The sequence below is a fragment of the Eretmochelys imbricata genome, chromosome 9 (assembly GCF_965152235.1).
Source record: "Eretmochelys imbricata isolate rEreImb1 chromosome 9, rEreImb1.hap1, whole genome shotgun sequence".
Lineage (NCBI taxonomy): Eukaryota > Metazoa > Chordata > Testudines > Cheloniidae > Eretmochelys > Eretmochelys imbricata.
Window position 1 is genome coordinate 78,667,766 of NC_135580.1, and position 288,358 is coordinate 78,956,123.

The 288,358-nt window shown below is 46.2% G+C and overlaps 4 protein-coding genes across 9 annotated transcripts in view; 2 read left to right on the forward strand and 2 right to left on the reverse strand.

Annotated features, from left to right (window-relative positions):
* The first annotated feature begins 7,044 nt into the window (after positions 1-7,044).
* On the forward strand, positions 7,045-30,933 carry LOC144269765 (relaxin receptor 1-like). The gene is made up of 17 exons (XM_077825563.1): positions 7,045-7,060; positions 7,393-7,539; positions 8,598-8,687; positions 9,403-9,508; positions 10,967-11,038; positions 11,669-11,740; positions 13,187-13,258; positions 15,135-15,209; positions 15,884-15,955; positions 20,704-20,775; positions 22,184-22,255; positions 24,647-24,718; positions 24,844-24,915; positions 26,691-26,920; positions 27,130-27,540; positions 29,014-29,229; positions 30,728-30,933. The coding sequence occupies exons 1-17, from the start codon at positions 7,045-7,047 to the stop codon at positions 30,931-30,933; spliced, it is 2,073 nt and encodes a 690-aa protein (XP_077681689.1).
* Positions 30,934-33,596: 2,663 nt separating this feature from the next.
* Positions 33,597-172,934, reverse strand: STARD8 (StAR related lipid transfer domain containing 8). 3 transcript variants are annotated; one of them, XM_077826681.1, is made up of 14 exons: positions 172,818-172,934; positions 64,644-64,715; positions 59,926-60,007; positions 53,214-53,277; positions 48,176-49,521; positions 45,645-45,818; positions 44,735-44,894; positions 43,516-43,714; positions 42,441-42,651; positions 41,542-41,656; positions 39,126-39,350; positions 38,338-38,555; positions 37,354-37,530; positions 33,597-35,820 (listed from the first exon to the last, which is right to left on the reverse strand). In XM_077826681.1, the coding sequence occupies exons 1-14, from the start codon at positions 172,870-172,872 to the stop codon at positions 35,703-35,705; spliced, it is 3,216 nt and encodes a 1,071-aa protein (XP_077682807.1). In that variant the 5' UTR covers positions 172,873-172,934; the 3' UTR covers positions 33,597-35,702. The 3 variants fall into 3 exon arrangements, with proteins under 3 accessions (XP_077682807.1, XP_077682809.1, XP_077682808.1); XM_077826683.1 differs by lacking the exon at positions 172,818-172,934 and adding an exon at positions 136,115-136,137; XM_077826682.1 differs by lacking the exon at positions 172,818-172,934 and adding an exon at positions 82,808-82,901.
* Positions 172,935-184,293: 11,359 nt separating this feature from the next.
* Positions 184,294-195,379, reverse strand: YIPF6 (Yip1 domain family member 6). Of its 2 annotated transcripts, none has more exons than XM_077826433.1 (7): positions 195,224-195,379; positions 193,958-194,086; positions 193,188-193,266; positions 192,730-192,772; positions 189,723-189,848; positions 189,448-189,605; positions 184,294-188,758 (listed from the first exon to the last, which is right to left on the reverse strand). In XM_077826433.1, exons 1-7 carry the CDS (start codon positions 195,377-195,379, stop codon positions 188,640-188,642), a joined length of 810 nt encoding a protein of 269 aa, XP_077682559.1. In that variant the 3' UTR covers positions 184,294-188,639. The 2 variants fall into 2 exon arrangements, with proteins under 2 accessions (XP_077682559.1, XP_077682561.1); XM_077826435.1 differs by having other exon boundaries at positions 193,958-194,079; positions 195,224-195,268.
* A 2,771-nt stretch (positions 195,380-198,150) lies between these two features.
* OPHN1 (oligophrenin 1) overlaps positions 198,151-288,358 on the forward strand; it is a 124,559-nt gene continuing 34,351 nt past the window's right edge. The window contains exons 1-13 of one of the 3 annotated variants that reach the window (XM_077826633.1): positions 198,151-198,537; positions 199,044-199,141; positions 199,243-199,400; positions 248,762-248,857; positions 255,697-255,758; positions 261,121-261,192; positions 271,858-271,959; positions 272,727-272,837; positions 273,932-274,036; positions 275,147-275,276; positions 281,091-281,191; positions 283,811-283,902; positions 286,214-286,292. In XM_077826633.1, the coding sequence (XP_077682759.1) occupies positions 199,247-199,400; positions 248,762-248,857; positions 255,697-255,758; positions 261,121-261,192; positions 271,858-271,959; positions 272,727-272,837; positions 273,932-274,036; positions 275,147-275,276; positions 281,091-281,191; positions 283,811-283,902; positions 286,214-286,292 (1,104 nt within the window). In that variant the 5' untranslated portion in view covers positions 198,151-198,537; positions 199,044-199,141; positions 199,243-199,246. Of the gene's footprint in view, positions 198,538-198,573; positions 199,142-199,242; positions 199,401-218,838; positions 218,907-248,761; positions 248,858-255,696; positions 255,759-261,120; positions 261,193-271,857; positions 271,960-272,726; positions 272,838-273,931; positions 274,037-275,146; positions 275,277-281,090; positions 281,192-283,810; positions 283,903-286,213; positions 286,293-288,358 lie in introns of those variants that run through there. The other 2 variants (XM_077826632.1, XM_077826634.1) reach the window with 2 other exon arrangements.

Sequence of the window (288,358 nt, forward strand, 5' to 3'; positions counted from 1 at the left end):
TCTAAGCTAAACTGCAAGCTGCTTGGGGCAGGGACTGCTTTAGACTAAGTGCCAGCTTCACACTGACGTATACCATGTGTCATCACTTACTCCTGAACTTGCAGCCAGTCCTGTCTCTATGTTCCTCTTCCTTTTATTACAGTTTGCCTCTGGGGGTCATAATAGTCTCAGTAAAATGCACCAGCTTGAATCCTTGGGACTCGGGGAGCGGCGGGGGAGGGTGGGAGGGGGGAGAGTGGAGGAATGACCCAACCACCCAAAACACATCCATTGCCAGGTGAAACGGTGAGTGGTAGAAATGACACTCACTGCCCCACATTATGAAAAAAGAAAAGGAGTACTTGTGGCACCTTAGGGTATGTCTACACTACGAAATTAGGTAGAATTTATAGAAGTCGGTTTTTTAGAAATTGGTTTTATATATTCGAGTGTGTGTGTCCCCACAGAAAATGCTCTAAGTGCATTAACTCGGCGGAGCGCTTCCACAGTACTGAGGCTAGAGTCGACTTCCAGAGAGTTGCACTGTGGGTAGCTATCCCACAGTTCCCGCAGTCTCCGCTGCCCATTGGAATTCTGGGTTGAGATCCCAATGCCTGTTGGGGCTAAAACATTGTCACGGGTGGTTCTGGGTACATATCGTCAGGCCCCCGTTCCCTCCCTCCCTCCGTGAAAGCAAGGGCAGACAATCGTTTCGCGTCTTTTTTCCTGAGTTACCTGTGCAGACGCCATACCACAGCAAGCATGGAGCCCGCTCAGGTAACCGTCACCGTATGTCTCCTGGGTGCTGGCAGACGTGGTACTGCATTGCTACACAGCAGCATCAACCCATTGCCTTGTGGTAGCAGACGGTACAGTACGACTGGTAGCCGTCATCGTCATATCCGAGGTGCTCCTGGCCACATCAGCCAGGAGCGCCTGGGCAGACATGGGCGCAGGGACTAAATTTGGAGTGACTTGACCAGGTCATTCTCTTTAGTCCTGCAGTCAGTCCTATTGAACCATCTTATGGTGAGCAGGCAGGCGATACGGATTGCTAGCAGTCCTACTGTACCATCTTCTGCCAGGCAGGCAAGAGATGAGGATGGCTAACAGTCCTACTGCACCGTCTTCTGCCGAGCAGCCATGAGATGTGGATGCCTTGCAGCCCTTCTGCACCATCTGCTGCCAGCCAAAGATGTAAAAGATAGATGGAGTGGATCAAAACAAGAAATAGACCAGATTTGTTTTGTACTCATTTGCTTTCCCCCCTCCCCCGTCTAGGGGACTCATTCCTCTAGGTCACACTGCAGTCACTCACAGAGAAGATGCAGCGAGATAAATCTAGCCATGTATCAATCAGAGGCCAGACCAACCTCCTTGTTCCAATAAGAACAATTACTTAGGTGCACCATTTCTTATTGGAACCCTCCGTGAAATCCTGCCTGAAATACTCATTGATATAAAACCACCCCCTTTGTTGATTTTAATTCCCTGTAAGCCAACCCTGTAAGCCATGTCGTCAGTTGCCCCTCCCTCCATCAGAGCAACAGCAGACAATCATTCCGCGCCTTTTTTCTGTGCGGACGCCATACCAAGGCAAGCATGGAGGCCGCTCAGCTCACTTTGGCAATTAGGAGCACATTAAACACCACACGCATTATCCAGCAGTATATGCAGCACCAGAACCTGGCAAAGCGATACTGGGCGAGGAGGCGACGTCAGCGCGGTCATGTGAGTGATCAGGACATGGACACAGATTTCTCTGAAAGCGTGGGCCCTGCCAATGCATGCATCATGGTGCTAATGGGGCAGGTTCATGCGGTGGAATGCCGATTCTGGGCTCGGGAAACAAGCACAGACTGGTGGGACCGCATAGTGTTGCAGGTCTGGCACGATTCCCATTGGCTGCGAAACTTTCACATGCATAAGGGCACTTTCATGGAACTTTGTGACTTGCTTTCCCCTGCTCTGAAGTGCATGAATACCAAGATGAGAGCAGCCCGCACAGTTGAGAAGCGAGTGGCGATAGCCCTGTGGAAGCTTGCAATGCCAGACAGCTACCGGTCAGTTGGGAATCAATTTGGAGTGGGCAAATCTACTGTGGGGGCTGCTGTGATGCAAGTAGCCCGTGCAATCAAAGATCTGCTGATATCAAGGGTAGTGACCCTGTGAAATGTGCAGGTCATAGTGGATGGCTTTGCTGCAATGGGATTCCCTAACTGTGGTGGGGCCATAGACGGAACCCATATCCCTATCTTGGCACCGGAGCACCAAGCCGGCGAGTACATAAACCGCAAGGGGTACTTTTCAATAGTGCTGCAAGCTCTGGTGGATCACAAGGGATGTTTCACCAACATCAACGTGGGATGGCCAGGAAAGGTACATGACGCTCGCATCTTCAGGAACTCTGGTCTGTTTCAAAAGCTGCAGGAAGGGACTTTATTCCCAGACCAGAAAATAACTGTTGGGGATGTTGAAATGCCTATAGTTATCCTTGGGGACCCAGCCTACCCCTTAATGCCATGGCTCATGAAGCCGTACAGGCAGCCTGGACAGTAGTCAGGAGCAGTTCAACTACAGGCTGAGCAAGTGCAGAATAGTGGTAGAATGTGCATTTGGACGTTTAAAGGTGCGCTGGCGCAGTGTTCTGACTCGGTTAGACCTCAGCGAAACCAATATTCCCACTGTTATTACTGCTTGCTGTGCACTCCACAATATCTGTGAGAGTAAGGGGGAGATGTTTACGGCGGGGTGGGAGGTTGAGGCAAATCGCCTGGCTGCTGGTTACGCACAGCCAGACACCAGGGCGGTTAGAAGAGCACAGGAGGGCGCGGTACACATCAGAGAAGCTTTGAAAACCAGTTTCATGACTGGCCAGGCTACCGCGTGAAAGTTCTGTTTGTTTCTCCTTGATGAACCCCCCCGCCCCTTGGTTCACTCTACTTCCCTATAAGCTAACCACCCTCCCCTCCTCCCTTCGATCACCGCTTGTAGAGGCAATAAAGTCATTGTTGCTTCACATTCATGCATTCTTTATTCATTCATCACACAAATAGGGGGATGACGACCAAGGTAGCCCAGGAGGGGTGGTGGAGGAGGGAAGGAAAATGCCACACAGCACTTTAAAAGTTTACAACTTTAAAATTTATTGAATGCCAGCCTTCTGTTTTTTGGGCAATCCTCTGTGGTGGAGTGGCTGGTTGGCCAGAGGCCCCCCCACCGCATTCTTGGGCGTCTGGGTGTGGAGGCTATGGAACCTGGGGAGGAGGGCGGTTGGTTACAAAGGGGCTGTAGTGGCAGTCTGTGCTCCAGCTGCCTTTGCTGCAGCTCAACCATACACTAGAGCATACTGGTTTGATCCTCCAGCAGCCTCAGCATTGAATCCTGCCTCCTCTCATCACGCTGCCGCCACATTTGAGCTTCAGCCCTGTCTTCAGCCCGCCACTTACTCTCTTCAGCCCGCCACTTACTCTCTTCAGCCCGCCACCTCTCCTCCCGGTCATTTTGTGCTTTCCTGCACTCTGACGTTATTTGCCTCCACGCATTCGTCTGTGCTTTGTCAGTGTGGGAGGACAGCATGAGCTCAGAGAACATTTCATCACGAGTGTGTTTTTTTTTCTTTCTAATCTTCACTAGCCTCTGGGAAGGAGAAGATCCTGTGATCATTGAAACACATGCAGCTGGTGGAGAAAAAAAAAGGGACAGCGGTATTTAAAAAGACACATTTTATAAAACAGTGGGTACACTCTTTCAGGGTAAACCTTGCTGTTAACATTACATACATAGCACATGTGGTTTCGTTACAAGGTCGCATTTTGCCTCCCACCACCGCGTGGCTACCCCCTCAACCCTCCCCCCTCCCCGTGGCTAACAGTGGGGAAAATTTCTGTTCAGCCACAGGCAAACAGCCCAGCAGGAAGGGGCTCCTCTGAGTGTCCCCTGAAGAAAAGCACCCTATTTCAACCAGGTGACCATGAATGATATCTCACTCTCCTGAGGATAACACAGAGAGATAAAGAACGGATGTTGTTTGAACGCCAGCAAACATACACTGCAATGCTTTGTTGTACAATGATTCCCGAGTACGTGCTACTGGCCTGGAGTGGTAAAGTGTCTTACCATGGAGGATGTAATAAGGCTGCCCTCCCCAGAAACCTTTTGCAAAGGCTTTGGGAGTACATCCAGGAGAACCGCGAATGCCAGGGCAAATTAATCCTTTCACATGCTTGCTTTTAAACCATGTATAGTACTTTAAAAGGTACACTCACCGGAGGTCCCTTCTCTGCCTGCCGGGTCCAGGAGGCAGCCTTGGGTGGGTTCGGAGGGTACTGGCTCCAGGTCCAGGATGAGAAACACTTCCTGGCTGTCGGGAAAACCGGTTTCTCCGCTTGCTTGCTGTGAGCTATCTACAACCTCATCATCATCATCATCTTCTTTGTCCCCAAAACCTGCTTCCGTGTTGCCTCCATCTCCATTGAAGGAGTCAAACACGGCTAGGGTAGTGGTGGCTGAACCCCCTAAAATTGCATGCAGCTCATCATAGAAGCGGCATGTTTGGGGCTCTGACCCAGAGCGGCCGTTCGCCTCTCTGGTTTTCTGGTAGGCTTGCCTCAGCTCCTTAAGTTTCACATGGCACTGCTTCGGGTCCCTGTTATGGCCTCTGTCCTTCATGCCCTGGGAGATTTTGACAAAGGTTTTGGCATTTCAAAAACTGGAATGGAGTTCTGATAGCACGGATTCCTCTCCCCATACAGCGATCAGATCCCGTACCTCCCGTTCAGTCCATGCTGGAGCTCTTTTGCGATTCTGAGACTCCATCATGGTCACCTCTGCTGATGAGCTCTGCATGGTCACCTCTTCTGATGAGCTCTGCATGATCACCTGCAGCTTGCCATGCTGGCCAAACAGGAAATGAGATTCAAAAGTTTGCGGTTCTTTTCCTGTCTACCTGGCCAGTGCATCTGAGTTGAGAGTGCTGTCCAGAGCGGTCACAATGGAGCACTCTGGGATAGCTTCCGGAGGCCAATACCGTCTAATTGTGTCCACAGTACCCCAAATTCGACCCGGCAAGGCCGATTTAAGCACTAATCCACTTGTCAGGGGTGGAGTAAGGAAATCTATTTTAAGAGCCATTTAAGTTGAAATAAAGGGCTTTCTCGTGTGGACGGGTGCAGGTTTACATTGATTTAACGCTGCTAAATTCGACCTAAAGTCCTAGTGTAGACCAGGGCTTAGAGACTAACCAATTTATTTGAGTGTAAGCTTTCGTGAGCTACAGCTCACTTCATCGGATGCGTTCAGTGGGAAATCATCTAATAGATTTGTCTTCAGTGATAAACACAGACCGTCAGCCACTAATCTGTGGGAATGTTAGCAGCAGCAGAAAACCTTGAATGACAAGCCTGGGCTGTTCACGCTGTTCTGTCACAGACATAGACTGCGATAGCTTCCCCGGGCCCTGATCAAAGGCGAGTGCATGGAAACATTTTGCTTGATCTGGAGAGTGCTTTTGACACAGCTAATTGTAGGATATTAATGAACAAAGCTGAGTGGCTGGGGTGCTTTGAAGCTCTGACTGACATTTCAGAGCTGCCTGATGGAAAGGGCTCAGCAAAGTGGAGGTTTAAGTTACTGAGGCTAATGATCACAGGTAGTGAACTGCACCTCAGGGGAGGGTGGCTTTTCCAGAGGGCTATGGAGTTGGTTTGTTATACTGTAGTTAATAATGTGTCTGAGTCTCTTCTGCTTTCCTTGGTGTATATAACTCCATGGAAAGACCTCCTGTTCCCAGTTCTGCTTGTACACCAAGCTGCCTCTCTGCTCTGCTGCCTGGGACCACTCAGAGAAGTGGCTGCCACTCCCCACACCAGGGGGTCCCTCTCCGCCTCTTCCTTAGGTTGCTGCCATATTGGAGGAGCAGTCAGTGTGAGTCAAGCCACCTCCTGCTCCTCTGCCGAGGTCCCATCTAGTCCAGCCCCCTGGCCAGTGCAGGTTTGGCCCCTACAGTCTATTCTCCAGTCTGATTTTCAATGACATAAAGAATGCAGCAGCCACCATTTCACAGTCTAATAGATCTCCAGCTCCTTTGTGTCTCATTAGGGAGTGACCCAACATTGGCTGGAAGTAACCTGGCCAGCCCTGAAGATCTGATGTCTAACCCAGCAGGACTTATTTTACTCCCCTTGGAACATAAGAGGGTTTCAGCTCCAAACAGAATAGAAATGACAGCGACCTCCTGCCTGAAGGCCCTTCTCTTGATTGTCACTGGCACCCCGTCACCTCATACATACCCCACCCAGCATGGCCCACGTGCAGTGAGAATGCGGAGCAGTCCTGCCACCCGAAACCCAGAGGGAGGACACTTTGGACAGTTGGGACATGCAGGCGAGAAGTCAGTGACGTGTCTCTTGTCCTTTGTAGTTTTCTTGTGGTGGGGAAAGATGCTGGATTGACAGCCCTGGAGACCGATGGCCTCAATTTCTCCTCAGAGCAGGCACAGCACGGCGCCCCCTCTTCATCCCCCTCAATGTGCCTTATCCACCCCCATGAGACCCAACTCCCTAGGGGACTTCAGTCTCAAAGACCAAGCAAATCCCTCCTGAACCTCACCCCTCTCCTGTCAGGCATTTCAAGGGACATTCACGCAGCAGATAATGAGGATTTAAAAACTAAATTAACCAAGTTACAAGAGGAGACCATGTGTCTGTGGGCCACTTAGTGCCACTGTGGGCTTTGTACCACAAGAACCAACTCTCCCTTATATAACGTACAGCAGCAAGCTGTATGGTGCTCAGTAAATAGCAATAAGCCGGTGGCAGAACCTATTAGCATTAACGTCCTGGTGATTTTGTGGCATGTCTTTCACGTCGGCCACAGAACAGCTGTTTGATGGGCACGTCTTGCTGTCACTGCTGACCTATGCTGGATTCTTTTTCATAATGATGATTTTTCTGCATGCGTTTTTCTGAGATGCCTCCACTGTCCCAGATGGAATTGTCGGATGGCGGCGTAGAATTTGCTACTGCTTCTGTTTCGTGTTCTCTCATTTGAGAGGGAGGAGGGGAAATGTCTCTTGGCTATGGTGAGACATTGCCTCATGCTGTTACAATGTCAGGGCATGTCTCCTCTTTGCAGCTCTCAGACCCTGCCAGAGCACTGGGAGACAGCTGAACAATCAAGGAGCATGGTCCAGATGGACTGGTGTTGATACAATCCCACTGATTAGTCATGCCAGATGGGACTGGGTTAATGTGCAGTAACAGGGTACCATACAGTAATGGGTTACCGTGTCCTGGCAAGATCAGCACTAGTAAGCCAAGGGTGAGAGGTAGTTCTTAAACCAGCCATAGGCAGGGACAGGGGACTGGCCTGTTCAATGAAGCTTTTTGACTGTGTCTTGCTTTCCTTTGGCAGAGTCTCTTCTGGTTCATTCCAGGCTGGACAGCTATGCCTGCCCTTTGGGACAGTTCCCCTGTGGCAACCTGTCTGTCTGTTTACCCCAGCTCCTGCACTGCAACGGAGAGAAGGACTGCGACAACGGAGCCGATGAAGAGAACTGCGGTAATTAGCTAACCTCACAGCCTGCCCCCTCTTTCCATTTCTTCTTGCTGCCAAACAAAAGGCAGATGCCCTGTAGTTAATAAACCATGTGGACCTGGAAACCCCAGATCCAGAACCAGCAATATTGTCAAAGGGATTCTGGGAACATGAACACGGGGCGGACTTTAAGGGTCACTTATGGTTACCTGGCTGCCTTGCAGCTATCACTGAAGGTATAAACCTCTTACTGGGAGAGTACAATTTTGAATCTTGCCCATATGCTCAGGATTTAGCTGATCGCCATATTTGGGGTCGGGAAGGAATTTTCCTCCAGGGCAGATTGGAAGAGGCCCTGGAGGTTTTTCGCCTTCCTTTGTAGCATGGGGCACGGGTCACTTGCTGGAGGATTCTTTGCTCCTTGAAGTCTTTAAGCTACGGCTTGAGGACTTCAATAGCACAGATATAGGTGTGAGGTTTTTTTTGTAGGAGTGGTGGGTGAAATTCTGTGGCCTGCATTGTGCAGGAGGTCAGACTAGATGATCATAATGGTCCCTTCTGACCTAAATATCTATGAAATCTATGAAATTTCCTCTGACCTTCTAATAATGATACAGATGTCTAGGTAAGGGGTTGCTAGACAGAGATCACCCCAGCCTTACATGTAGGAGTGTAGGACCCAGCAGAAGAGGAATATTCTGTCAGGACACAGTAGAGAGTCAAAGGGGCAGGGGGCAGGAGCTAACGTAAACTAGAGATAGGCTGAAGTCACCAAATATGGGGCTGGAGGCAGGTTTCAGGGGAGTCAGATCTAAGGCTTATAAAAATGGGCTCCAACGGCAAGAACCAGCTTCAGCTCCGATTCTGAATTCCCACGCTCTGAATGCAGGGGTATTCTGATCCAGGTGCTTGGTTCAGGCCCAGGCCCAGGCCCAGCATCTCTCGTGCTAGCGGTATGATCAGGAATCAGAGTGGGGGTGAGCGAGTCTGGGGGAGGCTGGGCATGGGGAGGAGCAGTGAGTGAGTCTGCTGTGAGCAGGGGGGCGGACAAACCTTCATGACTTCCGCCTTCTCTTTTCTAGTGGATAATAGCGGGTGGCTGCAGATTTTGGATAACATGCAGCAGACCAAGGGCAGCAGAGCCACTGAGGAAGAGAAGACCCCAGTCTGTGGTGAGTACTTCCATTCCTGGGGCTGGCTTTGTATTCCCTCCTCTTCTACTGTGTCTTCCCCAGCCTCCCCATGCTACTGACCAAGCCCTCCTGTCTCCCCCTCTTCCTCCCCTTTTGTGCTCTTTCTGCCCCCTTTCCCCTCTCATCATCCCTCTGGTTCACTCCTTTCTCTTACGCCCCTCCCTCTGGAGTGGGATAGGGTTGCCCAAAGGTTTGAACCCAGCCCTAAAGGTGGGATCCTGGGAAGTTGGTAAAATTTCACCCTGGAGCCCCACCCAAATTCAGACTGAGCTTTGCTCAGGTTTGGGGGAGTTCGACTCACCCTCCCTCACTCCCACCAGGGTGAATCCGATTTTTGGTTTTCTTGGTTTTGTCCAGGCCTGGATGTGCTGAAATACCCTGACCAAGGCTGGCCCTACGAGATTCCCAGCCCAGGCCTGAGAAGTTCAAGAAAGCATCTCTCCCCTTCTGCTCTTCTCTCCCTTCACACACCCTCCCTCTCCTCTCATCACCTCCTCCATTCTTCCACTGCTACCGCATTGCTCTTTAGGAGTGTGTCTGCCGTCCCCTGCCTGCCCCTTTGACCCCGACATATCCAGCCAGCCCTGACCCTTCTCTGTGCACCAGTGTGTCCTTTTATCTGCTCACCTGCCCAGCCATACACTGAGATCCTGTCTGTCTCCAGTCTCACTGTTTCCTTTGTGCTTGTCCCCAGAGCTTGACCGGTTCCCAAAGGAATGCCAGTGTTGGGGAAGGACGATAGACTGCACCGGCCAGAACTTGCGCACCGTCCCCTGGGTTTCCTCCAACGTGACGAAGCTGTGAGTAACAGGGGCCACCATGGGGTAAATGTGCCCCTTTCTCTGCAAAATTGGAGCCAGTAGGAAATTCGCCCTGGTGATTCCCATTTTTAGCCTGACTGTGCTGCCTCGCATCTGTCATCAAGGGGGTAGTGCCACCTAGTGGTAAGGCTGCAGAGGACGCTAGTTCCAAAGGTGACAATGCAGAGAAATGTTTGTGCCCGTTATCGTAGCAAACTGAGCCAGTGCATCATACGCAGAAGTCTGGAGAAGCTGTTAGTACCACCCCCTCAGAGCGGCCGGCTCATCGACAAGGGCACGGGGGGTGTGTGGGGGGGGAAGAGTAGCAGCACCACATTTAAAAGACTACACCCATATTCTGCAGGGCCAGCTTTGGCTGGGCAAGAGATGATGACCTTGACTTCTTCAGCCTGGCAGGGCCCTGTGTCCTCAGAGGCTGCGGCTTTTCTCATTTTAATAATCCACCATCACATCTCTTGAGCGTTCGGCTTCAGAGTCAAAGGAGCAGAGAAAACGGGAGGGTTGGGTAACCCCTTGTTTTCAATTGTTCCTTAGTTAGTTATCACTGGGCCATGGTTGGCTGACTGTCAGTGCTTGTGTTACTTCATATGTGGCCCATGGAAGTCAGTGGGTATCTGTCATAGATATCACGGACCCATACTGCACTGCTTCCATTATAATGTGCTAAGTGGGCGGTGAGGAATCAAAGTGACCTTTTGCTCGCATAACGTGGGGTCTGGAAGGTTCAGAGTCCAGCATGACTATTAAATGACAGAGGGGAGAACAGCAAACAGCTTTCTGTTCTGGAAGACTCCAGCACCTTTTCTACAAGTCATTTCACTTGGGTAAACAAGATCTTTCCAGCCTGACACATAGGCGTGTTTATGATCTGAGATCACTCGGAACACAAGAGAACAGATTTTGTTCTTTCAGGTTGGAGCCTGGCCTAGCGCCCTTGCTTGTAATAATAATAATAGTAGCGTGCTTGTCTCTAGTGCACCAGGATCTCAGAGCTGCCATTAATGATTTCCAAGCATTTGTTCTTTCATCTTCATGCCCCTTGGATGGGGAAACTGAGGCAGAGAATGCGGAAGTGACTTTCCCAAAGTTACACAGAAAGTCTGTTAGCAGGGCCAGGACTCAAACCCCCAACTCCTGACTCCCAGTCCTGTTCTTTTGTCCATAGAAACATCTTCCCCTTCACTGTGGTTCATTCCCGGTGCTGGTTTCTCACTCCCTGGGCTACTGGGGATGGGAGTGCTGTACATTGCTGTGCAATAGACGGTTTCATTTCTTAGTCCTGATCAATCTGGGGGGAGGGAGGGGAAGAGCTGCTAGCACTCTGTACTTCTGTGCAGAAGTGATACAGGTTTGATTCATTCCTGGGGACCAGGAGGGGCTGGGAGCACTGTGGAAACCCTATTAACCCTGAGATATTTCTGTTCTGTTTGTAAACAGCCTCTTACAACACAACGAAATCCAGGCAATACTGCCCCATGCTTTTGCTGGACTTTCCAAGCTTAAAATGCTGTGAGTAAAAGGTTTTCATGTTGTGGGTCACAGGGGCGAGGGGGTTATTGACAGTCTCTGTGCTTCAGCCCTCTTAGCACAGAAGGAATGGAAGGGAGGGATAGCTCAGTGGTTTGAGCACTGGCCTGCTAAACCCCGGGTTGTGAGTTCAATCCTTGAGGGGGCTGTTTGGGATCTGGGGTAAATATCGGGGATTGGTCCTGCTTTGAGCAGGGGGGGTGGACTAGATGACCCCCTGAGGTCCCTTCCAACCCTGATAGTCTATGATTCTATGATTAATGCAGTCTGAACGCACATGGTCTAGCAGCACCTCTGGAGACATGTGGCTGAACAAAATATACCTGCCATCCCCAGCAAGAACTATGTTTGAAATTACAGCACCATGTTATAGGGGAGGGAGGACTTCTGGCTCTTACAAATGTTTCTCCCTCACATTCCCCTCCCCCCATCATTCATTCCAAATCAGGCTTGCCCCTGCAAAATGCAGATGACTTGAGGATATCCCCATTCACATCCCTAAAATAAGGCTTAGGGGAGCTGCTGCGGGGAAATGGATGATGAATAAAAACCAGTTTAACCAACAGCATCAACCCAAGGTCACTTTTCTTCTCTTCTCTTTAACAATTCCAGGTTCCTGAGTCACAATAACATCACTGAGCTGAAGCCAAGAGTCTTCCAGGATCTGCGTCATCTTGAATGGCTGTAAGTGCCTCTTTCCACTGGGTGGCCCACCGGGGTCCAATGAGGAGTAAGAGGATGGAATTGAGTTTAAGGCCAGGTTTGCCTGAATATCAGGGATAATACTCGCACAGTGGGATTCATTAGGCTGGGCAATTGTCTCTCCCCACACCACAAGATTTTGTTGAGGCCAAGAGTTTAGAAAGATTCCCACATGGATTAGACCTCTATATGGATAAGGAGAACATCACGGTGATAGTAGACAGGATTAAGCATATCAGAGATATAAACCCTCCTGCAATAGGGCATAAGACAACTGGTAACCTATGAGGTTAGGAAGAAACATTCTCTCTGGGCAGGTTAATTCGTAATTGCCCACAATGGGGTTTCTTGCATCTTCTGAAGCATCCATTGCTGGCTGCTACTGGAGACAGGATACTGACCTAGGTGGACCAAATACTGGTCTGATCAGACAGGGCAGGGTGTGTGCATGTGCATATATCAATGTGGCTCCCCACAAAGATTTGGTGGCAGATTGGCACCCTGGACCATCGTGAGTGAGCTGCTCCTCAGGTTTTGTCTAGGCTATTTAAGGGAGAGGTTGGTTGATCATGTGACAGATTGTGAGGATGGGACTCTGAAGGGCTGGGAAGTTCTCTTTCCAGGCTGAGCTAAGCTCAGTAAGGCAGCCATCTTGCAAAGCAGATATTATTGTTCCTCTTCACTCATGACCCCTGTATGGGCACCCAGGCAGTTCTTCCTCAGGTCTGTGGTGCTGCATAGGGACCCCATACAGGGGGTCACTAGCGAAGTGGAACAATGATGTCTGCTTTGCAGGATGGCTGCCTTACTGAGCTTAGCTCAGTCTGGAGAGAAAACTTCCCAGGCTCCCAGCCCTTCAGAGTCCCATCCTCATAATTTGCCACATGATCAACCAACCTCTCCCTTAAATAGCCTAGACAAAACCTGAGGAACAGCTCACTCAGGGTGGTCCAATCAGCCACCAAATCTTTGGGGGAGCTGGATTTGCCCTTAACTCTCAAATTCCCCAAGTGGACTTTTAATTTATCATTTATTTTTCTAGCAAAAGAAAAAAATCCAGCAGCCCCCTGATTGTGAAAGAAACCAGATTCTGATCTCGGAGCAAGCACATCAGCCAGAACGCTCTGGGTAGAAATTCAAAGGGGTGGTCTATGTACTCATCTCCTCTGGCTTGGGCAGGGGGTGAAAATGGACAGGGGAGGGACCAGGCAGTGAAGGAGAGGAGGAAACTGATGTTACTTGGATTTCTGCTGTCAGGGAGAAAGGGAAGAAACCACCTCCTTCAGGGACAATTTAGAGCTAAATGTAAGCCTGTGAGATGGTCTCTCCTTCCTAACCTAGTAGAGCCCCAACTTTGTTCCTATGGAGTTGCCTCTCCATCCAAAGTCTGTTCTTCCGGGGCACCACCTTTCCCTCTTCTCCTTTCAGAATGCTGGATAACAACAGAATTGCCAACATCTTCCCAGCGACTTTTGTGGGGTTGAAATCTCTGTACTTCCTGTAAGTCTGGAGCCAGTCCTCTGGGGTCTCTGGGGGTCCCACTGCCATAATGTCCTTGATGCTGCATATCTCATTCCCATCCCCTAGGCCAGTGTTTCTGAACCATTTCAGGCTGGTGATCCCTTACTTAAAGTGAACATTTTTCATGACCTCATTACATTTACTATAAAAATAAGAATGAAAAAAATGTATAACCATAACGCCAAGGCTATACAATTGATGTGTATGTTTCAAGAGGTTGACAGAATGTGTTACTCTGAAGGAAAAGGGAGTGTGGGGATCGGGAAAGCAGGATTTTCTTTGCTTGAGATAGTAATAAAAGTTTTAATGCTTTGGACTTCCCTTCCTCCCCCGAATTGTCATTTGTGAATGACTCCCTCCGCACAATGCTTGTGACTCACCGGTTGAGAAACACTGATCTACACCTGGGGTGGCCAACCTGTGGCTCCGGAGCCACATGCGGCTCTTCAGAAATTAATATGTGCCTCCTTGTATAGGCACCGGCTCTGGGGCTGGAGATACAGGTGCCAACTTTCCAATGTGCCGGGGGAGGGGGGGGGTGGCTCACTGCTCAACCCCTGACACTGACACAGACCCTGCCCCCACTCCACCCCTTCCCACCCGGGAGGTACAGGGAGGGATAGGGAAGCATTGATCAGCTGGGATGCTGGTGGGTGGGAGGCACTGGGAGCGGGGGGTAGGGAGCTGATGGGGGCACTGCTGACGTATAACTGTGGCTCTTTGGCAATGTACATGGGTAAACTCTGGCCCCTTCTCAGGCTGACCACCCCTGATCTATACCATTCCTTTCCCTTGCTGCACTGTATTTAAGGCCAAATCTTACAGCTATTATTCTGTCCTCATGCAGGCAAATCTCCAGTGGGAGTTTTGCCTGAATAAAGATCTCAGTGTCTGGCACTTAATTATAGGCAGAGCTGCTACGGCCCCCTATACATGATGTTGCCCAACGCTTCACAGTCTATGGCCCTGTTTTCATTTTCTTACAATTTTGCCAAACTTTAATTGTTTGTCTGACATTTTCCGTGCCAGGCATGTGCCTCAGGCTGAATGGTTTTGGGATATTTCAGCAAAAATGGTTCAATCGGAACAAGATTAGGGGGGAATGCTTTGTTTTGCTCCTGTTAAAAAAAATTCTACAGCCATTTTGTTGAGATGCTTGAGCACCTCCATGCCCTGGAGCAGGGACTTGGCAGGGATGTGTCTTTCATTGTTCTTGGGGAAAACTACCTACGTTTGGCCACGTTGTAAACCTTTGGAAAAATCTAAGTTCCCACCAGCTTGGCAGAGCCTTGCTAGGGTTAGGGAGCTACATTCTCTGAAACTGCTGTCTGCAGCAAGCATGCTCCAGCCAGGGCTACCCAGACTGAGCAGGCCTTTCCCTGCGATTGCTGTGGGTTGCCTGTGCAACCTGATTTTGGCCCTCCTGTATGCCTGCATTAGGATACGGTCTGCCACTACACGATCATATGCCATCATTTCCACAGGAACCCCGCACCCTACTTTGCCAGGTTTGCAGTTCAGCTTTGGCTGAAGATAGTCTTATCTATAAATTGTGGTTATCTGTGTCAGTACCCTAAAGAAAATGAGTGAAACTAAGAGCAACCACTAATATCTGTGCCATGGATGGGCTCAATGATCTGTCATCTCTGGACACAGTGGATGTGACTCCCTCCTACCGCGGGAGCCACTGTCTATGACAGACAGACTGCGAGGACAGGCCTAGTGACATGTTGCACGTACTGTATTCTGCATAGATGAGTAACTGCATTTCAGGCTCAGAGGCATTAGTGACTGTCTGTGTACTAGGCACATGTACTAGGCATTAATATAGGTTTCCTTATTGCTTCCCAACCAGGTACATGCTGAACAACTCCTTGAGTAGCATGCCCAACACTTCCATTTGTGCAGAGATGCCAAAGCTCAGCTGGCTGTGAGTACCTGCCCTGGTGTGGAGGTCTGGCAAAGGCTGTGGCATTGGGTTAGCCAGAGTAATGCACAAGCACCTCAGCCCACCCCCGCCAATGGCATTCTTGTGAGCAGGTTGGGTGGGGGTTTTTCCAGTGCAGGCTAGGGGAGAGGAGAAGCAGCTGTGTCTCTCTTGGTATTCTGCAGGGCAGCGGGGCAGACCAGATCAGAGCAGGGGTTAGCTTGCGGTGATTTGGCTGGACTTGAAAGGGGGCGGGGGCAAGGAGGCCAGAGAGGAGAAAGCTGCAGGAGACAAGCAAAGGTGTTTTAACAGAAGGGAGGGAGGGGAAAGGGTGGATATTAGATAGGAAGCAAGGAAAGGCCAGAGTGAGAGCCTGGATCAGAGAAAGGAAACAATAAGGCTAGGGAGGTCATGAGCCTGGGAGACGAGGGGATAGTGGAATTTTTGACAGTGACGCAGAAAGCAGGACCGGAGGCTACGATCTTTGGGGTCAGTTTTCACACCCCTGCCAGGCAACTGGAGTCAGGAGCTCTGCTCTCATGGGTGGCATCGGGATAGGCTCCCTTCTGTCCAGGGGGAAACGACAATTTGTCTGGCTGAGGACATCTAGGTCGGAGGGGAATCAATAAGGTGAAGGATTGCTATCCAAGAAAACTCAACTACTGCTCTTTCTCTAGGGAGCTGGAAGGAAACCAGATCCATACTCTGAGAAGCTCAGTGTTCCAGGAATGCAGCACCTTCACTGTGCTGTGAGTACCAACCCTCCACCGGCTGAACACTAAGGTGGGGGAGGGCAGGGGGGAGTGGGATCTAGTGTGGCTATGGAGTCACACCTTCAACCCTCACCTGCATGGGCGAAATCGCCAGGGACCCCATCTCTCAACTGGGTCATGCACGTACAGTTACTGGAAGGGACGCTATGAATTGGGTGTAACACCAGCAATTCTGGGCCAGGTTCTCAGCTGGTATAAATCAGTGCAATTCCAATGACTTCAACAGAGGTAGGCTGCTTTGTCCCTACTGCAGCGCTTGCATCTTGAATCCATTTTATGGCACACAAGCTATGTTTATAAACAGCAACAATAGAGACAATTTCATGGTATTTTAAATATCGGTTGTACATCTGCATTTATACTTGATAATGGGGTCCAGAGATTTCACCTCTAGTTCGCTGCTTTGACATCTGCTCAGGTTAGTAATGAGCAAAAACCATTGATGGACATTTGGTGACCAACAAGACATGAGCTGGTGAGTGTCAGTCCAGTGCCTGGCTAACACTTGTCCACATCACAAACCATGGAGAGTGAGCTAGTACCCCTGGATGCAGGGCTAAGGCAGAGGGTGGTATGTGGAGACAGCTCACCTTTCTGCTGCCCACGCTGTAGGTGCCGTGTGGGTAAAGTGATTTGCTCTCCACCCAAAACCTTTCACTAGCACTAACATCCCTTTTACATTCGTCTGTTAGCCTGCCTAGCAGGTTCTCAGCCTGTTAAACACCTGCGAGTTCTTTTTTTTTTTTGCCCTTCATTCCTAAAGCCTATTTTTGGTCAATTTAATATCTGGCCTGCAGTGTTCGTTTACAGTATCACGTTATAGCACCAGTGCTTTCCAGGAGCTCACACAGCCAAAGAATTCTCCCAGAGACGATGCAGCCCTGTCCTAGAGTCTAGTTTTCCTAAACATGATGTTGATATATTTCCCAGAAGGCTCAGCCTCTGGAGCCTGCAAGATAAGGATAATAAACTTGCATGCCATGTATATGTTATTCATATACACAAGCTACAAATTGTCCATGGGACAGTGGCATGAAAGGAAGGAATGGAATGTGCAGTCAAGCCTGTCCTCCCAAAGTGAGGGGTGATTATTATCCAGGGCACTGGATCCTTTCCCAAAGCTGTCAGATTGGAGTAGGTGAGTAAATCCAAGGCTTATCCGAACAGTAGCTGATAGTGGCTTTGGCAGGATCCCATCCTGTATCCATAGGAAGATTTCCCCATTCCCCAAGCATAGTTATGATGCTGTGTTAACAATGGTATAATCCTCAAGAAAGCTTGACGCACCCAGTTACTCACTCACCCGGAAGGGATTTGGAAGGCTTAAATAATTAATCATAGAGCCTCTGATAGTGTGGCTGATGTGATTAGGCCCTATGATGGTGTCCCCTGAATAGATATGTGGACACAGTTGGCAACGGGCTTTGTTGCAAGGATAGGTTCCTGGGTTAGTGTTTTTGTTGTATGGTGTGTGGTTGCTGGTGAGTATTTCATAGGGCCTAATCACATCAGCCACACTATCGGAGGCTCATTCACCTGCGCATCTACCAATGTGATATATACCATCATGTGCCAGCGATGCCCCTCTGCCATGTACATTGGCCAGACTGGACAGTCTCTACGTAAAAGAATAAATGGACACAAATCAGACGTCAAGAATTATAACATTCAAAAACCAGTCGGAGAACACTTCAATCTCTTTGGTCACTCGATTACAGACCTAAAAGTGGCAATTCTTCAACAAAAAAACTTCAAAAACAGACTCCAACGAGAGACTGCTGAATTGGAATTAATTTGCAAACTAGATACAATTAATTTAGGCTTGAATAAAGACTGGAAGTGGATGGGTCAGTACACAAAGTAAAACTATTTCCCCTTGTTTATTTCCCCTCCTACTGTCCGTGTAAACTGCTGGAAATGGCCCACCTTGATTATCACTACTAAAGGTTAACCCCCCCCACCCCCCCGCTCTCCTGATGGAAATAGCTCACCTTTCCTGATCACTCTCGTTACAGTGTGTATGGTAACACCCATTGTTTCATGTTCTCTGTATATATAAAATCTCCCCACTATATTTTCCACTGAATGCATCTGATGAAGTGAGCTGTAGCTCACGAAAGCTTATGCTCAAATAAATTGGTTAGTCGCTAAGGTGCCACAAGTACTCCTGTTCTTTTTACGGATCCAGACTAACACGGCTGCTACGCTGATTCCAATTGATGCATTTCATCCTCGAGTGATCCCAGGTGTTTCCAAATGCCTCAGCCCAGGGGACTGGACTAGATGAGCTCTCGAGGTCCCGCCAGCCCTACATTTCTATGAGTCTATGAAACCTTGTAATTCTGAGCTTCCCCAGACCCCCTGGGAACAAGCCTGCCGCTGATGGAGTATCGGTGGCACAGTCCAGAACTCAATACCCAGGAGTTCCTGCTCTCTCTGGGTATGGTGCCGGACTCTGCCCCTGTATGCTCCTACCCCCTCTAGAGCTGGGGTTCAGCTCCCTGCAACTGAGGAAATGTCTACACGGCAACTAGACACCCATGGCTGGCCCATGCCAGCTGACTTGGGCTCACGTGGCTCGGGCTAAGGGACTGTTTAATTTCAGTATAGCCATTTGGTTGGTGCATGGTCTCTAGGACCCTGTGAAGTGGGAGGGTCCAAGAAGAGCCTAAACATCTACACTGAAATTAAACAGTCCCTTAGCCCAGCCTTGCCAGCCCCTGAAACAGGCCAGCGGGGGTGTTTGCTTGCAGTGTAGACATACCCGAAGTGAGCCTGATGGCTTTGTAGCGTGTGGGCATTGTGGGAACCGCAAAGCAGGGAGCAGTACAGTCTTCACTGAAGTAGCAGCCTTACAGCATTTCACTTTCCTTGCTGGGCCCCGGCCCGTCTTTGGCATGCAGCTTTGGAGCAGGGCGCTTCAGACTTCCCTGCCCTCTATAACCCATTTGTGGGGACTGCCAACACTTATTACTCCCAGGGAAAGTAAGAAGTGAGCAGCCATTAACAAAGGGACTGAGACAGAGACTCGTGCGTGTGTCGCACGGGGGCTGGATTGCAGACTGAAGACGCGTTTGTATTTTGCAGTGATTTCCAGGGGACGCTGTCAATGATCCACCCTCAGCTCCCCCTTGGTACCTTCTCAAAGGAATGAATGCTTTGGAAGGACCTATTTTCAGCCACAGAAAGCTGGGTACAGCTCCTTGAACCAGCCTGTATGGGTCACAGAGGAGGCTATGAGACATTTTATCCCAAGAGGCTGAGCCCTGTGTTCCCTTAGCAAGAACTCTCCCTGTCCCATGCTGCCAAAGATGGGAGGAGAGTGAGTGGCTCCCTCCCCACAATGCAATGCTTCCTTCAAGCCAAGCAGCCAAGCACTTTTGGCTTTGATCAGGAATGTGTTTCTAAGAACAGTTATGTCAGCGTCATGGAAACATAAGCCGGGGCAAGACGGGAGCATAAACACGCCCTGCCATTGACACCAGCACAAGTGACAGCTTTATGAGGAGATGAAACAGACAAGAAGAGGCTAATATGTGGGGTAGTGTGAGACAGCGGGAAGAACCTCCCCAGCCCAGCGCTCCTTCCCTCACTCCGTCTTCTCTCTGCGACTATCCCAGCCTAGCTGAGGTCTGGTGATAGTGAGGATCTGACAACTAAGCATTTGGGGTGGATATTCCTATATTAAATATTTGGCAAGGACTTGAGCCTCTCTCAGTGCAGCATTCCCATTCACTCCCCCACAATTAGGGCAGCCACAGCCTGGCTGGAGAATATCACACACACACACACACACACACACACACTCTCTCTCTCTCTCACTCTCACTCACTCACTCCATCCAGGGCAGGACCTCCTGTACCACAACTCCCAACCTGGGGAGCTGAGCGCCATAGTTCAGCTAGTAAAAGGAGTAGCTGATATATAGGTTTGAGGGGTCTAGAAATATCCTCCATGTGGCAGGGGCAGCAGTTCCACTTCCTCGCCAGAGCCATGAACGAATGTTCAGGGCTTCAGGAAGTTGTCTGAGCATGTCGTGCAGTTATATCCCTCCCTTGATTTTTCACTGAGGGCCTAGGGGTCAAATCCAGAGATTGCACTGAAACTCCCTCCAAACTGCCACCTCATTAAGTGACACAATGTGTGGCTGCACTGGAAAAACCATGGTTCATTCAATACTGGATACAGATGGTCATACCAAAGGTGCCCAAATCGCAGACAACGAACCCTCCTGAGTTCTGAATTTGTCTTGGAGCCAGCTGAACTTTGTGTAGTGTTGGGTTGCACTGTCAGCTCTGTTTGGTTTACATTCATTGCATCTCTCTCTCTCTCTGGCTACCCAAACGGTCTCTGACAGAGTCTCGCCAGCTCAGGCTGGAGGTTCTGACAGATTCTTATGGACTCATCTGATTCTGTGTTTAGTTGTGAGCTGTCCCTGAACCCCACAGTTCAACCCTGGAGCTGCTCTTCCCCAAATATAAGTGTTTGGATGTGGAGTTTGGGGCCATGTGAGTGTATCAGTGGGACTGTCACAAGTTTAGCAGTAAACACGTGCTATGTAAGAAATAGAGCAGGCCTGGGTGCGTGGCCTCAAACAAGCCTCTCAGAATTCCAATGTTAAGATCTCCTTCATGCCATGCTCAGTTCTAAGGTCATCAGAGTCCCCGGAAGTAACTGGGAAATGAAAGGCTGCTTTTCACTAGAGCTTCTCTCTCCTCCGTCAGGATTCTGCGCAGAAACAAGATCAAATGGATCCAGGAAGGGGCGTTTTCCAAACTGAACAGACTGGTGGAGCTGTAAGTCTCACTGTTGATTTGCCCAGCTGCAGTGCCCCTCCCCCACCCCTCGTGATCAACGGCATGTCAGTGATTGTTGTGATTGTGTCACTGTCTTGACTGTGATCATTTGCTCATGATCCTGTGCGGGGATCTATTCTTCTTCCCTTAGTGAATAGTTTCCTGACACTTGATGTGCTTGGCTGCTCCACCTACAGGTAGCTTTTAATAACCTCTACATCTATTTGATGCTTATGAAAGTGGAACGCTGATGTTGCTGGATATAGTGCTGGTAGGTGGGTCCAAGCTTCCCCTTCTCCCAGCTCTGCACCCTTTCCTGTTCCTGTCCTGCATTCCCACACAGGCTGGGCAATATCAGCATGTTCATAAGTGATCTGGAAAATGAGGTGCAAAATTTGCAGATGATACAAAATTACTCAAGATAGTTAAATCTAGGAAGAATTCCAAAGGGATCTCTCACCCCATCTCAAAAAATATATTGGAAAGACTTTGGAAAAAATACAGTGAAGGGCAACAGAAATGATGAGGGGTATGGAACGGCTTCCGTATGAGGAGAGATTTAAAAGACTGGGACTTTTCAACTTAGAAAAGAGACAGCTAAGGGAGGGAGACAACAGAGGGCTATAAAATCATGACTGGTGTGGAGAAAGTGACTAAGGAAGTGTTATTTACCCCTTCACATAACACAAGCACCAGGATCACCCAATTAAATTAATAGGCAACAGGTTTCTAACAAAAATAAGGAAGTATTTCTTCACACAACACACAGTCAGCCTGTGGAACTTGTTGCCAGGGAATGTTGTGAAGGCCCAAAGTATAACTGGGTGGAAAAAAAGAATTCGATAAATTCATGGAGGATAGGTCCATCACTGGCTATTAGGCAAAATTATCAGTGATGCAGTCCAATGCTCTGGGTGTCATTAAGTCTCTGCCAAAAGAGGGGACTGTATGACAGAGGATGGATCACTTGCTAATTTCCTTCTTCTGTTCATTCCGTCTGAAGAATCTGGCACTGGGCCCTGTTGGAAGACAGGATACTGGGCTAGATGGACCATTGGTCTGACCCAGGATGGCCGTTCTTATGTTATGTTCTAATGCACCACAAGCATAACCAGCAGCACTGCCTGCTATTCCAGTCCTGGGGTCCCCCCTTAGCTCTGCCAAGCACCTCTGCCCTAATCTGCATGCCTTCTGCTATGCTTCATCTGCCCCCAATCCTGCCCATTTACACAGAACTCTGCAAGCACCTTAACATGCACAGACCTGCAACATTCTAGTTACTCCAGCTCTGAGCCATTCTTGGGACTATCATTTGCTACCCAGTTGTAACAGTTTTATGATGTGTGCATATAGTGCCCCCCCGAACCCCAACAACCAGCTGTCTGAAATCTTGCTTCTGTTTACACAGTGACCTGTCTAACAATAGACTGGAGGAACTTCCGCCATCTTTATTCAGTAACCTGCAAGACCTCCAGCAGCTGTGAGTACTGTATTGGAGCTTCCCAAGCCTTAAACTGAGCCGACCCTCTGGCATTTGTTACTATAAAGGGTCTTCAAGGGGTACCATAGGGAGCAGCATAGGCGGCCAGCTGTCCATGAGGGGTGCTCAGAGTGCAGCTGTAGGGGGAGCACCTGGCTCAGGGAATTGTTAATGGGCTGTGACCAGAGTCCCAGTGGGGGCCAGCTGTGGTCACTCAATTAGGGTGAACTACAAAGAATGGGGCAGCCAAACCCCGAAAAGCTGGTGGATAGTCCAATACTTAGATTTACCAAGCCAGCCTAAAACAGCTTCTTTATTACCTCACTGGTTACTCAGAAGTCCAAACAACACAGTTCCCTTAAAGTGATCCAGCCTTAGGCCTCCATCCAGGCACACACGTCAAATATGATGAAAATTTCTGTAAATCTTATTTCATCATATAAAAGAAAAGGTTCTACCAATCCCAAAGGATCGGACACATTACCTCCCAGGTTAATGAATATTCCAGATCTTACCCAAATACACACTACAGCCGATTCTTATTAACTAGACTAAAATTTATTAAAAAACAAACCAGAGAGCGAGAATGGTAAAAAGATCAGTATACATACAGACATGAGTTCAATTCATTGAGGTTCAGATTCATAGCAGGATGGTGAGCTTTGTAGCTGCAAAGAGTTCTTTCAGAAATAGTTCATAGGTTATAGTCCAAAGTCACTGCAGGATGTTCCAGTTTAAGACTGGGATCTCAATCCTTTTGCCTAAGCTCCCCCTGTATGAAGCCTCAAGCAGATCTGAGATGAAAGAATCAGGACCCAAGAGTCTTTTATACAATTTCATGTCCTCTTTGACAAGTTGGGAGTTCCTTGGGGAACAAAAGATAATTAGGATGACTCTGAAGGAAGTTCATCACTGGTACTTAGCTAGGGAATTAACATAAGGCAATTTGCTTGTTTCTCCACCATTCACAGTACATTTCAAAGAGTGATGAATACTGAGATATCCCGTGTTTACAATTCATTTAAATGCTAGGATGTTCTTTTGATTCAGAATACAGCATAGACAGGGACTGTTGATTACATTCTGGACCCTATTCATACATATGTAAATACACAAAACCACAAACATTATCTCCCCACATGTCTTTTGAGGGTTATTTGTTTTGCAGGATGTTTAACCCTTTCTGGCCATGCCTCACAGGTGCTAACCAATCTTTTGCTTCTGAGTCAGTGCGTCAAATCCAACCCAGATAAGTGACACCCGCAATAGCGGCCAGTTGTTGGTTGGCCTAATTGAAAGGAACCAGTGGTCTGGGCCCACAGCACTGCTTGGCCCTGTTCTGGCAGCTTCAGCAGAGGAACAATAACAGTATGCAGCTCTTATCTTGTGCTGTTCATCAGTCCATTAGACTGCTCTGCCTTCCAAGGCACAGTGCATTCCCTCATACTTGCAGGTGGTCTCCCTAGGTTGACCGTGACAGTGGCAGCCAGTATGTAACAGCTGGTATGTTACTGTTTCAAGGGAGGCCAGGGGACGGTCTGCCATGGGTTTGCTCCTCGTGTGGCCTTGGTTTATGTGTTCCCAGTTAATAGTTTGCAGCTAAGGCATAGAACCAGACTGAACATGTTCGGGTTCGAGCCTCCAGGGCAGTTACAGATTTAGTGAAGAACTGTGACTGACCCAGTGGGGGATAGAATCAAAATAAAATAATCAGTTCAAACCAACAGCCATTACACTATAACCTCACACTGCAGTGGTCCCCGCAGTCCAAGATGAACTGGTGCGTCGCATGGGGTGGGGAGGTCTCACTCCCTGCATGAGAAGAATGGGTGTATAATCCTTTCTCTAATGGTACCTTGATGGTGGATGAGCATGCTAACCTAAAAGCAGAGCACTACCCTTTTATAATCAATTATACGAACACCCCTAATCAATTAGCATTAAGCCTCCCTTTTACCATATCTATATTTCTGCTGCCGTAATTAAATATTTTTATTTTCTTATTGGTGATTTAACACTAAACATCATTTTAATTAACATCTGCGTAAATACCACTCTGATAACTATCAATACAGATAACATGCTGCCAACACATTCACATTTTGTCTAAACCACTTGTTAAAACCAAAATATGTTTACAACATGACCTGGGGTTATATCCTAGCTTATCTCTAACTTGCCTCTGAATTGTCTCACTTCCCTCATATATTACTAGGCCTTATTATTAACAAGCCAAAATTTAGGCCCACAAACTGCTCTCTACTCACATTTCAGCATATTTCTATTTAACATAAGCAAGCATCATCTCTATGGGCTGCACTGGGGAGATCTCTGCTTTCAGATAGTGTGGGGCGTTTCTAGGAAGAAAGACTCTGTTTTTTCCATTTGCAGGAATATTTCCTACAACCCCCTGAGGCAGATCTTTGCCAACCAATTTGACAGCCTGCCCCACCTGCGCTCTCTGTAAGTGTGAACAGCAGCACAGACACTGAATAGCTCTGCCTCCCCTCAGGCCCCTTGAGCCTGTCGCCTCAGGCCAGGTGGAGAGCCAACCTAGCTCACGTCTTCTGTTGCATTGATTTTTACAGGAGTATTGAAGGTCTGGAGATCCCCAATGTCCAGACCCGCATGTTCCAGAAACTCACCAATCTGTCTCACATGTGAGTACTTGGGAGTGGGGAAAAGGATTGGGAGGGGGAGCTTCTGTTGCAGTGGTAGAAGTTAGTGCCAGGAAAAATTAAACAACCCCTGCTCAATCCTCAGTCGATATGTCCTTCTGCCATGACCAGAAAACAGCTGGATCTCCCCAGATAGATATTCCTATGGCACCCCACACAGAGGGCGTGCCAGGATCAAGACACTGCTTTCTGGGAATCCCTAGCTGGCAGAAAGGCCTCTGGAGGGTCATAGCCAACAAGGTTTAGTTTAGAGCAGCCACAGTCTGTGTGCCAAGAGAGATGGGGGAACAAGTTCCAGGTCTGGGGACACACAAATGCCACAATATTTAAAGGTGTTTTATCCAGCATTAATCCGTGTGTGTGTTTGTGTAATGATGTGTAGCTGTGAAGGTTATAGAGTTAGATTATAGTTGACAGTGAAACTGAAAAAGGGACGTTTTCAGGCCAGATAGTATAAAGCTGTTGTTTAGTTCTCTGCAAACAACTGCTAAATAACCCAAATGAGTGGTCCTTTTGGCACACTGCTTGGGCATAAGGAGTTAAGAACAAGACTGATGTATTGATACACAAACTGGACAGGCATCTTGGAAAATGGGGGCAAATTTCACTAACCAGCCAGCTGTGAGCTGCTTTGTCTTTTCTTGCAGAGAACAAAGCAGTTAGTTTTCTCCCATTATAAATGTTTAAGCATACACAGTGCAAGGTAACTGTACATTTCACTTTCTGTCATTGCTCTGTTTCGATTAAAAACCTGGGTAATGTTAATGAGCAATAGCAAAGGACATCATTTTCTCCCCCCTTTAAGTGTAAAATTAGAACTGAAATGAGCCTTGCTTTGAAGTTTGCCGTCCTTTTAAAATGCAGAGTTTTGCTAAGCTGATATAGGATTACTTTTATGAGGTTTTAAAAGACAGGATTTATATGAAATAACCCTTGGATAAAATGTGAATCCCTGTTACTGGAATTTTAAAGGTTTTAATGATGGATTGATTTTGAAATGTTGTATGTTGATAGAGGTCCTGAGTTGGAGGGAATCTCTGTACACATTAGTTTAAAGTACTGAATAGTTATTGATTAAAATGCATCATTACATAGTACATGATTCAACAAAGCACTTAAGTACATGCTTAAAGTTCTGCAGATGCCTAAGTGCATTGCTGAACTGGGGTCAGGATGCACGGTGAGGGCGATTGCTTACACGTTGACCTTGCATTTTGGGATAAAAAGCAGTTGTGATCTTGTACAAACGTGGGCATCCCAAACAAGGAAATTGGCCCATGGGTGGTGCAGAGCCATCACTCCCCCTTAAGGGATGGCCTGCGATTTTCAACCCCATCCTTGATCCTGAGGGGATTCAGTGCTCGTGAGCCTAAAGGGCTGTATATGCTGGCTAGAGCCTTGCAAAGTCCTTGGTGCTCATCCATCGCGAGCTCTGCTGACACGTTCCCAGCTCCTGCCCTGTTCCCCTCGCCCATGCTGGCACATCTCACTCGGTGTTTAGACATTTATGATCCGTTTAGATTGAATCTGCTCCAAGGAGATGAAAAGAGTGGCTCAGGAAATGGAAGGAGAAGGGCATGGAGACTGTTTGGGAGAGGTGAGGTGGGGAGAGGAAGGAGGAGCACAAGGGGATGAGATTGGGGAGGTGCATGAGGCTCTGTGCCAGGCGGGCAAGCCTCTTCCCAAGTTAGCCTCTAGGGACGGAGCCCCTGGCCTGGGCGTGGACCTAAGGCAGGCCATATCCCTTTGTCTGGCAGCTACTTTAAGAAGTTCCAGTACTGCAGCTACTCTCCGCACGTGCGCAGCTGCAAGCCCAACACCGATGGCATCTCCTCCTTCGAGAACCTCCTGGCCAACATCATCCTCAGGGTCTTCGTCTGGGTCATCGCATGTGTCACCTGCTTTGGGAACCTCTTTGTCATCTTCATGAGGTCCTTCGTTGTCATGGAGAACAGCCAGCACACCATGGCCATCAAATCACTCTGCTGTGAGTCAGGAGTGGGGATGGAGGGGCTGGCTAGGATGATGTCAGGCAAGAGCGTGTGTCCGTGCGTGCGTCCGTGTGTCCGTCCATCCGTCCAAGGGCAACATTTGGCCTTCTGTTAACAGCAGCTGTATAAGGGCTTATTGCGCCTATGGGCCTGTTGCCAAGGGTTACCCTCGTGGGTTGATGCTCCACCATTGTCTCCGTCCCAGGTGCAGATTGTCTGATGGGAATCTATCTCTTCTTCATTGGAGCCTTTGATCTCAAGTTCTCCGGCGAGTACAACAAGCACGCCCAGGTGTGGATGGCAAGCATCCAGTGCCAGCTGGTAGGCAGCCTGGCTATGCTGTCCTCGGAGGTGTCTGTCCTGCTGCTGACGTACATGACCCTGGAGAAGTACCTCTGCATCGTCTTCCCATTCAGCCATTATGGGGCGGGCAAGAAGCAGACCCTCTCCATGCTGGTCGTCATCTGGTTGTTGGGCTTTTCTCTCACCCTCATCCCCTTCTGGTGCAAGGAGTCCTTCGGGGACTACTACGGGAGGAACGGGATGTGTTTCCCACTCCAGTCCGACGAGACGGAGAGACCAGGAGCCAGGGGCTACTCCACCGGGATATTTCTGGGTAAGGAATCATCAGGACATGGGGCATGACTGCTCCGCTACAGCAGCACCACCAAGCCTTGGGGATGGTAGGCACCATGCAGCTGTAGACAGGGGGCTGGAACTTGCTTTCCCTGATGTGTGCTCTGCCCCAGAGTCAAACAGGAAAGTCAGCGTAATGGAAAGGTGCAGTGAGAGGCAGGATGGTCCAGTGGGCCCGGTGCTAGCTTGGGACACACAAGGTCAATTCTTTTGCTGCACCACAGGGGCCTGTGTGACCTTGGGCAAATTGCTTAGTCTCTCTGTGCCTCTGTTCCCCATCTCCAACGGGGATACCACACCTCACAGGGCTGCTGTGAGGATAAATGCATTACAGCAGGAGATGCTCAGGCCCTGCAGTGATAGGGGCCGCAGCAGGACAGCTGATGGTGATTGGTCACATGATTCCATCAACAGGCTGCTGCTTGTTGTTATCATCTGGCTCAGTTCAATCTGCAACCAGGGTGCCAGGGGCTGAAATAGGGTTGATCCCGCACAGCTAAGGAAAGCAGCAGCCCTAGGTGTGTGGGGAAGGGAGGGCAGATAGGATGCTGTTGCTGTTGCTAGAGATGAAGGGATAGTAGGGGAGAGCAATCAGCAAACTAGCCCCTTAAGGAACATTGCTGCCAGGGGACCAGGGAAGTTTGCCCCTTAGGGCTGGTAGCATGTTGGCCCCGGTACACACCCGAAGGCTGACGAGAAACATTATGCAAAACGTTGGATTTTTTTTGGCCTGCCCTCTTGACCCCTTCGTGGTCCCACAAGGCCCCCAAGCCTGGTGCATTTCCGTGCTCTCCATGGGAGGGGTGGTGTAAGGAAAGGCACGGCACACATCCATGCCTGTGGCAGCAGAGCTGAGGGTGTGCAGCCATGCAGTGCCAGCGTCAGGGAGATGCTGAGTATCGGTGTGTAGATCCAGGAGCTTTAAGGCAGACCCAGGCTGCTGTTATAAATCACTGCTCACCTGCTTGTTACTGCAGTAGAGGGAAAGTGGCTTAACAAACCTCCTGCCACTCCACAGGCCCGAGGCCACCTCCAGCCAAAGCACTCCTGGGAGAGCAGGGCCAGACTCAGACCCTAGGAGACCAGGGCCTCATGCACGCAAGGGCTAGAAGATTAGCATGGTGCAGACACATCTGAGGAGCAGGTGGGGCAATGAGTCCTAGCCAGGCAGCAGGACGCCCACAGCGCTGCTGCCCTTGAGTGCTTCACCAAAGCTCGCCTGTTATGTTAGCGGGGCAGAAGCTTACTGTTTAATCACGTTACGGCTCAGGTTGGCTGTGTCCACGTGGCTCTCACTGCTCCCTTGGGGAAGAAAGGGGTCATTGGCCCTAAGAGGCTGCTTTATTAGAAGGCATCTGCTAGCTGATGTTTCACCCATCATGTGTGGCACAGGTACACCTGGGCTGGCTCTCTGACACACTCATAGCTGGTTGTTGTCCCGTCCCCCCGCCAGGTCTGAACCTCATTGCCTTCGTCACCATCGTGTTCGCCTACACCAGCATGTTCTACTCCATCCACACCACAGCCACCAAGACGGCTGAGCGCAGTGTCTTCTCCAGGGAAGTGGCCATCGCCAAGAGATTCTTCTTCATCGTCTTCACTGACGCCCTCTGCTGGATCCCCATCTTCCTCCTGAAGCTTCTCTCCCTGCTGCAAGTGGAAATACCAGGTGACTGACCTGGCTAAGCTGGGGCCCACGCCAGCATCAGCCTTTCTGTACAGAGAGGCTTTGATATGCAGAGCAGTGCCATGCGGTGGCTCCCTGCATGTGTCCCTCATGCACTGAGTAGGCACCCCAGAGCACCTGCCTTATAATGAAGCTGTACAACAAATGCCATGCTAATCCTGGCCTCTTACCGGTTTCATACGACCTCATCTTGCCAATGCAATCCCTCCTGCTTACAGCAGGGGGCACCTCATTAGGCCCGAAATCTGTGCAGAGCTGGCCTGCAGCTTCTGACACCCATGCTCAAAATGCTCCAACCCTGAGAGGTAAAAGCTGAGAGACGAAAGCCAGACAAACTCACATCACTTCTGTCTCTTGGCCCCCTGCTGAGCCCAGGCAGCACCTTCCATCTCCTGTTGGTTGACAGCCTCTTGCCACCAGCCTCATCTTCCCATACAGAGATGCCCTGGAGTCTAGGCAGGTTCCTCTCCAGTTCTGGCCTGCCAGCGCATTGGAGCTGGCTCCCAGCCTGCAGCTCAGAGAGGCTGGGGCTGGGGAAGCAGAGGTTCAGTCTCTAGGCCCAGGTCTGTGGTGGGTAGGGGCAGCCTCCTGTGATGTGGGGAGTTGAGTCTGCTTTCTCATGGCTGAATTTGATTGCAGATATGCTGGGGATGGGGCAAGCTAGGTAAAGGTGAGAGAGAGAGAGTATGCGATGGCAGCGGGGGGGGGGGGTGAGGGAACGGAGTGGGAGCAGTTGATCTCACTGACCTCCTTTAGTGGCTTTTCCTGCCATGCACACTCCCAGCTCAGTGTGCAAGGCACACCTGGTTTGCACCCCTGCTGAACACCAGATAGGTGGAAGTTACATCAGCACTTGCTTTGTGATCAAAGTACACCCAGTGTGTTACTTTCTCTGCCATGTGTCACCGCTGAATTCAGCCCAGAGATGGGAGTTGCACTCGCCCTAGATCCTTAGCTCTCCCCCATTATGCCTGAGTAATTCAGCCCCTTGCTGTAAATGTCCTTTAGCTGAGAGCCTCTTATTGCACAATGGGGTGACGTGTCTATAAATGATCCTCCTCAGTGTGTAATGTGTTCAGTGCTAGAGGTGTCCGAGCAGCTTAATGCATTTTTCTTTGAGCTTTGGTGCCCTGGGTTTGAATCCCAGCTCAGCTCACAGGTGGTAATGAGTTTGGTGCCTCTCCCATCCTGGTCCCTGTTTGCTCACATCACAAAACCAATCGCAGCCTGCAGACCGGCTAGAGAGGCTGTGCATTGTCAGCTACCACTCATGCCTGGGGAGAGCCAGCCTCTGCACTCACGTAGGTGTGAGATCTGGAGTAGCTCTGACTTAAATGGGGTTCTTCTGGCTTTATGCCTGTGTGTCTGAGAGCAGACTGTGGCCCTGAGGCTCCAGGCTAAAAGCCTCTGGCTGAATTATTTCCTAGGAAGTGGGCAACCAACCCCCATGATTACTAACATACTCTCCTTATTGGAACAGACACCGTGACGTCTTGGGTGGTCATTTTCATCCTGCCCATCAACAGTGCCTTGAACCCCATTCTGTACACCATGACCACCACCCCCTTCCAGGAGAAGCTCAAGCTGTATTTGCAGAAGAAGCAGCTGCAGCAGTTGTCACTTCAGGACCCAGAAGAGTCCAGAAAGAGCTTTACCCTGGTATCCATACACACCAGCAGCTCCTGACAGTCCCCAGCAGCTTAGCCTGGGATTGGTGAAAGGCCTCTCTGCTTCATGCATGTAGCTATGAAGGACCATGTCTCTGTCTTCCCCAGGAGCCTCCCCTGGCTGGTTCATTGCCCGCCCCAATGATAGCCATCGTGGGGGCAGAAGATGCCAAAGGGGAGCTGCTACCACTTTCCAACTGGTGTTATATAGAGAGCTACAGACGAAATGGTCACAGACAGCAGATGGGGCCTGAACTCCGCTCGTGTGCCCCATGGTTGAAAGCACTGGAATGCTGCCTGCCCCATGCAGGCTCATTGCTGTGCGTCAGCACTTTGGGGCTGTGGGTTTAGCTGATGCTGGTTCAGCACAAGGATTAACCAGCTGCTGTGAAAGGGATGTTGTATTTCATCCTAACCCTCTGCCTCTGTTGTATGGTCCTTGTAGCTCCCTGCCCCTTCGCCCTGGAGAGAAGCCACAGGGGCAGCTGCTGCAGCAGCCTTTGGAACCGCTGCCCCCACTGCAGAGCTCCAGGGAGGTGTTTTCTGCATTGCCGGAAGCAAGTCTGGGTCCAGGGGAAGGAAGGTGGGATGAGAAGCCTTCAGCGCTTTGATTTGGGTCCAGAGGCAGCTCGAGCAGATGCCAGCGTGATCCTGGCGAAAGTTGTGGGCCACTGGTTCTGCCAGGTGGAGTGATGAACTATTGAGGCTGCCCTCAGCCCTTGGGGAAGCCTTGGCTGTGGGACCCAGGCAGCAGCTGCTATTGTGGGTGAAATGCTGCACAAGGAAAGGAAGGTGGTGCTGTCCCCTGATACTTCCTACACCACCCTGACCGCTAGGCCCGTGTTCAGGGCAGGTGTCCCCATTCAGGGCCTGCTACCCCAGCCACTACGTTCAGCAGGGACTCACGGCCACGCCCTGTTCTCCAGTCATACCTGGGCTCGCACCTTTAGAACACGAATCCTTGCAACTGAGGCACCAACTCCCCAGGGCTAATGCAGCCTGTGCCCCAAACCATTCCTAGGGAACTGCTGCCAGCAGTAAGATAGCAACCCGGGGGGCCGGTTGGTGATCCTTCCCTAGCCTCTGCTGCTCTCTGATTTACTCCTGGGAAGGAGGCAAGAATTGCCCTTCTCCAGGGGGTGGCTGGGCTCTGCCTTGGCAATAGCAGTTCTGTCTCCCTGCCATACGCTGCGTGGGCTGGCTAGCCCCACCCCCAATCCCAGGGGAGAATAACCTGGCAGGGCGTACCACCCCGAGCTCCACTGGTGGCCAAGAGCCAGTGGAGTTTGTTTCAGCCACCCCCAGGGCCGGAGTTACTGACGTCCCCTGTTTGGTTTTGGAATGATCCCAGCGCTGGAGCAGCAGGCTCTTGGGGCACGGCTCGCTCTGCGGTGGGGCGGGGAGAAGGAACAGAGCATGGGATTGAAAGTTAACAGCTCTCAGCTCGCTGGGGTTCTCTTTGGGCACAGCCTTAGGACCACAGCATGCTGCACATTGTGACTATGGCCTGGAGTCCCAAGGGAGCCACCTCCATGTGCGTTACCCCCTGCACTGGGGTGTGTGAGGTGCACAGAACGGCGAGCAGGAGAGACGGGCTGTGCTTCTACTCTCAGGGAGCCCAGAAACCGTCTGCCCTAGTTTTGCGTGTTGGATGCCACAGCTCCTTTGGGAGGAGCTAGCATCTGGTTGAAGCCAAGGCACTTGCAGCTGCAGGGTAGGAGCCCTGGGCAGGTGACCAGGTAGATACCAAGTGCTGGTAGCAGGGAGGAGGAAAGAAAAGGGGGTCGGGGAGAGTGCATCAGAAATGCTGCTTAATGACACTGTGATTCTTCTGGAGGGCTATGTTCGTACACGTCTTGTGCTAAGCGATGGGGGCAGCTGGTAGCTGTGGACAACACTGCAGGGCTTCAGGTAGGCTACAAACCCAGAGGGTACCACTATGTGAGCTCGATGAGAGAATGAGATTAACACATGGAGGCCTTAAATTGACAGGCCGACCCACCCCTTGAGGCATGGATATGACCATTTAATGCACTGCTTGCCGGTCTGTCCTCCGCCCCTAACTCCTTTCAGCCCTCCCGTGAGGCCAGCAGTTCAGATAACACCAGCCTCGTTCCTGGTAGCATACTGGCAGCCTGGGCCCAGAAGGAATTTCCATTGCTTAGCAAACACACTGCCTACTCCGTCAGTCCACCCTAGGGTCCTTGCTGTCTCAGTTGGTGCTGATCAGAGCCTGATGCTGAGCCAGGCAGGGAATCTGGAGGAAGGACAGCCCAGCCCCTGCCAGCAGCTCAGAGGAATAGAAAGGAGGGCTGGCCATTTGTACTCTGGGGCCAGAGGGAAAGTCAACGGGCAAAATCAGATTGTTTGGGAGCAACGGGAAGGGTCCTCTGATAGGTGTGAAGCTAACTTGTGTGAGACCCATAGCAACTGCCCCCCAACTGCAGCAATAATAATAATAGCCCTTGTCCATTTCTTTTTGCCTGCCACATGCTTTACAAAACACTAATGAATTACACACTGCGCCTCATTCTGTCATGACACGGGGCTGTGGTCAGGTGGCTTCAAACCCCCGCTCTACAGCCCTGGAACCTGTGTCAGACTGGTGCTGGGTAAGAAGGAAGCACAGACCTCAGCAGTAAAGGTCCATCAAGGTTTCATCATCAGCCAGCGGATGCCATTAGTACTTTATTATTACACGGCGGGGAAACTGCTGCCCCCTTTGAAGTCAGACAATCTGCAGCGGCTGCATCTGATACAAAAAAGAAGTCCCTTAAATAGAAAACACACATCGCTCTGGTGTTCAACATCTAGCACCAAGCTCTTACCGCCTGAGTTATATATTAATATTCCAACTGTACAGTATTTATAGATAGAAAAAGAAACATAAAAAAATGAGGCAAGAATCAGTCCCAAACGTTAGTTATACAAAACCAAACACAAACAGAATATAGCTGGTGTGCACTAGGAAGAGGGAAAGTTTGTTACTGGGGAAACTGACAATTTCTACTGCCAGTGGGTTTTGTTGCCTTCCAATTGGAACAATGTCCAGTTGTTTGGGTCTCTGGTTAAAAAAGAAACCCCGTCAAGTGCATGTCATGGTCAGATTGTTTTTGAGCTTGGAGGGAAAGTGGGGGAGTGACACAATCACAGAAGTGGGATCCTTGGATCAAGAGTTATGGCGTTGCCTTTCCCTCCCCTCTGCAGTGCAGCGAGCACTGCTTCTCTGGGGGGAGAGAATTAAGGGGAGATCAAGTGTCCATAACAATATGAGCAAACTAGACTGTACTAACCCAATCCCTGCCCATCTGGTTGACTAAAATGGCACTAATGTAGAATAGTTTGGGGCAACTCACATTACTCTCTTAGTGGAAGCAGACTCTGCACAGTGGAGTTATGAGACCAGGCCCCCTGCACTCCCTCTGGTCACACCTCATTGGCCAACGCTATTAGACCTCCCCTGCATGCAGGCTATAGTTTGCCAGCAGGATGATACATTTTTAGGGTGTCTTCATGTAATGGAGGGGGTGTTCTTCACCTCCCCCACACCCCAAGGCAAATGGAACTCTGACCCTCGGAGTACCTTGATGCTTACTAAACCCAGCCAAAGGGGGATCAGGGAGCTGCACTGTGCCATTTTGGTCTCACCCCCAGCCTTGTAATGGCAACCCTCCATGTACAGCTGACACACAGATACAAGGACAAGGGTGTATGCTTTGGAATTTGGACTCATCAAACTCGGATCTGATCCAGTTAATTAAAATGAATGGCTAAGCTCCCACTGGATTCAATGGGGATTAGGACTGGGCCCCTGGTTAGCAAAGCATTTGCACCCTCATTCATCGGTCCACATGGCCTTGTGCTAAAAACAGGGGTGCTAGAGATTCCCTGTGTCTGATCAAGTAGAAAGCACTGACCTGGAGTTCCTTCCCCAGTGAAATTCAGCACCCAGAGTAAAATAGCTTCCTTTTTGCCATTCAACACATGGCAGTCATTAATTATAAACCAAAATAACAACAGCATCCATCTGACATTAACCAGCTCCTCAGACTATGATTGCCTGTGTGCCACGCTGCTAGGTACAGCTCACACACACTGTAACATCCCCAGCAGATGCTCCTCCTAACACCACACACGGCCATACAGACACTGCACCAGCTCCGCCGTCTCTCACTTCTCCTACACATCAGCATCATCCTTGGTCACTTCAAGCACCATCACTCTTGTGGCTGAGTCCAGCACCTGGGCTGAGAGGGTGAGCCCATGGTCAGTTTGGCAAAGGGGGTTAATGGGTCTGACTCTGGTCCAGTTGCTTCACAGCTCAGCCTGCTGTATGGACTCCCCAGCCCCACTCTCCCCAGGGTGGGCGGGCAATTGCTGGAGAGAGCTGTCCCACAAGCAGCACACTGGTTTGTTTCTGCAAAGCTGCTCTTCAGAGCTTTAGGGCGGAGACTCGCTGCCTTCCAACCAGCAACAGGCATTCTGGAAGCAGGAAATGATGGCTTCCGTTTGGCCCCTGGTGCCCAGGAGGGCATGTCGCTGGGCACAGCTCTGAAGGTCCCTGGTGTGTAAGAGAAAAGGGATCACACAAAGATGGAAAAAACAATTGGCTCGTTCAGGGTTGGTGGTTGGTTCAAAGGAAGGCTCATGCTCAGGTGCCTGGAAAGGCACTGCCCCCACCCAACCAGATGCCAACAGCCTGCTGATGGCCATGTTCCCTCTCCATGCTCCACCCCACGTTGTCTGGGAGGTTCATGATCAAACAGGAGCGAGCATCTTCCAGTCTCCTCAGATCTTTGTCTCAGGGCCACATGGGTTAAGCACTGAGAAAGACTCTCGTATCCTTGCCAGCTCCATGGCACAAAGTTGTCCAAAGACCTTGCTGTACCACTCGGGAGACCGGCCCCTGGAGAGACAACAGCACAGAGAAGAAGCCATTGTCAAATGCTGGAGAATAACATGGTTTTTCATGAACAGCAGGGCCCATTTCAGGATAAAAGGGACTATCAACATACATGCTCTGGGGCAGTGTGAGCAAGCACCAGCAGACATCATAGGGAATATTCCCTTCCCCATTCTCCCACACTGCATATGCCATGCAAGGCATGGGCATGATTATAAAGCAAGACTGAACGCTGCACTGGCTCCCTTTCCTAGCTAAGGCTGCTCCACCCTAGTCTAGTTTGCTGCAGAAAATTAAGGGATAATGCAGAGGGTCTTGTTTTTCCCAGATATATGGTACAATTAGCACTCCCAACAGAGACACATGAGCCCCTAACACTGCAGCCTGCCAGTGTATCTCATCCCAACCTGGAGGGACTCCTACCAGTGATACTATGGGATGCCAGCAGCCTCCAAGGAATTGGACTGGGATCACCAGCATGTTACACACAGGCACCTGGACAGCCATCTGACGGGAATGACTGTGGATCAATAGTGATCTTGGACAGACTGGAAGCTGTGACCCAGCAGTAACTTGTCTGGCCAGCTCCCTGGGGACCTGCTGGGGTAAACCAAATTGCTAGAGAATACCCCTGTAACCTTTGAGGTCCTACATAACTCTGACCCCTCCTACTTTCCATCCTTCAGATCACTTTGGCAGTGCAGGTGTGGCCTCGAGGCCCCATTCCTCCCACCACCATCTCTGTGCAATCTACTAAACTTCCCCTTCTGAGCTGGGTCACAAGGCCTCTCTCTCACCAGGCATATTCCTCTAGAAGAGGCTGAGAAGCCACACAATCTTCCTATTTTCTACATAGACTATGGTAGTAGCCGAGTGAGTGTCTCTCAGCCATGACATGGATTTTATCCATGTGAGCTAGGGAAGCAACACCCCCAATTTACAGATGAGGGACAGGGTAATTAAGGTCACACATGAAGGCCGTGTCTGAGCTGGAAATGGATGTAGATCTCCTGGGTCCTAGGCCAGTGCCCTATCCCTAGACCATCCTTCTTACCCTAGGTTGCAACCCTTCTCCAGCCTCCACCACTCCCACACTTGTGTTTTGCTGCACCATGTTGAACTTAGATTGTAAGCTCTTTGGGGCAAGGATCATCTTTGTGTTCTCGGTTTGGATAGTGCCTAGCACAATGGGTCCTGGCCCATGATTCCTTGGTGTTACTGCAGCGCAACTAATAATTTACCTGCCTGTGAGCCATCTAGTGTGCTTGTGTGGGGGAGGTGTTAAATAATAAACGATAATTGATGGAGGGGTAGGGAGTGCTAGCAATGACTGTATGTATACGGCACCGTGCGGAAACTAATTACACCTCCCAGCCCCCCTGCAAGTAAGTGTGTATGCTTCCCATTGTGCAGACCAGAGAGGTCACAGTGAGTCACTGTCGGAGCTAGCATTGGTACCCACAGCTTCCTCACTCCCAGTCTGTGCTCAGATCACATGTCACACTGGATTACAGAAACAGAGTAAAAGGCCTTTACCTGAGATCAGCTCTGCAGACGTGGGTCACTTTGGACTGACCCAACCCACACGGTTCAATCAGATACTGAGATGTTAACACCACGGCCCTGACCCCTCCTTCCACCTGCAGCTTTTCATGTTCCAGTGACATGGAGACCAACAGGCAAGCCCCTCGCAGTAGGTCCGTGTGCCACTTCCTGTAGGAGGGAACAAGCAAAGCGAGGGTCCATATTTCCCCAAGGGAAAACAGGACAGTGCGTGGGCCCAAACCGCTCACCCGAGCCCCCTCCCCTCCCCATGCAGGGCTGACGTCGCTGCTCACAAGCCCTGCCTGCTCCCCCCACAAGGCTGGTGTCACTGCTTGCTCAAGCCCTGCCTGCGCCCCTCCCCAACCCTGCTTTCCCCCTGCAGGGGGCTGGCATCACTCACTATTTTGACAAAAGTGGGCATTTGTTGGCAAGAGCAAACAGGACAAATGCCCACTTTGGCCAAACAAGTCAGGATGGCCGGGACAGGGCTTAAAAAAGGGACTGTCCTGGCCAAAATGGGACATAAGGCCACCCCATCGTCACTTGAGAGAAAACAGAGCAGGATGCTGCAGCCACCCTCACCTTTAACACAAAGGTGCAGCCCACAGAGAATACGCTTCCCAGAAGGAAACACGCCTCCTTGATCTGTGTCTGTCTAAGGCATTTTCAGGCTGCCCAACCCCTGAGAGCAGTATGTTGTCGCTGATGCAGAGGGAGCATTCCCAGCCAGGACCTGGAATCTCCACACGCCTCAGGGCAGCCACACCGCAGACCTCCGGGGACCTCCTTTGGTCTGTAGTCTGCCTGGGTAAATTGCGGGTGGGTATGTTGACCACCCTCTGATATAAAGGCACGGGACATTCCACACCAGGACCAATAGCTCCCTGCCTAGATAGGGGAGTTGGAGAGATTGCACCTTGCCTCCATGCTGGTCCAGATTCCCTCCCCCTGAAGTGCTTCTTCCTCCCACCTCACCTGAGAACGATGAAGTCCCTGCGGGGATGGGGCGCCATGCTGTCCGTGACGTAGTGATAAACCTCCATGTTCTTGTCCAGGGCCTCTATCACTTCGCCTTGCAGCAGGTCCTCATCCCAAAAGTGACGCTCCCGAAGTACCCTTTGCAGCACCATGTAGGGAGGGGCCTTCATCTCTGTGGAGACCTTCCACAAACGCAGCGGATGTCCGTCACCAACCTGTGGAAGCCCGTAGTGGAGGAACTCAGTCAGGCTTTCAAGCCAAGAAACCTAAGGGCAACAAGTGGCCCCTTGAGGCCTCCCTGCCATAGGAGCAGGGGAACTGCCTTACATGGGCTGGTGACTATGTGCAGCCTGCCCCCTACTGGATGGAACAGGGGAGACCTGCTCAGGTGTTAGCAGCTCACTGGGCTTACTCCATTGGCTCACAGGTGAGAGGCCTCTATGTCTGAACCAGCTCATCTGCAGTGAATATAAAGGGGATTCTTTATTGGGCCTCCTGGCACAGAGTACTCTGTGCTTGTCTCTGGTTATCCAGTTCCTTGGCTTCTGCTAGTTAGCGTCATCACACTGCCATGGAAGGAACTGCTGTATACACTACCTAGCCAAAGGGTATGAGGTCTAGTTGACAGAGCAGTTTAGCTGGCAGCCATGCTGTGTGTCTGTGTGTATCTGTGGCTCATGAAGAAATCTACCAGGATGCATGTCCACTGATTAGTCTGATGCTGAATATCTCCATATACTCTAAATACACCTGCATGTGCAAAGCCTTCCCAGCATGGACGTTACCTTTTTGCAAGAGAGCTCTGTGTTCTGGGGCCCTGCGGTGCTGAGCCACCCTTTGAACCTCTCGGAGGACTCTTTGAGCAGGTTCTGCACATTGTCTTCCAAGTAAGCCTGGACATCCTTGCCTTCCCCTTGCAAGCTGTGGCTCAGAAGCTCAGCCAGGGAGAGCGGGTGGGCGTCTGCTGCCACGTAGGAGTTGCCCAGCTGAAGCATCATGTCGGGGGGTATCTAGAAACCAGATACATGGGACTGAGAAGTTTAAAAACCCAAGAGTGGTCGCTAGTAATTGCTCACCCACTCTGTCTCCTGAAATCACTCCACAACAAACCCTGAGCTCACCTCTCTGACCCAGACTGACTCTGGGATGCCAATACCAATAGCCCAAACAATGCTGCACACCAACCAGCAGGACAGATTAGGTCCAGTGACATCGGGGCTCATTGGGTGTCATCACACCTCCCCCACCTATCACCTGATGTCCCAAATGTTAAGATGGGAGCAGTCAATTTAGGGAGGGTAAAAAAGTATTTCTACAAGGGAGATAAGCCTCCCTGCTTCAGGGACATAAGCTACTAACTTTGGAAGTTAGACAGAAACATCCCCTGCGGGAAGCAGGTTATTCCATAACTGCTCACTGGGGGCGTCTTGCACATTCCTCTAGAGCATCTGGTCCTGGGCACTGTTGGCAAAAGGAAACTGGACCAGATGGATTCTTGGGCCAATCCAGTGCAATTACTAGGTCCCTGGAACACTGAGGAAATTCCACCTGGACAGTGGATGAATGAGCATGATACAGCACAGCCGTCCTGTCTGGGTCTGTGCCCTGTGATAAGTGCTCTGCAATGCCACTCGAGACACACCTGGGATTGGTTAGCAGGCCTGGCCTATTGCTCCCCAAGCTGGGATTGCTGCGTAGTAGCACAGTGTGTGCTCAGGAGCATGTGGGGAAGGGGAGCCCCGCTGGACAAACGGGAGAAATGGCCTGAAGTAAATAGGATGAAATTCAATAAGGGACAAATGCAAAGTACTCCACTTAGGAAGGAACAATCAGTTGCATACATAAAATGGGAAATGACTGCCTAGGAAGGAGTACTGCAGAAAGAAATCTGGGGGTCATAGTGGACCACAAGCTAAATATGAGTCAACAGTGTAACACTTGCGAAAAAAGCAAACATCCTTCTGGGATGTATTAGTGGAAGTGCTGTAAGCAAGACAGGAGAAGTAATTCTTCTGCTCTACTCCACGCTGATAAGGCCTCAGCTGGAGCATTGTGTCCAGTTCTGGGTGCCACATTTCAGGAAGGATGTGGACAAACTGGATGAAGTCCAGAGGAGAGCAACAAAAATGATGAAAGGTCTAGAAAACATGAGCTCTGAGGGAAGATCAAAAAAATTGGGTTTGTTTAGTCTGGAGAAGAGAAGACTGAGAGGGGACATGATAACACTTTTCAAGTACATAAAAGGTAGTTACAAGGAGGAGGGTGAAATATTGTTCTTATTAACCCCTTAGGATAGGACAAAAAGCAATGGGCTTAAATTGCAGCAAGGGCGGTTTAGGTTGGATATTAGGAAAAACTTTCTGTCAGGGTGGGTAAGCACTGGAATAAATTGGCTAGAGAGGTTGTGGAATCTCCGTCATTGGAGGTTTTTAAGAACAGATTAGACAATCCTCTGTCAGGAATGGTCTATTTATACTTAGTCCTGCCATGAGTGCAGGGGACTGAACTAGATGACCTACTGAGGTCCCTTCCGGTCCTACACTTCTCTGATTCTATCGCACTTCATAGAGTTTTCCTAGGGCAGGCAATGAGTAACAGTGAGTGGTTTCAAAAGAGAATCTTGGCCTTTCCCAGGTACCATGACAAGGCGCTGATGGGTGTCGGGGAGGAGTACATTGGGATGAAGGCAGACTCTGCTGTGAGAGTTGAATTCCCTCAGAGCAGCATTCTACACAGACTGGCACCGTTTCTGTCAGATTCCTCTCCAGTTGTACGCCAGTCCCCAGAGCACACAGGGAAAGTGCCCGGGCACCTGCTACTTCTACACATCTCCTCCCAGACCCTTTCCACAGTCATTTGACTTGCCGAGAGGAGAAGGGTTTCATCGTTACACGATCACAGGCGAGACAGGGCCTGCTGCTGGCTAGCTTCTGTACGGCAATGGCAGAAGGATGGTTTAATGCCCAGATCTTGGAAGAACTGAGCTCACTTATCAACCCAGCCAAGGACCTGCCATGTGACTTGGGCAAGTCACTTCATCTATCGTGTACCTCAGCTGTACCGGGTGGAAGGCAGCACTGCCCTACTGAGCAGGGGTTCTGTGAGGACAAAATCCAGGGGTGCTCAGATTGTACAGCAAGGAGGGGCCAGGTAAGTACCTAGACAACAAAGAATCGCTCACCTGGAGCTGCAGCTACCTACCTGGAACAGCTTCTTACAGTCTGTGATCATATGGGAGAGCCCCTGGGTGGCAGCCATGTTTTCATTCAGGTCCTTCTGGTCAGGCTTTCCTATGGTGCCTCTCTTCTGAATCATCCTGCCCAAGAGAATGCAGACTAGTGAGACCCAGCAGAGGGAGTGACGGCCACGAGAGACCTGGGAGTAAGGGTTCAGCCGGAGGCACCCTATGCATCCTTGCAACAGGGAGGGATACTGGCAGGGGAGGAATCACTGTATTGTACTAATTGAAAAGATGGAGCCCTAAGGAGAGTCCTGCTGACACCCTGTGGTGAAACATCAGTACTGCAGCTTCCTAATCCTATCAGTTTTCAGCAGAGCTGGGCTGGCCGTAGACTCCTTCCCCTCCTGCCCTCACATTGGGAACCTCACTATGTCTCTCACTGGGGACTGTATGCTGCTGTACTACCATCAGGGTGATTACTCTGTTACTGCTGTGCTCAGCCCAGGAGGAAGATTAGGCTGTAGGCTCCTTGTGGCCCAGGCCTTATGCCACTCGTCCGCTGTGCCCATGTGGCATAAGGCCTGGCATAAGGCATAACTCTGTGCCTGTGCCATGGCTCTCAGAGGGACTCCCACAGCACTGGGCTTGAGAGTTAGGACCTTAGCTGGAAGCTCCTTCCCCTAGCATGTCCTCTAGGAGTCCCTCGCAGCCCCTCATAGAGAGCATGAGCAGAGGGAACCCGTTGGAATGGAAGCCCTTCCCCCCTTTGTCTGACCCAGCCTCAGTGTAGATGACACAGCGAGTGCACCCAAATGTAACTGGGCCAGCCAGGGTACCACCAGGCTGTGTCTCCAGTTCGGAAGACAGGGAGAGGGATTGTGGAGGGGAGCGCTGGGAGTCTGAATTGACTGTGCATTACCTGGGTGAGGTGCTCTCCTTTTTGGACACGTTGAGGTGGAAAATGGATGGGGCCAGACACACCGCCAGGTTCCCGGATGTCATCTGGTTCTCCTCAGCTGAGGCAATGTCACTCAGGAAGTACAACAATGTCTGGAGCACCTCCCGGTTCTCATCTGGCATCAGGATGATGGCTGCCTGGACAGCTTGCAGCCTTTGCTCTTTTGGGACAACTGAAGGCAAAGTGAAGGAGCCTGTGGTCAGCCAGGCTCTGGGACCCTACACATTAGGAGCTCCTCTAGACTTGGCTGATTGGACCAAGTGGCAGCTAGGTGTGGCCCCAGAAAATAAGGGTACTTGCTCTCCTCATACCGAAACTGCTGTCCAGTCAAAGAGCCCCAGGACACCTTACTGCCGGCCTCTCATTGTGTGGAGCTGGTCACAGCAAGATTTGTTCGTAGGCCATTTCACAGCGAAAATCTCCCCTGGTGACACTTCTCTCCTAGCAGCATGTTCACAGGGCCTGGGACGGACCACAGCCCATGTATTCCTCTGAGGGCAGCACTCGGTCACAACTAAGAGCCGTGCAACTGCATGCCGACAACCACCTCAATGGTGCCAAGCAGTGGGGACTGAGGAAAGGGCCCAGCCATGCTCTGAAGCACCCCTCACTGCTCCGGCTCTGCTCCCTGGTTAGAAGCCTATGCCGACCAGTCAGTTTTACTCCACTGCTGCTGGCAGAGCATTTGCAATGGGGTGAGGCTATAGCAGTGGGAAGTCCCCTCAGGACGCAGAGCTAGAATAAGGCTAAATAGAGCCTAGGTCCAACAAATCAGCCCCCTTACTCCACAGATCGTCTCTCTCCTCTCCGTTTCCCCATCTCTCAAGCAGACGCCTCTTCCCAACTCCCATGGGTGAGCTCCTAAGTCCTTGATTTTCCTCCCAAGCTAGGCAGCCCAGCCCAGCGGCCACCACAGCACCTCCTGCAGCTTTGACCCAACTCCCTACTGAGCCTAGACCCACTCCCAGCCCTGAGGGCCCTGTCTAGCTCTGCCCCGATGGGGGCCTCTCCCAGGGAGACTTTTAGTGGCACTTACACTGATAGATCTGCAGGAAGGTGTCGGTGAGCTTGCTGGTGAAGATGGGCTCTGGCAGGTCGCGGAAATACTGCTTCAGCAGGTCAGCCACGTCGTAGGCCGACTGCCCTTCATAGTTTACATTGTCGGGGGAAGCTTCATTCATGTGTCTGAGCACCTGGATCCGAGACTTCACCCCCGACTTCCGGAAAATGCCAATCTGCCCAGGAGAAGCACAGAGTCCAGCAGTCAGCCAAGGCAGCCCTGAGCTCCAGAGAGAGTAACTAGCTCGGTCTCAGGCAGGTGCTGACCGCCCTCAGCTCAGCCTCTGCTACCCAGTGAGAAGCCAGGACACCCAGCTGGCCAGGGAGTCTCTGTGGTGCCCATCAGGAGACACCGTCCCAGCATGTCTGGGTTCCCCCATCCTGGGAAGGGGGCCCTGGGCAAAGGAAGGTCGAGGAGGCAACAATGCCTGAGAGGAAGGGTGTCAAGTCACTGACTAGGTGAAAGGTCGTGGGCTCCACTCCCCACACGATGGCAAGAACATTGTTGCCCTTCCTGATATGCTCGCTGCTGTGTGTGGGCTGGGCCAGGGCACCCAGGTGAGGCGCCTGGTTTGGCAGGCAGAGACTGGGGTGACAAGAATAAGCCCCAGTTTACTGCAGTTCCCCAAAGCTCATTACCACCTTGCTGGCCTTCCAACCAGCCCACACACTTTCAAGCTTCCCCTCAGCGACAGGTCCATACCCCAGTCGGCTGTGCTGGTGGACGAGGCAGGGGTACCAGCAGGGGCTGACACTGGTTCCTTAAATAAAGTGCAATCTTCCTGCCCCATTGAGAGGGCTGCAGGGCTGTGGAGCTACACTGAAGCCCAGGGCAGGGGCTGTGGGCAAAGGCAATGAAGCTGTACACAGTTCTAATGCTGCAGTACGCTCCTATGGCAAGCAACTCTGTATCTCCCCCTCACGGCAATCTGAATGCATTGGGGTTAAGGAGCAGCACCCTACGGAGTTAAGCCAGTGGGGCCAAAGCGAGAGGTTGCCTCCATCACTCATGCACCCTGACAGAGACACAGAGATCCCTGGAAAGTGAGCACCCTGATTACCATGGCTGCATCTACTGCAGGGCTCTGGCGATGGTGAGAGGACCCAGCCAGCAGACACAAGGTAAAATGAGGGGGGGTGAGCTGTGGGCAAGTGAATGGGAGGTCAGGGTTGTACTGCAGATGCCTGGTCCTCACCTGGTCCAGGCACTGGCTGCGGATGTGGCGCATGGCCTGCTGGATGCTCTGTGGCAGAGGCTGCCCTGTCCTCTGCATGTTGATGATTGGCGGGACCCCAAAGACCATTTTGTCCCTGTAGTCGGGGGCTTTGCTCCTCTTCATGAACTTGGGGACAGTCCTGTGAGATGGGGACAGGGGGCAGACAGGCCAGTCAGAACAACCACCATTTGCCTGGGGCAGAAGCTCACAGCAGCAAGCAGGAGGTGAGGTGGGGACACAAATGCGCACACCATGTGCACATACACGTGCACGCATGTAGACCTCATGTGCATGCATGCACGCCCACGTGCACACATGCCATATGCACCCCCCATGTGCATGCGCTCACATATTTACATACCATATGCAGGGATGCACATATGCAGCATATGCATACATGTACACATGGTGTGTGCACACACATGCATGCACACATGAGCACATAACCACATGCTCACACGCAAACAACTCTACCTTGTACAGATACTCTCGGGTACAAAAGAACCCCCCGACCCCCCCCCCCCAATAGTCTGTTGTGTTTCTACAGCACCTTCCATCCCAAAGTGCTTCACAAACAATCCGTTCAGCACTGCTGAAATGCAGTCATTTCTGGGGTGGAAGGCAGGGGCCAGGGGAACTGCCTACAGCAAACTCCTACTGGGAGCCCACGGCAATGTTCCATGTGCATGCAGGGCAAAGAGGGCTTCCCCCTTCATCCCCCAACACACACACACACACACACACACCCCTCACTCTCTGCCACAGGAGGATGAAAGGCTGAGTCAACTCTGCTGGGATCTGAAGCTCTGGTTTCAGGGAGCTCATGCTTGGCCCTACTCAATCATGCCCTGCAGCTTCCCTTCCCCACCCCCATTTCGCCCACACTCACCAAGCCCAGGCCTGCTTGTGGGGCACAGAGTGCTTCTCCATGATGGCAGTGAGGCGAAGCAGCGAGCACTTCTGCAGCAGGTTGAGCTGAGCGGAGGACTGGCGGTTGATCTCCAGGGAGGCAGAGTTCAAGCTGGGACGATGGGAGTTCTGGAAACTGTGCCAGCGTAGCTTCCTGCAGGGGACAGCAGGGTGAGGGAGCAAAAGGTCACACTGGCAGCCATGTCACTTCCCCAGAGGAGGAGGATGCCTGCTTCCCACACTGCCCAGTGCTCCTGAGAGCTGAGCAGGGGTCCAGCAGAGGCAGTGAGACAGCAGGAGTAGCACCCTTATGCCACCTCCTCCAGCAGGGACTGGAATATGAACTACCCTAGGCCGTGGGAGGGATGGGCCCATGACAGTGTCCAAAGCTGCCCTCCTGTGCAATACGAACACAGCAGGGGGCATTTCCTTTGAGAGCCCCAATGCTGTGGTTACTGGTCTGCTGAGCCTGGGGATTTAGAGACCTGCTGTCCTCGGGAACAATGCCGGCACTGGGTGGAGGGCAGTGGCATTTTCTTTTGCTTCCCGGAGCGACACCTTCCCCCAGTGAAGTACACAACACTGGCAGTAACAAAGAACCCCGCTATCTACCCAACCCTACCGCAGCAAAATCACAATGCTCTAGGGCCACCATCCAGCTCATCAGTAACAAGGGATCCTGATTTCCACAAGTCTGTACTGGGTCTCTCTCTCTCGCTCTCTCTTATTTTTATTTTTATTTGCATAGGACAGGGGCAGAGGGGCCTGGCCCAGCAGCAGCAGGAGCAGCCGCCTCCCACCTCCCTCCAGGCCAGAGGGCTACAGAAAAGCAGTCCTGTTGGGATCTAGGAAGTGGGTGGGCACTGCTAAAGGACCGCCCCCCAGCCTAAGGGGAGGATCCACAGGTCCGGGATTCCAAATGATTGCAGGGGACAACTAAAAAGATAACAGGAACGGGAGTGAGGTCACAGGGCTAAACGAAGGGAACCTGACAGGAACACCAAGCAGAGAACCCCGGACAGTGCCCACTGCTCCACGAAGGCGGCCTCATGGAAGGGCCTAGACTCGTATCTAGCCATCCCGCCAGGTCTTTACATCACAGCCAGACCCAGGGTATCAGTGTCTGGGAGAGAGACGCAAGCCTGCAGGTCTTTCACAAAACCCCACATTTGCTTTGCGTGGGAGGCTGTTGTGTTCAGATAGTGGGAAGCAACACCACAATTTGACCCTGTGTCATCACTGTGAAATCAGGGTGACACAAACACCCCGAGTCAATGCTTACTTTCAGCAGAACGAAGGAAATCAAACACCCTGACTGACTTGCTATAGGGAGCTTGCTGGTGAGCTCTGACCCTGCTGAACTTTCCCAAGTCCATGTTGTTCTGAAAGGCCCTGGACATCCACCAATGCACTGGGGTAAATCTCCAAGCACAGGGGGTGGGAGTGACTTTCCCTGCTGACTTGAATGGGTCTAAATCCCCACCCATCAATCACCTACCAGCAGAGGAGTTACCGTCCACTATCTAAACGTGCAGGCGCCAGTTAACTTAGGGCAAGTGGGAAGCTGAGCAGATGCCAGAGCTTTTCAGAGGGATTTTCATACCAGGCAAACTACCCCACTTGAGCCTGTTTAACAGCAAATCCATAGACAGTAACTTCCTGATTTCATAACTGATAATTTTAAGTCAATGTGGCAAAGCACATCCAGGGGGCAAGGGGGTGGAACCGGGTCTGTGTGTGACACAACAAATATGCCCATATTAATGTTGCCTTCAAACTGGCAGTAGTGAAGGGTAGATGAGCATACTGGTCCTTCTGAATGCTCTTGGTGCTTGCTTCAGGCCACTAGAGGGCACCAGAGACTCAAGCGGCGTTCACCCGCTGCCCTTAGAGACCCAAACTAAGTCTCACACAGTGCAGCGGCTCCTGGAGCAACTGCTTCTGAACAGGGTCTTCGTTTGTTCCACGCTGGCTCAGTCCCGGCAAAAGCAATGGCATACACAGATGGCACACTCACAATGTCTGTCACCTACACCAATGCCAGCCTGCCTCGGAGGCCAACATCACCGTGACATCCCCTCCTCTCCCAAGTGCTGGTGGCCCAGCGGAGCTGTGCAATAAGCAAACGCCAGGGTTTATCCAGGAGATGATTTTAGGTCTAGGGCCAAAGGGTCTCCCAGAAGAAGTAGAGCCCCTCCCACTGTTCTCTAGTGGCCTCTCAGGACTGATCTACATACGAGCAACACTGAGGCATCGGACAGGGCTGGCTCCCAGCTCTGGGGGAGACTGGAATGCAGACAGCCAGCAGAGGCCTGTGAGCACCCTCCCAAAGGAAAAGCCTGGTGGCGCACTAGGGGCCAGCTGGTTGCGCCTGTAGAAAGTCAGCCCCAAGACTAAACTCTCCACCTGTCACACACCTGCTGTTAAAGGGACACTGAGCTGCCAGGGACAGCGGTGTCTGAGGGGAGTTGTGCCTAGACCTGAGCTCAGTGACGCTTCCAACCCACTTACCTGCAAGGTCTGGTGAGGGACGCTCCCACACCTGAATCCCTGCGCTCTCTCATCTCGATCTCCTCCACCTCATTCAAGGAGTTTCCTGTGCTGTCGAAGTCGCTGGCAGAGGTGCCCACGTCAGATATGGACTGCTCTTCCAAGTTCAGGTTGGAGGGGAAGGTGGGCTCCCCTCCTGAGTCCGTCTCCTCCTCATCCAGGTTGGGGCTGAGCGCCTTAGACCAGAGCTCCACCTTCCGCTGCAGCCCCCAGACGTCCTGCAAGATGTCATCGAGATTTTTGTAGCTCACCTCCCCATCCATGCTGAAGAAGTCTTCGCTGCTGCCAAACTCGGGCACGTTGTCATACACGCTCGTCCGGCTGCCCACGGAGCTGCATGAGCCCCGCCTCTGCCGGCACGCAAAGCCCCGTGGCGAGGGGTCGTCCATGCTGCTGCTGCCGCCCTCTCCACACCCCGAAAGCCCCACTGCTTTGCTCCCAACTTTCCAGTTGGCCAAAGGGCTGCCATCGAGAGGACATAAGCTTTCGATGGAGAGAGATTTGGGGAAAGTCCCCGGCTTGTGGTCCCCAGGGAGGTGGATCAGGCAGTCACCCCGGTACACGTGCCAGTGGCACAGTTCTCCAGCAGCCCAGCTGGTGCTATTTTTCAGAGCCGTTTCAAAGTCCTCCAGATAGACCGCACCGCGTCTCAGTTCAGAGCCCGGCTTCCTCTCACCTGAGTTTGACATGCCATTAGTCCTATAGCCCACCGAGAGAAAGTGTTTGTTGCCATGGAAAGAGGAGGACATGGCTCTTTTGGGGGAGGTGGTCATGGCAGCAGTAAGCTCCCCATTGCCATTCACAGAGTCCCACCCTGATTTGGTCACTGTCCTGCCGCTAGTGCCATCCTTCGCTTTGGAGTCAGACTTCTCTTTGTCCTTCCTTCGGAAAGACTCTATCCTTTTTAGGAAGCTGAGGGACCTCCGCGTCTTGGACTTTTCCTTAGAACTCCCACTCTGGTTTGGGGATTGGTCTGTCACGAAGTGGTCACTCAAGCTCTGGCTGGATTTGGTGATGTTTGGAGAGTCCTGGCTGGGTGACCCGTCAGGCAGGGTGGCCACAATGCCAACTGTGCCAGCAGTGCTGCCTGTGCTGATATTGCTGTGGAGCGAAGTGGCTTCCAGACTGGCACTGGGGTCCGTAAGGATGCTCTCACGGCTGGATGTCTGCCGCATGGTGGAATTCAGCACCTCTGGACTGTGGGAGAGAAAGTCGACAGAGCCAATTCTGGACCACCTTTTGCTTTCCCTCTGGAAGGCCCATCGGTCGCTGATGGCACAAAGATCTTCTTCCTCTGAGTCTTCATTCTAAACCAAGAATAAGGATCACAGAGTAAGACACAATCAGCTGGGTCAGCCAGTCTGACCACCCTCCCCCGGAGTTTTGCATGTCTACTCACACCCACCAACCACAGCTAGGGTAGGGGAATTTACAGTTGCATAACCATATCTTCTCTTGATGTGGACATGTGCTATATACAACACACTTTACGAGACCCAGCAAGCACACTCCACCTTCTATGCAATTGCTTTTCATAGGAGAGAGATAAAAGATCCATTAAGACTCATTCTGTCCAGTCTCTGGGGGCTAGCGCAGGGTAGTTCTCTACAGTACGTTCCTGAGGGCTCTGTCCACGCTAGTTCTAAATGTTTCATATGGTGGATTCAGCCAGTTCACAGGGTTACGAAGCAGGGGGAAAACACCATCCCATGCAAACAGACTCCAGAATTGGTAATAGTGTCCTGATGCTCTGCCTGTCTCTCTCCTGCCAGGACAGGTGGCACACTGGAGAAGCAGCTCAGCAGACCCACACCGTACTGTTGTCCATTAGAAAGCACTGTCCCTGCCATGCAGCCAATCCCAGAGCCTTTAGACTTAGAACAGAGGGTTCCTTGCCACACAATGGACTGAGTCCTACAAAGAACAGACTGCTCCACTGTAACTGAACCAAAGGGGGAGGGGACAGACGGAAGCTGTTGCTTTGTAGATACACTTGCTGGTATGAAAAGGGTTTCTGGGGCCACCGGTCAGGTGCTGGGACAGAATGGCTCATGGCCTTGCCAAGCCGACATACAAATCAGAGATCAGGTGAAGCTTGTCTTCTGGTGTCCCCAGGAGTTGCTACAGAATATAAGCTTTCACTTCAAACATTTAAGCCTCTGTTAGACCTGCAAGAATGATGCAGCTCGGCTGACTTACTGTAGCTGAATTAAAGGGCCCTTTGCTATAGACTGGGGTGGAGGGGAGAAGGACAGCAAAATTGTGAACTTCCACCACACTCATCTAAATAGGGTGTTCACTCTGAAACCCAATGATGGCAGCTTAAATATTAATCATGGTCAACTATTTCACTACTGATCCTTTTATCAGAAACATACCACTACCATGGGGCTAAAGGTAGCTATCGGGATGGAGGGCTGGTTTTCAATACAGCAGCACCTGCCTAAACACAAACAAAGGGGAATTTGGAGCAAGATGTGCATATAAATAGCAGCTTCCATTCCTTTAATACCAACTGCAGTACATCACACACACATGAGCCATTATTTATCATTTATTGAGGGAAATATGGAGGCCACAAAGTTTCCTGCTAACAGGACCAGAGGACTTTATTGTTCCCTATCTAAAACCAGGATATTCAACTTCCTGTTAAGGATTCTAGATAGTGTTGTCCAACACAGAGGTTCTCAAACTGGGATGCACACCCCCTGAAGGGGGCAGAATGTATTCTGGGGGGGCATGAGAAGACACTCTGCCTTCAGAGCTGGGTGGCTGGAGAGCGATGGCTGCTGGCTGGGCAGCCAGTTCTGAAGACAGCTCCATCGCCAGTAGCAGTGGAGAAGTAACGATGGCAATGCCGTGCCATACCACCTGCTGCTGGCGGCTGCTCTGCCTTCAGAGCTGGGCAGCCATATATGTACTTGTGTGGCAGGAGCAGGAGGGAGAGAGAGCATAAACTACTACAGACACAAAGAAGGGAGGAGCGATCAAATACGTTTGAGATCCACTGGTCCAAGAAGCATTTCCTGTAGTAAGGAGCAATATCATTAGAATCACCACCAGAAAGCACTCAAAACACCATGTGTATGTATCCCCACACTGTAGCGACCAAGCACATAATGTACGCTACAGTAGGAAAATTAAAGCAATTTATTGTAAGACCTGGTCCAAAAATAGGGGGGAAATGGGCCGATATATTTTAACTGTTTCCTATCAAAAGTCAATATTTACAAAAATATTCAGCAAAACTGTGAACAGTTCCAGTTAAGTGGTAAGAATAGCTCCCCAGCAATCACGCTGCTTTGGTGGTGAGGTAGGGTATGTTCGGAGTTAACAGTAGCAATGCCTTCTGAAGAGGGAATGCAAGGGCAAATAGCCACCACCAAAACCTGTATTGGGATTACAGTTTTGGGGACAGCTGTGACATTTCTCCCAGCCCACATACTGATTTCTTGATCTGGTCAGTCACGCAACATTTTTACTAATTCCTATTAGATTTATCCCCAAACGCCATTGGTCCTAGTGACAATCTCCTCTAACTGTGGCATTTCTATTTTTAATATAGCTACCTCACTGTTTCTGTACTCGGTGAAACTAGCGCAAATAGCTTGAAGCTATCCACTCGGCCCTGGCCCCCTTTCCACCTTCATTTTCTTTCTCTTGTTTGTGTTCTGCAGAACCAGAGATCCGGACACCGGAACAATGTTCCAAAACCATGACCCCTTCCTGCAATTCTGCAGGACAGGTGAGAACCTTTGGCACTAAGGTGCGGAGCCTGCAGCCGCCACAGAGTGCAGGTGGGAATGGAAAATATGAAACCACAATAAACAATGTTTTAAGAGAAGCATTTTATTGTCTGAGACTCATGGGTAAATTTTATTCCCCCCTGAGGGAAACTCCCCTCTGGGGTTATGTTTCCTCACTAATCCATTCTGCCAGACATTTGCTCAAGGAAATCCCCTTCTAGTTCACGTTTAATGGCATGGCACTGCATTAGGGCTGGCCTGGAAGCAGCTGCAACCAGACCCTACTAATGGTTACCATATAAGATATCTGCAGTAAGTCTCCTGGTGATGGGAGCTCACCTCAAGTCAGGGGCCTAAGTTCAAATCTGGATGAGCTCATGAAACGGGCTTGCTGAAGCAGCTTCTCCAATGGTCGGAATGGTTACAATTTGGATCTCATAATGGTTACACTGAAACATGACAAAAGGGAACACAGAACTGGCCATGGACAAATACAGGCATTCAGCAGAACAAACCAACACACAAAGGAGCGGGGGAGGGAAAAGAAAAAAAATCAGGGTTCTTCCCCTGTGAAATCCTCCCTCTGACATCAGGAGCAGGATGACAAAAATAGATATTAATATATGGGAAGCAAAAGCAATGCTGGCAGGACCCCAGATAGCACAGTTTAAAAAGCCAGCCTAAGCCACTTGTCCCTGGCAATCTGCTAGAGCAGGGTTCTCAAACACCCTCCAAGAGTGCACCTGAACTTTCTGGAGAGATTGTCTTGTCGACTCACACACACCCCCTTCCACCTGCAGGGAAGGAAACCATTCCCTGGACTTCACCTCACCCACCCACCCCACACCCTTTCACAGAACATCCTCATGGAAAAGACAGCAATTGCTTATGTAGAAATGTACCATTCAGAAAGAAATTTCGGTGTAATTTAGCAGCTGAAATGAGGAGGCTCAGCACAGTATGACAAACCATGGAGCACACACTGACACAAGCCTTCCACCTTAACCCTGCAGCATGCAAGCAGGGATTCTAGATAGCTGTGCTCCTTCTTTACTCAGCACTAAGCAGAAAGACCCATGACCCAGGACAGAGCAGGGGAAGGCATCTGATCCAGGAACGATGCTTTTCTACATGAATGAGCAGTGTTGGAATTGTTCGTTTTTAAACACAGGCTCATTGCCCCATCCGTGTGCATGTGTTTTCCCCGCAATGCACCATGGCTTTGTTTATACCCTTGAAACCTCACCACTTACCTGTTTACGCTGAAAGTGGACTTCCAGCTTCATAGAGGCACATGTGTTCAGTGTCATCAGCCTCCTGCAAACAAACAAGAGACACTTTTGTCTGGTTTGGCTTTCGCTGCGGCAGTTTGTTTTTTTCTCAAGGGCTCGTGTTGCGGCATTGTCACCTGTCACCAAACAGCTGGGGAGCAAGCGGATGTGTGGAGCTTGGGACAGGCCCAAGATCATTTCCCGCCGAGTGCACATTTCCCAGCTGCAGTGCTTAATTTGTGCCAAGACTTAGCCCCAGCACCCCTAGGCTTGGCAGTTCACAGCCCCAGCACCTTTGCGCTTGGCAGTTCACCGCCCCAGCCCCTCTGGCCTTGCTGCATCAGGTATGAATGTTAAAAAATTGCTTGAGCCCCAGCACCTAATTGCTTGAGCCCGGGCACCTCTTTCATTACAAATCAAGCGCTGCCCAGCTGGCACAGGAAGGAGAATGGGAAGAAGCTTCTCTGGACTCCTCGTGTTTCCCTTTTCCCAAGGGTGAAAGCAGAACCACATGTGCCTCGGCATCTCCCCTGAAGAGTTCAGACCGCTCCAACATGCCTGTGGCCTGAGTGCTTTAATGGCTCGGGCCAGAGCCATTTCACAAGTATCCAAGTCAGAGAGATGCCCCACTGTTTTTCAATACAAGTCCCTGGATGCTCTGGCCAAATTGCAAGTACCTGCAACTCCTCTGGTTACACTTCAGCTTACTATCCCTATGGCCAGCATCAGATTCAGCACCCACTGCTGCACACGTCCACCACTGCCACCCACTGTACATTGCACCCCTTCCTGCGATTGACTCTCGCGTGGATTCCAATTACTTTGTATGTCCCATATTTGACTTGGGACCAGAAGCCACTTCCTACCTTTTGAAGTTTGTTTCTTACCCTTCCCATGGCTACAAGTTAACCCTGTTCACTGCTGCTGCAATGTGACTGGCCTCCATAGAATGTCAGGCTGGTCCAGGCACCTCCGGTCACGTTGGGGATGGGGGGAATGCATTTAAAGGAAATACCCAATACTTTACTCTGGCCCTGAAGGAGTTACACATCTTAAATACAAAAACAGCCCTTTCCCCACAAGATAAAACAAATCCATCCTTTAACAGTCAGAAGAGCCCCTCTTCAACAGCACCACTAAGCCCTGATCTCACACTGATTTTCAGATGACAAGGAGAGGATTTAGAAATAGGAACCCTAAAACTACCTCTAGGTAATTGGGGTCGGGGGGGGTGAGTCAGTGGCTCACTGGGTTTAGTGCCCAGGCCATTTTCATCTCCAGAGGCATCAGATCTTCAGTCCACACCTGAACATGTGTTTAGCTGGTAGGCAATCTTTTCTCTTCCGCTCCAGAGGAATCCAGGACTGGAGTAATAGGGGGTACTGCCGAGCAGGATTAGGGTGCACTGGTTGTGCTTTTGGGAGCGGGTCAGGTATGGCACAGTGTGCTGCAGACTAACAGGGAAGTGCGTTGGCATAGCTGTGCAGAAGTGAAGGACAGGGAAGGTTGGAATTGAAATGCAAGGGAATAACTGGAATAGGAGCAAATGCACCTTCATCCAAATCTGCAGCATCAGCAGAGGTGGGCAGGGCCCAGCTTGGAAGCTACAGGTCAGGAATGAGGTGAATTGAGAGGACTCCAGAACACAAGATTAAACAATAGTGTGATGCTGCAGGCCAGGACTCAAGTGAATTGGCAGAGTTTCCCCACTCCAGCCTTGGACTACAAAGGAGGGCCTGCAGAATGTCAGCATGGTGGTGTTTTGGCAGAATTGCAGAGAGGAAGCTGAACTGCTCTTGGCCACATCACACTGGGCTCTGTCCAGCAATGTGACTTCACCATCCGTTCAGCACTGCATTCGGAGCGGGTACAGAACGATTCATTCCAGTTACTGCTCAATCTGTTTGCTCCTCCCCTGTGGTGACCTCATGATGAGATTCCCTCTAGGGCACCCAGGTAGTTTCCATTATTTCCAAGGTTGCTGGGCACATGCCTATAAACTTTAGAAGAGCTACAAATCTGCCACCATCATTTAGTGGCTAGGAGCCTATCTGCTCACACTGGAGTGGGAAGGCTAAATTTGGCGGTTGGTCTGCAAGAACCGTTAATCTCCAGGTCCAGAAGTGATTTATGTCTGTGTGCGTGGGAGCTAATCGGAGTGAGAGACTGGAGTATACACTGCGGTTTGTCAGCTCACGCTCAAGACTGCAGGAAACAGACTTAAATACAACAAAGGGTAGCTCATTGAAAAGCGAGATAGAAATCCAGACAGCTTCTCTCCATGCATGGAAACAAGTTGCTAGTGTGAACGAGAATGAGAGAGTAAACAGAAGAGCTTGTCACGGCTGGCCTCTTGTAGATGTCTTAGCAGTGAGGCCATGGAGGCTGGGTCTCTCTGCTGGAGCTGGTTCCTTCACAGCAGTGGCGGGAGCTGACTCACCACCGCCCCTGGCGTACCTGCTCAGATGATAAACAGAGGACTCCAGCCTCCAGGGCTGCAGCACCAGCCTTTCACCAGCAAAGAACTCTCCAAAAAATAATCTTTCTTTTAAAAAGCCAGGGGAAGGAAGTGGCAGCAGGAGGTGAAAGGAAACAGGAATGAACTGCATCCCCTCACAAGGCGTTTAATGAAATGCTCTGAGGCGGGGGAGGGAAGAAGCTGGCTGGTTTGGACTCAGTCTCTGCTCTGAGCATGAGACACATGACCTGCTCGCCTGTTATTAACTTGTTCAGAGCAGTCGACTAAACGGCTTTGACACTTAGCTGACAGCGGATTAAGCCTCACTCCCTTTTCCCATTGTTTAGATTCCGGGCAATTTAATAACAGTTTCCCCAAGGAAGCTAATAATATAACGGGCAGTGTACAAGCAGGGAGGTAGAGAGAAAAGCCACCAGGTGGGATGGCAAATCCTCGGCATTAATTTAATTAAATCTCTGCCAGCCTCTATTGAGGACATCCATTCCCTCTGCATTTTCAAGGACCCTGAGAAGAAGGCAGGTGTCGTCTATAAAGCACAATGCGGAGGAGATTCCCAGAGTTCGCTGGGGGTGGTGGTTAGCCACCCAGTACTGACAGGCATTAAAGGGCTATAGTTTCAAAGGGGCTTCCTGAACTGGTCCCACAAAAGTTATGAACCAGCCAATTTACATGCATGAGTGCAGGTTTTGCACATGGAAATGGGGGGGCATATGTAACATAATCGAAGGGGGTTACACATGCAAGTTCTGCAGGCACAATAGAGGGGCACCTTCAAACATCTGACACGGAAAGAAACGCAGGCTATTCAGCGAAGAAACATGAAGTGACTCTGCCAAATTCACAGAGGGAATCAGAGCTGGGATTAGAACTCAGGAGTCCCTGGCTCCCACTGCTGAGCTGAGACCACTGGACATTGCACCTCCAGGGGTGTGTGGACTAGAGTTTGTGGTCCTGCTTTAACTTGACTTAATAGATTGCCAATTAACACAAGTTAATTAGCACCTTTGTCAACGTTAATATACACACTACACAAAGGTTCCAGGACACAAGGGCTATGTCTTCAGGGCCAAGAAAGGTATGTTTTAACAGCAAGGTAACTCACACACATGAGCTATTAGCGATCTCATTGTAAAATCCTGGTGGAAATAAGGCTCAGTTGTTTTTAACACCAGATGGCAAGGAGAGGTCAATCACGGGCGGGTGGTATAGCACTGATCTCTTCTAATCACAGTGAACAGTCATTAGTTATCCTGCTGTAAAAAAAACCCACCATTTCTGCAGGGAAGATAAAGCCAGTCAAAAGTTTGTGGTTTCCCGTAGGGCTCAAACTAGTATTCAGCTGACAGTTCGAAGAGCTGGTTAAGACTGGAGTGAATATTCGCAGACGTTTTCATAAACTGGGCAGAAAATCTGAGATGCAGGCTGCTGAGGGACTGAGACAGAGCCTGTGTTCATAAGAACATAATGATTCCAGGGGTGAGGAGGAAGATTTTCTAGAACTGCCTCCTTCCGGGGCAGGGGCAAAGGGATCAAGTGGGCACTTGGAAGCACAAGAAGTGGTTTGATCCAATACAGGCAGCTGCAATGCCAGACGCACGCCTGGCCTGCCACCCATCTGGAAATAAGTCAAACAGCCTCTCACTTTGTCTGTTGCTGGCTGGAGAAGAAAGTTCAAAAGCAAAGGGATTAAATTCATGAACTTTTGGCAGAAGGAAGATGAAAGAGAGGGAGAGCAGGAGGGGTGAACACGTGTGTATGGGATTTCATTTTCTTGGAAGAGCCATTTAATTTCCTTTTCTGACCTGCTAATCAGCTAAATGCTGCATGTGGCCACCTTGCATGCCCCAGAGATTGCTGGATGGCTTTGGAAAGCTGGCTCCAGGCATGCCTGTCCAAAAGCCACAGGTCTACCCATGCCACCCACCGTGTGCTCTCTTCCCAAAGGGGTTGGCAAGGATGCAGGCTCCTCTATGTAAAGTGATCACCTGAGCAGGCAGAAATGACCTGTTCCAGGTTACCGGAGCGAAACAACTCCAGAAACTCCTCGAGCCTCCTGAATGCTAAGCCACAAGTGGAAACAAAGAAACATAAAAGCCTTGACAGGGATGGACTATCACCCAGGAACTTCAAAACCTTCATACAACCTCCACTGCACTGCCCCAGCAAAGAGAAGCAGCTCTGATCCACCCACAGGAATCACAACATTACAGCAGCCTCATTATGGTAAAAGCCTAGCAGAGATGTTTCCATTGCTCCTGTGAGCGAGAAGGGCACTGATCATAGTTAATATCCACCCGACCTCTCAGCTATAGGCTCACTGCAGGGATGTAGCTATGGAGAGGAGTATGGGAACCCAAAACATGGGAGCTAAAAATCCTGGATCATTCACAGTCCTGGACTGGACTAGGTATTTATAGTCACAAACCACAGAGGATCTGACAGCCCCTCTCCATTAAGTATCCCCCCTTGGTCATGACAGTGGTATTAATAGTGTCCACCATAGGGACCAGGCCACCTCCTCTCCCCAAAAATATATGTACAGAATCTAGTGGTGCTATTTTCAACCCTGCTGGTATAAAGAGAGAATGTGTTTTGGTGCAAGGACTCCGTAGTTTCTCCTCCCACGCATTTGGGATGACTATGTTAATCATATGAACTGTACCGACACTTCCAGACAATCACTTCTTCAAAAGGAAATCCTTACTTGGCGCAACCAGACAACTGTTTATTCCGCGAAAGAAAATTAATCTACAAGTAAAGAACCCAAGAGAGATAAGGTGGGTCCAATCTTTTATTGGACCAATTTCTGTTGGTGAGAGAGACAAGCTTCAAGCCACACAGAGCTCTCAGCCCACAGTAAAATGCAAGGTAGAACAGATTACAGGCTAAACAAAGAATCAGCTGAAGAGAATCCACTACCACAGAACAAACACACAACTACAGGATCCACTGCAGAGTATCCAATTCCTCCCAAACCACTGTAAGGGATAGTTGACAGCGTCTGATATGCATATAGCATCTTTTATTTTTCAAAAGCTCAGTAAATCACTCACGGAGCATTTTCTTATATTTACACATGACATACACAAGTTACCCAAGTGAAATTCTGCTCACAGATGGCGTTTCTGGCATAAGGAGCCCCGTTGTGAATCCAGTCTCAGCAGAACAACAAGAAACAAAACTCCCGCACTGAAGCCTGGAGAGAGGATTTTCAAATACTCTTCAATTGTTAGAGAAGTGATGAAGCACCATCACTATAACATAGATCGGAACAGTGGGAAAGTGCTTCACTTCTTTCTGGATCCCATATGCACAGGGAGAACTATGTAGAAGCTAATGGTAAAAGAGTGGAGAATGGGCAGATGGTTCAGACACAGAACAAGTCCCTCCTTGAATGTTTGCCCATTTTCACATCCCAACCCAAGTGGAATCTTCTAGAAAAGTCTGAGATCTTTGGTTAACTTCTGTGCCCACTCTTATCTTTCACCTCAACTGACTTGGTGTAATTTCTGCTCCTCTCTGCACATCTGGGCAGAATGGGAAAGGGAGGGGGCTACAAGTCTTTACGAGTGAGTGCTCCTCGTACTCCCTGGCCAATTCTGAAGTCCCATAAAGTCCAGCTAAGACTGAGAGACATGGCCCAACTCGGAGATGCTCACCCCAACCACATCCTTTTGGGATGGATAATCGATGGCCAGACTTTCTGCACGTAGCACCTGTTTCACTTCGAAATACAGCCACAAGAGACTGGGACTGCACAAGCAAAAAGTCAAAACACAGGCAAACACACCAGGTAAATCTAGAAAGGGCATTTTTTGGAAGATGTGTCTACTGTTCAAGAGCTCGGTGTGTGTATAAATAATACAATACTTGGGTCTTGCACCTTCTATCTAGGGAGCTCAAAGCATGTTACGCCTGAATGAGTAAAGCATCCCAACACCCTGTCGTACAAATGGAGAAAGTGAGGCTGTAGTCACTCAGTCTCTTTCAGCAAATCAGTGTCGGAGACAGGGTTAGAACCTATGTCCCCTGAGCCCCACTAGCCTGTGCTGTCTCCCATCCATGTTACCCCTTTCCTGGAGAGTCTCAGAAGGCTCTCTGAGGATTAGCCCTGGGGCTGGCACAACGCAGCACAAGGCAGCAGAGACAGAGACAGCCCAAGGCACGGTTCCTCCATTCTTTGCAGAGGTTAGTTTGATTTGTGGGAAGCTTTACCTGCACAGGGATTTGAGGGAATCCTGGTCCAGAAAGCTGTGGTCTTTCTTCACGGACGTGATGTCAATAGGGAACAGCGAGTCTGAGGGGGAGAAGAGGAAGAGGAGAATTACAGTCACAAGTTGAGTCAGCAGCTCTACCAGGAGACAAAGTGGGCATATGGGGGAGGGGAGGGAGAGGAGGTGTGACCTGGAGACGGGAAGAGCAGGGAGGAAAATGGGAGAGCCACAGAAGGGGGGAGGGTGGGAGGCTTCTGAACCCCAGCCATGAAGACTGTGAGCAACAGGTGAAAGATAAGATTAATGCTTGGGCAGTGCATCTGCGTTCCGCATGGAGCAGCTTCGCCATGGGACAACATCCGGACACTTCCTGGGATGGTAGAACGGGAGGGAGAAGCAACATTGTCCTTCCCAGAAGGTAGCGAGCATTATATCACCGCTTTGCAGACAGCCCCGAACTGCCAAAGGGAGCTCCCAAGGGGCAGGGCTCAAGTGTCAGACTCTAACAGCGCAGGAAGGAGGCTGGCCAGACATTCCCCACTGAAGGGACAACTTGTGGCTTCACGTTTGGCAGCTTCTGTAGGGCAGCCGGAAAAGGAGAAGGGGGAGAGACCCGGAGGTGGAAGAGGGGAGACTCAGTGGTGCCTAGCTGTCATGGTGATGGGCACAGGAGAAATGCAGAGATGAAAAGGATGAGTTAGACTGTGGAGATGGGCGGAGGGGGAGAAACAAAGCCCACAGAAAACGAGAGGGTAGCACCAGGGATATAAACCAAAGCACGATGTAAAAAGAGCACTAAGAAATGTAAACCCCGTTACTCAGCAGCTGCCTATCTCACCTGCTTATTCTCAGACACAGTTTCCTCCCTGCAGGGTAAATACTCCATGGTTAAATGACCCTGGCATGTGCTGCTTGGAGCCGAGCGCGCCTCCTGGGGAAACACTTTCCATTTTTTTAAACTATCCCATCCAGCTGTATTGACAGATCAGCCAATTCACAAATAAACACCCATCTGCACTCAATGCCCCCACACAGCCCTCACGCATCCACGCCCCCACAGGTAAGCACATCTCTCCCCCACCTTGCCACATCTGGAACACAGGCTGAGTCACACCCACGGGAGGGTAGAGTGCGAGCACTGCAGAGGGTAAACCTCTCCCTGCACAGGGTCTGACTTCCCCTTTGGCACTTGGCCAGCTTTCTGAAAGTACCTGAAGGATGAAAGCAGGGGGAGAAGAGGTCACCAGGAAAGGGGGAGGGGAATAGGTTACTGTATTATTTCCCTCTTCAAACAGCCCCTTCGTGCTTAATTTGTTCGGCCACACGTTCCTGAATACTTAGGGTTTCATTGGGAGCTTTAAATTAACAGGTACATGTATGTGTCAGAGCACAGGTAACTGACCCCATCCCCAGTGGCTACCCAAGAGAGGAGGCTGCAAGACAGCAAGTTATTCCACCTCAGGGCAGGAATCACTGATGCTCCTGAATTTGTTTCAGATAGTGATGATAACCACAACACTATGCGCTTCTTTCTCCTCTTCCACGCGAGGATCTCTCCCTGCTTGACTAGTGGGGGTATGATGATCCCTGCTAAGTGACTTGCCCAGGGTCCCACAGTATGTCTGGTGGAGCTGGGGACAGAAGTCCGAACACCTGACTCCCTCTAACTTGTTAGATCACACTCTCTCTCGAGTATGCAGAATAAGAATAATCTTACTAAAGGCACCTGCCTCTGGAGCACCACTGTCACGAGTGGGGGAGACACATGGATCTGGACCCATGCCGTTTTTTTGGAATGTGGCAGCATCCCCAAAATCATCTGTTAAGCCTCTCAGGCCACTACCAAACAACCCACTTTTGGAGCCAAGCATGAGTGGCTCAGACAGCAGAGTTGCACTCTCTGAAAATGCACTGCTCACAGTGTTTCCAATGCTCCAAATCTAGACCCAACCCAAACAATAAGGCCCCTGTTTTCTGGAGAAAAGCCAGTTGTTATACATCCGGTAGCCACAGCAGTGATGTGATGTATCAGGGCTTCCTCCTCAGCCAGCGAGCATGGACGGGCCCCCAGCTGAGAATGGCTGGTTTGAATGTCTTTCATTGGCATTCAAAGAGCCCACAGCTTTGGCTCACAGGAAAAATCCACACCTGCACCCACAGGAAGGAAAAGAGGAGAGCAGTGAGAAGGGCCAGGGTAGGGAGACTTCATTAGCTGTGCTGCAAACTCTCTCAGACAGACACTCTCCCTCTGCTAACCCACCAGGCCTGTGTCAAGCAAGTGGTATGGAATGTGCACAGCAGCATGGCTGCTCCGGGACCTCACTCAGCCTCCCCCAGACCTGACTCAAAAGTCATGAGTCAAGTTTCGGAGGACAGACACGTTGGCTGGCATCTGGGCAGGGGCTGGGGGGAGGAGGGAAGCTAGCATATGTTTAGAAGAGTCATGTCTTTAAACACAGCTATCACTAGCAAACAGCTATCATAGGGTTTTCCATAATGCACATCATCACTGTAGTATCTACAAGCCTTCCAGGTAGATTAGATCTGCATAGCAAGGTCCTTAGAAAACCACATGGAACTTTCTGCTTCTTTCCCTCTTCTAGGAAGCTCTGCTGGGGACATACATATATACTTTTTATTCTATTCATGAGGGCAGAAGCCTGATTGTAACTGAAGCCATCCAGTGCAGGTTGCAACACAGGGATGAAGGGAATGCTGAGCCCACAGAGAACAGGAAGAAGTAGAAAGAGAAGCTGCAGAAGGATGTAGAAGGCTTTGTTAGACCAGTACTGAGTTTAGACTGTTTCTTGACAGACTCCAGTGTCTAGAACCCAATTCTTGTCTCGCTGAGAGTGAGCTGTAACCAGCCCACAGGCAATCAGATCTGGGCCTAGATTCCAGAAATCTGGTCAGTCTTTACACTTGGATGCACACAGAGGTCACCCCTAAAATAGAAACTAGAAACAAAGAGGCAGGCTGTAAAGCTATCAGCAAGGAGGGACTATCTTGCTTTGTGTGCTTATGTTGCTGGGAGGGGGCAAGTGGAAGTGTCCCAGCTGAACAATAGCTGGCTTTGCACATTGCCTGGAGGCCAGGCTTCCAGCTATTGTTCTAGCCTCCTCCTTCCTCAGGCTAAGCTGAGCCAAAGCTGTGATTTTTCAACCTCCATGGGGACCACTGGCCTTCACCATGTGTTAGTAAACAAAGTTGGGTCCAGCAACACACTCTGCAAGGGTTAATTTGCAGATGGGGTTTGTGAACGCTGGTCTACACTACAAACTTACGTCAGTATAGCTACATCACTCAGGGATGTGGAAAACTCGGTGTAGACAGTGCTATGTCGACAGGAGAGCTTCTCCCATCTACGTAGCTACTGCCTCTCAGGGAGGTGGATTAACTACGCTGACAGGAGCAGCTCTCCTTTTGGCATAGGTAGCGTCTTCACTACATCATCACAGCCACACTGTACACGTAGACAAGCCCTGAGAAAAACACAACGCATGAGCAAGTCAGCTGGATTCATCCAGCCGCCTCTCCTAAAATATCCTTCCTTCTGGGACCTCCCAATAGAGAAATGCAGCTCCCAGCACAGAGGTGCTATACTCGGGGAGCGCACAAACCTGGCTCCTGCATACTGAGTTGGGGAATGGCATTTGCCAGCAAAGAAATCTTCATTCCCACTCCTGTGCCATGGCCAGCTCAGCTGCACATGCATCACCAACTCCAGCAAGAGCTTATTAAAATACCTGCCAACACTGTCATCTATGCAAATCTGTCTTCCCCCTGGCCTGGTCAGGCATCCTGGGAACTTTCTAGTGGTGCTGCCTGAAGGGCAGAGGTTTAGGAATGCAGAAAGGCCGATAACAAGACTCGTTCTCCAGGCCTCTATCAAGTCGGAAGGCTTCAAGTTGTAACATATAAGCATACAATTAGCAAACTGCCCCCTCCATCTCTTCCTCTTCCCCAGTATTTCAGTCTGGCTCCAGTGATCTGAGAACTTCCCCTGCCATCTACATCTAGTTAAGACACACACACACACACACACGTCAGGTATTTCTGGGTCATCAAAACTGGAAAGAATAGGGAAGGCCTGGAATGAATAGCCCCATGGTCTGAGCATACCATACCATCAGGTCTACTCCCCAACCCAGGTTCCAGCTAGCCAAGACCCTAAGCACAGCTGCCAGGGACAATGTTGTCATGGATCAGAGCACAAAATCAGACAGACAGTCACTACCACAGTGACAACAAAAGTATAGCAGCCACTCTCGGGTAGCAGCCATCCCTGATCACATAGGAAGAAGGCTGCTGTTCAGACACATCTCCAGACTTGAGCAACCAACTACACCCAGTCTCACTCTGCAGAACCCATCCTGATGAGGAACAGGATGATCCTCTGGATTTGTTCTCATTTTCCCATCCATCCAAGGCTGACGATACCTGGAGCTCATCAACACTGCATCGAGCACTGGCCCAAGAGCGCTGGGGGTCATCTTTCCTCTTGGGAGTTAAGTGCTGTCTCACGGGTTCTCTCAGCTCCTCCTGGCTAAGGGAGCACGTGTAACAGCTCAGGACTAGAACCCCAGACTGGTGGGACTGGCATCCCTTCTACACATGGTGCAGTCCTGTTTTCAAAGGCATGCTCTTAGAGAAATGAGAGTTCTACTTCTCCCCCCAGCGCTCCCCCAAACCAGAGAATGCAGGAGAGGTGACACTTACCTTCATAAAGTTGTGCATACTGAGGAAATCCTGCTGCACGCAGCCAGTCACAAGCTTTCTTGGCCTCGACTTCTGAAACAAAGCAAATGAACTACTTTGAGAATCTCAACTTCATTATCTCCAAAGTATGGCAACGTGCACTAGGGTCTGGGCCAGTCCAAACACTCCCGAGCTTCTGAACTACATCTGGATCCAACCTTCGTGGCCTGAACCCATTTTTAAATGCACTCCAGCCAAAGTAAATATATTTACATGAAATGGGATGTGTAAAACCCACAAATCCCCCGTTGGCAGCATTCATTCAACAAGCCTGGGCTAGCACCTATGCATGGGAGGGGAGTGGTTAGAAGGAGACGACATCAGGACCCTGAGAGCACAACCCAAATGGAGCATTTACGGATTCTATTCTAGGATCTATTCTCCTTTAGCATTAGAATAATGCACCTTATGAGAGGGGCATTGGACCCCCACCCTTTGTTCCCATTTCTGTGCTGCAGAAATGTAGTCTCCTTCTCCCATCCTCTAACAGGACTTATTGTCCCTTAGCATCAGCACAGAGAGGGTATGGAACGGACTATGGAGTTGCAACATAGGGATTTGACCACAAGAAATGCTTTTAATCTCCTGCTGAAATATTTGGTTTCTAAACTCCCTGAACTGAGTGACAATTTGCCAGGAGAGAGGAAGAATCTTTAAAAAATAAGTTAGGGCTCATAAAAGTTTGGGGGCTGATCACTTGACAGGCCCTCTGCAGGCTTCCACCACAAAAGAAGTCTAGGACCAGAGACTATGTTAGCAACCCCACTGGAATCAATGGGACTAGTCATGGAATTAGGGGCTACTTAATATGAGCAAGGGGGATATAATCAGGCTTCCTCATTCATGACATATGAGGGATATGAACTCTGACCTCTGCACCCCTGCTCTAGGCTATTGCCCTGTGGTCTGATTTTCACAGCCCCCATTGACTTTAATGGGAATTCAGAGCACTCAGCAAACATGAAAATGAGGCCACAGGGCAATATCTCAGACCACTGCCAGCAACCAGCCAGAGAGTGTTTGTGAAACAGAAATCAGGACAGCGACCAGGTTCTTTGTGGAGCGCAGCTGAGCGAAGGAGTTCGTGGGGCGGCTGGCGGAGCGGAGTGCAGCTGAGCGAAGGGGTTCGTGGGGCGGCTGGCGGAGCGGAGCGCAGCTGAGCGAAGGAGTTCGTGGGGCGGCTGGCGGAGCGGAGTGCCGCTATGGGGCGGTCAGCTTCAGATCATGTAAGGTGCCTCTTACCCCCGTCCCATTTCCACCCCGGTTGGGAGGTAAAGCTCCGCAGATAAACTTCCGAACTCTGGGGCTGCCCTGACCAGGGACAGAGACTTTTGGGGCATTGGACTTTTGGGACTTTGGGTGATTTGGGGTTGCTGGACTCAAGAACCAAAGGGAAAGGGGCATGCCCCAATTTGCCTGGGGTGGGTTTTTTATGCTCATGGGTTGTGTTATGAATCCTGTTGGTGGTGTTTCCCCAACATAATGCCACATTGTTTCTCTCTGTTATTAAAAGGCTTTTGCTACACTCAGACTATGTGCTTGCGAGAGGGGAAGTATTGCCTCTTGGAGGCGCCCAGCGGGGGTGGTATATATTTGTCCCAGGTCACTGGGTGGGGGCTCGAGCCGGTTTGCATTGTGTTATTGGAATGGATCCCCTAGATATTGAACCCGGCCCTTGTTGCTGCCAACTCTGACGGGCAGAAGGGTTACATTAGTAAGGGGCCCAGCTCTGAATTACTGACAGTGCTATGGGTATTTGCTTATACGTGGCTTGAAAATCCTCTGGGGGAGCCAATAGAACAGCTGACACTTTGTTTTCTAGGAAATTTCTAGAACTTTCAGAACCCGAGGTTGTCAGCCACAATCCCATGCAGCTGAGGGAAGCTGTTGTCTGATGTCAGCAGTCATCAGACTGCTGGGCAAGATTAAAGTTTATGATCAGGACCAACGTATTTTACAAGAGAGAAAATCCTATTGTAAATTCACATAGATTCTTCCTCGCCCACTTTCCCCTTAACAGCAGCTCTGCTGTCCTATAGATGGACAAATGGCTGGTTCAGGCAAGAGCATCTTGGAAGGAAGCACCCCCAATGACATCAACAACCCCTGTCAGGAGCACTCAATATATTTATTATAGAGCAATGGAAAGAAAGCACAAAATAAACATTTCACTTAGAGATAGGACTGAGCTAAAATCTTGGGTTCAAATGCCTCTGGGCTTTGGAATATCATTCTAGATCAGGATCCAGATTTTTCAGCTGCCCTTAACTCTGTATTGGGCCGAACCAAAACCCTGGATCTGGATGATCCACCTGAATTCTGAGAGTCAAAATCCAAAATGTAAATCCGGATCCAAATTTTGGCACTCCAGTCCAGCTGTCATTTGAATTAAGGTTAAGTTACTTTGGAAAGTAGTTGTCATTTTAATTCAGCGAAAGTTACTTTGGAAAATGTGCACATAAGTGTGTGTTTGTCTCCTCCAACCCACATCACGCAGCTATAAACTGTATAACACAGGAGACTTGGAACAGCAGCACACAGCGAAGTGCACCATATGCAAAATATAAAGAGCTCAGAGAAGCCTGATAGAAGGGATCACTTTTTTCTGATAAGGTGACCAGATGTCCCGATTTTATAGGGACAGTCCCAATTTTGGGGGCTTTTTCTTATATAGGCAACTATTACCCCCACACTCCCTGTCCCGATTTTTTACACTCACTATCTGGTCACCCTATTTTCTGATAACTCGTAAGGACCATGCGGTGTGACTTCTGCTCCCCCTTCTTGCACTGGAGGTATTTCCAGATCTTAGGGAGGAGAGTAAATCCGTATTTTATGTCCTATTTTAAAAGGAGAAAACATTTACTGGCAACCTAAGGGCACCGTGCTTAGCTGAGCACAAGCATTGGGAGGAAAGCCATCAGGTCATTCCCAGTTAAACACAGATCACGCTGCAAAGACCGTGCGAACACGAACCCTTGCCTGCCCGACTGCACATCCCATCCAGAATCGCAGAATAAAAGACATTTCACCTCCTTCCATTGCAGGGGGAATGCTTTTTAAAAATGTGAATGTTGTAACTCAGCTGCAGGAAAATACCCATGCTCCATTATCTTCTGTCAAATCAAAGTCGCCAGGTTGACAGCCCGGGAGAATGAATCTCTCTTCTATTCGCAGAACAGCTGCGGCCCACACACCTCCTCACCCAACATGCCTTACTCTGACCTGGAAGGGACCCCTACTAGAAATGAAAGAGGAGATCAGTTTCTGCGGTCCATTAAGGAGGCCAATAAAAGTGGCAGTTTTTGTGATGGCGATACCTATTTATCAAAAACTAGACGGAGACCCTCCAAACTCCACTCTGGTCACCAAACAAGACCCTGGATCTTTTTCTTTTTTAAAAACAGAACTGACCGGGGTGAGAATACTTCCAAAGAGAAAAGCCAAGAAACAAACAGGAGCCACAAAGGGAGTTTTGTGATCCCTTTTTTAGCACACACTGCTGTGCTGAGCTTACCTCTTACAGTAGGCAGATTGAACTGATAAAACAGCATTGCAGAACTGACGCCGAGCAGGCTGATCAACCATCCATGCAACCTCTGGGACTCACAGGAGCAAAACCAGCCACACTATGGTGTCCAAAGACTATCCTAGCTGCAGACAGAGAGATGGCGGGAGAGGGAAAGGACGTGGAATCAAAGGATTCTCGGCAGAGGCGGGCTCCCACCTACCCCTCCAGAAAGGCAGGGAATGGCATGCGCTCACTTGGCAGATCTGGGATCTAAATGAACTGTACTTCACATCACCAATGGAAACGTGAAGTCAGAGAGCGACATTTCCTTCCCTTGTACTGGAGTCAGTCCAAAATGCACTGGATGGAGGAGGGGGAAATCTGCCTTTTCTCTAGCTTGTCGGAATGGAGCTCTCTGCCTTTTAAACGGTTCAGCCTTCAATGGTGATTCCTTTGTTTTCCCCCAAACAGTTCCTCTAAGAATGGGTTCCCAAGAGCCGCTGCACTGGGAACATGGGGATCATAGCTCCAACAGCCTAACCACCCATGGTAAACTCACCGCCATCACCAGCCCAGCACCGAAAAGGTTTCAAAGTGTTTCTGTTCAGGCCAAGAGACTGCAGTCAATTTCCTCTTTCCCTCCCACCCTTTCCATGAAAAGTACTTTCCCACGGAAATCCTGAAAAGAATCTTTCTGAGCCGCAAGAAGAATGGGTAGAACAATAGTTACGACAATAACTCAAATGGATTCCAAAGTCCTGACCAAAGGAAAACAACAACACAGCAGCACCCAGAGAGATGTCACAGGTGCACATGCTGCAGCATTAACAAAGATTGCAAGACAGCCTGCGAGATTTCCAGCCAGATTCCTCTTTCTCACCCACGCATCACAAGCTCTGCAAAGGCCTTGAAACCATGATCAGCTTAGCAGCTCACTGTCACCAGCGGAGGTCCAAAACGGGGCAAATTCTTCTCTATATTATACCAGCGTAAAACCAGAATAACCCCACTCGACTTCAAAAAAGCCACTGGGAGCCATTACTGCCTGAGTAAATACCCTTCCCAACCCAGCTCACCAGCCCAACACCCCCTCTTCCAGTCTCTCTAAAGTATCCACTTCTTCCACAAGGCCCAGAAGAAATGAGGTTATGATTTAAAAGAGAAAAAGTCATGCAAAGTACCCCATTTCTATGATTTTCAATGTGTCCCACTTGCTATGAGTCCATATCCCAGACTTCGCGATGCAGGATCTCTCTATTTTTGCATACGGTTCAGGTTGAACTGTGGCACAGTGCCTTCTAGTGGTTCCCAACAGGAAGCAGGCTAGAGAGAGACATGGAGACCAGAGTTCTCTGAGTCAGACACTGGATACGGTTTCATTCATCATGTTGTTGATGGAATTGTCAAATAAAAGCATTGCCCCGAAACCTCCTGCTTTCCTGAGAATCCACCATGAACAATAAACCACAAATAACATGCTAAGCTGGGGTAAGAAGATGCCAGGATTTAGCCCCATTTGTGTTTTCTTGGTACCTTTTTCATTTCAATTAAAATAGAAGTTTTATTTTTAATTTTCTCCGCTGTCATGTTGGGAACCCAAACACAACAGCACCAAGCTACTGAATGAGAGTCATAAAGGGAAACTGAAACAAGGTGAAATTTATTCTAGTTTCACTACTGAAAGTGCAGAAATTACTGCTGCTCAAATGCAATACAAATGACCTTAGAAACTCTATCATAATATCTGTGGTTATCAGTAATGCAGATTGTTTTTTTTGGTTTTTTTTGTAAATAGGAATTTTATGTTGATGTAACCCACTGACGAATGTGTGAGATATGTCTCTGAGCCTGATCCACAGAGGATATGAGTCTGTTGCATCCGCAGCCGCAGAACTTAGGTATTTAGCTCGAGCTGTAGTAGCTCACCCATTTAGCTCTGGGGGTCCTCGGTTCAATCCTAGGCGGGTTGGCCATGACAGCAGATATCATCCTAACACATGCACTTGAATTGCAAAGAGAAAATACATTGAGTGTGCAGAGCAATCAGATCACCCCCGCCCTTCAGCCTTCTCTTGGAGAGGCAGTGTGAAATGTAAGGTCCAGTTCTCCGCCTTTTGGAGTTGCAGCACATAAGGTGCAAACCCAAGGGGAGAACGGGGCAAAAATGGCTTTAAATCACCTTTGCACCCTCTGGATTCTGGGCAGCTGTAGGCCGACGTGTCCCACACAGAAATTAGAACAGCCACAGAGGTTGCTCAAAATTATAGCAGCCTACCAGAGCTGTCTCTCGACTGTAACACTCTGTAGTGCCAGGGGTGATAGAGACACCCCCACCTCACTCCCAGCATGCACTTACAGTTGGCGTTTGCATTGGCGCTTACAGGAAGAGAAGTGCAGGATAATTATGCAGGCCTGGCCTAAGCTGTGCTTGTGCTGAGGCAATTCTTCTCTAGTCACTTTGGGCACCTTTAGGGCCCCTAAACACCAGCTAAAGTGGCAAATAGGGGCCAGAGCAGGGGGCAGAATCTCTCCCTCGGTGTTTTAAGGGACTGTGGAAAACCCCAAGCCACTAATGACTGCTCAGTTAAGCCTTGTGACAGAAAGAGAGAGAGAGCTAGAAAAACCAGTGGGGTACAACAAAACGTGGATCAGTCTAAAACCAGCAAGGCACAAACAGTGGAGGCAGATTTAATTGCAGCTAGAAAACTATTTCCCAGAGCTCCAGCTCCGCACCTCCCCTTACAAACAAAACAAAACAACACAACACAACCAGGGTTCCAGAATTTCAGAGCAAGTTTCCAAATTCCTCATAAAAAAAAAGTCTCACACAGGCAATTAGTGTGTGAAAAGCAAACCACATCACAAAGATGCCCATCATGGAAAGCTATGAAATAAGATGCTGAGCAGATGTGAGGGGGAATGCAGGCTCTTTCTATTAGACTCCATCTCAGCTCTGGCGTTAGTGCGTGCAGCACTTTGGTGTGGGTTTTGTTTCCATCCTGGTTTAAAATAAACGATTGCATAATAAGTTAAATATGCAGAAGTGGAACTTAATTTCTCTCCCTAGTCTGTAAACGTAAACGCCTTCCTATTTATTATGGAACCTACAGAAAAGTCTGGTATGTCCGCTGGGCCATGGAGAACACATCTGTTTCTTAAGAGGACTGGGCTCTGAAATAGCAAATTTACATGTAGGACTTGGATCCTTACTTATGGTAAACATATTGGGCCAGATTCATCCCTGTTTTAACTATACTGGAGTTATAGCAGGAATGAATTTTGCCTGTGGTGCCTAGCTCTGCTCTCACTGATGCTGCTGCAACCTCATTGAATTTGACGCTGGAATCAGATTGCACAAGTGTAAGGGAGAGCAGAATTTGACCTGTTAAGTGCAGAATGCACTCATCTCTCTCCTTGATATCGATGATAAATATATATCTATAAAACTAAGCTGGAGAAAAGCAGTGCAGAACATACCATTAGGAACTATCCCATGCTAGCAGTTGGGTATGGAGCATATACTGTTTAAATAGGTGTTTTTCAGCAGCAGTGCCATCAGGGGTAAAACTCGGGTCACCTGAGTTCACCTGCTTCTCATCGGGGGAATGTGGAGCTTGGCTTAGGTTAGTTAACTCAGCTCACTTCTTTTTTTAACCACATCCCCGTGTTTTCCAGTTTCATTTTCTATAATTCGGTGATATTCTGCAGGCCTGATTCTCCTCTCTCTCACACCAGTGTTACTCTACTGAGGTCTATGGAGTTAGTCTTGATTTACACCAATGTAAGGGAGAGGGGAATCAGCTCCTATGACTCCTGCTCACACCAAGACGTGCAGAGGAAGCAACACAAATGGAATTATTCCATCCCTGACCCTCAGAGACATGTAACATTAAGCAAGTGAATAGTGATACCCCAACACTAGAGGCTTCCAGCCATGCACTAAACAGCTCCCTTCCTATGCTCTCACCCCTAGCCACCCAAGGGTTGGGAAACCCAGCTCTGAATTGTGCTCTGGACCCATCTCACATATAAACCTGCAGTGTGAGGAGCAGTTTTTTAGAATGGGAGAAGTGTGTCAAGTTTTTACATCCTGTATCCCAGTAGCATTCATCAGCCACACCTGAATCAGAGCAGCCACAGTTTGGTACACCTCACTGATAAATAGTAATTGATTTTGTCTATTCATGTAACTCCCAATACAATCAGCCAACCTCATAAACTTTAACAGCCACAAGCACAGATAGAGTATGAAGACAAGAGTAAGAAACTCCACTGGACACTGTCCCAGATGCAGTGGGTTTCCATAATTAACCTTCACACAGTTACAAGGGCTTGCAAGCTTTGGAAATTGCGCCCTGCTGCACTGCCAACAAGGGATTGTTCAAATGCCTCCACCACATTCAAATCCTGAAATAGTCTGTCTGCTTTTAACAGCACTGATTCTGTCACAATTGAGGAACCCTTGGGAATCTAAAACACTGGCAGGCAGAAAGTCAACAGAGAGCAGCCACAGTTTGGGGCCTGGCTGGGAACTGGAGCTGCAGCGGAGGAGGAGAATTCACGAGTCAATGACAGAACCAATGTAGACAATTGCACAGCTTAAGAAATGGATCACTTTCCCATTTACAACCCAGACATCTACTGTACTGTGCAGGATAAACAAGAAGAGCGATCTGGAGGAAGGAATGCTCTGAGTCAGCTGAGGACAAGAGCTACTTAACAAATACAGGCAAGTGTGTTGTGCGTACATGTGTCTGTTTGTGCATGTGTGTGTTCATGGGATAGGCACAATCATCTTTTGGGAAGGTGAGGGAGGTCCCTCCCTCTAGGAGACCCTTATTTCTTCCCAAACATCCTTCAATAAGGTCCCAGATCACATCTACATTTGTTCCAGGTGCAGAGGGATGGATACTGCTCTCTCTGAAGTGCAGTCTCACTGGTCTGCAGTCAGACCAGACTAATGGTCCAGTCCAGTCCACTCCCTCTGATCCTGCAAACCCAGTCAAGGCACTAGTCTCTTTCTCCTCTGCAAATCCACTGGGGGAAGAAGGAGGGGTTGCTTAATCACCAGCTCTTTGTTTTTCAGTAAGCCAAAGACTCACCAATTACAGAATACAAGCACCAAATGAATGTGTAGGGACAAGAAGAGCAGAGGTCTAAGATACCCCACCCCCAACTCAAATTGTGCCCTGATCCTGGGCTCTGGCAGGTATAGGCTCAGAGAGGTTGCAGGACTCTCCATATAGTTAGCAAGCTCTCCTCAGTACAGAGAGAGTTGTGGAATGAAGGGCCCTGACAAGCTAACAAGCTGCTGTTCTATTATCAAAACAAAGTTTTCAGACAGGACAAGATGCTTGCTTACTCCCAGCCACCTGCAGTCGACAAGGGCCCCCTAGACTTTGCAGGCGCTCAGTTCTTTTCTTGAAGTGTCTGTTGAACAGCTATGTGTAAGGCTCCTGACATTTTCTTCCTTTGTCCCCCGATGTCTCCTCTCAGTTCCAAGGGCATCTCCCCTCTGTCCCACACAAACCTTTGTAGGTTCCTTGCCCTGTTCATTCCCATAAGCACTGACATTAGAAGTAAAAAAATCTCACTGCACCCTCTCTGCGTTAATCCCCCTACCTCCCAGCAGGGTTGTGAAGATTCAGTAATGTACCTAACAGGCTCTGAGACTGGAGAGTGTTCAGTGCTACAGTCTGAAGAAATCTGGTTTGGAAATTCTGCCTATGCACAGGGTACTATTTCCCCCACATGCCCAGGCACGCATCTGCAGCTCCATTCACTGAAGCTTTTATTTCAACACTGGGCTATTCAGTGAGCTGCTGTCAGTTACTGTTCTCTTTCTTCCTCTTTTAAAAGCAAAGGAAATTCAATACTAAAAGCAGAAGTTACTATGAAGTTACACCTTGTATTTTACAAGCACTGAAGTCACAGTGAGGTACAGAGCGGTATACGAGTGAGCACTATGCAATATGTAGAAATATATAACTGTGGGCCGAAAGGCCAAATTCTGCCCTGTTGTGCAGCCCACTGCCATATGGCCCACTGCTATAACTTAAGACTTCCCACCTTGTATATTTAAAATCTCAACCCTAATGATGCCTTAGACTTTAAATATAGTCCTTTGAACATCTGGAGTGCCTTACACTGATGGGTCTCAGCAGCCTTTTAAAACGTAAGCGCCCGATTTACATTCATGTGTGCAGCTCCCAGCGACTTCAATGCGAATTGCAAGTATCTTTTTCCAAGGGCAGAACTGGCCCCCAAATAAATTAGGTCACACTCTAGACCTTTGAGAGGTGGACACATGCTATTCTTCCCATTTTATAGTGTGGGAAACTGATGTCCAGCTCCTCCTCATTCAATTTTTTGCCTCACTGGGCCAACATATCTTGATATTCACCTTGAGAGAAGCCACTGCTCACTTTATGCTGCACTGAAGATCATGGGATTACTTCAATCAACCAAACTGTTGCAGCTTTGAGTACAGGGCAGCACCGCAGGCTCAGATTAGAGGGGCTGCAGAAGGCCTGCTTTGAGGGAAAAGACAGAGACTGACAGCTGTGGGCTGCCTTCCACTAGGCTTTTGTTGAGCTGTTATCTTAGCCTTCTTGTTTACTAGCTAAATGAAGGAGGAAGTGGCCAGTAAGGCAGATGGAGTTTACAGCACCAGGGGGGTTGTGTCTGCTTCTCTCTGTGCTTTGGCTTTACAATCGGGAACATACAGTGGACAAGGATAGACCTAGCCAGATATGCATTTAGCAGGAGTAGGTCACATGTGTTTGTTTGTAGGATGAAATTCTATGCGGTCCCTCCATCACAGGTAATTATATACACATGTCCCCACACACATTTCCACCCTTCTCTGCATTTTAACTCTTTTACTCCTCCTTGGCCACAGCAGGATGCTTTCTTCTCATGACCCTCAGCTAGTACCTGAGAGCAAGAGCGTGGTGGTCGCTCAGGGGTTAAATGTGACATATTTAAACTTTGCAGGGGCATAACACATGTCTGGCGGAAACAAAGGAGCGTGAAGGGTGCTAATAGGAAAAAGAAAGACGGGGCATACAGCAGGCAAGACCCCAATCAACCCTTCTTTCCTCCTCCCCCACCTGCATTTGACCAGCTTTTCTGGTCAAGATATATGAAGAGCTGTGCCAGGGAGACAACACAGACACCTCTCCGTTGACCCAAGGATGACACAGTCAACTCAAACCTCAGTTCTTTTTTGAGGATGGGAGGCCCAAAAGACCAGGGCAACTTAACCACTGTGGTGCTTGGGAGTTGGGACAAGGAGATAGCAAGGCAAACTAACAGTATCGGAGGCCCTCTGAGCTTTGGTTTGGCAGGATCATCCACCTCCTACATCATAGGATGGTTACATTTGTCTGGATCTAGATTTTGGGCTGAAAAGTTACCGTTTTTCTTCTGCACACTTTAAGCTATTCTCTTCCTGACTCTTATACTAATGCTATATTTGCTCCATGTAGCCAGTTAGGATCTTTTTTAAGAAGTTATATTGAATCTTTCAATAAAAATAAAATGAGTTTCAAAATGTGTTTGGCCAGACCAAACATCCAGCTGGGACTAACCTAGAACTCACACAACTCCCTGCATTTGTGTCTCAGAAGAGAAGAGTAACCCACCTACCTTGACCCCCTCCAGCCTGCAGGCTCTCGAAAGTGAAAGTGGAGTGAAGCACAGACACACAACCCAACCAGAGGGAAACGCACACAGATGTGCACAAACAGTTCAAGTTCTGCTCTGAGTGGTAATCACACAGATTCCAGGAATCCCCAGAAACGTTACCCTCACTCCGCTGCACACTGAAACAGGTTTTGGTAGAAATGCTGGAAGCTAATTTGTGAGGGGGCAAAGGGGTAAGTGCTGAGAAAATAAGGATAACAAACAACCTTCAAATGTGAAGGGAAGTTACTATTTCCAGTTCACAAACCCGTAACAAGCTAAAACACCAAGACACTCCAGTGCAATATACAGAAACAAGAACTTTAACAAAACTTCTGCCACACAGTTGGCTAGACAAAAAGAACAACTGCTTTTCAAAATGGCCTCTAATTTCTACCTTTCCCCACCCCTACCCCCACATAATGTTGCACCCATAATCAGTGTCAGCATGGTCAACCACAAGCACAAATGGCAGCATTTCGACTTCTTAGCACCCAATCTGGAGCCACTGTTAGGTAGTTAGACATCTATGTTCTGTCATTTGAACCTACAACCCAAAGGTGGACACATTACTGCAGGTGCAAAATTATAGGCAATGTTTACAGAGCTGACCCAAAGAGCAGATTCTTTCAAAGTGGAAGTGATGTTGGGTAACTCAGGGTACCTTCTTCTCAATGGTTAAGGAATAGAAGTGCCTCTGTCAGCCTGCCTCCCTTAAAGATCACACACAAAGGAAGGCATGAACATACACCTTTGATTGCAGCAGCTCCTTTACTACACAAGGAGTGAGCAGATATGTATCTCTCCCTACTCAATGCTCCTACGTGACCACCCAGCCATTAATGTATTGATATATTTAACTAATTTCTATAGCTCTTAATACAGTGGAAGGTGGGTGCTTTAATTACAGAAGATTAAAGGCACAAAAGAACAAAACAAAATCAGCTACTCTGATGCTACACAAAACAAATGTACACACCCCACCCTCTCTGGAATTGCTCCATCACTTTCCTGTTAATCGTCCTACTGATGTCAAAAACATGTTGTCTGGACTAAGGGACGCCACCTTAATCTGAACTCAGTCAGCCATGGGCCAGTCTGCTCATCTCAGTGCTGAGATGCTTGCACTGTAGACACTTTGATGGTGAGAGGATGCAGCATTGCATCATGGCCACTGTAGTTCAACACAGCATCACCACACGATCGCCTTCTCTATGTTGACCAAAAAATGGGACCCATAATTCACCACTACTTCTAGCAACAGCGGAAGCCATAGCGTAGACAAGGGGCAGGAAATTTTAATGCTCAGAGAACTAATGGACCACGCAGTGGAAATAACACCTGATCCCACCTGAGTCTTGCTCACAGTAATACTCCCAACATGGCTACAACCAGTGGGGCTGCACCAGTGGTGAAGTATGGGTGCCATTTTTGCCAGAGAGCATTATTGTACCCTATGTGAAGTCAGGACAGTGAACAAAGCCAGCCAGATCCAGGACAATTATTTTGCTAAAAAGTTTGAATGGGTGGCAGCTCTAATTCTGGCCAGTCGTCACGGCACAGAACTGCTTTCCCTCGCCGGAACATGGTATTTTCGGCTGCTCTGGGTTCAGCAGAGCCAGACTTCTTACCAACCCTATATACTGTTTGAAGTTTCCTTGCTGCACTAAAAACCTACTGACTTTTCTCAAGGCCACTGACAAGCAGGCACACTCTCAAAATGCTTAAATCCAGGCATTAAAAAATAATAACTTGCTATTTCCCTCAATTTTTAAGTATTTGTTAATTATTTAGAAAGGTCAGTTTTTGTTGCTAGGAGAGAATTAATGTACTGCAGCCTTTTTGCAGAACTGTGAAACACTCCATTTTCTAGGCCAGCAATGTAAAGACGCCAACTAACTTCAATGGGAGTTGGACCTTGGTTCAGAAGAGCTGAAAACCCAGATCATTATTTGCCATAACCAGCTGCTAACTTAAATGCCGGCATGCTTAACCGGATTCCATCCAGTCACTATGCTTTCTACAGTATTGCCAGCACAAGCTCACGTCCCCATATATGAAAACTGCTGCCCAGACACACCATCCAGGAGCAGTGAAAGCTGATTTCCCAGCAGAGGAACAAGGTGCTACTTTAGGCTCAGGCCTGAAGAACAGATTTCCCCGCCTTTTATTTTTAAATGTGCTGCCACTAAAGAATGACAATTCCAAATAGTTCTCCAGCTCTCTGGAACAATCTGCCTCCTCTCCATCTCACCGATCCCTGCACTTCAGACACTGCAGGTTTGTCTCTATGACATTTAGTTCACACAGGGTTGCCAGGGGTCCGGTTACTGACCGGAACACCTGGTCGAAAAGGGACCCTGGCAGCTCACCGCTGACCGGGCAGTTAAAAGTCCAGTCGGGGGTGCAACGGAGCTAAGGCAGGCTCCCTGGCTGCTGTTGCTCTGCGCGGCTCCCGGAAGCAGCAGCATGTCCTCTCTCCGGCTCCTACACATAGGGGCAGCCGGGAGGCTACGCACGCTGCTCCACCCCAAGTGCCAGCTCTGCAGCTCCCATTGGCCAGGAATTGCGACCAGTGGGAGCTGCGGGGGCGGCGCCTGCAGACAGGGCAGCGCACAGAGCCACCTGGCCGTGCCTCTGCATAGGAGCCAGAGTGGGGACATGTCACTGCTTCCAGAGATGCTTGAGATAAGAGATGCCCCGAGCCTGCACCCCCAACAGCCTCCCACCCCTCAACCCCCTGCCCCAGCCCTGATGTCCCTCCCACTCTCCAAACCCCTCAATCCCAACCCAGAGCCCCCTCCTATACCCCAAACCCCTCATCTCCAGCCCCACCCCAGAACCCGCACCCCCAGCCAGAGCCCTCACACACACCCCTGCACCCCAACCCACTGCCCCAACTCTGATCCCCCTCCTGTCCTCTGAACACCTCGGTCCCAGCCTGAAGCACCCTCCTACACCCCAGATCCCTCAGCCCCAGCCCAAAGTCTGCACCCCCAGCCAGAGCTCTCACACACCCTGCACCCCAACCTCCTGCCCCAGCCCAGAGCCCCCTCTCGCACTCCAACCCCCCCCAGCTTGGAGCACCCTCCTTCACCCCAAATCCCTCATTCCCAGCCCTACACCAGAGCCCGTACTCCCAGCCAGAGCCCTCACCCCCTCCCCCGCACCCTAACCCCCTGCCCAAGCCCAGAGCCCCCTCCCGCACTCCAGACCCCCCAGCCTGGAGCACCCTCCTGCACCCCAAACACCTCAGCCCCAGCCCCACCCCAGAGCCTGCACCCCCAGCCGGAGCCCTCACCCCCTCCTGCACTCCAACCCCCTGAGCCAGCCTGGTGAAAATGAGCAAGTAAGTGAGAGAGAGTGGGGAGAACGAGCGACAGAGGGAGTGGGGAGTGAACAGGGGTGGGTCCTCGGAGGAGGGACTGGGCAAGGGTGTTCGGTTTTGTGCGGGTAGAAAATTGGCAATCCTAATTTCACAGCAAGTAGGAGTGGGAATCTACCTTGCACTAGTCTGCTGCAGACCAACTGTCTGTGTGGACCCTGATGACACAGTTAATGCACTTTGATCTACAGTAGAACCTCAGAGTTATGAACACCAGAGTTACAAACTGACTGGTCAAACATACACCTCATTTGGAACCGGAAATACACAATCAGGCAGCAGCAGAGACCAAACTAAAAAAAAGCAAATACAGTACAGTACTTGTTAACCAAACTACTAAAAAAACAGTTCTTAAAAAAAGATTTGACAAGGTGCGGAAACTGTTTCTGTGCTTGTTTCACTGAAATTAAGACGGTTAAAAGCAGCACTTTTCTTCTGCACAGTAAAGTTTCCAAGCTGTATTAAGTCAATGTTCAGTTGTAAACTTTTGAAAGAAGAACCATAACGTTCAGAGTTGCGAACATTTCAGAGCTACAAACAGCCTCCATTCCCAAGGTGCTCATAACTGTGAGGTTTTAATGGAGTCCTGTTTCAAAGAGGACTAGAACATAGCACATTATTGAACTGTTAATGAGCATCAGCAGGGTCCACATAGAGAGTTCGTTTGCTGCAAGCTAGCACAAGGTAGAATCACACCCGAGATTGCTGTGAGCTAATTATTCACACAGACAAGCCCTGAAACGTAATTCCAAATCCACCTCCACTACTTCCAGGGAGCTGTCAGCCAGTAGCCCAGACAGGCACTTACTTTGCCCAAACCTTGCCTCATCCATTAGTCCCATCTGACTATCACACGTGGTACATTGGGAGCTAGGTATATGAACAAATTTAGGCTCCAATTCTGCAGAGATTTAGGCTAGGTCTACACTACAAACATACACTGGTTGACTACATCGCTCATGGGTGTGAAAAACCACCCCATGAGCAACTCTTGGTGTAGACAGCCTATGTCAATGGGAGAGCTTCTCCCGTCAACCCAGCTACCGCTCCTCCTGGAGCTGGATTAACTACACCAACAGCAGAAGCTCTCCCATTGGCATAGTAGTGTCTTCACTAAAGTGCTACAGCAGCATAGCTGCATCGCTGTACATGTAGACAAGTTCTAGGACACGTGTTTAAGCTTTAAACATGTGAGTAATCCCAAGCTCAAGTGAACTCTTTGTGGTGTGTGTGTTACTGTGTGTTAGTCTGCCAGCTGCAAATTTTGAGAGTAGAAGTGATTTTATTCCCCAGAGGGGAGCAACACAGTAGACTGTGCCTTTCACTAGCAGTGATTCTTAATTTTGTATCCATTCTAATATAAAGAGCTCTAGGAGGCTTTGGCCTGATGGAAGGTTGTGTTGTATTGTCTGGGAAAGCTGCCAATTCCACTGCATTAGCGGTTGATATTTTAAAGTTGCTCCAGAACAGATCCTTAGCTGTAACGTTGCACATTACCGCCTTCGGCTACAGCAAACCAAGCATTACAGCAAACACTCTGTCACTCTATCCGTTATTTCCGTTAGCATCCCATTGCTAGTCTCAGCTCGTGGGACCCCACTACCCTTCCACAGATGATTGGGAGAGGGCTAGAAAGCAATGCGTCAAAAATGAATAGAAACTAAATTAAGCAATGAGCAACAGAGGCCATGTCTACACTATGGAGACTGTAGTAGCATAGCCGTCCTGTAGCTATGCCGGCACTAACCTGTAGTGAGGATGCAGATGACAGCTATGGTAGGGTTTTTGCTGTTGCTGTACATATTCCACCTCCCTGAGCAATGGCAGCTAGGATGACAGACGTATTCTTCCGTTGACCTAGCTTTGTTTGCCCCAGAGGTTGGGTCAGTAAATACCCCTGAGCGCTGTAGCTATGGTGACCTAAATTTTAAGTGTAGACCAGGCCTAAGAAGTAAATGTAATAGGACAATTCAGATAATGGGACAATTGAGATGATTAAAACCCGAATATGTGGATGGAGGGAGACCCACAAAAGAGATTTCATCTCCCTTTTTATTTTGGCACCTCATTATGCTCTGCCCCTTTTGATGTGTTGTTTTCACTTGGTGAGTTTTGTGTATACATCAGGAAGTGATCCTGAAAACACTTACACATGAAAGTAACTTTGCTTATATAATGACAGGTTTCAGAGTAACAACCGTGTTAGTCTGTATTCGCAATAAGAAAAGGAGTACTTGTGGCACCTTAGAGACTAACCAATTTATTTGAGCATGAGCTTTTGTGAGCTACAGCATATGCATCCGATGAAGTGAGCTGTAGCTCACGAAAGCTCATGCTCAAATAAATTGGTTAGTCTCTAAGGTGCCACAAGTCCTCCTTTTCTTTTTGCTTATATAAGTAGCCAAATGTAGTCAATGGTACTACTCAAGTGATTAAAGTTACTCATGTGTACAGTATAAGCGTTTGTAGGAGAAGCTCCCGTGAAAGGATTGTTCAATCCCTGTGGCAGGGACCTTGGCTTCCTTCAATTTGAAAGGCCATTGTCTACCTGCAGCACTATGGAATTAATAAATAATCATCGGTCTTCTCTTGCAATCCTCTCAACGCACTCACTTCGTTTGAATACCATCAACTTTATTACTGCATTTGTCATTAATACAACTGCATAATTCTCACTGGCACAGCAATTCTCATTTGCACTGAGTACAAATGAATCCTTTTCCCTCCTAGCATCCCGCCCCCATAACTCCATCTCTCGCTCTCTCTCCAAAAGAGAAGTTTTTAAAAAATAAATCCTCCCAGGCTACAGAATTCATCTATGGCATGGATGGCACGTCAGTTATTTCTAAGGCTTCCTGCCAACCCCAGCTCCTGTCCCTACCCGCTCTCTCTGCAGGAGGGAAGGTGGAGGGTCGGAAAGCACAAAAAGGCATATTGGCATGTGCACAGGAAGCAATAAAAGTTTAGTAGAGCTGGCATGCGAAGGAGTCAAGAGAACTTTTATCGGTTGGGTTGACAGTGTGAGAAATAAGCCCAAATATTAAAAGGGCTAGAGAGTCTTACTATGCCTGGAGTGCAGATGAAAACTACACACAATGTAACGGTCATTGGACTATGTTCCGTTGCTCCCACACCCTGAATTCTAGTGCCTCAGCTTATCAACGCTTTTCAGGACTCACATCTGGTACAGCAGCAAACGGACTGACTGCGGTCCCTCCCTCAAAAGACAATATGAGGTGGAGGAAATCACCTTTCAAGGCGGCAGCTGCAATTTGTTTCAAGAAAAGTAAAAACATTTTTTCTAAAGGAAAATCTCAACATAAAACAGAATTAAATCTCCAAATCCTTCCCCTACGCCACAACATAACCCCCCGCCCCCAACAAACTAACAAGCTGCAAGAGGAAATACGGTTTTCTAAAATCCCTTTTGCAGCAAAAAGGTTCATTTTACAAACTACTTCCACCTTCCCCTGTAAAGCCGACTTGCACACGGAAATCTTTTACAGGGGTGGAAATGCAAAGCTCAGACACAAACAGACTCACCATGGCTGAAATTGTTAATCTGGGCTTTGTTCATTGGAAATTGCAGATTAAATGAAGAAAATAAAAAAGAATGACCACCATCCCCTTCATCCGCTCCTGCAGCGAGCCTGAGCACCATGAGCACCGGAGATGGGAGGATTCCCAACCCAAATTCCTTCCTGCAGGCAGTAAGCTGGAGATCTGTGTTCCCTTCCACTCAGGCCTACGGTACTCCACTAATAAAATCTGCCCTCGCTGACCTCATTTGCACGGAGAGGCTACTCGTTCGTTCCTAGGAACTAATGGGATATCTACAGCTTATGCAGTCAGGGGGCTGAACCGTTTAAATAGCAGGGGTGGGAGTAAGAGAGAAAGTGAGAGCAATAACGTATGTACGTACATGCAGCATAACCATTTCAAGCTCTTAAACTCTGCCTCTGACGGAGGAAGCGTTCTCTCCTGGAGCAACTCGCTTAAAAGAACACACGGCCTCCTGGCGTAAGGGAGTCACTGTAGTAGAAAGCGAGCATGAAGTACAGCAAATAAATAAGGTGCCTAGGAGATACATTATAGAAGTTCTCTTCCATTGGCAAATGGGGCGTCCACTAGACTAGATGAGACCTCCAACCTCTATGGCCAAAATTTCAAACCTGGGTGCTTAACCATGGTGCCTATACCCATATCAGACACCAAAATAAAAGTTTACAGAAGTACTGAGCACGCCTGGCTCTTATTTTTCAGCATACCTCCCCCCTCCCCACCCCCCCCATCCTCACTGTCACCGTCATGCAACTGCCTATAGTGGAACTGGACTGGGAACGTGCGATATTACACAATGCCATAACCAGGTGCAGGAAAATTGAGTGAAGGCATGAAAATATGTCCTATTCAACCAGAGACTGATCACTCAAGTCTCTCACATCCGCTTTCAGCTGGGTGGTTTTTATTAGCAGAATATGGGCTTTAAAAAAAGGGGGCACTATAAGCTAGATTCAGACCTCGAGAGTTGGGCTGTACCCACTTAGAGCAGGTCTGAATCTGGCTCTCTGAGGGCTTGTCTTCACTACTGCGCTAAATCGGCACCGCTGTGATCGATGTAGCAGCATCAACTTAGCAGTTCTGGTGAAGACGTGATAAGTCAATGGGAGAGCGTCTCCCGCCGACATAGCGTGGTGTAGACACCGTGTTAAGTCGATGTAAGTTGCGTCACTCGCACAGAACAGTGGTAAACACTGGTCAATCCCTCGAGAACCCAGAGAGGGGCACAGGCTATGGAGGAAGGATGGTCCAGCAGTCCGAGCACTAGCACCCGGCATTCAGGAGACCCAGGTTCAATTCCCTCCTCTGCTGCAGAATTAAGGTGTGACCTTGGGCAAGTCACTTACTCTCTGTGCGCCTCAGTTCCCCACCTGTTTAATGGGAATGATAGCACATCCCTGCCTCACAAGGGTAGTGTGAGGATAAATACATTAAAGATGGTGAGGAACTCCGATCGTATGGGGATGCAGGCCAGATAAGCGTGTTACAAAGACTAAAGCAAGAGACGTGGGAAATGGGAACCTTCAACAGAGATGGGATTCATCTGTACAGCAAAAAGCACATTCTCTGCTATTCCTGAGTCAGTGTTTGTGGCATAAATAATATACAGTATGAGCTGAGAGATAAATGAGTTTGTGAGAGGCACCACAGGGGAGGATTTGGGGCTGAAATGAAGGGGACAGATTGGGGAGAGGTGCAATGGTAGCTGCACCTTCAAAGGGACTAAAATGAACCCAACCAGTACACATGATAGCAGAGTAGGTCCAGGTGACAATGAACGAAGGCAGACGCAAAGGCGGCTGAGCGGCAATCCATGCTATCAGGCACTGTGTGTAAAATTCCCACCAACACAGGAGGAGTCAAAAGTCACTTCCAAATGAGATCTCATTTGCTTGCAATGTAAAGAAAGTGCAGGGCTTTAGGCCATGTCTACACGAGCAAAATTACAGCAACAGCTGTACCGATGCAGCTGCACCACTGTAAGATCACTTGTGTAGCTGCTCTATGCCAACGGGAGTAAAACCACCTAAACAAGAAGCAGAAGCTATGTCGGTGGGAGAAGCTCTCCCGCCGACATAGCGCTGTGCACGTGAGAGCTTATTCCAGCAAAATTTATGTTGCTCAGGAGAGTGTTTTTTCACACTTCTGAGCGACATAAGTTTTGCTGAGATAAGTGGCAGTGTAGACATGGCCTTAACTCTATGGCTGTGTCTACATGACACAGCTTTTAGCAACATGGCTAAGTCGCTACAGCCGAGCCACTAAAAGTCGCGCTGTGTAGCTGCTTGTTTAATTTCCACCCCCAACGAGCGGCGTTTGTGTTGTCAGCAGAAGAGTTCACACTGGCGCTTGTCGCTGCAAAACTTTTGTCTTTCAGGGTTTGTTTTTTTTAAACACCGCTGAAAGGCAAAAGTTTTGTCGTTCAATTGCCAGTATAGACATAGCCTAAGTGGGCACACACTTATTTGGGAATAAGACTGTCCACACATGGAGTTGGTCAGGAATAGCTATTGTGCTTTAAATCCACAGCCTACCTTAATCCTAATTAACTTTCAAATGTAGACAATCTCTGAACACTGTAACAGGCAGGCTGAATCTCTGAACTATGTGCCCTTGATCCTTTTAAGTCTGCTAATACAGTCAGTCTAGCAGGGAAAGAAGATCAAGTATTTCTACTGTTCCACTTGAAGATGAGCCGGGACCAAAGACAGATATCCCACCAATAATAAATAATAATTATATTTAGATTTTATAGGGCCAAGGAAAAAATTTCCCCATCACTGACATGCAGCCACCTCTGGAGTGGAATGTGACCTCTGTTAAACAGCGCACTGCACAGCTGCACAACAGTTTAGGGCAGGACGTGAAAAAAAAAAATCCCATATCCTGCCAACACCACAGGATGATTTGATTAGGAAGAATGACATTAATCAAACTGGAATTTGGATAAGACACTCATACTAAGAGCATCCACACCAGTGTGCAGATTAATTCTCCTCCTTCAGCATACATGGAGAAATGCGGGTGTGCGTGTGGGTGTCCAGGATATTTGTGATCCTTTCCCCCACTCAAAAGGCTCTCAGCACAAGTCTTCGCAGGAAAAGCCTCTTCCACGATTATCCCAGGCCGGACCTTCCTGTTGTTACTGCTCCAGTGGCGCCACAGAAGGAAACCAGACCATAAATTTCCTACAGCAACGAATGACGATCAGCTGCCTCATGGGTGTGGAGTCAGCCAGTATTTCTGGGTGGGGGGAAAGGGAGGAGAGAACTTTTCTGGTTCCAAAGAAGATGGAAGAGACAGTTTGTCCACTTGCCTGGAGTGAGCTGAAATATTGCCCAGAAGAGAGGGCTGAGAAGGTCCAGGAAGCCAACGGCTCCTTCTCTGAAGGGAGGAAAATACAGAGTAGCCCATGTGCTACTGCTCTTCTGCAGGGCTGGAGAGGAGCAGGCTGGCTGGGGCACAGGGAAGGGAGAGCAAGGGACAGAAGAAAGAAGAGCTAGGAGGCCTAAGGCCCCACAAGTGTCCTGGGGGGTGGCAGTCCCAGAGGAACCTTTCCAAGAGTCAGGGGCCCCCAACATTCATTAATGTGGGCAAAAAGAAGAAGGCAGAAACAAATATTGCAGGATCTGAGGCTGGCCTTTTCAGCTGGCAGCCAGTCATTCTCAAGGAGCTCTTCTCATCTTACTTTCAAAGTCAAATCTGGAGGAGTCATGAAGTGGGCCTATATGTGCCAAAAGTCACACAGTGAGTCCTCATTCGCTCCTCCTGACTCACGGCCACTAGACCAGTCTCCTCCAAAGACCATCATCATCTGCTGCCACAATCATCGCGGAACCTGGAGCTGCTGGATATGCTGGTGAGCAGCACCCACTGCCTGTACGTGAAACAATGCCAGATCCTCAACGGAGAATAAGACTTGGGCATTTCGTACTGCTGGCCAAGAACTTTCCTTCAGATTTTAACTCCATGTCTCCACCAACAGCATCAGCCCCCTCACTTCCTAGAGATACAGGGCCTCCCTGGCAGAGAGTATTCATATTCTGATTCAAGAGACAATAATCCCCCCCAAACATTACTGTCATCTACCTATTGGCAATTACACCCAACTACAATTCTCCAGCAGGTCTCCATTCCCCTAGACTGTAGTGGTGACACTAATGCAGCGAAGGAGGCCAAATCCATGCTTTTGGGGTATTAGCTGATGACCGGTGGGAAACAGAAAGGGATTCCCCCCATCCCCAGAAGATACACTATAGCACAAATGGCCAGATGCACTGGGTTTGCTTTCTTAGAGATATGATACTGGACCACCTGGACCATTGTGACAATTTCTGCATACTTAACCATCACCATAATCCAGACAAAATCCTATTCCAAAAGCCAAACTCATGAAGACATACTGCAGTAGCAAAGCAAACATGGAGCTAAGAATCTGCTGGGCATCAAGCAGGTAACCCTTGTGGAAATGTGGAGGCAGGAGTAAAACCTTGGAATGCAGTTGGAGCCCAGAGAATATGGACCTGAATTTTATATAGGTGACCAGAGCCAACTTTGAGACTTACAACCCCTTGTCTCTTTGTTCCGTTTGAAGATGGTGTGGTGGAAGGAATTGAAGACCAATGCTTCCTTTCCATTATAGAGCAAACGGCAGCCACTGGAGAGACTAGGCCAAATGGCTTTTGAGAACTGGTTTTAAAGGACATCACAGGATTTCAGAAAGACAAAAGAGCAACACTTTTTTAAAAAAAAACAAAAAACATAGAAACCTCCTTGCCAGGAATGTGAAGAATGTCAGGGAATATTACAAAACAGGATGCAAAGAGAAGCTGGCCTCAAGCTCTATCACAATCTCATATGTTGGCCTGATTATCAGATGCTGAATCCTGATGGAAACCTATCAGTGCATCTGCCTTGGAACCAAGGGCTGAGCTCAGCTGGATTGATTCTGCCTTTTCTTCTGATACCAAAGAAGTCAGCCGAGCAGCCTCTGCTATGGTCAGTCTGTGGAGGGATAAAGCTCTGCCCATCTGCCTATCCACTATCATAGCCTTGTCATACAACACATAACATTCTTTGTGTCTATAGTGCCTTCCATTTAAGGAGCTAAAATGAAATGAACCCCTTAGGAGGCAGGTCAGTGTTCCTATCCCCATTTCACATATAGATAAACTGAGGCACTGGGAGGGGCTAGGACTTGCCTGTGGTCACACAGCGAGTCAGTGGCAGAGTCAAGCACAGACCCCAGGAGTGCTGATCCCAGTTCCCCTGCTCTAACCATTAGGCAATACTTCTCAGCTCTTTAGACAGCTTCCTTTGACACTTTTGCTAATTTACCAAATACATTTGTGCTTTCTATGGCTTGTACATCTCCCCCCGCCACCTGTTCAGACCTGCAGGGACATTCCAACGCCGAACCTGTGGCATTACAGCCCCTCCCACGGCTGCAGACAGTAAGGCCAGAAGTTCGGGAAGGCTACGAACCGGCAAGGTCAGGCCAAAGGAGAAGCTGGGTTAGGAAGGTGCAGAAAGTTCTTATTCAAGACACCAACATCCTCAAGAGCAGCACAGGCAACTGACACCAATTACTAGCACAGAAATGAGTATGTTTTTTCGAGCTTCGCCTCTGTGTGACAGTCCCTCTTTAAGTAAAAGAAGCTCCATTTCCAGGATCAGATTTGTCATACCAGGACTTATTTGGGGGCTTTTTGCCCAGCCGAGCATAAACATGAAAGAACACGACAGATCTGCCTATTCACACAGCCCAAAGGGAGGCAGCCTGCATATGAAAATAAGGTGGATGCTCTGTGGTGGGGTAGATGGATACCTAACCACAGTCACAGCTTATCAGGGGTTACCTTTGTAAGGCCTTGGGCTTAAAAATCATAAGGGAATTTTTACTCAGTGATACAAAAGGCAGCTACCTCCTACGACCGGGGTAATTACAGGCCTGTCAGTCTGACATTGAGTCCCAGGCAAGATAATGGAGTGGCTGATATAGGACTCAAATAAAGAATTAGAAGAGGGTAATACAATCAGTGCCATACAACAGGGTTTATGGAAAATAGAGCCTATCAGACTAATATTGTATCTTCTTTTGATGAGATTACAAGTGTCGTTGATAAAGGTAACAGTGTTGATGAAATACACTTAGATGTCTGTAAGCCATTTGACTTGGTATTGCATAACATTTTGATGAAAAAAACTAGAAAGATACAAAATTAGCATGACACACATTAAATGGATTAAACGCTGGCTAACTAATAAACCTCAAAATTGAACTGTAAAGAAGGAATCATGAAGTAGGTGTGTTTCTAATAGTGTCCCGCAGCAGTTCTTGGCCCTAACACTATCATCATCATCATCATCATGTTCCCATTACACCTTTGGCTTTTAGGGCAGTAACGAAGCTCCTCCACTCCTGTCTGTTTCCGGCAAGTCTTTCAGTGGTTCCCAGCTGTGCCCCAGGTTTTTCAGCTCGGCTTCCATAGCTCTTCGCCATGTTGTTTTCAGGTGTCCATCTTATTGCTACTCTGGTGATGGAATCAGTTTTCATCCGAAGCACATGACCAATCCATCTCCAATGCCACCTGGCAATGATGGTGCTCAGATCCTCTTGGCTGCACTGTGTCAATAGATCTTGGTTTGAGATTGTTCCAGGCCAAAAGATACGGAGGATTTTTCTGAGGCAGGTTGTATGGACATGTCATACTTTCTCATTACCCAGCATTCTGTAGTGTTGAAAGTATGCAGCTCTGATAAATCCTGAGTTTGGTTTTGGTGTTGTATTTTGATGATTTCCAGACTGTATTGAAGCTCCTGAAGGTGTTCCTGGCTTTACTGATTTTGTTCCGGATGTCCTGGCTTGTTCCACCACCCTGACTGATGGTGCTGCCCAAGTATGTGAATGTTTCTACACTGGTGAGAACATAATCCTCTATCCATACTGGTGATGGTGAGGCAATATTAAAGGTCATGATATCTGTCCTATTGCGGTTGATTTTCAGTCCAATTTTCTGGCTGAATGCATTGAGTCAAGTTGTTTTCTTCTTGTATATTGTGTTGGGTATGTGGTAGGAGAGCGACATCATCTGCAAAGTCCAGGTCTTCAAGGGATGAGAAGAGTGTCCATTTAATGCGTCTTGGCATGTCTTCTGTTGTATGCTACATTACCCAGTCGATGGCAATGTTGAAGAGGATTGCAGACATGACACACCCCGACATACTCCTGTTTTGATTTTAAAACTGAGCTAACTGTGATCAACACTGCATGTAAAGATGAAACAGAAGCTTTTGATTATGTTGATTTTGCAGGCACATGGAATTCCTTTCCGTATAATGCGCCATAGGCTGGTCTTGTGAATGCTATCAAAAGCCTCCTCAAAGTCTATAAAATTTATGTAGAATTGCCATTGCCATTCTAAGCACTGTTCTATTATGTTTCGCAGAATGAACATCTGGTCTGTGCATGCACGCCCTTTCTGAAAACCAGCTTGCTCTTTTCTGAGAATGCTATCAACGGTCTCTGATATATGCTGGACTATGATCTTACACAATACTTTGCTTGGCACAGATAAAAGTGTGATACCATGCCAGTTATTACAATCACTGAGGGGGCCATACTTACAGGATGGGGGACTCTATCCTGAGAAGCAGTGACTCTGAAAAAGATTTGGGGGTCATGGTAGATAATCAGCTGAACATGAGCTTCCAGTGCAATGCTGTGGCCGAAAGGACTAATGCGATCCTGGGATGCATAAATGGGAATCTCAAGTAGGCGCAGAAAGGTTTTTTTACCTCTATATTTGGCATTGGTGCAACAACTGTTCGACTAATGTGTTCAGTTCTGGAGTCCACACTTCAAGAAGGATATTAACAAATTGGAGCATGTTCATAGAAGAGCCATGGGAATGGTTAAAGGATAAGAAAACATGCTTTATAGTTATAGACTCAAGGAACTCAATCTATTTATCTTAACAAAGAGAAGGTTAAGGAGTGACTTGACTACAATCTGTAAGTACCTACACGAGAACAAATATTTAATAACGGGCTCTCTAATCTAGCAGAGGAAGTTATAACATGATCCAATGGCTCGAAGTTGAAAATAGACAAATTCAGACAGGAAAATAAGGCATAAGTTTTTAAACAATGACGGTAGTTAACTGGTGGATCATGGATCACTGGCAATTTTTAAATCAGGAGTGCATGTTTTTCTAAAAGAATGAATCTGGGAATTTGGGGGAAGTTCTCTGGTCTGTACTATACAGTAGGTCAGACTAGATGATCACAATGATCTCTTCCTGCCTTGGAATCTATGAATCTACAAAACATCTTTAGGCAGTGGCCATAAACAAAGCACACAGAAGCAAAATGACACATGCTACAGGAGGCCTGGGCCATCTCATTGTAAAGAGAGACACTGACAAGGCTGATTAGACCTACAGTTAGACAAACTGAGTTTTGCCGTGGTTCATTGTAAGCCCGGCTAGAGCTAGAAGACTGCTTGTGAGGACACCAAGCCTCCCTCTGACCCATCCCTTGGACTTTTAGTAGCATTTCTGTAAGTGACAGATTCTGTCTGCCCTGCATCAGAATGGCAGCTCTCCATGAAAATGCTCTCCATGAGAATGGCACATGAAAGTAGGACAGAAAAGGATTCATCTGGACAGCTGCTCCCTTTTATTTCCAGGGCAAAACCTTTTATTCAGTCCCTTGTATCATCCATCAACATCTCTAGCCAGTGATGAGCTGCCAAAATCGTAACATCCGGTTCCCTCCTCACCCCGTGCCCGCGCCCGCCCCCCAGGACTCCTGTCCCATCCAACCCCCTGCGTTCCTTGATGCCCCCCCAGGACCTCTGCCCCATCCACCCCCCTCCTCTGTCCCCTGACTGCCCCCGGAACCGGGCAGAGTGTCTCGTGGGCCACTGTACTGGGTGCCCACCCCGCCCCGCCCATAAGAGCCAGAGGGACCTGCCCAGGGGCGAGGTGGGGAGTCCCAGTGGTGCTTACCTGGGGCGGCTCCCTGGAAGCATCCGGCAGGTCCCTCTGGCTACTAGGGGCGGGGTAGCAAAGCTGGGGGAAGGGAGCAGCCGCTCCCCACACTGATCACATCAAAAATGGCGCCTTAGGTGCAGATGCCATGGGTGCTCTGGGGCTGGAGCACCCACGGGGAAAATTTGGTGGTTGCAGAGCACCCACCGGCAGCTCCCCGCCCCACGCCTGGCCCCAGCTCACCTCCGCTCCACCTCTGCCTCCTCCCCTGAATGCGCCGCGCTGCTCTGCTTCTCCGCCCCAGCCCCTGGCTTCCCGCGGATCAGCTGTTTGCATGGGAAGCCTGGGAGGGCTGAGAAGCAAGCAGCGCTTTGAGCTCAGGCCCAAGGAGGCAGAGGCGAGCTGGGGCGGGGAGCAATTCTACTGCGCCCCCCCCCGCCGGGTCACCTGCTGCGGTGCGGGCGGCCCTCCTCGCGCCTCCCTCCCCAGCTCACCTCCGCTCCGCCTCCCTGGGCCTGAGCGCGAAGCCGCCGCCTGCTTCTCAGCCCGCCCCGGCTTCCCACACAAACAGCTGATCCACTGAAGGGGGGGAGGGGGTAGGAGAAGCAGAGCAGGGCGGAGCGTAACTCAGGGGCGGAAGAAGCAGGGAGGTGAGCTGGGGCCGGGCGTTGTGTGGGGAGCTGCCGGTGGGTGCTCTGCACCCACCAAATTTTCCCCAAGGGTGCTCCAGCCCCGGAGCACCCATGGAGTCGGCACCTAAGGCACCACTTTTGGTGGGTTGTTAAATTTAGAAGCCCTTTTAGAACCAGTTGTCCCTCGTGGGCTTCTAAAAGGGTTTCTAAATTTAACAACCGGTTCCAGCAAACCGGCTCCAGCTCACCACTGTCTCTAGCCCACCCTGCTCTGAGGTAACAATGAGGCACAGAGCCCAATAAATACCGTTGGATCCAGAGCGCTTGGTAGACAAGTTGCCAAACAGGCTGTGATGATTAGCGAGCGGGTCTCTTCTACACTGCAACTTGGCAGTACTTGCAGATCGGGACAGTTAGTGCCCAGCACTGTATGCGGTTTTGAGTTCCTACCTGCTGGAGCACTGGCAGGAGCACCAACACATTACTTGAAGAAGAGGAAACCAGAGGAAGAGATTGTAATTTTGGGTTTGATCCAGTTCCCATTGACTTCAGGGTGGACTGGGAAAGGCATTCACATTGTAACTCCTGGAGGCAGGGATCATACCCTCCTGCCTACATTGTGCTCTGTGCTGTATGATAACGGAGCTAAATAATAATACCCAACGTGTTTTGCAACATTGCAGAGAGCAGCACTCCCAGCCTGGAGCCTTACAGGGCTGCTTCCTCCTTGCTTTTAAAGAGTTTGAACTGAAGCACCTCACACAACCATATCTGATCTTACAGCATGGTCATTTTTGCACTTGTTAGGACAGTATTTTGAAGGCACCTTCCCTTCTATGGCAAGGTTTATTTTTCAGAGCAGTCAGTGCTGTCCACTAGCCAGCTCCCATAACAAATTAGGGCAATACCTCTGGACCTTGAGGGAACTGGGATTATTTAAATTCAAGAGAAAATGATTATGAGGCACCTGGCTGAAATATTTAATCTAAATAACGATTATTATAAAAGTACATGTGTAGATCTGTTTGAGGCTATTGGAGAGACCAGAATGAGGAGATTTACGGTAGGTTTAACCACACCCACCCACGCGCATACACAGAGTATCTGAAGAGATGATAATTTACAGAGATAATAGTGAATAGAACTTAAAGCCAGGTCCCTCATGGATATCCATAGTTGAATTTAAGGAGCAAGACATGCATGAAGAATTTGCGGAGGTTATATGCAGAGAGTAATGACAAAGTGAGATGACCTTTCATCTGGAGATGGGAGAAAAGGAAGGAAAAATCTGCATGGAATTTGGAGAAGAAATATTCGCAATTTCGTTCCCAGACATTTCCTAGGAATTTCACTTTTTGCAAACTTATCAACAAAAATTCAAATAAGCAACACCCAAATTTCCACGTTTCATCACACACACTGATCTTTGTCCAGTTTAAATTGCAGACTTCTAATTCTGAATTTTGAAATTGAAATAAGGAGGCTGCTTAGTTGGTAGTGACAAGGGTCCATTTCCATTCAAAATGAGGGGCTGTTGTGGAGGAATATTTATGAAATTTCACAGATGTTCAATGAATTCAACACACCAGGAAAAATCATTCCATTTTTAAGTATTCAAAAAGCGCTGACCTCTGTCCCAGCCCTACCTTCAGCCAAGCTGGTGGAGTTGAGCAGAATTAGTATTTCTATGCAAATCTTGGAATAAACTAGAATTTAACAAGTAACTTATTAAACTCAGTCAGGTTTGTGCCGGGGGAGTGCCTGAAGGGCATTTGGGGGATCAGGAGGGAATTTGCCACTGATTCTGCCCTTTCCTCCAGACTAGTTATTGCTTTTCTTTGCATGGACGTTGTTTTGCTCTACTTTAGCACAGGAAGTGCTAAGGTGCATTGCATGCAGGTGTAAATTATTCATCCAACATTCCAGAATGATGAACCTGTAACTGTTTCAGGTCCCTATACAGCCATGTGTCCGCCTCTAGTCAGAATACCATTACTAGACTAGCGAGACAGAATTAGCATTGTCTTTTACTGCCAATAAACTAAACCCCCAGTGGTTTATTTACTCCTCAGGCAGACCTAATGGAAATTTACCTCTGTTTGCCTTACCTCTGTATATCTCATTTGCTGTATCAGACAGACACTTGAAGCTGTTTCTAATGTTAATCTTTCCCCCCTTATGGATGAGGAGAAGTTACTGCATTATGGCAAGACATTCAGTATATTCAAACAAATGCCAACTGGTGCGCAGATAAGAAAATGGAGACCTGGCATTACCAGAGATATTGGCCTCTCTGCTCCCCAGCAACACACTGAAAAGATCCTCCAAGCTACCAAACCAATCTAAACCTCAGCGACAGCCTTCCAGAGTTACCCTCCACCCTCCCAGTGTAAAAGGAAGCTGGTCACAAATAGCTGTGTGGGCAGGACCTACCCACCACTTCCGAATTGCTCTCACCCAACCCTCAAGGTAGGATTCAACCTCTCTAAATGCTTTTCATCTGGCTAGTGGAAGGGAGCTTCAGAACATTTATATCTGGGCTCTCAAAAAATTCTGTGTGATTACCTGCTGCTTCAGCTGACCATGTGTTTCCTAACGACCCAGAGAAAAGTGAAGAACAGACAAAACTGGAACAACTTACATTAGAAAACAAAACAAAACAAAAAGTGACAAAGCTGCTATTGTAACAGTCAGAGTCCCAATGAGCTTAAGAGCCTGGAAAAGAAACAAAAGTTCTTCAATATTCTTCAGCACATATAATTACACAACATCCCCTTATATCTATCTGCCTATCTATGTATGCCACGCTGCCAAGAGCCATTTACAAATATGGTCTCTGTTCAAGAAGTGACAGGTAAGAAGAATAGCAAGTACATGCTTTCACTGAATGCACTGGTTGGATGTGTAATCAAAGGCACAGGGGTAGCCAAAGTGCAGCCCTAAAGAGTTCTGCATTGCTGCCTTCAACTTCAGTAAGCAGATGATGCCCACGGAGACTACAGGTCCCAAGATGCAGTATTCCATCTCGAGCTGAGTGGCCCAGACCCTAGCAGTCAGGAAAGCTGGTAGCGCCAGGATACAAGTTCATGATCTGTATTGCTCAAGAGGGGGCCAGGAAGGAAGACCACCAAACTACAGCACTCAGCCACCCTTATGCCTGCACTATCCCTCAGGAGTTCTGTGGGACTTAATTAGTTGAGTGTGAAAAGCTTGGAGTCCCCTAGCAGAGTAGGAGTACCATTACACAAGCATTTATTCTGTCATTTAAACCTGAAGAAAAAGTTGGAGAGAATGAAAGAAGCAAAGTGTGCAGCTTCACTGCCACTGGCTGCAGCTGGCAGGAGGCATAAGATGCACCCAGATCTCAGGGGCCAGCACCATCACCTATCAGCTCTTCCCGCATAGAGCTGTTCATCATGTCAAGAAGCCTTCGAAGCCACGCCCAGTTACTTTTAAACACAGCTGCCACAAGCTTAACAAAAGAGAAATGCAACCTACTAAAATTCGCCTAATGAGACAGCTGCTGACCAGCAGGCTTGTTCTTTAGACCATGTTTGAATAAACCCTCTTCCACTAGGATTCCATTGTGGTTGCAGTAAGATCGCCCCAGCAGCCATCCAAATGGTAACAGCCTAAGTGTCAGCTTACTGTCTCCATGCAGTATCACTCCTGGAGTTACTCTCAAGCCCATCTCCAGAATCTCGCCATACTCATGGAGGGGACACATCCAGGACAAGATGAAGTCCTCCGAGTGAAGAACCGTGGCAACGTAACCCACCCCAAGCTCTCAAAAATCATGAGACGTGATTCTGAAGCCAAAGAGATGCATTTTGGGTGCTTTTTATTTCCCTTCTAATATTTTGGCCTTTAGAACTTCCCAGCTTTTCTCTGCAACAGCAAGGACCAAAACCTCTTTTTTTAAATAAAAGCAGAGATTCTCATTTATTCACATCTCCAGAAGCTGGGGCTATCAGAAGAACACCAAACATCATGAAACTCACGATAAAATCAGGAGTGCTGGCAACACTGCATGGACAATAGTAACTTCCCCTCTTTGTGTTTTGTTTGTTTTACAAGACCCTTGTCACCCCTTTGATGGCTGTGGGTATTTCTGCCCTAGCAAATTCACATCTCCAGAGGCATACCTGCTCATTTCCACTCCAAGAACTGGACATTCCCAACCAGCAGCAAAGCAAGCACTCACTGGCTTTATTTGCTTCTTATAAAGCCCAAAGCTCACAGAGCAAGCCCCGAGCAGAGAAGGCAGCAGACATCCAGCAGCCCTTTGGTAGAAGGTGATAGCATTTGCAGACGACATCAGCCAGACCACCACCCTTTATGTTTGCATCTTTCCTGTCCTGACTTTAGTGACATGCAAGCCAGCAGTTGGCTTTAGAAAAAGTTTTTAATCCCCTTTTTCTTTTTTCCATGAGCCTGGGCTCAAAGTCATTACTTCAGAGGTGACCTTCAAAGGTCAAGTACCAAATTCCTGCAGCTTTACCAATATGCGAGGATTGACTCCAACGCCAAGCTAAGCGGAACTTTTAGCATCTTACTACCCAGACAGTGACTTTACTTGCCTCATTTCTTATTAGGAAATAATGTGAGGGGCCCAGGCCAATGTTTTGGAGGCCTCCACCATATCCTCGTACCGTTACTGGGATTTTGTATTTAGCAGCTGCAGGTTGCATTTAAAAATGGGACTGGGCTTTGATGTTTCTGGAAATAACTCCTTAATATGGTAGAATAGGACCACGCAACTTCATAATTATAATGCCAACAGACCCCAGTCATCGGTGGGATCGAACTGGGGACCTCTGGAGCTTAGTGCATGAGCTTCTACCGCATGAGCTAAAAGCCAACTGGCTGTTACCTAAGGCTGTAGAGCAGACTCATTTTATCTCTCTCTCTAAGTGGTCTCATTGCCACTAGATGGGACACAGCACCACACACAGGAGGTGTGTGGGTTACATAATGACAATAGCTTTATTAACCACTAAGCAGATGGTCTTTTAAATGCAAGCATTTGCACCTGAGAAATCCACTGGGAGGAGGTCATCAGCACAGAAAAAGAACTATAGATAAGCAAATAATAATTCACAATGAATTAACTTGACAACGGAATTCAGCCTTTCCTTTGGCTAGCAGCTATGCCAGGAGCAGATCACAATTTTCTCAGACATATCCTGTGACAAAGATCCTTCTCTACCTTGGTGGGTCTTGTGCTTATTGGTGGATTTGCTCACCTCGGAGCTTCATGGCAGCCCTCAGTTTGGCCGTTTTCATGAACCCACAGTCCAAGCCAACACCTCCTGTGTCTGACCAGGAGTTGGGAGATTTCGGGGGAACCCAGGCCCACCCTCTACTCCGGGTTCCAGCCCAGGGCCCTGTGGAATGCAACTGTTTAGAGTGCCTCCTGGAACAGCTGTGCGACAGCTACAACTCCTGGGCTACTTCCCCATGGCCTCCTCCCAACACCTTCTTTATCCTCATCATAGGACCTTCCTCCTGGTGTCTGATAATGCTTGTACACCTCAGTCCTCCAACAGTATGCGTTCTCACTCTCAGCTCCTAGTGCCTCTGGCTCCCAGCTCCTCACACACGCACCACAACTGAAGTGAGCTCCTTTTTAAACCCAGGTGCCCTGATTAGCCTGCCTTAATTGATTCTAGCAGCTTCCTGATTGGCTGCAGGTGTTCTAATCAGCCTGTCTGTCTTAATTATTTACAGAAGGTTCCTGATTGTTCTGGAACCTTCCCTGTTAGCTCACCCAGGGAAAAGGGACCTACTTAACCTGGGGCTAATATATCTGCCTTCTATCACTCTCCTGTAGCCATCTGGCCCGACCCTGTCACAATCTGTTATTCAAATGTATTGCAGGAAAATCTTTTCATATTTTTTTGCTCTACAGATTGATTGTAAATATTCCAAACTTGAACTGTGCTGCTTAGCTGTGATTGCTCAGATTAAGTCACATGGTATTTTCCTGCTTCCTGACTGGATAAGTGCACAATACTTCTGCTATAAATCCCTGTATATGCAAACTTAAAATTTGGTGTTCAAGAACAGTAGCATAAATTCCACAAACATTTTAGTCAGTGAAACCTGATTGATGCAGAAAGCGAAGGGAGAAAGGGGGGGGCATGAACATGGCCAACACAAAGTCACTTTGAAATTGAAACATGGAAAGTTTATTGGTTCATTATTTGCCATGCTCTAAAGGAAATCTGTTTGATGAGGAATATGCATTTAATTAGCATTGTGCAACAATGCACCTGCCAACTCATTTCTTCTTCCCCTCCATTTTTACGATAAGTAATTTCATTCCCTTGCTCCACACCCTTCCAGGCAATCTGGCCTCCCTGTTTAAGGACACAGAAGGATGTTCAGCTACTTGGATACTGACTTCCCCATGCAGGTTTTCCATATGCAGGAGAATATTCCAGCTGAACCAAGAAGGCCTTCCACTGAGTGTCAAGAAAAATACTAATCCTCACTAGACCGAGCAGAACTTCTCCAGGAAAACTCAGGAAAAGTCCCTCTAATTGGAGTGACCTCTCTTCTAGGAACAATCACCCTTTGATAAGCAATAGCTCTCGCTCTCTCTCTCTCTCTCACACACACACACACACACCTTGGATATCCTCTCCTCTTTCCTAGAAGTTCTACTCCCTGTACAGCATGAAGAAATGGACCTTGTTCTAACATCTCTTCTGAAGCACAATGAGAAGTAGCTATGATGAGCAAGAGGTGTGCATGTGTGTTTGACATGGAGAAGGGTGCAGAACTAGGGATGTGCAAAACTCCCCGTTTTAATTTGTGAACTTTCAGTAAAAGACTAGTTTATTTCACATATGCACTGGTGCTGTAGCTGTGTTGGCCTGAAAAAGAGCTCTGTATAGCTGGAAAACTTGTCTCTCTCACCAACAGAAGTTGTCCAATAAAAAACATTAGCTCACCCACCCTGTCTCTCTAGTTTATTTCAGGCCACTTGATGGGCCCCAAAATTTGCTTTCTTTTAAATTTTTATGAAATGGCAGTTTTCAGATAGTAATGGGTCAAACTTCAAAATATCAATGCAAACAAATTTTTAATTTAATGAAATTCCACATTTAAAGATCTTTTATCAAAAAGAGGAGCATTTCTGAGGGAAAATGGCCCTAACTTTAACACAAAACTGAGATGGGAAAAACTGCAAAATTCCACCAAATGAAATTCTGAAGTTTTGCGTGTCATTGTGAATAGTTTGCAGAAGTATCCCAACCCATTAAGAGAAACATCTGTGGTTGCAACTAACTGAAATGCCCCTGCTTGAAGTCTAATAACAAAACAATTGCTCAGTGACAGAATCTAGGAAAGTGGTTCCCAGACACTATGCAGCCCTGATACCTTCAAAACTCTTCTTTCCCATGATGTGCTGAGACTACTGCCTACGATGCTGACCAATATTGTCTCATTGTTTCTTTATACTCCTCCATCTGTCAGTATCCATCTGACATCTTTTTACTTTGTGTCTGTTCATCACCTAGCACAATGGGGTGATGGTCCATGAATGAGGCTCCAAGGTGCTATCATAATACAAATAATACAGGCTTCTGTGATTGGTGTCCTTGTTCCTTCTGTCCCTATGATACACTTACCTTAATAGCAAGTCTCTGTGCTGGGCCCTAGTGCCTGTCTTCCACTCAAATGCATGGGGTCTCAACTACAATGCAATATGTGCAAGACTAGTATTTGGAGCACTGTGGGTTCGAGTGCACACAATTTGGGGGGAGGCAGCTGACACCAGCTGTTACAGACAATGTCTTATCTGATGAACTGGTAGAAATGCTGGAAAAGGTTGACAGCCACTGATCTAAGAAACAGTCAAACAGTAGTTAGCAGCCTACTGGTCCACAATAAACCACACCAGCCTTTTAAATCCACACAATGGGAGCATCTCCACTGAGTCTCTAAAATGTTTTCAAAAGACACCTAGAAAATATCACATTCCCATTTCACCGCTCATTTCTGGTGGTATTTTCATGGCGCTGGACCCCAGAGTTCAGCTGTGCTACCACCAGCCCTACAAGACACAGGGCTGGGAGCCAAAACAAAACAATGAAAGCTATTGACAGGGCAGGAAACAGCATCTGCTGGATGAAACGCTATCTTCAGACAAGACGTGTTTGGATAACTCCAGTTTCATAACTCGCCTCTTCCGAGGTTAGGAAATCACAGTAATACAAAGAAAACAAAATGGGGAGAACAGCACTGGCAAGCGGGAGAAGCACCTGAGAGAGAGAAAGACTCAGAGACTGCCCTTCCCTGTTGACCCGCATGAGCTACTCTCACAGTCACCCATGGACTTCAGTGGGGCTGTGTGAGAGTAAGGGCGTCACTGAGCATTAAGAGTGAATTAGTTAGGTCTCCACCATACTTGTGAAGCAGATTTGTTGGTCTCTCTGCGGCCTCACTCATTACACTGTATGCGGCCCTTAAAAAATGGGTAGTTTCGCAGCAACAGCTATTGACTTGGGATCAAAGTGGAGCTCAGTGATGATGATTATTGCTCAGACATACAGGATGGAACTGCCTCTCTCATTTCCGGCCAGAATGCCCTTCATCACCTCAGATGTGCTGGGTAGGAACTTTGGGGGAAAGGAGGGCAGGTCAGCTTCTGCCGGCATGGATCACCGGTTAGGGTGAAGGAAGCTTACACAGCTACTCTTTGCTATTTCAAGAGTCCTTGGACCTTCTGTTCTCTGAATTTATACATAAAATGGGATGATCCTCACCTAAAAGCCCTTATAGATACTAAGGAAAACCTGTAGGAAAATCGAAGTAGGTTACTAGATAGATAGATAGATGCTAATGGGGGTGAGGGGAGAGAGAGACAACTGCTTGCACAGTGTACAACCAAGCCAGAGAGACAGCTGCTTTCTATCATCTTAGGCCTAGTGGGAGCATGACATGAACTCCCATCACTGCATCAGCATGAAGTACAAGAGTTTATTTTAACCTTATATTATTCCAAATCAATTAGTATTGATCAAACTGTGACCGAGAGAGAGAGTGTGTGTGTGCGTGTGTGTGTGTAAAAGAGTGTGAGTGTGTGACACACACACAAACACACACCTTGACAGGATTATAAAAAAACCAGACCATTGTGATCATCTAGCCTAACCTAAAATGTACTTTGCTTTTTAAGCTGGATTACTTATGTTTTTCTACAAAAAATAAAATGCACCTATACTCTTTTACTGGGGAGCGGTGGGAGTAATCAATGCTCTCTATCTGTCTATAATTCTCTAGCACTCCAACAATAAACAAGTGTGCACTGCCAGTTGCTTGTGAGCAATCTACAAGAAATCAATGCGTGCATGGAACTATTGACCCTACAACAAACCAGTGCCCACAGCACAGAACTCATGAGCAACTCTACAGTAACAAATCCATGTGCCATACAATAACAGCAATGACATATAGGAAAAATGTGTGCGTGCATAACAGAGAAGACACATTCCATTTAAAATGTCAAAGGAGACAGAGAGAAAAATATTAAGATGTCATAAATTGCTGATGGATTTTTGTTCCTATTTTTAAACACTGAGGGTTTACATGTAATCAGTGTTGTAGTTGTTTTCACAGTCTCTTTCACTGTGTGTTTGGTCTGCTCCATCTGTGCAAATGTGTATTTTGGATCTGTAACACTCTGGCGTGAACTATTGTTCATGCAAATCCACAACAGACTTCAGAATGGCTGGAATAAAGGACTGGGAGATCCTGCACCCGGCTGCCTCCCTTCCAAGGGGTCCCACTCAGACCAGGGAATTAGTTTCCAAATTATTGCTGCTTCTGCCACTGATTTTGACAATTTAGGAAAAGGGGCCAAAGATTAGATTCTTCCACTCCTGCCTCTTGACCCCTTTGCATCAGCCCCTCCTCTCACCCCACTCACCAATCCAAATATAAACTCGCTTTCAGGAAATGCCTTTAAAGAAAGCGGCACCTCCCTGGATCCTGAAGAATGCCCAGAAAATAAACTGTCTCAGGACATGAAGGAAACGGCTTTTTTCAATCACACTGCACAATGGACTTAACCCCTTCTGTCCCAGCTGCCAGCACTCAGCGCCTCCTGCACGCAGGGGGGGCCTAAAAACATCCCAGTTAAGTGAGGAAGGAAAATCCAAGGTGACCACCTTTCCCGCCCCCAACAGCTCAAGGTAAAATTCCAAATTATCTCTACTGGAGGCAGGTTGTGAGGGGCAGGGAGACAGTCCCAAACCCAAATCCCCGATCTGAACCCTCCTGACTGTCAGGAACACTCAGATCCTCACACCAGCATCATGGTCCAGGCACAGCTCTAATTTTAGATGTATCTAGCCTCCAGTGCCAGAGCACCTGGGCACTGTCCGACCACACAGAGACACATTCACAGCCTTGGACAGAACATCTCCAGAGGGCACAGATGGGAACTCAGGGTTGCATCTGTGTTTCCCTTTTTTCCTCCCGGGAAGCAGTTGTGTTTAAATGGCCTGCCCTGAAACACATATCTCCCCCATTCAGGAACTGTTCCTGTTTGCAGAGACAGCTGCATGAAAACGGAATCTGGGTCCAGCTGCTGGTGCCCATTCCCCTGTTGAAGGCAGACCTTTCCTGCGAGCGGCAATCCACAGCAAACCATTGTGATGTCCCAGAGGATTCAGACTTGGTATCTGGCACCTAACGAGAACTTTACATTTCCAAAGTGCTTTATGGACCTTAACTAATCCTTACAGCCCCAGACCCCCGTGTGAGCTGAATCAGTTTCATCCCCATTTTACAAACAGAGATGTTATTTCAGACATGTTCAGATACTAAGGTGATGGGCTGCAGCATAAAACCCTAAGATAGAAACAGAGGACCAGAGAGGTGAAGCGACTTGGCCAAGCTCCGCAGCAAATTGGTGGTAATGCCAGGATCAGAACTCAGCAGCTCCCAGCACCTGTTTGCTCCAAGCTGTTTCATTTACTCCAGCTGGGTTGGGGAATAAGCAGCAGATGGAGTCCTAGGAAACACAGATCCTCTTTTCATGCCAGCATCCTTACTTTAAAAAAATGGAAGAAGAAAGAAAAGGTAAAAGAAATCCTGGAAATCCAGGCTACAGAGAGGAAACTGTCTCTAAATAGAGCTCATCCAAGGTTTTGCAGGAGGTTCTAAAGAAAGCAGCTCAGCATGAGGAAAGGTCAATTCCCCTTCCTGGCTACCACTCACTGAGGGGAAGGGGAGGTAACCCTCTCTAAGCCAGGAGGCCCCTTACATGAAGCCTTTTGAATGTCAGCTTTTAACCCTTGGGGACATATAGAAAGGAGGCAAGTTCACTCTGACGGCAGCTCACTAATATCGGTGGTTTGGTTAGAACTATGGCTATTGTGCACTCCCACCCCCGAAGCAACAGCAGTAAGTTATCAGGCACAAAAGGGCAGGTAATGTAATAGTTACTCAGTAACGATATTTAGCATTTCCATGGTGCTTGTCATTCATCAGTGTCAAAGTGCTTTACAAAGGTGGGAAAGTATTCGTTATCTCCATTTTACAGATGGGGAAACTGAGTCAAGACTTGCCTAAGGCCACAGAGCAGGCCAGTGGCAGAGACAGGGTCTCCGTACTCCCAAATCTACAGTTCTGTTCACTAGACTGCACTGCCTTCCTAAATGTGCCCCATTAAAATGTACACTAGGCTCTCTGGTTAAATTTCAAATGCACAAGGCGGTCGCATACGATTCAGCTTGTGCTGCAAAGTGCCCAGTACGGTTTTTGTGTCCATTACCAGCAGGGACTGGGAAGGTTGCACAGCAGAGGAGCATAGAGCCACAAGGGGGGCGGGGGAAGAATTGTATTGCCTCACCATCTGCTCTTAAAGCAATCGTATGGGCTCCAAAAGAAACAATATCTGGCCGTTCTGAGCCAGGAGGAGGATGTAGGGGCTTAGAGAGAGATAATCCCCTTCTCCAAACAAGAAAGGACAAAACTTTTGTTCCATTTTACACCATTCACATTTTCCATCCAGGTACTTAGGTTATATGGCCCTCAACACTGTAGTAAAAGAGCCTGCATAGTATCTGCATATTATTTCGGATGGTAACAACAAAGGTCTTGGAGAATATTGTAGGAGCAGGATGGTCTAGTAATTCAAGCATCCACCTGAGACTCAGAAGACCTGGATTCTATTCACCGGCTTTGACACAAACAAACTGTGCGACCCACAGCATGTTACACAAGTTGTGTGCCTCAGTTCCCCTATCTATAAAATAGCAATATTACTTCTCTACCTCACAAGGGTGTTATGAATTTAACCCATTAATTAATATTTCTCAATGCTAATGTATTCCAGTGGAAGGTGTTAGAGAAGAGCGATGTGCTGTAATTAAACAGCAGATCCAGGAATTTAGGGTATATCTTTTTTCTAGCTAAACGTGCATAGTTTAATAGCTGGGCTTCCCTGGCAGTTGAGATCCCTGAGCTGGGACACTAATGGTGACAATTCTGTGGCGGAAGAGAAAACAAAAAGATGCACATTCTCCAATAAAGTTACTGCCTGATGACAGCAGCAGAAGACTGTCAGGACTCACTTGAGCTAGAGTTTGCAGTGTTTACAATGTAGTTGTGCAAATACCACAACAGAGGCCTGGTCAGCTGGAAATAATTATTCACAACTGAATTGCAAGAAAAGCCTCAAAAAGAGAAGAGTAGCAAGGTGTGTGCAGTCCACAACAACCGATTCTGACAAGTAAGATCTGTTAACATGTAATTGCACTTCAATCTGACCAAGGGCTTGTAGAAATGCCTCAGTTAACAACATCTCAAGGGAGAGAAAACCCCAGAGATCTGAGGCTGCTTTAGTTGCGTCAGAAACCGCAGACCAAAGTTCTCCAAATTCTCCTAATGCCCAACTCAGCCCTCGGACCTTCTGCATACACAGAACACAGCAATCTGATAAATACTTACTTCTCACAGACCCTGAGAGACCAAGTTCAGACATACCTGAAAATCCTATCCATCAGGGTGATGGAGGGCACGGGAACGTCAGGGAAATGGGATATCTTCCATTGTTGTTTGTAGTGTTGCTGTAGCCATGTTGGTCCAGGGGTTAATCAGAGGGACAGGGTGGGTGAGGTAATATCTTTTATTGGACCAACTTCTGTTGGTGAACAAGACGACAAACTTTCGAGATTACACAGAACTCTTCTTCAGGCCTGGGAAAAGTGGGTTCTATTCTTGACTCAGTGTGACCTTAGGAGAGTTAGTTAAAACATTTGGGCCTCAGTTTAATCTTCTGCATATTGGGTGTAATAATATCAGCTACCTCACAGCTGTGGCGTGACAGAATTCATGAGTGTTTGTAAAGGACTGAGATTCTGGGATGGAAAGCATGACAGATGTACAGTTCTTTCTCTCTAGGCACTGATATGGCAGTCATTACCATGATACACCAGTATACAAGATGGGCATCCACTCCAATATATATAGAAACTGGTAACTGGGTTCAACTATCCAAAGACAGTGTCTGCTCCAAACTGGCAATGAAAGTTCAGTGACATGTGCAACTGACGAAAGACACAATCATGTAAAAACTTATAAGCAAAGCTCACTTCATTAGGAAGTTGTAAGCCAATATTTTGTTGCACACAGCTTCCAAGAGATGAACACAAACAATGCAGAATGAAACAAAAGGAGAGCACAATAAAAACGCTGTGAGAGGACCCACTGGACTGACTGCGGCCCATATCTCTGAATTGGAAGTGCATTCCTATAAACAGACAGAGGAATGCTTTTTGGGATAGGGAGGTCAGGAGGAGGAGCAGATTAATTAAAGCAATTCCAGCACCCAAAGAGTTAAGGACAATCGACCCACATTCCCATATGGACCGACGCAGCCCCCCCCCCTTTTTTTTAAGCCCCCCCTTTTTTTTTTAATTGGGTAGGAAATCTGCTCCTTCCCAAGCATTCCTCAGATCCTGACGCTGCTAAAATTCAATTCCTCCCTTTCATTTCTGCAGACTTTGCATTTGCTTAGCCCTGGTCTACACTACAAACTTACGTTGGTATAACTACGTCGCTGAGCGTAGTTACTCTGACCGAATCGCCTCTGTGGACAGGAGGGCTTCGGCAATGGACATAGCTACCGCCTCTTGGAGAGGTGGATTACCTTCGCTGACAGGACAAGCTCTTCTGCGGGTGCAGGTAGCACCTTCACTAAGACCTGGTCTACACTGTGGGGGGGTGGCAGAGGGGTGTCGATCTAAGTTACGCAACTTCAGCTACGTGAATAGCGTAGCTGAAGTCGATGTACTTAGATCTACTTACCACGGTGTCTTCACTGCAGTAGGTCAACTGCTGACGCTCCCCCGTCAACTCCGCCTCCGCCTCTCGCTCCAGTGGAGTACTGGAGTCGACAGGAGAGCGCTCGGCGGTCAATTTATCGCGTCTTCCCTAGACACAATAACAATCGACCCCTGCTGGATCGATCGCTCCGGAGGGAGCTAAGCGCCCCAGTGGCGCAGCTGCCCCGGTGCAGCGCTGGAAGTGTATATAAGCCCTTAGCCACTGTAGGATCTCACTGTAGTGTTTTGCTAGACATTATGACTAGGCATCTTGCAGGGTTTCCTGTATGTTTTAAATATCACTTTGCAGAGGTGGCTGTTTTCAGCTCCCCCCTTCTCCTCTCTCCTCTAGTTGAGAGAGGCAGTAAAATAAAAACTTCAGGACTTCATTCCATGTGAAGTACCCCAGACCCACCCACGTAGCTCAAGGCACTGGGATTAGGCTACAGAGAGCCTTTAATCTCTAGGCCACAGAGTTCACATCCAGTTTGGGTCAGTAGGAATGATGCTTATATGATGTCTGCTCTATGTGCTGAGAGATGAGAACTGGTGGTTCTCAATCCAGTTGCTAACAGACAATTGCTCATGTGAGAAAAAGACACCACTGACACCGTGCTCAGGCCTGGAAAGCCAGGCAGGAATGGCTCTGACAGGCAGATCTGAGGGAGGCTGCTCCAAAATGAGGGGGCAGTCTGATGAACAGCATGGAGTTGAAAGCAGGAGATGGGGACAAAGGGAACATTAAGGAGACTCTTAAAGACACACTTTGAGGGGAGGGTTATTATTTACCTAGGAAAATTAAACGCAGATGCAGGATCTCATTACCCAGAGGTTCTGCTTTAACCCAATTACACAGATGAAGTAAGACAGGCACCAAGAGGGTCAAGTGAACTTTGAGTCACCAACCACAATGCATCAGTGTCTAGGTCTGGCCTTGTGACCCTCCCACTCCTCTCCAGTGTTTTGCCTTCCAAGGGAAGGTTAAATGAGTCATTCCGCCCCACGCCATCATTGAGGTCACTGAGGGTGCAACACAGGGAAAGAATGAACCCCAGCTGCTTTCTTCACACCTGGCTTCCAAACAATCCAAGAACTGCCACCTCTCAGCACACACAGTTCCATTACATAGAGGTACCACCAGTGATGAGCTGCCAAAATCTTAACAACGGGTTCCCTCCTCACCCCATAAGCGGGTTGTTACCCACCCCCTCCCCCCAGGGACTCCTGCCCCATTCAACCCCCCACATTCTTTGATGCCCCCCCAGGACCCCTGCCTCATCCACCCCCCTCCCCTGTCCCCTGACTGCCCCCAGAACCGGGCAGAAGGGTCTCGTGGGCCACTGTAGTGGGTGCCCACCCCACCCCTAAGAGCCAGAGGCACCTGCCGGGGAGCAAGGTGGGGAGTCCCAGAGGTCCTTACCTGGGTCAGCTCCCAGGAAGCATCCGGCAGGTCCCTCTGGCTCCTAGGGGCAGGGGAGCATAGCTGCGGGGGAGCAGCCGCTCCCCCACTGATCACATCAAAAGTGGCACCTTAGGCACCGACTCCCTGGGTGCTCCGGGGCTGGAGCACCCACAGGGAAAATTTGGTGGGTGCAGAGCACCCACCGGCAGCTCCCGGCCCCAGCAAACCTCACCTCCACTCCGCCTCATCCCCTGAACGCACCACCCCTCTCTGCTTCTCCGCGCCCCCACCCCTGGCTTCCCGCGAATCAGCTGTTCGGTGGGAAGCCTGGGAGGGCTGAGAAGCAGGCCGCGGCCTCCCGCTCAGGCTGAGGGTGGCGGAGGTGAGCTGGGATGGGGAGCGGTTCCCCTGCTTGCCCCCCCACCCCCCTGGGTTACCTGCTGTGGCATGGGCGGCCCTCCTCGCGCCCCACTGCCCCAGCTCACCTCCGCTCCACCTACCTGGGCCTGAGCGGGAAGCCGCGGCCTGCTTCTCAGCCTGCCCCAGCTTCCTGCACGAACAGCTGATTCGCGGGACGTGGGGTGGGAGGGGGGGGCGTAGAAGCAGAGTGGGGAGGTGCATTCAGGGGAGGAGGCGGAACGGAGGTGAGCTGGGGCCGGGGGTGGGGCAGGGAGCTGCCGGTTGGTGCTCTGCCTAAGGCGCCACTTTTGGCCAGTTAAATTTAGAAGCCCTTTTAGAACCAGTTGTCCCGCATGGAACAACCGGTTCTAAAAAGGCTTCTAAATTTAACAACCGGTTCTAGCGAACCAGTGCAAACCCGGCTCCAGTTCATCACTGGGTACCACACAGCACAGAGGCACCTCCGCCTAAGTGGGCCAGTATCTCCACACATTAGCCCAACAGAGCATTTTATCTTCTTGCTCCACCTAGACTGACTGAGTCCCCCTCCCAAAACTCTTTCTAAACAAAAACACTGAAACAAAGCCTCATTTTCTTCAGTACGTTTTTTCCTTCAACATTCTCTCTCTCTGCACGCCCCACACACTCCGTCCCTCCTGCCTGATCAAACTGGTGTCTCAGGAATGATTCTCCAGGTGAGACACTAAGACGTTATGAGGAGTTATTTCCTGCAATGGCCTCTTCCTGAGGGAAGCTCAATGCTTCCTGTGCCCTCAAACGTCAATGACACAATCTTGTCATTATCTGAGATGAGACCCTGATCCTTACAGGAAAGCTGCTCTCCTGTGGGTGAAAGAGAATTACTTCTACTCCTTCTGCTCCATCCTTTCACAATCCCCAGGCTGCAACAGACACATGCAGCTCTGGGACATCACCCCCCAGCTTTGCAAATCTATTGCTTTGAAGTTGGTGTTGCTTTCCATAAAAATGAGCAATGACATTCACCCCAAAGCAAAAAGGAGAGAAGGAGCAATACTTTGTTGCTGTTCTGAGAAGAAGCGAGGAGGGAATCTGACCACTTTGAACTGCACATGAGAAAAAGAAACACATTCAAAAGCTGTAGTGTGATCATTTCACCCTCAATCAGAATCAATGAATTCCTGCAAATTTTATGTGAAAAATTCTATATTTGCATGCAAAATATATGCAATTTCATGGATCTGCAGATCTGTAGAATCTCCCCCCCACACCCACTGCAGAGGTGTATGTGCATACACTATTCCCATTAGCATATCAGGAAGTAATTCACAGACACTGGGGGCTGAACATACTATTGAGAGAATATGCATTTTCCTTTAAACACTGCTTAAAGCTTCCATCCTAGAAGCCATGAATGCATTTATCAGTGACTGCTCCAGAGGGATGCAGTAAGAAAGACAGAGAAAGCTGTTTCCTAATCCTGCACACATTTTGCAGTCAAATGCTTTTCACTCGTTGAGATAAATGGCAGGAAATCCACAGACCCACCCTTCACTCAGCAGATCTATTGGTACAGCATCCTGGAAGAAGCTGCTCAGTTTCTGGTCCCAATTAAGCAGAGTATGGCTCGCATCCTTGTATAGGGTCCTTGGAAAAGATGTCCAGATGTTCAAAATCCTTCAGACAGCTCCAGCAGCGGCAGCTGTAGGCGCCCACTGAAACGTAACATTCATGTGCACTGTTTAGGAATTGAGTGCCTGGCCGTTGTGACTTCCTCCCCTTTATTCACCACCTCAGGACATCCCATTTAACTAGATCACCCCACTTTGAAGCTGAGGACACAAAATGGGAAGGAATGGAGGGAAATGCCCAGAAAACTGCCCCTCCTTTCAATATTTTGCAAGAACAAGCCTGGAAGAGCAAACTTTATGCTTCTGGCTTCCTAGGTGTGTGTTCTCAAAGAATCATCCCCAGTTCCACAGGGGTTCAACATCCTAGGAGAAATGGCATTTGTTTTGTCAGAGTTCATGGAAACCAGATAGCACTCTAGACCAAGCAAAGCACAGGCAGAGGTTGAGCAAGTGCTCCCCATGCAACTCTGCCAATGCACCTCAGTCCTGACCTGCAGCTGGCCCCCTCCCCCCACCACACACACATGTGCTTCAATACTTCCCTGCACCCTTCCCCTGCAGTGCCAGAATTGGACGACCTTGCACAGCCCTGCCAAAGATCCCTTTCAGCCCTGCTATTACAGACACCGGCCCTAGACTGGTCTAGCACCGCACCTCCAGCCTGACCTGCAGCATTCCCTAAGGTTCAGTTCCCACGTCCTACACACAGCTCAGCCAATGTGCCTTAACCACCTGATCTTTCATTCCTGAACTGCCCTTGAATTGGCACTGGCAAACGTATGCTGGTTTTGTGACATGGACAAAGAGTTCTCAGATCCATGAGACAACCCAGGGGAAGCAAGGGAACAGGGTCCCTAAACATGGGTGATTTTATTAATAGGTAAGAACCTTAAACTGGCATCAAGCCTAGGAGCGGCGCGGTGTGAAGCCACCTGGCCCTTTGGAACCTTATCTGCCAGATTATGAAAGGTCACACAAACTGTTTTGTTCAACAAGGCTCTTTCCAGATCTATCCATTAATATTTCCCTCCACTTATTCAGCTTGTTACCGGCACCGGATGGCAAGCACCCTTTTCTGATAAGGAATCTTTAAAATGGCTAGTTAAACAGGGCCGTTGCTGTACGTTCGATAAATGTTCATGGCACACGCTGCAAGGATAATGTGTCACTTATTAACTGGCAGCTGGGCAGCATTCACCTTGCGATGGGAAGAGGGGCAGAATCAGAGGCGAAGAGACACATGCCTGAGATATGTGCAGAAACCAGTAAAGAACACAATGTTTAGAACCCCTGGGGACTGAGCCAGAGTCTGGTTACTCTGGTGCAAGTTCAGAGGCCCTCCACTGACTCGCATGGATTGGCTGTGGGGTTACATCAGAGCAGACATGATTAGAAAAATCATCACCCTCAGAAAAACAAATGAGTGGATCCAAACTGTATGTCAATGAAGTTACTGTCTTTGCCGTTTTGCTGGCAAGCCAAGAGTAGACAGAGCAGGAATATGGGGGGGAACGGGGAAAATGAGAATGAAGAGGAGGAGGGTGGAAGCCCAAGTAAGAGCTCTGGCTTTCTACCTGCAGACCAGCACATAGCAGCACCTGTGTCACCGTGACATTGACATTGCAACTCAAGGATTCTACATCACTAATGTGTCCTGCTGGAAACCCAGGACACTTTAAACTATCCACAAGCTACTCTTACAGGATGCAACAGACTGTGGAAATGGAGACCTGCACAGGAAAGCAGGCAACTAGCTTGGTAAGGCCTAAGTTTTAAAAAGGTGCATGAAAAAGTGTAAACACAAGTAAATGCCTGATTTACCTGCAGTAACTTCAGTCTTCCATGCAAGTCTGGGAGTTGTAGATTGTAAAATGCAAATGCAGTCCACCAATTTTCACATCCACAATTGTGGTAAATGAATACAAAATTAAGAACAAATGAGGCCCTGGCTCTGTATTTACTACCTCATACATATGACAGAGTTTCATGTTGAAAGTGCATAGAAAGAAAAAGACCCTGTCTCTTTAAATCTCTGCACCCAGCTCCTACAGCCTAGAAAAGTTAATATAATTATCTGGAGGTGACTTTCAGAGAGACTCAGCACAAGGAGGGTTATTGTGACTCAATCATTAACTGAGTCTGGGGACCCTGGCTTTATCGGAATGTGGCCTCACTCTGCTGCCAACATTTGTCACCAGAGACTGTGCTGGAGCTGGACACAAAGGTTAATTAATGCCTTCGCAGCTCTAGCATTAACCCCCGGCCATTAGACCTCTGGAAAGGCTCCTTCGACACTCCAGCATGCCTCTTGCATCGCTGCTAAATCCAAATCGATTTGCCGTTTCTGGTCACTTGGAGCTGCGGGGGGGCCGTGCCTCCGAACAGTCAACATAAACAAAATGTCTCGTGGCCCGCCTTTGGACTATCCTGATGGGCTGAGGGCTGAAGGTTGCCGACCCCTGTGCTAGCGAGTTAGCCAAGCTCAAGTGAGTGCAGCCACACTGTGAAATAATTCTCAAACGGCTGTGTCCTCACGGCCACTGCACTCACTTGTGTGTGGCACCAAGACTTCTGAGGGCATGTGCCATGGTTCTTGGCGCTGCACTAATCTGAGCTCTGCTTTCACACCTGGAGGGTGGCATGTTTCACCCATGATCCTGCAGGCAAGAGAGGTAGACCCCTGGGCCTTTATTTATCAACTCAGGGGGGCTGAAGACAGAACCCCTCTGCTGCCAAATGAATTAATGAAGACAGTGAGACACAATCCCTGGAGTAAAAAAAAACAAAACATGCTCCCATACACAGAAGGCACCTATAAACTCCTGGAAACATCAGTGGAGCACCATCCAGACACAGTAACAGACCTCGGTATTGATGAAGTGCGGGAGGTAATATATTTTGTTGGTCCATTAAAAGACATTACCTCACCCACCTTGTCTAATATCTTGGGAGTACCACAGCTACAACTACACTGCATACTTGGTATTGATGGCATTTACTGCCTTAGCAATGCCACGGTCAACAGCCACTGCCTACCTTCAGATAGATAAGTTATCCCAACATCCATCCATCCATAGAAACTGCACGTGCAATTATTCCACTCTCTGTCTACTAGCAAGCTCCACCAGGCTCTTTTGGAAATAAATGGTTTATGTGGAGAGGGGGGAATCAGTCTCCTCCCTGTCTGGGCAAGGGGTAGTTTATTGCTCCCCACAGGATAGATAACAAATGGCTTTCAGCAAAGTTTCTGCTTTTTACCTACTTTCCCATCTGAATTCACTAAGGCCTTGTCTACACTACACAGTTTTGTTGACAAAACAGTCGAGGTGTACCCACTGAAATGCTCTTCCTGCTGATGTAATTCTCATGCTATGCCAACATAATAAACCCACCTCAACGAGAGGAGCAGGGCTTACGTCTGTGTAGTTAGCGTGATGCAGTGTCTACACTGCGTTCCTTACATCGGTTGTTGGCAGTCATTCTTGTCGATTTCCAGGCTCTGCTGTAGCTGTGACATTAACAAGAGAGCCAGCTCCCTGGCTGCTGCCCGTTCTCCACTCCAAGCCAGGCTGCCATCAAGGCTCCCGGCTTAGGCTGCCGCCCTGGCTACATGCTCCGCACTGGGAGCCCTGCTGCCCCCCATGGTCCCAGCTCCCTGCTCGTCAGGAGCACGGCGGCCAACTGGACCCCCGATGTGGATCTCCCCACCATAGGTAAGGAGCTCCAGGCAGCTCCCCGTCCTGCTCGTGGCTGAAAGCGTGGAGGCAAGAAGCCCAAAGGGACATCTGGGCTCCCAGTGGGGAGCTGCATGAAGCTGAGAGCCTTGGCTCTCAGTTTCCCACACTGCCCCTCTTCAGTTGGTGGAATGCTCCTGGTGAGGACACACACCACTGACAGAAAGGATTGTGTCCTATTTGAGCAGGGGTTGGACTAGATGACCTCCTGAGGTCCCTTCCAACCCTGATATTCTATGATTCTATGAGGGAGGGTGGTGTGGACATCAGCCACCGCAGTAATTAATGCAGTGTCTGTAAGTTGACCTATAGACATAGCCTTAGGTACAAAGAGGTCAAGTGACCTGCCCCCTAATATCTCCAGGCAATAGCTCAGTCCAGATTAGCCTCTTAGCCCTGTCCTTTCACCAGCAGGGCACACAGCAGACTCCGGGAGTGCTGCCATAATTCTTGGGCAAAAGGCACCCTGCCTTCACCCTTCCTTCAGCATTTTCTCTTCTTAAAATCCATTTTCAGAATCTCAGCGTTGACTTTAAATGGTGCAACAATCAAAGGGAAACAGTGAAAGGATCTTAGCACCCTTTTCATTTAACCACAGTCACTTCTGTTCGTTTATAAAACTAAACCACATACAGATTCTGCCCTGTGCTCAGGTTTGGTTATTCAGGACAAAGTGGAGGGAGAATAGTTAATAAAATCATATGCAGTAGGCATTTTTAATTTATATTAAAAGAGTTTATTCAAGGAAGTGAAGGCACATTAAATATATATGTAGTTTATCTGTGTTTTTTATCTGCTTTGTATTTGTATCTGACCTCTATCTCATTACAAAAAACAACAAGTTCACTTAGGTATAAGGGTCTAATCCAACTCCTGCTGAAGTCAGTGGAAAGACTTCCATGGATTTCAACAAGAATTCAGTTGGGCCCATATTCTTTATATACCCCACCTTAAACCGGGGCAGTCACTGCTGACATATGTGGGCACAGAGGAATGAAGACATTTTCTGTGTTTTTCAGCAATATTTCAATATAAATTAATCACACTTGAATTAAAATGTAACAATTTACACCTGAGTATAAGAACAGTATTTTAAAAGCCACTGTAGAAAAATAAATTACAAAACCAAACATGGTGAGGAACATTAGCATGGGATGGAATAGGGACATTCCAAGAAGCGTATGCATTAATCAGCCCTGGAAACCCCACCACAGAAACCTCCTTTGTAAAGTGCTTTGAGAGCTAAGTTTATCATCATTACATTATAGACTACAACAGAATGGTGACACAGAGATCACACAGAGATCAGCCTCTACCCAGCACACAGTGGTCTCCAACACAGGGCAAAGGATTTAAAAGTATGCAGATTTGGAAGTCAGGATGTGGAGCTTAGGTTTTTTGCTCCTTCGCTTCAGTCTAAGGGCCTGATCCAAAGCCCAGTGAAGGCAATGGAATCTTTCCATTAACTTCACTGGACTTTAGATCAGAGCCTAAATCTGTCCGTTTTCAGTCACCAATCGAACCCCAACCAAAATAGCTGTGCCGGTCCCAGCCAAAGGATGGGTGAGGCAGTACCCAGAGAAAAATCCATGTAGCCCCAATTAGACAACCACTTCACGCTGGGATTTCTCATTTTAGGGATTGGTTTGCTGTGACTGAAAAGATCAACTGCATGACAAATCAAAAAGCCTTGCACACACGGAACCTGCAAACTCCAAGTTAAACACACACCGTAGCGGTGAGAATGAAAATGTGCCCTCTAGTCCAACACACTTTGCCGTGACTCAGCCTGGGAAATCCAAAATTCAGTAACAGGTCGAGTATGGCAGGAAACCTCTGAGGCAGCTCAGAGATTCTCTTTCCTTCCCCTGTGCAACAACAACAGCCCAATACTAACACCGTCAATCAAGTTATTTGGACATGAATGTCCCTTAAATATCAGTTATGGAACAACAAATACTCAAGCTGACAGCCCCTCGCTATTCCTGGAGACAAATTCACTTGGCATTGTTCCGTGAAGAGCATTATCTGCTATTACATGTAACAGATGATTGACACATGCTGCCTTACAAAATAATTCACATCTCACACACAACACACAGAGGCATAGAGAGAGCAGCATCAAGACAAGGCACCAAGCAATTGCTGAAATCCATGTATTTGATTTACCTTGAGGTTGTGTCGTGTCTCCTTCAGCTCAAACACACTCCGTGGGGAACAGCTGCCTAATATCAGCTAACAGAAAAACTGACGAGCAAGCAGCTCAATGGTGAGAATCCTTTAACTGTTCAATCACTTTCTTTATTGCAGCAGGAAGATGACAAAATGAAGTTGAATAAGTTATAGATTTAAACACACACACACACACACACACACACACGCACGGATTTTTTTTGCTAGCTTAGGCGCTGCTGCTCCTTAGCTATTGTCAGTGTAAGTAAGTTTCACGCTCAGGTGGCCAGACCCTAGGTCCTTGAGCAGTGGCTGTGTCCGCCCTCCACTGCCGTGGCCAATCACTGAAAAGTAAAACCAGCTGGGCCCTCTGGAAAGATTTTTTCAAGAGGCTTTTTTTTCCCCCCATTTAGCCAATCATAAAGCAGCCCCTTTCTTTCACAGCATTTGCTTTCAGATGATCCCACACGCACAGAAGAGAGAATGAACTTCAAAAAGTCATCTCCCAAGTACTTCCAGCACCAGAGGAGTGCCCAGCATATTTACTCTAAACTAAAGATTAATTACAGCAGATGAGGAAGGAAACATACTGCCAGATATTCACACTCCACTGGTGGTAAAACAGATCATCCAAATAGCTCGCACACTGAATGCAGACATTGGCTGTAGGCAGGCATAACAAAGGCAAGTACTGCAGAAGCTTCCCTCCCACAGCTCTGCCAATGCCTCTCACTTCTGGCCTATAGAACCCCCTATTATTCCAGCACTGGGCTCCCTTCGCACAGCTCTGCCAATGCCCCTCACTTCTACCCCACAGCCCGCCACTCCATTATTCTAGCACTGGGGCTCACACAATAGGCTGAAACTCTGCTGATGCACCTCAGTCCTGAGCACCAGCACACCCACGTACTCAAGTCCAAGGTTTTGTCCTCAGCAGAGGCTGCTAATGGTCTCGAACACTACCAGACTCCATGACCGGGCTGTCACGTGAACACATCAGCTGTGCTGTGAGATTGTCAGTCTTTTTACACCTGAGGTCTAAGACAAATACAAATGCAGGTCTCCAGAGGTAGAAAGCAAGAGCATGAGCTCAGTGAGATACCTAGATGTCATTACAACTGGGCCAAATCAATGTACCGGATCCAAAACTTGGGACAGTTCCAATCCAAACCCCAACTTTGCAGCATGACCCATCTCGAACCCTAAGTTTTAATTAGCCACATGGAGTGGGAAGGAGGTTCAAAGAGGGGAGAGCCTCCAATCTCACTCGCCAAGCACAAGTAAAACAAGCTCAGTGCAAATGCAAAAGCAGCTCCGCAAACTGTCCGGTGTGTCCCAGAGACCAGATCCTAGTGCTGCTGTAACCGTGAGTTCTGGGTATCTGATATGTCAACAAGCAACACCAAACATCCCGACAAGGCTCTTAATCCCTCTAGCCAGCAAGGCCACGAGTAGCTTTGTAATGTAGAATGGGAGCCGCCCAAGGCAGGTGTCAAATCACCAATTTGTGTTATTATTATATCCCAGAGAGACTGGCACCTACCCGCACTGCTACTTAACACTGTGCAGGTTCTGGCTTTGTATTCTCAAACAAGCATTCATTCTATGACCCTCCTTCCCCCATCCATCTGAAAAATGGCAGCAACAACTGTAGACCCCCTCCAGCCCCGTGCCAAGGTTTGCTTCTGGATCCTGTCCCTACTTGGTGGAAATGGACACTTGGAAACATGAGAGAGGCTAGGAGAACTCCATAGCTTTAGGAAAATTAGCAGCAGGAATGGGACAGCTGCAACCTCCCAATGGCTCCGGCCTGGTTGATACATAAATGTGGCTCACTCCCTTTTCCCTTCCAAAACTGAGCCCCTGGATATTCCTTGGACTGAAGATAGACTGGTACCTAACTCCCACTTATCAACCATAACAGGTACCCTGGAAAGGGATTCCAGAGAGGCAAGACAGAGCCAAGGAAGCTGCATTCAAGTTGTGTGTGGTTTTTTTATTCTCTGCAACACTCTGGTCACAGATGAATTTTCTTGGCTTGGTATTTGTTCTTGTGCTGTGTGCCCTCCAGGAGGGAGAGGCTTGACAGCAGTAATACAGAGGAGCCCTTGCACCTCCCAGGGCACAAAGATGCCTGGGGTTACCCTGTGCTGGGAACTCTATCCAAGCTGCTGGATAGACAGACAGACCCTGGTTCTCTCCGGCTCTCTAGATTACAGACTAGATGTACAGCCTGTGCAGCCTAGTGTAAGAGCACAAGGACTCCCTAAATCCCAGCCTGGGTCTTGCAAGAAGAGAGGCTCCCAACTCCAATTCAAATACAATGCAAAATGTAAAGTGTCAGCAGTTGGTGCTGGGGAGCCATGCGGGAGGCTATGAAGAAGAAATGCCATTTAAGGAGGGATGTGGGTGGGGGAGGGGGCTTGTCCCATGGCAAGTGGGAAGCTGTGCCAGATGCCAGGGGCAGGGTGGTGGAAGGTGCAGAGCTGAGAGCAGGAGTGTAGAGTGTGACTGCGGGAGATGACAGCACAAATGGAATAAGGGCAGCATCATGGCGAGCCTTGACAGTGATGATGAGGAGCACAGACTCAAAGCAGGGAGAGACAGACAGACAATGAAGGGATTCTGCAGAGAGGAGTACCCTGGTCAGAACAACAAGGAAAGGTCCAGGTCAAGAAACCACCCTGGAATTATTGACAGCGACACTGAGGGCTTACCTAAGTGCCCCAAAGTGCCCAGAGTTTTAACCACCCAGTTTCAGCTGGCTTTGCTGAACTCTTGACACATAGCCCTCTCCAGCCTCCCCCAACCACAGCCTCGTCCCCAACCCCAAGCTTTCCGTCAGCCACCCCAGCCTCTTCCCGAGACCCCAGCCTGCTCTGCGCCTTTCCAGGTCGGAGGAAGTGGGAAGTAACCATGCTCTCTAAAACCGCTTTCATAACCTGCATCCCCTCACCCTCCCCCCCACCCCTCACATCCACCCAGTCCAGGGGAAGCCTGTATTCATGCAGATCTTGTCTCACAGTGACAAGGGGGCTTGCTGAGCAACAAGTCCCCTACATGCAGCTGTTGTTGACACTAAAGTGTTTGTATAGCTTTGGGCGATGGATCCCCTTACTGGCCACAGACCATGGGTATGGAGGTGGGAAGGAGGGGCTGGTGGTTCCTGTTGGTGGACACTGTGGACTCCTGGAGGATATTCAGTCACTGCTGCTTCCTCTCAGCACAAAGGGGCTGTCTCTGCAGAGAAGGGGATATTTATCTATGGGGGTGGGAGGCAATTATTGGAATATAAAGAAAATATGGGTTATCTGAAGGAGACTCTGAGCACCAAAGCATCCTGCAGGGGCATCAGCAGAAAGAGATGTGGCCTGAATACAAGAACCCCTGAGTTCTGATCCCGGTGTGACATCGGCCCCCTTGGCGATGACTCTCACTCTGCCTCATTTTCTCCATCTCTAATATGCTGCTGCCCCACCTCCTCAGGGTGCTGTGAGCAGTGACAGGCCTGCAAAGATCTGCATTGTTCCACAGCTTGGGAGGTTGGGAACGAGCCCGCCTCCTGTTCTCAAAATGCGCTTCTTCAGGAAAGCCTCCCGGTGCTGACACCGGAGCAAGCAGAGCAGCAGGACCCATTAAAACTAAACACCATGCTATAGCCCCACCACACACCCACCTGCTCCTCTATACATGTGAATGCTCCAAGCCTTTCACAGAGCATCTGCTCTACGTTCTGTAGGCCCTAATACAACAACAGGCATGGCTGTAAGGGCTGACAGTATGTGCAGAATGTGTGAAGACTGAAACATGCTATGTATTACTGGAGTTATTATTCCCTCAAGCAGAGTGACCTGGGAGTGACAAAAATATACATCTGCAAAGGGCTTCCCAGTCCTCCATTTTGTGAGCCCCCTGGCTAGCCAGGTGTCAACAAATCTGCCTCTGAACTGAAAACAGAAAGACTGAATGAATACAAGGCACTGAATTACAGGGCTGCAATCTCGCTGAGGGTCACACCCTGTTACAGTCATTCAACTCATCTCAGACCTTGCTGACATGTCCCTTTATCTGGAGGATTGAAGTGACACACCCAGTGCTTGCAATGACTTCGGTGTGGTCATCACTAAAGACCTGAGCTAATCAGACATGCCAGCGGGCAATACACGGCACTGGCTCTGTCCCCATATCCAAGGTCAGCAGTGAGCCCTTTATAAGGTTCTTCCACAAAGGCCTTTTCCTGCTCAGAAAACAAGACTCTTATTCACCCAAACTCTACAGCATGCTCCTATTAACAAATCTCCAAGAGGCCCTAACAAGATGCCCAGCCACCCAGTTCAGCACAGCAAGTTGGTGCAAGGTGTGTGAGCAGAGCCTGCACAAATAGCGGAGACCAGCTGTTACATTTCCAGGGTCACTGACAGCCACAGCAATTCCACACCATGACATGCTGCAGAAACAGGTGCCCAGACAGTGGCAAAACCACAGGGAATCCATCCCCCAGCTCAGATGACTAGGTAAAGACAGAGACTCCCAGGTGAAGGCCACACAACTAATTAGCAGCAGAGCTTGGATTAGAGCACAGATCTCCTGGCTCCCAGCCCTGTGCTTTAACCACAAGATCATCCTCCCTCTCTGAATACCAAGGGATTTGCTTTTCCCATGTAACATGAGTTGGAGGACCAGAGCCAGGTCTAGAACTCAGGAGTTCCTGGCTGCCACTCAGAGTTCAGAGCCCCACCGCACACAGCATCCCAAGTCGCAGGACAGTGGAATGTCAGAGATGGACTAGGGGATGGCTGACCAACATTTGACTCCTGTACTCACAACATGCACCAGGGGCAGGGTTTACACACACCATCCCCCATGACAGGCTGCCCTTTTGGGTTCGCTTACCAAGCCCTGATGAGCTCCAGCTACAAGAGCGCTGAAATGGGCACCTGCTCCCATCAGCTCCAGGGCCTGCCAACCCCAAAGGCCAAGTGACTTTAGCTGCCCAACAGACATTGCTCTGGAAACAGCCATCACACACCCCTCCCTCTGGGGCCGCGGGGGAAGCTGGGACTCTCCTATCCAAATAGCACCAGGAGCCCAGCGGCTCCGAACTCCAATAGAAAAAGTGCTCAGCACGGAGGAGGATTTCAAACATTTTCCGCTCATGTCCTCATTCAAAAAGGGACCAAAGGGGGCGGAGGGGCAGGAAATATCTCTGAGACACTGAACTATAAAAAGGAAGCAAGGGGGGGAGGCGCCAAACCAGGCAGTTCAACACACACCCACTCCTGTTTGTACTGAAAAAGGCCGACCTCCGGGATGCTACTGAGGCAAGATGCTGGGAGGAGAAAGAGGGGGAAACAGTGCGCACCACATGCTCCTCCCAGCCTGACTGATGAATGGGCGGCATTGAGAAGCCTCACGCATAGGGAGATATTAATAGTTCATAGCGCATTACTGAGGAGCGGCGGCAAGCCCCAGGGCCCTGCCTTGGCCAGCACTGCTGCTCAGACAAGGAGGCCAGTGTGCTTGTAAGCACACACGGGGACGGGGGCTCAACAATGCACATGGCTGGAATTCCTTCAGCTCCCCAGAAGAGGGAAGTGCTGTGTTGGGCACAGACATGGTGGACAGACCGGCAGGGAGGAAGGGAAGGGGTGGAGTGGTGGGGACAAGAGAAAAAGAAAAGAAAGAGCAAACGTGGGTCAGCAGCAGCAGCAAAGGAGTGGGGCTGAGTACCATAAAGATCAATGTGAATTTGGAGGGTGTAAATAGCAAGGAGGGAGAGCAATTGTTTAGAGTGGTCCATGGGCCCTCACTAGAAGCGATAGGTGCCATTGAACAAAGGACATTTTAGGCTGAATACCAGGCAAAATGTCCCGGAGGGGCCATAAGACTGTGGAATCGTCTCCCGGGGGAGGGGTGGGAACCTCGTAGCTTGGGATAGTCAAAGCTAGACAGGACAAAGCTCTAGCAAAAGGCTACGCCTCCATTACAGCACCTACAGCTCTTGAGGTGGAGCTGCACTAAGAAGACGGGAGAGAGCTCTCCTATCGGCTTCATAACTCCTGCCTCCGCAAGAGGCAGTAGCTATGTTGGCGGGAGAAGCTCTCCCGCCCACATGGCACGGTCCACACCAGCACATAGGTCGGTTTAACCTACGTCACTCGGGGTGTGGATTATTCACACCCCCGAGCGATGTAAGTTATACCAAAGTCACCTGTAGTGTAGACAAGGTCTAAGGAATAATCTAGCTCCGGCTTCAGAGAAGATGGACTAGACGGGACCTAACAGAGCCTGCCAGTCTCTGATTCTCCGAAAGGCTTGTGGGGCTGAGAGACACGCCACAGACTGAACGCATTCGGATGCAGGCAGCTGTACAGGTACAGCCGGACATGGTGAAATTCTGAGTCCATTTGCAAAGATTAGTGTGCACACAGCATACCGCATGGCAAAGGCCTGAGGGTAAAACCGTTTTCGGGGAACTAGCTCCTGCTGCTCACACTGCAGCACAGCAGGCTGGATTCTAGTTTGCCTTCTGCCTCATCACCAACCAACCCCAGCTAACCTCCATACCCTGCACCCAGAGCACAGCTGGGGTTTACAGACCTCACACTGAGAAGGCAGCACCAGTGGTTAGCAATATCTCATTACCATGGGCAGGTTGTGCAGGGACAAGGTGCAAATGGTGGGGTTTAAAGAGGGTTGCCTTCCCCTCAACTGTCACAGTTTTGATGTAGTGGTAAGAGCAGGGGACTGCGAATCAGACACTAATGATTGATCCCCAAATCTGCCACTGACTCTTTGTGTAGCCTTGGATAAGTCATCTCAGTTTTCTATGCCTCAGCTTCCCATCTGTAAAACGGGGACAGACACACTGACCTACTTCCCAGGGAGCTGTGAGGCTTAGCTAATATTTTAAAAGCATTTTGAGATCCTTTGGAGAATGGCATTAGTGAAATGCAGAGCACCAGTAATTATTAAAGACAGGCTTGGATCAGAACCCTGGGTCCAGGCTCCCCTAAACTTTGGGCTGGCTCACAATCCACACCCAGATCGGGATTGGAATTATACAGCTGGCCAGACTAAAGTCCCAGACTCGAACACCCCTGAGCTCTGAGGTGAGAGGGGGGGCTTCCAAATCTGAATCTAGGAATTAATCCTGTGACTTGAGCCCCTCTCTGTTACTAATAAAATGGAGTGGTCAGGTGAGGGTGGGCACCAGGCTCTGAGAAATCTCCAGATTCCTAATGAAAAGTTACAGAACAGCTGATGTTCTCATAGGAAAGCCAAGATCCCCTCAGGGACCCTATCATTGCGCAACAACAGCCTGCTCAGGTCAGAAATGGATCTGCAGCCACTGCCAAAGTGCTACTCCACTGAGGGAGGCCAAAGGCATTTACACGACCAGTTAGCAGCAACCTGTCAGCTATGTAAACTATAATGAGCAGGAAGGCCCCATCCTCCTGATCCCTCTTGCAGTGTGGGGCGATCTCTCTATGTGTAGAAATGATCCTGAATGATGAACATTAGCAGGGTATTTCCTCTGTCCTGGCTAGGTGTTTAGAACTCTTACATGCAGGACTAGAGAGATAATCAGATGCCTGGAGAAATCAAGAAAATGTTTTCGAAACAAACGCTTTCCAACTAAGGATCTCACAGCACTTTACAAATATTATTATTTGAGGCTGCCAGCTTCTCTAGGAGGTAGATCAGTGTTGTTATCTCCACTTTACAGATGGGGAAACTGAGGGGGCAAGTGATTTACCCAAAGCCACACAGTAAGTCAGTAGCAGCAGAGGCAGGAGTAGAATGAAGGCATCCTGACTCCCATTCCTGTGTTCTAACCACTGTCAAAATCATCTGAACATTGCAGAAAGGTCTGCTGCTGGGTTTCTGTACAGTTTCTACTGATGATTGCCCTTCAGCTTCCATATAATTAAAGACAAGCTGTATTCAAAGGAGGATAGACATATCCTGCACCTTGAACCCCACTATGCAGTCTCCCTTCCAGTTGACAACACACTTAGAAACGGATCATGAAAAGGTGCCCTCTTCTGGCCAAGACACACATTCCTCCACACGAAATAAAACGGTTGCCAAACACAAATGTCAAAACAAACAAATCAACAAAACAAACAACTGAAGATTCATGGGAAACATATCTTCACTCCATCTGGCCACTCACCCTTTTAAACAAAAACAAAACGAACGCGTCTGGGACAAACAAACCACCCACCAATCCTGGGACTGTCATTATCTGGCTCCTTTCCTCCTGCAATTATGGGGACAAAACCAAAACACACTACAAAATGTTCAGTCAGGTGTATATATACAACTTGGCGAGGGGGAATGAGAAAACCAGAAGTGGGTGTTCTGGGCTAAGCTGTTCCATGTACCTATGTATGTTTGGTCTTAGCTTACTAGGTAAGTAATGCAACTGTTCCTGTTTATCATTCACATTTTGCTACCAACACAGAACAAAGAGGTTTTCAAGACAATCTCTGTTGTCAACACAAGCACTAGGGAAGCACAGCTGCATCAGGGCTCAACTGCTTGTTGAGGCTGCACCCCCCTCACCCCTCAAATAAGTGCCCTATTTGTTTCTTTCCCCTCAGGCATCTGACTGCTGAGAAGTTGTTAGGAACTTGCTTAATTTGCAGCCACAAACATACATCTCACCCTTCTCCCTCCCCACTGCACACCATAGTCCCAGTCACAAGCCTTGCTGAAGCTGGCTTTTATTTACAAAAATCCCTGACGCCAATTTTGATTGTGGTGATTCTTTGGACTTTTGCGCATCTCCAATAAAGCCAAAGACACCCAAACAAAGCTGCAAGTACCCCTGGACCTGGACTATAGGTGACCACCATGTACATGCGTCACGCCACACCTGCCAATGGCAGTACGGCTGGGACATTTGTTACAGCAAGAGGGATGTGTCTGTATTGCAAGGGACACACAGATAAATATAAGTAGCCAAATAGTCAGGTAACGGGGGTACTGTTCATAAGCGAAGAGAGCAATGAGCCTGGTTTGGTATCACACACAAAGTTACTGGGGCTCTTAAAAGTACAGTCTACTACAGAGGGGATATTTGGACCAAGGGACTTGGTAATGGGATCCTGATATTTTCATGTGAAATTAACTGATAGCCACAGTCCTAATCTTGTCCATATCTAGCAGGCATATGAATACACATGGAAGTTCTTCCCCTATATACATTCCCCTGCTTCTCTCTCTCATCAGACTCTCAGGTCTGTGCTGCACTGGTAGACATTGCCGGGGGTGGGGAAGGACAAGCTTCATCCAGGCTAGTTTTACAACAGTAACATTCTGCACTTCTACCTCACCTTCCTTTTGAGGAGTTCAAAGCTCTGGGCAAACATTAATTCATTCTCCTGGAAAGTTGGTCAGTATCAACAGCCCCATCACACAGAAGAGAAAACAGAGGCAAAGAGGTTAAGTGACATGCCACAGGTTACACAGAAAGTCAGTGAAAGAGCCAGCTTTTCTCAGCCTCAGCCAGTCCCCTAACACAGCGGTTCTCAAATGTTTGGGGCTCAGGGCCCGTTTGCAAACCTTGGAGGCCCGTCACCACCCAGTAAATGATGTTAGTACAAAACCCAACATCTGGCGTATGAAATATATCTTACCCATGCTGTCTAATATGCACATTAACATAATCATAGTGGCAGTTTCTGTCCCCACTCCACTCCACTCACTCAAATTTGGCCCGGCCAGCCCACAGCATTATGACAAAGGGGCAGCTGGGACAAACCTGAGTGGTGATGTGACCCCATGCACAGGTTCCAATACCTGGAGCAGGATGCTAAGCCCAACCAGCCCCATGGGACCGGAGCCACAGGAGCCACTGCTGTGAGCAGAGTCCAGGGCAGGCTCTGAACCCACCACCGAAGTCCTCGCACATCCTGGGGGCAGGGCCCAACCTCCTTTCCCACCCTCTCCCCCCAGGCCTCCCACACAATACTCTGACACATTCTGGCAACCCAGTTTTGGTTGTGACCCACAGGTTGAGAAACCTGCCCTATTACACCATATCATGCTTCCTCTCTAGCTTTTATATGGCTCACATGTTGGAGCTTCCTTGCTTCCCTTGAGAAACTACTCCACAATTTAGGGCAAGTCTACACTTCAAAATTAAGCCCACCTAAGTTATGTCAACCTACAGCCACCACAGCAATTTAATTGGTTTTACACATCCACACTACACTCCTTGTGTTGGCAGTGCACGTCCTCACCAAGAGAGCTTGCACCAGTTTAACTGCCAGTGTGGGGCACTGTGGGACAGTTTCTGAAAAGCAGCAACACCCGATGTAAGCCACGCACTGCCTACACTGATACACGTTGCCTTAACTACATAGACTTAAGCCCTACGCTTCTCGTGGAGATGGAGTTATTAGATTGGTTTAGTGGGCGAGTTAAATGGGTGGAAGCTATGTTTTAGTGTAGACGCTTACAGTTAGGTTGACGTAACTCTATAGCAGAGACCAGTCCTAAGAAATCTCAATGTCAGGAAAAGCCTACATTTCCTTTTCCTTAGGGCTGGTCTACACTACTAAATTAGGTCACCTTAATTTAAGGGCAGTGAAAACATTTACACCCTGTGTGACGTAATGAAGCCAACCTAAGCACCAGTATAGACACCCCTAGATACTGCCTCTCGGAAGGGTGGATTTACTACAGCAATGGAAGAACCCCTTCCATTGGTGTTGTACGTGTCTACACTACAGAGCTACAGTGGCACAGTTGCAACTGTAGCATTTCTAATGTAGCCATACCTCTTGGGCACCCCTTACGATTGCTCTTTCTCCTTGAGGTTTACACCCTTCAGATACAGGTGGCTTTCAGAGCACACAACAGTGATTTGTTTTTGCAATACACATTGGCTTTGTAGAATAATGATGTAACATTTCCTTCCCCAAAAGCAAAGGAAAGAAGGGCAAGAATTAGACTTTGCGACCACAAGGATCTCACATGCTGGGCATGGATGTATTGCCACTAGGATCCTCACAAGCTGTCCAGACAGCAAAGACACAAACACAGACCCTAAAGCAAACAACAGAAGAAGAAAGGAATATTTACTGCTGTTTCTTTGAAAGTGTTGGCCCAAATCTATCCCAGAGGATTCCAGGAACCAGGCATAAATTTGGTCCATTCTATCTCAATTCAATAGGCACCAGTTTCATTCTTCAGCAGTATTGACAACTGCAGAAATACACCAGGCAGGCCTAGTTACGCTCTTACCAAGCCAAGGGTATTTTGATGGCATCAGGTGATGGGTATTTCATTGAGCTCTCACTGCCATGTCTTAATATGTTGGAAATCCCAGCACTTGCATTTTGATCCCATCCATTTGCTTCCATCAGGAATTAGTCAAGACAAGAATTAATTCCCCAGTTTCCAAAGGAGTGGGCGGGGGGAAGAGACAGACATACAACAGTATCATTCATAGGATTTGATTTCATGTAACAAGGGTCCTGTGTCTTTCCCAGTGCACAGGGCAATTGAAACAGCAGCCACAGATCTCAGCGAAACAGCAGGAATTCAGCCAAGGAATCTGGATTATTCAGCCACTGCTGAACCAGAGTCAAATGTCTCCAGCCACTGCAAGGGGGACAAGTTACTGAACAGAGACAGGAAGCAACCAGCTCAGCCACCCCAAACTCATCTGTTTCAAAAGCCAGAGTGCTTGATCCTGCTCCTGTTCAAATCAAGGGGAAGGGAGGTTGCTACTGAATTCAGTGTGAGCTGGCCCTGAAATTGCATGCCAAAAGTAGCCCAAAGGGACCACCAGAGGCAAGGGGATGATGAAGAAGCAAGTATCTCAGACCTCTCTGGGCCCTGCAGTATCAACCGGACTGCAGCTGACCAGCCAAAATAGCCTGGTGTGGGAAGTGGTTATTGTGCTTTACAATCAGGTGACCACAAAAGAAGCCCACCTGGGGCATGATAAAGAGGGGGAACGTTGGGAGGGAGGTAGGCTGAGACTGGTTTATTGTTCCCAAGATAGTGGGGGGTCGTTTGCAAGTCTAAGGCAGTGTTTTTCAAACCTGGGCTATGGTCAGGGAGCAGAGTCCATGTTTACCAAGATAAACAAAAAGGCATAGCCACAAAGCAGACAAGACATTGGCTAATCCCACAAAAATCTTTGAACGGGGTCTGTCTGGCTTGGGAGCAGCGACGGCTTCTGAATACCATATCCTCAATAAGGATGGACATACTGAACCCTGGAGCACCAGTGCCAGGTCATTCCAGAACATACTCCTACCCCTCTGAGCTCTCTCTCTTCACCAGCAAAGGTGGCCCTCACACCGCAGTGTCATCATCCAGCACACTGAGATGAAGTCCTAGCACTAAAAAATTATTGAGATCCGAAATGCCAAGTCTGGAAGTTGCAGGAAACTTCAAGGCCTGTCAAAGAAACCTAGCCCACAGCACGTCATGCTGCATCCTCTGCTGACCATAGCCGCGTCCTTCATTCTGGGCATTTGACACACCTCTGAGGGTTGGGCCTGTGACACACAAGAGATTAATGGAAACATCCTTTCAGGGTCCCACACACAATTTTACAGAGTTGGTTATTTCAATGGCAAGTTTCTTTAGGATCCCTTTATTCTCCTTCCTTTGTTTCTCCTTTCCCCTGGCAACCTAACATTTCCTTCCAGGTAAGGAAAGTTGTATTCAATCTCCTCCAAATCATGTCTATGCCATTCCTGAGGGGTCATTTGATAGCACCACAAGTCACTCACTCTCCCTCAGGGCTGTGGGGCAGGTACTAGTCACAGACTCTTCACTAAGTTGAGCAACCGAGGGGGAAAAAAAGATGTTGAGAAAAAATTCAAAGTTTTCCCATTGCACAGAAGTCAACATGGATCAATATTCCTGTCTGGCTTTTGAAAAAATTTCCCTTATTTTTTTTCCATCTATATATTTTTATTAACACTTTTATTCAAATAATGTTCAAAATCATTATCAAAATTTGTTTTCCAAAACTGCGGGTTGGTATGTCTGACTAAAAAATGGACTTCTAACACAAAGTTAAAAATTATTTTAAAAGGTTGAAAAAAGCTAGATAAAAAATGTCACAAAACGTTTCAGAAAATATTGATAATGTTGACAATTGTTCACGAAAAGTTTTGCTTTTTAAAAAAAATAATTAAAATTTAAAAATACTTTACATGTAAAAATTTGTGAACTAAATTCATTGATTACACTCCCTGTCAGAAGTGAAAATCCTGGTAGCTAAATGATGTATCTCACAATGCATCCGGTCTAGAAAAGAGAGACTAAGGGGAGACGTAGTCATCTACAAATACACTAACAGGATATATGCGGGGGAAAGGAATCAAGTATTCTACAAGAATGTTTTTCACTGGGTGAAAAGCTATACCCAAAATACAATGCTTATAGGAGGGGTACCAAGATAGCAAACTCAGTAGGGGTACAGTGGATAGTTATAACTAGAGCAGGGCCAAACATTTCCAGCGGAACAGTTTTCTATCAGAAAACTCTGATTTGACAAAATCAAAATGTTTTGCAAGAACTTCCCCCCGATGATCCATGAGTGGTACGTTGTATAGAGAAGGGAGGATAACATGTAACAAAAAACACTGGCCCTGCCCCAAAAACCTGAAAAGCTAAGCAGGGCTAGTATTTTTATTTTATTTGGGTTTCAAATAATAAAGACATCTAGGTGCCCTGATGTAATTAATCACATAATAAATACAATTAAATTAAACCTCAGCAGCATTAAAATCATTTCCACAGGAACTCAGACTGCCAACCACCCACGCCCTTAATCATTCTGGAAACACAACCTCAGCCTTCTTCAGAGACCCTGTCTTTTGCAGTGTGCCCAGAAAGTCACCAAATTTGAGCTATTTCAGACCAAAGTCTCAGAGACACCCTGCTATACACTGCCCTCTCTCTTTTACAGATCAGCCTGTTTTTTCAACCCAGCACCATTAAAACGGCTTCTAAGCCCTAAACCTCTTGCAGCCTCTCCATACCTCTGAGCTACAAACCCACCTGCCATGTCTGCATGCCCTCTTCCCCCATATACCACCCTCCAGAGGTCTGCACATTTGAGTCTCCCCCACGCCTTCTCCCCAGATCATCAGATCTTCATTGGGAGGATGTTGTGTAATGTGCACAATGCCTCCCACTCTAACTCCACCCCTGAATTTGCCCACAATGTCCAGGCTATTCTAATGAGTGTTGATTCCAACCACCCGTCTGTGAGCCCACTGGAGCCTAAGTTCCCAAGCGACAATCCTAACGGGAATGTTAGCAAGTTTGATCATTTTCCATTAATCAATTAAATGTTGGTCCTGGACTTGTGATCTCTTCTTTCCTCTGATTTGATGCACGGCAGTAACAGAGACGTCAGAAGACTTTCGAACCGAAACCTCGATTTTTATGGAGCCATAATTCAGAAACCATTCACCTGAGTCACTTCAGGTTTGCGAGAAAGCCCCTGCATTCGGCCCAAATGTAACATATGAACTTTGAGGCTCATATGATTTCTTTTGCAGGGGGAGGGAGGGAAGGGATTTTAGAATGGGGGTCCAGGTGCCAAAAGCCCAACTTATTATAAACACACCATTCCGCCTTCATTCCAGAGCAGCTGCCATCATTCCATAATACTTTATAGCTTAGACTCATACTACATCGCAATGGATTTGTCAGCCTGACGGCTAGTTGCTAGAGGTTTCTTCTGGATCTAAATATATTTAAAACCGAACAATGGTCTGAAATCCCTCCACCCCAAGCACAAGGTTAAATCTGTTACTTCCCAAACGTGAACAGCTCCCAGGTTACAGGCTGTTTTAGGACAGGGAGTGCTTTAGCAACATCAGCTCCCAAGAGGGATTTAAAACCAAACCATAGCTCAGTGTCCACATGCATCCCCCCACCCCCCAATCCCTGGAAAGTCTGGGACTTTTCTTTTGATTTTCCTCCCCCTGCTGCCTCCCACTCTCTTCAGATCTAAAACATATGGAAACGTGGAGAATGCCCAGATCAGACACGTGGCCCTGAGAGAAGGGAACAGCTCACATAACCTCCAGTCCCTGTCACACTGCAGGGCTGCTTGCAGACACAGGGACAGAGAAAAGGGCAGACACCAATAAGGCAAAAAGAGTGAAAGGGGGACAGAGATCCTAGGAAAGAAGAAGGAAGGGCAGATGCTGAGTGAGAGACAGAGGGATGAACAGATGCTGAAAGGACACACAGGTACAGGAAAGTGATAGACGGGCAAAGGTCCTCTTACTCTTAGGACAGAAGGAAGGACAGACATTGACTGAGCCATATAGGGACAGGCACTGGGGCGGGGGAAGGACAGACAGATGGGGAAGACAGATCATGGGGCAGGGAGAGGAACAGACAGGGTAAGGCACTGAGGCAGAGTCAGGAAGATCCTGGGGCAGAGGAAGGACAGACAGGATCAGGCAGATCAAGGGGCAGAGGGAAGGACAGACAGAAAAGGGAAGACAGATCCTGGGGAAGGGGGGAGAACAGACAGAGTTAGGCAGATCATGGGGCAGGGGGAAGGACAGACAGACAGGCAGGGGAAGGCAGACAGACAAGGGAAGGCAGATCCTGGGGCAGGGGGAAGGACAGACAGAAAAGGGAAGAGAGATCCTGGGGCAGGGAGAGGACAGACAAACAGGCAGGGGAAGGCAGACAGACAAGGGAAGGCAGATCCTGGGGCGGGGGGAAGGACAGACAGAAAAGGGAAGAGAGATCCTGGGGCAGGGAGAGGACAGACAAACAGGCAGGGGAAGGCAGTGAGGCAGGGGAAGGCAGATCCTGGGGCGGGGGGGAGGACAGTCAGACAAGGGAAGACCCTGGGGCGGGGGGAGGATGGAGAGACAGAGAGACAGACAGGGGAAGGCAGTGAGGCAGCGGCAGGCCAGGCACTGCCGAGGGACAGACAGAGGGACGGAGGGACGGACGGGCGAGCGGAGCTCCTCTGCTCACCTGGCCCCAGCTCTCGGCCGCCCCCTTTCAGGCCCCACCGCCTCCAGGTGCAGGGCGCCGCGGCGCGCTGGAAGCGGAGCTTGAAGGACCGTTTGCTCCAGGGCGGGGGGCGCCCGGGCTCGGCCCGCAGCCGGTCCGGACTCCCCATGGGCGCCGCGGGCAGAGCGCGGCGCGGGCAGGGCGAGCCGGCCTTTCCCCTGCTCCTGCCCACGCTCTGCCCCGGCTCCGCCGCCGGCAGCCCCCGCCCCGCGGCCGGGGCTCACCCCCAGGGCCCGCCCGGAGGCTGCGGATGGGGCATGGCCGGGCGCCGGATCTCCCCGGGCCCAGGGCCGCCGCCTTCTTCTGCCAGCCCATCCCCGTGGCGCCTCGCCCTTCCCGCAGCCCAGGGGCTCCAGCATCCCTCGGCTCCCGCCTCCAGCAAAGCCCCTTCCGGGGTATCCTCCATCCCCTGCACCGCCCCCAGCGCCCCGCGGGGCCTCGCCTGCTTGTGCCGGCTTCAGAGCGCCGGTCCGCACCCGCGGGAAACTAAGCCCAGGGCATAGCCCTGGAGAGCAACCGCAGGTACCCCCCGGGCTCTGCAGCGCCCGGGGATCTGGGGACCGAGCCCGGGCTCCCAGCTGGGGTTCTCGGGGGACCGTGCGCTGCGCCGCCAGGCGAGTGCCAGCCAGCCCCCAGACCTTGCATTGTCATCAGTAAATAGGGGGAAATGGCATTTCACCAACCACACCCACAGACACACGTCCATCAATCACACTCAAAACTCACGCATCGGCAAAGCCAGAAACAGGCTGCTTGAAAACTTATCCCAGTGGGATGTTAAGGGCACTTTGCAGATTTTGACGTGATGTCAACAACTGGTGTTTTAACAGTTCTAAAAGCTTTCACTTCTTGAATCTCAACCTGGACTGTTAGTAAATAATTACTGTCTAGCCCTCCCATCATTTCCCACACTGGTGAACTTTACATGGGAAAAAAATGCTTACAAATATTGATATTATGAGTCAAAATTATATATATATATATATATATATATATATATATATATATATATAAAAAAACAACTCTGTCCAGTCTCTATAACACACACTCAGAGCTGCACTTCAAGGCCCATGTCCTTTTAATTTTCCTTCCCATCACTTGGTCCCTCTCCAACTCCTTCATCACTTCTAACATGCAACCAGTTGCTTTTTTCCTGTCGGCTTAAGCTCATTGTTGATGGTGCTGCTTCTTCATTACAGGATCTTACCAGTGACAGGGGTTTTTGATGGGGAGGAGCCTTCCCCTGTCTAGTCACAGCCCTCAGTGTTCTCTGCTGTGCTTCCCCAACTCCTCATGCTCCCACATTGCAGTCATGTGCCTGCTGAAGCCAAGAAAAACTTTCACATCCTTTCAAGATAGGTCCTTACATGGGTGAGGGGCTCACAGAACAATGAAATGGGGTCAGGGCCCATAGGCAAAGTATGCTGCTTCTGCATCATCTCAGCTCCTGCCAGGTCAGTGTGCTAAGAAAGATCAGGAGTCAAATCCAAGTTTCCCAAATGACAGCCTAGAGCATATATCATGGGGCCACCAGAACTCTGTGACTTACAGGTTATTTCTCTTATTATCCCATCTGTCTCAAAGTGTATTCAACAGCATTTTAGCTTCTCTGAGTACATCTCCACTGAAAGGGAAAAAAGTGTGTTTTTAACTTGGGTTACCTTGCCTCAGTTAGGTAACTCAGATTAACACAACCATTAAGACACAGTAACTCGTCTTTTAACTCAGGTTAGCAACTCTAGCCCAACCCGTCTCCACCGTCGGTTTGAACTCAAGCTGCTAAACCATATTAAAAGAAGAGTTGCCGTGTTTTCACTGCTATTTTAATCTGAGTTAGCTAACCCAAGTTAAAATCCAACCTATTTTTGCAGCGAAGACATACACTAATATCGCTCTGAATACCAGGAAACACGTAGCTCTCTTAGGCCACTGAACCATCTCCCAAGGGAAGTAGTGGGAGCCTTAGCACTCAGGACATTTAAGATTGGACTGCAGAATACCTTTGTTGACAAGCAGGTGGAGCAGACCTGGTTGGACTAGACTTTAACAATGTCTGCTTTTCTTTGATCTTATTAGAATGTTCTGAATAACTCTAGATCAGTGGTTTTCAACCTTTTTTCATTTGCAGACCCCTAAAACATTTCAAATGGAGGTGCAGACCCCTTTGGAAATCTTAGACATAGTCTGTAGACCCCCAGAGTCCACAGACCACAGATTGAAAAGCACTGCTCTAGGCACATGCACTACCGTATTACAAAGCACCCACCGGCCTCTTGCATACCGGCAGGCCAAGACTGTAGAGATCTCCCCAGGCAGAAGTAGGAATGGATCCAGTAACAGTGTCCAAAGAGGAGGCATAATGTTTCTTTTGCATGTTTAATGCAGATTATTTGTAGACGCTCTTACCATAGAAAAACATAGGCACAGCTCAATTTCTTTGCCTTTCAGTGCATTCCTTTAATTCTCATTTCATGCAAGTAAAGAAATGCACTCACATTTGTCTTATGGTCCTTTTGGTCTCACACAAGCTGTCCAGAGGATGTACATACTAGTGTACTTTCTAGCCTGCAATTTCTTTCCTGTTTCCTTGAATCACGGCTTTGCAGCCTTGGGAAAAAAAAAAAAATCAATCCATGTATTGAACATAAAGAAGCAATTCCTTTGGTATCAGACAATTGGGGCCTTGTTGCCTAATTATTCCCCACACTCTCTTCTTGTGAACAATTTGTATTCTGGCCAATGCAAGGAAAAATCCCATTCCCTGGTGATGATTCTTCTAATTCTGTCCCACAAAGAATATCCCAGGGTGTTTGATAGGATCAGGTGTTAAAAGTGGGATCAGCACATTGTCAGCTGCAGGACACAGAAGAACTTTCAAGTCTGAGGTTAAAACCCCAGAAGGATGTGGGAACCAAAACAAAGGATTGGAACTGCAGTTCAACTCCACAATCCAGTAACTCTACTCCAGAGAAGGTTTATGGTAGGAAGAGAAAGAGGAAAGAAATGACTGCACAAGAAACAGTTGGGCATTTCATAACAAGCTGGAGATGCTTCTTGCTTCTGAGAGTTAGTTTCTAAGGGACCATCTATGGGGAAAGTTGATGTCTGTGGCCAAATTGCTCTAAGCAACAGCTTTTATGATATAGTTTTGGTTTGTTTCACTGGAGTTAATCACTGTGGCATCAGGACCATATGAATGCAGAAAGCTGCCTTTTGGACTAGCCTGGAAAGGGTGGATGGATATGAGGATTGTTTTATTCAGTTATGTTTGCTTGTGCTGTGGCTTTCTCCTAAGGGCCTAAAAGGGGCCAGGTGACAAACAGGAGATGTTCAAAATTGTAGTAAAGTAACACTTTTATTTAACCCCTCCCCGTATAACTGCCTTGGAAAATCCTCCACGCCCGATGACTTCATATGGGAGCTACATTCCCTCAGTCCCACTCAGGACCATGAGATGGCAACTCCTGCTGAGAGTGGCAGTATAATGATATCTGCCTCTGGGTGACCATTCAGAGTTATGGAAACTGCAGCATGGAAATGCGTGTTTCCAAGATCAGCTTTGAAATTGTATTTTAGTTGAGCAACATATAAAACCCACATGGATAAAAACATCCCTGGAAGACAGGCATAAACTATCAGAGTTTATAAATCATGAACTGGACCGAATGGTTCAACTGCAGAGTCTCCAGCACCAAACTACCTTGCACAAGGGAGGGGGGGGGGAATTAAATGGTCATGGATAAACTGAACCAAACAGAAAGTGCTTAGAATTTCAGAAACAATCGCAGAGTCTCCTTTTGGGGCAGAAAGAGGGATTTCCAAAGATCCTACCATTGAGGGGAGACTGTCTCCAGATCCAGAATGAATCTAAGGCCTGGGCTACACTGTGGGGTGGTTCGAACTAAGATATGCAACTTCCGCTAAGCTATTCGCGCAGCTGAAGTCGAAGTATCTTAGTTCGAGTTACCTGGCCGTCCTCATGGTGGCGAGTCGACCACGGCGGCTCCCCCGTCAAGTCCGCTTACTCCTCCTGCCGAGGTGGAGTACAGGCGTCGATTTGGGGATCGATTTATTGCGTCTAGACGAGACACGATAAATCAATCCCCAATAGATCAATCACTGCCCGCGGAGCCGGTGGGTAGTGAAGACGTACCCTAAGGAAAGAAAGCAAAGGCCACCTGTTTGCTTTCAAATTGCCTTGGCATAGGGTGACCAGACAGCAAGTGTGAAAAATTGGGACGGGGGGAGTGGGGAGTAATAGGAGCTTATATAAGACAAAGCCCCTAATATCAGGACTGTCCCTATAAAAACAGGACATCTGGTCACCCTACCTTGGCACGGCAATTTTTAATGCATATATTCTTACTTAGAAAGTAAGGATTTACCTCCTTAAGGCATTTGAACTAATCACTCCCGTTTTCCAGCTGTTTGATCATAGCCTCCGCTGATGCAGTTCGATGCTGGGCATTGTAGTGGGACAGGAAAGGGGCCACTTAAAAAGCGGTGACTTCCCCCCACAAAACAAAAGCAGAAAATCCTCAGAGGCCCCACTCCAGTCACACAGCCAGAAAGACTCAAAGATCTTCAGCTAGAAAGTGCCCAAAACAGGTGGGGGAGCAAACAGCCTTACCAGGAGGGTCTTGTTTCAAATCTGCCTGAGACACAACAGAGGGGTCTGGAAGTTTCTTTTTTAACAAAAGGTACCAGAGCTTCAGAATGACTCATCAGCCGAGCACAAGGCTGACCACACAGATTGAAAGAGAAAGAGAGAGAAAGAGAGAAGAGGAAGGAGAATTGAGATTCCCTTTCATCACATGTCAAGTCAAACAGCAGCATCAAAACCACTAATAATCACATTCAGCTCATTTTTTCCCTACCTCTGCAATTGGAACCCAGACTGATGACTGTATTTTCCACTATGTAACTAGCACCTTTTTTAAAAAAAATTGTTCAAAAGTCCAAATGGAAACTGGTCATCATTTCAAATGTTTCCCATCCCCACGTGTAATGAGTTTGTTGGCTCTTTCCAGTTGACTTCGCCTTTTGCGACATTTCCATTCAGTTGTTGCCTTGGCTTAGTGGTCAAAGGCACTCAGACAGTCAGAATGAGATTTAACCCTTTTTTTGTGGAATTACTTACCATCCCATTACAGCTACATGCAAACCTTGCTGCCACCATGAGCTTTTGCTGTGGCCCTTTCAGCATGTCTCAATATGCTTCATTATCAATTCATTCAATATCCATTCTTTTCACCAGCTAAACTAATGCCCAGTCACAACCCATGCTGGCCCACTTCAACCATCACCCAGTTGCATTCAGTCTGTGTGTAGGTCAATAGCAATGGGAGCACTAAAAATACAACTTTTGAGAGAGAGAGAAACTGCTCTCTTTTCTCAGTTACTTGAGACCAGTGCCCAAACACAATCTATTTGGCGCTTCCTGTTCAACCAGTGACTCAGACCAAATCCCAACCATTCTCTTCAGACAACTCAACCCAGTAACACAATTAAACAAATGCCCAATGCCACAGCCTGGGGAGTGAATGCAGACTTGGTCTGGGACAAAAATAGAAGGTCCAGATCCCTGAGCCAGAAGGCTGGAACCTACAGAAAATGACTCCAGAAAGCTCATGTATAAATATAAAGCGAGCGTAACCCAGCTGTGATGATAGATAGCTAACATTTTCATTGAGTTATTTTGAAACTCCAAACACTGCATACTGACCTATTCCCCATGTGTGTTATCTCAGAGAGCTCTGCTGAGGTAGCCTACTTTGGAGAATCACTGTTGCTTGATATCATTTTTTTGTTTAAAAGACATTATTGTTAGACCTCACCTTGTCATCAGCCACTCAGCAAGCTACACTGGGGTTCCTATTTCTTGCCATTCATCTGGTTCCCTTCGTTTGACCCTTTGACTGCACTCCTGTCCCTGTTATTCATTAGTTGTCCCCCATAATTATTTGTTTTTCCAGGTCCTGTGAACCCCCGCCTTAGGCTGGAGGGGGATTCTGTAGCAGTGGGCGGGCTTTGCCCGCCCACTTCCTGAATCCCAATATGGCAGAGGGCAGGTAGGAATTACCCTCCCTGTAGTGAATGCTCTCAAGCCTCATTTCTTGGACGAACATTATATAGATGTATTTGTATTTAGAGTGTGGCCTGTGTGTAATTCTTTCCTTCTTGTTTTGCTCAGAACAATAGATGGAAAGTTTGGTTAATGTCATTAAGGAAGTGAAGGGGTAGGACACCTATGAAAATGTAGCCTCAGTCCTTGAACAGAATCTGTCTGAAAGGATAGGCTTGGTGCCAGGGAGTACTCACGTTTTGTGTGCGAGAAACAGGGCAGAGCTGACGTGTAAGGTGGGACCACAGCAAAAGGGAAGGGAGAGAGGGAGAACTCTCTACTGGGAAAGACGGGAGCCAATGGGATGGAGCAAAGAGGCAGTAGACTTAATTAATAGTGTCTGGGGATGGGAGGGTCCATAGCAGAATGACTGAGGTTTCCCCTCTGTTTAGCTAATATCCTGGCAGTTAGTGAATGGTTCTAGCTATTTCAGTCTCAGGATAAAATTATGCCAGTTTTCTGGGGAGCTCAGGGGATTAGCACAGATATCTGGAATGTTTCATCTCTCTGGATCCTATATAGGCAGGTTAGTAGCAATGGCTGTTTGGTGGCCTGTGTGAAATTTAGTGGGAGTTTCAATTCAGTTCTGAATGGACAAAAACCACCATCACAATAAGCATGATTGCCATCAGGGGCAGGGACAGTCTTAGCAGAGTGGCCCCAGATTGTATGAGCCACAGACACTTGAACCCCTCCCCTCCTCAAAGAGATGGGAAAAAATACAGATTTTCATTACTGACAGAGGGCTTTGATCATGTCATATCCAGCTATTCTGTGAAACAACAACAATGGGAATTCCACAGAACAGGAGGTCAGTTAGAGGGGTCACTGCAGCATGACCAGCTGATCTCAGATCCTGCACGTTAATAGGTAGGGTTTTAAAAGGAATTTGAGGACTGTTTTTGTTGTGGAACAGGAAATGGCCCAGAAAGTCAATCCAGGTAGTTTCCCAGGGGACAATGGACAGGATTATGGAGAAGGAAGTATTGTGACCATGCTCTGCAGAGGATGGAAGGACTAGGACAGGCACTTTCCTATTCAGCTACAAGGCATAAACATGGAACAACCTCCCCGCTCCAGCAAGCGGCCTCTCACCTCTTGAAATCCTACCTCTTTCATGAGGTCTCTAACACTGTACTCACCCACAAAACCTTCATAACCTCTTGCTCTGAACTGCTGTCCTATCTACCATACACACCTACTAAGATTTACAGATGGGCCTGAGCTACGAAGTTTGGATACAGATCCCATCTCTCCCAATCTTCAGGCAGGATCCCTAATTAAATTAAAAGCTCTTCAGAGGAGGGAACTTCTCTTGTAACTGTGGCTGCCACATTGACGGAACTACTATTGCCAGGGTCTTCTTAAACCCGTGGGGTTTCTGCCTGGGCTTCACCACTCTGACTCTTCTTTCTGGAAATATCAGCAGTGGTACCTGTATCGTTCTGGTAAATATATGGGACATAAATCCACAAGCCTACATTTTAACGGGCCAGATTTCAATGTTTCTTTCATTAACCTTGCCCTTTGATATTTGATACCTGTCTGCAGACAAGATGTGGAGTGAATGATACAGAAATAACCAACCATGGCTTCAATCAGTCCATATAATTGCAAACAACACACATGCAAATTCTCGAATACAAAAATAAAGAGCCACTTATCTAAGAAAGAGATTTTATTAATCCTGTGTTCTGAGCCAAAGACTTTGTGCAGCTCCTCATTAGTGTCCCTCTAGTGGCCAGCTCCAGGTGACCAAATAGCTCCAATGTCCCCGCATGTGTAGAGATGGCAGGGAAGGTGTAGAGCTGAAGGACTGTGAAATTAAAAGTAGTGCTTTTCTAGTTTAACTACATATTTGCCAGGAAGCCCTGATACTATAGATGTCTTTAACCAAGAAATACCAGTATCCTCTTTCCCCTCCCCCAAAAGTCTTAATTGTGGATGTGATTTGTTTGCGGGGCAAAATATCTCGCTGGCCCTTTCACTTGCACACATGGCTCTTTAACCTTCATTAACAAGCTCTCAAGATTCATGTTGTTAATCTCCACAGTGAAAGGGTGAATAGAGACCACCCAGGATTACTCTCCAGTCCCCTTCACAAAGCACCCTTGTTACCAGGAGCTTTCCACCGGCTAGGGCTCAGAGCTAAATCTAATCTTTTAGTGGCTGAAAAACAAGCAAGGTCATTGCCCTCCAGTTATGAAAACTACCTTGGAGATCCCCACCCATATACCATGAGCTAGCAACAGTAATGTGTTTCCTGTTTCACTCTGGAACAGACTCCAGTCATCAGTGAGCTCCTTCCTCCCCCTCCCCTTTTCTGTTGCTGCCCATGGATAATTATATAAAGGCATTTCTCTTGACCTTTTCTGTGTAAAGAAAAGAGGGGAGAATGTGGCTTTAGGATGCTTCAGGGCCCCTGTAACTATTTACAGGGCTGCTAAAACTGACCTCGTCTCAGGAAACCACAAGGCAAGGAGCGGGTGCACGCCAGCCTTGTTCTCGGAATTCCCATGCTGCAGGGGGCTTACAACACACCATACAGCCAGAGCCAACAGCTACATCTATTCCCAGAAAAATCCCTGAACTGTCATTTTCCCTCAGCACAGTTCCATAGGTGGGAGCAAAGGTGGAAGCTGCAGATAAGGGGCAGGTGTTTTCACCCTAGCAGGTTTGGAGGACTTGACGGTAAAACTCCCATACTTTGTCTGCACTCAACCTTGCTCCCAGCTGCACCAGTGGAGAATTACAGATCCAACTATCATGAGGGCAGATACAGCCAAACACCCTCATGTCACAAACGAGAGATTTTTTTAATCACAAACCTGGCAAGGTAAAAGAAGCAGGTATGATAACAAAACGAATCAATGTACATCTCAGCCACAGAGCTACTGACAGCTGGGCTGTTCCTCTGCATCAGTGGACTTTAAAATCAGTGCGGAGTGTGATCACAGTGCATTTCTTCACGCCTGCTATCCATCAGCACGGCACATTACAGGCCTTTAGCCTGAGCTGCTAACTCCTTGCACACCCAAAGATGCCAGTGACTCCAGAAGGAATTTTGGGCGTGCAAGGAATGCAGGATTAGGCCTTGAATGATGGTTCTCAATATTTTTGGGCTGCAGTATTAGTTTACCAGGGTGAGGCCCTCAGCCTTTAAGGTGCTGAGGACTTCCCATGAGGTGCTGGGCATTGCCAACTCCCATTTAAGTCGAAGGAGGTGAGGGTGCTCAGTATCTGGCAGGATCAAGCCCTAACTCCTCAGGAGTCTCAGCTAGCATGCTCTAGCCACCTTTCAGCTCTGCAGGCTGCTTGTGCTCCTGCACAGTCCAAGCCCAAAGGCAGGTTAAGGTGCACACAGCAGAATGGGGAGTGGACAGCGGCAATGCAATAGGGCCCCTCACTAAGCCTAGTCTATCAATCACTGAACAAACATTCATTAGTATCTGCGCAGCACTTGGGCAAGGCAAAGCTCTTGTAAACAAACTCAATATCTTAAAGCCCTAACTATGAGAAGAGGCAAAAAGCCCTAACTATGAGAAGAGGCACGCGTCTCCCATTACCTGGGAAGCAACGCATTATTCATACTAGAGATAGCCGGGATGCCCACTGGTGCAAATGGAAGCAAACATCGACTGTAAGCTCACACTGATAACGGCTGCTTCCTGGCCATTGCTTCGGCAAAGGCAACAGAAGCAGCAGAGAGGAGCTAATGCCTCTTAAGATGCCTTTGTAAGTCCCCCCAAAGCAGACAGAGCCTAGAATCTGTGACTCTCCCCCTTCCTCTAGGATAGCCCAATCAAGGCCTCATTATGAGAACTTGGGTTTGCACTAAGCCAGGGTTTTAAACTGGCCACTCCAAAGGTTCCCAGTGACACTGGTTCAATCACCCCCTCTTCACCCAGCCCAAACAGGAAAATCCCAAAATGAACACGTCTCCTTTTCCTTATACAGTAGGTTGCTAACTCCAATTCCTTAATCATCATTTGTTATCCATTTCAGAATCCCCTCTGGTCTGTCAGTGTCTTCCTCACATCAGGACCCCGGGAATGACAATACAAACTAACACTGAATATTTGGTCCCTCTCTAGTGCCGTCCATCCAAGGGCCTCAAAACACATTATAACGAATTCATCCTTGCCAAACGCATTATTCAGATGGGGAACTTGAAGCTCAAAGCAAAGTGACTTGTCCTAGGTCATACAGGGAATCAGTGGCAGAGCCACAAACAGAATTTAGGGGTCCTGGCTTCAGGTTCACAGCTTCTGACCTCTGATCACCACCCCATGCAGTTTGCCACACGCAGTCACTCCAATGCCAGAGTGAGGAAGTTTCCACTGATGCTGCACACTGTGAGCTGAGGGAGTATGTTCACCCAGCATCTCTCCAACAAAAACAGAACCGGAGAACAGCGAGAAGGGAAAGAAAGAGGAGCACACATTTGCTGACCAAGGCAGAGTTAACACTTCAAAATAGTTCTGTGTGTGTCGGCAGATACAGCAGTACAAATAAGAGAGGGTGGCCACTTCTCCATTCCTGCTTCTAAAATCAGGATTTCCCCTTGCACAAAATGGAAGGGATTACACCCACTTTGCTGACAATTAAAGCAAATTTATAGGCAAACCAATCTTTTATCTTAGGGAGGGCATGGGGTGCAGGGCCTAGGCGGGTGGGAGGGGACAGGCACAGTTTGGGATAACAAGAAGGGACGCTGATGCACACAGGTTCTCTAGCACCCCCATAGTGCTTTGTGCTTGAGATGACACGTCACCTTTATAACAGAACCTTCAAATCTGGTTCACTATCCTAAGGCACAGAAGCAAGTGGGGAAACAGACAAAGGGAGGGGAGGAAAGAGCTTGGAAGGGAAACTGGAGACTTGCAAGGAGACTGAAAACCCAGCAATACCCCAAGTCACTCCCTTGGAAAGGGAAGGACACCCATGATTATATGCCTCTGCATATATCCTGGTAGCTCCGTCACCAAAACACAGATCTAAAGGTGACAATGAATATATTCTTGCTGATAAAAACAGAACATGCCATCTCCACTTACCTGGGTCCCTTTTATCCTCTAGTAATGTGAAACACTGTAAAAACAAAACAAAAGAAAAATAAATCACTTTACAATCTCTTATATTCCTGGTCATGAACCCCTAAAATTTCTGTGTCTTCATCACAAACCCAACTAAAGCTCTCCCAGAAGATGGCAGCTTGGATCAGATTATCAACTTAGTCTACATGATGGAATTAAGTGGTGTTTGGGGGAAGTAAGCTAAGGAAAAGAACCCCAAGGAGGTGCTGTAATAGAAGCAGGATTTCATTAACTGGCTTTTGCTATGGCAGGTAACAAACGCCCACAAGATCTGAGCGCAGACTGGAGATGCCAGCACATGAAGGAGAACAAATTGCAGAAGGCAACATTCCATATAGAGCAGAATCATTTCAGCAGGCAAACGCAAAAGGAACTGAATTTCAGAAGGGGAGGAGGAGATATCGGTCCCCGAGGCCAATGACTACCTCCCCTCCATGCGCTGTGGAGTCAAGCGCATAGGGGATGCTCAACACATTCATCATTAAAGGGGAGAAACACTGGGGATGGAAGCACCATTTTCCTTCTCAAGCCAATGAGAACAATATGAGGGACAGGACAGATATTTCACAGTGATGGGTAATTCCACTGACTGTAGTGCATTAGTCAAAAATAAACAGGGCACAATACATTGGGAGAACTATAGAGAATAGAACACACCTGATTTGGGACTTCAGAAACATTGTGTTCAAATTCATGTCTGAAAATTACAATGGGATTTGCCTGCAAAACTTCCACTAAGAGTGTTTCCATCACCACATGGACCCCTCTCCTCCCCCCCACCCCCCATGGAAAAGCAGCAGCAAGGGGCCTGGAGCTGGACTTAGAGATGAATGAGCCACACAGAGAAAGCAAATGAAGAGACTTGCAAAACAGAGGGGAGCAGCAGGGGGGAAACGATTTGGGAAGTGGACCCTTGTATTAGAGATTCTTTTCAACCCCGATTCTACGGCCAGGTGTACGCTACCAAGTTTTTCCAGCATAGCTGTGTCAGTTAGAAGTGTCCGTCAACCCCCTGACACAGCTATGCCAGCTTAACTGTATCAGCAAAATAACTCCTTTGGCCAATACAAGCAGAGTCTCCACTAGGGGGCTACAGCTACCAGCAAAAGCCTTTCTGAGGTAAACTAGCCCTAGGATGGAAAGACAAATAGACAGAGACCTTTAGATTGGGAGCCAGGGAGTGAAAGAAAAGAGGAAGGATGTGGTTTATTGCTCTGAACTAAGAGACAAGCCTCATCTGCTCTGAGTCTCTCCGGCCTCTGGGTGCCGCTTGTGAGCCACGCTGTATGCAGCTGTGCTCATGCTGCAGCTTGCAGGGCTCTGCAAATCTCCCATCCTCCCCAGTGCTGCTGCAGGCAGATTCTCTCCTGCATGCTGCCTTTGCAACCTCCACCTGCTCCCTGAAAATGTGACTATCCAATCAGAGACACTGCCTGTTTTTTCCTGCTCCTCCTGCCAGGGCTTTTGGTGCCCAGCACCCGAGTGGACATTGCACTCACACAGGCTCTGCGAAAGGCCCGTTCTCTGTACTCCAGACCCCAAGATGGGGTTAGCCACTTGAGCCAGATCTCAATATATTAATATATATTAATATACATGGATCCTCAAGTGACTCCCCGACCCTGGTCCCTCATTCCACAGCATCTTAGTCACCTCCTGACAGGAGGAGCTCTTATTCCAGGGCACGCTCACAGATTGGCTCTGATGTGCTGGTAGGCAGGGATTAATAATCCATGGCCACAGGCTGAGATACCAGTCACCAGATGAACCACATGGAGGCAGCACTTCAAATATGATTCATATCTCTCCCCTCTGTCAACTCTGACCCTAGCTTTGGATCAGAATGTCACCACACTGCGTGATGCACAAATTAGTCCCATAGGACAAACTTGGGAAGAATGGTAGCCTGCTAGGGTAGCAGTCCCAAAGCCTGAAATACTGGTGCTGGGCAGAAAGCAGTGCCTGGGAGCCATTGCATTACATCTCTTCCCTGGGAGCTGAACCAGGGTCACCCCACATGGGAAAAGGCTGCAATGTCCATGCCAAACCCCTCTGTGCTAAATGAGTAAGAAACACCTGGAATGGAATGAAGAACAATCCTGTGTATTTGCCTACTGAGCCACCAAGCTTTGCACACTTGGACTGAGCTATTTAAGGAGCCCTTTTCCCTTCCAGTTTTCACTGTAAGGAAATTTCAACACAGCTAGAGCCCTGGGACTCAATTAATCCCTGACTCCAAATGCTCAGCTTTGGACTAACTCCACTGGCATCAAACCAGGGGCCCTCAAACAGAACTAACCAAGTCCCCACTCTCACTCTCCCCCAGCCCATCTTCCCTCTCATGGATCCCACAGGGAAGAACTAAATGTTGTAATATTTATTGCTATCTGATGGCGGTTTGAGGGACGATCTAGAAAGAGTTTGTTGGGCCTCAGCCCAGATCGTTGTGGACACTTGTCCACTGCACCAAGAAACAGCAGCACAATTGACACTGACTCCCTCACTGGCAGATTCAGCAGGGAGGCCAAAGAATGAATGAGCCACAGAGGCTGAGCTCCCTTCCAGCTCTCAGAGTCCGGCTGAGGAGTGTCATGGCAAGAGGTGCTTGCCCAGCCACTGCTCGTACTCTTCCTGTCCTGGGGCTGAACGCAGAACATCAGCCTCCAAGACCATCACTTGGCAGCTTTTGTGAGCACTTCAAAAGTTCTCACACACCCAAACCAAAGCCGAAGCTGATGTCCTGATTGTTTCCAGGCCAAGGTCACCAGCACAGGATGAGGATTGTGCTGCAGAGGCCAGCGGATGGGGAAGCCAAGCCGGGAGAGTGAGAAAATCCTTAGCAGACCACGGTCTTCCCATGTTCTGATTTATTTGGGCTGCCAGCTCTTTGGGGAAGGGGCCTTGTCTTCATGAGTGTCTGTGTTGGACAAAATCTGCCCTGGGGATTTTGGGTCTCTCTTCCCCCACATACTCACACATCTGATTCTGACTGGACCTTTTAGGTGGTCTTGAACCATTTCATCAAAAAGTGGTCAGGCCACCTTCAACCAGGTGGTCTACACTAGGGCTCCCACTGGCTTTCAGAGTGGTTATAAAATGTGCCCAGTGTAGACTGGCCCCTACTGCCACAGAGGAAAAGTTAGGCCTCTCACAGGGCCCGTCTCCCGAGGCCCAGGCAACTGCGCAAGCAGGAATCGGTGAGCAGGGGATGGCCACATTTTAATCACATTAGCAGGCTCTGGAAGTGGCAGGCAGAATGGACTTTCCAAGCACAAAAAGCCAGGGATAAAAAATATAATAGCAAAGAAAGGAAAACACAGCCCAGCCTCCTTTGCTGGGCTCAGTTCTTGGAGAGGCTTTGCCTGCATTCCGTTCTCTCTGCTTTGTTAGAAATGCAGCAGCCTCTTTGATGATGAAGGGGCCCGCCGTGAGTGAGTGCAGCATGCTGCTTTCTCACATCCCCCCCAGCGCTGCTGGGCGGATGTCCCTGGCACTGGCACAAAGAGCCCAGGACTTGCTCCCCTTTCATTGCTAGAGGCTTCCTGCAGGCAAAAATAAATGTAACTAAATCTCATCAGAACAAAAAAGAGATGACCCAAAATGGCATGGCTCTGCCTGAGATACCCCAGGCACAGGGCATGGCCGGGGGACCGATGGGTGGGAGTGCTGCAGGTACAGGGGAGAGGGGAGGGGAACCTATGGCACTGCCCACGGTACTGCATGTAGGGGGTAGGGGAACCCATGACACTGCCCTAAGGTATGAGAGAGAAATAGAGATCCCCAATGACCATTCCTTCGACTGGGTTGGAAGGCTCGAGCCAGGAGGCACCAAAGCCCACCCCTACCCAGTCCCTTTAGGGTCCCCACATATTCTCACATGCCCCCTCCCCGTCCCCCTCACCCCGCTACTTCATCACAGTAGGAGGCCCAGGCCAAATCACACCAGATGTGCTTGCAGGGCCTTGGGGATAATGTTAGGAATGTTACATTCTGGTGAGTCTGACTTTCCCACAAACCAGCAGGGACCCTTCTTCCTGTCTGGGGCACCAGGGGCTTGGGGATAGCACACAGGAAGAGGTGCTTAACCCCTTCATTTCTGCTGTGTTGCTCGCAGCAAGAGCTGGGCTCAGCAAATTCAAGAAAGTACAGTGATGTGGAGGCAGGGAGCTTGGGGTTATCACTGGGTCTCCAGAAAAGGGCTGTGCCCACTGGCATTCAGAGCTGGGTCCTTGGATTTATGCGGGATTTCTGAATCCTTCCCTCACAGGTGAGAAATGAGACAAGCTTTGCTGTCGCTAGCCTGTGTACCTCTGTCCAATCCTGCACTGCCAGGAAAAGCCCACGCAGAAGCAGCATCATTGCTGTAGCAGTACAGAGGAATTAACGATAGTCAAAGCTGAAAAGGTTTGGATGCTTTGTTAAAGCACTGGGGCATCTATAGCTTCTTTCATCTCAAAGGATCCTGCAAGCTTCAGCCAGCCAGCCAGCCAAACACACACACACACACACACACACACCACTTAGCACCCCCCACTGAAATGCAGCCAGCTCTAGGCATGGCATAGTAGTTGGCTGAACAGCGTACAGCAATGAAAAGGGAAGAGCAGTCCCTTAGGATCTAATAAGCATTAAGCTATTCCAACCTTGGGAGGATCCCTCTTCCAAATGTTCCCTGGCTTCTCCTGCAATCTTCCAACCAGCTCCTGCTCCATCTCTCAACACAATGGGGATTACAATTCTATCCTTCGAACCCAGTGCGTTTTTTCCATGTCAGTGGATTTCTAGGGATTCTTCTGTTGCTTGGTTACTTGTTAGGAAAAACACAGCACAAATGACTCCTGGGACCAGGGAGAATGAGATGAAACCAAGAGAGCCTCAGCCCTACTGCCTGTCCCAGACCCTCAGCGATTCCTGTTGGAAATATTGAGCAAGAGGTGGTGTCCTCTGTCTCTTCTGCTTTCTGAAAGCACAGCTGTTCCCAGAACTGGCCTCCCCTTCTCCTGCCCTGTAAGGAGCCCGCAGCAATGGCCCGGCCCAGGAACAGCACTTACCCTGCTACCATCTCCTGGGAACGGCCAGGCTTCTAAATTTTAAGGGGTTTGCTCAGTATTTTTAGATTGAAGCTTGTAGCAAATCAAGTCTTATTTATTGTTGTGGGGTAGGGAAGTGATTAAAATGGGGACAGGCGAGAGAAGAGGACTCGGGTGGCTGTGAACCCAAGGAGGGCAAAGATGGAGGCGGGGGAAAGAAAAAAGAACCCCCCTGCCCCAGGGTTATCCCCTGCAAGGGGTGAAAGGAAGTTGAGATAGCACCCGAGGACAGGAAAACACAGCCAAAGTGGATGTACAGGCCCTGAGTTTGGGAGTAGGCACTAGCAGTGTCTGATACTGATCCCTTCACAAATCCTAACCTCTTTGTTGACAGGCTTTGTGCCACTCCAGTTCAACACAAACCTCAAGGGCTGAACTAGCAAGGAAGCATCCAAAAGCATCACCCTCAGGCAGAGGGGCTCATTTATCATCACAACATCAAATTGAAGGGCGGAGCTAAGAAGTGGTGTGTTGACCCCAGGGTCCTGGATAAATTCCCTATTTGGGAAATTCTGGTCCACCTCCCAATATACACCCTGCAGAGGCAGTGGAAGGAGTTCTACTTACAGAGCCACAGGCAGCTCTTCAGAAGTTAATATGCTGCTCCTTGTACAGGCACGGATTCCGGGGCTGGAGCTACAGGTACCAACTTTCCAATGTGCCGGGGGGTGCTCACTGCTCAACACCTGACCCTGCCACAGGCCTTGCCCCACTCCACTCCTTCCTGTCCCTTCCCCTCAGCCTGCTATGCCCTTGCTCCTCCCCTCTCCCCCCCCAGAGCCTCCTGCACACCACAGAACAGCTGATCCGGAGGGAGGGGGAGGTGCTGATCGGCAGCTGCCAGTGGGCGCTGGGGCAGGGGAGCTGATGGGGGGCTGCTGACGTATAACTGTGGCTCTTTGGCAATGTACACTGGTAAATTCTGGCTCATTCTCAGGCTCAGATTGGCCACCCCTGACCTAATGGTTTTATCTAAAGAAATTGCTAGGTCACAGGTTCCCCAGAGTCCTGCTCTACCTCCTGTGAAGCCAGGGCATGTGCCTACACTCAGGTTCCTGACAGGTAATGAAGTTTCAGAGGCCAGCAAGAGATCAGCACAGTAATGAAACAGACCCATATAAATTAGTGGTTAGACCACATTGGGTGGTCCCCAAAAGCCTAGGTTGGTTTATATTTAAAATATCAACCACTCCCTACAGCTGTGAAAAGGCAGAAAGAGAGAATCTGAGAACACTCTCCAGATAAAGTGAATTCATTTGATGGTAATCGTGGTCCCTCTAACTCAACTGTTGCCAACACTCAGGCAAGTGAAGTGTGGTTTTCACAAATGTCTGCAGAAAGAGACTGTGATGCAAATACTTGTGCGAATATTTGCACAAACAGGCACACCAGAAGGGTTCAGCGGTCATGAAAGTGCGATGTGAGATCAGGATTCCTCCAATCAAAGCAAAAACAATACCTGCAACTCAGGTGACCAAACAGTACAAGTAGCTTACTCATAAGTAGCTCAGCATTGTACAGGATTGGGCCTTTGATGTGCTATTACAGCTGAACTCTGCAATAAAAGGATGAAGCGATATGGCATCTTGTTCCTCTAAGGAAGACAGAAGAACATTCTCATAGGTTGTTGGCATGGGAAGGCTTCTACTAATGCTGTTTATATTATTTCTGGTTTGATATTTAGGAGAAACATGTTTCTACTGAACTGAATGCAAGCTGAGAGCCCAAGAACAACCAGCTCCAGCACAAGCCCAATGTGTGGTCATAGGAGAAACCACTTTGCTTCATTGAGCCTCAGTTTTTCTATCTGTGAAATGGGATACTACTACTTAGCACTACAGGATTAATGAGTGCCTGTAGAGCCCTTTGGAGGACTAAGAAATTTTCAAAACAACGAGGAGTCCTTGTGGCACCTTAGAGACTAACACATTTATTTGGGCATAAGCTTTCGTGGGCTAAAACACACTTCATCAGATGCATGGAGTGGAAAATACAGAGGCACGTATAAATACACAGCACATGAAAAGATGGGAGTTGCCTTACCAAGTTGGGGGGTCAGTGCTAACGACCCAATTCAATTAAGGTGGAAGTGGGCTATTCTCAACAGTTGACAAGAAGGGGTGAATACCAAGGGAGGGGGGAAAATCACTTTTGTAGTGCTAATGAGGACAATGTAATCAAGATGGCCCATTTCAAACAGTTGACAAGAAGGTGTAAGTATCAGCGGGGGAAATTAGTTTTTGTAGTGACCCATCCACTCCCAGTCTTTATTCCGGCCTAATTTGATGGTGTCCAGTTTGCAAATTAATTCCAGTTCTGCAGTTTCTCGTCGGAGTCTGTTTTTGAAGGGGTTTTTTTGTCGGGGGAAGAATTGCCACTTTTAAGTCTGTTATTGAGTGTCCAGGGAGATTGAAGTGTTCTCCTACTGGTTTTTGAATGTTATAATTCTTGATGTCTGATTTGCGTCCGTTTATCCTTTTGTGTAGAGACTGTCCGGTTTGGCCAATGTATATGGCAGAGGGGCATTGTAAAATATCATTAATGAATTCTACAAAGATCATTGTTACCTTCAACTCCGCTAACTGCCCCATAGGCAGTATGTGTAGCGGGTGTATTTTATCTTGACATAGGCTCTACCTGCTATAAGGTACTGGCTGGAAAGGATTTTAGTATATCCCACAATCAGTTGGAAGCCTCTGTAACCTGCGCCTACAGTATCCCCATCACCTCTCAGACAGACCTGTCATTCTATTGCACAGGCAACAATACAGCGTGTCTAGCACCACAATGGCACACTTGGGAAGAGAAAGCTGTGTTAAAGAGACAGATGAAGAACTAAACCCAACCAAAACTGCTACCCGTCATAAGAAATGTTGCCACAGGAAATTAAAAACTAAGGGCCAGATTGTGGCATCAGCTACTCCAGCGTAATTCGAATTGTAGTCACTGAATTATACCAGATTTATACCTTCGTGTCCCAAATCTGATTCTGGCCCTAACAGTTGTGGCACACATGGCCTGGGGCCGTGCCCCTAAACTTCCTTCTGTGCCATCCACCCAGCTGTTCACTGAAAACATGAGGTGCTCCTCAGACAGGACTTAGAGGAAGAAAACAAAACTATAGAATATTGGCACCGTATAAAGAAGACATAGGGGAATTCAAAGTCACAGGTTCTCAGAAGAGGGAGCTGAGCACACAAACACTGAGTGTGTCTTCACCTGTTCCAAGGGGGCAACTTAGGGTTTGCATCAGGAAATGATTCACAAATGTCTGCACTGTAAAGAGTGTATGTGTGACTCTGACTCTGTCCATAAAGAGTGTGTTTATTTGGGATCTCCCTAGGGGTGGAGGGAGTGTGAGTGACTGCAACCAATGTGACACAGGAAAGAGAGAGACTGAGTAATTTTCTACAGCAATATCCAAAATCAGAGGATGGGCAAGAAAAAGATCTCGTCCAACTATCAGAAATTATCCAAGGTTTTTCCATTAAAAAAAACTGAGGAAAAAGTTTGCCTACTCCAGAGAGAAAGGAGACCGCAGAAGTGGGATCACGCTTCATAGCATCTGCTACCAAATCAGGAGTGGACATGGGCGGGATAAAGCCAAGTCGTAGGCAGATCGGACCTGTCTATGACAGAGATCTCCATGTATGACTTGTCATGCAAATCAATTCCTGAATTTTAATTCCTGAATGTGAGTGTGTCTGTACATATGCCTGAGTACCTGGATCTATCCATACAGTGGATGCATGCCTGCATAGAGTACCCACACATGCATGTAATCCATAAATTGCATATGGCTGTGTGTGGAATATCTGCATCTACCCACATACAGTCAGCATCCAGCACCTCTCATTCTTCTCTGCAGAAGCTGTTGAGTGCTAAGCACTTTTGAAAATTTGGCTCTAGTGCATGTCTCTCTCCACATAGCACACATATATGCATCTGTGTGTACTGTATCCGCATTGACTCATATAGTGTATGTGTGTGTACACACGTACAGATGTCCTGGGAGCACACCAATACCCAAACTCAGGCACTGCCAGACACCCCCCACCCATCCCTTCAGACCTCTTTCCTGGCAGCTGACAGGGAGTCTGAAAGCCTGGACAAGATTTAAATGGACAGTTTCTTACCTTTGCTTTTTTGAAGCAAGCCCAGAAAAAATCCAATAATGGCATGATGGGCAGGGGAAGTCTGTGGGCCAGCCCCCTTGCACACTCAGCTATAACATGGAGTACCCCCAGCCCTGGGGAGAACCCTTCCCGTCAGATCCATAAGTGGCTCCTCACAGCACAGAGCTGCTGGGCAGAGAGATTCAGCCAGGAGAGAAGCTGCTGTACAGGGAGAGAGGGAGGGACAGAAGGAGGAAGCAGTGCCCAGGGAGGCGGGACGGAAGATTCAAACCCTGCACCGTTATTCTGTTGGCTAGAAATAGGCTTGGATGCCGATTGAAATTCCCCGGACATTATGAGTTTTAAAAAGACATGGGCTTTCCTTCCTGTCTCTTTAATGCACCATTCAGCATTCCACATTCCCAGCCCCAGGCAGCCAGAGAGCGCAAGGGTAGAGAAAGAAGGAACTACAAAGCATAAGAAATGAGACCTTCAGTGTCAAAGACAAACACAGGGCATTGGAAATCCAAACCCCACAAGGTTGAGATTTTCGATCCAACTCCCACCCTCCTTTCTTAGCTCATCAGCCCCACACAAGGGCTTTCAATATTTCCTTCAGAAAGGGGTAAACAGCACCCTAGGTTAACCTTTTCATTATTGATCTCCTTTACCCTCATCCCACACCGTCTCTAAACTCAAATTTGCCAATTGCAGCAAAGGCTCCATAGCACACAGAGGAATTCAGTTGCTCAGCAGTACCTTTGGCAGCAGCAAAGCAAGCTTGTGATTGTTACCAGAGCTGGGTGAATATCGTAGGAAAAAACAAATGCAATCCAAGAACTTGCTTGGACATTATTCACAGCTTCTTATTCACTTTCTGCAGATGTTTGTGTGAGCAGGCATTTGTTCACAAGGAAGTTCACTGAAAGACTGCCATGAACACTCATGCACGTATTTGTCTCTCTCACATGTATGGCATCCGCAGAGCAACAGTCTATAGATGCAGCTGTAGGTCCGTAAGCCATTTCAAAGCCTCCCTGGTGATACTGTGGCTATCATCCAATTAACCTTTGAATCCATATGTGGGGCACCACGTTATGATGTGTTCGATGGCTTGGATGTTCTCACCACAGTCACACAAAGGGAAGTCTTGGACTTTCTACATGTGCATCAAGTAGCCGCATCTTCCATGGGTTGTTCAGATGCAGTTCAGTGTGGTCCCAAGTCTGCACAGCAGGTCAAAACTGGGAGGATAGCTTGTTGGATCAGTGATAATGCGATTGTTTGAAATGGTAGATGAGGTCCAGATGCTTTGCCCTTCCTTGGTTGGATCCAGAGACATGAAGTGGTCTTGTGTGGTCCATAGTGGTTTGTGAGATTTCAGGCACTGTTGGGGTTTGCAATCCATAACCTGCCAGATGGGAAGGTCTGGGCAGCTTTTGGCACCTTTAAGTTCTCATGCTGTGGCTGTATCTCATCAGACAGCTGGAGGTTCGGTGTTTGCTAACACAGAAAGCCATGGCAGAGGTGTTTATTTTAAAGTTCCTGCGATGATTCGCATGATCTGATTCAGCTGCCTAGCCAAAGCTTCTTGTCCACACTGGTGCACAGTACTCTGTAGCTGAGTGAACCAGGGTCATAGCGCCAGGCCAGTTGATCCCCAGCTTCTTCCTGCTAACTTTTGAATAATGTTGATGCAAGTCTTCGCTTTAGAGGCTACTTTCTTGAGGTGATCACGAAAAGTCTGGGTGCGCTCAAGAACAACGAGATATATTGGCTTTGGGTCATAACACACTGTTTCCACCACAAAACTTGGACAGTTAGAGTGTTTTGTGCGATTCTGTTGTCCAGATGGGAAGTACAGACTACAAATTTGCTCAGATTAGGACTCTCAGCTGCCGCTTTTGAAAGTACCCCTCCATGATCTTCAGGTCAGATGTAAGGGTTACTGCAAGTTTTCTAAAGCTATAGGCCTGAGTTGCAAGTGCCAAATCATCAGCATATGCAAACTTCTGCACTATCATTTCAGGCATATCGCTCGTGTATACATTGAAGGGTGTTGGAGCAAGTACAAAACCCGTGGTAGCCCATGACTCAAAGTCATGGCTTGCTGGTTAGACCCCCGAGATATACACACATCCTTCGGCCACTAAGCATGGTGTTCAGCAGCCTGAGAAGCCGCACACAGGGGATCACTTTGGCCAGTTTCAGTAGCAGACCGTCCTTCCAGACTGTGTCATATGCTGCTGCCAAATCGATTAAAGCACTACCAGTACCATGCACTCCAGTGCACCATTCACAAGTAAGGAGGTTGAGGCAGAACTGGGAAAAGCAGTGGGAAAAGATCGTATCTTTCCTGAGTTCCCATATCACCTGGGTCCACTGGCATGGAAACTGATGACGAAGCTTTTCACCAACATCCTGGAGACTGGTGAAATCCCTCATGTGTGGAGAAAAGCCAAGTTCATAGCACTCCTAAAGCCTGGAAAACATGCAGAGCACCCTTCTAGTTATAGGCCAACATCCCTCTTGAGCACCCCTTACAAGGTGATGGAGCGCGTGATCCTGAACCAAATCAGTCCCACTGTGGACTCCAGCCTGCCCCATAGCAAGCGGGGTTTTGATCGCACAGAAGTTGATGCAACCAGGTCCTGGCCCTCACTACAAAGAGCGAGGCAGCATTCCAGTGACAGCTCCAGACCGGGACTGCTTTCACATAACTGTGCAAACAGGCATTTGCACTACAAGCCTCCCTGTGAACATGGGAGAAGAAACACCATCTTGTGACGTACATGCCCAATCACATCAGAAACTCTGAACAGCAAACCCATGAAGCAATGGTCTTGGTGAATAGGTTGGGAGCCACCCATTGTCCGAGACATAGTTCAACAAACAACGGACCAATCATTAAAAAATATAAAAAGTCTATTGACAAATGATTCCCAAGCAGAAACGCGGACGAATTTGCCAACAGAGGCCCCAGTTCCACAATGAGCTCCACATGCACAGACCCCTGTGCCCACATGGAACTCACAGCAGGATCAGGACCCAGGCTGTTTGGTGCAAGCAGTTTACCCAACTCTCTGTGTGAACAAGATTCTGTCTACATTTTAAAACCCCAGTGGAAGCTGCATGCAGCATCTGAAACCTCTGCCAAATGCCCAAGAGTGCTGTTGATCACTAGGGGACCAGATAGCTAGGGGGGTGGGAAAGTAATATAAGGCAGACTACTCCTGTCCTAGCCCTGGAGCTGGTAGGGATTTGTTGGGAAATTGGCTCTAAAGCGCTTCAGCCAGCTGCTTTCTCCTCACTGACTCCCTTCAGACTCCTTTCGCTTTGTCTGGATGAGTGCTACGGAGACTGCTGCTGCCCTGGGCACCATGACAACCCTGAAATCATCGCTCATGCTGAGGAACAAGAACAAGAGCAGCGCCAAGAAAAGTAGCAAAGAAACTAACAAAACCCACCCTCCCGGCTCTGCACTAATTGGCCTTTGTCGGCAGAAGCAGCAGAGACCACAGTCTGAATGGGCCACAGAGACTGAAACACAAGGACACGCCGAGATGCATGAGAGCTCATCTCTGCATCCGCGCACCAGTCGTAACGCTACGTGTGAGAGTCAGAAAAGCCCTGTTAACTCTCAGAGTCCATCCTGAGGTAGGGGGAGTGTAGTACCATCTTGCTCCCTGCAGTCTATTTTCCAGGCTTCCTCATCCCTTACTCTTCTGAATAAAGTACGTGTTTACATTTATTTTTTTATTGGGGGTGGAGAGGGGAGACTCTTCCAGGATCCTCTTATTACAGCCCCTCAATGGCCCCACATGGTATCAATCACCGGAGGGGGGCTGGAGCCCGGCAGTCCCTGAGTATCAGCCACATGGTCGTTCAAATGCACTGTGAAGCCCCAGTCCATCAGTGTCTCAGCCTGCTGCCCCCACTACTCTCCCGCACATTTTGTCCCTTTATTTTATTCCACATCTCCACAGATGAGAAGATGCTTTGTTTTCATGGGCAGGGGCCTGCTCTTTGCCCAACACAGCAGCCCCAGGCTGTTCTGCACAGGCACCATTCACATGCATGGGTCACAAATGGGAGCTAAATTCACAGGCCAACAGTGGGAATCTCTGGGTACATGTACAGAGCCAGCAGCACCCCAGGGCAGTGAGCCTTCCCGCCAGGTCAACAGGTTGGGGCTGGTATGCCATGCTAAAAATAACTGCGGAGACAGTACTTTTAATTTGCAGCTCAGGCTCTGAAGCCCACTCCCCGACATAAGGTCAGAGCCCAAGCCACAACGTCTGCTGACCCAGGCTTGGGGGCTCATTGCCGCAGACTGTGCAGACATACCCTGAAAGGTTCTAGGCTTCATGGTCCATATAGCCCTGCCTCAAGGGCTGGAGTTTTTATACTGGGGACTCTCAAGCATTTTTCTTTGGTGAGGGAGGAGGCAGGAAGCATGCCTATTTCCAAATCACTCAAAGCCCATTCAGGGCTGCGGCATCAGGCTTTTAAAATTCACAGGTGAATCTCTTGCCCCTCCTGGCTCATTCGAACAATCATCATTATTCAAGCCAGACTGCTTTGCTGTCAGAATAGGAGCAATTTTGAGGGGTTAGTCACCCATTCACCGCAGAGCACTTAGTAGCAGGGGATGCTCTAGAACAGCAGTGAAGTTCATGGGCAGAGCTGGGTGGGGAGCCTAGGACTGGACTCGTAGGGTATGCTGCAGGTCAGGTGCATTAGAAGAGTTGGGGGGGAGATGGGCAAAGGAGCTTGTGCACCTGTGCTTGAGGAACACACACTCTACAGTATGGTCGCTGCCACAAGCAGCATATTCACCATAATTTATTTTTCTCAGATTGACAGGGCTGAGCTAGTTTTCCATGGGGACAACACTTCCCTGAGAGCAGGGACAATTCTGTGCTGGCTCCTACCCTGTTTCTCTCTTGGCCTTGTCCCTCTTTTAATTGGAGTTAATGGCTGCACTACATTTAGATGACAAAGTGCCACCAAGATGTTTATTAATGGTGGCTTTCTAGTTAACACATGCAAAATGTCAGCTGGAAAGCAAAACGGCAGCTGCAAATTAACAGTGACCAAGTGACACTGCCTCTCTCCCCCCCAGGGAGGGCAAAAAACTCCTTCATAGAAGAGGGAGAGACATGCAGCTTTAAGAGGAAGGGGACAGGTCCCGCCCGCAGCATACACTTCAAAAGAGGAGGCAAGATCCAACCTTTTAGTTTTTGCTAGATTCATAGGCGGGTTTAAGTCATTTTCCTGCTCCAATCCCCAAGCCCACTCATTCTCAGTGAGCAGCAGCAGGAATACAGAAGTCAGAGGCAAATACCCACCTGTACATCTAGGCAATTTTGTATCTGGAAAACTTACATCACCCCCAAAGCATTCAGACAGGAGACCCCTGCAAGTCCCATGCTGAATTTGGGACAGTCAAATCCTGTCCAGTTGGGGGAATCCCCCAATCTTTCAAATTGGGGGATTCTCAGCAAATAATAATGGCACTCTCAGATACTGTGGGGCCCAAATGTTAGGTCTGTTGAAAGCATGGCAACAGAAGCAGATGATTGGCTGAAGTTTGTAAGTACCACCTCTACTGGTGGGTACTTCCCAATAAATGATGCCAGCACATGAAGACCTTTTTACCTCACTCATCTAACCATCTATGGTATTTCTATTGCACTCCCTGTTACCATGGTATCTACTGGTGATGGTGAAGAATACTATTATTTGTATTTCAGTAGCACCTTAAGGCTCAGATGGAATCAGAGACCATCTTACATGGGAAGCCTTAAAGACAACTACAGACTGTGGACTCAAATCCACATGTTCCCACACAGCTCTACTTCCAGCTTTGTCCCCACATTTACCAGGGACCACACCCTATCTAGAACTCTATACAGCACAAAGAGACACCTAGTGGCTGTATCATATACTGCAAGTAAACATATCACCCCTTTCTGCCCTGCTCATGCTGTTGAGTGCTATTTTTTGTTGACGGGTACAGCATATTCTTGCAACAGCTCACCAACTGTAAGATCTGATGTTGCCTCCAAGCAGGCCTGCCTCCAGCAAGCTATTCCTGTCCCATTGAGGGGCTATTATTATCACTGCCATTGCTCCGCAGTGTTCGGGCAGGGTATTAATAACAAATCACAGGCTGGCAGCCTTCCAGCCGCAGTCCAGGGCTGTCAAGGCTGACAGCTGCAGCTGCTGCTGCCGAGGCTTCTCCTGAGGACCATCTCCAGTGCTGTTGGGGAACATGGAGTGGCTGAAGGAGTGTGAACATTGGGCTCAGTGTTCCTCCGTAGCAGCTCCAGCAAGTCATTAACATGCAGTGATTTTCCACTTTCTGCTGCACACAGACATTTCCCAGAGGTCAGGCAGAGAGTGGCTACTTGTGGAGTACGCACTCAGCCCATTAGCATAGAGGGAACAGTAACCCTTTTATTTTAATAGGGCTGAATTGATATGCTGGTGCCGCAGCACTGGAAGCAGAGCAATGGAGGGCACAAGGCAGTGGGGGGGGAAAGAAGGAGCATGAAACCTGCTGCCCACAAGAAATGCTACCCATTTCTAGAGAAAATGCCTCTCGAGTGACAGCATTTAACTCCTTCTGCACTGGATCACTGTGTCTTCCCTCTGTGCCAGATCCTCTCTGGGAAACAGCAGGGGGTGCTCTTTGAACATGCCTGATAAACTGGAAAGAGTGGACCAAAGGGATGACTTTGCCATGTGCCGCTAGGACAGGCAGCAGCAAATGAAATGGGGTGGGGCTGGTTTTTAGCGGCGGTGGACAATCTCAGTGTGCATTTCAGTGTGGACTGGAAGGTGCTGGATTGCCAGCCGTGGAGGCCAGTGACCTCTGTTTAACCAGGTCTAGCATAGGCAGCAGCAACGCCAGTTTCCCCTACACCCTTGCCCTGTAGGAAGCAACTTTAAGGGCAAAAGGGCAGTTCAGCTTCCATGGGCTACTCCCTCTTCCCCTCTCCAAGGGGGCACCTGTGCACTGGGACATAGACTGAGCCACCAAACTCATTTTGCACAAGGTCACCTGTATAATGACAAAAAGCCACTCAGAGCTGAGAGGGCTGGATAGCAAAGAGAGCCAGAGTCCCTGCCAACTCGGAGTTTCCACCTTCTCTCCCTGACGCTGTATCTGTGCCCCCAATATCTAACAGGGAGTCAGGAGCACGAGCTGACAGCGTGAATGGCATTCCCTGTAGCTCACGAAAGCTTATGCTCAAATAAATTGGTTAGTCTATAAGGTGCCACAAGTACTTCTTTTCTTATTCCCTGAAACTAGCATTTCCAGGAGGGATTTCAGCATCCCAGAAATGCTGCTCTCAGCAATAGCAAGTCACAGAATAATGAGCAGATCGGGGGTAGTCAGTTTCCATGACCTTCCGGACTGGAGATCCATAATGCTGTCCAAACCAATGAAGGCTCCCCTCCACCTTGATGGAAGCAAACGGCGTTGGGGTGGATGATCCATGTAAAACCCATTGGGACATGAGAAAACTTAAATTCTTCCTGTTTCAGCATCTGCTTCCAGCCATCTTGGGCACAGCCTGCACGGTGCAGTTATGTGATTGCGAGTGACTCAGTGTGCTCAGACTGTGCTGGCCACAAATGTTCTTGGATCATCTGGTCCACCACAATCTGATGATCCAGCCAACAGCCTACTTCCTCGCTGCCACTGCCTACACAAGAGCATGATGGGCGCATGTGCTGTGCTGCCCCATCAAATTCAGAACACCGAGTCACAGCCACTAACGAAAGATTTTCTAATTGGCTTCTTGGAATCAACTTCCCTCGCCCAGTAGCAGAGCGTCCAAGAGCCTTGGATGGAGAGTGGAACAGAGTATACTCTCCATTCCCATAGACTTGGATAGCCAGGACGTTCTGTGGCGTGCAATATAATTTGGGAGCATTTCTGCAGAAAGGATAGTGGCTGTCCAAAGAGTTAAATCTGGCAACACAGGAACCTCAGCTCCCTTGAGAGCCAGTGAGAGTAAGGAGCTGAACCACAGAACGCATCCTTGGCATCTTTAAGCATTTATCTCAATTCCTCCCTCCCCTGCAGATCCACAACATGGGTGAGGTTTCATACCCACGCATCATTAGCGCCTCAGTGAGAAGTGCGGAGCCGTACTGCATACTAACAAGCCCTCCAGCAGGAACACAACTGGGTGCGCTGTGCCTTCAAGGGGTCACAACTCAACCTGGCATCTCCATTAAGCATACACTCAAGCCAGATCTGCTCAGGGTTATATGAAATGCTTGGGCTTTGCCTTGCTGAGGGAAAGAAACAGAGGATAAAATTGTCTTGAATTCGGGCTCAGAATTCTTCAGTCTCCCCCCAGTATTCCCTCCGTATCATGGTCACTCTGATTACTTTTTATTCTCATTTTCCCCATTTTTTTTTTCAGTGCCAAGCAGATTTAGCCAATGAGTCTAACACACCCAATTGTTCCTGGCAGAGATTTGTGAAACTGCCGACAGAATGGAGCCAAAACATGCCAGGTTTCCTCCCAGCCCAGCTCTGCTTGTTCAGACCTTTGGAGGAGATGCCTACCCATCTTCTAAGGGTGAGGGGTCAAATAGCCAGAGGCATGAGGTTTCTTCCCACCCCAGACACATGGAAAGAGCAGACAGTCCACACACTCCATGGCTGACTTTGACCCATTTTCCTTCCATTTTCCTTTTCATCAGTAAATCAGCACAAACCCCTCTCACTTTGGAAAGGTCCCGTCATCCCCTAGGCTTCGTATCAGGCCATTTCCATAAAGCACAGAGGTTTAAGAAGGTGAATTTTAGATTTCACAAGGAGAGGCAATGTTTACCAAACCTGTGTCCAACACGCTTTATAGTTCCCTGGTTCCTCCACTTTGCTCTCTAATGCTTCTCTCCTATAGAGTCCTTCCTTAAAATAAACCTCAGACGCACTACCACCATTTCCTGGCAGCCTCCAGTATTACACTGCAGCAGTGGTTTTCAGCCTGGGGTCTGCAAATCCCTGAGGGCATGGGGGGGGCAGACTATGTCTGTCTATGGGGTCCGCAAAAGATGACTATGAAAATTAAGTTTCAGATCCCAGAAAGGGCATTCTGGTTTTCTGATCAATCAAAAAGTATGTGAATATCCCCACCTACAGGTCAAAACCGGAAGTGTTGTCGTTACCACAGAAGCCCACAGTGTAGCACCCTCTCTCACACTGCATCAAATACTGTGCCAAGCACCTGCAACATTTGTAGCTGAACTCTGTTCAGTCAGTTTTCAGCCTTAGACACCTGTGGAAGGGGTCCGCATACCACAGGCTGAATTTACAAAGGGTACCGCTCCTCCATTCAAAATGTTCTAGGGATCCGCAAATGAAAAAAGGTTGAAAATCACTGCATTACAGCAATTGACACAAATATCTTACAAATGGCTACTGAGCGTAACTGGCAGCTTTTGCTTATAACAACAACAATTTCTCGCTAATAAAAGTGTAATTTCTTGGGATTTGTCCCTCATACTCTAGAAAAGGGCTCTAGGCTTCTGCTGCAGAGCTAGCACAAGCTGCTACCACCACCATTTGTCCATAGCCTAAATGACACTTCTAGTACTTTCCTTTCAGCAGGGTTGGTAGCCCAGTACCTCAGGAAGTGACTGGGTACACTAGGTCATCACTACCTGGTAATTCCTTGAGGAAAAGAGGAGACACTGAAAGAGACGCAGTAAGATGATAATTGATAAAGAAACAGCCCTGACATGCTCAATACGACAACAATTGCTTATACGAGGGCCTAAACCAAAACAGTTTAATATGACAGGAGGACAATGAGAAAGGCCATTAAGTGGCAAAGGAAGTTATTTCCAATAGGGGTAGTTTCCATTCCTGTTTTGAAGGATGATGGGCAGCCTATTAATATGCCAAATGAACTCATACTATGACCAAAACAAGGGAAAATATTCTGGCTCTGTCAATAGGTCACATTTAATTCATCCAGCAAATAACCCAGTTCTTTATTCTGCCACCGTTCCACAAAACAGCCCTTTGTGCTGGACTGCTGGAAATGGCAGCAGGGTGAAAGAAATACAATGTTCAAAAAGGGACTTGCTTCAAAAACTACCACCGCGTAAGCTCACGTTCTGGAAGAGCAGAGGGCGCTGGAGGTCAGGACTAAGGCACGTTAGCAGAGCTGCAAGATGTGCTTGCAGGGAAAGGGGGCAGAGCCCATGACTGGAACAGCAGCCGGTGCTGAAGATCAGACTGAGGTGCACTAGCAGAGGCGCTCTGGAACAGCAGAGAGATTAGCATGCATTAGAACAGCTCCGGAGCACCGTCTCTCCACACATCTGGTACTAAATCCAATCCCTTCTGAGCACTGGTCACCCAGGGTTTGTTTTATATTTCAAATAAGAAAACTAAGTATTACTGCCATCAGGTTGTTCTGTAGCATCAGGAGCCAAGAGCATTATGTAATTGCTCTCAATAACCCAAAACTTTCTGTTTCTCCCATACAGATTCTGACTTGCTTGAGTCAGGTGCTGTTTACGAACCCAGGCAGCTCTCTGCAGCATGCTTTTTCATGTGCTGTTCAGCACAAGGGGGTTGTTGGAGACACGTATGTGCCTCAGGGCACCAGTATTCCTGCAAGTGGAAACCAAATTCTACAAAGAAAAGCATCTCTTGCTGGGAACGTTACATGTAAATAGACAATTACTTAACCTCCACATGTCAGCTCCTGTGGTAAAGAGAATCACTTTTCTGGCTCAGGCTAGTTCACGTTAGATGCAAGCCTCTGGGACAGAGGATTTAATCTTTATAATCCTTCACAATCAGAAGGCTGAATAGGAAAAGTCCAGGGGACTTTGCCCCCAATTACAACCAAGTAACCCCATTTTTTTAAGGCTCACACAGATGGAGCTAAACAAAGAGCAAAGCACTATGCTCTCACTCACTATTTGTTTATAGCATTGGCAATTCCCATATCATCTCCAGTTTCAAATGCCAACAACATTCTCCCTTTACACTGAAATTTTCCACCCTAGAGCTCAACCAAAAAGAGAACTCATTTGGAAAGGTTAAGCAAAGTCTATTCCCCCTGTCTGAAGCATTCAAAGCTGTGAAAAAAATACCCAAGCCCAAAACAAACCTTTTTACAGCAGAAAAAATTAAGAGTCTTTTCTCATGAAAGACACAGATTTTCTTTAATTAGCACAAATAACTAAAAGGGGGAAAAAAGCCTGAACTTTCTCAAGCCAAAACTTGCCAAATGACTAGTCCTCATTGAGGTGTGGCGTGCTGGTCAGCTGGCTAAAACCCATCAAGAAACTGACTATTGGAGTTATAAAGAAATCTGTCAAGTTTAGAGTAAAGACACTATTTATGAGGCTACGAAATAAATAATACTCATACTAAACTATATAAGTCCTTCTTGCTTTATTTCATGGAGTTCTGTAAGACACAATCCCGTAGCCATTAGTCAGGAAACCCATAGAGTTCAACAATGGGAGTTTTGCATCAGTTAGGACTACAGATTCAGGCTTAAATGACCAGAGTTTTCACTGTGCGGCATGTAGAAAGACAATGTGATATCAATAGAGTTGTTATACATTTAAATGAGTGATCGATATGTCCAGCAATTAAAAATTTAGATTGCTCTCTTTTTAGGAGTATTTTGCAACTCTAAAAAAAAAAAAAGTCACCAAAAAAAAATCAGGGTTTTTGATTCGGAAAAATATAGTCCCCTTAGTTTGAAACACCTTCTTCCCCGGCCCTTGCAGAAAAAAATATGGCAAGTAAATACAGAAAACTTCCACTAAGGTCATGATATGTATTGTGCTGCATTAATTCTACTGTCCTGCATTTTCTGAGGGGTGGCATAGACGCCACATGGCTCTCACTACAAGACTTCTGCAGAGATGTGGCTCACTAATTTCTGCTTCCACTGTACGGCATACAGGGAGAGTGACGTGAGGGGTGAAAACAGCTTCACTGAACCATCTGTGTGAACCATCAGCTTCTCTGAACCACTGTAGAAAATAGACTGAATACAGTACATATCAATGGCCTGGCTTTTGTCCAGCGGGCACCCCCAAGGGTCAAAGGAAGGTCCAGTCTTTATTTATATCATATATGCTAACATCTTCCATGCAGCCACAAGACAGTCATATGAAGGGGTGGAAAGTGTTACAGCTCTTGCCAGGTGAGACATTAAACTAAGCTCCCGGCTGCCCACTGATCTGGACAGTCATTAGGGAAGCTATAGATCTGAGGGAATTTACTGGAAGAGTTAGCAATAACTTTTGCACTCTCCTCTCAGCATCTGAGCTAGCGCCAGGCACAGAACAATTGCTTTGTCCCCCCACCCCGCAAAAGTCACCACCCCCCAGAATCTCATTTGCTGATGCCCCAGACTTCCCCAACAAATAACCCCAATATTTCAATCAACTGCAATAACCACTTTGTACACACATGCCAGGGAGGGGGTGGGGGCGATTACTTTTGATTTTAATTAACATTTTCCCCAACACAGCATGTCCAGCCAGAACTTGGTGCATGTCCAACCAGCAGACAACCCACAAGAATGGCATCTGAGCCAACGAGAACCTCGGATAGACCTTTCACTTGCCCATCACGCCACAAACACAGCTCCCTATCAGTGGAGCACAGTAGCAAAAATATTCATCTAATTTATGGGTAATCGGACCCCAGCCTCCCCCAGCATGGAGAGACAAGGTCCCCGAACCTTCCTGCACTAACCTTTACACAAGCCGCCTTTAAGTTACAGTGACTCAATCCTTACAGGACAACAGCAGGTGTAGCAGGGGCTCAGGGTTCACGCTCACTCACAAGCAATCTCTGCTTTCAATCAGATCAGCACAGGGCTGAAAGGCAGGAGAAAGGGATGGAGATGGAAGACAGACACCAGCAGCCAGCAGGGATAGGCACATCAGCATGTATTCAGTGGCATATTGCTCTCTGACAGAGGGGCAAGAACATATCTTTTTTACAGGTCTCTATTTAGTCTTCCTTTATTTTGATAAGTCCCTAGCTCACATGGCTTAAATAGCCCCAACAGTACATGCCATACATACCAAAGGATCCATAGACTTACAAAATAGCCACCAGTATTAACAACTTGTTTTCCTATTGCAACTTGCCCTTTTCAGCTAGGATCTATGATTCAAAATCTCAAAGTGCTCTGCAAACATCTGTGAACTGAAGCTTCAGACTCCTCACCCCTGTGTGGTAGGGGAAGGTTTTATTCAATTTAAAGATGGGGAAACTGAGGAAGAGAAATTAAAAAAATCTCAGTCTTCACCAACATCCACTAATTACGGTGCCCTGTTTTTGAGTGCCCAATTCAAGACATCCAAGGCCTGATTTACAGAGAGATGCGAAATGAAGAGAAATTTTGAAGATTTAGCAGTGGCCAAAGTTGCACATAAGTACAGTGATCATATCTCCCATTTCTAGGAGAAGCCCGGGTTTTCAAATGATGTCCCAGGAACGTCTTTCAGGATTTTCATTTCATCAATCAAAACTTTTTGTTTAAAGTAACTACCAAATGTTTGTTCCAGACACATTGCTATACTATGTAGAATTAGCTCTGTGTTTAGCAAGAACAAACAGTCTATTGATATAAGCATGAAGGGTGATGGACAGTGTCGAGTGAGCAAAGACACTCCCACAGCTGTTCTTTTGCTCAGCATGAACGTTAATGCCAACTTGTTCAGCATTTTATGATAAGCTCACTGAAAATACTAAGTTACTGGGAAAAAAATCCTCCACTCAGAAATATGCATGTGTCACTATGGAGTCAGAAGCTGGCAGGAGTGACACCCACACACATTATAGAAAAAAAGTGTACTTTGTGTTTTGAATGACTATTTTCTGACCCCAAAAATTTTTGCCACAAGAATGTCCCCGCTTTTGATCTTGGAAATATGGTCATTTAACACCTAAGTCAATGGCAGAGTTGAGACTCAAGCTGAGGTCTCCTGACTCCCAGCCCCTACTCTAATACCTGGACAATGCCCGTAAGAATATTCAGAATCCAACCAGCTGATTCCATAACTCTGACAGTCACACACCTTGTGATAATGGGCTTTCCTATAGGACAGGAGAGAACATCATTTTTTTTAAAGTTTCTAACTAAAAATAAATAAATAAAGGCTTTTGTGGGTGCTTAATAACTGTTAACCCAGCAACCTGCCCTGGTTTCTTTTCATGTCAGAGCAACTTTGTATTCTCAGCCCAACTGAGTCCCAGCTTTTTATGTGTCCCTCACAGCTCTTTTAGTCTGCTCCAAACGACCTGTATGAAGACCCAGGTAATAGGTTTACCAAGCATTAATAGCAATACCAAGTAATTAAAGGAGGACACCTGAATTCAGGACTCAGGAGTTCTACTCCCAGCTCTACCACTGATTCACTATGTGACCTTGATCAAGTCACTTGATCTCTGCATGTGCCTGTTTGTCCACATTTGAAAGGGACTTGACAAATATGCTCCTTCATGATGGAGGACAGATCTCAAAGTAGCTTGGGTTTTGGTTTCGACTTTTTTTTAAGCATTATAAAATTCAGTTTTTGCTGACCAATCTTTTTCTGAAGGACTCTATGGATGACTGGAAAACTAGGTAGGTTTGTAATACCAGATAACAAGGATGTGAATCCTAATGGATGGAAAAGGCATGTAGATTTTACTTTTGTTGTATTACGCAGTCTCACTTTGGCATGAGTTTGTTTTCTTGAAACCCCTTTAACTAGAACACCTGACAAACAGTTGGAAGAAAAGCTCTCTTTGTTAAAGATTCAGTCCCCACAGCTATCAGTAGAGACCTGTGGCAACTCCCTATCTGCATCCAAATGAGACCTTCAGCAAAATCAGGAAGACAAAACTGATCATGCTAAAAATTAATAAGCCAGCACTTTAAAAAAAATGGAAAAACAAATATAGAACACACACAGTTTATGCAGCAGAAAGCAGCAAAACAGGGCAATATGGCATAGACAGGTGATTTTTTTTCACCTGCTTGCCTTAAAAACAGGGATAATATAACTTGCACAGGAGTGTGTTGAGAGGCTTAGTTAATGTTTATCAGGTGCTAGGAAATCCTTAGCAAAGCAGCACCATAGAAGGGCAAAGAATTATTAGAATCTTTTATTATTAGCAATAGCAGCATATCTCACATGGCAAACATATAGAGAAAGTCCTGCGCTATTTACAGCCCAATGACAGACCCAATCCTAGGGCATGACTTAACTCTGTCCTGCAATCCGCACCTCTAGAATGACCATCCCAAACACCAAGGCTTTAAATAAAAGCTCTGTCCCAGGGAGTACACTTAATAAAGGTACAAACTCCCTTTGTGCCCATTCCAATTTTCTATTGGATCTTCTCCTGCACAGCTCTGCAGCTACAGCTGCTTCTTCAGAGCTTTCACAAAACAGAAAAAACAGGAGAACGCTGGGAAACTCAAATCACGCCAGCAAAACGTGGACATCTGGCAGGGCTGCTGAGAATGATCCAGGAAAGGTTAGTGTGTCACAAAGGGCCATAAACACAGGAAACACCCGCATAGTGCACAGAATACAGTTAGTCAACTACATGATGGCTCGTCCCTGCTAGTGCTTGGCCACATATGCCTCTGATGGCCAAAGCATTCTCATCCGCTACAAAATACACAGGGAACAGAGAGACTTTTGTCTTTCCAGCTTTCATGAGCAAAAGACATGAAATAAACATTATCAATCTACCTGTACATTTTAACACATAGTTCTAATGTCCTGGGAAGATCCCAGCCATGTCCCTGAGCAGGATTTTGAATTAACTAATAGTGAGCAATCTGCATCCAGAGAATCCATGTCAGAACTACTGAGCTCACTATAGGCTAGGCCAGGATTTTGGGAGTTTAATCTGTGCATCATGAATTACCCACACATAATCGCTATCCTATCTCAATGCTTGAAAACATGAGGAGCTTTTGGTCATGTGGGATGGAATATTAATTAATAAATAATTTAGCAAGAGCAACACAGGACTGGGGTAACAGAGGACTGCAGGTCACAAGTGAGGCACACCAGCAAAGTTGCATGAAATGCCAGATCCAGGACATAGCAGGGGCCTGCAGGTCAGGACTGAGGTGTAGCATCCTAGGAGTAGAGACATGAAACTTTTATGACACCTGCTCACCACTCTGCTTTTCTTGCCATCATTGCTAGCAGCCTCTTGCTTTCAGGGGCATCACAAAAGGTATCTGAAATGACCCCACATAATTCATAGCTTCCTTCAACAGCCTGGCATATTCATGAGAAATCCAGTCATTGCCAGAGATGTTTATAAGAATGATGCAAGCTTCTAGGTGACGGGAAGCCTGCAGGAACACGTCAGGCAGAATCCAGCTCTTGTGTAAGTGGACCCAATTCCACTGATGTCAATAGTTACACCAGAGCTGAATTTGGGCCATTTGCATTGCTGCTCACACCCTTTGGAAATAGAAGAAAAGTCTGCGGGAGCTGCAGAAATCAGATTCTTTTTATACAAGCATTATTTACAGAAAATTCTTTAGCCATGCCCCCTCCCCCGCACAACTCAGATGGTTTCTATAGGACACAAGAGGAGTACAGTATTTCCTTACTAGAGGGTATGCTGGCAGGAAGGCCACTGGGCACTATCTGATGGGAACATGCTGCCACTCGGTGGCTGTATTTAGAAATGCAATGACTCCCAGATACCCTGGAAAAGGGCTGGGCTGGCTTTGTCCATGCAACCTCCCTAGTCTAAAGTAAAACAAGAACTAAAGTTAGAGGAAGAAAATGGACCACAGAATTTTTTATTTTATTTTTTGAGAGAGGAACCTTTACTCTGATTGTTTTGAGACTGAAACAGCAATGTTGCTCCAAACCCAGAACAATGCTGGGTTATATGGGGTCTTTATTTGCTTTGCCTTGCCTTCCTCCAAGCACTCAAAAGGATTCTAATGTAAATTAGATTAAAAAACCCCTTGTTTCTGGGTTTCAAATTCACCAGCAAAGTTTCATCCAAAACCAAATTTTCAAAGTCAAGTTATAAAGCTCTTGACAAAAAAAGAAAAGAAAAGCAATCCTTTCCACTTTTAAATCATAAAAGCAATAAATAAATGCAAGCCCAGCTGCCATGAATGAGAAAATTTCTGCACCCCATAACACACTCGCCTGGTCCCTATTCCTCACAGGGTGCCTCTTCCCCAGGAATCTCCCACAGAGAGAGCGGGCGGGATGCCAGGCCACAAGGGTTACTTTGCTGATTGCAAGCCTGCATTGTTTAGGGCTTCTGTCTCCCTCACTGCAAACAATTCAGAAGCCCTGAGAAAGAAAATATGCAGCAACCACATCCCAGCTTTCTTGGCTGCCTTTGTTTGTCTCCTTAAAGAGGGACTGAATTGTGGGGAGAGGGAGGTTTTAAATGAGCGTGCTGTATAAATGATTACGCCATCGGTTTATAATCCCCAGACAGTAACACAATATGAAGGTTCCAGGCTTGAAAGGAACCAGTAATTACAACATAAGAGAAATTCAGCAGTTCCTGCTGAGATCTGAACTTCAGTTTCTGCATGCCTCTTGCAGAAGTTGATGGCATCAACACAGTCCCCTGCTCAGCCTTAGGTGGGAGTGGTAGCATCAGTTACCACAGGAGAAACAGAACTTCAGTCTCAGGACTGGGCAAGTAAAGTGCTTTCCAGTTCACATGAAGGAAGGAGACAAAAAGCAGCAAGACAGTAAGGGTCTGAATGCCCTCCTCTTTCCTACCTGCTGCTGCCCTCCCCTGCTGTCATCCCTGGTGGCAGCAGGTAGTAGAGTCATAAGCTCTCTAGGCCTGGGACTGACACTTATGTGTTTGTACAGCACTTAGCACAATGGAGCACACCTACAATATAAATCATAAAAGGTAGCAACTTCGGGCTGTTTAAGGGAGCTGAAAATACTAGTTGAAGCCATTTGCTCTAGGTAAATGCAGAGAGGGAAATGTTTAACTAGAGATCAGCTGGAAGCAATAACCACAGTGATGCGGGATATGTAATACATTATTAACGTGACTTTTGCTTTTGCTCCACCCATGCTGCATGGGTAACAGCCTCTTTCACATTCTCTTCCCACTCATCTTTACCACACTCTCTGCTGTTTCCTCCCTGCATATTTACACACTTTCAAACTGTAAGCCCTTTGAGGCAGAGCCCTTATCGTCAGAGTGTCTGCAAAGGGCCTCACATGCCATTAAGACCACAAACAATGGTGACCCGCATGTGAAAAAATGGTGAACCACTACAGGTTGGAGGCTCACATGCGAGTCTAATGCTGTTCCTTGGAGATGGTGTTTAATCCATAGCCGACACATTTCTTCAGCCTAGGGATACCTTGGGCCATCAGCTGATACCAACCCTTTGCACCACATAGATGAAAGCTCAGCCCTTGTGCGGTGCACAGAGCAGCAGAGCATTCAAGAGCACTGAGAAATCCCACATGTGGAGAAGTTGGCTCCTGTTCCTGAGACTGTGAAACATGTACATTACAACAAGAAAATGCTTGTCCCAGGAGACACAGCCTTCTCATTCCAGACTCTCTGCTCAGAGGCATAACAGGGCTTCAAAGAGCCCACAAACACCTGCCACAGGACATGCTTCATGGGGGAAGAGCATAGGAGCTGGCTATCCTGCAGGTGAATCAGATCAGGGAGCTCCTGGCTTCTTATCAGCCTTTCCCAGCCATATCAGATGCAGTAAATTACTCCCTCCAGTTAGCTCATGTAAACAAACTACCACAGTACAAAGTACCACAGTAATAAGCAACAAGAGCCAGGGAGCTCTACATGTCCAGCAGATCTGGGGCTATAACCTATATCTGCCAGCTTCTAGCCTCTTGCTCTATCCTGCAGATGTAGGGTGACCAGATGTCCTGATTTTATAGGGACAGTCACACTATTCTGCGCTTTGTTTTATATAGTCTCCTATTACCCCTCACCCTCTGTCCCCATTTTTCACACTTGCTATCTGGTCACCCGAAGTAGGCCTCACTTTGCAGCCCCTGGGTAACCACTTGTTCTGCCTGAGTGTATAATAGAGCTCGATCCAAATTACTGCATGGCATAAGCAGTGGCAGGTGTCAAATAGAACCCAGTTTAGTTTGGGGTATCCATTTTCTTCACGTTGCCCAACCAATCCAACTCTGGCTTACACAGAGTCTACCGCATCTTTTGTAAATAGAAAAAAATAGGGCCACTCTGTTCACTAGGTGCTCAGATTCCACAGAGATGGGCCCAGGAAAGGCAGAAACTAGTAAAGACAGATAGTTCTCTAGAGCAAAGGAATACAGCTGATCATTCAACTAAAATGATCATTAACTTAGAGTAATAAACAGGGAAAAGGTTAGGCAAAGGGAACAATGGTCATTTTGAGACCCTAACCATTGACCGACTCAGCACCGAGTTTTATTGTGATATTACATACCCATGCTGCAGCAGAACAAGCCTCTTCCTCACAGCCCCCAAAGTGGAACAACTGTAAGCACAGGGTTAGAATAAGGGGGAGAATTGCAGTGGAGCAGCTGGCTCAGCAGCGAAAGAACAGGCCCAAAGTCAGCATCAAGTTCTGTTCCACGGGCTTTTAGTTATGACAAAACAAAAAAGTGGTTTTGCATTCACAGAAAACACCAGGCGGGGTAGAGCCCGACCCTGTAACAGCTGGGCACAGGGCTCCCTTCCCATTATTTAGGGGTTGGTTTGTTTGTTTTTAATAGTGTTTCCTGCAAACCCTCCAAGAGCCTGACTGGGCCTTCAGTCCCCAGATGTGCCTCATTATTCCACCCTGTACACCTCTGTGAGGTCTAAGCAGGGAGTTAATTCCCTGCATGCTGTAGGACCTCTGTATACAAGAATAGTCCAGGCTATAAAGTCTCAACTCCATACACAGAGGTTGAGCTGTGCAGCTTCACAGACCTGAAACTAAGAAACCCAGAATAGACAGAGAGATTCAAAAGTGGCTAATGATTTTGGGTGCCCCTCCTGAGACACGTTGGAGGGGCCTGAGTTTCAGAAAGTGCTCAACACTTGCTCTCTGAAAACCAGGCCCCATTTCAGGCATCTTAAGGTAGGCACCAATGATGGAAGCGGCCTCCCAAATCACCAGTCACTTTTGAATGTCTTGGCCCTGTTTGAGCATATGCCCCAAAGACGGCAAACAAGTCAAGATGAACTCACCACACAGCAGGGCCATGTCTCCACTTCCTCGGGGTCTGGGCGGGTATGAGAACATATGTATTTTCCGGCTCCATTGCTCTCACAGGGCAGAATGCATCGGTCTCTCTTCAGTTCTGGTCTGTGGTGTTCAACCTGCCAGGCTGGATCATCTCTTCTCTCCCATTCACCTCCGGGTCTGCGTTTCAGATGAGCAGGGCCATTAAAGATGAATATGTTAGCACTGCTGGGAAGTCCATTCCCAATAACAATGCTCCCTCTGCACCAGACACAATCCTCAGTGAAGATGATAGCACTCAGATGATGCTTCAAGACTCTCATGGATTTGATTTTTATTGTCCGTTCAGGGAAAAGTTCTTCTGCGGCGGGTGGACACTCATCTGCTATTAATGCACAGTCGAGCTCTTCTTCGGGATTAGATGCATTGCACCTCATGCAGAAAAAGCCACAGAGACCTTCTTCACCTCGAACTACAGGGTCAAAACATAGGACCTTATCATTCTGACCTGGGGTAAAAGACAGCTTCCTCCTGTGCTTAGCATTCTTCGGATCCATGGCCCACGAATGGAGATTACCACTTGATTAAAGGGGCACTAGCAAGATGAAAAACAGATATTTAGCAATCGTTCTTCTCTGTGTTAGTGAAAAACACCTGGCAATGCTTCTTTAGATCTGTTTGTTTTACTGTGCTGCTTGCTCCTTATTTCCATTTCTCTCAGTTTGGACAGGGACACTACGTTATCTGTGGTACTGTGGAGTGCAGTCCACTCAACTGAGACTCAGAGTTCTATTCCTGGCTCCACCACCGGTCTGCTGGGTGACCTTGAGCAAGTCATTTCACTGCTCTGTGCCTCAGTTTCCCCCATCTGTAAAATAGGGACAAGGGTACTGATGTCCTTTGCAAAGGACCTTGAGCCCTACCAATGGAAAGTGCTATAGAGATAGGTATTATATGCTCCCCTTATTGTTCTAGCAGAGCACCTCACAACATACAATATATTTATTAAACACCCTGTGAGGTAGGGCAGTCCCATTATCCCCATTTTACAACTGGGAAACTAAGGCACAGACAGGTTAAGGCCACTCGGGAATTCTGGAAAGGAACAGGAACTTGAGCCCAAGTCCAAGACTAGCACCTAATCACTGGACTTTCCTTCCTATCCACTGGCTGTTCAGTTAGCTTTACCTTCTGGTTTTCTCAGTGCTCCTGGTGCTTGTACTGTAAACACTGCAGGGGACCAAGTCTCTTTTCACTTACTTTTTTTTTTAATCATGAAAAATACATCACTATCAAAACAGCCAAACCCACAAAACCTAAAGTAATTGGTTAGAGTCACTTTTATGGATGTTCTCACATCCTTGTTACTTTCAAACCTTGCAGAGACCCTTGTTGGGGCAATTAGGCCCCAGTCCTATAAGACAGACCTAATGGGCTGTCCCTGGGGTCTTTGCACAGCCCCACTGACTTCAGTAGAACTTCACACAGTCATAAGCATTCACCTGCACAGATCCAGCTGCAAGTCTGCAGACATAAGCCCCAATTCCAGAAACACTTTTGCACATAAGTAACTTTACTCACAGGAGTAACCCTTGCTCTCTTTCTAGAATGGAAAATTAGTTACAAAGTAAGGACATGTACAAACCATAAGCCTGCCTCTTGAAAATCAGGCAGTAGGTGCTTCACAGAGTATTTAAAATATGAAAACAAAAACAGAGCTCATAAGAATTCTTAAATAGAGAAACAAAGCAGCAACAACCTATATCACCATTCCCTCCATTGCAAAGTACACAAACCACCAACCAATCAAATTCAAGTTTATTGCTTCTTTTTTTAATTAAAGAATCCTGTGAATAGTGGGTTTTGGTTCGGTTTTAGATTTACCATGTAAAGCACAGGTGGCCTGGCTTTCAGAGGTGGGGAGCTCTAGTGTTTTAAGATAGGTGCTCTTGTATGTGTTGAAACATAAAATGAGTAGTCATAAATATGATTGTATAGCGTTCTCACAACATTATTTCCCATCTATTTGAGATTATCTCATCTTTGGGAGACAGGCCGTTTCTTTATGGTCACAATTCCCATGTTCCCTTCTACTTGGGTTTAATGCTGTACATGTCTTATTTACAATACAAAATTCCTCCTACCTCTTAGAGAAAGCCAGAATTTCAGAGCATGTTCTGTGCACTAGCAAGGTGAGGAAGCTTGGGGAGTAAAAGGGTGTTGGGAGTGGTCCTGTTGAGGCATGTTCCACCTGGATGCTGTTGAAAGTTCTCTTTCATTCCATCAGACACACAGACAAAAACACACACAACCCAGAATATGGTATCTCAGGTCTATAACATACACATGCAAGAGGAAAGTTAACCTAAAATAGATAATAATTGCCTCTCTAGCTTGCAGTGTTAGCAGAGATAACTAGGGGTTTGAATGAGCCACAGAGACCAAACTCCATCTCCAGCGGGTCCTGTGTCAAGTATGAAGCATGTTGGTGTGGAAGAAACTTGCACAACTGTTGCCCATCTTGCATCTCTCTTGCAGACAGAGGATTTCAGTCTCCAGGGCTTTTATTCACATAGAGCTCCCTTCCACAGCTCCAAAATACAAGCCCACACAAACATCAGATTGAGCCAAAACAGAAGGCCTGGGAATTCCATGGGTGTGTAGCAGTGCCAGAAGTACCAACAATTTAACAACCTCCTACTATTTATTTTGCTGCATGACTCAAGAACTATCTAGTTCTATCTATCTATCTACTACTATACACACATGCTCACTCACAGCTCAGGGAAATTAGCTGAGTCTGGAATAATGAAACTATACTGTCCATATGGGTAAATGCATTTTTTTTTTAAAGATTTGTATTCTCTCCGGGTTTTTGTCAGTTTTCCCTTTATTTCTAACCCTCAGATGCCCTAAGTCATGTTCACACACACTCCAGCGACGTAAGGTTGGACACAGCCCTGTCACTGCTGCTGCTGGACTAGCCAGAGAGAATTGCTAGGGGGCATTGTCTGTTCTACCTCTGTGGAGTGAAATCATCCACTTACTAGCTCCCCACCACATCATTCCTCCTCCTGTGCTTCAACTCTTAGACTGCTCCATGCTTTGATCAGACATATTCTACCTGATGACAGGACTGCATGTAACCTGTATTCTCCTGAATCCAGCTTGCCAGTTCCTACTCACCTCATCGGTCCGTGGAACAACTCCATCCATAGCCATCCTCCAGCAGGATAATGTTTCCTAAAGTGAGCACCCCAGCTGAGAGAGGCCAGGGACACAGCATCACACCCAGTAGGAGGGGGCAGAGCCTTTGTTCCAAGGAGAATACAGACAGCATAAGGATTTAGCAGTCCCAGGCTTGACTTCAACCTCCTGCTGTTGCTGCCATTTCCTCAGTCACCTATGAAAAAAGGCAAAGGTCGATGAGATTCTGCAGTTTTAATTCAGCTTTATCTGCAGACTTATCACAGCCTCCTTCCTCCCAGAATTCCCCCAGATGGGGATTTTGAGTCTTCTGGGCAGGTTTCTTTTCCATTATTAACTTTTGGCTCCCCTGCCAGGGACATCCCAGTCACTTGGCGAGAGATGCAGCCTGAAGAGAAGGGCTTAGGAGAAAAAGGGGAATCTGAAATCAGGCGTTAACTGGAAAGAGGTTAGTGATTAACACCAGAGTTGCATCCAGGAATTTAATCCTTTGGAGAAGAAAAGTTTCCTTTCAAACAACGTTCCTACTGCACTTCCCAAAAAGAGCCCAGGGGAGAACCTCAATATCCAGGCTGTAGCATACCCTCTGACATTCATGGCTGCAAGCAGCCGGCTGAGGGCAAAACGGTTCTCACCTTTGCCTGCCTGGTTACTGGGCTGCCACCCTTCTAACTCAGAGGTCGGCAACCTATGGCGAGCTGATTTTTAGTGGCACTCTGTTGCCAGCCTGTGGTTCTGGCCCCTGGCCCCGCTCAGCCCGCTGCTAGCTGGGGTCTCGGCCGCGGCCCCTTGCCAGACCGCAGCCTGCCTGGATGAAAGGAACCTCTCTCTCCCAAAAGAAGATAATGTATTTACAGACATTGGAAAACTCAGCAAGGGAAAGCAAGGGCAAGGCTCACACTAAACTGATAAGATCTGCATTTTAATTTAATTTTAAATGAAGCTTCTTAAACGTTTTAAAAACCTTATTTACTTTACAGACAACAATAGTTCAGTTATATAATACAGACTTATAGAGGGAGGCCTTCTAAAAACGTTAAAATGTATTACTGGCACGCGACACCATAAATCAAGGTAAATAAATGAAGACTTGGCACACCACTTCTGAAAGGCTGCCGACCCCTGCTCTAACTCTTGGCTGGAAACTGCTCTGGGGCACCTGGAACACAGGAACGGAGGTAAGAGAGGCGCTGCTGAACTAGACCCCCGGGTCTGCCCGCCAGGTCTGGAGAGTTCAGAATTTCAGGCCCTGGCCCTGGCCCCATCCCCTATCAGGGGCTCAGACAAGAAGCCTGCATTCCCCCAGGTCTGAGCTGGCTCTGTGCTTGGCGCGGAGAGCCCCGCCGTACCCTCCAGGAAAACGTGAACCCTTCAACCCCCTTCCTCGGCAGCCAAGAGGGGGCATTATCTCAAGGGGTGAGCGACAGACTTCCAGCCTTTTTTTTTTTTTTCCATCTACCCCACCATAACGTTCTCCAAGCAGATGCTAATAACCAAAGCGCCCCTGGCGCTCCCCGAAATACGACCTGCAGCGGGTGGAGCTTCCCAGCGGCAGGCCGCTGGAACCAGAGCCGAGGGCAAGCCCCTGCCCCTGGGGCCTCTCCCCCGCGGCTCACGCAGAGACCCCGGAGGAGCCAACCTGGCGCCTTTGCAAGAGCAGCGGATCCCGGCTGCCGCAGCCGGGTTTCTCCCGCCCCCTGCGCTGCTGCCCGGAGCGGAGCTGGCAGGTCGCCGCTGAGGGATGCGCGGCCCCGCGGCGCCTTCTCACCCCCCGAGGTCCGGCCATCGGCCTCCGGCGCCTGGCTGCATCTTCGCCCCGCGCTGCTCCCAGGCAGGGGCTTCCCCCGCTCAGCTGCCAGCCGCGGGAGCAGCCGCGGACGGGCTGGGGTCCCCCCGCCCTGCCATGACATCACCCTTCCCGGCTGCCACACGCCTACCTGGGGGAAGCCGTACACCGGGGGGAAGAGAGGAGGAGGAGAGCTTAACCCTTTCCTGCCCCGGCCGGGGAGGAGGGCTGCTGCTGGGCTCTCAGCGGCCCAGTTTTGCCACTGACTCGCTCGGGGGCAAGTAGCGCAACCGCCTTCGGCCTCATCTTCCCCGTCTGTAAAAGGGGTCTGCTGCTGGCGTGCAGCGCGCTGAAGGGGAAGCCTTGGAGCAGGGCCGGGCCTTGCTGCCCCCTGGCTCTTATGGAGGGGAGCTACTTCCTCGTACAAAAAGCTCAGACCGCATCAGCTGGGGCAGCTCATAGCCCTCAGGGGTCTGGGTTAGCCCAGCTTGCTAGGTGGAGATGTTGCTCCTAAATCCCAGCCACCGCTGCTGGAAGGGGTGGAATGTGGCTGTAGGGAAAATCCCTGAGTAGGTTGCCTCCTGGCCAGCGTTCCCTGCTGCCCAAACCATCTTATCACAAGATGGCTCCAGGCACAAGGGGCAGAATTCTTGCTGCCACAGCAAGTCCCTTGTCCCTTGGGATTCACCTGGTGGACCTGCAGAACAGTCCCAAGTCCTGGGCCCCAGAGTGAGGGAAGAGGATCCAGCACTGCACTTAGATCTGGCTTCAGGGATTGACATACCTACCTTCTGCTGCTTTGGAGTGCAAGAGACTACTTGGATCCAGAATGCAAACAATGTTCTCTATAACTGAGGACTGTGCTACCCTTAGCTCCAAGGCCAGATTCTCAACTTTAAGCTACCTTTGCACCTCCTATGTTCTGGGCTGGAGTCAGAGCCCAAATGTAAATTAGAGCAGCCTCGGTACTGCTCTAATTTACACTGAATCTGTCCACAGCCCCCAAGAGTGTATTCCAGGGGGGAAATCTGCTATTTTAAGATCTCATCATGTTGTCAGAGCAGCATACGTTACACCTCAGCACAGCAAAGCCTTAGGTTCCAAGGCTGAGGACCTAGGTTCTCCCACATGACAATGCAAAGCACAACTGCTAGGTCACTTAGCTGACCCACAAGCTCCTACTAGAAGAGTTTGTTTAAAAGGTGGAACACACATGCACACTCCTCACCCTTCGTGTTATCTCCCATTAGAATTGAGACAGAAAAGTCCAATTAGATCATCAGCCCTTGTCAATGCGAAGCTGCCCCACGTAGTGCATGCCTAAGGGTTTTGTCTGGTCCAAACATGAATAACTCCCTCAGTGAGAACTGTGTTCCCTAGTTCTGGTCCAATTGACCTCATTGTGACCTAAATTTTCCTTTGCTCACTCTCATCACTTTCTTTCTACTAATTGAAACCCACCTGAAAGGAACACAGTCAACTTAGAGTTAGACTCTAAAAAGGGGTTAATTTTTGACCAGCTCTACCTTCGAGCAAAAGGGCAATTGAGGGTGGAGGGGGAGTGCTGAAAATATGTTCTGGTTTTTGGCCAGCTCTAGCTTGAAGTAGTTTCAGGTCTATCAATACCCTTATGCCCCTCCAAAACCCTTGCGGGTTTGACAGTCACATTTTCCTATTTTTTAAAATGCTTTTCCCTCTGCACTGTAGCAGCGGGAGAGACTCTCACAAACAACTGATAGTACGGGGCAAAAATGACAAGCTAACTCACTACACAGGGAAACTAGTGAAGCTGTCAATACTCAAACTGCTAACAAGTTCAAAAAGCGGAAAACTGAATATGAGAGAATGACGCTGTTCTGGGATCTTTCTGTTCTGGGCATACCAGGTGTCACTTGTAACAACAGTAAGTGCAAACTTTCAGAATTTTCGCTTGCATTTTGTTTTCACTCACTTGTGAATTTCTCAGAAATTTTCCTTTGGCGCTGAAACATCACATGCTTGGTAACAGGCCAAAGGTAAATGGGTTAGAAAATATTTCAGTCCCCAACCTGAAAACTGCCTATCTTAAAGAATTATTCAGATTTGTTTTGGGAAAACATACGATGTAGGGTGAGATTTTCAAAGCTTTCTGCAGAATTTTAACCACACAACTCCCTCTACAATGGATGAGTGTAGTGTGATAGAACTTCCACACTGCTCTGAAAATTCCAACCATGCTAAATAACCACCAACTTCCTTAAAAGTATAAGTAGAGCTGGGCAAATATTGTAAACAAATTTCCAAGTATTAGTCCAGACTTTAAAAGAATTTGCTTTGACTGTAGTCACTTTCTGTGACTTTTCTAGCAAAACTAGTTTACTGATTAAAAAAAGGTTGAGAGGTAAATAGCAGTGTCCCCCCAAGGATCTGAACGGGGACCGGTGCTGTTCAACATACTCATAAATGGTTTTGAAAAAGGGGTAAGCAGTGAGGGGGCAAAGTTTGCAGATGATACAAAATTATTCAAGATAGTGAAGTCCAAAGCTGACTGTGAAGAGTTCCAAAGGGATATTACAAAACTGGCTGACAAAATGGGAGGTGAAATTCAATGTTGATAAAACCAAAGTAATCCACACTGGAAAACATAATCCCAACTAGACATGCAAAATGACAGGTCTAGCTGTTACCACTCAAGAAAGAGATTGGAATCATTGTGGATACTTCTCTGAAAATATCTGCTCAGTGTGCAGCAGCAGTCAAAAAAGCTAACAGAATGTTAGGAACCATTAGTAAAGGAATAGATAAAACAAAATACCATAATGCTACTAAATAAATCCATGGTAAACCCACACCTTGAATACTGTGTGCAGTTCTGGTCACCTCATCTCAGAAAAGATATTAGAATAGGATAAAGTACAGAAAAGGACAAAAATTATTAGAGGTATTAGAGGAACAGCTTCCATACAAGATTAAAAAGACTGGTTTCAGAGTAACAGCCATGTTAGTCTGTATTTGCAAAAAGAAAAGGAGTACTTGTGGCACCTTAGTGACTAACCAATTTATTTGAGCATAAGCTTTCATGAGCTACAGCTCACTTCATCCGATGAAGTGAGCTGTAGCTCACGAAAGCTTATGCTCAAATAAATTGGTTAGTCACTAAGGTGCCACAAGTACTCCTTTTCTTTTTATTAAAAAGACTGGGATTGTTCAATTTAGAAAAGAGAGAACTAAGGGTGGATATTATAGTTATAAACCCATTAACAGTCTGGAGAAAGTGTTATTTACCACTTCACATAACACCAGAACCAAAGGTCACCCAATGAAGTTAACAGGTTTAAAACAACAAAAGGAAATACTTCTTCACATAATGCACAATTAGCCTGTGGAACTCATTGCCAGCAGGTGTTGTGAGGCCAAACGTATAAACCAGAGTTCAAAATTAAATAAGTTCATGAAGGACAAGTCTCCCAGTGGCTCTTAGCCAAGATGGTTAGTGACACAGCCCCAGGCTTTGGGTGTCCCTAAACCTCTGCTAGAAGCGGAGACTGGATAACAAGGGATGGGTCACTCAGTAAGTTGCCCTGTTCTCATTCCCTCTGAAGCATCTGGCACCAGCCCCTGTCAGACGACAGGATACTGAACTAGATGGACCATTAGTATGATCTAGTAGGCCATTCTTATGTTCTTAGGAAAATAGGTTCTGTATTCTATTCCTAATTCCTGGGGGCATCAAATCCCCCTGACATATTCTTTGTTAGATTTAGTGACCTAATTTATCTATTTCTCTGTGTGATTCAAGATATCCTCAAAATAGTTTTCCCAGCTTGGAGACAAGGATTTTGCCCTTTACCCCTTCCCATCCTATCCGAAAATCACAAAAACATGGATTTCAAATACAGGCATTAGCAAAAAGCTTTTGACAGATTAATCTTGCTAACATTCCTTTTACTAATATGTAAAAAAAACATAGCAGCTTGCTACCAAATAGCAAATACTCCATAATCATAGTCCTATCTTTAAATCTGTCTAAGCAAAAGCTGACAGGTGGGCAGAAGTTTAGTACTAATTGCGCAATTACTCTAATGTAATACTGATCATAAGATGCTGTGAGCCTAAAAGTGTCTTAAAATTATCACCCAAATGCAGTAATTATAACTCATTTGCTCAATTTTTCACCAAACCAGACCTTGCCAAGAGTAAAATTACATTAGTACTGAGCAATTACTGCAAAAATTGCAAAAGCAGGCAAGCTATTGTGTTTAAGAACTTTCAAGGACTGAAGAGAAGACTGGAAGAAGTCTCTTCCATCTTCTATGATTTTCTGCAAGCAATTTTATCTGATGTTGTATTGTTATGCATCGCTTATGTTTTTTGTTGTTTTCTTTTTAAAAACAATTCCCATTTAATCCTCCTCCAGTGACTTAGCATTTTGTTTAAAAAATACCCTGTTCCTTTTAAAATAAAATCTCTCAACTCTCCCCTCAAAATACAATAAATGAAGTTACAGAAGGGGGAAAATTGATAGAATCCATACAGTCAAACTCATTCAAATGACAGAGAATCTAGCAAGCTGGTCATTGCAAAACTCTAAATTCCATGTACTGCATTTCACGGCAGAGATTATGCTCACAAAATAGACTTGGAATGAAAGAACAGGCTGACACATGTTTCTGAAGTCTTTCTTGGGAGGTGTGAAGGGGGACTGTGAAGCACAGAGATGCAAATATTCATTTCTGTTCTTTATTGAGGCAATTAAATAGTAATTTCTTTGTAAAGGTAATGCTGCCCCCCTGTGGCCACTTGGGCAAGAATATTTTTCAAGTAAATCAGATTTGACATTAACAGCATGGTACATTTTGGAGGGCAAGTAGATAACCACTGCTTATTTAACACTGATAATCCACATATAGGCATGGCAGCACAGCAAGTAGGAAGCACATCAAGAAGGTAATATGTTTAGAGAGTGAAAAATGTGATTGTGTTGTTTCCCTAGTGCTAGCTCCCCAACAAGTGTGACTGGTACTTGGAATAGCATTTGCACTTTGTAACCTGAGGATAAACCACTACAGGTATTATATAAGTACACCTTTAGGTAGCTGGCTCAAATCCAAGAGAGGCTGGAGTAGCTGAAAGTCCTCATCCGGTTATTATTACCTGCCAGGTCTTTGCAGGCTAATAAGTAAGCACATGCTATTGTTACTTCCTCCTAGTTCAGTACCTGATTCAAACACAGTAGCGATTAGACATATATGCATGTTTTGTGCCTGTTGCATGACCATTAACAACAGTTAGCCCCTCAGGAAGTAAGTAGTTCTTTGGCTGAAGGAATACAGCTCTTAAAAAGGTAATTTAGTTCCATATACAATTTTATCTGCTTGGAAGGGAGGTTACTACAGGGCTAATCAATGCAGTAAGGAGATTCAGCATGAAGAGTGGGTTACCTATGCCTTGTAACATCACCTGTCTGTACAATCATTCAGTAAGAAATATCACTAATAGAAATGTGCATCTAAGATTATTAATCTTTTAAAACCCGATATGGATGAATTCATTCCAAAGTCTTTCATTAGAAATATGGGTAACACCAAATAATAGCTCAGTAAGTTATACTAAAAATCAGGAGTTCTACAGTACCAAACAGGGTCACATTACGACAAAAAGTTACGAGTGGAAAAGCTCCCCCACTGCCCATGTCTTGAGAGACCACACATTAGTGTTGGTATGTTTTCAGTGAATAAGGGACAAGAGCAAATTACTCCTGCAAGATAACTGAAATTAGGTTCTTTGTTTCCTGATGTTCATACTGGTAGGGACCATGATCAGCTGCATTCAGGGACACTGAAAGTTTAGTAACCCTTTCACCTGAAGAAGCCTATGTGAGTGGACAGGTGTGAGAGGGGCACAGATTAAGCAGGAGCAGAACCAGTATGGATCAGGATCAGATGGGAGTACAATTATTAAACCAACCCACAGAAGTGTTAACAGAGTGCCCTAATGGGAGCTGTGTTCCTCCCCTAATATAGGAGGTTTTTAGTACAGTGAATAGGATAAGTCCTGATAGGACTTTTTCTCCCCTGCTTTGCACCTTGGTGTGTACACATGTGAAAACAGGGTGCAAAATACTACCATGTCAGAATTCACCAGTTACTTATACCCATGGGAGCATTTTACAAGCACAAAACCCAAGCCCATGGAGAAAGAAGAAGTGCTTCTTTCCCCATCCTTCCTTAATTCAGACCATCTTCCCTGAAGACCACATAAAACTCATGTTCCTTTGGACAAAGGCTGGATAGGATTTCCTTTAGAGCCTGTCACAAGAATGCTCTCGGCCCGATAGGTAGCTGCTGTGTTCCCTCCCAGGTCCTGATAGCTCAGGTTGCATAATGCTTACCATAAAGACTGTCCAAGTTGGTATTTAAAAAAATATTATAGAGAACTGCCAGCTAACATAGATCCTAGAGTGCAGTCAGCAGTACAGCACATACACTACTTTCAAACCACACACACTGTCCTTTTCAGTATTTTAATATATTACTTTAAAATTTAACAAATAATTTACATGTTCTCTTTTTCACAGGTCCAGTAGGTATAAGGGAAGAAGACTGAACTCAATTCAGATTCAAAGGGGTTTTCAAAACGTACAAGTGACACTGCCAAAGTTTGAGTGGGAAAGAATACCGGTTTATGCATCAGAAGAGCATCTGCTTTCACTACAGAAAAATTATACATTTCATTAAGGCAAAAAGTCTACTCTACTCCCCACACCCTGACCTTCCCATCTCCCCATCACCAGCGTTAAAATGGAAAAAGAGACACTGTTCCCCTTGGTAAGTAAGACAGCAAATGACCATATGCATCCTCAAACCATAAACAAATAAATATTGTGCTTATATGGATTAACTGTACACATTCTTTTGGAGGAATACAAAGATATAAGCCAGATACAATGGCTATATGATTTACGATCAGATAAGCATGTTGAAAGTAGATTTAGAACCACTCAATATATGTTACCACGGACTACTCATACAATGCTGCAATTTAGAAGGAACATAGTCAACTGGAATTAGTTTCTAAAGATAAATTAGAAGTAGGGGCAGGTGTTAAACCTGCCCACATTTGTGATTTCAGAGTTACATTTTCCTATTTTAAAATCCTTGACCTCCACCCAAATGCTGTGGAAACAATCAATTTAAACAGCGGTAAGCTAACTGTACACAAAATGCTGTCAAATTTTATTCAGCTACAGTCATATTTGTACCTGCTGTTAATAACAGAAAAGGCTTCAGACAGAAGTGTGATTTTTTTCAGTTGCTGGTATCCCTTTAAGTGTGTCCCCAAACCTCACAAAGAGAAGAATTGCTGCACAAACATAAAATTTCAATCATAACATTTTGTGAACAATACATGAAGAGTGCAAATCTTGTCTCTCCATCTGACAGATGAACATCTGTAGCTGAGTGCTTTACCTGTCCACATATTAGTACGGAAACATTTTATCAGTAGGAACTTCAGGTTACCCATAACTATTTTAGGTGTATTTTAATTACAGCAAACATGAGTAATGTGTGCGTCTTGGATAAGTCACTCCAGAACACATACATTTCGGACATCACAATCAAACTCTTAAGATGGAAAGTCCTAAGGCTATAGTAATATCTTTGATCTATAATCAGTCAAGTTCCTGTTCACAAGAATCATAGAAAATTAGACTAATTTTAGCTTCTAGCTTTTATGAATTGAAATAAAAATCAACAGAAAGGAGCAACTGTGGATCCATACAACTTGATGCCCATATTCATGCTGAGAAGGCAAGCAGCCCTATTTTTTCATAAGATAAGGCTTTGTTTACAAAAAGGGTTAGACTTTCCAAAATACAAACATTTCCCTTCCTCCTTCAATAGACCAAGACAGATATGCAGACAAGCTTCTTCAGAACAGAAGATAATGCTGTACAGAGAATTGTTTTTAAAGGGTTTTTTTTTTTTGCATACTTGAAATACACTGGTATCATCAGGGGAATTTTAGTGCAGTTGGGTGGATTTACTGAAACAATGAACTGTAGCAACTAGAAGCAGTGATGGTTTTAAAAAAAAAAAAATGTTGGTTTATTCAACTGGAAGCATGAAACTTCAGAATATATACAGTTCCTCACCTGCATCCTGTTGTACACGGCTATAGACTTTAAAGAGTTATGCTTTCAAAGCAGGTGTATCTGAATTTATAGACTTTACTGCTTTGAAAGGGAGCAGTTTCCACACTAAAGGAATTACTGCTACCAGCCAAAAGTTACACCTTCACTGTATAACCAGAACGTTTTCCCCTACCCCTTTTCACGTTAACGAAAAACCCTATAATGGCTACTTTAAATGATTAAATCAACAAAAATAACCCTCCTCCTCCAGTCATAACCTAAGAGCAATATATTAATTCTCATAGAGCAAGCCACCTTGAAGCTCAGAAGTAAACAAAATAAAGCATGGAGGATTTTAAATCATGCTTCTCACAACATTTGTAGTTTAAATTAAAAACTCCTCTTTCCTGACAACTGTCCCCTCTCAAGGAGATATTGATAAATTACGTTATTTATTTTAAAGAAATTCATATCTAACAGTTTAAATCATAAGAGACACTGGAAAAAAATTTCAGAAAAGATTGACTTTCTGGAAAGTGTGCACAACTAGGTTTTAATTATGTAATTCTTACTCTTATGATCAATGCCATTGATCTCGATGAGAGTACTCATTTGAGTAGAGAAATGAGTAACTGGACCGAAAGAGTCTAATTTTAATGATCTTAACAGATTTGCTATCTTTTTCACTTGCCTAAGATATTTGTTTTTAACATCTTATAAAGTGCACTTGATTTAACTGGACTGAAAAGGTGAACTGCACAGCTTTAAAAACAAATATACAAAGCCATTTCACATCCCATATCAGGAACAATTTGAGTATGAACTTAAAAATGCACCATTGCATACTTGAAATGCATACTTTAATCTGAATACTTACAGCTCCCTCAGCAGCAAATGAATATAGCATAAGAAAGGCAGTAAATGAAGCTGTCTGCTCCGCAAACTCACTGATGTCAACTATTGCAGACAGGAAGAAGCAGGAGCCCCAGGTCTTCGCAGGGAGTAACTAAATCAGTTTTCTCCACAACCTTTGTGCTCGCCAAACATGAATCAATTTCTTACAATCTACAGTCAGTGATTTGGGATCCTAAACATGTGTGTATACGAGTGTTTAGAAAGAGATCTGCACTTTATATTTAAAAATAAAACTAAGTATATTTACATCAAATAGGATCTGACTAGTCAATTTCAGGACTATTTTGCATCTACTACTACATAAGAAAGCATGACATTATGTTCATCTTTAGAATTAACTATATATTTGAACAGCAACTTTTTCCCCCCTACCTCCACCCCAAGTTTTGATGTTTTGGAGCTCTCCTCATGTGTTGCTTACTATGCAACACAAATAACCTCTTTGTGACTCTCAAACAGTACCTATGCCAAATGTTATCTTTGTGTATCTGTATCAGCTTCTGCAGGTGTGGAACAGGCATGTACACGTAGCACATATTTGAAGGAAGATTCCATCCCCTTTTATAAATATTCAGTCTAAATATACAGAAGTTTCATATTTCCCCCTACCAAAAGCAGGAGCCATATGCACAAAATACTAACATTTATGTGGAAATGCCATCCCTCTAAACAACCAATAAGTTACTCTAAGCAATTAAGCACCAGATCCCCATACTAGTTCAGAGCAGCCAACACCTTCACTTATGGACCATTTAATTCATTCCTCCATCCTAAATATAACAACAGGTTTGAGTCCTTGTTTTGTATGCTAATCGGCAAACGTCTCAAGTACCAAAAATTCAGTTCACTCAGTAGGAATGCATTGCAGCGATGGTACACTGCTCTCCACCTGCCCAATTCTCTGTTCAAAAGTTGTAGAGTGATAGCTGAGCAATCAGTGCCATCACCTTCAAAGTAAAGAATCTGAAGCCTTCCTCTAGACTTTGACACTCTGATTTTGTGTTACCCAAAGGGGAATTTGTAAGTGTCCAGTGCAAACACCATCTCCTTGTGAAATTGTATGGATCAGTTAGTGTCACACTAGTATTTGAGACATTTAGTTTGTCTAAAATGACACACATGAAATGACTGAAGTGCATAAGTGCACAAGAGCAGTTTGCATCAGTGTGAACAGAAACAGCTCCCTTCAGACATGCTCTGACAATGAAACGAATGGAGCAAACATGTGTATTTTTGCTGAGACCTGAAATTTGATCTGAAAAGGAAAAATTATTGCTCGGGATGCACTTTGTATAGATTTCACCTCTTCGCACATCTAGGAAAGAGCCAGGATTTAGATACCCTTCTTCCCATGGGTCAGCAAATGTGTTCTATTATTCATAGGGCAATATTCAATTTTAAAGAGAACTCCAAGCATGAATGGGAATTCTGCTAAGCCAGACAGTTATTACCTAGTCTTCAGTTATCAATCTTCTTGAAGTTCCAAGATAGGATTTTATCCTCTCCATTCTCATGGAAACTGCCTTCCTTTGTCTGCATTCCTCTCTTCTCAGACTGGGCATTTTTTATTTATACTAAACAGCAGGATTAAATAAAATTCAGTAGCTGGATTTCAGTATCTTTCAAGCAACTGGCTCCTTGTATATCTCAATCTTAGAAATGATGAATTCTTCAGCTCTCTGGCTTTATCCCATAGCCTGCTTTTTTACAGTATGCAAGATCTATGCATTGGAGATAAAGCCCACAAATTAACAGCAATATTTATGAAAACTTCCAGTTCTCTGTGCAGTCTCTGTTGATCCCTCATCACTGATGTGTAAAGGTGAGAATCATCCAGCTGATAACAAAGTAGAAGAGGAAGATGGGGTAAACAACAAGAGCCTTGCGATTTGGAGGCTGGCTGTCTGCCAGAAAGGCTGTGGATGCTGGTGACAAAGAGAGAGAACACACTTGAAATGTGCACAAAGCTAAAAGATTTTCAAACTGAATCAGAAACCAATAAATGCTGCTAAATTAGGATCTCCTGTACATTTAAAGGTGAAGGGAAAAAGAGAAGACTCCTACATTTTGTGCTGAAGACATTTCTCCCCCTCACCACTTGTATGTCTTCCTTTATCAGTTGGAAAGGAAACATTTAGAGGATGTTACATGCCAGGCAACATATTTTCAAAATAAGACTAGCACAAATACTGCAAAAATGTTCACATTAAATAAGTGTTTTCCAGTGGTATTTAACATGGGGACTTTATTTCCTGGTCTAATACTCCTATGTTGGTGTAATATACTGTTCTTCTCCTCTTCAAAAGCAACATATTATAGCAACCCTTCCTCCAGGCAAGAAATGCTAACTGCAGAGCAAATGTGAGTCCATCAACATGGCTTTGACCATGAGCATCAGCTGGGACATGGGGAAGGGCAGACTCCCTTTCACCTCAAGGGCTGAGAGTGCTGCTTCCACAAAACCTCACCAACTTAGGGAACCCAAACCATGATCTCTTCTTGACCCATGCCACCAGCAGACTGCCTGGCAGGCCCACCTTTCTTAACAGAAAAAGGACTAAACTCTTAATTCCTTTGCATCCATGATACAGTTCTGTTGCCAAAACTTCCTTACCTAGGGTTGACCAGCCAAACATAGCCATCACTACAACAAGTCGCACAATGAAGCTGACAGTCCCCGAGCTTGCTAGTAGTACCAGCCTGCACACGAGCATAGCCACTGTCAGAGGCAGGACACAGTAACCCAGGACACAAAGGCTCTGAAAAAAAGATCTAGAAGGGGGCAAAGGGAGATGGAGGAAGACAGACAAGGAAGTTGCATCTAAGTAACAAAAATGTTAATCCACACACTAGAGCATTTTCATTGCTATTGTTCATATGGATACTCACATGGTTCCTCCAAGCAGTTTTGAGTTTAGTGTAATGACAACTGCTCCAAACCAGATGATAACAAAGACCTCAGCAAACTGGGGACCTCCATCTTCTTTACTGTCTGCTGACCCTCCCTGAAGCATCCTGAGGCAGAGAACAGAGCAAAATACTAGATGATCACAGGGCAGTAACTTTATTTCATGTTTTATTTCTAACAGCTGTATTAAGCCTAAGAGATGATGACTCTCAGGTAGGTTGGAGTCAAATTTCTCTTTGTTTATTATTTATCATGTTTATAGCATGATCAGTTCTGTACAAAAGAGAAGACGACAACTCCTGCCCCATGGAGTTTATAGTGCAAGTTAGACAAACAAAGATACTTCAGTAATACAATGATGGAGGCCATACAACAGTGGATGGTCAAAGGAAGGTCATATCTTAAAGTGGTATGGAGGATTTGTTTATTTTTAAAACAGATTTGGATGCACTGCTTACTTTGAGAGATTACCAACAGATAGATTAAGAAAGGTTTTGAATGAGACAGAACTGATGTACAAAGCTAAGGAAAGTCAGAAGGGCGGCACAGAAGAAGGTATGAATGTGGTAGTAATGGACTTTGTCCCATAGATCAACAAGCACTTTCCAAAGGTGGGTTTTATTCCCATTTTACAAGTGATTTACCCAAGGAGAAACAATGAGTTAGTAGAGTTACAAGCAACAGAACTCAAGTCTCCTGATTTGGAATCCTGAGTTCTATCCACTGAACCACAATACGAGGGACTAAAAGTGAGGCTTGGACAGATGAAACAAACGTGACCGAATTGAAAGGTATGCCATTTAAAAAAAAAAATCATTTCTCTAAAAGATTTTACCTACAACTGTTACGTGTAATACCCAAGATTACAACAACTGAAAGATGAGAAAAATTAGTTCATTTGCTCCACAGGTTCTTTACTTTGTGCAGTTGACAGTACTTTATGTCTAATCAATTTCTGTTTTGTTGATGTAGATCTTTTGCATTACCACTTTTTTTAAAAAAATAGGAAAGTGCAACTTAAAAAAACCCAACAAATTGGCCAGGGAGACTCAGAAGCAGGTGTAACTAGAGTAATTGGAATGAGGATCACAAAGGTTTTATTACACTGTTCTGGCAGCATAAGGATGCCTTAGTGCAAATGAGAATCTGAAGTACATATATTTAGATTACTATTACTTTACCCCTATTACTTTAGTAGCCAAGCACCTTACAATCTTTAATGTATTTATCCTCACAACATTCCTGCAAAGTAGTGAAATACTATTAACTATCTTAAGGTGGAGAAATGAGACACAGAGACTAAGTGACATGCCCAAGGTCACACAAGCAAAGCAAGGAATTGAACCTGGATCTAAAGATAAAAAGGAGAGGTCAGAGATGGAAGACAGGTAACCGCCACCATTTTGGCTGTCACCAGGGACTGAACCATGGATTTCTGAAAAATTTGCAGAGTATCGTTCTGGACAGTGCCTTTTACTATGTTTGTACAGTGCCTATCACAAGGGGGCCCTAATCTGGTTGAGGCTTCTAGGTGCCACTGCAATATAAATAGCAATGTCAAAACTACTTTCAATATTACTAGATGTCAAGTAGATTATGCTCTTTCAACACAGTTCGAATCTGATAGGGAATATACTGAAGACAGTATCTGATACACACTTTTTAGTTCCAGATGCCTTCAGATCATTTAAAGTAACTTACTTTTGGGGGTAAATTAATTCCTACCTCATTGGAATGAGGAAAGTAATTAGTGTTCACAATACTTTGCAGATATGAAATGCTAAGTGATGTATTCTTACAGTATTGCTACATTAAACATGTATTCTGCAGTAGGACCCAGAAGGCCTAATCCAGATTGGGGTCACATTGTGTTGTATGCCTAGCTCATACATGGTCCATACCCTGAAAAAATTACAGCCAAGATGACAAGTTAAATGAATGGAGGAAGACAGTCAACTATATACAATTTTTATGTACATGCACATTTATTTTACCATAGATAAAAAGTAAATTATCCTCATGGTGGGTTTGTTTGTTTTTTCCAACACACAACATTGGTCAGGTGAAAAGGGGAAGTGTCAATAGGTATAGCTTCCAGACCATTAGTACAACTCATGGATGACTTAGTACTGCAGCTGTATATATAAAAGGAAAAGTGATATAGTAACTAGGGTTTTTTTAGAATAGTATCCAACAGTTATGCCTTATGGATCATCACTCATTGCTGCAAAAGTTAAGGATGGTGTTATTTTAACCAGGAGAATCAAAGCCTTGCTCTTGTTTGTCTTTTTATATACCCATACAGATTTAAAACTGACTGCCTTAGGGATCTATAACTCAACCATGTTGTGCAAGGTGCAAATAGAAACTTCTTCTAATATATAAGCTTGCCCCATGGGATAGTGCCTCCTGATTCAACCATGCTAACAGCATTTTAAAAGTCAAAAGAAGAGATTAAGGCTTTCGTGCTTTACAATTATGCAGCAAAATAAAAACAATTGAGCAGACTTTCAGTAGCGTAAGTTTGCTTTGGAACTGCCCTCAGTTGTATTTTGAAATGACAAATGGGTAACAAAAAAAAATAATAAACCCAGAGTTTTCATATCACATGAGTGTCTCGGTGTGGATGAGCAACAAAGCTTGCATTTCTCTTTCTGGATAACGCATATAAAACGCGGAACATTTAGCCCAAAGAATACTTGTTGTACACACTAAAATCAAGAATTACCAGGACCTCTGTAGTTTTCAATATAATTTATCCCCAAGACAGCAGGGCTAGACAGGAATAATTTATTACCTACATTTACCCTAAAATCCCAAATAAAAAGAGAGGCCCTTAATAAGTTTAGGGTTTTAGAGAGTCAATTGCTCATATAAGTTTCACCATTAATATCTGTAGCACACCAGCCTAAGCACTAGAGTAACCTGACCATGACATGTCAGAAATTCCCTCCACCATTCACACATAGAAAGATAACAGGTACTTACAGTGCAAGTGACACACACAGCACCAAAGGACCCCAAAGATCCCCTGTAGAGAAAGAAACAGAATGACATCAGATACTGATGTTCAGAACAGTATCTCTCTAGCAAAAAAGAGTATTAAAGCAGCCCAGTGTACCCCTTTTCCAGTTCCCAATCCCAAAATTGTCATAGCTAACATGTGGTGTCATATACTGTATATAAAGATGCATTCAGATTAAGAACGTCTAGACTCATTCTGATAAACAGTTCACTTTAAAGAGATGTCAGTGTTGTTCTGCCTCTTCACACAACTGCCTCATTTGCTTTTGTTATTCTGTATCTTGCAGAGAAATAACATATGGCTATTCTATTTTCCAGATATTTCATTAAAGCAAAGACTTCGTCCAACCCATGCAGTGACTTTTAGGAATATTTGTCTTGTAATGTTGGTCTTCCCAAGATTTACAAAATCTGATACGTACAGTCTCTAAGGAGCGCGCTGCTCTTTTTGGGATACATGACATGCACAAATTTCTTTCCAACTGCCTTTAGATCTCGCATCTGAAACACACAAATGACATCTCTAGTACACCATTTCACAGGAATTAAAGTGTTAACAAAATGAAGGGGGAAATACTTTTGCAAGCTATAAATTATAACACAGCACTGATATTAAATCAAGAGATATTTGGGTCAAATGCTTTCTATAGCATGCCTTATAATGGTATAAAAATTAGATTCACAGCAACCAATAACTGGATAATAGTCCCAGTGCATGAAATTAGCTAGATTCCTCTTTTCATAACATCCAGCTAATAATGTTATTTGTTTGCTGCTCCAAGAGGAGATTTCATTATCTGGCTAATTCCTCATCCCCACTTGATGCCCTGGCAACTACAGAAATTTTCAGTGGGTCACAGAGAACAAATTTGAGGATTTTTATGTTTGTAATTCAGATTCCTTGCCCAAAAGAGTTTGTTTTGTAAAATTTTGAATTTTCTTGCTTTGTAATTGGTTGTAAATTTTAAAACCAACATTTCTTGTGGTATTTCGCCCAAGAGATCAGAAAAACTTCATGTGTTATCACAGACACAGTAAAGCAGTTGTTTTCAACCTTCTTTCAGTTGCAGACCCCAAAAAATTTCAAATGGAGGTGCAGACCCCTTTGGAAATTTTAGACATAGGCTGCGCACCCCCAAGGGTCCACAGCCCACAAGTTGAAAACCACTGCAGTAAGGGATACAAAACTCACAATAGTATCTTTAACAGGTTCATCCAATGTGGAGTAGTCTTCATCAGGGGAGTGAGATCCAACAGGAACTGTGATCTCCCCTTCCACTGGAATGTCTTCTGATATTGACACATCTGAGAGACCTGCAAACTAATCAGTTTTTTAACGTTCTTTTAATACAGAAAATAGCTGATGTTTGCCTAGGAATTTTTGTGCAGAGTATAAAGAGAGTAATGAGCAACCTACTTTACAAAAAGAATATTTAAATAAGTATTCTAGGAGCAGCCTCCCTATTTCAAACAATTCACAACTAAGAGGCAAGCCACAATGTGTGAGCAGGAGGGACCATAATTACAATCAAAGGTTATTTTCTTCTCCTATCAATAAATCCCAAGTACTCCCTCCCATTACCTTATGACTTGTGTTTGTCCTTATTTACATGTAAGCTCTCTGGGTCAGGCTACAAGATTTGTCTATGTCCTGTAAAGAGCTGTGTACATTGATGGTGCTATATAATTTTATAATATTGACAGCAATGCATTTATCACAGCAGAAAAGCAGGGACCACTGTGAAGTGAACAATATACACATATCCATATCCCTAACATATACTACAGAGATGAAGCACCAAATGAAAGTGTATGTGGTGAATAATACATTTCTCCACCACCAACAGCAATAACAGGATTTTTACACCTATTGTTGAATGATGCAAGCAAATAAGGAGTAGCCTGGTCTGCTCTGAAGGGAAGCCTGTTCAGGAGAGCCTATAAAGGGACCTGCAAAGTGCCCGAGGAAAGTTTCTAAAATAACACTATTGCTGTGCTTGACTGTAGCATCTATCATGGGGGTGGGGGGGGAGAAGAGTGGTAATTATTTAAGCCTTCCCCCTCATCCCCTCTACGCCCATGAGTTAGTGCAACTGTCTCCAAGTTACAGGTGAAGAAACTGAGGCACGGAAAAACAGAGTAGCTTTCCCAAGGTCTCTCAGAAAGTCAGTGGCAGAAATGTGAAACACACCTGCCCCATTCGAACCACTGGACTCCTCTTTCCCCCAGTCCCAGGACAAACCCCAGGAATCCATGAGCCATCCACAACCTCTAGATCCTCCCCCTCAGCTCAACCACTGAGCTGAACCCCAAGCCCCAGCCAGGAACAGAACCCAGGAGTCCGGCCACCCCCCCCCTTCTCAGCTCTGGCCCCTCCACCCAGGCGTGGCGGTGCTGGGTCTCCCCCATACCTCCCACCGCCGGGAGGGGTCGGGCCACGCCCCGACTCCTTTCTTACCAGCGGTTTCGCAGCTCCCCCAGACCTACTCTCCTCTGCCTCCGCCATCTTGGCCCCGCTACCCCGGCTGCTATTGATGCGACGTGGAGACGGATCCACTACGTCAGCGGCCCGCGCAGCGCGCGTAGAGATTGCGTCACTCGCCCGAGTATCCATGGCAACGCCGGACCCAGCCCCCTGAGGGGCGGCTGGAGGAACAGCCCAGACTTAAAAGGACAGACGCAGCCGACTCAAGTGGGGGAAGGGGACAGAGCGCAGAGCCTCAGCTCTTAAAGGGCCACACGCACCCTCACAAAGGAGAGTTCTCAATCTCTGGCATTAACCCCCCCCCGCCACACACACACACATTCAGGGGCACGATCCCCGCATGGAGGGTCTGCAGGGAAGCTGTCTATAGGCACATGCAATGCAAGGTACCCTTGGGTCCCCCACTGTAATCTGCGATTCTCAGGGCCCTACCTCTGTGGGGCCATTTGCAGGTCACAAGCCAGCTGGATGTCCTGCCTGCCCGAGAGGGGAAGGCAGCTCACTCCTCCCTGTGCACACTCTTCCCACTTCGGATACAGCACTGGGGGACTGCAATCTATCTGGGGTCCAAGTGTCCCACAGGGGAGAGCAGAGAAAGTGGGGGTGCCTTGGAATCGGGGCAGGCAGCTTGGCACGCAACAGCAATGCCATACTCTGTGCTGGATGAGGTGTGTCAGGATGAAATGACCCACACATCAGCAAGAGCTGGGGTTGAGAAGGACATAGTGGAAAGATTCATGCCTCGTATTATCCACCCAGCTATCTCGAGTGCCCGTCACCGCAGCATCCCACCCACATAAGTGATTTTCTCCGACCCTCATAAGTGTCTCTGGCTTCCTAAGTCTTTATATAGGTTATAGAGAATTCCCTAACGGCGGCTCTTTCTTGAAAGCTGATCTGGAAGGCCTCTGTCTCTAGGGATAAGAAACATTAAGGTTCCACGATCCTTTGACCTTGACCTCTGTTCTGTGTCAGCCCTCAGTCGGATCAATTAATACCAGTTATGGTGGTGGTTGTTTGTGATGTGGACACCTGTTCCCTAGGATTTAGGCTCAGACCAATCAAAAATATTACAGAGATTTTAAAGGTTGTTTGGATGTTTAAAAATATGTAAATAAATGGACAAACCCTGTCAATAAAAATAAGTTTCCACGTTGCTTTATCCTCTATAACCAAATCATCATGCTCAAAGAGTGGGTTGAGAGATTTGTGCTCAAATTTTGGCTAGTAGGCTACAAGTGAAGATGTGTCATTTGTCTAGTCCCAATTCATGCATATTACTAAAACAGAATTTGTCTTGATTAATAGTCTCTGTGAAGTGTAAGATTGGCACAAGAACATCAGGAAATCTGCATGTCTGGAGAGGTGCCTTGGAAGAGCTGCATGTGGGGGCCTATGACTGGAATAGGAAGGTGGCAGGTCAGGACTGAATTTGCATCAGCAGAATGTAAAAGAAGTCCATGTGTGTTGTCCTTGGCTAAAATCCATGCTATCAGTCCCTCAGTGTCAGCAGCAATAAATTCAGTCACAGTTTTTAAATGAGATGTTATTAACCAGTTTCCTTCCTATTTTAGTAATAGCACAACAGTTAGAAGAGGAACCTTATTGTTTAATATGTAAACAAACATTCTTCCATATTACTGTAAAGAGTGTTTGTTTGAAGTTCCAGGCTACATTGACAAAAAGAAGATGAAAACATCAACATTTTGACCTTAAGATAAGTCTCTAGGGCCAATGTGCTCGTAGATCATCTTCTCTTGTTAATATAACCTGCAAAATATCAAAGAACTGTGCAGATCAACATGAAAGAATAAGTGAGATTTTATTAAGCAGCTTTAATAGTATTTAAGTACATTCAGACTCTAATATGATTTTATTATTCTGATCTGTTCAGAGCATGTTGGTGGAAAAGAAGAAAGATTTAGTTTTACCAATTAATAAGTTTCCTTGACTTTTTAAGGGGATAAACGTGTTCTGCATTAACAGAAAACAAAAAAGAGGAATGAAGAAGACACATAATCACATATTTGTATAAATTGGAAACATATTGTATCCCTCTTGGTCCTCATGAACAAGTGTGCACAGTAGACATAGTATGGAGATTTTATCAGTATAAAATAAAAGTTCTCATGTTTTATCTTGTTCTAAACAAGACATTTGAATGAAACAATGAGGATTAAATTGTTAATTTTTCTAAACAGAAAATCACGTATAAAATGACTTGCAGATTATATGAGCAAAACCAACACTCCTATCTACAGTTGCTAATAAAAGTGTACAGATTACAGGAATTTAGGATAAAGGTTTTAGCCCTGCTAGTTTGCTGATTTAAAGGGACATGCTTTTTTAAACTTAAATGCTCAAGCCAATAATAACAGGAAAAGTTGTGACTGAAAATAGAGTTTGTGGCTCCAATCCTGCAAAGATTTATCTCACATGCTTAATTTTATGCATTGTGCCTAACTTCATTGAGATCACTCACAGAACATAAAGTTTATGCTTAGCACATGCATAAATTTATGCATAGCATATGCATAAATCTCCACAAAATGGTCTTTTTGTGAGGGTCCCAGGTGTGGTTTAGCAGTCACACAGCCCCACTTTAGGGTACATTACTAGGGGCCAAGGTAAATCAGAGTAGACAACACTGATCACTCAATCTGAGTTTTTGCTCAGTCCATGCTACTTCGTCCCTTCAGTGCCGGATTCTCTGGAAGAACAGCCCCTTGGAGCTAGTGGGTGGCGCTTGGAACCTCTTCACTCACTCATATACACAATACAGATCCTGCGGAAAGAAAAACTACACCTCCCAGGCAGCCGTGCATGCGCCACCCGGAGGAGGGAGTGGTGCTCCTGCGGGATTTACTGTGGTTCAGTTTCCGCAGGGACGTGTTTGCAGCAGCTGCCTTGCCTCTATTGTGTCTCCTCCCTCCTGCCTCCCTGGATGCTGCCTGCAGAGTGTGAGGCTACATTAACAACAACGTGTTAACCCTTGAGGGCTCAGCCACGTGCAGGCAGCTAGAGCGAGGAAGAGTCCGCAAGAGATGCTAGCTCATCAAGCAGAAGAGATTTCCTCCAGCAGCACCAAGGCATTCCCTGGGGAATACCCCATCTGAGAGCAGTACGGTTGCTTGTGGCGCTCATGAGCAGCTCCCCGGACAATCCTCTCTGAATAGACTGCAGGGAGATGTGGGGAAAGGGGAGCTGCTGCTAACGTGTGAGCAAGAAACAGAAGGGGCTCAAGGAGCTGAAATAGGACAGTGTCCCCGTGGAAGTCTGTTTTAAATGTAATGCTCAGGGTTCTGTGTTGCTCTTCGGGCGGATCGGGGCGGCAACTACTGCTGCCACAGACCCAGAGGTCCCTTTTCCTTGGGGGAACAGCCAGCTCTCCCTGCTGTTTCTTTAAGAGCGCAGGAGGAAAGGGGAGGTGCCAGCCTCTGGAGGCTGTGAGTGCTTGAGGAATACAAGGAAGGAAATCCTCGCACAAAGCGGAGCTGGAGCGGAGCTGGCCGGACGCCACCCAGCCGCCCCAGCCCCTGTGTTCATTCAGAGCAGCCAGATGTGTTTGTGGATGGGGAGAAGTCTGAGTCGAGCTAACGTTTGCAGATCAGAGAAGGGGAGGGAGAGAGCAGGGACCCCCTAGTGCTGCTGTTTGGGTGGATTTTCAGTAAGGAATGGAAAGGACACCGTAGGCTTGCTGAGGAGTAAGAAGAGGACAATAGTGAATGGGATCCAGTACCAAGTCATACCTAGAATGCTTTAAAGGTCGTACACGTTTGTTTTATGTTTTCAGTAGAGAGTAACCAAGCAGCCTGCCCCTTCCTTCTGTGATATACAAATCAAAGCTGGTATCCTCAGGAGACAACGACAAGGATCTCTGCCGTTTTAGGAGTGAGTTGGGCACTAAGAGATTATTTGCTTTCAGTAATTTTTATATATTTTTTAAATTGGTGAATTCTTTTTTTCATTTTGATTTTAATTTTTTCTCCAAGGAACATGGGGCATCCTGCGTTAGAATTCAGCGACTGCTACCTGGACAGTCCGGATTTTCGAGACAGGCTGAAATGTTATGAGCAGGAGCTGGAGAGAACCAACAAATTCATAAAGGATGTGATTAAAGATGGGAATGCACTTATCAGTGCTATAAAAAGTAAGTAACATGGCTTTGTTTAAACATTCATTTATACCTGTGCAGTACATACATCATCCATAGCTTTCCAACAATGCTAATAATATCTGTGCATTATTACCATATTATACACTCATCATGTGCTACTATGTAAGGATACTTAAATATATCTGTGCATAACCAAACTCTTGTCTTTTTAATAATAGACACAACAAATAGACAATAACCATAATTTCCTGTTGTGCATTTGGACAATTTTCTGACTGCAGTATGTAAGGAAGCTCCAAATATTGCCTCTCTTACAATAAAAGATATTATTTCACCCACCTTGTCTCTGCAATATGTGAGATATTTTACATATCTCTCAGTAGAAAATTCTCTATTTAAAATGACACTTTCTGTAGTTAGTGAACAGAGCTCTTTTCTCTTCATGGAGTTTTTTCTGAATGTTACTGTTTTTATTGATGGCCCTTTGAACAGATGTTGTAGGGTGAGTGCACTGGGGTATGTTATGTGTATATTGTCAATATAAGTGCATAGTATATCCCAGTGACAAGTTAGTGTGCTTCACTAAAACAGACAATAATTTTTGTTGATGAGCCACAGTTTTATCAGCTTACTTATTTATGGTATAATGCAGGTAAGTGTGATACAATGTAAGTACAGACACAACATGATGAAGTGTGTTTGTTTATTTTCCTGACAGGAGGTACCAACATTTTCCAGTATAATTATTGCCCCATGTAATGAAGAACAGTTCAAATAGAGTAAGGTTAAATGCAACCTTCCATTCTGATTTCTGTAGTGTAGGACCTGAGACTAGAACAAAGATCAATGCACATATTGTACTTCACCTCCATTGATGGTTATAGAGGCCAGAATCCCTTCAGATGAGATTAGCACTCTGAATCAAAGGGAGAAGACCATGAACAATAGTTAAAATAATACCAATGAAGGCAGCATTTCCCCCACGTTGAAATGTTCCTCGATGGAATAAGTATAGAGCAGAGGGAGTCTATTTAAATCATCTTCAGTGACTTCAGTGGGAGGTAGGTGCTTAAATGCCTTTGTGAATCCCACCCTCAGACTCTCAGTACCTCTGTATAACACAGGAATAAGAGTACTTCTCTACCCGACCTGGGGTATTGTGAGGATATATACATCAAAGTTTATTAAGTGTTCAGATGCTACGGTGTGGGGGCCAGATAAGTACCTAAGATAAAAGGGTTTCAGTCCTTGGCTATAAAACAATTGGGGGTGGGGTTATCCTTTGTGGTGATTGTACTACAGGAAGTTCTTGTATCTATCACTTTTCCTTTTCTCTCTTTGGTTTTGCCTGCTAAAGCTGAGGTCAACCAACTCAGTAGCTACTAGGCCATTGGTTTTCTTATTTGGAAAATGAAAAACTTCAGTTAGTTCATACAGTGTCAATAAATGGATATTTATTTAAGCAGCTCGATAGCCTGCTGTAAGGATGAGAAGGAGAGTGGTGGAGGGGCTAGATATTGTTCTGCGATTCAGCCCCTTTGTGCCGCTCTGTTGGCTCAAAGGGACCGGGAAACCATCAAATCCCCTCAGCTGGGAATTCCCTGATGTGAGGGAGTCTTCATCTTCAGGACAATCCCAAGCTGGCATACAGTCGGCCTAGCTGGCATCTGTGACACTCTCTGCGACTCCCTGTCAGGAATGGGAAGGGTAATATCCAGAGGGCTAGTGCCCTCTGCTTATTCTCTGCTTGTGTATTGACTCTTAAGGCCATAACTAGCTAGAATAGTTTTGAGCAGATCTTGAGGCTGGTCTGCTTGGGGCCAGCGTAGAATTAGGACCAAAATCTTGGAGTCACAACTGTCCCCGTTGTGCCCCCCTTGATTCTAGTTGCATGCAGTGGATATTGGAATGATTTACTACCACGTTACTTCATTGCATGAATGGACTTTTGCAGGTATAAAACTGGAGTATGGTCAGTGAATCGAACCCCCTGGGTGCAGTTGTGAATCTGGCTCTGTATGTTCTGCAGTTTGCCTAATTTATTTAATTGGGAGAGGAAAGAAATGCAAGATTTCAACTGGAAAGCCCAATGCAAGATGTAATTCATTCAAGGGACAAAGAGATGGAAAACTTTGGTTTGCTGCAATTATTTGTTCATAAACTGGACTCCGACTAATGTAATTTTTGGAAACCAAGAGTTACCCAGCATTAGCTTAATGATGCAGTTCTGTAGATATTGTGGCCTGAGTCTCCAGGGGCTCCATTCTCCTCTGCCTTGCATTTTGTGTCATCGTTTAACCTATGCAAAGTGATTGTAAAATGTTGCCTCTGGTGAGGTAGCATTTTACATCACTTTGTGCAAGTATAAATAATGGCAGAAGGTGAAAGGCAGTGGAGAATCAGAGCCTGCATCCTTACAATTTTGCCAAAGTTGGGATTGATTCTCCCAAGTCTTTGGCATGTCGAACTCCCATTGAAATAAATGGGAGTTTGGTATCCAGGAAGGGCTTGGAGGATGGACTCATTGGATACTAGGGTGACCAGATAGAACTGTGAAAAATCGTGACGGGGGTGGTGGGTAATAGGAGCCTATGTAAGAAAAAGCCCTAAATATCGGGACTGTCCCTATAAAATCGGGAAATCTGATCACCCTATTGGATCCAGACAGGACAATATGTACTACTAACCTTACCTAAGAATAGATAAAAATGTAAGAGCAGTGCTCTTCCATCCCTCTGTTTCTAATGCACCCATTGCAGTGATATTTAGATGCTTGCCTGCCTACTTGGGCTCTATGCTGAAAAGAGAATTTGGCTCTAAAAGTGAGTGGGAATTGTGTGTTTAGCAGATAGATGTTGAAGCCTATTTACTACAGTAATGAGGATATTAGAAATGTATAGGTAGACATCCTGGTGCTGTGTTGATCAACCTTGTGTCTAAGTCTTTGATTTGGTAAAATGCTCCAGGTCATTAATTTCTTTAATTAAGTACAGTACTCAATCAGTTTTTAAGTTTGATTTATTTATGTATTGGCTTCATATTGTGGTGCTGTAAATAATTAGTGTAAAAACTGAAATGTAAGATTTAAAGCAAATTAATTAAATTCATTGTCTGCCAACAGGCTTCTAAAATGCCAAACACCTGCTGTCTCAAAATAACAGGCTGTGCAGAGACTGCAGTTTAGAAGGCTGGATGCAGCATTGTGTGTCTATATATAAACTACACACAACCTTTTAAATTGTGCAAACTCTAAGCTACCAAGGAAAATTTACAGTTCTCTTACTATTGGGAAATAGGATCTGCTAAGATTTATGACAAGGATGTAGAATAGTTCCCAGATTAAGACTCAAAACTTGAAATTACTTTTAATATGCATAACTTCCAGCTTGTGTGCGTGCAGAGCAATATCAAGCTGCTCTCAAGATCTACCATAAAATAAGACTGAAGCTTGATTCTCCTCTCACTTATGTTCATGTAACTCTAAAGATGTCAGTGGAGCATTTCTTAAGTTACACTAGTGTGAAAGGGGAGTGGGGTCTCACTTCTCCAGAATTTTGGTAAGTATTACAGGAATCAACACTCATGTGCATAAACAGAGGACATGCATGGATTCCGTAGTGGGGAATATCTTCTGAATTCTTTGCAAGATCTTCCAGATGTATGCAGGGTTTTTTTTGTCTTTTGTTTTGTTTATCTACTTGTCTCGAGGATTTTTTTTAAATGCCAGATGTTATTGCATGATCTAAAGTAAGAAAATACTAAATAACTTATTACGTTGTCTAGCAATTAAAGGTTGTCAAAGAATGAGAATTAGCTAATAAAATCTGCAGAAAATTCTAGCTGAATCTCTAGAGGTTTTTCAAACAAACAAACAAACCTCTAATATTTGGTGGTACATTAAATAAAAGCCAAAGGGAAAAAAAAGAAAAGGTTTTCAGAGGCACAAAGGGCAGTTAGGTGCCTTATACCTATTGAAAGTTATTTGAATGAATTCCATTTGTACTATGGCTGTCAAGCAATTAAGAAAATTAATTGTGCAATTAAAAAAAATCATGATTAATCCTACTGTTAAACAATAATAGAATACCATTTATTTAAATATTTTTGGATGTTTTCTACATTTTCAAATATATTGATTTCAATTACAACAGAAGACAAAGTGTAAAGTGCTCACTTTATATTTTGATTACAAATATTTGCACTGTAAAAAACAAAAGAAATAATATTTTTCAATTCACTTAATACAAGTACTGTAGTGTAATCTTTTTATCATGAAAGTTCAACTTACAAATGTAGAATTATGTAGAAAAATAACTGCATTCAAAAATAAAACAATGTAAAGCTTTAGAACCAGAAATCCACTCAGTCCTACTTCTTGTTCAGCCAATCGCTCAGACAAACAAGTTTGTTTACATTTACAGAAGATAATGCTGCCCATTTCTTGTTTACAGTGTCACCTAAAACTGAGAACAGGCATTCACATGGCACTGTTGTAGCTGGCATCGCAAGATATTTACGTGCCAGACGTGCTAAAGATTCGTATGTCCCTTCATGCTTCAGCCACCATTCCAGAAGACATGCGTCCATGCTGATGACAGGTTCTGCTCTATAATGTTCCAAAGCAGTGCAGACCGACATGTTCATTTTCATCATCTGAGTTAGATGCCACCAGCAGAAGACTGATTTTCTTTTTTTGGTAATTTGGGTTCTGTAGTTTCCGCATCGGAGTGTTGCTCTTTTAAGACTTCTGAAAGCATGCCCACATCTCATCCCTCTCAGATTTTGGAAGGCACTTCAGATTCTTAAACCTTGGGTCGAGTGCAGTAGCGATCTTTAGAAATCTCACATTGGTACCTTCTTTGTGTTTTGTCAAATCTGCAGTGAAAGTATTCTTAAAACAAACAATATGTGCTGGGTCATCATCTGAGATTGCTATAACATGAAATATATGATAGAATGTGAGTAAAACAAAGCAGGAGACATACAATTCTCCCCCAAGGAGTTCAGTCACAAATGTAATTAACACATTATTTCTTTAACTAGCGTCATCAGCGTGAAAGCATGTCCTCTGGAATGGTGGCCGAACCATGAAAGGGCATACAAATATTTAGCATATCTGGCATGTAAATACCTTGCGATGCCGGCTACAAAAGTGCCATGTGGATCCCTGTTCTCGCTTTCAGGTGACATTATAAATAAGAAGCGGGCAGCATTAGCTCCTGTAAATGTAAACAAACTTGTTTGTCTTAGCGATTGGCTGAACAAGAAGTAGTACTGAGTGGACTTGTAGGCTCTAAAGTTTTACATAGTTTTGTTTTTGAGTGCAGTTATTTAACAACAAAAAATCAACATTTGTAAGTTGCACTTTCACAATAGAGATTTCACTACAGTACTTGTATGAGGTGAACTGAAAAATACTATTTCTTTTATCATTTTTACAGTTCAAATATTTGTAATCAAAATAATATCAAGTAAGCACTGTACACTTTGTATTCTGTGTTGTAATTGAAATGAATCTATTTGAAAATGTAGAAAAACACCCAAAAATATGTAATAAATTTCAATTGGTATTCTGTTGTTTAGCAGTGCAATTAAAGCTGCGATTAATCGCAATTAATTTTTTGAGTTAATTGCGTGAATTAACTGTGATTAATCAACAGCCCTAATTTGTACCTTTGAAAATCTGCCCTGATATGGTTAGGTGCCTTTTGTAAGTGGTTTGGAGACACTTTTATGAGGAATGCAAATGAAGAGACTAAAATATTTAAGAATATGGACCAATACATAATGATGTACTACTATCCATTGCTAAGCTGCATGTCTGAGGTAATTTAGTGGATAAATTTTAGTGCACCCTTTAAAAAATTGTTGAAATGCATCACATTGTAGGTTTCCTGTATTAAATGCTGTAATGTAGTTTCAGGAGGTGGATATTTTTCTGAGGTAGAGGGGGTTGCTGGCTTACTTGTGGGGGGAAAAAAATGCACTTTTTTCATCCCATCTTTAAGCCTATTTCCCAAGTCAGCTGAGAGACAAGAACTAAACTCTGAGGGGCCTGAAAGGAACTCTTTTTTATGTCATCAGATTGGCAGTGCTTCACTGTCAATAATGTTAATTTGTTTTACCTGCTCTAATGAATGTATTCTCAAAGCAGCCTTGTTAATTATTTTCCATGTGTTCGCGTGAGTCTTTCCCCCCCACCCATGATAGAGTAGTCTCAATTTCCAGACCACATTATACCCTTTCCTGTTAGAATCTCTAAAGTATGTGCAGATTTCAACGTAGTCTATTTCCTTAAATTAATTCTTTGTGTGTGCGTGCACATGCACCCTGGATTTTCCCTGAGAAAAAAGTAGAGGGTCAGGAGGGAGGGAATCTAAGTAAGATTCCACGCATAGTGTCTCTCAGGTGGTTTGCAAGGAGTGGGGAGGAGAGACCTGGTCCACCCTCCCCACCCCAAAATGACCGGACTTGGGGGATCTGCCAGAGGTTAGAATTATCCCCTTGGATGTTCTGTATATTGACACTAGCTCAGTAGCATCACCCTGGCCCACTCCCATCAGCTCAGCTTGGACTGAGCTGAGCTGAGAGTACTTCTTCTGACTGCTGTTCCTGAACTGCCTACCGAAAGGGTGAGGGTGTGGGGGAATCCACAGAGTGGAGGGCTTTGGCAGAAAAGTTCAGACAACTTCAGATTGTATTAATTTTTGTACTGATTGTTCATTGGATCATGGGCCAGGGGGGTGCTGTGATGGTGATAGGACGGTGGAGGGGAAGAGAAGAAAGACATGCCTATCCCTTTGGGCTTGCTTTGTCCTGCAGGTTGCAAAACCCCATCCCCTCGGAGCCACAGTGAAGGAGCATCTGGATCAGAACACCAGGTTAGGGAATGTGCCATGGAGGTGACACTTTGACAGAGGGAACTCCTCACTCCGAGATTTTCTTCCATGTATGGATCCATGGGGGTCAGATCTGGTCTGGAATATTTATTCAGAGATAGGTAGGTCATAAAAAGCTATGTAGGGTGGGCTCTCTAAGTCAGACCTGAAAGTAACAAAGCAGGGATATGAACGTAGGTTTAAGCATCCTTAATTTTTATAATGAGAAGCAGAGCTCCCTTTCCCTTCTCTCTATGCATCTGTTTCTCCAGTCTACCCCTCAAGAGAGACTCTGCAAACTTAAAAGAGTCTGGAATGACAAACGCTTTTCCAGGCTATCAAAGCTCCTCCCTTTTTTCACACCCCTTTCAGGGGGATGCAGAAGAGAATTTAAAATCCAGCACCGTTAAGTTTTGGCCAGCACTACAGACCTCTGCACAGGCAAGGCATTGGCCATCTCTTGCTAAATTTGAATGTGAGAATGCTGATCCAATGGAGTATTTCCCCAGTTAAAGAAAAGGGGGTAGAGTGAGAAGAGACTCCCATGTAAATTGCACATTTGCTTTGATGACTTTGTGGCTAATGTTACTAGTTATGAATTGAATGATAATAAAAAAGGCTGGTACTGATAGTGTGGCTGTGAGCTCTCTGCGGAGCTGGATTGCTTGGGCATTAGAAAGAGAGTTATTTCTCACTTATTTCAAATACCTCAACTTGGAAAAAATAAAACATTTATGTTATATAGCAATTTGTACCAAGAAATAAATGTTGGTCCCTTTTCTGTGCTACAGAAGGAAAAGCTGACAGGGACTTCGTCTGTGGTCTTGAGACAATCACTTTATGACTCAGCTTCTTCATCTGTAAAACACAGATAATGCTTCACTCCTTTTTTTTTTTTTTTTTTTTTTTAAAGCACTATGAGATCTTTGGATGCAAAGTAATACATGGGACTGCTTTTATGGGATGCAGAATGCGTTCAACTCCCGTTAACTGTTACCTGTGATTGTCAAATCATGTCAGTTTAAAACAGGAAAGAATGCTAAAAATAGTGTTGGATACCACACTTGCCCCTGAGACCTGCTAAAAGTTTTTGTAGTTTTACAACCACATTTTTCTCTCTTTGTCTATTATTTTTCTCTCTTCTGCTGCTGTGTGAAAAACCCACACAAACTGATATACAGGATTCACTGTGAAACTGACTAGACCCAAAGTGCTGTCATATGCTAACTCTAAACTAACTGAAAACAGAGAAAAAATGGTTTTTCTCTAATCTGGTTCAGTTATAATAATCTCGGGTGTAAAGTGCAACTGAAGTAGAGAACACGTTTCTGTCTCGATAATGTTTGTTGTTGTTGGCTATATCCCTTTTAAATTAGAGCTGAGAGCAATCAGCACCACTGGAAGCATCAGATTTTTATTTTTAGCCTGGTATGTGTTTTAGTGATGTCAATATAACATTCATGGTACAACATACACGCAATACTGTTGATCAGAGAGAGAAGAAGTAACTTAGGTTATTTCCTTTCCTCTTCCGAACCCCTGTCCTCTCTTTCCAAGACCATGGCCTAGATGTTCTACCAGTGGCGCTACAGAGCCATATGGCTAGCATTATCCTTTCCTGTGCAATTGTCCTTTCTCCCTTTAAAGCAGAAATGCTCCAGAGCTTGACTTTTTCTCTTTTATTATATGTGCCTGCCCTCCTTCTCTTCTGTGCAGGTACAGAGAGAGCTACAAAATCATTGGGAAACTAGCTGAAATTCCTGCTCTTCATATTATCATGGGCATCATTCTTGCTTGCACCTCACAAGATGGAGACTCTCTTTCTATGGCAGCATGGGGCTTTGCACACACAAACTAAGCTGTGGCAGCCAGTTCTATTCACAGGAATCCTGTACTAAAACAAACAATGAAGAGATTTTTCATAAATGACAAAAAAGCTCAGAAATCTGGAGAACTCCTCTTAGCAAGAGGTTTTAGATTAAGGCTTTCAGGAAATCAATGGACCATTTCTGTGCTTCAGAGTCTCATTGTGGAGTAAATCATTCAGTGGAAAAGCCCGGACAGATGATTAAAATAATATGCATCCACTGATTGAACTCTACTGTGGTAATTAACAGAGAGCTGATCACAGTCATGGCTAAATGCTCAGAGCAGGCAGGTGAAAAAAACAATTAGTGTAATGTAGTGTTGCTCCTTAATACAAATTCTCCCAACACTAGAACTTCCTTCTGTTACAGAACTGCTCTAGCAGGGGAGTATTTGTAGTTGTTTTCCAGACAGGGTGAACTTCCTATTCTTCATCTTCAGGATGTGACAGGGACTCTGCCAAAGTCCACATCTTGAAATGGCTTCTTCGCAAGTCCACCTCCAGCCCTTCCATTTAAGCAGTGATGCAGGTCTTGTTATTCCGTTTACTTCCTATTTACAGTTCCATCTCTGTGCATCTTACAACACTGTCCCGGGCATGTGAAATGCCCTGCCAAGTCACCAAGCCACACTTACACTAACCCTCATATTGTCTTCCTCATTCTCCTTCTCTCCCCACCCACTGCTACATATGTACACTCTTCCCGCCCCATTCTTCTTTCTTACTCTCTGAACTTTTAAAACTCCATTTAAATATCTTGCTGAATTGAAAGAATGAACACACTGGGCTAATTTAAAAAAAAACCAAAAAACTCCCAGCCTCATGTTATGCTTGCAATCAGTTGCAGGAACAGTGAAGCCAACACAAATTAACATGGGACACAAATTTCTGAATTTAAAGACATCTAACTGCCTACCTGTGCCTGTAGATCCAGCATATCATTCATGCCTTTAGGACAGGTAAAAATTTAGAGGTCAGATCAAGTTTTCTGGGAAAACTTGGCTCCTATGGTAGAGTCATCATTTTTTGTTATGATTAGCAAAAAAAAAAAAAAGATGTTATTCGAATCCATCCGTACACTAAAACTAAAAGTTAATTTTTTTGCTTAAGGTTCAACACAGCTGTTGTCCTGCGCTCTTCTTCTCCTACATCCTGTGCGCCTGCATCTAGGTGTCTCTGGCCTCTCCCTTTGTCACTTCCAATACCTTTTGGTTGGAAAAGCCTGCTGGTTAATGTGTGCTAAGTTTCCTCCCGCAGAAAAGTCTCCAAACCCGCCTATCCATGAAACATTCAAACTATAATAACTATATGGACCTTGTTCTGTGTTGCTCCCACCTGTGACTTTACTGTAAGCTCTTCAGGACAGAGTTGTGATGGTCTCTTGTCTCAGCTCACCTGCTGTACAGCAGCACCACACTCACTTATCTACCTTTGCTGTTACCACAAGATAGCACCAGTCCCTGTGATAGCTCAATGCTAGAACATTTTATCAATTCCTTTCTGAATTCTTCAGCTTGCTCTGATGCCCCAGCATCAGGTTTTTCTCAGTGCAGGCTGGGTGGTCTTACTACCCCTTCCTTACACCAGTGGAGGATCTGGCGCATTTGTTGAAAGTCATTGTAGTCCCATTGACTTTGTTGGGGCTTCACCAGCAGAGAATCTGGACCAGTGTACATACATCACTAAGATTCATATGCTTCTGGGGTGACCTGGGTACAGCACTATGTGAAGGGCCCTACCAAATTCACGGCCTTGAAAAGCGCATCATGGACCATGAAATCTGGTCTTTTGTGTGCTTTTACCCTATACCATACAGCTTTCAGGAGGAAGACCAGCATTTCTCAAATTGGGGGTCGTGACCCAAAAGGGAGTTGCAGGGGGGTGGCAAGGTTATTCTAGAGGCATTGCGGTATTGCCACCCTTACTTCTGCGCCGCCTTCAGAGCTGGGCGGCTGGAGAGGGGTGGCTGTTGGTGGCTGGGTGCCCAGCTGTGAAGGCAGGGCCACACCAGCAGCAGCACAGAAGGGTGGCGATACCATACCGTACTTACGTCTACAGTGCTGCTGCTGGAGGCGGCTCTGCCTTCAGAGCTGCGCTTCCAGCCAGCAGCCGCCGCTCTCCAGCTGCCCAGCTCTGCAGGCAGCACCGCCTCCTAGCAACAGTGCAGAAGTAAGATTAACAGTACCGCACCCCTCCTACAATAACCTTGTGACCCCCCCCCCCACAACTCCTTTTTGGGTCTGGATCCCTACATTTACAACACCGTGAAATTTCAGAGTTAAATAGCTGAAGTCATGAAATTTATGACTGTGAAATTGACCAAAATGGAGCGAGAATTTGGTAGGGCCCTAACTATGTGCAATGGTAGGAGACATCAGGATGACTCATGAAATTGAGTGATCTGTACATCAAACATGTCTTAACACTTAAGGTCTGATGATACAATAGCCTTTTTGGCAGCATTAGATAAATTTAAGAGCCTTGCCAGGTTTGAAGTAGGTAATATATTTTGATGCAGCACGTCAGGAAGTCAGATGTGCAGTAGTATATTAGCTGGATCCAGAAATGGACTTAAGTACCTAATGGCCACTTTTAGGTGTCCAAGTCCAACATCTGGATGCTACTGGGATCTTCAAAATCCTGGCTCAGATGCCGCCTAGCCCTGGAGGTGCCTAAAATCCTTAGGTGCCTGAGTTTCTGCAAGTAAGCGTACGCACAGCCACCTCTGTCTAGGTGCCTGGGCACCTATCTCACACCTAAACCTCAGCAGGATCTTCCGACTAGGTGTTCCCCTGCCTATCCGAACTGTGGAGCCAGTTTTGGTAGGTGTTTTCAGAACATGCCTAAACCCACACAAAACGGCTGGGGTGGGGGGAGCCGGAGGAGGCCTCCCTTATAACCTTTAGCCCAGGGACTAGGGCACTCACTTGGAGACCTGGGTTTAATTCCCTGCCTCTGCCTGATATGGAGCAGGGATTTGAACGTGAGTTTCCCACCTCTCAGGTGAGTACCACTGGACATTCTCTTTTTTTCTCTCTCTCTCTCGCCCAAGGTATATTTAATTCTTTGCACACAGTCAAATAACTTCAACAGGAGAGCTTGAGATTCCCACAACAGAATATCCCGTAATCCAGAATACCTCTGCCCTGACACACACATACATGTTTCTTGCAAAATACAGTGTAGGCAGTCAACTCCAGGGCCAGGTTCATGGCTGAGAATCCCAAGCCACATTGGGGCCACATTCTTTAGGTGCCTAATTCCCTGAGAGGGGCAGGGTTTAGGCCACAGCCCTCTCCTTGGCATTTCCTATTGGCCAGCCTAGGTGGTTCCTTGCTCGGCATGCTGGCTTTTGTGGATCCCATTCTTAAGCACCTAACTCTCGCCCTGCATTTTACAGAGAGCCTACCAACCTAATTTGGGGCTGCAGATGCCACTGGGTGGCAAGGCGCCTAAAAGTTAGGCATAGCAACATCTAGGTCCCTTTGTGGATCTGGCGCTATAAGAACAGGTGTATTTTTAGCACTGACTTTGTACTGTTTTGCCCTCCATGTGGTTAATTGTATTGGTTTTGGAATCTGTCCCATTATTTTGTTGAATGATGTTAGTATAGAGAGTAATGTAACATTCTGGCCATAGACCTTATGTTCTCTTCTAGTCTCTGCTCTTCTCTCACAATCTGATATAAAATGGGGTTTGATTGCTAAGTTGTGTGTGTATGTGCATGAGAGAGAGTTTGCATGTGTGCTAAACCTTACTCTTGAAATGAAATTTTGTATGTAATTTTGTACATCACTTTTTTATTTCTCAATTTGCCTACACATAACAACCTGTTCAGTTTCCAATTCTCTCTGCAGCACAAGGGTAAAATCCCTACTGGGGTGGGGGCATGACTAGTGATGAGAAAAATGCAATGAGCCAAACAGCTCATTCTGGGGAGAGCAGGTTTAGCATTTGTGATGGGTGCCCTTGGAGGTATTAGTCTCTCATAGGTCAGGAGGTCCTGTACTGAAAGAGACCTGCTGATCCTGTGCTTGAGTTGGCAGGTAGCAATGTATCGTGCATCCCTGATTCCTTTTGTCAGTAGTTCCTCTTAGCAGAATATTCAGGCCTCTTCTCTGCCTACAATGCACATGTTTACAGGGCAGATCCTGCGTATCCACCCTGAACTGGGTGTAGAGCTCACAATAAAGAATGAACTGGTGTAGTGCTGGTGCATGGAAGTGTGGGGGAGTGGATGTTGAGGATCCCATTCAATGGTCTGCAGGACCTGTGTATCACAGATCTGCTCTCCATGAGCTATCCTAATTTACTGACCCAGAAGATGATGGTTTTGGGACTGGAGGATCTGGTACTATAGGACTTCAGTGGCCTGCAGTGCTGAAGGCATAGCAGCCCTGGGCTGTTACTTCATTGAAGCAGCAGTAGCAGTCATGGAGCGGCCTGAGGGGAAAATTCTGTTCTCTCTAACTACTGCAGAAGCCCCGTGTGCCAAGCCATTTTACAGAGGCTTGGCATGTAGGGATGCAGACTTGGCCTATAACATTAAGTTGTATCTCTCTAAGGGATTTGTGGCTGTTACTGAGTGCATAAACCACATAGTATTTTTGCAGTAATGCATCCAGCATTTAAACAGAACAGAACATTATTATGAAGATGGGAAGGGGTGTCTTCTATCACATACACCCTCTCCCTGCCACTGCAGTAAAGACTGAAAAATCTTCCCACAGATATAAGCTCTGCACACATAAAAGACTTGGCATCGAGTCACTTGCATTAAGTTATCCCATCCTACAAAGAGAGCTACAGTTCAGAGCCAGCATATGATACATTAATGAAGAAGTTTATGGAAAGCCTCCCTGCAGATACACAGAAAAGACATTTCTGTCTCCTGAAAAGCCACACATTTAATTTCCCTGTACGCTTAAAAGGAATCCTGAAAAAAGTATACACAGCTCCTCTGATACCCCCAGTCCAAACAAATGTGAAAGGACTAACTTTGCATCCAGTGTCTGTAATACAGCTGCTATTATATCGATCTGGCGTTTTAAAAAAAACATTCCTTTTCTTTCTGTTTCCTTCTCTGCCCCTGTACACTCCATAATCTCTGCACTTTATCAGTCATGTGTCTCAGCTGGTGTCAGTGAATGACTTGGAGCCACATCCTGCTTTCATTTAAGACAATAACAAAACTCTTATTGGCTTTAATGGGCACGGGATCAGGTCCCTGACTAATAATACAGCTGTTAAAACAAATGATTAGTAACTGGTCTGCATGGCCTTGTTTTCCTTGGTAATCCTGCCTTTTCTGTCCAGAGTGTGTCTGAAGACTCTGAATTTCTCATTATATCAGTGGGTGACAGTCCCGCTGTAAAATTTGCATGTATCAGATTAAAATAAACTATTGTTTATTATTTTTTCAAAATATTATTATTACTGTAGCATTAGGAGCCATAATTAGGGTACAAATCCAGAAGAAAGACAGTTTGAACAATCCTGCCCATAAGAGGTATTGTAAGCGGTCAGTCCAGCATCTTTGTACATGGTGAATCTAACACCTCCATCCCTTCATTAAGCTTTTCACTTACGGGACTCCTGGACAGGTTTATAAGGAGAAGCAAAACATGACTCCTCCTTCACTTTATTTTATCCTTTTTCTCCCTACTGCTTTTCCCTTCCCTCTCTTCTATTTATTTTCTTAAGCATTACTAAAAAACCTCCCAATTCTCCTGTCTGACTCTAAAACCTGCTGCATATAACATTGAAATGACCTTCCTTCCTTCCTTCCTGCCTTAACTACCAACATAATTTGCTTTGGGTATTAGACTGGCCCTGAGCTGGGGACAAATAAAAGATTGTCTTGCCTTTAGGGGAGGGCAAACAGTTCAGCAAGGTGTTACCCGCCCTTTGGCAAGATCACCACCTTGCATCTGTCACCTACTTCCTGTTCTCCCACTGACCCCACCCTAACCAAATTAGGTTTTAATGCTGGTAAGGAGCACATATCAATTTACATCTCTTCACTGATGTACATACACCACTCTGGAACCCTCCCCCAGAGTTTATGGGGGACACTTTCAAAGGCACGAATGGCAGCCATTTCCCCTTAATTCTTTTGCTACAATTTAGTAAGGCATTGTTGCTCAGACCACCTCTACAGCTGCAGAACCACAATCCTAACATTCAGGATGCAATGCACCATATGCTGATTCAGTTAGGAACCCGTCCTTTGCAAGAAAGAGAAAGAAGCCCTCAGTGATAGACTGCTTGTTAAAGTCTTGCAGAGGCCTGTGGGGCTCTGATACTGCTCTACAGGGATAAAGCTTGTGGTTTGTGGCACCCTCCACTGCCCCGGGATGCTAACTCATGGCCTTGTGACAATGGACTAATCCTATAAAAATACTGCAGTATTGGCGCCAAACCCTAAAACGTACAGTAGTGATTCTGCATTGTGTGGGGCCATTGCTGTACTATATTTGTATAAGGTATTCCCACATTTCTTTTGTTTCAGAAAGGTGCTGTGGTTTCCCGTATGGTTTCTTGTGCTTTTCCAGGAGCAGTCTGGAATTCAGATTCAACATCCCAAAGCTCTGAAGTAGTATTTGAGTTTCAGAAAACAAATACTGTGTGTGAATGTGTGGATTTCAGATAAGGCGCCAATTAGGTCTATTCTCCTTGTTGGGCGTTTGAGTTTTAGTGGATCGTATGCAGGACACGTAAGAAGAAGCCGCCAACCAGCTTTGAGCCAGTGAGTGCCTCAGGCAGTGGGTGGGCAAGTTTGTTTTCAAAAGCTGTTGGCCACAATAACTCTTTGATGCAGATACAGAGACTCCAAGGCCCCAGGTTGTTCCAGATCTGAAACAGATGTGCCTCAGAAAAAGTGTGGTGTTCAGATCTAGACAAGAGAGACTGGAAACAGTCATAAAATGCAGACACAATATTTTATATTCCAGTTTTAAGGCTGTACTTCTCTCTAATACGTGCTTATTAGACTGAGCTTCTCACCAGATAAGATTCACTCCTTCAGCACCTAGTCACTGTAGTGCTTGACCTACCTTGTGGCTAGAGTTAAAGGCTCATTATTGTTCAGGCAAGTATTAGGTCAGCTTCCAAGGCAAGTGTCTGAGGTCATGGATTCCTGCATAAATTACATCCTACTAGAGTCTCCTGACTTCGGAAATGCTGAAGTATTTGTGCCCCCTCTCTCTCTGTTGCTCACATTCATGGAAGTCTCAGGAATTGTCCACTATTTAGTGGTGACCCCTAACCAGATAGAATTGTGGGAATTGTAGCCTCCTTCTAGGGAGCTGTTGGTTTCACTGAATACACTGTGCTGTAGCTTACATCCTTGCTGTCTCCACAACCTGAACAAACACCCCTTGGTACCCCTTAATATGAAGAAAGCTCTGAAAACTCGTTTTCCCATCTCATCACAAAGATCCAGGTCGGGTGTTTTAAATTATGTTTGTTCGTTTCATGATACTCCTTTGTCATGGACATCAGAGATGTCTGCAGTAGAATTCAATATAATAGTAATACTTTGCACTTATGTAGTGCCTGTGCCTTCCATCCAAGGAACTGAACACACTTTACAAACGTTGCCATGAGGTAGGATAGTAATATTATACCCATTTTATAGAAGAGGAAACTGAGGCAAAGAGTGGCGAAGAGATAGCAAACTCATATCCTATGAAAGTCAATATGAATTGTGGGAACTCCGCATCCTTCAGGACAGGGGCCCTACATCGTTTGCCCAAAGTCACGCAGGAAGTTCTTGACAGACTCAGGAATAGAATGGATACCATCTGACTCTCTGTCCTGTACCTTCACACACTCCTTCCTTTCGCATCTTCTGTCACCTTTACCGGCATCCCATCCATAAAAAGTTATCTGTATCTCTGTGGGCTTTGTAGTTATTGTGTTGCTGGCTGATGGGTAAACTAGGGAGTTAAATCCATCAGAGCTCGCTTAGGACTGCAGGAACCAAAAGTGCTATGGGCCATAAAGCGCTCCTGTAGTCTATACTCAGACACAGACTGGGTGGTCAAACTGTCAGAGAGGCAGAAGCTTTAGGGTACAGCCTGTTTCACTCATCCTGAATATGAAGAGGTGCTTGGGTCAAGTGGGACCCACTTAAACTGGCAAAGAAAGGCTAAGTTAGGTAAGACTCTGCCTGTAGGTTTGTTGTTTTAACCCTTTTTTCTCTGTTTGTTCTGTTCCTTTGGGCAAATAAAACTATTCGGAAGAAGCTATCCTGAGTCACTACAATTTCATACTGGTCACAATTCCTGGAGAGAATGGAGGGAAGTCTGTAACAGGGTCTAAATCCATTTGGGCCTGCCAAGGTAATGGGGTTGGTAAATGGGGTGCTGTAGCCTAGTCAGTCAAGTCTAAAAGTGGGCTTTTAGATTCTAAAAGTGGGCTTCCAGGATTTTGTTCTGAGAGGCATGCCAGTGTAGACCTGTCACTTGGAAAGGGTGCCCTCAGAGAGACAGAGGGAGAAGGCAAAGATACAGCTCATCCCTGAACCATAATACCATCTGTTTCAGAATCCAGTGGAAAACATTATTGACATTTTTCATTTACCAAAAATCTGCAGACTGTAGTTTTGACAAACTAAAAATTTCTATAACCATTTAGACAACATTTTGATCATTACAGGAAAACAAATTATAACATTTCTAGAAAAAAATTGAAAAGATCAGTTTCAAAACCTTTGAATTTCTTTATGAAATTAATTTTCCATTTTTCAACCAGTTCCAGTTCAAATTATTTTTGCTCTCTGTGCATTGATAAGATGTTCCAAACTTATCGAGTAGCAAGAGCTTTCTGAAAATTCAGAGCTTAATTTTGGTGAGGAGACTTGAGTATCTTGTACAACCCTCATTTCTTTATCAGATTGGACCCTTGTTCGATAAACTATAATTCTCCACAGAGTGCTGATTTTGCTTTCTTGATATGTCCAAGATCTTCACTGTAATTGAGAAGTGTCTTTTGAGTCACCAAATTCTCCTGGAGGTAAATGTGAGTTAAGGATCAGATGTTTTCATGTAAAAATAGAAGTCAGACCATTAATCAAACTAGGCTTTGTCAGCAGTGTTACTTTTTCAAAGCAGGTTTCTGTTCCAGCAGGCAAGATTGATTATCAATTATTGAGGCTCATTTTTTTAAAAAAAGTGGATAATTTTATTGCTTAATTTTGCAGCTGTGAAAACTATTAATGATGAAAGTATTGGCTGTTGCCAATGTGGGCACTAGTACTGAATCAATAAGCATAGCCAGTATTTTGATCCAGAGTATTAGGTATAGCGTAGATGCCTGGAAATCTTGAAAAATGGAGACCACTGTTGATGCTTTCAAGAAATTCTCAAGTGCCATTGAAATACCCCCTGAAAGGAAAATTGCTTTTCTTTATAGCCGGGTAATAAACTATAGCCAAGGGTTATTAATATACATATGGGTAGCGCTGTTTTAATTTGGCTATTAGAAATAAACTGACGCTCTCATTCCTCTCAAATCCTGTTCTACAAAGACTTGGAATCTGGATTTAAATCTTTTGGCAGCTGTCTGCCTCCACTGTGCTGCCTTTGATGTTTTGTTAAACTCCTAATTGTGGTGGTTTATATGCACGCTCTTCCTCCCCTTCCCTACCTAAAATAATTGGGGGGGCTTAAAAAGTGTTGAATAGCCATGATCCTATACAGAACAGAAATGAGACCTCCAGAGTAAGCAACTTTCCCTCCTGTGATCTCGGTTTTAACCTTTGTTTTCTAACTCCCTCATCCACATTTCCTAATGCAACTATCGCTGTGGAATCAGCACTTTAAACGAACTGCTGTTGGGGAACATCTGGCCACAGCCTCTAATTCCTCTTTCTTGTAATGTCTCCACTGCAAGATCTGTAGCCAAACTTAGACCTGGTCTATGCTAAAAACTTAAAGGGAAGTCAACCCAGCTACATCACTCGGCTCTGAAAAATCCATGCCCCTGAGTGACGTAGTTAAGCCCCAGTGTAGACAAGGCGAGGTTAATGGAATTCTTCTGTCGACCTAGCTACTGCGTCTTGGGGAGGTGGGTTAACTACAGCAGCGGGAGAACTCCTCCTGTCACAGCTGTGCCGCTGTAGCAGTTTAAGCATAGGTGTAGTTTTAGATGCTGTCACATTGAGCTGTGTTCATTATGGTGCTTAGCAACCGTTTTCTGATGTCAGTGGTGTGTAGTGGCTTCTGTTGCCTTCTGACATGGGTTGCTGTCTAGATGGAGAAAAAGGTAGTCTCTGTTGTTAGCCTCAGTTTTAATTCTCAATCCTCCTGGGTAAAGAGAGGTTGACTTATTTACTGGATTAAATATATAATATCAGACGTGGATTTGGGAGCTCCTTGGTTCTCATTATGGTTCCATCACTGACTCACTTGTTTAGACTTGGACTAATCAATTAGGGAATTAATTTTCAAACATGTCCCATTATTTCTGGGAAATGACATGGTTTGCTGATTGGCCTGTTGCTTCACGATGCTTGTTTAGCAGCACCATGAGTGCAAAAATGAGAGGGTGTCATGGAGTTAATACGTGGTTCCTGGGAAGGGGCACAGATGGATGCTCCCTTACGATTAATTCCGTTGAGACACAACCAGGGGCCGGCAGAGGTTCTGACTGTGCTGAGGCCAGCAGTTGCCTGAGTTCTAAAACTTGGCTCCTACTCTGCAGATTTTTTTTTTTTTTGCAGGAAAGATACAAGACTTGGCTGTGTTCCTTTCCAATGCTGAGCTGCTTTGGATCACTCATAAATTGCTTGTAAGTTTTCCCCTAGTATCATGTGTGACTAATCTGGCTTCCTGCCTGGGCTTCTCTGTGGTGCTATCGAAAGGAAATTCTGAAATCACTGCATGTCAGGCAGCCACGCAGAGGAATCAGTGTTGCTCTCTCTGTGTATGCTTGGGAGGCAAAGGAGCAGCTGCTCTGCAAAACACCCTTGGACATCCCATGTGTTATCTTTGCCTTAGGTGATTTATTTGACTCATTAAATGCTAAAAAGAGATGTGCCTTTCATTATCTGCACACCCATTGGAGCCCTCTGCAGGGATTGCTGATGCTCTGCTCTGGATAGGAGTCTGTTTTCCATTTGTTTTCCGCTGTATTATTAATGTTGTTTATGTAGCAGGGAGTTCCAGTCCTTGGAATGCACCCTCCCTGTAACCACTTACTTCAAATTAATCATATCAAAAGCTTTCTTCCCTCCCCTGAAGACGGAAAATCTGCGGCTGGTCTGAGGTGGGATGTAAGACTTCGTGACTCTGTCATTCGGGGCCTGAAAGTTTCTTCTCATCCCCTCTCCTCATTTCATGGCAGACCTTTTTTGCGCCCACCAGGATAAGCTGATCAGCTCCTCACACACTTATCGCCCTTACATCCTCCTACTTGGGTTGGCAATAGTAATAGTCCATGGATTAGCTGACAAGGAACACTGAACAGCACATGCCAGTGCGTGGGTACATAATATAGCTTTGTGAGAATCTTTGATTCAGATAATTTCCATGGTGGCATCAGTTCTCCAAGCAGGAGATGCTCCACTTCCAAAGCACACACAAATTCTGCTTTTGGGATGAATGAAGACTGCTTCCCACTAGAGAACAGGAATGTCCTCAGCATGATAGTCCAAGGCAAGCCAGACTCATCCACCTGCCAATGCACCCTAATCGCCTCTGTCGGGTTGCTTGTTTTAATTAGAACACAGGTCACCAAAGCTAGTATTTTCCTTCAGTGGAAATTGCTGACCTGGCATACCGATTATATTTTGCAGTGTTGTTATAAGCTGCCACAAGAATGGACCGAATGGAATCCTTTGATTGTAAGGCTGAACGAAACAAGGGAATCCAACTGCTGCTGTAGGTATGCAGCCATTCTAGGAACCCCCGCTAAATATGCCTGGAATTCAGAGACAGCCTTAGAGCAAGGGTGCTGGCCCCTATCTTCATCTCACACGCACACGCTCGCAGATTAATAATACTGTGAAGTATTCCTTTCACTTGAGTGTCTTGAAATACTCTACAAACATTATTTAGGCTTTGCAGCACACCTGTGAACTGAGCAATATTTTTTTATCATTTGAAAGAGGGTTAAAGTCTGGTAGAGGGACATTTACCTGAGCCTTGCACAAGGTTGTTCAGTGAGTCAGTGGCTGAGTCAGGAATCAAATCCTGAGTCTGGCCCTTTGCTCTAACCAATGGACTGTGCTCCCTCAGAATAGCAAAATGTCCTATATATATATATATATATATATATATATATATATATATGGCTACATATCATGAGGCGCGTTGCACCATTTGATGCACTACGTGGTCACTAGACTTGTGCCGAATAGCATGCCAAGAAGTGTATCACCTTTTTGGTTGCCTTTAAGTGCTGAATTCACATGGAGCGAGGCAAATTCCAAGTGAGAAGACCTCAGTACTGGGGCTTCTTAGAATGAGAATCAGGAACGGGGTGGAGGAGAAATGGGGAGAGCCTTAAAAAGGTCATGTTCTCTTTATTCATTCTCAACAGAACAATGCTGTGGTCTGCTAGTCCCCTGATTCAAGTACTGATACCTCTTGTGTGGTAAATCTTTAACTCACACTAGCACTTAGCAGCACATTTGTAACTGTCTGATAGTACTGCACATTAGAAGGGAGTGGATGTAGGAGCCAGCCAACAGATGTGGCCTGAAAGTGGAAATATCATTGCTTGTTGGCTACATTAATAATGCAGAAATGTGCAACATGAGAGCTCTGCCCTTGGCAGTAGGGGCCATTGCATAAATACAGTAGGGGAATTATAATTTCAATGATAAAGAAGCAGGGACAGTATCTTTTATTTTTTCTGTAAAGCACCATGCACATCAATATAAATGGACAGTCCTAATAAGGTGTGTGTACACACACACACACACAAAATATAATATAGTGATACAAAAATGTAACTAATCATTGCATTACTCTAAGGGAGATCAGACCTGTGAGGGATTTGATGAACTAAATGAAATCGGGCTGAGAGGTAGGGACACAAATTCCGTTATTTTCTCATTTCCGGCCAAGTAATCTGATTAAATAGGGAAATTTGACGCTTGCTTTTTATCTAGTTCAACCAAGTATAAGATGCAAACAGAAGCAAAACTAAAAGTTGCCTGTGATTCTGGGCTAAAATACCAGTATAGCCAAAGGGTTAACTCTCCTCTTGCACCTCCTTTGTATAATGTTTGGGTCTCGGGGAAGATAGAATCTGTCTGGAAAGTCTCAGAGTCTCTGATCAAGAGTGAAAAAACTCTGCTACTTATCCTTGCAACAAAGCCCGTTGCCAATTGTGCTCACATATCTATTCAGGGGACACCATCACAGGGCCTAATAACATCAGCCACACTGTCAGAGGCTCGTTCACCTGCACATCCACCAATGTGATATATGCCATCATGTGCCAGCAATGCCCCTCTGCCATGTACATTGGTCAAACTGGACAGTCTCTACGTAAAAGAATAAATGGACACAAATCAGATGTCAAGAATTATAACATTCATAAACCAGTCGGAGAACACTTCAATCTCTCTGGTCACGCAATCACAGACATGAAGGTCGCTATCTTAAAACAAAAAAACTTCAAATCCAGACTCCAGCGAGAAACTGCTGAATTGGAATTCATTTGCAAATTGGATACTATTAATTTAGGCTTAAATAGAGACTGGGAGTGGCTAAGTCATTATGCAAGGTAGCCTATTTCCTCTTGTTTTTTCCTACCCCCCCCCCCGCCCCAGATGTTCTGGTTTAACTTGGATTTAAACTTGGAGAGTGGTCAGTTTGGATGAGCTATTACCAGCAGGAGAGTGAGTTTGTGTGTGTATGGGGGTGGGTTTTTGGAGGGGGGTGAGGGAGTGAGAGAACCTGGATTTGTGCAGGAAATGGCCTAACTTGATTATCATGCACATTGTGTAAAGAGTTGTCACTTTGGATGGGCTATCACCAGCAGGAGAGTGAATTTGTGTGGGGGGGTGGAGGGTGAGAAAACCTGGATTTGTGCTGGAAATGGCCTAACCTGATGATCACTTTAGATAAGCTATTACCAGCAGGACAGTGGGGTGGGAGGAGGTATTGTTTCATATTCTCTGTGTATATATAAAGTCTGCTGCAGTTTCCACGGTATGCATCCGATGAAGTGAGCTGTAGCTCACGAAAGCTCATGCTCAAATAAATTGGTTAGTCTCTAAGGTGCCACAAGTCCTCCTTTTCTTTCTGCTACTATTGTAAGTTATGATACTTTCTCTCTTAAGGGAGTGGAGTCTTCTGGAGTCCAACCCCCCAGTTTTCATTTCCTCCTCCACCAAAGGAACCAGCCCATCTCTCCACTCAGTTCCGGGTGAATATGGCTCCCTTGAGAACCTGTTAGGGCCCCTGATGGATTAGGTAGTCACTCGAGTCAGATGCAGTATAAGGTGCAGCCTCCTCCCACCTCTTGTTCCCTACAGCCTTGCTCCTGTGGCAGAGAAAGTTGAGGAGAAAGAGGGGAGAGGTTAGTCCTCAGGAGTTTGTGCACACCTCGTTTTGGTTCACACCACCCTAATTTAACTTGTGGTAATAAATAACCACATCTCCCAAGTTGCCAAGCTTTGCCTGATTTCCACCCAAAACTACAGCACAGGCCAGCATCAAGTTTTGGTTTTGAAATGAAACTTGAAAGCAGAGTCTTGTCATGGAGTCCTTCCACACATGGGCCCAGATTCAAATGCTTGTGGGCCACATGCTGCTTTCTTAAATAAAATTTGTTTCAAGTAAAGATAGGCCTAAAATTCATGGAGAAAACCAAGCCCCTTCCTCATTGGCTAATAGATAAATATGTCATGACAATACAACTGGAATAAATATTATTTCCATAATAACCACTTCCTAACATGTTTGTGTCAGCAGGTATTTTTTTGGTTTTGTTGGTTTTCAACGGTGCGTGTAGTTTCAGTTCAGAATTACTTCCTGTTTATCGTGAAAAGCACAAAGCTGTGCGTTGGTGCCAACAATTCTGTTATCTTTGCAGGAAATGGACACGTATCTTGGTGTGTCTTTGGCACTTCCATGTTTTTATGTAGAATTTGGCCTAAACAAGAATGAGGCTATGTTGAAATGTGAGGCCCTTGGCCTGATCTTGGAGCAGTTAGAGGATGGGGATGAGGAAGGGGGAAAGCTGCCTTCCAAAGAATGGGAGCTTGGGAGAGAGAGATTAGGGTGGAGTGAGGCATGGTCAAGCAAGGAGCAACTGTGGCTGCCTCTAACCACTCCTAGGTACTTTTTCAGAGTGGATGCATTCACCTAGTCTTGAGAGAAGGGTCTTAGGCATGGGAGGCGCTTACAGGCCTTGTCTTCTCCTCTTCCAGTAGCAGGAAGGGAGGCCAATGGAGGCGCTGACAGTTCTGCAGCAGAAGTGGGAGCTCAGGGTCAGTAACTGCCCTAAGGGGAGAGAGGGAGGATCAGGTGTTCCTTCCCAGATCCCTGCCATCTGTCTCTTCTATTCTTGGGTCATTGACTAGGGAGGGAGAGGATGTTTCTCCACCACTCCCCTAGTGCTCCAGCTTCCCAGGGAGCAGGGTGACACAGGTTCTCCTGTTCAGTCCCCACTAGCCCTGCCTCTCTTGGGGTGGGTCTGTTCTCCAGAATCCCCCACCCTTAGTTATAGGAGGTAAGAGCACTAGTGCACTCTTTTCCTTTCCCATGGCCTCTTGAAACTGCTGCTCTTTGTGGCAGCTACAGCTTTTTCAGGCAGCTGCTGCTGGCCTCACACTCTGCGTGGAGTACAAGTCTAGCTGGGTGGGCCTTTGGCCTGAAAACAGGAAGAAAAAGGAAATGTTTATCTGGGTGTGTGTGGGGAAATCCAGTAACATCATTTGTTTTCAGATGGTCTGACCTGGCCATACCTTCCCTGTGCATGAACTCTGTCCGTGCTGAGAACAGTACCCTAACGCTTGATTTACATTCTCTTCCTCCTCCCACTCCCCTTGGGTTATTTTATATGGAATGTATTTAAATTCGTGAATGCATATTGTGTTCAGGGAAGTGAGGGACTGAGAGTGCTGGCAAGAGTCCGGCAGAGCATGGTGGCAGGTGCTGGTTGGAGGCTGCAATAATATGGGCAGATTTTGTCCAACACCAAGAATAGTGCAGACAGATGCTGTCCAAGATCCCCATGTGGTTCCTTTAAGAGTTCTCAATCCTGAACTGTAGCACCCTTTGCCATTCCAGTGCTGAGTCCTCCCAACGTTCTGATAATGCCCCTGATCTTTGCAATGGACAGGGGGGACTTAATAAGGCCATATCAGATTCCCTAGTGACTGCTGAGGTGCATTTTGTCCAATGTACCAGCATATTAATCAGCACTGAAGCAGTTAAAACAAACCACTAGAAGAACTCCATCCATATTAAGATTTATAGCCTCCAAAATATCATTTTAAAACAAAAAGGCAATTTTGAGGTACTAGAAAGCAACTAAACAATGAAATATAAGGATTTCAAGTGAGTATGTGGGTTTGTTTTTGTTTTGCTCTCCGCTGAATTAAAAAGAACCAAATGGATTTCCATTTGCAAAAGTTACAAAACGGAGATATGACACTGGCAAACCAGGTGCCAGCTCATGCCAGGGTCCCCATGCTTCACTTGAACACTGACAGATTCATAGCTGGAATCAGTCTGGCATACCTGTGTAGTAAAATATTGTTAAAATAGGTATTAAGAGTTTTTAAAATGAGCTTAGTGTTTAGATTTTTTACTGAATGCTTGTAAGTAGCTGCATGCATTCATCTCACTTATAACATCTGTGTCCCATATTGTAAGGCAGGGATCGGCAACTTTTGGCACGCAGCCCGTCAGGGAAATCTGCTGGCAGGCCGGTATGGTTTGTTTACCTGCAGCATCCACAGGTTTGGCCGATCGCAGCTCCCACTGGCTGCGGTTCACTGTTCGAGGCCAAGGGGGACTGTGGGAAGCCGCAGCGAGCACATCCCTCAGCCTGCAGTGCTTCCTGCAGCCCTGAATATTGCTGTGGTCATTAGTATAAGGGACTATTTATCACAAAGGTAAGCTTACCTGCATGGCAAAACGGATCAGAGTATCCCGTGGGACTCTCTGTGACTCCATATTGAGGCTATTATAGTATCTGCGGAGTTTATATTTGATAACTGGTTGGTGACATCTAAGTATAGAACTCACAACCATTTTGGGATTTGGGCATTGTTTCCTAACAGTCTGCCCTGAGGTTGGGAACCATGCTCTTGAGCCACTGTAGGACAGCTTGTGGCAAAGCTACAAAACTGAGGCTTCTCTCCTGAGACATTCTTCATGCAGCACAGGTTTTAGCCAGAGGGAACATTTTTATAGCTAAGAGCTGAGCTCCGGAAATCCCGGTTTCTAACAGAAATACTATGAGACCCTGATCTACAGCAGTGTTGTGGGAGCAGCTGTCTTTCCTGCTACTTATGAAGCCTGGCTTATTTGCTTTCAAAGAATCCACTCTGTTTTCTACTTGCTTGTAGACTGCTGTGCAATGGGATACACAGAACATGAGAAATAGTGTTTCTCTCCAACATGGAATGGGTGCAACCCTCAATTGTAGAAGAATGTGTTTGTTGTTAGTGACTCCCACTTAAGAATTTTACAATGAGATGTATTGTGAAAGGGACTGATTTACAGATGGTTCCTATCCATGGGACGAATTTGGCCCTACATCCATCCAACACTAATGGTTTCGGTGGGATTCTATGGTGGTTGCAGTGAAGCTTTATGGGTGTAAATTGAGGAAAGAATTACACCCTGTTGGCCAAAGATTCTGACATGTATTGCATTGGTATAAATACAGTGATTCAACCAAAGTCCCTAAACATTGTCCCACCAAAATGCCTCAACTCTGAAATCAATGGAGTTACTCCGTATTTACATGAGTCATCAAGAAGCAAGTAATAGACCCTGCCTCATAGAACAAAGTACTAAATAGTTTACAGCTGCTAAAGACAAAATCCTGTTGATCCTTTTAGATGAGGAAAAGAAAATCTTCAGGTTATCTTCATAGGTAATTCCAGGTCTGTAACAGCATATGGTAATAAAAATGGCACTTCTGTGGCTCTACAGATCCGTGCTATATGTCACGTAGTGGTTAAGCAATAGTAAACGATATGGTATGTTATTTTGTATTAACACCTGGTTACATGGTTGTGAATAGACAAGTTAATGCCTTACAAAGTCTTTTATACCTAATAAAGCACATTCTGGAGATCCAAAAATTTAATTTCAGGAATATTCTATAAAAAAGCCGCTTCTGCTATGATAATGTGGGTTTTTAAACTATTTTTCAAAAACTTTTACTATTTTTTTTTAAATGTAGTAAAATTATATATGTATTCATGGAATTGTAGGACTGGAAGGGACTTTGATAGGTTATTTAGTTTAGTCCCCTGTACTGAGGCAGGACTCAGTATTATCTAGACCCCATCCTGACAGCTGTTTGTCTAAGCTGTTCTTAAAAACCTCCAGTGATAGAGATTCCACAACCTCCTTTGGTAGTTTGTTCCATTGCCTACTTCTATTACAGTTATAAATTTTTCCTAATGTCTAACCTAAATCTCCCTTGCTGAAATTTAAGCCCATTACTTTTTGTCCTGTCCTCAGTGGTTCAGGAGAACAATTTATCACCCTCCTCTTTATAACAACCTTTTACGTACTTGAAGGCTGTTATGTCCCCCCTCAGTCTTCTCTTTTCCAGAATAACAAACCCAGTTTTTCAGTCTTTCCTCATTGATCATATTTTCTAGACCTTTAATCATTGTTATTGCTCTCCTCTGGACTTTTTCCATGTTGTCCACATCTTTCTGGAATTTTGGTGCCCAGCACTGGACACTGTACTCCACTTGAGGCCTTTCAGTGCTGAGTAGAGTTGAAGAATTCTCCTGTCTTGCTTACAACACTTCTGTTAATACATGCCATGATGATGTTTGCTTTTTTTGCAGCAATATTACATTGCTGACTCATATTTAGTTTGTGATCTGCTATAACCCCTGGACCCTACTTATTTCAGAACATTTCTTCAATTTGTCAAGATCATTTTGAATTCTAATCCTGTCCTCCAAAGTGCTTACAACCCCTCCCAGGGTGGTATCATCTGCAGACTTTATCAGTGCACTCTTTCTATGCCATTATCCAAATCATTTATGAAGACATTGAATAGAATGGCTGGACCCCAACTCAATATGCCCTTCCAGCTTGACTGAACCATTTATAACTACGCTGAGTACAGTTTCCCAACTAGTTTGTGCGCCCACTTTATAGTATGTTCATCTAGGCTATATTTCCCTAGTTTGTTTTTGAGAGGGACATATGAAATAGTGCCAAAAGCCTTACTAAAGCTGAGATATATCACATTTGCTGCATCACCGCATCCACAAGGCTTGTTACATTAAATATCCCTTGAAAATGAAGTTTTTGAATACGCTGTTCTTGATGCTGCACCTTTTTTCCATTTTTTTAAATCAACTTCCAATTTGCTATTAATTCTTGAGGTTTTATTGCCTTTCCTTGAAATATCAGAATTGTAGCCATAGATCAGGATGGAGGACGAAATATTTCAGTGATTTGTAAAATGGTGATGTTCTGAGACCCATCTCTGGTAATTAATTTTTGAATCCTTCTCATTTTTCTAGTCTTAGATACAATGAGAATGAATCATGTTATGCACGTGTGGGTGATGTCTTGTTGTAGAATATTTTGTGCCATCTGAATTTTTTTTAAAACGGTTGTAAGAAGAAAGACTCCAGTAGTTCTACTTGAGTGGCTGCAACGATTGGGTTGCCACCATCGTAGCATATAAGGTGTCTACAAAAGTCCCCTTACAGGCTAGACATAACTGTCCCAACCTCCAAAAAGACATTCCTGAAGCTGAGTTCAAGGTAGAAGGAAAAGGTGCAGTCCAGTTGCCAAGAGTCCCCTTTTTCTTTATTCCCAAAGGTGCTCCCTCGCACCTGGAAGAGTAACTAGAATCAGTGTCCAGTGTGGGATTTACAGTTGTTAAAAGTGGTCACTCAGAGTGCTACCTCATTTTGCTCCTTCCCTGGGAATGATTCTTTAGCAAACACCTCCCTGGAGACAAACAGATGTAAGTCTGTGATTGATTGTCCACGAACGTCCGCTCATGGATTTCTTTCACCTTCACACTGTAAGTCTTTGGGCACTGTAGGATGTGTAAGCTGCTCCAATGCAACTTCCATTTTTTTTGGCAGCAATGAGAACTAACACCTCTATGTGCAGGGGAAGGACAGTGGGTCCTTAAAAGCTGATTCAACCCACACTCCTCCATCCTAGAGTTTTTAATTTCAAGCCCTAGCTGTTGAATAGATTGCTGAAGTGATCTTTATCGTGGCTTGCAGTGCAGACAAATTCAACGTGTACAGGAAGGACATCTGACTGGATTGCCTTTTGACCATGAAATCTGTAAGGAAAAATTGTATTTGTTTCACTTGCTTTAATAAATAACTGCTTTCTTTAGTTCACATGCACTGGTTTTTTTTAAGAGAACTATGATAAGATTCTTTCTCTGTTTTTATGTTACGTTGAAAGTCCATTGAATTACCTGCCAGTGACAGGAATAGACCATTTACCTTTAAAGGGGTTGGGGAATGACTGGGAAATGGAAATAGTTAATTGTCCTCCTTACCCCCTCTCATTAGGTTTGTTTCACCCAGTGCTTCTGTGTACCACAAAATTGTAGTCTGCCCCAGGATCAAAGATTTGTCCATGCCACTTGGAGAACCACAGCGCTGCAGCTCTTCCAGTTACCCCACTGCAGTTTTAAATAGCAACCCCTACAGAACAAACATATGGTTCACAGGCTTAGGTGCTAGCATTCTGTTTCACACACCTAACTCTTCCACCATGTGCTACGTGTCATTGTCTAGTTTCCATGCACTGAAACTAAGTTTCCAGCCTCATATTTTTCCCTCCTCCCTCTTAGGCAGCCTTGTGACAAGTGCACTAACTTGTTATGCAGGTTAACATTACAATGTTTGCTCACTATTTAATAAGAACAGTAATTGGATGTATGTAGTAACTCTCTAGTACATCACATGCTGCTTGTACTGGTCATATCCTGTAACTAGCTTTGGAGTAATAACATGTATGACCTAACAGATTTTCTTCTGTAGACCTCAAAGCGTTCAGAAAGGTGGGCAAGCTTTACAGGTGCGGAAACTGAGGCATGAAGTTAAGCAGATTGTCTCAGATCTCAAAGAAAATTAGTGGAATTAGAATCCAGATTCTCTTGAGAGCTCAACCTATGCCTAATTCACTAGACCAGAAGTTCCCAGTTGTGGACCAGGAACCACAGGTTGCCCACAAGGCTGGATTTCCAATTAGACATAGTAGGCATGTGTCTAGGGGTACCAGCGTTTTAGGGGTACTGTAAAGTGGGTTAAAAGCTTCATTTTTTATGGAAAACACGAAGGTCAGCTGTAGGCAGGGGGGACACTGAAGAAGCTGTGCCTAGGGGCACGTAAGATGTAAATCAGCCCCGGTTGCCCACAGACTAGCGTTTGCTGATGGTCTTCAGGGAGCTGGCTAGTCATATAGCGCTGGCTCCTCCTCATTTCCAGCTGCTAAATTACATTATAAACCAACTCAGAAACACATAAATACTCTTCTAACATTATTTACCATATAAGCAATTGTTGTAGATGCCACAGGGAATCAAGACTGGGAGAGCAGGTGTCTGCTACACAGGCCCTGAAATAAAATGCAGTCTGATCTAGAAAAAGTTTGAAAACTGCTGCAGTAGATCAGTGCCTTCCTCTTAAATGGAGTCCAAGCCAGCCTTAGTCCTCATTGGATTGAAAGGGTTCCGTATAGATGGCTCAATGATTGCAAGCCCCTCTAATGCCATTTGGGTTACTTAAGTGTAGTGTATACTCAGCCCTTACCAACTCTAGCAACCTTTTTATTTTATCCTGTGGTGTTTAAAGAGAAATGTTTTCCCAAAGTCATGACACATTGTCCCCATCTGTTTAGTCTTCCTTTCTATTGGTGTAAAAGAAGAAATGTTCCAGGTCTCTCTCTTCCCCACCCAATTTCTCTTTTTGTTGAACATTTATAACTGTGTCTAAAAGGAAAGCTGTTGAAGAAGGCGAGATATGGGTGAGCTGGATCAGGAAACTGCCTGTTTTGCTCCACAGACCATGTTTGTTGCTCCTGTCGGAAGGCAGCAAAGTGGTATTTCAAACTTTTTTCCCCACGTTTTTAAAGTTGGTGTTAACTAAGTGAGGTATGGGCTTTTAGCTCATATGGGATGTCAGTGTGGGCAGGAATGGACTTTTCTTGAGATCATATTTGATTTGTGTCTACAACTGCTGACTGTCTTCAAGCTTGCTAAATTGGTGAGGCTGTTTTCTGAATAAGTTATATTTTTAGGGTATTATTCTTGTCTTTTCATATTGACTTTGCGCTTGATTGAATTTAAGACAAGTACTGTAGGCCTGGAGGCACCAAAGGAGGTAGGCACCTAGAAAATCAATGCCGTTTGCAAAGTTTGAGTTAGGAGCCTACGCTCCTGTCCACTGAATGGAGGGAGAGAGGCACTTTTAGCCTGATTCACAAAAGCCAGACCACTAGGCTGGGAGCTGCTTAAGCTAGCCAGTGGGAAATGCCAACTAGAGGGGTGTGTGCTAAGGCCTGCCCCTGTCTTGGAGATAGGTCCCTAAGTCCAGGCAGGTGCCATCTCTGCTTGGGATTCTCAGCTGCATCCCCTCTCTTGGCAAGGAACTGGGGTGGGGAAAGCAGGAGGGGATCCCTGGGAACTTTTAACCTGATACTCACCTGGGATGGGGGAGACCACCCGCAGTTCAAGCCCCCCTCCACCTGAGTGGGGAGGAGGGATTTGGACAAGAATCTGTCATCTTCAAGGTGAGTGCTCTAACCTATAGAGTCATTGTGTGAGCCGATCCAAAATGACTCTTTAAGAGCGAGAGCACAAGCATGGTGCTCTGTAGCAGGTTGGTTAGAGCACCCGACCTGGGAGTTGGGACACCCAGCATCCAGTCTCCCTACATCCCAGGTGAGTACCCTAAATAGTGGGCTAAAGGTCATGAGCTGCTTTGTGTGAAATAGGTGCCTTCTGAACATGCCTCTGGGATTGGGACCCTCATGTGAGTAAGATGGATGAACGCCTATCTTCCCCTCATTTGAGAATCGCTCTGGGGCATAGGTGGGAGACAGGCACTTGAATGCACAGAGCATGCCCACAGGCAGAAACATAGGTGCCTGGGGAACTTTTAGTGCAAAAACTTAGGTGCCAAGTGAGTTTAGGCATCTACAGGGTTCAGCAGGAGTTCTGTACATTGCAGTGGTTCCAAAAGTAGCTCCTAAACAAGGACCTAGGCACCTCACTCCTTGTGTGCATTCAGGCTTTATTGCTTGGCACATGCAAGTGGCATCTGCCATTGGCTGTTACTTACCCTGTGTGTGATTTTTCATGCAGTGGCTGAAATTCTAGTGTATTGGAAAGAGTATAGTCAGTGATTAGAACAGGGGACTGGCAATTAGGGCTCCTGGATTTTATTGCCATGTCTGCTACTGAGTTGCTGTTGTAATGCGGGCAACTCTCTGTACTTCCATTTCCCAGTTGTAAAATGGAGATAATAATGATAACCATGACCTTTCAGGGATACTGTGAGGCTAAATCATGTAAAGTGGTATGATCTCCTTTGAATATATAGGCATTATTAAAGCTAGATGATTGTATGGACAGTCAGGTCTCAACATGTTTGAAGCATATGCTGTGCAATGATTATTTTGCACATTGGACTTCTTAAAATTATGTCTCAAATATAATGTTTCTTTCTATCTATATCTCTATACAGTATTAAATGAGGCAGATCAAACATGGGCCTCTGTTTCCCAGTTAATTGATAAAGAGCTACTAATGATTCCTAGCTTTAATTAGCAGGTTATCATTATTATTCTATTTTTACATACATGGGAGTTGCTGGACTAGTAGAGTAATTGAGGACCATATAAGTACTTAGAGAGAAACTTACCAAGTGTCCCCTTCATTTGAGGATGGCAAATTAAATTAAAAGCAGCAGCTGTTGAATCTCAAGCATCACATGCAATTGGGGAATCTCTCTGTGGTGCCCCACGCTTAGGATTACAAGAGGATTTCTGATATGAGTCTGCCACAAGAATGTTGATCTGACCCAGTAGCTCCAAAGTGAATCTGAAAGCTTCTAGCATGCACCCTTCCAGAAATAGGAAGAAATTTTGTTCTAAAAGCAGCTGAGGTTCCCCTGGAGCCGGCCCCGTGATTCTTCCCACAGTGCAAGATGCAGTCTGGGGAACTGCTTGGTCATGAGTTCTTTGCTCCAACTGCCAGAAGCTGAGACTGGATGACAGGAAATTTGCCTTGAAATTGCCCTGTTCTGTTCATTCTCTCTGAAGGATCTGGCACTGATCCTTCAAGAAATGAAGTCCATTATGCATGAGAGTTTAGCTGCCCAAAAAGTCAGGAAATCATAAAGTTACAGAAAATTGGTTACAATGCACACATTTTGCATGATTGTTTAGTTGTTTTAAAATTTATGCCCTGCCACACGGAGAATATATTTTATACAAATATGATGCTAAGAGAACATTCAGGTTGCATAATAAAGCACTCAGTAGCCAGGAAATATGAAAATTAAACTCTGCCCTCTTGTTTTATGGATGACATTTTAGTCATCTGTGATAGCAGCTTTTTTCTGTGATTCTAATTTGCATTCACTTACTTCAGCCTGTTCACCAGTGCAATGCAAAGTTAAAGCTTTTTAAAAGTAATTTATATTAATAAGCATTTTATTTCACAAGACTCCACTACAATTGTCTGGTCTCTAAAAGCTGCACTGGTATAATCAATGCGTCCACTAATCTGTTTTATTCTGACGTGGAGTTTATCAGTAGAGTTTGACCCTAATCACACTCCCAGATCTAAGCACCTTCAAATTTTAATAGGGGAAATGTTGAAATCTGCATTAGAATTTTATGGTTTAATGCTATTTCTAATTATTGGTATGAAAACTCTACGACCGTGTTAGAGCTTCTTGGTTGTCACTAAGTTATACTCTGTGCCTTCTCAGAAACTCATGGTTCCAGCAGAGAACTCCCGTTCTCCTTTTTCAGAAGCCCGGGTCACTACCACTTGATTTTAAAAAGAATCTTCATTAACAGATTGAAATATAGGGCCTATGACACACATTTGTGTAATTCCAATTGCTTCCACTAGAGGTGGATAGTGCCTTATGAAGATTTTTAGTGTGTTTGCAGCTTTTGCTCTGTTGCATGTCAAATCAATCAAATTATTTTTGTAACTGTCTGATATGCATTACCCAGTCCCCATTTCCCTGTAACTGTGTTAGCATGTGCTAGTTTTTTAAGGCACAGAGGTTAGACCTCTTACTGAAAAAAGAACAAAAAATATTATGATGGCAAATTGTGAAATAAGTCTCATGATTCACCACACACTGTAAGGAAAAATAGGCCAAAAATGTTTCTGACCAAACTGATCTTTGGTACAGTATTACTCAATTGAAACCAGTGGAGTTGTGCCAGGATTAATTGGAGCCCTTTAAGACTGAAACAAAGACAGTGCATTTCCTGCATTAGAATAGTAATTGAATTTTGCATGCTTTTTGAGGCAATATCCTTGGCTTGAAAACAGAAAATTCTTCCATCTTTCTACATATTGTATGGGATCATGTGAGAATAGAAGAGATGCTGGAATCTCCATTTCAGCCTCTATCATTTTTATTTAGCCTCACTGTCTGGGCTAAGTGAAATGGGGGACGATAAAGAACAGTAAACCTAGCAATGATAAATTTGCATCAAAGAAAAATGAGTGACTTTCCATTTAAAAGAAGAAAAATGCACTGTCATTTTCTGTGCAGTCCCACCCTCCTGCATCTCTACACTCCTAGCTGGTTCCAAACCCAATTGAGAATGGCCCCATCTTGAATTAAAGCTTTCCATTGACTTGCCACTTCCTGCCTCTCTGATCTCTTAGCCACCTGTTCCTCATCTTGGTCACTTTGTGCCCTCAGTTTCAGTCTCATCTCTTCCCTCCCTCCACCTGCTTGCCATTCACTCCTCACAGTGAGGTCACTCTCTCACTTGTGTAATCTCACCTCTGTTTAGGAGCCACCAGATTTGCATCTCTCCTTGTAACCTTTCATTCCCTCTTCATCTTACCACTGAGCCCCTCTGAAAAGTATTTGGCAATGAGCTGCATGAAGGTTGTTGTATAATCCACAGATATGGACTTGGACTGCAAAGTTTCCTCAAGGTTCTGGCCTGTCTCAGATAAATGTCTTTTTATTCTTTTGTTTGTGCTGACTTTAACGAGCTATCATTTCTATAGCAGAGTAAGCTGCCAAAATTATTCCTCTTTTATTTGTCATTAAACATTTACCTCACGATAATATACCCAATACTGTTCTTTCTGTGCATGTATAATATGTCAGAAATGTGTGCTCAGCCAAGGTTCTGTACATGTGGAGTCCAATAACGTTGGTCTGCTAGGAATGTGGTTTCCATTAAATGATCTCTATCTTCAAGAGACATTACAGACATTAACAACAGTTTATTTTTCCAGCTTGGCTTATTTCTTTTCTAAATCTATTTCTTATATAATTGTTTGTTACCAGGGATCTAGTTTTAAAACATTAGATGCTACATACCATCTCTTTTAACTGTGGAGCTCATGGCAAAATCAGGGTCATAATCACAGAAACCATCCACTCTCCTTTTGTATAGACAACTATTTCCCCCCTTCAAGGAACTTTTCTCTCAGCTCTGCCTTTTGGTTCTCTTAACTTCTCCTTATTAAGTCCTATTTTCCAAAACATTAATACTGTTTGTCGCCATATATGGGGGGAGGGTAGGGAACGGGTGGATTCTCTCCAGTTTTTCACTCTCCTTTGACCATGGAACTGCTGATGGAACATAATTTAAATGCCCCATATTATTTCCTATTGTCTATTTAGATTATGAGTACCCTGGGGAAGTGGCCTGTCTTTATATGTGCATCAGTCATCTACTAGGCTTTTGGGTGTTGTATTACTAGCAGTACCTAGCTCAGCACTTTTCATTGTTAGATCTCAAAGCATTTTACAGAGGATTATCATTATCCCCATTTTACAGATGGTAAAACTGAGGCACAGGGCAGTAAAGTGACTTGCCTAATGTCACCCCGCAGTAGAGCTGGGAGTAGAACCCAAGTCTACTAAGTCCCAGTCCAGTGCTCTGTCCTCTAGGCCCCACTGGCTCATAAAAAATGGAGAATATGTTTTTCTGTAGAAGAAAATTGATTATCAGTACTCTAAACCTGTCATTTTTGTCTTGGAATGACGACTGCTAGCAGTATTCTCACTTTAGTAAATAATTCCCCCTGAGTTGCTATGTAAGATTCAGATATACGGTTTATCGCTCTGAGATTTGGGCTTAATGAGGAAATAACCAGCAGACTGTTTCAGACATCAAGCTCCTTGCTTTAAAATACTCATCACTCTTCTCCATCTCTGTGTGTGTGTGTCTGTAGCTCAGGCATGTGTGAGACCTTGCTGTATCCTAGCAACATAATGTACATTTTTAAGGCAGTGTAGACTCGCCCCTGGCATTGTTTGTTCCAAACGACGCAATTTTGTAATTGTCTTTTCCATCTGGTCTTAAGAGACACTGCCAAGTAGGTGAGGCTCCCAGGTGTCCCTAATCCATCAGAATTTCCTGGAGCTCCTATTATGAAAAAAAGCTGCAGTGTCACTAGAAGTTTCAGTTCAGGTGCAATCAAAATTCCAGGAGTCACCTTCATCTCTAGTGAAATGCATGGAGTTACAGAAGGCATGGAATGCATGAAATGCATGGAGTTACAGAATGAAAATGCCTGTTGGGGGAACTTTGTGCATCAATTTTAATTAAAGTCAGCATTACTTCCTTGAAGCACGTTAACTTTTGAGTGGGGTGTGAGGGAGACCTGGCAGGCTACGTGGCGATGACACAAACATAGGGTCTAATCCAAAACCTCCCATTTGACTTCAGTGAGCTTTGCGTCAGGCCTGTAGTGCATAAGATGCTATCCTTACTTCCACAACTACCTAGCGCATAAGATGCTATCCATACAACCATCAATAATATGCCATCACAACTAACTCTAGGGGCAAATGTTAGCATTAGACATCTAGAGCTCTGACTGCATTCACATTGTAGGTGGCTTTACACATATATGCTATTATATGTATTCACAAAATTGAAACTAAGTTGAGGCCCCTTTAAAATCTGTCCTATTATGTTGTTGTATTTGTCTTCTGATAGCACCCACACTGTTCCACAAGGAGGAGAACTAACTTCTTTTCCAGTCCAGTGTTCTAACACTCAACAAACAAAAGATAGCTTTGGAACACTAGGGAATCCAGACTGCTATAAGGCTGATGAGGAGGTGACCTGTATGAAGATTACACAGGGTTGCCAGCTTTCAGTGTTTCAGAATGGATCATTGGAACGTAGCAGTGCTATGTTGCCATAACTTTAATTGTTCAGTCAAAATGATTCAGGAGAAGGCAAAGTTCCCACTCCATTATGTTTCAGAGAGGCTCGAGAATGAGTCTGCCAGGATGGAAACCTGGCATAGTCCATTGTGACGTGCCTAGGATGGAGAACTGTCAGGGAGCTATTCTAGAGAGTTACTGTGGTTTGGAACTGACGGTTACTTTTACTACAGCTTTTTCTTAACCTTTGCCATCATTTTTCTTTTGTCCAGTTTTTCACTTATGAAGAAGGAACTGCTGTCCTGTGAAATCTTCCTTGCTTTCTCTGCCATGGATATAGTCTTAGGGGTCCACCTCAAACTAAGGAGGAAGGGAACTCTGTCTGTCTTACTTGAGAGAATAGGCACAGAACTTGTTCAAATGACAAAAGCAGACTGGAGTTGCAAGGCAGGATGGTGGCAGTGCATACTAACCGAAGCCAATCACTGTTAAAGCCATCACAGGCACAGACTCTGTTAATGTTAAAGATGGAAATGCATCTCCTTAAAGAGAAGGATATGTGTCGTCCCTCTTTTCCTGCACCAAGCAAAACAACTTTCAACCATTGGTGCTGTATTAAAAGGTCTATGATCTTTTTATTATCTTTAAGCTCATTTCTGAGTTGGTTTATTACATGTCCACTTGTATTTACTTCAGCTTGAAACTTGGCAAATAAGGTTTCAGCACAGGCCAATTTTTACAAAAGGAAAATGTAATTTAAGCCAGTTATACTGTGCTTTTCAGCTGAGTTATTGGTTTTGGATTTTCAAGTCCCCTCTGCCCCAACTGTCTACCTAAAAATGGTAAGTGCAGCAGCAATTTTTCAAATGGTCTTTAGGGTTCAGTCCTGCATTGGCACATGAGCTGAGAAAAGGGTGCAGCAGTCGGCTTTCAGTCCTTGCCAAGCTGTCTCAAGCGGCCAGCCAGATTCCCTCCATGGCTCCCCATGAATGTGCTGGAAGATGTATGTGGCTCATGTGCCAGGATGCGCACCATGACTGGAAGGATGTTGCTTTCTTATAAAAGAGAGTGGGCTGGCCCACAAACCATTGAGCTGGCCAGCTGTGTCAAATTCTGCTCTGCGTCAACAGGATTCTTTGGAATGTGGGTAGCCAAGACAACATCTCCACTTCTTTTAGCTCAGGCGGTTGGAGACAGAGTAGTTTGGGGCCTTGGTATCCTGCACTGTAGTTCATTGCATAATACATATAAATGAGAGCTAGCTGGTTGAGACTCAGTCTGGATAGGACTGGGGACATCTGTTTGATTTTTGGGAAGACATGGTGAGGATAAGGGTTGCTTCTTGTATTAAGGGTGTATGCCCGCCTTTGGTTGTTTGAGTTTGCAATCTAGACGTCCGTTGAATTTCCCAGATGCTAGTAGATGAGCAGGAAGCTGTGATGGCCAGGAGAATTTTTCTACCTCTGTCTGGCCAGATGAATGCAATTGTTTCATTCAGGTGTGAGCTGAACTGCCATCACCTTCAGCCCTGTCACCTCAGGTTTTGTGGCTGCAATACACCGTCCTTGAAGCGACATCTTCAAATGTGTCAAGAAACTGCAGCAGAGTGTGATGGCTTGCTTGCTAAGCAGTGTTTCTCTCTGGGAGCAGATGGTGTCAGTATTGTAGGATCTGTACAGCCTGCCTATTGGGTTTCCAGATGGAGTTATTCAAGGCTACACTTGTTGGTTAAGCGATATTTGGCTGGAACACAGCCCCAAGTTAACTTGATCCAAGGCCGGAAAAGAGAATTACAGGGAGAGTGGCTAAAGGTATTGAGAGAGATGAAAAATTGGATATCTGCATCTAAATGTCAGTTAAATTTAAAGGCAAAGAAGAGAATTTGGTGTGGGGGAGAAAAGGGGGTTGGTCGCCTGAGTAAAAACTGAATAAGGGCTTCTCAGATTTGGCCTAAAGTATGCGAAAAAACTGATTTCCTAGGGGCTGAAAGTGAGTTAGTTGCCCAGACTTTCCATTGAGTCAATTACATCACTTTGTGCTAGAGTTCACCAGTTCATATTCTCTCTCCAGGCATTCCTAGCAGCTGGTCATTAAATAGCTACATTCAGGCTTTGAATCTCTCCATTCAAGACCTAAGGGTTGGCCCCGTGGAGGAAACTGCTGAACGAGGCTTTTGATTGGAAGGAAGGGGTTTTATGCTTTTTTTTAGTTTCCATCCCTCTCGTGTCTTAGAGCTCTCTCTTATGCGTATGAAGAAGCCTTTCTTCTCATGGCCTGGGATGGGATTTTTGCTATTGTCCCCAAGGTCTGCTGATTGCCCACAGGTTTCTAGAGTGGCTCGGCGTGGTGCCATAGCTTGTGTAGCTTGGGGACTGGTGAAACATAGGCATGCTCAGAATCCTGTCAGGAAAGCCAGAGAATCCAGTCAGGTCATTTTCTCCTTTCATAACTTCCAGCACTTAAGAAACCCTGAGAGGCTGTTACAGCAGCAACACCCTTTTGTAAATGGTTAATTCACTGGCCTTTGCCCGCTTGTTTTGATTTGAAAGGGTGGGAATTTTCCAGTGAAGTACAAGTTCTTGTGCTGTTATTATCCATGAGCCTCTTGTAGCCCTAGGGGCTCTAGCTAGAAGTCAAGAAGAAGGGGAACAAGTAAGTAACCCATTTAAAGACCCTAAGCATCTAGAAGGCTAATGAAAACCATGTTAAAGTACCAAGAGCATCTGTGTTCTGTGCCACTGGTGACTGCACATGCATCTATATTAACTTTTTTCCTTATATGCTCAATTTTTTATCCCCCAATCTCATACAGTAAAATCGTTTTCACTGCAACTTAATTTGAATTAGCCAAAACCCACATGTAATAAGGCTGTCCTTGCTGGAGCACCCTCTTGTCGCAGGCCACAGCATGACAGGCACATCTGCCTCAGTTTCCCCTTTCAGAGACCCCAGTAACTCCATGCAAGCTTTTTCTTGAACACAGTTCAAAACAATCCATAATAAGAGTCCCAAACATTTCATCCGTTTCTCACCCCAATGCAAACAGTCATTAAGCTCACCCAATGTCTTGTCCCATAATGCCCCACATATCACAGCTCAGTGCCTTTGACCATTCCTGGACTCTGTCAGTCCTCCCCTGTCCCTGTACCAGGACAACTACCTCAGCCCTTCCAACTGGATTGTAACCCTGCTCTGCCCAGCCGGAACCCCCATTGCTCTCTGCTGGGGAGCCACCTTATCAGGTGAGTATCCCTCATTTCCCCCTGGCCTTCTCATGGTTCCTCTAGGTCCAACTCTCCAGCCCTGGAGACATCAGCGGTTAGGTTTCTCCACTGCTCTCCTGCCTTCAGCCCTCTCCAGCCCTTCACTCTGGCTCTCTGGCTTGGAGCCAGCAGGCACCTCTCTCTGATGCGTCTCCTGCCTTCAGCCCTCTTGTTTTGGCTCTCTGGTTTAGGGATGGCAGTCCAGCAAATACCTCTTGCTGTTCTCCTTGTCTTCAGCCTTCTCCCAGGTCCCAAACTTACAGGCTCTGACAGCTCTTACCTGCACTCTGCCTCACTTCCAGGCAGCTCTCACCTGTGCTTTCCTGACTGGTTCGGATTCACCAGGTCTCTCTTTCTCTCACTGTGTCTCCCTCTGATCCTTTATAACCCTCCTGCGTTGCCCTACCTTCTTTAATTGGCCAAATAGGCACACGTGTCCTGGCACAGGGAGTTGGACCTATATCATTTCCTGGGCCAGCCACCCTGTGACACCATGACTAATATGGTGTTTACCTGTGTACCCTGTGTTGTGCTTGAGGTTCCCCAAGCCCAGCGTGCAGCTGTGGTGTATGCAACTCGAAACTGCAATATTGTTGTTTTGTCTGCTGCCTGCTTACATTTCTAAGAACTCTGCCTGTCTGCAAAGAGAGTATCCATTACTGCAGGCTATTAAAGAGAGAAACACACTGGGCTCTGTCATGGAGACTTTACTTTAGTTCTTTCTTTTTGTTGTTTTTTGTCACTGAAATAAGTTGGTTCAGGTTTAAAGGACATGGTTTACTCTATGTCCGAAAACGTAACAACAAAAGTGAAGAGCTGCTGACCTCAAAGCCAGCCTGCTTATGTGTAGCAAACACTGTCCAATTTCTTTAAGGGCGACTGCACTGTGTGAGGGAGCTGTACTGCAGAGATTAGACTGAAGTGAAGAGCATGCTGGCTAGCTTCCCCAATTAGTCCTCTGAGTTCTTTGCAAAGGCTGGTTTCAACAGTATTTTCATCCAAACTCCATGTAATTCCGGATTTTTTTTCTCTGACCTTTACAAGCAGCTGTGTTCTTTCAGATAATCTTATGTCTGTCATGTTCCATTTGCAGCCATGGTGATTAATTCTTATGCCCCCAGCATAACAGTAGGGAGGAGAATTCAGAAATGTAACTGGGTGACTTACCAAGATGTCCTGTGTATGAAAATGGCTAGGGCCCTCTAAAAGTGACAGAGCTGTCAGTTCTTTGTTAGTTGATAATCACGCACTGTTGCCAAATGTGCTCCAGAACAACAGGATCAGACCACTGCAGAGTCCCCATCCTATCCTCTAGGTTGGAGGGGGAAGCTCTAGTGAATGCCCAAGGAAGGGTGTTGAACTGATCCCAGAGGAAACCAGACCGTTCTCTCCTCAGCTAGCAGCAGAATGGTTGGTCTTGTTCCCAGGCTTTGAGAGGCTGAATGGGAAGCGGGAAGCTATTGGGGAGGCTGTCCTTGGAACCTTTTTCCCTTCCTCCTCTCATAAAGCAAATTATACAGCAATCAAACCACAGAATTCTCAATAATACCCAGTTCTTCTTTAGCACCAGTCACCTTGGCCCCCGGAAGCATTTTTCCCCAGCGTTGACAAACCAGGCCTTACATCTTTGTCTGAAATAGGTCTGGGTTGTCCTCTCCATTTTACAGGTGGGGAAACTGAGGCATAGAGGGGTTATCTGACTTCCGCACGACTGCGACAGAGCTGGAACTAGCAGCCAGCGGTCCCGCTCTAGTCACCAACTTGTCTTAGTAAGATCAGGATTTCAGCTAATAATATTGCAGTCCCGATTGTTGAAATCGATGAGCGTAGCCAGGAAGCACAGTGTCATTGTGTGCTTTCTGGGGTTGAAAAGAACACAGGCCATGCTGGGTGCAGGAGAGCAACCTTGCTGTGATGATAGTGAAGGACCTTGACTACAAGGCTGTGCTGTAGGCAGTGGAGACCAACTTATTCCACTGATGGCTGCACTAAAAACCTCTGAGGTAGTGTGTATTAAAGAGGAATTGCTTCTTTTGGTCTAGAATTTTGCATTAGCAAAACAGGAGCAGCAGCAGGAAAAACAACCGAAACAAGAGCAAATCAGCAGATGGTTAGTTGCTTTGTCGGATGGCGCAGAGGGAAGGACTTGGCAGGTACTGTCCAACCCCCAGCTGAAATCCCTGCACAGCTGAGATGCAGCTTGCCCCAATTCCTAGTTGCTGTGAAGCAAGTAGAACACGAATGATCCCATCTCTTCCAGCGGCATAAAGGGCCAGATGTCATGGGGCCCTTGGAGATGGAAAGTTGATTATTTATGTTGATTTGGATCCCTGACAAGTAGGATTTAGGCTGTTCGTGACATCACTGTGTTAACAGCCCAGCTCAGCATGAGACAAAGGAGGAGCTGGACTCTGCTTTAATTACTACACCCCTCCTCTGACACAGAGTTTTCAGAAAATGAGCAAGAGTGAAGCAGCCTGAAGTGGAATAGAGGGCATCTGACGAACTCTGGCCCTCCCTTCCATTCTTCCCTTGTTTCCTCTTGATTAGGTCAACTATTGGCTAGTAAAGCCCAGAGACCAGGCCAATGGAAATTTATAGATATCCTTCCCCCACCCCCACCATACAATCAGTGTTTTTGCCTTTTGCTTTCTGATGATGCACAGATGGAAAGTAGCGATAAAGAGTGTGTGCAAATCTCTGTCCAATTTTTGTCTCTCGTTTGGAGAGGGAAATGTGTCTGGAGAAGCCTTACTCTTTGCTGAAGCTGAGTGGGACAGCATGAGCTGCATATTTTTTCACCCCCTGCTGCTGTTGTAAAAGATTTTTTTTCAAAACTGTTTGTGGTCACCTGGATCAAAGTCAAGATTTAAAGTCTCTTTCTGTATCACGAAGGTACAAGGCTGCTTGAAGTAAGGGGAAAAAATGAATTTCATAGCATGTAGCCAGGGAATCACAAACACTGTCACCATGTTGTTCCTTTTCTTCCTTTTAGAACACACATACAAACCCGGTTTTAAGAGTGTTCTTGACTGATCTATTAGTAGTCGAGCTCTGATCTCAATCTAACCCATCTCAAGTGGAGGGACAGATTTTGCCCATCAATCTTGAGGTCCTGAGAGAATAAGTATTTGGTCTTTGTCCTGTACTTTATAAATGCACTACAGATGTGAAATGACACTGTCAGTGCTTAGATACTAAGATGATACTTAGATACTAAGATACTAAGGGGAGGGGGGAGGGATAGCTCAGTGGTTTGAGCTTTGGCCTGCTAAACCCAGGGTTGTGAATTCAATCCTTGAGGGGGCCATTTAGGGATATGGGACAAAAATTGGGGATTGGTCCTGCTTTCAGCAGGGGGTTGGATTAGATGACCTCCTGAGGTCTCTTCCAATCCTGATATTCTATGATAGGCACCTGGCAAACACCTTAGATTTTTCTGTTAAGGTGTCCCAAACACCAACCAAAAGTAGTAATTTCACCAAAGCCAACATTCCATCTAAGCTAAAGAATGCATCTAGAACCACTACTGTTTATGCAAAGAAAAATATATAGGAAAAAGGAACCCTAAAAGCAACAATTACAAACAGTAGCCTGTATTTTTGCAGGTAGGTAGGGGTGTGTGTTGTTTTAATGCAGTGTAGGCCATTTTAATATTACTGTCCCTCATTTGTGGCCGCACTTGCTTATGGGGATAACAACCCAGATTTTATAAAGTGACCTCCAATGTTGGATTCTTCAGTTTTTGAAAGCCCAGCATAAGAAGATAAGGTGTCAGCAGGAGATTTTGCTGCAGGGCCAAGGTGTCTAAAATTGGGCACCCACAAATGGAGGGACCCCAAATCAGAGGGTGCTTTTGAAATTGTGGCCCTAAGCATCTGAGGGCTTGTCTACATGTGGACACTCTCAGGAAAATTGCTCCAAGTTAACTAAAGGTGTGGCTTTAAAGTGGATTGATTAAACTTCATTAAAGCCCTGTGTGGGTACTCTATTCAGAATTAAAGTGGCCTTTGTTCGGTTACTTCACATGGCTACACTTGCAGATGTAGAGCACTTTGAGTTAAACCAGCCTTCATAGAGCGTAGTAGGGAAAGCGCTGCAGTCTGTCCACCCTAACAGCCAGTGATGAGCTGCCAAAATCTTAACAACGGGTTCCCTCCTCACCCCACGAGGGGGTCATGGCCCATCCCTGGCCCCCGGAACTCCTGCCCCATCCACCCCCCCTGCATTCCTTGATGCCCCCCCCCAGGACTCCTGCCCCATCAACCCCTGTCCCCTGACTGCCCCTAGAACTGGGCAGGAGGGTCTCGAGGGCCACCGTAGTGGGTGCCCACCCCACCCCTAAGAGCCAGAGGCACATGCCAGGGGGCGAGGTGGGGAGTTCCGGAGGTGCTTACCTGGGGCAGCTCCCAGGAAGCATCCGGCAGGTCCCTCTGGCTCCTAGGGGCAGGGGAGCGTAGCTGGGGGGGAGCAGGGGGAGCGGCCGCTCCGCCACTGATCACATCAAAAGTGACGCCTTTGGCGCCGACTGCCTGGGTGCTCCGGGGCTGGAGCACCCACGGGGAAAATTTGGTGGGTGCAGAGCACCCACTGACAGCTCCCAACCCCGCGCCCGGCCCCAGATCACCTCAACTCCGCTCCGCCTCCTCCGCTGAACGCGCTGCCCCACTCTGCTTCTCCGCGCCCCCCACCCCCGGCTTCCCGCAAATCAGCTGGGGTGGGGAGCGGTTCCCCTGCGCGCCCCCCCCCCCCCCCGGTTACCTGCTGCGGCACAGGCGGTCCTCCTCGCGCCCCCCTCGTCCCCCGCCCCAGCTCACCTCTGCCTCCCTGGGCCTGAGCAGGAAGCCGTGGCCTGCTTCTCAGCCTGCCCCAGCTTCCCACACGAACAGCTGATTCGCGGGAAGCCTGGTGGGGGCAGAGAAGCAGGCAGCGGCTTCACACTCAGGCTGAGGGTGGCGGAAGTGAGCTGGGGAGAGGAGCGGTTCCTCTGCGCACTGCGCCCCCCAGGTACCTGCTGTGGCGCGGGTTGCCCTCCTCATGCTGCCCCACCGCAGCTCACCTCCGCATCCCTGGGCCTGAGCGGGAAGCTGCAGCTTGCTTCTCAGCCTGCCCCAGCTTCCCACGTGAATAGCTGATTCATGGGAAGCCTAGCGGGGGGCGGAGAAGCAGAGCAGGGCCGCGCGTTCAGGGGAGGAGGCGGAGGCGGAGTGGAGGTGAGCTGGGGGTGGGCGTGGGGTGGGGAGCTGGTGGTGGGTGCTCTGCACCCACCAAATTTTCCCCTTGGGTGCTCCAGGGCTGGAGCACCCATGGAGTCGGCGCCTAAGGCGCCACTTTTGGCTGGTTAAATTTAGAAGCCCTTTTAGAACCGGTTGTCCGTCGTGGAACAACCGGTTCTAAAAGGGCTTCTAAATTTAACAACCGGTTCTAGCAAACCGGCTCCAGCTCAACACTGCTGACAGCTACAAGCACACCGGCATGGCCACATTAGCAGCTCTTGCAACGGCCACAGAGAGCAGTGCATTGTGGTAGCTATCCCAGCATGCAAGTGGCTGCAACGTGCTTTTCAAATGGGGGTGAGTGGGGTGGAGTGTGACAGGGAGTGTGTTGTGTCTATGTGGGGGGAGAGAGAGTAGGTTTTTGGGGGGCTGAGAGCATGTCAGCATGCTGTCTTGTAAGTTCAGACAGCAGCAGACCCCCCCACCTCTCTCTCACACACACAGCATTCCACAGTAATGGTTGCTTTGTCTCGGAGCAGATAAGCAGCCGGCTGTCAGAAACGGAGCTTTCAAAGGGCATTTCTGCATTCCTACAGCAATTCCAAAACAATGAGAAGAGTGGCCACGTGACTAAAGGGGATTGTGGGACGTTTCCGGAGGCTGATCAGAGCGCAGTAATGCAACACCTCGTCCACAGTAATGCCCAGGCGTTTCAGCCAAGGCACAACAAGTGTTAATCTTCTCACCGAGGTGGAGTACCAGGGCGCTGTAGCTGTGGAGTCAGAGCGCTCTGCGTTCCTTACCAGTGTGAACGGGTAGAGAGCTAGGGCACCCGAGGCTTCTTTAACGCAGTCTAACTCGCAAGTGTAGCCAAGCCCTTTAATTCTGAATGAGAGTGTCTGTCAGCACATGGGTTTAATGCAGTTTAACTAATCAATTTTAAATTCACACCTTTAGTTAATTTGGATTACTTTTCTTGAGTGTCCCTGCATAGACAAGCCCTAAGGGTATGCCTATGTGCAATGTAAACCCAGAGTTAGTGCTACTCAAGTCAGCTGAGCCATGTTAGGGAATCTGGGCTTGAGCATCTACATTGTATTTTAACTCTACATTCGGACTTTTCCAACCAATGCTTGAACCTCGGGCTCTGGTGTCCACACTGCAGTGTGCAGATCTGAGTCAAAGTAACCATATCCCAGAGTCCCTATCACCACCCCGCAAAATGTGGCCACTCTAGCCCTAGGACTGTGGTGGGTTGTGGGAAAACTTTACTGCCTGCCCTGCACATTACAGGAATTTTGAAGCAGCTCACTTTGCAAAAGACTTGATCAGTTTGCACTGCATTGCAAACCCCAGAGGTTCTGTGATAGTGTGCTTGCAGATCGGTGATCAGAAGAAAATGATTTAATACTGATCTGATCTGCTGCCATTCACCAAGGGGAGCGGGGGGGGGGGGGGGGGGGGCTTCCGTTTTCAATAGAGAGTATTGCAGATTGTTGGGCTAGAGAGAACCAAGGAAGTTGTCCCATGGAATTGTGGGATACTTCTGTCTGACTCCTGGTACCCGAGTCAAGCAGGGCTGCATCTACACTGCAAAGCAATAAGGCTGAGACCTTGGGTCCAGGCTTAACTCTATCTCAGACCCTCCAGCCCTGCGGGGTCCTGGGGCCCTGGTTCCAAGCCCTGCATTAGTGAAATTGCAGTTCCCCCCCAGTTCTTCTGCCTACGTGATCAGTTGATTTTAAAGCAATGGTGTTGCTGACAAAGACACAAAGCAGCCACACAGGATACTGAGAAAGGATTCTGTTGGGCAGAAGCGTCTCTGGAAAGCCTAAAAATATTTCTGGATCAAGGCACAAACTGCTATCAGGAAGCATCTTTGCTTAAAGACTAGCAGTTTCTTCATTACTGGGACAGAAACAGATCCAAGGGCTACCTGGAAGTGCTCTGCAGAGCACAGACAACCAACCCCTGGCTTATCAAGCCCAGCAGTTTCACTACCTTGCTTGTCTATAGAACTGTTTGTTTATGTGTTTGTGATGCCCTGAGAAAGCAGCTATCATTCTGAAAGGTGATTTTCTATTTTATTTTCCAAGTGGGCAAACTTGTGGAAATACTGCCCCAAATGGCAATATACATGTCCTCACAATAATGCATCCATCTGCCCAAAAGCATTTGTTCTATTGATTTTCTTCTTCTCATCAAATACAAAACATGCAAATACTATCTTAAGTATAAGGCAACACTTTTCACATATGGGAGCCTAAACTTAGGGCTTGTCCACACAAACAGTTAGTTTATGGCAAACTGGAGTATGAATCTATGCTGCACTAGCCTGTCATGGACTAACAGTCCGTGTGCACCTGCTGGTCTTCATTAACAATTAGTGAGGCTCAAAGTGCATTAATGAACTGTTAATACACGTCAGCAGGATGCACGTCTGCGGGGCTAGTGTGGGGTAGATTAACACTCCATCTTGCCGCAAACTAAATGTTTGCCTTAGTCAAGCTTAAGGACTTGTCTACATGATGTCTACACTAGATACCTTTCCGCGACACAGCTGTACCAATGCAGCTGCGCCGCTGTAAGATCTCTCACATAGCTGCTCCATGATGTTGGGAGAGAGCTCTCCTGTCAAAATAATTAAACCATCCCCAATGAATGGCAGTAGCAGCTCTCCTGCCAATATAGCGCTGTGCACACTACCACTTATACCGGCAAAACTTACGTCGCTTGGGGGTGTTTTTTTCAACCCGAGCAGCATACGTTTTGCCGACGTGAGTGGTAGTGTAGATATGGCCTAAATTACCTGATTTTGAAAAGAGCTGAGTATCTATTCACTCCAGTGGGAGCTGTTGGGTGCTCAGTGCTTTGGAAAATAACGCAGCTATCTAAATAGCCTAACTTACATTTTTGAATGCCTTGGTTTAAAACGTCAGGATGGGTACTGCGTCAGTGTTCAATAGCATGTCTTGAGCAAACTTGAGGCCTATTTTGAGGTACGTCCTGGATGACAAATTTGGCTCCTAGTATGAGCAAATCCTCAGCTGATGTAAATCAGAATAACTCCACTGATTTGAATACAGCTACACTGATCTACACTAGCTGAAAATCTGACCTGTAATGTTCAACTTACATTTTATTTATTTACAGGGGAAGGAGAGAAAAGGTCCAACGTGCCATCCACAAATGGCTAACCTCTCTTGGTCCCCATAAACAATATTCATAGTGTCAAATTCTCTGGGTGTATCCCAGAATGGTGAACAGTATATTTGAGATTGCACGTTTCCGCAGATGAAACCTATTCCTACACTCATCACCAGGATATTTGGACACATATGATCAATTGCTTGTGGAATTTGTTGCATCTGCCAATACTGCAGGTGTGCTTTCAGAGACCCTTTGAAAGTGTTTTCCCTAATATCAGCACATAAAATACACATTTATCTTTTTTATTTTTCAAGAGAGCGCGAAATCCATGGAGTGCACAGAGATCAGTTCTGGTTTTTTTTAACCCCTCCGCTATAAATCTCCTCTTCCAACATTTATTTCCTAAAACTTTACTCACCACCCCATGTATCAATTACATAAATATTCAAACTTCACTTCTTCTTTTTCCAGGTTACTCTTATGCCGTGCAGAAATTCTCTCAGACTCTACAGTCCTTTCAGTTTGACTTTATTGGGGACACACTAACTGATGACGAGATTAATATTGGTAAGTGCTTTTCCTTTCAATGTACATTTGCAGCTGCTTAGAAAAGTTTATCTCCTCTTTACTGTGAGGCTGCATAGTAGAGTCCAGCACTGATAACTGTGTTCTGGTCCTTACACAGAACCAGGAGCCATGTTTTTAAGATGCCATTTGGTTCATAGTGCATGGGTCTCTTATAGTTGCAGTCAAAAATGTAGTTTAGAACACATCTAATAAGTCTTCAAGCATTAATGTTTAGAATCTGACTCACAGTGCTGTAGGTTAATTTTGACCTGATAGCTTTTACAGCTCTAATCCTCCTCCTTATTGCCAAAGATTGGAAATGAATTGCAGTAATCCAGAGTGAGGCTCTCCATTACAGTAAGTACCCTATAGGTGACTTCTTTGGAGTGTTGTTGCATGTTGTCTTACCCCCGCTCTTTACCTGGCCCAGATAGTGTGACTCAGAGCACATGGCTGTGCGTGTTCTGAACCAGGCTAACAGTACTTCTCGATCTGAACTTGTTGTAGTTTGAAATGCTATGTGCAATCCCCACGGTGACCTAGAATCAGCACCAGCCTGTGACCCCTTGGGAAGAAAATTAACATGCTCCATTACATTGAAAAAGACGCCCAATGTGCCTCGGAAGCTGCAGCTTCGTTGTGGACAGCCAGCAGCATGCAGAGCTTCCCTGGGCTCAACGCCTCCGTTTCTGGTTTGGCTTCCTTGTATTTTACTACTTTCCTGCCAACCCAGTGAATTCTTTATTTGTTAAACATTTGCCCGCTGTATCCAGGGAGCTAAAAGTAATGGACTAAACTTCCTAAAAAAGGCATTTTTAGAATTCATCTGCCCTGGGATTAACCATCACTGTTGAACTAGCAGTTTTGAAGTCTGGGAACTGTTGTTGTGGTGACATCAATATGCGAGGGCTCCGTAAAATGTGCAGGAATTCCTTAGCCGTGCTGGAAAGCTCAGCAAACTACAGGAAATAGGTTTCAGAGTCGCCGCCGTGTTAGTCTGTATTTGCAAAAAGAAAAGGAGTACTTGTGGCACCTTAGAGACTAACCAATGTATTTGAGCATAAGCTTTTGTGAGCTACAGCTCACTTCATCAGATGCATTCAGTGGAAAATAGGATAGCAGTGCCTAATGTGCATGAGTCATACAGGAGAACTGTTTCTGATCCCAGGGAAATATCATAGAGCCTGATCCTGCAAAATACTGAGAGCCTCCACTCCCAGTGGTGTCAAGGGCAGGGGAGGGTGTTCAGCACTTGCAGGACTGGGTGCATAGAGAGGAAAATAGATAGCCTACTAATGCAGATTCAAGCCAGATTCACATTATTGTTTAACTGTGCCCGGAAGTGTATCAGTGTCAATGTTGAGAGAGACTCTATGAGCCTGCAGCAGAGGGGGAAGGAAGGAAGGAAAGCAAAGGCTGGCTTTTTGTAAGCATTTTGAACAGATTGTGGTTTGCCCTTCAGAATCTGATTTCCTTCAGCATAAAGCTCATAGGTGAAATCTGTTGAAAAAGAGTCAGAGTCCAACTATAATGGAAAAAGAGGTATTGAATTTCCAAACTCATGTGATGCTGGATAATGGAGAGGAAAACAGTGCATATAAATCAGCCCTACTGGGAACGGAAGGATCTGAGGCAAAGAGCAATCCAAGAAGCAAGAGTCTCTTTCCTGTTAATCCAAAAGAAATTTCCAGCTCATCAGCTCAGTCTGAATGTGTAGCCTGTCTGCCCACCACTCTGGAGTGGTTATGGGGGAAAGAAAACAGAGCCTCTTCATCAGTTAGCTTGGGGATGTTTGCACTGCTGCTGCATCTGCTCAGTGGAGCACCTGTTCCATGGATAAAGAGAGCTTCAGTCTCCAGAGCTGTCAGGCTGGCACCTCTCCCCAGCACTAGGTGCCCTGTGACAGTAAAGCATTTGTTCTGGGTGGTTTGGGAGGGTGAGGAGGACTATCAAGCATTACAGATTCTGTATAAGGTGTTTGCAAACAGGTCTAAGAAGGAAGATAACAGGGTCGGATCTTGAGCCATGCAAACTTAAACAACACCAAATAGTTCTTCAGTTGTGAACCAAGGAAGTTCCCTTTTAAGGCGATCCTCTCTGATCATTCAGCATGAAGAAATGTGGTTTGTATTTCTTTTTCCTCACCAGTTCCTGCAGTCTCTCCCTGATGGGTGAGACAAAAAAAGCCTTCTTGAAAATCTCCCTTTTGTCTGAAAATGGAACATATCATTGACATCCCAGTAGTGACTTTAATTATTCTACTTTTAAAATTCGTATGACATGGTGGTTTGTAATCAGTGTCACGATTCTCCCCAGGCATAGGGTCTGATAGCTCAGAGGTGTGCTGCGCAGAACGAGGGGTGGAGCATACAAATCCATAGAACATTTTTTAATCAAACTCTAGGGGAGTGTGTTTGACCTGTAAATGTGAGCAGTGTTGTATTTCTTGTGGTGGCAGACTGCAAGGCCTGTGCTCTTTACAAACTCAAGCAGATTTGGGCAAAGCTAAAATGCGTTGTTATAAAATAATGAAGTTGAATGTTTCAAATGTGACTCAGGAGAAAGACGCCTCACTGGTGTTGTCTCTTGTAGATGGAGTTTTCCCATGAGGTAGACTTAATTGCTTTTGACATGTCTGTATTACATAGCCTTGTATGACTTACGTTATTGTGTCACTGAACAGCTTCAGCAATACAGAGCCAGGTTTTCACATACATATGTAGTCGAGGCAATAGGCGCAGTTCATTGGAAACCCCCCAGTGGTGTAAGCAGCTCTGTTGCTGAAAACACCACCGTAGGTGTGGAATTTTCTCAAGACACAACCCTTAATTGTCAACCTCCCATTTTAAGAGAGTGCCCCAAATGTATTGAGCACAAATTGACTCCACCCTTATTGGAAGACCCATGTCTGTCTAAATAGCAGATTGTGGTTAGTCCTTTGGTCATATGTGCTGTGTCTAAACGAGCATAGGAAACTTTCAAGAATTATTGTCACTTAAAGGTTAACTGCAAAGAAAACCAAATTAGGCTTGTACCTTTTGTTTCCCCACTTCTTATTTTATTATTTATATTCCAGCAGCATGTAGAGATCCCAGTCAGGAATTGAGGGTCCCATTGTACCAGGCACTGGGGGGCGGAGGTACTGGAAGAGTTGTTTTTTCTTGGTCCTGCTTCTTTTTATTCCTCGTTGGACACTTAGGTCTTGTCTACTCTGGGAAACTCTAAGGTGACTGGTTTCAGAGTAACAGCCGTGTTAGTCTGTAGTCGCAAAAAGAAAAGGAGTACTTGTGGCACCTTAGAGACTAACCAATTTATCTGAGCATAAGCTTTCGTGAGCTACAGCTCACTTCATCGGATGCGCATCCGATGAAGTGAGCTGTAGCTCACGAAAGCTTATGCTCAGATAAATTGGTTAGTCTCTAAGGTGCCACAAGTACTCCTTTTCTTTCTACGGTGACTGGGCAAGTAATGAAATTACAGCTTTACCAGATACTATTAATATGATTAATTTTTAGTGAGGCTGTTTTGAGACTGGAGCACAGCCAACCACGTGTGTTCAAAAATCAGGAGTCAGGCCCCGCAGAATCATGAGATTTTTGAAGTAACACATGTTGTGGGTTTTATTTGCCTTTTGTTTTGTTTTGTTTTGACCTTTTTAGGGTTCATGTTTTCCACTTTTTCTCCCAAATCTAAGACCTGAAAATTTACTTTTTTTAAATGAAAGCTGAGATTCTCCTGCATTCATGTGCCTCTAAGAACTGGGGCTTCAAAATATCACCTATTATGAGACTGAAGATAAAAGCAGGAGAACTGGCATCACTTAGAGGAAGTTAACAAAAACCCTATTAACTGCACTACCTAATGAACATTTGGGAGAAAGGATGTCTTTGCTGAAGATTCAGAAAACCTTGTAGCTAGGGAATGAGAGCTCACACACAGACATCACTGGAATCCTCAAGAAGTTCTCCAGCAAAACTGGGGAGGACCTGACTTGAAATTCTTAAATAACTTAGGAGGGAGGGAAAATGGCAAACAAATCAGTAAAAAGACCAACAACAACAAAACTTTTCAATCCTTCTTTACATGCCATAAAGCAGCAAAAAGGGCACAAATCTCATTTTAAAAATCATTTGCAGGTTGCTTTTAAACAGTTTAAGTGGGCTTAGTCTTCCACTGACACATGAGTAAATTATATGGGTAACTCCAGTTACTGCCTCAGGAGATTTATGCATAAATCTTCCCTGTGCAGCAAGGGAAGAACAGCTTCTTGAGGTTTTTAGTCCCTCATGTTGTGCCCATCACTTTAGGGATTTATGGCATTTTTCTGGAGTGATGACAGCTCTGGCCCTGGCCCTCGTGCTCATTTTCCCTGAACCTAACCTCTTGGAACCTGTGGATGCTTCAGATTCCATATCGCCATCGGTGACGATGCTGACCGTTAGCACGTCTCAGTTCCTGGGCCAGTAGTAGAATATGATGACCTGCACAGCCAGCTTGAAGCGAGGTGTTTGGGAATTTAAAGTTCTCTCTTTTGTGGGGGAAACTCGGAATCACTGACTAATAACGAGAAGATGCTATTTTGATGATGACAGTGGAATTATCATATCACAAGTTGGTGGTTTTTCTTTTTCTGCCCATCTCAGCAATTGTACAGTAAATGCCACTACAATACCTAACAACCATTCATTTGTTCTGCAGTAGTTGCTACAGCTATGTTTTGTTAACAAAAGACAGGACAGAGTTCCTGAGCTACCACTATGATCGTTATGTCCCTCTGAATGGTGCATAGAGCACTTAGCCTGAAGCTAGGACAAGGACTGGATGCTGCACACATTACCTGCAAAACAAGATGCTGGTGTACAGTTCGCCCTGCACACATGGATGCTTCCATTCTTCGTTATTTGGCACATTGCTGAGGATGTTCTAAGTCACTGTTAACACAGATCAGCTTTTAGAGCTGTTGTTCTTGATGCTCTCCCTTCTAGGAACTCTGACTTTTTGTTTTGTGACAAGCCAAAGTTTTTCTCAAAATTTCTTTAGTGAGTTAATTTTCCAGTCTCCTCTGCTAGGGCTAATTGGCTACATATAGTCTCTTCTGGAATTAAAGGGCTTGAACTGTAAACAAACCAGGGGTGAGTATAAATAGAGGGCAGTAGGAATTCCTGCAGAGTTTATGGAGAAGTCCTCTCCATGGGGCTCTGTGAAGTACTCCACACCTAGCATGGTGTGCTTGACCATTTCCTGCGGGCACTAAGGCAGTGTCTGCATGTAAGATTTTTCTCAAATCCTTCCACTGTGTTGCTCTAGCACCCTAGACAAAGGAATCCAGCTGCAGGGCAGATAAGACCAAACCATCAGGATTTCAAGGCATTGGCACACAGTTCCGATTCCTTTACTTTAATCACCGTCATAATCTTCCCCAGTAGCATGGCTTGCTCCTTAGCTTTGCTGCCAAAGCGCTTCATGTGCTCCCCTGCGATGCTTTCCCTCTCCAGAAGTGCCAGATTTTTGACAAAGACTTGGGGAGAAGGCATGGAACAGATGTTCCAAAGTCATTTCTACAAGCAATTGCAGTCGTTGAAAAAGGAAGCTTGGCACCTCTGGAGCTGATCTCCAATCTCTCCACCAGGCTGTATCCCCCTCCTCAAAATGTCATGGGTCCTGACTATGCAGTGTTCATACTGCTGGCAGGGAGAGGGGTGTGTGTTACGCTGCATAGGTTTAGGAACTGGTGGAGTGAAGTATGGCTGCCTTCTACCTGCCACTCCCCTCAATAGTAGAAATGGACATTTGAACTTTTCTCTCACTTTTCCCACCCCTTTCCCTCCCTTGCATTATTTGTCTTGCTGACCTTGCTTGGTAACTTATTCCATATGTTCAGCTGCAACTGGACATGAAATATTTCTACTTGATTTCCCTGTTCACTCTTTAGTTTCCTCGTTATTCTATAATGAACCAAATCTAACCTGCAGCAGCAGTTTTTTCAGTTCCTCTGAGACAGAGCTAATATGCTCCAATTACTTCTGTTACATCACCTTTGTGACTTCTCACATAGAAGGAATAAACACTGTCTCTTTGCCCCAGAATGCAGATGTTAAAATGATCAGATCTGACTGCAATATGAGGATGTGGCCTCATTAGTGTTAGCCACAAGAAATGGTGGGAGATTTCACCTCCTCTTCCTCAAGGCCCAAGATTGTAGAGAGGGAGGGGAAGAGAGCTTTCTTGGACTGAATTTTCTTTCCTTTTGATTAAATAAACAAAGCTCCATGAAGGATAAACCTCCATGTTGTTCCTGCCGTAGTGGACCAGAGTCTGACAACAGGGAGAAGTGTCCTGTTGCGTCCTCCATGGCTGATGGAGGCAGTGCTTTCTGCCTCAGGCAGCATGTCAGCCAAAGGACAACACTTGTTCCACTCTTCCAGCCAACCCATCGAGCAGCATTTATGTCAGTTGTGATCACACTCTCCTACAATTGGGCAATGCTGAGAGAGTGGGTGGAGAGCCTTCAAAGTGACAAAGATGCAGTAAGATTTTCGAGCTTGTTCAAAGGCCTTCATTAAAGTTGAAGAGTAAAGGTTTCAACCTGCTACTTAAGTCTAAGAGGCAGATTTTGGGCATGGCTTTGGTGTGGACAGTTGTGAGAGAAAAGGAAAGCCTGTGTTATATAGGATCTGGAAACAGCCTGCCTAGATGGAGTGTCAGCCAATAAACCCCAGCTGTTTCTCTGGCCCTGCTTGGCGTGTTGTACTTAATGTGGCAATCGAGAGGCTAAATTCAACGCTCATCTGACCAAGATCTGCACTAATTAATTGTTTCATTTTTCTCTCTCTTTATAGCTGAATCGTTTAAGGAATTTGCAGAATTGCTCCAGGAGGTAGAACTTGAGAGATCAATGATGGTAAGGTGACCTCCGCCGAACACCTGCTGTGGGCTATAACTCACAAAGCTGCTCATAGCAAACACGTGGCTTCTTTGGTATTTTCTGTTTAACTGCAAAACTTGATTTTGTTAACAAATCCCTCCTCGGGCCCTGGAGTATGACAGTGATTATGCCTATTTGTACCCTAGGCATAAGTGTATTACACAAAAGGATTGAAATTACTGTAGCAAATCAATGGCCAGGTAGGACCACATTATTGTCATAATGCTTCACATTTGGGCCACGCAGAAATTCATGGTAATAGTGAGGAATAGAATTTGTATCGTCCTGTTCCAAGAAAGCACTGGCTTTCACCCTTGAGCTCAAGGGGAAATCTCTCTTAGCTGTTTGAAGTATAAGGCCTATGACACAGCTGCTCTATTATCCCATTCAGTAAAGAGTAATGGTGTGTACATCTTATATAGCCAAACACAAGCTGGTTCATTACATTATATAGGGTATAGATATTACAAAGCTGTCATCAAGCAATTCCAGACATGAAGGACCTATAACCTGCTCTTCCTTTTACATGACTGTGTATCAGACCTAGATTGACAGTCTACCTATCTCAAATGCCCCTCACTGGCGTTTGATATTAAAGCAGGGCTGGAAAGTTTTTGATTTTTAATTGTTGCACATACTAAAGGCTCCAGAGGGTTGATGGAATAATAAGCTTATCTCATGGATGCTTCTCCTTTGCAATCTATTGGCAGAAATCTACCACTCTTGGGGCCTGACTCTGTACTGCATTACACCACTTTTCTGGCAGTGTAACTCTACCAGAGATAGGAGCAGCACCCCAATACTGCATAGTGCAGAATAAGGCTAAATGTGTCTCCAATTTATCCTGCCTGTCCTGCGGTATAGTATCAGTTGAAGGTTCCCTGTTTTAGGTTCTGTGATCATGTGACTCGGTCTTCCGATTTCACAGCCCAGTCTCAGCTAGCTCAGTTGTGCTTTGGCAGTTAATGGGTCTAGTTACAATGTGTAACTGCCAAACTATACAAGAAAAATAGTGAGTGACCATATATACCAAGATTCCTAATGTCTCGAGGCTATGGGCTGGGAGTGCTGAAAGGATGGTACCTGACATCTTATGATCTGTAAAAGAGAGGTGATGGTCTCTGAGTGGGATGCCATAGTCTCCACCATTGCTACTGTGCTGAGCATTGAAAGACAAAGGAAACTGGAGGCCCTGTAGGGCTTACAAGGGATGTGGAATATCCCCCTCAAGGACTATCTTTTGACCAGCCGTACTTGAGTATTGACCTTCCCCTCTGAATGCTCCAAAGCCAACCAAGGGGTGAGAGAGAAGGAGAAACTTTTCCATTTCTACAATATAAAGGAGTTTTGGGGCAAGGGAGACGGTTCCCTTTCACTTTGCCAGCACCTGTCCCAGGTGCCAGGCAATCCTTCCACCAGCAAGATTTGGTCACTGAGCAGCCAAGGGCATATTGAAGGAACCCTAAAGGTCCACGAAGGGTTCCTTCTTCACTCAGAAGGCAGTTAATTTCTGATGGGGCCAGCTGGGCCATGTCTGGGAACTGTTTCAAGCTCCACTTAGTCAAATAGGTTGTAAAATATGAAGTAACTTACATTCCTATTTTTTCGTAAGGGAGCAGTTGTCCCCCTGTGCTCCTGCCTCTCCTGGCATGCAGCTCCAGCAGGGTGATTCACTCCCTTCTGTCCCTCATTACATTGTACCCCTTTGTCTCCAGAACTCCTAGATCATTTATTGAAAGTTGGCTCCCTTTTTCACACTTATTCCAGGAAAAACATGAATGTTAGAATCAGTGGACGCCTTTCACAGCATGCCAGGAATTCACTGTTTGGCTCTGCTCCCCCATGCCCCAATACAATGATGAAAGAACTCCTCCTATGCCATCTGGCTGAACTAAAGGGTTAGGGACATCTATACCTTAAGGGATGCCAGGACTCTGCTTTCTGTGGCTCTAGAGGCTGGCAAGGGTCTGGGTAACAAGATGAGAAAGAACCAGCAATAGACTGAAAGAAGGCAACAAGAATGTTTTGCATTGCATCCCAGGTATAGCAGCTACCTTTAGCTTATGTGGGAGGATGAAGGGGTGGGATCCTGAGAACTGCCAAGACCCTATCAACCTGAAGGTTTTCAGAGGCTTAGGGTTGCCATCTGAGAAGTTTTCTTGATCTTTTTCTACCCTTGGTGCATTATTTATTAGGGCCAGCCTTTTTACAATATCCCATTTATTTTTTTAAAAAATCTGTAAACTATATAGCACACTGCCCTCTCATACTGTATTCTGTGCTCTCAGTTACCAGCTAACTGGTGTCCTGGCAAAGCTTTAACAGTTCTGGGTGCGTCTCCCTGCCTCCCCCACCTTTTGACACAGGGGACGGAGGTCCCCCTCAATGGTTAGAGTTGAGCTGGGAACAGTGACACATGGTAGAATATAATTTCCCCTCCAAAACTGCTAGAGAAGAGTCACAGAGCATGTCTGAAGAAGACATCCTTCCATGAACATAATGGATCAGGAAGTTTGAGACTCATCATGCCTTTTGTCACAGGTTCCTTCGGGATAGACATTGGTAGTAGCCTTGCTACATGGTCACCTGCTTTCATGCTTCTTTGGATTATGCCTCATCAAAAGGAATGTCCCTAAATTTATTTCTTTAAGAGCACATTTTAAATCTGCTCTTCTGCCCACATGTGTTTATTGCGATCAGAGAGGCTGGATCTGGAAACTGAGTGTTTTGGGAAGTGTTACGCCAAGGATGCGACACTAGCGTTCTGCTCTTCCCACTGCCCTTTCTACGCATCTTATTTTGAGCTCCCAGCTAATGTTCTGTCTGTGGGGAGCAATTCTCACATATGTGGGCCTTCCTGGGGGTGAGATCTTGGGCACAAGTTGCTGTGGGTGGCTAGGTTTGAAAAACGGTTCATTTCGGGTCTGATTCAGTTACTCCCTAGGAATGCATTCACCCAACTTTCCTGTTCACTTAGAAATGTTGGCAACAGGCCATGCTCTTGGCTCAGGGATTGTGTTCACCGGTTCACATGTCCATCATATTCAGGGATCATCATTCAATGCTTCCACTGCAAAAGGAATAGTTGCTGTAATGGAAAAGCAGGGCTGGAGCAACAGCTGTGCTGAGTGGTGTTGCAGTGAGGATGACAGAGGTTTCACTTGGTACCAAACAGACTGGCCAAGAGCAGAGGCCGGGGAGAAGCCGCTGCAAAGAGATGTGCTTCCTCTACCCTGTTTCTCCTTTTAGATTGGGCAGGAATCATTATATATATAATTCCGAAGATGGAGCCAACCTGTCCTGACCCTGCAGACAGTGAGCAATCTGAGTTAAAAGGAGGTTGCAGACACCAGCATGGATGATTCATGCATCATGTTTAAAATACATATAATCTGCTTCCTGCTTTTGGTGTTTTCTTTTTCCCTGAGAAAAGTAAACAAACAGCATTGCCTTCTGCAAGATGCTTCTAGTTTGTTTGCAGAGCAGCAGGCATTCCTGTCAGCCCATCCTGCGTGAGTTGTGGTCAGCAGCTAGTGCCATATGCAAGAGGTCATATTATTTTTTGAGGTGCCCCATACTTTTTCAAAGACCCTGAATTAGCAAGTGTGAAAAACTAGGACACTTTTTTAGGGGGTGGTGGGGGGATAGTTGCGTATGTCAGACAAAGCCCCTAATATTGGGATGGTCCCAATAATATCAGGACATCTGGACACCCTACCCTGAATTGAGGGGATTCTCCTTCCAGCCAAGGAGCCTGGGTGTCTAGCAGAGCAGTGATCAGAGAGGGGTTGTTTATTGGAAACAAAGAATCACTGAAATGTAGGGCTGGGTGGGACCTTGAGAAGTCATCAAGTCCAGTCCCCTGCATTGAGGTAGGACCAAGTAAACCTAGACCATCCCTGACCTGTGTTTGTCCTACCTGTTCTTAAACACCTCCAGTGATGAGGATTCCACAACCTCCTTTGGAAGCCTATTCCAGAGCTTAAGTAACCTTATAATTAGAATTTTTTTCAAATATCTAACCTAAACCTACTCTTTGAGTACAGTCTTTCAACCAGTTATGGACCCACCTTATAGTTATTTCCCTAGTTCACTTATAAGACTGTCATGTGGGACTGTGTCAAAACCCTTACTAAAATCAAGATAACATGTCTATTGCTTTCTCCCTATCCACTAGGCCAAGGGTCGGCAACCTTTGGCACCCGGCCCATCAGGGTAAAGCTGCTGGCGGGCTGGACTGGTTTGTTTATCTGGAGCGTCCGCAGGCATGGAGCCCCGCAGCTCCCACTGGCCGTGGTTCGCTGTTCCCGGCCAATGGGAGCTGCGGGAAGTGGCGTGGGCCGAGGGATGTGCTAGCCGCTGCTTCCCACAGCTCCCATGGGCCAGGAACGGCGAACTGACGGGCTGGGTGCCAAAGTTTGCCGACCCCTGCACTAGGCCAATAGCCCAGTCAACAAAGGAAATTAGATTGGTTTGGTGTGATTTTGTTCTTGATAAATCCATGTTGGCTATTACTAATTATCCTATTATCCTCCAGGTTCTTTCAAATTCATTGTTTAATAATTTGTTCCAGTATCTTTTCAGGTATCAGAGTTAGGCTGACTGGTCTGAATTTCCTCGGGTCTTCTTTGTTCCCCTTTTTAAAGATGGAGTTCTCCCTTCTATAGACATAGTGCCAACTCCTGAGTGTGAATTATAGTAGTTGGACATCAATTCAGATCTTATTCATGGCAAAGTCCTGTTTTTGTTATAGTTTGTTTTGTGGGTTGTCTGGTACTTGGGCTAGAAAGATCCAGAAGATGTGCTGGGGCAAACCTTCCCCTTATATTAAACATATTATGTATTCCTGATTGCAACAACAGGACAATTATAACAAGGGCCCCTGCACCAAAGATCCAGTAGAATAATCTCCCAATCCTCTTACATTCAAAAGTCTGCCACTTTGATTCCTGTAATCCAATAGAAAGTGCCACACTAGAAATGGTTAGAAATTTACTCTGGAGGATAGTAATAGATAGTTTAAGGAAGAGTGCTAACTCGCCATCCTGTGGTATTAGTAGATTTGAGGCCTGTGGAAGTCTAATAATAATACTGAACACTACTATTGTCATAGTGCTTCTTCACAGCTCCATGAGGTGGGGATAATATTGACCTACATTGTATAGAGGGGCAAGAAGACACATGGGTTAAATGACTTGGTCTAAGGACATTCAGCAAGTCAATATTAGAACTGGGATTACAATTTGGGCCTTTCAGTTTGCTCCCCTACCCCATCTCTCTAGTGTAACACAAATATGTGCCGTGTAACAAAGCTGTTTTTTCATTCTGTGTTCTGCAGGTCCAAAATGCTAGTGATTTGTTGATCAAACCACTGGAAAATTTTCGTAAGGAACAAATAGGCTTCACCAAGGTAGGTTTTATACATGTGTTTATACATTAGTTGGTTTTTTTAAAGAAGTAGGATGGTACTGGAGAGATTAAAGACAGAGATTTCATGCGTACTGTTCAAGTGCAACAGGAGCATTAAAGACATTTCTCCGCCCCAGTGCAGGCATGCCAAAACGAGGAAGTCCACCCGGGCTTTAGTCTGACTTCCTGAGCTGTAGCAAGGGTACTTCCTGAACTCATGGGGCTCAGCTCTGGCATAATCCCAAAACAGACCTTCCTGAAAAAGTTGCACCCTCTTTCACCAGAGATCATGAAAGTCCTCTTTTGCCTTACTACTTACCCTCCCCCTTGTTTGCAAGGTCCATGATGGACCTTATTTTATTCTAAATTCAGTTCAGAGTAAAATAACCCTCTCTCCTTCACCGCCCCCCTCAAAATAGATCAGAGAGAAAAAACTGTAGAGACCAGTAATCAGGACTTGAATATGGCCAGAGGGCTCAGTTTAAGACATATTTAAATAAGGCTTCTCATGGCTCTTTCATAAGGACTAAGTTTTTAAAGCAACGCATCATGAAAAGTGAGTCCTGCACATGTGGACCAGAAAAGATTATTTCTTCCTTGTCTGCATCAGGGACTCAGGTTCCACATTATTCAGCGGCAGTTTGAAATGAGGCTGGCTCTGAACCAGCTCCAAAATGGAGACATGTTTAAAGCTTGGATTCAGCCTGACCCATCTGGAGCCTTTGACATTTAATAAATAATACATTGGAGAAAATGATACGTAACCCCCCCCTGCCATGCTCCCTACAAAAAACAAACACCAAAACCAACCAAACACATGCAACTATGATTTACATGTGCTAGACACTGACAATGTGCATGGCTCTGTATCAGACAAAATGAAAGCCTCCCTGCCTGTGAGCAAACACCTGCTGTACAAACACAGTCCACACATGCTGTGTAGAGACAAAATTCACCCCTTTCAGGGGTCTGTCTTTATTAACAAGGAAGTAAACTGTTATTTAGATTGGTACCTGCCCCAAAGAGCTTACATCTTTTTATTCTGTGTTTGTACAGCACCTCACATGATGGGGTCCTAAGCTCTACCACCATACAAATAAATAATAATAAGGTAACAAAGTTCACTCCAGTCCTGCTTCCTAGGGTTTGTCCCCTCAGGATTGCTCAGACTAGATCCTTTCTTCCTGGAAAACCACTCCCACCTCCTTTATTTGGGTGGAATAACGAGCCATCTGTCTCATAGAGTTCACAAAACCCATCTAACCCTTTCCCAGCAAGATCAACCCCTGCAGTCAGGGTAAGGTGGTTCAGACAGACACTGCCAATCTGTTACACTGCACCACACAACGAACAGTCTAATAGACTGAAACGGAGAAGACGGAGGAAGCCCAGAGAAAGAATTGACTCAGAGTTACATAGATCTTTGTCTATTCTTTATAAGTCTTTAGGAGGTACTAGAAGAAGAAAAGCATTGTGGCCTGGTGAACTGGGATGAGGAGGGTATTTCATGCACCTCACGCCATCAACATAAGCTAGGAAATTACATGTTCAGTGTGACTCTCTTTATCCTGAATGTTGTTGCGATGCCCTGAAGTGGGGAAGAGCACAATGGACGTGAGTTTCTGAAGGGGATAGATGTCCATGTGGGGTGCCATTGGGTGCCACAGTGCATGCAGGTGGAGGAAGAAGTGGAGACCTCAAATGAAGGTAATGGATGAGTCCCCTGCTCCATCCTTGCCCCAGTTTCCAGACCCTCTCCCCATGCCTGTGGAGATGAGCGTATCAAAGCCTGAAATCACACCACCTCCAAAGCACTACCAAACAGGGAGAGTTCTCTGAGTGTTAACTCCGGTTACATCTACCCTACAAGTGACTGATTCCCAGCTGGCATGCATATACTCCTGCCAGTTCTGATCTCAGCTAGTACTCTAACAATAGCAGTGTTACTGTGGTAGCACAGGCTGCATGGGCTAGCCACACCAAGTATATACCCAAGAGCATCAGGTGAGTTTGTACTTGGGGCAGCTAGCCTGTGCTGCCATGGCTACACTGCTGTGGTTAGCATGCTAGCTTGATGAGAGCTAGCATGAGTATGCATATGTGACCTTGGAATCACACCCTCGCTCAGAGTGCTTTGAGGCTCCATCTACACTAACTCAGCACAAACATTTATCCTTTGTGCTACTTATAGAATTGCCCCACAACGTCTGCGCCCCTGGTATTAGACAGTGTGAAGTACAGATGAGGGTCAGCGCAGTTATTAGAGTCTTCCATTGGAGATCACAGCACTGGGCTACCATAAAAGATGAAGGGATATAAAGGCCTGATTCCTGCCCTCACTCCTGTAACTCCATTGACTTCAGTAGAGTTCCTCTTGACTTGCACCAGTGTGAGTGAGATCAGAACAAGGTCTTTAGTCATGCTGAGCAGAGGCATGGCCAAAATAATTCCTACCCTTTGATTACTGTTTTCTGTGTTTTGTCAGTCGCCTTCTGTAAGATGTTTTCCCTTCTCTTTCAAGGACACTGATGCCAGATAGGAAGGGCATTTGAATTGTGCCTTTGTGATGTCTGTGGTTGGAAAACGGCCAGAAAGTCTAAGACATCTGAGTCTGTACTAACCCGCTTTTCCTGGGAGATGAATGGAGTCTCTCTGAAATGGTGTATTCTGACACAGATGCCTCTGCAGGCTTTCACTGGGACACAGCACAGGGGTTTTTCTTCAGTTACCCTCCTTTGCCAGCAGCAAGGCCTGGGATTATTGCTGTTTTCATGAATTATAGATAAATGTTTGTTTGCGTGAATGCTGGGAGAGTGGCAGTACAAGGAACACCTGCATTGCGTTTCTCTACAAGTTTGTCTCATGTCAGAGGATCCCAATGGATTCTTGAACTGACTTTGGTCTCTCAACCCTGGCCTGGAAGCATCATCCACTCTAAAATGAGATAGTTCGTGAAAGAGCAGATGTAGATGTTGGATTATGGATTTGTTGGGGTTTCAAGTGAGAAAGAAAAAAAGAACTTGTTGAGGATCATTGGATGAGTTCAGGTGAGATCTAGGAGGAGAAAACCCAGAGCGCTAATCCTCTATCAACTCCATCTATGAGAGAAACAAGCATGATGGTTTTATATATTTTTAAATTTATAGCTGACCAAATTCACTGTGGCCAGGTCATGGGCGTGATCCAAATCCCAGTGGAGTTAAGACTTCGCTGGATTTTGGAGGAATCCCCATGTCATTTACGGTTAGAATATGCCTTGGGTACAGAGTATGTCAGGTGAAGCACAGTGTCTGGATATGATGATCGTGGCATTTGAAAATTAGTGAGATTGTACCATTAATCTTCGTATTTCTGGATTGCAGTAGCCTTCAAAAAGGAAAAGGAAGGAGACTGGGGAAGTCACTAGTGTTTTGGGGAGAGAGAGAGAGGTGTCAAATACCAAATAGGATTTGAAAGTAGGAAAGTGAACATTTGGGTATGGCATCCAGCAATCAGGCCACGTGAGAAGATGCTGTTTAGAAGTCTTAGATTACTCCTGATCTACAAGTCTTTTTTTCAGAGAAACACATGCACAGTGTAGCAGAAACCACTTTATACCAGGGTCAAGAAAACTTTCTGATCTTCCTGGAGCAGCAGAAATCACTTCAGAACGTTTCTAAAGAATGATGCGAACTAGTGACACACAGGAAAGCTGAAAGCTTTTTCACGTGAAAAGAATTTGTGTGTTCCCTTCCCCTCCTCCTGCTTTCATGTCCATCCAGCTAACCTCTTTGTCATTTCTAAATATAAGAAGTGGACAAGGTGTATGTTGGGTGCAGGACACCTTTGTTAACAGCCTCGCTGAATTCATTCAGATTATGAGAGTTTGAAATCCACTCCGAGGTGCTGATTCTACTGGATAGACACAAATCTGGGGATTTTTTGTTTTCTTTGTCGGACTTTTTTGAAAATCTATTTTGGATAATTCTGGGTAGCCCGATGAATATTGACTACTGCATGGGATTCTGTTCTTGCTATACATCGAAGTTTAAAAATTGGTTGGTAGTGTGTATTCAAAAGGCACTTAATGGTCTGTAGATGCAGTAGGAAGTGTATGTATGTTATGAAGTCATAGGACGCAATCCTGCAAACATCTACTAGTGGGTACATTGCCTATTACTGTGAGCTGTTCCACGGAAGCCATAGGAAATGTTAGCAGGATTGGCCTACAGTTTGTCATCTTCAGACACACTTTTTCAGTGTTCAGATGTGCATCAGTCCAGCAGTCATACTTGCTGGTATCAGTACTTAGCATGTAGTTCAGAAATTATTATTAACAACAACAAAAAGAGGAAGAAGAAAAGTTTTCGTGTTCTTAGAACTCAATTTGAGGCAAATCAGGAGAATTTTGGGGAACTAAGTGGGGGAAAAAACCCTCAACTATGCAAGAATATTTTTACAGAAATACTCACACTGCATCTTTCAACTGCATGAACATTTTTATATTTCACACAACTTTTATTTTAAGTCACTCATGATGTACCATAAAAATCCCTTGAAAACACAGCCATTAAACATTTTTTTCTGCATCAGAGTTTTCTTGTTATTTCCTTTGATTCTTCCTCCCTCAACCTTTTTGTTAATATGAAAATGAGACAGAGGATTATTAGCTAGGGTTAGAGCAGAGTATATAATTTGCAAATAATTCATTTAGTGAATTTAGTGCCTGTGCTGCTTTCAGATTATCTGCCCGTGGATTGTGATTTCCTCACGCTGATTCATTGTCTGAATTTATTCAACACATCTTTATTCTTCACTGATCCTAAAAAAATCAGTGGATGTATCTGATATACAATGTCTTGAGTTGTGTGGGCAAGCTAAGTTTAATGAGATAAGTCACATGACACTGTTTTTGGTCCCTGACTGGATAAACGTGCATGTATCTGCAGTGTGAGTTTGAAATTCACTCTCCGCAAACCAGCCGGACAGTAAATATGACTTGCATGTTCACCAAGAGAAACCAGCCACATTAGGGGATAAACTCAGCAAAAGCTGGTTAATTTAAAAATCCAAGTGAATATTCACGGTCATTTATTTGTGCAGTATTTCCCCAAATCTGTTTAGAGCTACCTTGTGGCCTTGCTTCTCTGAGGCTGTGGGGGTGAAACCTGAAGTGACCAAGTTGAGGGACAAAACAAGGGCAGGCAGGAGGCTTCAGGAAATGCACAACAGGGAATGTGCGGAGCAGCTTCCCTTACACCTGCTAGTGAATCTTGCTCTGTGTCTCCCCCCCTGCCGCCAGAGCCTGCCGACAGATGCTCGCAGGGAGGAGGGCCTCTGCCCTCACCCTACCTGGCTGGCCATACAGACTTTGTCCCGTAGTGCTGTTGAGTGTGCTAGCCTCCCATCCATAGCACACAGTGCTGGCATTCTAATGGGTCCCATGCAAGTGCTTTAGGAGGGTGAAAGTGATCCTTGCAGACAAGCTAGATTTTGTCCTTACAGTGAGTTGAAATAATCAGAAGGGCTAGATTCTACACAATAATTCCTCTGCCTCCTGCTGGATGGCAGTTTCAGAGGATCCTAATTAGCACTGAAATGGTTAAGGGAAAGTTTTGCAAGGCAAGCTTTTTATTTTTCCCCTTGACGGCTCTATTGCTCAACTCAAGCTTGGAACTGAGCCAGTTTCCAGGAGGCATAGGCCTTTGTGCCACAGTTTATCAGCAGCAGATGATATGAGAGAGAATGCCAAAGGAATTGTAACCCTTCCATTGTACTGTTATCCCTAGCTGCTGTTGGGATTACCCCGGCATCTCATGCTACTTCTAGGACTCTCGTTAGTTTCTGATTAAACAGGCATCCTCTGAAGGTTAGAGAGTTGGGCTTTCAAAGCGCTTTCGAAGAGCAGTTTCCTTTGTTAACTTGTATGCTGACTGTGCTACTCTGTCTTGCATTCAATTACAATAAGTAGTTTCTGTTGGTAAGTGAGTACATGGAAGTTGGGTGGTTCTTGGCTCTGAATATTGGCACATACTAATGGGAAGGTAATGCTGCCTCTCACTAAATATTCATGAGCAACTAATTTGTGCTTGTGTTTGCAGATTGGGCTTCAATCACTTTTATTGGCTGCTGAATGGAGTGAGCTCCTGGAAGCCTTGGCTGCAAATTAGGGAGGGGTTTTTAGTGTGTCCTCCTGGTTTTTAATTCCATGTTAAGTAGCCTGAGTGCAAAATGATTGGCATCCTCTATTTGCCAAAAATTCAGTTTTGTGCTATTCATATTTCCACATGGCAGCAATTGCTTTCTACGAGAGATCTTAACTCATTGTGCGTGTCAGCTCAATCTCCTCAAATCGTGGGGAAAACCTCCGCTCATTTTGTTTCCCTTTGCATGTAGTGGTGTGGAGTGTCCACTATACTAGATGGCAGGTAAACTATGGAAGAAAAGAGCAGTTTCTGAAAGAATTGACTGACTATAGCTGGCAATGGCATTTCCATTCCTGCTATACAAAAGATCCTTCTCTCACTCCTGCAGGCTTTTATATGGAAGTAATCTTCCACCACCATAAAGGCAGATTGCATTTGCCTGGAGAGAACTGCCCAATCTGAGCTAATGCCACAAGTCATGAGAATCCTTAACTCAATTATGCGTATACATAGTAATGTTTTTTCACTGACTGGTGCCTTCACTCATCTGCTACAGTATCACTTGACTCTGCACACACTACAATAATCCAGAAACATGTTCTGCTTCTGTTTCTTCACGAGAGTCTTCTCTTGCTGGGAGTCATGGAAAAGGAGGACATGGTATTCCAGAACATTTTATCCTGTCATGCAGAACTGGACCCGCTTTGGTTGTCACGTCTTCCATTTACTTATGAACCCATGTTCTTCCTCTTCCAAGTTTCCATTGACTGAAGTCTGTCGGCAGCATTTAAGTTGTATTTTCTGGTAGTGTCACCACAGTAGCGTGCCTTCCTTTGTTTTATGTGGACTGTAATGTTTTTTTTTTTACTTATTTCAAGCATAAAACATAGTTAAATCTTATTCTGACCGTTACTAATACTTCTGAGATCCCCAGTGACCCATTTCACATGGATGGAAAATACTGACTAAAGTGGCAGTTTCAATGCAAGTGGGTGGAGCAGAGAGTATTTGTTGTTTTTAACATATGACTCTTGGCAGCATAGACAGGCGTGAATGTTCCGGGAACTGCCTCTGGAGCATAGAACTCAAGCCGGAATCGACAGGTTGAATTGATTTTTTTCCAGCCATTTATTTTTATTACCACTTAGAAATAGGGCAGGAGTTCTCTAGCCTGGTTAGAACAAACGGTATCCCACAGATATTTCATGCCATTCTTTACACATTTTCAGTATTGCACTGTGTTTTTGGAGAAAGGTATTTGCCAAACTGCTTTAAAGCTTGTATGTGGAGTGTAAATTTGTACATGACCTCATATTTGTATTGTACTGTACATGTACCAAAATATCTTTGCCAAGCCCTAATGCCTGATACAGTAAATAGAAGGGAAGGATGGAAGCTGTAATCCAAGAGCAGTGGTTCAGCAGTAATCAGATTTCCATGTAGCTTTATTTTAAAACACTTCTATGAAAAATGGTTTTAAAAGCCTAGCACATTTTTGTGGATCATTGTTTTAAAAATAAAATACCACTTAGGCTCCTAGCTTTGTTGGTGTGGTGCCTCAGGGTATGAATGGATGGTTTGGGAGCGTGTTTGTTTAAATAATAATTGAGATTAACACCCCTTTAGTCTGTGTGGTTTTGGATTGGGTTTTAGCAGCAGGGTTTTGCTTTTGTTTTGCCAGTATCTTGTACCAGTTCTTCAGCAGAAGTGCTTTTCTATTCAGATCTCACTGTAACTAGTTTTTCCTCTTGCTGTCATCCACTAGACTTGACGATTGAGCTTTTCTTTATTTTGAGACATGAATTTGCTGACTCCAAATTATTATGTCCTGACCTTGCAACTGGTGACATTTGGAAGTACAGTATAGAGGTCTTTCGGCTTCAGTGGGTCCCTATGCTGCAAATGTCCATTCAAATATCTTTGCAGGTGAGAGCCTATCACAGTTGCCAAGCTCAAAGATTGCAACAGTTGGTGCCTCCGCAAGGATGGTGTCATTTTCTCACAGTTATTGCGTTGACAACAGTGGTGGAAGAAGATGTGGGAAAGGGAACTTTGTAGGGTGCCAGAAGTATTTTTCTCAAAATGGCAGCCAGTACTATCTCTGCTCCCTGTGACATAGACTTGAATAGTCACTGCCTTTTACAGTGGGAGGAAGAGTAGCTGCTGTGGGAGTTTAATTTATATTTTAACTTTTGCTTGATTGAGATGGGCACTGAGGTTGGTAACAGACTGTAGTGGTATGGGCTGTCTGTCCTCAGGAATGTGAACCGTCTGCATCTGAGCAAATAAACAGACTCCAGGTCTTTCTGTCTGTCGAACACAACATGGCCTTTCTTTTTCCAGGATTCAGTAACAATCCAATAATCGTCCCCATAAATGTGCTTCTCTTCCCAGGATTATTAAAAAGAAAATCTGTTCCCTTCTCGGACTCAAGCAGGAGTGCACCATTTGCCCTTCTCTTGGGCCTGGTCTCTCCCCTAACAGATTCTCATCACTTACCTCCTTCTGCTTTTGTACTCAGCAGCTGGGCCTGATTAGGGTTGCCAGGCGTCTGATTTTCGACTAGAACGCCCGGTCGAAAAGGGACACTGGCGGCTCCAGTCCGTGGCGCAGTGGGGGCCTGGGGCTAAGGCAGGTCCGTGTGGATCCTGGAAGTGGCTGCCAGATCCTTGCAGCCCGTAGGCACATGGGCAGCTAGGGAGGCTCAGCACTCTGCCCCTGCACCTAGTGCTGGCTCCACAGCTCCCATTGGCCAGGAACCGCAACCAATAGGAGCTGCGGGCAGGGGTTCTGGGGGGGCAGTCAGGAAGGAGAGGGAGGTTGGATGGGGCAGCAGGGGGCAGTTAGGGGTGGTGGCTCCAGGGGCGGTCAGGGAGAAGGGGTGTTTGGATGGGGCAGGGGTCCTAGGGGCGGTCAGGGGACAGAGAGCGGGGTGGGAAGGGTGGATGGAGCAGGGGTCATGGGGGGGGCAGTCGGGAGCGAGAAGCAGGGGGTCTCGGATAGGGGGCGGGGGCCGGGCCATGCCTGGCTGTTTGGGGAGGCACAGCCTCCCCTAACCAGCCCTCCATACAATTTCAGAAACCCGATGCGGCCCTCAGGCCAAAAAGTTTGCCCGACCCTGGTCTAGGAGCCGCAGGGACCTGGTGGCCGCTTCTTGGGAGCCGTGGTAAGCGCGGCCAGGACCCTGAACCCCAATACCCCTCCCCAGCAATGTGTTGTGTTGTTTATATGAATGGTCTCTTTTGTCAAGCTTGGCCTAGTGTAAAATGTTCTTTTTAAAACAAGTAGAGGGACAGGCATTTGGACTGGGCATACCAGGAGCAGCAGATTGAGAATGGCAAGGCTTTGTGTGGATGTGTGCAGGGGTATCAGTAAGTCCTCCTGGGTTTTGGATTTTCCAGCCCTGCTTTCCACTTGCCTAGGTTTTCAAATACCTGAATTGACAAATAGACCAAACAGCTTGACAGGGAGAGAGAGAAGGTTTTTTGGCATTCGAGGACCTGTCCTTTGATATGCATAAGCCTCCTCTTGTCTGCTTGGAGCTATAATTGAGGCTACTGTCTTGCTTGATTTTTACTAATGAGGTCTACCAACAGTCACCAGCCACAGCATGGTTCATTTTCCAGTTTGGAGTTTGAATGTTTGCCTGTTTGACAATCAAAAGACTAGCATCTTGGGGAAACCACCCTCTTCAATGATTTCACAACCATTGCGTGGTGGGGGCAGAGCTTCTCAGCTGAACTTCTCTCTGAGTGTTGCTGCATTCACCCTCCTGATACCAGTGTCTCTTTTCTGGCCTCATCTGGATCTTTTTCCTATGGTGGCACCAGTCAAATCATTAGTTGTTTGTTAAGTTCATGCACCGTCAAGGTTTCTTTCTTTCTTTCTTTCTTTCTCCCTGACCAATGTGTGTGTGTTTTAAATATATAATAGTGATCGATAAGAAGCCATGTGTTAGCCCTTTCAAAACTTTATTTAACCTTTTGCTTCAGCTCTGGTACAGCTTAGAATGCAAATACTTACAAAAAGCTTCAAAACCTGGAAAACACTGAAATCCTAATAAATTTTTAATTGTCTTGGGTGGGTGTGTCTTTGGTATTAAAGCATTTAGCCAGTTTTTGTTTGATCTGAGTTGAGTAAAATATCAGCAAACAAGGTATATTTGTTTTCTCTCATTAGTAAGTTTCAAGTTCAGTTAAAAGCAAAGAAGTCGACATGTTGAAAGCTTGTTGAAAGAAACCTCTCCAGCCGGGCTGCCTTATGCTGTGTTGATGATAATAGAAAATATTGAATGTGTCTGTACTGTGAAGTATGCCCGAGCTGTCACTGTGTGTATTTGAGAGCAGTGTATGGAACTGGCTGGAGAAAGAAGAAACAGACATGGAAAATATGAGGTGGCCCCCGACTTTGATGGGCCCATCATTTTTCTTCATGGTAGTATTATATTGTAGAATGAATTTTGACACTGTTGCATTGTTCCTACCTGAAGAGGCCAAACTAACTCTGACTATCCAGTTCTGTGTCAACTCTTCAATCTCTAGGAAAGAAAGAAAAAGTTTGAGAAGGACGGTGAGAAGTTTTATTCCATGCTGGATCGCCATTTGCATTTATCGTCTAAGAAGAAAGAGTCCCAGTTACAGGAGGCAAGTGTGAAATTTTCCTTAAAAGTTTGTTTCTTGGAGTCGAGAAGAAGTAATAGCAGGTACATTGGACTCCTGGCCAACGCACATCTCTTTCAATAATGACAGATTAAATCTATGTAAAGTTCCTTTTGATGGGAATGGTCCATCCAGACTGAGCTTGTCTCTAACTCAGGGGGTAGTCATTTCACATCAACTTTGAAGCACATTGACAAGGCAGTCTAGGGAAGCTGGTGTAATCTATGCTTACACAGATGTCTCTCTGGCCCTCTACTGCCTAGATTTGAGTCTGCTGCCACCTCAGCTAACAAACTTGGTCCTTGAGCTCAAGCCGAAGAGACCCTGCTTTTAGACCCAGAAATCCTGGTGTCAATCCTCCATGGGTGTGTGAGGCAGGGACACTCTTACAATTGCATTCTCTGTGCCTTTGCTGTACTGGTTCTGTGGTTAGATAGGGAACTGCCGTTTGCAGGTGTCTCCGTCTGGCACCTTTCACAAAAACTAATGCACTTTAAAAAAAAGACTTATTCCTTGCAGAGTGGCACTAAGTTCTGAATTCATATGAGCGTATGGGATGCAGCTAAGAGACATTGTAATGGGAAATGTGACCAATGTTCCAGTCAGATATGGTCCCCATAGAGCATTCAAAACCTGGGTTCGCTTCTTTTGTGGCTTGAGAAGTAATAGCTATCACTTGCAGGGAAATATACAGACACCACTAAAGAATTATTATTCTTTTATGCGATTTTTTCCCACCCTCTCTCACGCAGGCTGACTTGCAGGTTAATAAAGAGAGACACAATTTCTTTGAGTCATCCCTGGAGTATGTGTACCAGATCCAGGAAGTGCAGGAGAGCAAGAAGTTCAGTATTGTGGAGCCGGTGAGTGCCTCCTTTTTATCATCCTACTCTCACATTTATTGACTTGCCCAGGTGAGCAAGGAAGGGTGGGAAATGTCAAATTGGATCCTGTCCTACTAACGATTCCATGTAGGCCCCTATGATGAGGCAAAGCCAAATGTACAGCATTAGCGATCTTTGTTTCACTACCTCTGCTGCTGCTTCATGAAGATAAAGAATAGTGAGGTCTTCTTTTATCTCTAAAAGTGAAATGTGCCTAACGAGCACATTGCTACAGATTTTGCTAAGGATTGTCCCATTCACCTTGCGTGTGGTGAGATGTAGTAGCCCTTGAAGGTTGAAGAGTGACACTAAAGGGAGAGATGCCTCCTGGCCCAGCTGCCTGCTGTGGTACCGGCCTGTCTGGTGCAGGCTCAGCACTTTAACAGGGAGCCTGTGGATCACAGCTCATTATGCTGGTTGAATGAATAACTGTACCCTGGAGCAGGACCTCCTCGGGTAAGTGTACATAAGGAGGGGCTCTTGGTGTATTCTATCCTTAGTTTTTCATTGTTCTTCCAATGAAATCTTTCATTTCTGGTAGTGTTTTACTGCGACAGGCAATACTCATCCAAAGGATCATAGCTGTCATTTGTGGTGGCACAGACTTCTCATGGCTCTGGAGGCTGTTGTGGCCAGTGAACTACATCTCCATCTGCTCCCAGGATTGTGGGAGAATGAAAGTGTGTAACACCACCAATGCCCCTCTTTCTGCAGTCCTGCTTACAGCATAACTGGGTAGGATTTGTGGATCTGGCCCATGTCTGAACGATTTGAGCATAGTATGATCAGTTGACACTATGAGGCATATGTATAGATTACACTTTTTAAAAAAATCATTACTTGAGCAATTGTGAATACTTTCACTGTCAGAGCACTGGGTACAAATCCAATCTGCATTGGGTTCCTCTCACCTGACTCCATATTTTATTTTATGGCTGTTATTAATTCTGTTCGACTGTAAAGATCACAACAGGTTTGATTTAATTAAAACTGTTCTCTGTCCACCTTTTGCCTGACTTTATACTATTGTCTTTGACGCAAAGGCTAATCCATCATCTTTCTTTCCTGCGCAGGTGTTGGCCTTTCTTCACAGCCTCTTTACATACAACAACCTGACAGTTGAACTCACGCAGGACTTCCTCCCTTATAAACAGCAGCTTCAGCTCAGCCTGCAGAATGTAAGTTCCTGTCCAGCTGCGCACACACTCTCATATCATGCTCTCTGTCCTGTCATGCATCTAAATACCTCTGGCATAAAAACCTTTCCCATGCAGGGTGGACAACCCTTGTTTGCTTTCTGGGAGGGGCACAAAAATGCTCTTTCCTTCATAAAAATGCCTTCTGTCCATAAATTCCTTTCTTCCTAGAAAGAACAGCCTACAGGTGCTACTACAGCATATTTCATAGATTTAAGGCCAGAAGGGACTCCTGTGATCATGTACTCTGACCATCTGCATAACACAGTCCATAGAATTTCACTCAGTAATTTCTGTATCAAACCCACTGACTTGTAGTTGTGGTAGGGTATGCTTTTTAGAAGGCATCCAATCCTAACTTTAAAGATTTCATGTGATGGAGAATCCACCACAGCCCTTGTAAGCTGTGACAATGGTTAATTAACTGTAAAAAGATTTGTACCCTTACATGGCCAACATTCATAGCCTCAGGAACAAGAGCTCTAAGGTTGTGCCAAACCCAGTGTGCTGCTAAATCCTTTTGAATTGCTGTACATGAGTTAAAAATAATTGATTTTCATTTTATTTGGAGAGGTGACATGATTCTGTATTAACAAAATGGTAGAAATGCAAGTGAAAACTTTGCACACATTCTTTATGTGCATGATTATTCTTGTCATAGGGCTTGAGCCAGTGCCCAAGTTAATGTGTTTGTTGCAAACTATGTGTACTCTGTAATGATAACTCATTCAGGTGCCTCATCCTTCTGGCGTTAAAATGTTCTGTTGTAATCTCTTCATTATTAAAGAACAAAAAGCTACCCTCCATCGTAACACATTTTGTTCCTCAGCCACTGTGTCCCCAGCTCCATGCATATGATGTTCAACCCTGTCTGTCCACTGACCGTTATGGGCCAGCTTTTCTGCTAGCTTCAGGACTTGGGGTTTTTTGATGCCATCTTTTCAATCTGCCACTGATCATTCCCACAAAAGTGGGCGTGTGGCATTTTGTGCATGCTGACAGTGCATTTGTGAGTGCCCATTGGAAACGTGGGGGCCAGCTATCAGATTTGTTTGCCCATGTTCAAGCATCATTCTTTTGTTCTCTCACCAGACGAGGAATCACTTTTCCAGCACGCGAGAGGAGTTGGAAGACCTGAAGAAAAGGATGAAAGAAGCTCCCCTGACTTGCAAGCTACCCGGGAAGCCAACCATAGAGGGTTATCTGTACACTCAGGAGAAATGTAATGGCCTGTGTGCACATCTGTATACGTTAAACAAGTGTAGGGTCCAGCCGTAGGTTGTACAGCTTGCCTAGTTATGCGTCCAACTCTAAGCTTCATTCAGCTTGCAGCCAGGAGTCTGTATAGCTATTATAGCCATGGGGATGTTTGTATGGGTGTGCTAGTCACTGAGCCAGAAGCAAGTGGGTTCATATCTCCCATCCACCTTGTACCTACTGTCTTACATACCTGATCATGATCCAGAGCTAGCTGTAAATGCAGTGCAGTCTTGGTGGGGGTGTGGCAGGCACTGTTACAGATGCCATCTTTTGGCTGAGACATGTATGCAAGATACTAATTGCCTTTTCTCTGGTGACTGTCTGGGTAAGATTTAATAATCCATTTTACAGATGGGGAGACTGAGGCTTGGAGGATTGAGATTTAGCCATTCTTTTCCAGAATAAACTTGGTATCCTGACCAATATTCTCTTGCTTAATAAGAAAGGTTTCAGTGCCCATCTATCTCAGTGTGAGCTACAGAGTGGCTGCAGTACCACTCCCTGTCTCTAACTTGCTGCTTCATCCCGGGCCTGGAGTCTAAAGCTTGAGTCTGAAGTGCTGGAGTCCAAATCTAGTCTATTCTTTCCTTTTTTATCAAGATTATACTATGTCCAATAATAGTTCAGTTGAGGCTGTAAATTATATATTGCAGAGAAAGCCCATATCAGGTTCCTGATGTTTGATTTGATAGAGACACTGTGGGTGTTGAATCCCTCCCATTCCCTCCAGATATTCTTTCACCCCACTTTTGGCAGTGTCAGGGGTTTGAGTGAGTGTTAGTATTTGGACTTGTCCAAATAAATAATCTGATATATTAAAAGGGTTGCAAGAGCAGATGTCGAGGGCAGGCATACAGATGAAAAGGCCTAGGTGTATCTTTTTGGGGTTGTGAGAAAGAGAATGACAAATCACTTCCAGACATAACTGAGACAGATAAGCTGTTATTTAGCCTCTGCTCCAGTGGAAACATGGCACTTTATGTGTCTGAAACACAGTAGTTCTTGTACTCTGAAAGGCAGAAGAGCTGTTACATGTAGCATGTTGGCCAAAGCACCATCTGTTCCTTTGTTCTTATAGATGTTCATATTCACAACCTGCAAGTATGTAAGTAATGCACCAATATTTATAAGGCGAGTGTCAAATTTTTCTGGCCACTTCCATCTCACGTGCCTTTCTTCCAGACAGTTCATACAGTGACTCCACTTGTTGCACGAGCTGTAATACTCCAACCTATTGCATGTGATCTGGTCTCTAGTTGCTAGGATAAAAGCCTATTACTTACTGCCCACTAGTAGTTGACAGGGGCCAGTGTTGAAGGCTGGGGTTCAATCCCCTGCTGATAATCACTGTGTCTGTATGTGCATGTGGCAGTGGATTAGTTATATAAGCACAAACATTGACAACTCTGCAATCTCAGGTCAGATTCCTACAAGGGAAGCCACTATGCAGGCTGCCCATTCGGTAGATGGCCCATTTGATGTATTTATGTAAACAGGGCAAATATTGGCTGCTCATAGAAGACTATCAACTAGTCTTGTGTATAAAGAAACCACACATACGCATACACAGTCATTTTAGACCACAAGGAAATTTTATACATTCCTGCATGATAATAAACTATATTTATTGCCTTTAAATTTGTTTCCTATGAATTGGTTAAAGAAAAAACAAGATGTTTGAAATAGTTCATTTGGTTCTTTTGGGGGAAAAAATGGTTGAGGCACGTCAGGAACAGAATGGTTCAATTAAGACAATGGAAGAAGAGTGGAAAATAAATTGCAGGGTAACATAAATGTTGATGGAAGAGGATATTTTAATGTGCTCTTGTCTTTATTCTGTCATCAAAAAGTTGTCAGGAAAAAACAGTAGTGTCCATTTAAAAACAAATAAACATATACCTCCCCCACCTCTACCCCCAGCTCACCTCCTAACCCCCGGGATGTTGCCTGGGTACTTCTTGGCCTAGATTTGCCAGTCCTGTTTGGGTTGCCATGTCAGAGTCACACAAATGCCCTTTCATCAGCTTTTCCTTCTGAGGAGGCTGGTGCTAACTTTTACCTCTACTTTCCTCCCTTGTTAGTGCTGCTTCTGTCACTGGCAATGCTGCAAATAGAGCTCCATGTTTTCCTCTGTGTCTGAACAGCCCCTAGCACAACAGCCAGGGCCGGCCCACAACCTTTTGGCATCTGAGGTGGGGAGCTCAAATGATGCCCCCATTCCCCCTTGCTTGGGCCAAAACTTTGAAAGGTCTCAATTCTTCCTTCTTCCTGTTCAACCCCCCTTATGGTACTACTCTGCTACCATCCCCAATAAAGGAGAACTAACAACTTAAAATGCCTTGTTCAAAAATTTTAAGTAACACTTAACTTTCAAATGCCTGAACAGCAAATGTAACTTTTCTTGTCTGCATAGTAAACGCTGGCATTGTTATCTGTTTGAATAATCAAAGTGGTGCTTTCCGTGCCTTCTTGGTTGCAAAGATTTGAACTGCTTCCTGCTGAAGGTCCACAGACTGGACCAGCTCATGCTCTATTGAGATGGTTGCAAGGCTGACCAGCCTCTCCTGTGTCATTGTGGAGCGTAGATGTGTTTTTATTAACTTCAGCTTGGAGAAGCTGCGTTCTCCATTGACAACTGTTACAGGAAGTGTTAGAAGTATGCGCAGAGCAACAAAAGCATTTGGAAAGAGGGTGGTCATCTTATTTGTGCACAAATATTCCAGAACAGCCTTTGGAGTTGATCCTGCTGAAATGTATCTTGAAAGGGCTTTCAGTTCATCACCTAAATCACTCGCATCAATATCACACATGTCATCATGTGTCAACACTGTCTCTAGTGCCCTGCATTGCTGGTGTAGGTCTTCTTCAGGTATAGTGAGGAGTTTTGAAATATCATACAACATCCCAAATATACTGCTGTGTTCCTTGAGCAGCATGAAACGTTCTTCAACTGACTGTATTGCACCATCGAGCACCTGGTTAAAGAATTCAACTTTGAATTGTTTGGGGTCTCTTATGGGATTATCCCGTGCCTTGTAATCAAAATGTCTTCTTCTTCGGTGACTCTTGTATTCTTGAATGGGTGGGAAAATGGCTTCAGTGTGAAGTTCCTCTGCCAACTTCTGTGCACTCTTCAGAACATTTTGAAATCCCTCATCTGACCGGTAAGGCTGTGGGTATGACTTTACTTTGTCCAGTTGTTCCATTGTTCCAGATATATCAAGGTCAACATCTTGGAGTCTCTTGCTTACAACATTTATTTCAAACAGTATGTCATGCCACAACACTAAGCCACATAGAAATTTGAAGTTATGTATGTTTCTGGTGATTCCATTTCCCTCTGCCACTGTTCTCCCATGAACAGTTGTTGTCATACATTATCCTCCCTAATGGCAACTATGGCATCATCTGTCTTCCCAGTTTGGTGTTTGATGGGCTTTATCACCTCCACTCAACTTTCCCATCGTGTGGCACTCAGTGGTTTCAGTGTCAGAGAGGATGTTCCCAGATGTTGTTTCAAAATTTGCCTCGATGAGTTGATGCAGAGAAAAATACATAGATGCTTTGAATTACATTTAAAAAGTCAGCAGCCTCACTAGAAGCTGGTGCTGCATCACTGACCACCAAGTTCAATGAATGAGAACTGCATGGGACAAAAAAAAGCTCGAGGGTTTAACTCTCGGATCCGTGTCTGCACTCCTCTGTTCTTTCCTCTCATGTTGGCACCATTATCGTAGCCCTGACCTCTCATGTCAGCTATTGCAATTCCCGTATCTTCCAGCTTTTTAAGAAGCACATTTGTCATACCAGCTCCTGTAGTATCATCAATGTCCATACATTCTAGAAAATGTTCTCTGACAGTCACCATTGCAGGGACATTTTCACCAGGTTCTGTTGTTGTTATAAAACGCACCATTAAAGTCATTTGTTCCATATGGCTAATGTCAGTTGTACAGTCCAGAATAACAGAGTAATATCTTGCTGACTTCAGATCTGCCACAATCTTCTGTTTGACTTTTGTTGTCAGTAACTGTATGATCTCATTTTGAATTGTTTTTCCAAGATAGTGGTGTGTGTATATTTCTTGGGTGGTGACTCTTCTTAGAGGCTCCTGGAGTACAGCATCAAACTCAGCCATCAGCTCCACAATCTTAAGGAAGTGTCCATTGTTTGGCACATACAGCTGATCTGAAATGCCACACAGTGCTAGGTTTTGGGTAGCAAGCATTCTCACAATGGCAATGAGCCTTTTCAGAACATTTTGCCAGTAAAGAGACTCTGATGCAACCTTCTCTTGATGCTGATCATCTATGGTAGCCTTTAACCTTAGTCTCATCTCACGCTCTTTCCACCTATGGAATGCTCTCTAGTGATTTGCTGCCTTCTCATGGCATGCCAGATTTCTAGCCAGATTTTTCCAGTCCTTTGTTCCTGTAGAACCCAATGTGGCTGGAACATTAGACTGGAAGAGTTTGCAACAAAAACAGTATGCAGCATTCTGAGGTTTTGAGTACATAAGCCATGGCCTCTCCACTTTGTCACCATTGGGGATTTCACACCAGTAATGTATTGGATGGAAACTTCTATTTTCATTGTCTTTGGGGAACAAGAAGTTTTTCACTTGCTGTGGCCCATGCAGTACAAGGAAGTCCCTCAGGCTACTGCTCAAGTGGGTCCACAGCCCTGGATCATCTATACTTAAGGAACTAAACTCAGCGGCAGCTGTTTCTTGCGCCTCCACCCACACTCTTCTCTGATCTACACTTTTCTTCAGGAATGTGCGTGGTTACATCCATTTGTGATGGAGATATGGATGCTGCAGTAGCTGCCAGGTCACCTGCACTTTGACTAACTGGAAGATCAGGCATCTCCTCACCACTCACATCCTCACTGGGGTCGGAAGGCTCACCATGAACATTTGTGTCTATGTATCTCGGGAGCGCTCCTTCCTGCTTAGATAGAAAAGCTTCCTTTGCATTCTTTCTTTTTCTGAATGCTGCCCAGAGGGGTGTTTTCTTCTTTCACTCATGACTGCTGTTCTGTGCCAGCTATAGTGGCTCTCAACACTCAATTGAAGGGGACAAATAAGCAGGCTGGTAACAGGGCCTGAGTGAGGGAAGATCTCAGCATCTTAAGGGCCTAACTGGCTCCTGCTACTTCAGCTGACTGCCTGTTCTCCTCAAGTGTGTTCAGGGAAGCAGCAGAAAACAGGAAGCTCCCTGAGAAGCTGGTGTTAATCATCCAGGCTCCTGGGGGTGCTAAACAGGTACATAAGAGGCTCCTCCTCCTCTCTCTCCCTGCAGCTCCTGCTGCTTTCTGTTATTCCCTCTCACCTTTTCTTCTGCCTGCCTGTTATGTCTCTTGTGCCCCCCTTAGTCCAGCACAGCACTCCACCATCTCTGTGCATCTAGAGCAGAGAGAATACATATGCACCAGCAGCAAACACAATTTTCTACACTCTGGATCCTAGTGGCACCCCTCCTCCCCCCCACAGTCTGGCACCTGAGTCGGCCGCCTCAGTTCGCCTCATGGTAAGGCCAGCCCTGACAACAGGGCTCTGATCCTGATTGGGGCTCACAGGCCTACCTCAATATAAATAATAAAGAGTAATAACCGTGGTCAAGGGTATCACTATATCAGGCTGCAGGATACAATGATGCACTTGTGCCGGATGCTGTATAAACACACAGGAAAACATAGTTCGTGCCCCAGAGAGTTGACAGTCAAACTAATGCATGCTCTCTATTGACTCTTGACTATCTTTGTGTTTTTGTAGGGGCACTGGGCATATCTTGGATGAAATATTATTGCCAGTATGAGAAGGAATCAAAGATGCTAAGGATGACTCCCATGGAGCAGAAGCCTGGAGCTAAGCAAGTGAGTTGATTCCTTATAGGAGATATCTCTGCAAACATTGACAGTCAGCAGGTTCTGCCTCATTTCCTTCTATTCTGACGTGTTTCTTCTGTGAGGAAGTACAAGTATAAATATCTATATAGCAGGTACATTCCATCCCGGTTGTATGAAGCAGTGATGTACACAATTCCAGTTCATAAAAAGTATGGGGCGTTAATTTAAGTACTGGATTGACACCTCTGGAGACGGAAGGCCTCTTTGTAGTCCCAGAACAGATATATCATGGACATACAAGGAAAGCTTTCCCCAGCCACACACACACAATTCCTTGAGCACTGCTGATCTGCAGGAAGCACCCCTGCTAGGGAAAAGTAGTTCACTTTCCATGGCCTGGATTGGACATGGCTCCTCTGCTGAGATCATCAGCATCAGTGCCACTACATCTGCCCATCAAGAAGGGAGCTGACGCTCCGGTCTCAAGCCTTTCTCATTCATTGCTCGCCTTCCTACACACTCTCTTAGCTATTCCCTTCTGTGTGTAATTTACATGTTGATCAGTCATAGGACTTAAGCCACTTTGTTCCTCACCTGCGAATTTGGGCAGTGTGTGCGTCATATCTAGAATTCCTCAGGCTCTGTGGCACAGGCTGGCTTGCATGTTTTCTCTGGCAAACCAGTTGTGAACACATGGCACTTTCTTTTGAAGAGACAACCTGACTTGCACTGATGCCTCTGACGATTGTTTACAGTACTTGAATTAGCAAGGTTATTTGAATGGCTCCATAATGCCCCCCTCTCTGTCTGCTCCAGTTAAAGGACCCTTTGGTTCAGGGTTATGGATTCCTCTCTTCAGGAATTAGTTGCTAAGTAAATTGAAGAGGTACAGTGATTGGGAGCAGTCAGAAGTTGGGGTTTAGCATCTTTACACCATGTTATAAAACAACAATTTGGGGATCTTTTTTCATCCTTCTCACAGATTTTTCAGTAGGTGCTTCAGCTGCTGTCTGTCAGCCTTCTACTGTTGCTCACTGTGAAATAGAGGGTGTAGGATGCAAGGCTGGATAGACAATGGCTGGTCAAAATGCAGCCAATGAGTCCAAGAAAATCTATGGAATTCTTCTGCAATACAGCTCCTATCCATCCTCATCTTTGCATGGGGTTGCAGCCCATTGAGACTTCAAATCATAGCATGAAATCTCCAATTTAAGACTTCATAATTCCTGCTCTTTGGCAACTGATTGCCTGTTGCAACAATAAAATAAAACCTTTTCTGGAAACCTCTAGGAGAGTGAAGTCATCCAAACACATTGACTAGATGGAACTGTTGACATACCCCACGTAAAAATATGTGGCAAAATAACGTTAAAGCACGAAGAGGCTTGCAATAATACAGTAGGGTGACCATATATCCCGTTTTTAAAGGGGCAGTCCCATTTTTGGGGACTTTTTCTTATATAGGTGCCTATTTCCCCCCCCCGCCATCCCATTTTTTCACAGTTGCTATCTGGTCACCCTAATACAGATTAATATCCCTTTCAAACTTGTACAGCCCATTGTGTCAGTAACATGTGTTCTCAGGGATCCCTTTGTAACCCCTGGCATAACAGACCAACACAACTTCAAAGGGAACCATATAGTGAGCACTCTTAAAAAAACACCAAAAGACCAACAGTAGACACATAGCGATAACCAGGGAGAAGGAAAAGGCTGTGGAAGGTTATCAATAGTGCCGATCTCTTTGGTTCTTTTCACTGTTTATTCAGACTGTATAATACAGATGCCAACCATTGATGGAGAATTCATTCCAGGTTTGTGCATCAGTGGCTAGCTTCTCATGGGTTTGCAAAAGCTACTGAAGCTTCACTTCATGGTTTCTGTAAAGTCATAAAGACCCCAGAATGGGGCTACAAATAGGCTGCAATTTGCTTTTGCCAGTTAGTAATTAAAACCTAGGGCCAAGGCCTGCCCCCTACAACACAACTAATTTCAACAGGGTTGCACTGTTGTAAATGAAGGTGAAATTTGCCCATGAAGTTTTATTCGCTTAAATTGTTTTTAAAGGTGCTTCAAAAAGCTATCTGGGCCATTATTGCTGTTGTTAGTAATTTGATCATTTGTAATGGTAGCACCCATGAACCCCAATCAGGTGATGAAGAAGAGCCCTGTGTTTGTCTCTCTCACCAACAGAAGTTGGTCCAATAGAAGATATTACCTCATCCACCTTGTCTCTCTACTATCCTGGGACCAACATGGCTACAGCAGTCCTCCTCTAAAAGTGTCTGTTTTAAGCAACCTTTCTGTCACAAGGCATATTGAAAGAATAGTTGCTAGGATTTTTAGCACCAATTCACACTGTAATCCCATGAGCCCCATAATTAATTGATATTGTATGAAGGAAGCCTGTTTTAGGAAGCTGTTGATCTCTATCTTGGTTGGTGATTTGTGGAATGTTGAGAGAGACCATCTGCTATCATGTTACAAGTGCTGTCTGATTAGCAAGGCTCACTTTGGGATTACACAGTCACCCCTGATGTTTCAACAGACCGTGTGGCATTGCTTTCCATCCAAGGAACCCGAGAATCCTGACCCCTATTATATGCATTTTTAAAATCTTGGCTTTAAATGTCTCTCTCTTTCTAGGGCACCTCAGACTTGACACTGAAGTACTGCGTAAGGAGAAAGACTGATTCTATAGACAAGAGGTTTTGTTTTGATATTGAGACGAATGAAAGGTGAGCCAGAGTGACTGCTACTTTCTCTGTTATTGCAGTTTTGAAAATAATTTGCCACTTTCTTGGCGTTTGGTGAGGGTGTGTTTGTTCTGAATATCCTAAAATCTATTTTGTATGGGCAGGAAGATTATGCACCAGGGGGCAGTGCTGTCCTTCCTTGCTACAGGTTTCAGAGTAGCAGCCGTGTTAGTCTGTATCCGCAAAAAGAGCAGGAGTGATGTTAGTCTATAAGGTGCCACAAGTACTCCTGTTCTTCTTCCTTGCTACAATCTTCATGCCTGATCTGAAGTCCACTGAAATCAATGGACATCTTTCTGTTAAATTCAGTGGGCTTTTTATGGGGCCTTCTAATAGAGTGAAAGGATGAGCACCTTCTGTGAGAACTTGAGGACCCTGAACTCCCATTGTCTTCAACCAGCATCAGGCCCTCGTATTTTTCCATGTATCTTTCCCCCCCAATATATATATTGCCAGTCATACAGCTGGAGATTCTCTCCATGGGTTATTTTTCACTCTACTCACTGGGAGTCTGATCCTGTTCCCACTGAACACTCTGGGAGTGCTAATTCATTTCCATGGGAGCAGAATCAGGCCATAGATGAATGAATGCTGGGATTTCACACATGTGCTGTGGAAGCCTTGGTATGTACTTAAGCCACAACAAAGGAGAAAGCGCTAAACTGCAGATTACTTTATCAGATCCTATTTTAGCAGGGAAGGACATCCTGCTCAAAAATATAAAACAAAAGGCAAACATTTGTCACTCTTTCAGCCTTGGACATTCCCACTTAATTCCAAAATTCAGATTTATTTCTCCCTTTCCTAAATCAATTCTCTTGTGCCTGCACTAATGTTGAGTGTTATTAATTTAGGCATTTGGAGCAGTAGACTGCAAATTATCTTGAACTTTGAAAAGAAGTGACATGAGTAGGGTGAGACTGACTCAAGTAAATTTCAGGGATTGTGAGTTTCTGAGGTTGTGGCAAGCCTGGTGTTTCCGTAGTTTGTGCATATTGGAAAAATGTGGGGTGTAATACTATGCAGTGTTTTGAAACGTATAGCAATGTGCCAAGCCTTTCAGTCCTTACTCGGTATGGCAGGGCGTCTTGCCTGCATAAAGGTGGAAGAAGACTGAAGGAGTTTAGCCCACTAATAATAATACATAGTTTGATTTAATGACAGAGCCGGGGTTAACATAGAGACATGCTTAGTGACTGTGTCATATCCTCAGCAGTTTGTAGCAGCCACGCTTCTTGAACCTCTGGCCAGTTCCTTACCACGGTGATGAGAGAGATGTTGGGGAGGTCTCCCCCAGCACAGGACACTGAGCCAGCACCGTATGTTAATGGATAGACTGTACAGTACAATGCTGTGTTTGACAGTATAGCGTGACATGAAATAAAGTTGCACACTCAGATTTTTCTTAGGAACCTGTTTCCTGATATATCAGCTAACATCTCACCATGTTAGAATCATTTGTCTTCTGCCTAAGAAATCTACAAATAAGATGGCAATTAGATACGAACACATGGACCAAAATCTACCCTCCGTTACATTGACTCCAGTGAGCTACTAGGGTGTAGCTGGGCAGAATTAGACCCACTGTGTCATGCACCAGAGTCTTTTACTATTTGGTTCACTGGATTTTTCTCTTGGTTGAACTCTGCACAGGGACCTCTGTATCTATAGCATGTTCAGTCATACAAACAGTGCCAGAGGTCCCCAGTACCTATTTCTCCCCTGCCCATTTAACTTGTGTCTTTTTCTGCATTATGGTACTAATGAGTGGTGAATAAGGACATAGGAGTTTCTCACCTGAAGCTGAGAGGGATCTCTCTGAAGTGCTTGGAGAAAGGGAGAGGAACAGTTAACATGACTCAGACAAATAATTTTTCAAAAACCACATGACTTTGTAGTGTTAACAATTGAAAAGACATCAGAAAATGTGCTAGGCTAGTAGCTATGAAAACCAGATGGGAGAGAGTATGTCTGGACCCCTTAGGAAACATGATTCAGTCACTGCAGATAAATGTACAAAGACATAGTGTGAATTAGATGATTTAGGGACCTGTTTTGCCAGTGTGATCAGTACGTGTATAACTTCCATTTTTTCTGATAGACATAAGCTTTAGAAATACTATACATAAATAGATCATTGGAATGATGCGTGTGTACTGCCTTCCTTAAAGTGCCACCTGGACTCACTCTTGCTGAGTCTTTAAATGGTCTCCAGAAACATAAAACTCTGTAAATTTTGGATGAAATTCCTTTGTGTCCTTAAAAAAATCCTTTACTTTAATTCCCTGGACAGGGCCGGGACTATCACATTGCAAGCACTTTCAGAAGCTAATAGACGGCTATGGATGGAGGCCATGGATGGAAAGGAGCCAGTGAGTATTCAAAGAATTGTTGTCTGATTTATAGATCTGCTTTTTAGCAGTGTCCTTTAGTGGTGTAATTTCACACAGATGAAGAGTGTATTGATAGGTCGGTTTTGGAGAGCTCACCTTTTCGGGTGTTCTCATGAGATTGGGTATGTAATGATCAACACCACTATTATTGTGTGGTCCATAACAGAGGTATCAGTTTAGCAAGTAGGTGTGTACAAATAGATTTCAGAGGGTCATTCCAGGGACTGTTACCATATTGCCCTGTCCACTTGTATCCTTTGATATTTGATGTTTCAGTTCTGCTGTTTATATTGGCATCAGTTGGACCCCATAAAAATGTGACTTGCAGGCATGGGGAACTAGAGCTGAGTCTTCCAGTATTTCTGTTGCTCAAACAAATAGCTTTCAGGTCTGTATGAAGTAATTTTGGTTTTGCCTGCATAATATACCTGCTTGTAAGTCTCTTGGCTGAAGTTGTGGCAAGTGTGTGTGTGTGAGAGAGAGAGAGAGAGAGAGAGACACCAGAGATTTTCTTATACTTTCTGTGTTTCTTCATTGATTTCCTTACTTTAATCCAAGCCCAGCATAAACGTTTCTGTTAGACAGAATTGCCTGTAAACAAAGAATGCTATGTGCAATATAGCAAAATACATTTCTTGCCATTTCTCCATGCCCATTGACTGCTCCTTTTCCCTAAGCAGCCTGGAGTTATCCAATATCTCTGTAAAAAGACTGGCACCTAACTCTGTGCTCAGAGACCTGGTGTTGGACAGAGTAACTCAGAGCTGTATTGATGGGGCTGATTGTGCGGAGATTGGAGCATATCAGATGGGCTGCTAGGTGCCCCTTACAGAACCTGCTCACTGCTGTAAAGAAGTGATGCATGTGGGCGTTTAATGTGAAATGCCTGTAATGGCATTTGTCTGGAACCCACACACTGAATTGCATAGGCTGTGGAAATACGTAACCAAAGGAATGACAAACTAGCAGTAATAATTAGAACTTTGTCCTGGCAAATTCAGGAGCCTCTCTGGTTATATCAAGGGCTTTGTTAAAAAATAATCCAGAGTCCCAGACCTGCACTGTTCTAAATGCCCATTGCCTCTTTCCATCCTTCTGAAAAAAATGGCTAGTCTTATTGTTAAAGCACCAGACTGGAAGTCGAAAGAAAGTGGTTCTTCCTGACTCTGCCATTAACTGTTTGGGCAAATCATTTTACTTCTTTGTGCTTCTGTTTTTCATCTCTAAACTATGGGATGATACCACCCCACTTGCCCCCCAGCAAGGTTGTGAGGCCTAATTCTATAGGTGGTTGAATAATTAATTGTTCTTTAATTATCCTCTGAATTTATACATTTTTCTGGATCATATATCACTCATGAACCAATCCCAATTTTTGTGAATTTAGTTGTTATTCCCAAAATAATTCATATGAACAAGTTTTAATCTACACAATTGTTTATTTGCAAACTATTCTTATCAACTGTTTGTGCTGTGTGGTTGATCGCCTATGTCACATGATATTGTTCTACCACATCAATGGTTCTCATCCTTTCCAAACTACTGTACCCCTTTCAGGAGTCCGATTTGTCTTGCGCACCCCAAATTTCACCTCACTTAAAAACTACTTGCTCACACAATCAGACATAAAAATACAAAAGTGTCACAGCACACTATTACTGAAAAATTGCTCACTTTCTCATTTGTACTATACAATTATAAAATAAATAAATTGGAATATAAACATTGTACTTACATTTCAGTGTACAGTATATAGAGCAGTATGAACAAGTTATTGTCTGTATGAAATTTTAGTACTGACTTCGCTCATGCTTTTTATGTAGCCTGTTGTAAAACTAGGCAAATATCTAGATGAGTTGATGTATCCCCTGAGAGATCTCTGCGTACCCCAGGGTATGCATAACCCTGGTTGAGAACCACTGTACTACATGATGGGCTGACTGAAATTTTCTGAAATAGGAGAATAACAAATAATAAGTAATGTGAAACAGGTAGTAAGCAGCAAAAGCTTGTGTTTCCTGTGTGAATACGGGTGTGTGATTGTG

Excerpts from the sequence above, each read along its gene's own strand:
- YIPF6 (XM_077826433.1), bottom strand. The coding sequence starts at position 195,379 with ATGGATACTCGGGCGAGTGACGCAATCTCTACGCGCGCTGCGCGGGCC. Across the intron at positions 193,267-193,957 it reads AACCTGTTAAAGATACTATT|ATGCGAGATCTAAAGGCAGT; the intron begins GTGAGTTTTGTA and ends TGTGTGTTTCAG. Across the intron at positions 189,606-189,722 it reads AAACTGCTTGGAGGAACCAT|ATCTTTTTTTCAGAGCCTTT; the intron begins GTGAGTATCCAT and ends GCCCCCTTCTAG.
- LOC144269765 (XM_077825563.1), top strand. Across the intron at positions 7,540-8,597 it reads AGCCGATGAAGAGAACTGCG|TGGATAATAGCGGGTGGCTG; the intron begins GTAATTAGCTAA and ends TCTCTTTTCTAG. Across the intron at positions 24,719-24,843 it reads CTGCCCCACCTGCGCTCTCT|GAGTATTGAAGGTCTGGAGA; the intron begins GTAAGTGTGAAC and ends TGATTTTTACAG.
- STARD8 (XM_077826681.1), bottom strand. The coding sequence starts at position 172,872 with ATGTTCTCATACCCGCCCAGACCCCGAGGAAGTGGAGACATGGCCCTG. Across the intron at positions 41,657-42,440 it reads AAGGAGAGCACCTCACCCAG|GATGATTCAGAAGAGAGGCA; the intron begins GTAATGCACAGT and ends TCTCTTGGGCAG. Across the intron at positions 39,351-41,541 it reads ACTGTAAGAAGCTGTTCCAG|ATACCCCCCGACATGATGCT; the intron begins GTAGGTAGCTGC and ends TCTGGTTTCTAG.